The sequence below is a fragment of the Sturnira hondurensis genome, unplaced genomic scaffold (genome assembly GCF_014824575.4).
Source record: "Sturnira hondurensis isolate 20B ecotype Veracruz unplaced genomic scaffold, ASM1482457v3 Scaffold0001509, whole genome shotgun sequence".
NCBI lineage: Eukaryota > Metazoa > Chordata > Mammalia > Chiroptera > Phyllostomidae > Sturnira > Sturnira hondurensis.
Window position 1 is genome coordinate 6,192,281 of NW_028074140.1, and position 288,358 is coordinate 6,480,638.

The window sequence follows — 288,358 nt, forward strand, 5'->3', positions numbered from 1 at the left end:
GGGGTAGAATGGGATTCTGGATGGAATCCCAAGTTCCTGGCTCAAGCAAGTGAGGAGTGATGTGATTTACTAAGGTAAAGAGTAGAGAGAAAACCTATTTGGAGGGCAGAAAAGATGATTTTGGTTTTGAACATGCGAGTTTCAGATGTGTGGTCGATGGCACTTTTCAGAGATGACTCCAACCTTATTGCACACACCACTGGCTCGTGCTACAGTGTGATTTTGATCTGTCCTTCCCTGGGATTGGGGCTCTGTGGTCCTTTCCCCCTGAAGCCGAGTGGACCTTAGTGATTGCTGTGACCAACAGAACATGATGGAATCGTTGCTACATGATTTCTGTGGCTGTATCATCAAAACTCCAGGCACTTCTACCTTCTCTCCCTCTCAGAACACAGCTGACACAGACCACACGGAGAGGCCTGTGCAGGCAGGATTCTATCCAACAGCCGGCAGAGTCCCAGCCAATGGGAACATCAGCCACCAGACACGTGAGCGAAGGTATATTCAGATGAACCCAGGTCTGAGCTATCAAGCTGACCCAACCTGGGACCTTCCCAGTCGAGGTCCCCGACATAGAGCACTGCAGATCAGTCATCCCTGTCCTGTCTCCTTCCAAATTCTGACTCATGGAGTGGGTCACCACTACATTTAGGGTTGTTTTATACCACTACATTTTAGGGTGGTTTGCTGTGCAGCATTAACATGTGAAACAGGAAACACGCGAGATGTTCTCATGAACGTGTTTGGTGCAGATTTGGCTGTTTGTACTGGAGCTTGCAGTACAGGTCTGGGCTGGAAATGTTCCCTGGGTGCCATTGGCACAGAGAATATAACTGAAGCTATACAGATGCAAGTGCTATCCTAGAAAGTGTCTTAAATAAGAAGGCAAAAACATGTGGATCTTAAATCTAGAAGATGCATATATCTAAGGAACACTGAACAGAAAAGCAGCATGCAGAAGCAGCTAAGAATAATACTGGTCAGGGATGAGACAGGAAACTAGAAAGAGTTTGAAGAACTTTAGATAGAGGTTGAGGTGCCTACAAAATGGTTGAAAAGGCTGGGTGTCGGCTACGACTTCCAGGTTCCTTGCCAGAGCTGCGGTGCAGAGCCAGGGAGCTGCTGCCACCAGCCAGAGGCTCGGGGCCTGCAGAAAACTGTGTGCAACCTCACAAATACACCTCAGCATGGGGGTGGCCATTGGCAGAAGGACGAGGCGTTGTTGGGGGGGGGGCACTGCTGCAAAGACTTTATCCTGTGCAGCTCACGCCTCGCCTCGCCAACCCTGTTGCGGGATATGAAAAGCTTCCACTTTCCAAGTCTGGTGCAATACGTCTTACTGCCTCCAGAGAGCACATTTTGTCCGGATCCTGGGAGCAAAGGAATAGAAAGAAATGTATGCCAGGCTTCTAGCAGAAAAGGGGGATGAGAATGAATGCTGGTTCCAAAAACAAAGCCAAACTTGACCTATATACAGTCCAACGACTTTCCAAGGAAACGGGGTGGCCCGGGGTACAGAAGAGAATCCATCTCTAAAGCCAGGCCAGGCGGTAAGGTCGAGGGTTGGAGGGACCGTGGATTTTGGAGCCCAACAATCCTGCGTTCAAATCTCCAGTTTGGTCCCTTACTTACAGGGTTCACCACTCTTCCAGGCTTCCGTTTCCATAACTTTCAAACAAGGATAAGAATACAGACATGGCAGGGTTATTGGGAGAATTAAAAACGGTATGTGTACAGCTCTGAGCACAGAGGTTGGCAGATGGAGGCGGACATAAAAGGTGGCTTTTCTTGTTCCTCCTACGGTGGCCCGTGAGGCCTCGCTCAGCCCAGCCGTGGGAAGGACCTGCCCACGCGGGAGGTTCCGTCTCCTGTGATGGATGAAGAGCACGATTGGCAAATACATTGGAGGAGCAGAAACTTCCTGAATGGCATGTTGTCAGACTTCATTCAGCAGCCCTTGATTTAGCACTGCTCCTTTGGAGATCTTTAGATAAAATGTGGCTTCTCTGCTCTTAGAGAGTTAGTTTCAACACATACTTTGAAGGGTGAAAGAAAATGGGCCAAAACGAAAAAAAAAAAAAAAAAAAAGCAAAAACCCAAAACCTGCTAAGAGCTTAGTTTACAGCAGCTGGTACCACCTCTGAGCCGACTCCACCCGTCCTTACACTGGAAGCTTGTTCTGATCCTGGGGGAGGCTGGCTTCGCCTCCAACAGCTTGTGAATGCCAGTCTGTCTTCGCTTCCACCGGGTTATTTCCACTGCTGAGTTATAGTCCGAGAGATGGAACTGTCAGCATACAGTACGTGATGTCTAAGAACACTCAGCCTGGTGTGGTCCAGAGCTCACAGTTGGATCTAGGTACTGGGGTTGCTACTCTCAAGCTGGGCCAGCATGGCTACACCCCAGGCCTCTCTGAGCCTCGGCTTCCTCACTGACGTAATAGGGGAAATATGGACTAACTGCCTGTAGGACTGCTGTGAAGACGGAATAAAATTAGCAAATGACGAGAGCTGCCATTTATCGACATGAATGTGCCAGATGCACATTCTGTGCCAAATAGTTCATGTGCATTTACTTAATTTGATCATCAGAATAGTCCTTTAAGTATGTAAGTTATCCCAAGTCACCCCAATACTAAATGTGCTGCAAAGGCAGAATGTGAACCCCTGCCGATGGAAGGGCCTAGCGCAGGGTCTGACTGGCAGGAAGTATTCAGTCAGTGGAAAATGTTGTTTTTCACCAGTCTAGCTCACCCCCTCATTTTCTGGACTCCAAACTGATTCCCAGAGAGTGTCTTGCCAAAGTGCCGGGCTGGGGTGGAAATTTAAATCCCTTGGTTCTGAGTCTAGTGCTTTTTACTCCAACCTCAACTGGCCTCCCTTCATCAAATCCCTTTCTAGGAAGACGAACTTGGAGTTTAGCAAGGCTGGCCATGAACAATCACATGTGCATGACAACAGCGCTCTCTGCTGGCATCTAAGAGAACTAAAGGGGCCACCGGGCATTTTACTCACTGCTAGTGGTTTCTTTGCCATTAGACTTCCTGTCTCAGCAACCCTTGATTATTACCACTCCACCTGTATTTTACTTAATGGGCATCCTGTCTCTTTATGTTTTTCATTAATATTTTACTATAAGGTCAACCCTGATCTTTAAAAACTTTGTGGGCCTGCCCAGAGGGGTGTGAAGCTCTCCCCACCCTCCACCCCCCTGCTGAGACCCACCCCTGGGTGAGCACTGTAAATCATGCCGCAGCCTTTGGGTGTGCTAGTGAGTGAGTGAAGGTGGCTGGGCATACAAGGGGACACCTTCACAGTGAAGTCCCTGTCATCCCAACACTGCTGAAGGCAAGTGGGAGAACCAACTTGACATTACAATGCCACGGGTGACTCCAGCTGGGCTCTTTGGTCTCCACTCACCAAGGTGGCTGCATGGTTAGGAATGCATTCTGCAGAGAAGGACCCAGAAGCTCCTGGCATCTAACGCCAGGGTGAAATAGGCAGTGTTCAGTGACCACTACATACTCAGTTACTATTTTGAGCAGATATTGTGTTTCTAAATGATGAACACATTGATAACAAATCGCTGCTCTGCATATAAGATGCATTATATAGTGTTTATTGCATGGTGCCTGCCCCTCAAAGCAAGTAGTAAAGAATCTCTACAACAAGAAGCAAAACAACACCATTACATTCTCATGACCAGCACCAGCTCTCTAATCTTCTAAATTCCTTCTAGAGAGATTGGGCATTGTCAGGCTTGTGGAATGAGAATCTGATTGCCAGGCATTCCACTCCCAACGCCAATCACCTGCCTTCAGCATGCTGGAACCCACCAGCCTCCTCCTGGCATCAGAGGCTCACTGTTATTTTAAATACCCTTCCCTTCTACCCTCCTGCAATTACCAAGGGAATTTGCTTTTCTGCCCTTTATTTTCAAATTGGAGATGATTTGCCAAAACTTTTCCTTGATAGTCCTCCTCACCAACAAGAGAGAAGGTGGGGTCCTGGGAGAAAAGGATCTCAATTAAAGCACAGACAGAACCCGCCAATACCAGCCTGGATGGGGTTTTCTGATAAAGATGTTATTTATTTATTATCAGAGAGAGGGGACGGGAGGGAGAAAGAGAGGACTAGAAACATAGATGTGGGAGGAAAACATGGATCGGTTGTCTTTTGCACATTCCTAAATGGGGACCTGGCCCGCATCCCGGGCATGTGTCCTGACTGGGGATTGAACCCACAACCTTTCAGTGCACAGGCCAGTGCTCAGTTCACTGAGCCACATGAGCCAGGGCTGGTTTTCTGACTTACTCGGGTGCTGTTGTCACCAGTGGAACAAGGCCAAAGTCCTAGTGATGGATACAATTCATTCAACAGGGGCTTCTGTCACTACCTCAAGGCTGACTGTGTTTGTATAAGACTGAGATAGTCTTGGGCTTACATCCACACCAGCCACCCACTTACGTGCAGTCTTGGAAAATGTGTTGACTTCATTGAGTTCTTCCACCCTAAAATGGGGATCGTGATAACAAACCTCTCCAGGCAGCTCTTGTGAAGGTTACAGAAGATCATGTGTAGAAAACGCTGGTCACTGTGTTTGGCACAGAATAAGCATCAATGCACTCATTTATTCAACAAACGTTGAGTGAGCAGCTACTACGTGCTGGGCAATGGTCCATGTTACAGAAATTCAGCAGCGAACGAAATAGCAAACTCCCGGCTCTCAGAGGCCCCACGATCCAGTAGGGCAAGACAGATGGTAAACTTGTGAGATACAATGTATCTGGAGTGATGTGCTATGAAGAAGAATAGAGCAGAGTAAAAGCTAGACAGTCCTGGGCACTATTTTTGACAGAGGGAAATCTCTCTCGTAGGAAGTACTTCTCTGAGAAAAGGTACTTAGGAAGAGAACTGAGTAAAAGTATAGGAGACCAGCTCTGGGGATACCCACAGGACAAGAGTTCCAAACAGAAGGATTGGTAGATGCCATGTTCTGAAGCAGGCATGTGCTTGGCCTGGGGAGCAGCAGCCGGTGGGCGTGGCTGGAGCAAGGGGCAAGCAGAGAGTGGGGAGGTGGCTGGGGGTCAGCTGATGCAGCGGGGTTTGCAAGACCACGGGAAGGACCAGGAGGTGCACAGCAAAGGTGCAGGCCAAAGACTCGCTCAAGGTCACTAGTTTTTTTTTTCCTTTCTTGGCTTCTCATCTGCCCTTCTTTGTGCCGGGCAGTGCCATAGGTGAATGAATATCTGTACCCAGCAGCAACCTTGAAAATCATTCCTTTGCTTGACCATCACGTGACCTCTCCTTGATTCTGGAGAATTTAAAGATTCCTAAGAACTGAAACTCAGGATACCTGCTTTAGAGAAGGTATATTCGAATAAATGGCATTCCAGCATTCATTCTGTCTTCTCTATTTAGTGTTGTCATTAATATTATGGTTATTAATATTAACTGCCTCAGAATAACTTCTTTTATTTACTTCCCTGGGAGGTTTAATTGTACTTTTGAAGAACCCACTGATTAGCCTCAGAGAAAATTCACCCAGATTATTTGCTATCTGATAAATGCGAAGGCTGCATTCACTGTTTCTGAGAACAAAAACTCAAGCTATCAATTGCTTGCTTTCTTCAGGCCACAACAGTAAATACTTTTATTTTCAAACTTGAGAAATATCACAAAGCAGAAGGCCTTCCTGAAAATGTAAACCTGTCCATCAGGAAAATGTGTGATGAGGTGAAGCAGACCGATGAAGCTGCAGGAACCATCTTCCCTCATCAGAGGTAGAATCTTCTTTTGGAAGGTATTTAAACTTAACCCTGTGTGGTGTGTTTGTGCATGTGTGGGCACATTTGTGTGTGTGTATCTATACACACAGGTCCAAAGATACACATACATATTACATATGTGCCTGTGTATTGATTCTAACAGATAGAGAAGTGAGGAGATGTCACTAGGGGCTGTTTACAAAAGGACCACAGGTTGTGTGTTCCCCTGGGGGAAGCCAGCTGCCTAGGGAGAGGCCCACTGGGTAAGGAGCCGATGTCTTCAACCCACAGCCAGTGCGGCTCTGGGGCCCACATGAGTGAGTCTGGAAGCCAATCCTCCCCAGCCAAGCTGTGAGATGGCTGAGGCCTTCTCATGTCAGCAGACCGTGAGCTTTCAGGCCAGTGACACACGGTGAGCCAGCGGCGCTGAGATGACCTGTGTCTGGTCCCACCCACAGAGTCTGTTAGAGAATATTTGTTGTTTTAAAAGTCACTAAGCTTTCAGATAATTTGTTATTCAGGAACAGAGGATTAATAAATAGCTCACAGATAATTTTTTTCTTTTAAAAAGGACTCATGGACATGGACAACAGGGTGGTGATTGCTGGGGGGAGGGGGTATAAGGGGATGAAATGGTAACGGAAGAAAATATAATAAAGATTATATATATATGTACATATACAAAAATTATATATATATCTTTATATATATACATATACAAAAATTATCTTTTAGCTTTTCCTTGATATTCTGGTTCAAAGAAATCCTTTAAGAATATACAAAGAAGTACTCTAAGAATATAACGTTTACTGAAAGTGCTATAGATTGCATTGTAAAATGAGTCCAGAAATGTAATCTCAGACTGAAGTTCTCAGTTGCCCTACTATGGAGACCAAAAAGCAAGTAAACTGTCAAAGCATGTTGAGCTGAAATAATAGGGAAATGCTTTAAAATTTTTTCTGCTATTTTTCACTGCTCTGAAACGTAGCAGAACATAATTAAAGAGCACATTCAGCCCAGCACACATTGGCACTCCTATGGGTGCCTGCTATGGGGCTCGGTAGAGAGGGCGCCGAGCGTGTGGCCCTGTCTCCCGCAGCCTGCCCTCAAGGTCACAGTCATCACCCCGGACATCTGAGAGTGCTGGCGCCCCCATTTCACCGTTGTGGAGAAGAGTCCTGATTCCCCTCAAGCAGGTTCCTACAGTTTGGGTTATAGCTTTCTCAATTCTGGTTATTGGCATCTGCTTTTATAAAAAAAAACAGATAAGCAGGATGAAAAAACATGAATTCTGTCTGAAATATGGCCCTGAAGTGAAATAAGGACTGAGATATCATCCTTTCCATTTACTCAAAAAAATCTACTACTTACTAAGGAGTTATAAATACTGTCTTAAGATTTCAGAGCTAAGTATGGCAGTTACATGGGCCTGTGGAGAATGGCGGCCCCAGTGCAGACGCTCCCCTTCTGACGAACAGCTGGCGGTAAAACAAAAAATATCCCCAGAAACACTGAAATGGCAGCAAAGCAAATAGCTCTGTTTATAGAGGGAAAAGGGCCTCAGATAAACATATAAATAAACCAAATATAAGAAGCACTGACAAAATCATGAACGCTTCCCACATAAAGCGGCCTGGACTTCTGCAAATTATGTTCACTTAGCTAAGTGTGAAAGCAATATTGCTAAGGCTTATTTAAAGAGTCAGGAAGCAAATGAACCTAGAATTAAAGTAGATATGCTGGCTAGAGTGCCTTTAAAACTTGCTTTCCAAGTCGTAAAAATTGTTTGGAAATCCAGTGGCCTAATAACTATGGAAAACCAAAGCTCATAATAAATATTTTTCATCTCTTGTTTCAGCCCCTGCTCTGTGATATATGTATGCATACCCTGTACGCAGTCTCGGCTTTGAGGAATTTGTTCCCGAGGAGACCATTGCTTCCCCGTTGGAGTTAACTGCTCTCCAGGTGTCCTTCCTCCCTAAACTCTGAACCCCTGAGAGGGAACTAATTAATTTTTCAAGCCCCCAGCTAGCCCAGTTCCTGGCACACAGTAGATGACCCAGTTGTGCCAGCTGAACAAGTAAATGGCAAAGTGAAGGAGCTGAAGGAGACATTGCGGGATGCCTCACTCCCTCATCCTTCAGGAGAGGATAGTCTCACTGGACCTGCACCCCCCCTCCGCCCCTAAAGAACCGCCAACCACAATGTGAACTGAAGGGGGTTCCTGGATGGAGGATGGACACTGGCCTCTTCAGCAGCTACCATTGTCTTGAATCTTGGGTTGTGGTTTCTCCTCCTTCAGGCACTTCTTCTCTCTACTACTTCTGGGCTGGGGTGGCTTTCCCAGCACGGCCGTACCATGGCAGGGTGAGCAGACAGAGCAGAGACACGGGCTTTCCCTCCATCCATCACTGACGAGTCGTATTTGTCTTTTGTCATGACTGGAGAAAAATTAATCAGAGCCAAATAAACTCAAAAAGAAATAAATAGTCATCTAACGTATCCTCTTCAACCTAGTGTGTTCAGGAAGTCTCTGCTGTTGAAGAACGTTTGCCGTGAGGGTGCCCTGACAGTTCATTCCACAGTTGTGTGAAAAGGACGGTGATGGAGTAGTGGACACACAGGCCCTGTCCCAGGGTGGCTCGGAGCCCGGGGCCAGGGCTGTGCCTGTACCTTACTAGCGTTCCACTGAGAGTCTGAAAGCATACGCGCAGATATTTTTATGTGGTCTGTGAAGAGGAGGCCACCGCTTTACAAAATGAGAAACTGAACTTCCATAAGTGTTTTCTTTATCTGGGACAAGGTGGCAAATGAACGACTTCTTCATGGCAGACAGTTGTCAATCGATCATGGAGTTCACTTCTGTTAGGCCTGGGCATGACCAGGAATCCCTTTCAATACAGCTGAGCATAGCTGTACTAGCTGGGGGCACATGAGAAGATACGCACTTGCCGTCACGAAGGACACAGGGCAAATGCCAGTTGTGCCCATGGAGAAATTGTTGTGTAGGCATCTTAGCAACTGGGGCATAACAACTTTTCAGAGGAGTTTCCTGAGATGCAGGGAGGCTGACAACCAGCCAAGACTGCACAGACAGGGGACCGCAGAGTGCAGTCTGAATGTGGACTGTCTAACCTGGAAGTCTTCGCTGGTACTGGGTGGTTTCTGTTCACTCCAATACTGTGCTCCATATTCCTAAGAGAGAACATCTGGGAGAGATCAGTAGAGCTGAAACCTCACTGTCGTTCCTGATTATAAATTTCCTTTTCTAGCCCTTTTGCCAAATTATGGTTAGTCAGCCATTACTGTGTGTCCAAACTCCTTGGTGTCTGGAGCCCAAAGTCCAGTCTTATATACACCAGTCCCCAGTCTCGGCACCTGCTCCTTTCTATTTCTCAGTTTTAAATCCGCCAAAGTGTTTTCACCATGAAGCTTTTTTTTATAAAGCTCTAGGCTCTAAGAGAATGTATTCAAAGTATATTAAAGATTATAATTATGAAACACACACACAAACCCAAAAAATAATTTTGAAATAGTTGAAAACGTGGTCCAAGCCTCAGTGGTTTGATGAGAGGTCTTGCCAAACGTGCCTTCAAAAACTATTCCAGGAAAAACAAAAACTATTCCAGAGCAAAGAAAAATGGAAAGCTTCTCACCTCATACCATGAGGCTAGACAACATTTCTCAATACCAAATTGGAAAAAAAGTAAAACAAACAAGCAAACAGCAAAAAACCAAAAAAACGAAAAAACCAAAAACCCCAAACCCCCCACAAAACAAAACTAAAACCAAAGAGCTCCTACTGCTGTTATTTGTCACCTTCCTGAGCACCTGGTTTCGAGGCTCAGAGCCTAGGGCAGCCATAGACCCAGTCATGGGGATGAGCCTGCCTTGGGGTTTGTGCTCCACTTGGTAGGCAGGGCTGATGAAAGGGAAGGGGGTCAGAGCTCAGCTGGCATCTCTGACCATCCAAGAAGATGAGTCATTGTTTTAATGGGGAGCAGAAAAATAATTCATTACTGATAGACAGAGCCTTGTCCCCCAGGGGGATTAGCCCAAGATGATAAGTAAGTGTTTTCTACACAGTGAGACCTGCAGTAATTTATACTAGCACTGAGTTTTACTTCAGGCTGAGGAGGGTCTTGGCACTGTAGCAGTCTGACAGCAGGAAGGTCTATTAGATTTGTGGATTAGCAGCAAGAGCATTGAACCCAGAGGAGTCAGACACCTAGTTGGAGTCCTAGCTTCACCCCTGACTGACTCCCAGAGCCTGGGAAGCCACTTAACATCTGGGATCCTGTTTCTCATCTGTAAACAGGGGATGAGGCAACCTCACGGCAAAATGAGAATCAAATAGGGCAAAAGGAAAGGATTTTAGGGTTTGTAATGTGATGTTAAAGAGGACTGTTTGGGAGGGGAACCTTCAAGAGATATTGGTAAAATATATTCTAGTTCTGGTTTCTATGAAACTACTCACTAGCTTATAATGTTGAGCATCTTGTTTAACCTTTCTAGGCCTCAGTTTCTTCATCTGCAAAATGACAATCATACTACCCATCTAATAAGGCTGTTGTGAGATTTACGTTAGTATTTTTAAAGTGCGTAGAAATATATTTACTATACAAAATGAAAATTACATTAATGGGGTGTCTCTAAAGCTGTCTCCCATAAAATCATGGCTTTGTGTAATAACTAAAACAAGAATGAAGCAAGATTTTCTAAAAATTATAGCTCATCATTTTTGAGGGTTATGAGTCAGTTTGCTGCAGGCATTTGAAGCTTGTGACAGACCCTATCCTTGGATTTGGTGATGAAGGCCTTGCGCAAGTCTCTCTTACAACACTATTCACACAGAAATGTGGCTCTAGACCACGTACGATGGGCATCAGGGCTGCACTGAGATTCACCACAGAAATTCAGTGATTATTCTACTCTTGAATGTTCACCTGGGTCAAGTTTTCAGTGACCTAGGTCATTGTCATTGGATTTTTATGTATCTATGTTCATCAGACCGGGTGACAATGCTGTGGAACTCACATGTGCTCTGGCTGTTTGGGATTCGTGGTGACGTGTGTGGCATGACCGTGTAGAGGAGGTTTGACATGGAGAAGCCGTCCAGCGGTAACCATGCATTTGCTGTCACCCTGGACCCAAAGCCCTTTCGAGGTACCATAGCCAAAGATCCATCTTTTGGGGCTTCAACCGTACCTTTGCCTTCTATTTCTCACACTTCACAGCTGCTGCTTTCCCGCTCAGGACTCTCCCCTCCCCAGAACAGATGCACATATTCCGAAATTGTAACTTTGTGATCACACATTGTGGATGTTGCAGAAATGAAATATGTACAAAGATATACGGGCTATAGTCACAGGTGACTTGAAACTACCTCAAGATGTTGCCAAACACCCTGATGCGCAGTTGGAGTTCCATGTTGCAAAACTAGCATCAATCAAGTCATCTGTGCGCAGGAAAGAATTTTTGAGCTATCCTTGTCATTTTAAATGCAGGGGCTTCAGTCGGAGAGCCTTTCAGTACCGTTTACATCCCTCGACCAGCACTGTCTATCAGTAAGAGGCTCATTGACAGGGTGGGCTGTCCTGGGTGGGGCGGGGCCTGCTGGATGAGGAGCAGGGGAAGAGATCTCACTGTTCTGGCCAGAGCTTTCTACATCAAAGATTAGTACTTGAACCAATGTGGGCCAGATCCTCCGTTTGAGGACATGGGAGTTGTGACACAGTGGCACTGAGGACTGTGAGTTTAGAGCGCATGGCACTGTTGGGGCGGCTGCTTTTTTACACATACAGTGAGACGGGTAAATCTGAGCTACAGCAGAGAGACAAGGAGATGTACAGGAGAAGAAGACAGACCACACAGCGGGACAATGAAAGGCAGGGCTTGGTGTGGGAGACTGGGGTTGCTTTGCTTTCTAACTTCTCTGCTCGGCTTCTTGGCAGGCCTTTGGGAGACCCATGACGCCTCCTGGCCTTCAATGCTGTGAGAGATCCTTGAGCCTCTCTGTATAATCTCTCCTTTCCCCCTTAGTCTAGTTTGAGTGGATTTTCAGTGTTGTTGACCAATTAATCCTTGAGTAGGACAAGTGGGTCCTCACAACCTGGTGAAGGAAAGAAATAGTGAAATTACTACTACCTTGGTCTTTCATTGCAATGATTTTCAACCTTTTTCATCTCACAGCACACATAAACTAATAACTAAAATTATGTGGCACACCAAAAAATACCTTTTTTGCTGATCTAACAAAAAGAAAGGGGGGTATAATTCTGATTCATTCACACTGGATGGCAATTGTTGTGTTTGCTGTTGTCATTATTTTTATTTGACAACCTAAGGGAAAAGAGATTTGTGCCCGGACTTAATAGTTAGGTGTTGGATGTTAAAATTTCCCATGGCACACCAGTGAGAATCACTGCTTTGTTATGAAGTTTGTCTTGCTGAGCCTGCTCTTGCAAACCTGTGTTCTCTTTCTGGGTGTGGGGTCTGTGCTGAGGAAACCAGGCGACCACAAATCTGCCACTCACCCATCAGTGCGATGACTATTGGGCAGTGGGAGAGCTCTGTCTCACACTCTGAGAAGAACTGATAAACTCAAGTCTCTCTTCTCTAGAAGCTTAGGGTCAATAGGCTCAATACCTTCTTTAATCAGATCTGTGAATCAAGAGAATATTTTATTTTAAATCTATCCATTTTTAAAAATAGTTTTCCTTCCCAATGTGTGGCACATATTCTAACAAGAATTCTTAAGAAAGTTTAGAATCCAGAAATTAGGTAATTAGGTTCTTAAAAAAATAGATGTCTGATGGTAGAGTATATTTCACATGTTATTTATATGGAACGTTATGATATTTAAAAATCCAATTTAAAGTTTTGTGGCAAAAAAAATGCTACACATTAATTCCACATCAAACTCTCCTTTGCTTTGGCTGCAGGGCGACTTCTGCATTTCTGTCAAGAGCCCCAGGAGCTGACACAGGGCCTGTGGAAACGCTGTACATGGTGCCCTGACTCAGAAAGCAGTGTGTTCCCTCGACTTGAGGGCAGAGGTTTGGGCAGCAGGAGGAGGCTGACCTCATAACATGCTCCATGGACGTACACTGTGGTAAAGCTACTCCTTACCACTCAAAAACAAGCAAGGAAAAGAAGGGGAGAAGGAGGAGGGGGGGTGTAGAGGGGAAAGAGGTGGTGCAGGAAGAAGAGAAAGAGGAAATCAAAAGAAAGCAACAGATTCCACACGAGGTTGTTTCCCCCCAGGCTCCAAGCTTTGATGATTTCTCACTGATATACAAGAGCCCGTGATACCTCAAGCTCTGTCTCCCTCTGCTGACCACTCTTACTGTCTCTGAACTCCTGCAGGGGTTGTGACAGTCCTGTTTTTCTGAGAGGTGAAGCCTCTGTTGATAAACGTGCTCACTCTTTCCAAGATTCAAATGGAGCTTCAGTTTGGGGGTCATGTGACACCAGTAACCAATGGCACCTGCTCCGGGTCCAACTTTCTGGGCTTGAACGCCAGCCCTGCTGCCAACTGTAAAGCAGCCAGGGAACCACTGAAAAGCTGTGCCTGTTCCCTCAGCTGTAAGAGGAGGGTGCAAGCTGCATGGACCAGAGTGGGGAGTGGGGAGTGGCCAAGACCCTCCCCATCGGCGCTGGCACTGCACCTGGCAGAGAGCTCACGGGCTGCTGGCTGCTGTGGTCTGGGATTGATGAAGACACTCTTGGCCTTAGGGAACAGGGCTTTTTTAGCCACCCACAGGCATCTGCGAAGGAGTGAGTGGCTGTAAAAGGATGGGGGTGTGTACTGTATTAGGAGTCGGTTTCCTTGTAGGAATTCAATGCTTATATTTTCAAATCATATCTTAGGGTATAAAGCACACAAAAATAATAAAAAATTCTCCAGATCCTGGTCACCAGAAGAATTTAGAAATTTCTGTCTCAGGGATATTCTGGAGTCTCTGACATTTTGGGCCAAATCCCAATCTCACCACTTTTCAGCTGTTTGACTTCCTGCAAGTGAATGGGCTTATCTGAGCCACAATCTCCTCCTCTGTGGAATGGGAGTAAGATCGATCCCCACCTCAACTGTGTTCTTGGGACTATGGGCTAAGTGGGACCACTCCCAGGAAACCCCTAGAAAGTGCTGTGCAGGGCAGCCCTCAATCTGGGTTACATGTTATCGCCTGCAGTCCAAGCCAAGCTCTTCACTGTCTGAGGAAGGTTGAGACCAGCATCAAGGGAGAAAACCATACAGTAAATTCTGAAACAATGGGGTTACTGGGGGCGGGGGCAGGGGGGAGCCAGCTCTCCTTTTCAACAGTGGTTTTCAGAATGAGCTGCGTATTGGCATTGCCTGGAGAGCTTGCTTTAAAAAATGTCCAACCCAGGCTCCACCCTCCCAGGTGCTACTTTAACTGGTGCGGGTGAGGCCTGAACTGAGAAGGGTTAAAGCTCCCAGATGAGGCCAATGTACAGCCCGGGCTGGGAACCACAGCCCTCGGACTCTCACACACCTGCAGGTGTTAGAGCTTTCTGTCATGCCTTTGCACGAAGTGTGCTAAGGTGTACAAGCTAAAGAGCAATTAAGTATAGAGTGTCTTTGAAATAAGAGCAACTTGACTGGGCTCAATAATTAGAAAAACAGTGAGAAGTGAAATCTCCAGCCCACCCCATGTATTTCTGCATTCTGATGCTCTTCAGGGCCGTAGACCTGTCCCCGTTCTCTGAAATTTCCTTCACTTACACAGGGGTCCTCTGCCAGCCTTTGAGGGGCAAAACCTGTGCCCATGTGAAGAAGCCCAGTGAACAGCCAAGAGCAGGGGAAGCTTTCAACGAGGGAAAAGACCGGAAGGAACCTTATGGAAAGGGTTGGGGTGGGGTGACCCAGGGGACTCTTCGTCTGCATTTGTAGCAAGGAGCTCTAGAGGGAAGCCGGTTGTTGTTCCCAGTGCTCACTTAGGAGTAACTTAGGGTCAGGTGGCGGCCATCAGACAGCCCTGGGGATGAGCTTCTCCGGTGAGTGGGGGTTTGGGGCAGTGAGGGGCATGAAGCAAGTAAGGGCTCGCTTTCCAACCTGGGACGTGCTGGCACATGGAACGTCATCACCCTGCAGGGAGAGTGGGATGATGTATCTAGCGAGTCTGGGATAGCAGTTAGCGGTTAGGTGGCAGGCACCTTTCAGGTACCTCATTTTCCAGTCTGGAGCATGGAGTCTAGAGCCAGCATGGAGTCTAGAGCCAACTGAGTTGGCTCCCAGCCTCGCCCCTCACTCTGTGACCCTGACCTGCCGCATCACCGCCTGACGCCTCAGCTTTCCTGTCTGTGAAATGACGATGACAATAGCACTTGCTTCAGGGTTGTTGAAAAGCTTAAATAAACTGGTCAATATCAAGGGTTTCTGAGAGTGTCTAGGACATGCTGAGGAATATATTGTGTTACTATTTTCATCATTTCCAACCCAGCCCAGAAAAACATTTCTAGGTCTTAAAAAGGAAAATTTTACTAGAACAAAAGTGATTATAACGAAAGAGCATATACAAAAAGTGAAGAGAGTGATTTTTGGTTTGGGGGAGAGTTCTTGTATGTGAGCACTCAGGATCCTTCCTTTAAACTTGAGCAGTGGGCACGTTGGAAGGACGCACTGGCTGGAATCAGCTGGGAAGAGCCAATGTCCGGCTCAGGCCAGCCGGCGTCCCCGCCCCGAGTGGTGGCAGGCAGGGAAGATGCAGGCAGAGTGGGACTCTCTTGCCTCCCAGGGGAAGTTTGTGTGTCGTGAGGAGAATGTCCCAGCTGCCCTGGGTTCTACAGAGAGGAATTCATTCCTAGCAGTTTTGCTGCAGAGGCGACTAAAAGTGACTTCCTCACTGTTAGGTCGCGTAGCCTCTTCGTTCACGTCAGTGGGCTTGGGTTACTGACCAGCTGGTCCCCAGCTGTCCTTGAAGCAGGAGGCCGCTCAAACTTAGGGGCAGAGTGACTGCTTGAACGGTAGCATCTTTGGGGACAATTCTGCTGCACAAAGGGTGTGCACAAATTCTTGAGAGCAACGCCAGGATTCTGGGGAGCTTTTCGAATGTGAAAAAGATGAAGCGCCCCTCTTTATTATTTGTTTGGACAAACGCATAAACTCTATGGCTTTTTTCACAGTGCTCCAGGTGGGTGCGGCAGGGCCCTGTTGATCACCAGAGCCAGGACGGTTAGATATTTGGTCAAAGGTGTTAGAGTAACTGATTCCCAGTCCAATTAAGTAATGATTTCAGAGTCAATACATTCCCCAAATAGCCTCCATCCAGAGAAGGGTCCAGAAACGGTGCCCTGTGGTCAAAGGAAGGGCTGTCTTGGGGTCTCTGTTAATGAGGACATAGGAGGTTTTCTCAGAAAACACTTTTTGTGTAGGCTTCAACGTTTTTAAAATTAATTAACGTACAGTCAGCATCCCACGAATTTCGCATCTGCCACTGATTTTCTTACTAATTAGAAAAGCTGTTGGCAGAGGGATTGTTAGATGTTTGCACAGTACAAATTAGGGCATAATTAGAAGACGGTGTATGCTAATGACGGCAAGGCTGACAAACCAGTATTTACGCCCACAGAAGAGTCTTCCCTCCCACCGTTCCTGGAGCTCACTTCTCCTAGCATTCTGTCTGAGTAGAGGTATGAATCTCTTCTGACCCAGCTGGGTGGGAGTTGCTTGAGGCAACACAGTCTTCAGAGAGAGGACTTGACCTCTGAAGCCTTTTAGCCTCAAAATCTCACAGAGAACATTGTAACCACGCAATACCTGTTCTCTGGCGTAATCAGGTGAGACCTCATACCCCTCTGACAGTTAGTTACTTCAGGATGCTTCCAGATATGCATCTTAAAGGGTCTCTTTTCTTTGTGGACCCCCCAGCCCAGCAGGGGCCACACAGGTCCCAGCTCTCACCGAGAGCAGAGTAGGGGCCATGCTGACTAGTATATGACCCAGCGCAGTTTCCAACATTATTGCTCAGCTGTTTTGCTTTGATGACCTTACTTACCCACTGAAGACGACCTGCCGACTCAGTTTAGAACAAATAAGGAGCACACAGTCTGACTAACAGACAGTAGTTTGTCCGAGAAGGTAATAAGTGACATGTAAGGTTTTTCACTTCCCCCAAGACAGTAACTCTTTTATTGAAGACATAATACATACACTGAGAGCCAATATGAGAAAGAATTATGAATGATTGTCAAAGTGAGTTCTCAGTAAAGGTTTCTGAAGCCACAACCCCTGCCTCAGCCTCCGAAGATAGTGGTGACTGATATCTCTTTCATGTAATGACTCCTATGGGACCCTACTTCCTTTTGTTCTGGTACCTTTGTAGAAGAAAATGGCCACAGCATAGCCTGGCAGAGGTCATGACCTGTGGGTCCCAGATGATATCAGCATAGTGTTAGTGACAACTGCCACCGCCCCCCCTTGGGGATTACTTGTTCGCTATCAACCAGACCATCCTACAGCCATCTGTGACCTCCATAGAAATGTCCTGATCCTCTAAGCCTGTGAGCTCCCCCCCACTTTGTGGCTTTAGCTAAACTCACAACCAAGTTCTTTGGTCCAACACTATCAGCAGGCTCTCAGCCATCGCCTGGGCTTATTTACCCACATCGACTGGATCTGCACCTAATGGCATAAAACTGGCCACTGCCTAGGGCCTGGGGTCACATATTCAAAGGCCGTAGGTATGCCACACACCTGAGGACGCAGGCTCCTTCTGCAGAAAGTGGCCACCTCTTAGCTCCAGCCACATGGGCATATATGGACTGATCCTTGCCAGACCCATCGTATTGCTCAAGAGAAATTAGAACACTGCATTTGTATAGGAAATTTGCCAGTTTTGGAAATGTTCACAAATCACAGGACTGCAAGTCAAACAAAATGACACGCAGACAAACATGTACTATATTCATTCTCCATGTGGCCTAAATAAAACCTGCCTTAGGCTGATGATCCCAGTCCCCACAGATACGAATAAACACAAGTGCCCGGTGATGTCGGCCCCAGCTGCAAGGGTCGTAGAAGGCTGCAGGGAGGGCCATGGTAGTTCTGTTGCTTTGCGCCAGATGCGATCTCTGGCCCCCTGCTTACTCATCTTGTTGCCACTCTAAAATTAGGGACTTAAAACACATTATGAAATATTTTTACTTTGGAAAATATTCTGTTAACATGGTTCCCTATTAAGTCTCTGTGTCCCTGGAAAGCTGGCCCTGTCTGTTCACGTACACTATTTTATGATGTGATATGTTGGGATAGAGAGACATAGATCTTCCAGGCAAAAAAATAATCTTAAAAAATCAGGAATCCTAACACATATCATATAAAAAAAAATCTAACAGAGTGACATTCTGCTAAAAAATGTTTACTCTCTGAAGACATATCTGCAGCTGAACGTTGCCTTGGGAAACTGGAAATGCGTCACTCTGGTTAAGAGCTGTGTATGGAGCAAGACTGCGTTGACGTTCCAAAGACAGTTATGAAAGGTTCCTTTTCAGGTGACAGTGAAGTGTTGCTTCTATAATGACACGCATATTTTTTTTTAAAAAATAACATCTTTGAGGGAGAAAATTGCTTTTAAATTTTATAGTGGCCACATATTAGAGAAAAGGGATTTCTTCTTCCTTGTCCACCTGAAATATTTTTTTCATTTTTAAAACTTAATTTACATGTGGTAAAATTTGCCCCCCTCTGCATGCAGTTCTAGGGTGTTTGAGAAGCATGCATAGTTTGGGTAACCTCTGCACTTTGTTTTGATTTTGGAAGTCAAATATAAAGACAGTCTCAAACCTAGATTAATCAATGGCTTCACTTGATTCTGTTCATGCATTCCACCACTTCAGCCCCCATTATGTACGAGGCATTGGGATCCCAAAGGAGGGCAGACGTGGCCCCTGCCTTCCAGGAGTGGTCTGTTCTGTAGAGGGGCCAGGCGCCTAAAAGTGATGGTGCAGTAAGAGAACTACTGTAGAGGGTATCTGTATCCTTTCTGAAGGATATCTGTGTTCAAACCCCTGGGGAGCTGAGGTTTGAATTCCCATCTATTTAACTATCAGTACCAGGTCCACTGGTAAGTGTTGAGAGTGTAACTGTGGATAAGAGAGTCCCACACCAGCTCACAGGCCAGCTTGGGAGCAGCGAGATACAGAGAGGTGGGTGCTATGCTGGGGGAAGGACAGGGATCTGTGGGGCCAGGTGGGGGGAGCACAGGAAGGGGGTCTGGACAAAGCTGCAACTTCTACAAGGAGCAAAGGGGAAGGCACGAAGGCTTGTGTTGAATTCTCTGTGCAATTCTTCCAGCACAGCCCAGTTCTGGAAGGGGTTGTAGAAACCTTCGCCAAGGGGTAAAGAGGTTGCTTGGTGGGTTGATTTATGACTGGTTAATGATAGGGGAAAATGTGTGAGAGAAGAGTATTCACACTAAACTACAATCCAAGAAAGCTTCTGTTTTCCTGCTCCAGTCAGGCATAGAAAAATGGCTGTCTTGCTGACAGGGAGTCCATGATCCATGGGTTGGCAGTGCCCTGAAAGTCATTTATTAGTAGGGGGAGGACAAGAACAGGCCTGGGCGTTTGGTACCAGCCACTCCACCCAGCCCCCTGCTGGCCCAGCTCCAGGTGCTGACAGCAGAGGCTGGTCCTATGACGGAGTAGACATTGGCAGGCCTTGTTCCCAGCCAGCCAAAGGCTACTGAGATAAGTGGGCCTAATGGGATGCCTTGGTTCTTCCATCAATCTCCAGGCCAGCAGACGATGGTCAGAAGGCAGCCAGAGAGAAAAGTTCCCTGGATTGGAATGCTTGGCTTTGTCCAGATCTATTGGCACAGTCTTCTGCATCTTCTATCATGTTGGGTGATGTTCACCAGCCAACAGAGGGAACAGTTCATTTAAATGATGGGAAATTTATTGGCTTGTATTCTCTTCCCTGCTCACTCCCCATCTCTTCATCACAAATGAATGGAAATCTCCACCTCAAGCCAACAACTTGCCTTCATCCTCTTTCGCCCTCAGCCACGTGTTCACAGTCTCATCTGAGTTTCCGTGTCTATCTAGATTCTGGATGCTGCGCAGAGCAACAAAGTCAGCCTCAGAATCAGATGGGCTGAGGCTTCTCAGCTTGGGCTCCATTGACATTTGGGCTGGATGACTCTGTGTGGTAGAGCTGTCCTGTGGCATTGCGAGATGTGGAGCAGCCTCCCCAGCCCCTCCCCACGAGGTGCCAGTAGCACGCTTTCTGCTTATGGCAACCATAGGTGTGTCCAGACACAATTGTAGGTTTTCTAGGGGGCAAAAATGCCCTTTGTTCAGAAATACTGAGATAGACCTGGGCTCTAATACTGCTTCTGCCACTCATGAAGTTATTTAGCTTCTCTAAGTCCTGATTCCCTTGGCCGTTTAATATATTTTATGGTTGCTATAAGAATTGGAAAAGTTTAGCCCTGGCTGGTGTAGCTCAGTGGATTGAGCATGGGCCTGTGAACCAGAAGATCGCGGTTCAATTCCCAGTCAGGGCACATGCCTGGGTTGCAGGCCAGTTCCCAGCAGGGGACTCATGAGAGGCAACCACACATTGATATTTCTCTCCCTCTCTCCTTCCCTTCCCCTCTAAAGATAAATAAAATCTAAAAAAAAAAATTTAAAAAAAGAATTGGAAAAGTTTAAATTTTGTTAATACCCGGCATGTGGTAAATCTTCAAAGGGCAGCTATTATTACCATTTAAGTACTCTGCACACTTTCCTAGATAATTTTTTGTTGTTGTAATTTCTGATTTCTTGTGACTAAAGAGTCCAAGAACTGTGAAACTGACAGTAATTTCCTTGGCTCTGTCCCTGGTCACGTAAGGAAACTTGGCTTGGGTTGCACTACCTAAAGTATAGTTCGGAGTCTCTCTCCAGGAAGGCTGCCGTCTGCAACATTCCTGTAGAATGGGATCAGCAGCCCCGTGAGCACGGGGAGACTTCGGCCTCGTAACTATGGGCTCTGGGGTTGGAACCGCCCCCTTCACTTCCCATTATGAGCATGTATAGGTCACTGATGGTTTTTGAGCCAAGGTTTGAATTCCCAGCTTTTGGGATTCAGGGCTTAAGGCAAATACAAACAGATTTAGAAGTGATGTTTTTAAATAGTGTGTAAAGAGAGAGCCATTTCTTGGAATAAGTTATAATTTGGAGAAAATGACCTTTCAAGGTTGCTGATCAAGGTTTCAGGAATGTTCTCCCTCCACCTCCTCCAGCCTGCCACATACCCTCTCCTCTCTGTCTCTCATTCTGGGGATGAGTATTTTTATGCAATTACTTTGAAAAGTATTCTTTAAGAAATTAATGTTCTTCTCTTGGCTGATTTATAAGATTAGAGGAGAGGCATACAAAGAGGAGACATATTTTGCAATTTAATCAAAAGTATGAGGTAATATGGCAGCCCTTTCTTCTCTCCTCCCTTCTTTTCCTCTGTTTTTTCTCTTCCCTTCTGTTCCCTTCTGTTCCCTTCTGTTCCCTTCTCTTCCCCTCCCTCCCTTCCCTTCCTTTCCCTTCCCCTCCCTTCCCTTCCCTTCTCTTTCCTTCTCTTCCCTTCTCTCTGTTCTATTTATCTATCTGAACATTACATTTCTGTTTGCTCTAGGACCTGCCATGCATGGTGATAGTTGCAAACCTAGGATATAGCCCTAATCAAATTGACTAAGAATGGCAAAATTAATTGTTCAACTATATTGGATGGTTAGTACTCCCTTGGAAGTATGTCAGTGTTAGCTACCTAGGATCCAAAGAGGAGTAAGGCAATCTCTATCACAAGGAGCAGAGAATCAAATGAAGAAGAATAGATAATAGAGTTGTAAAGATTAAAATTTAAAAATTGATTGAAAAGAGATTAGAACAGTGCTTACACAGAATAAGTGACTAACAAATTTTAGGAGAAATGAGAAGAGGAAGCTGGAAGGAGAAGGAAGGGTGGAAAGGAAGGCAGGAAGGATCCTATAGAGTAGTCTATATTAAACAACAAATGAGGGGTACAGATAATTCTTTAGGAACTTAGAGAGGATTCCAGGGCATGGGTTATTCAGAGAAAGCTACTAGAGATAAACATGGAGAGGCATATGAAATGTCAAGTAGTGAGTAAAAACAGAGGCCTCATTTTGGCTAATAACTTAAATACTTTTAAGAGATAAATACTCATGAGGCAATAATCTACTAAACATGAATTCTTCTGAATTGCTAGAATTCTCTTCTGGGCTTCTTAAACCATCAAGCTAATGCAGGTCAGTAAAAACCATTGTCGCTTAGTAAATCCTGTGCTTTTAGGACATAGGCATAAGAGGTGCCTATATAATGGGTATTTCGTGTCTGATGGAGAGATCAAGGCACCTCTGGGAAAGAGGTCCAGCAATCCTCCCTAAAGGCCACCAGAAAGGCTGACACATGTCTTTGTTTAGCCACTCTCAGCTGGGGACAATGAATTTTTCTCAATGTAGGGTTGTAAGCTCTTTAAGTCATTACCTGCTAGGTAAGTTGTAATTCCTTATATTATTCCTAAATTTTACCTCTTTTGGACTCTCAGATTCATATCTGAATTCCCTAAATATTATAGTTCCTACATGAAGAAAAATATCTCCCACTCGAAGTCTCTCATTTATTTAATTGGCCAGCACTGCTGTTGATCCTTGCCCAAATGTGATTTTAGGGTCAACTGGGATCAAGTATTTATTTCTATTAAGGACAAGAGGGAGGAGGACATTCCTAGGTCTCAGCACACTTGAGAAAGCACATGACAGCAAGCCTGGACCCAGCAATATGGGGCCATGTCCAAGGTAAACTCTTTGTAATGGCTTCAGACTTATATATTCTTTGTAAATGTGTTTAACTGTGTTTAATAGGGCTGAGAAGATTGATTTTTCATGAATAAAAGTTACATATACATGTTTTTCCTTAGTGCTCAAAATTAAGATGATTACCTGTAAAGTATATACAATAATTTCTCCCCCTTTTACTTATTTGAATTGTCTCAGAATTTCCCTTTTCTGGACTAATTCCCTGGGAAGCACATTATCTAAGATAACAATCACTTAGGCTCAGTCAACTGCACTCTGGGCAGCCATCCCTTTTGGAGGGGCGGTTTTATAGCTCCACATGAGAAACTGTCCACCTTGTGGAAAGCAGGGTCCATGTATATCACCAGGATCATCTGTCATCTGGACAGCAACCCCAATCACAGTGCCATGTCTCCACTGTGTTCTACCTGGTGGGACTCAGCTCTGGACGACAGGTGGGCACTGCCCCTGCAAGTCCCAGTGCTAGCTGACCTGGGCTCCCTGCCGGCTGTTCCTGGAGAGCTCACTATTTGGGAACTGCTCTTGAGTGACTGGCCTTCCAGGGGGTTTCTTTTTAAAGCTCTGTAAAAATAAAACTGAGTATACCTTTAACAACAACAACAAAACATATTTAGGAAAACAAGATAATTCCATTAGGACTCTATCGCCTCTTCCATGGTTTAAACAATTCCAGTTACCTCTCTCAATGTGTACCTTTGTCTTCAAATTTTATTAGTCATTCTTTTCATTTTGGAGATTACTCCTTCTGGTCTCAATCTGCTCTCACTCCGGTGGCCCCCTTTATAATATATGATAACTGGGACTATGGGCTGCCATGGAGACAGACTTTGACTTCAGAAACTTAGGGCAGTTTTCACTCACTTTTAAACCTCTCTTGGGGTGTGGTGGGAACAGGACACATTAGACCTCTGCCCTTGGACCATCACTTACATTGTCCTCACATTCCTTCCAAGGCCCTACACTTCACCGTGGTTTGTCCCCCTTTTCTCTCTGACCTTGCTTCCACCGTCTGTCTGCCTCCTTCGCTCCATGTGAGCCACAGGGGGTTCCTTGCTGATTAAATATGCAAAGCTCATTGGTACCTCAGAGACATTTTTTGGAGGGTCTGGAATACTGTTCCCAGATTTCTACCTGGTTTACTGTCTGACTTCATTCACATAGCTGTGCAGGCACCACCGCCTCGGAGAGGCCTTTCCTACCCACTCTAAGTCACCAGCCTCTCCACCATTATCACCTTCCTTAACTTTCCCTTCTTCATTACCACTCTCTGCCTTCCTAGTAAGTATTTTTGTTGTGGTTGTTGTTGATGGTTTTCTCCCCTAGAGTATGAGTTTACCTGGGGCAGGACATTCATTGTTTTACATTCTATTGTATCTCTAATATTGTGTCTCTGTGGTCCAAAGAAGTAAATATAGGAATAATGGAAGGACTTAATCTGAGGACTAACCTAAAAAACTCACAACCCCACACTGAGAAAAATTCATGGCCGCCAGTTTAGAGCGTGTAAACGGGGGAGACCGAGACATTCGAGGGCAAGTCTCCACTAGTTTCTAATTGCTGGCCCATAGTGGAGGTTTTACAATATATATATTTTTGTGTGAATGATTAAATGCCTCAAATTAAGGGAGGGACTAAACAATTTCCAATGCCTCCTCAAGTTCTCAAGCTTTATGAGTCTTTAAAAGCTTAGACGTGTCGTCAACTTAGTAGAACAGGATGCCTTTGGAGTGCCTGTGAAATCCTAGATTAGAGGAATTCTGTCAATATACAGACATGAGGGAAAGTTTAGGGAAGTAATGAGCTTTTCTCTCTCTTTTTTCTTTTCCACTGGAGAGAACGACGAAGACATAAAAAAGACGTAGTAGCAACAGTGCAAACTGGGCTAAATCACAGAAGGTGCGCTCTTCCCTCTCCCAAGTGCCCTTTCTGGCAAACTTGTAGAGAAGCTGGGGAGTGAGTGAAGAGCTGTCGCCAGGGTCCCAGGCAAAGATGCAGAGAAGGTCAAGCCTGCATTCTGCATCCCAAGCCACCTCTTTCTTTCACCCCCTCTTTGCACTCTAGCTATTGATGTTCCTCCTGCTGCCATTTGCCTCCTAAATCTTTTCCTCCCTCACTGCTGGACTCCTCTGCACAGAGGTTTGTCTTCTTTCTCACCCAGCCCCTGTGTTCTCATGGGAGCCCAATTAATTAAAAACAGTTATGTTAAAGAGCAAAGAAGATATAAAGAAAATTTGCAGTTTCATGTTTTACCTGGTCTTCTCTAGGACCTGAAATTCAAGGAATTAGGAACACACACACTATTTCTCTGCACAACTCATTTGTACTAATACTTCATACTATTTCTCTGTAAAGCTATCCTATAAGAAGCAATAAACAAAGCCTGGCTTTCGGAGAAACCCTAAGTAAGCAATCCTGGCCCTTTCCATGCTAAGAGCCTCATATATATCCTCATGGTCCTGGGTTTGGAGGTACAGTCTCTGATATTTTTCTAATCAAACCAAACTAGCAAATAGTGGTTTTCAGGTACAGGGATTTCCTAACCACAAAATTTTGATGGTCTTGTAGTGGTTAGGAGATCTGTAGTGGCACAGATTACAGAAAAACGTACTCTGTGATCTAACAAAAGTTACCTAGGAAGGATCTGTTAGAGTCACCTTGACAAAGAGCCCAAGCAGAGACTCGAATTCTCACTTTGCCGTTAAAGTGCTTTGTCTCTAATCCTGGATTTCAGGGGCTCCATGGCCCAGGCATGGAATAACCAACATAAAATAACCATCATATCCACACAGATATCCAAGTTTTCTGGGGTCACTTTTTGAAGATATTATCCATTTTCCACTGAACTAGCTTGGGAACTGTGTCAAAAATCAATCAGTTATATATGTATGGTACACTGGATTTATGTCTATTTTGGGCTCTATTCTGCTCCATTGATCTATATAATTATCTTTTAAAATTAAAAAAAATATACTTATTGATTTTAGAGAAAGAAGAAGGGAGAGAGAGAGAAAGAGGGACCTGACCAGGGATCAAACCCACAACCTAGGTATGTGGCCTGACCAGGAACCAAACCCCCAACCCTTTGGTGTACAGCACGATACTCCAACCAACTGAGCCACACTGGCTAGGGCTATATTTAGTTTTACACCAATACAACTGTCTCGATTTCTGTGGTTTTGCAGCAAGTCTTGAACTCCAAAGACTATAAATCCTTTATCTTGTTTCTTCTTTTCCAAAATTACTTTTTTCCCATGTCTTTTGAATTTTTATATGCATTTGAAAATCAGCATTCTAATTTCCTAAAGAGAATAAAATCCTGTCAAGAATTTGATTTGGATTATATTGAATCTATAGATCAATTCAGGACAATTGACACGTTGACAACATTGAACTTTACAACAAAAAAATATTTCTTTTTTAGGTCTTTAATTTTTCTAAGCCATGCTTTTTCATTTCAGTGTGTCTTATATGTGTTTTGTTCAATTTGCTCCTAAGTATTCTCTGCTTTTTGATGCTATTTTAAAATTTCACTTTCTAATTATTCACTGCTAATATATAGAAATGCAGTTTATTAATATTTATTAACTTGGTATCCCGAGACCTTATAAAATTTATTTATTAGTTCTTGTACCTTATTTTGTAGATTCCTTAGAATTTTCTATGTTACAGATAATGTCATCTGTAAGGCAATCTTACTACATTATTTTTTTTCCACATGCGGGCCTTTTATTGCTTGTCTTTTGTCTTTTATTACACCATCAACTGCAGTGATGGAAGCGGTCATCCTGGTCTGGTTCCTAATCTTAGGGGCGGCAGAAAATCTTCTATCGTTATAGAGAATATTAGTTGTAAACTTTCCTATGATGCTCTTTATCATCTTTTAAATGTTTCCTTTTTTTCATGTTGGCTGAAAACTTATTTATTTTTTATTAAAGTTAATTTAAAAAATTTTATTTATTTATGTATCTTTAGAGGGGAAGGAGAGAGAGAGAGAGAAACATCAATGTATGGTTGCCTTTTGTGCATCCCCTGCTGGTAGTTGGCCTGCAGGGAACCAGCCTACAACCCAGGCATGTGCCCTGACTAGGAATCGAACCGCGATCCTCTGGTTCGCAGGCCTGTGCTCAATCCACTGAGCTACACCAGCCAGGGCCTGCTGAAAACTTTTTAAAATTAATGAATACATATAAAATTTTGTCAAGTGCTTTTACCATATCCATTAATATAATCATACACTGTTTTCTTTTATTATCTTATTGTGGTACATTACATTGAATGCTTTAAAAATGGTGAAAATCAACCTTGCATTCGTAGGATAAACCCCATTGGGTTTCATGTATTCTTTTTTTTTTTTTGTCTTGGCAGGTTCAGTTTGCCAAAATTTTGTTAAACATTTTTGGCTTCTATTAAAACCAAAAAACCCAACACATTTATGTGCTTTTGATATCAGGGTAATAAAAATTAGTAGAAAAAAAGCCTTACTTTTTGATTTTTTCAGTTTCCATAGGATTAGAAAGGATTGGTATTATTTCCTTCTTAAATATTTCATTGAGTTCATCAGTGAAACCATCTTAATCTGATTTTCTTTTTTTAATCATAAATTTAATTTATTTATTCAATACAGGACTCTAATATATATGAGTATATTTATTTATTTATTCAGATTTTCTGTTTCTTGTGTCAATTTTGGTAGTTTATGTCTTTCAAGGAATTTATTTTTTTCTAAGTTGTCAAAATTATTTTTAAAAATTGTTCATTTTATTCTTTTTATCTTTTAAAATGTCTGTAGAGTCTATCATGCTAAGGACTTTTATTACTGATAGTGATATTTTATGTCTTGTTTTTTTTCTTTATTAGTCTGGGGTTTATGAATTTTATAGATGTTTTCAAATAACTAGCATTCATTTTCATGGATTTTTTCTATTATTGGTTTTATTTTTCATTGATTTCTGCTTTCATTTTCATTATTTCCTTCATTCTATTTGCCTTGGGTTGAATGGCTTTTATTTTTATACTTTCTTAATGTGGAAACTTACATAACTGATTTGAAATATTTTTTTCTTTTCCACGATAAGCAAAATGGTCTAAAATTTGCACTTAGCACTGCCTTAGCTACATCCCACACGTTGGGATAATTTATTTCACTATCTTCCACTTTAAACTATTTTCTAATTTTCTTTGTTAAATCATCTTTGACCAAAAGATACATACCCCAAAATATAAACACATAAGAAAGTGAAATACTTTATTTGTGCTTGTTACTTACTGTTTTATTTAATAATAATATCAAGAACATCTTTTCATTAAGTACTTTTCTCAAGCATCATTTTAAATGAGTGCATAGTTTTACACATTATGAGTACATTATACAAAATTTATTTAAACCAAGCCCCTATTGTTGGATAACTTAGTTGTTTCAAATTTTTCCACAGTTGTAGATTATTGTAATAAGTTTCCTCATATATTAATCTTCGTGTACCTAAATATTTTGTTTTGGTCATGTTTTCTATAAGTGAAAAGGTTTTGGTAAAGATGTTGGTTTTCAAGGCAGTCTCCCTTTTTCATACTGTCCCTTTGAGTCTAAGTCTACATTTTTTACACGGTTGACCTAATTTATTTAGGAAAATTCCTGCTTGTTTAATTTCCTTTAAGTCTTTTTTGTGGGTAGATGGTTTTTGCAGAAAATTTTATTAAATATGTATATTGAAGAGACCAAATATTGATATACATTGGTTGCTTTTTGGTTAACTTTTCTAGTTTTGCAGAGTTGGTGTGGTCTGTGGGCTGCGTCAGCCCATTGGTATGGCTATTTGGCATCCAAAGTGATGAAACATGTTTAAACCACCAACATCTAAAATTGAGGTGGTTGGCCATGGCCAGTGGGGCTCAGTTGGTTGGGGTGTGATCCCCTAACCAAAAGGTTGTGGTTTTGATTCCCAATCAGGGCACATATCTAGCTTGCAACTGATTCCCTGGTCCTGGTGTGTACAGTCCCCAGTCTGGAGCCTTAAGGGAGGCAACCAAACCATGTATCTCTCTCTCCCTTCCTCTCCTCTCAAAAAACAATGAAAAAACGGTTCTCATGTGAAAATAAATAAAATTGAGATGGCGGGTATTACATATAGCTTATGAATATTAAAGCTTTTGGAAAGTTGGGAATCTTGCTACACTGGCCAGCATTCCTACATGATAAGAGTGAATGGGAAAGATAAAATTACTTTTCTTACACATGGCCTTCCCATGTTGGCACAGTTCTCACTCATCCAGTGTCACTTGATCAGGATACAGATTGACACTTACTGGTATTTGGGTTCACAATTCCTGATTTGATCGGATCAAGTCTTTTAGAAAACTAAGGTATTTTCATCCAAGATGGAGGCATATGTAGACATACTTTGTCTTTTCACACAACCAAAAGAAGGACAACAACAAATTTAAAATAAAAAATAACCAGGACTGCCAGAAAATAGAACTGAATGGAACTCTGACAATGAAGGAGTGAAAGAAGAAACGTTCATACAGACTAATAGGAGAGGCAGAGATGGGCAGCCAGGCTGGAAAGGACTCATGGCAAGGCTGCTAGCAGCTGAAGGACTGGGGCAGGCAAGGTTGTGGCTGGCCGAGTGGGCAGTCCCACATTTGCTGTGCACGAATCAGGAGGAACAATTGGGGAACAAGACAGACCACACAACCCAGGGTTCCAGTGAGGGGAAATAAACCCTCAACACCTCTGACTGGAAAAAAACTGTGGGATTTGAGGTGACAGGAGGACCTATCAGCCTCATAGGTCCTAGAATGTACACAAACCCATGCACCCAGGAAGAGCCCAATTCACTTGTGGGTAGTGGAGGAAGTGACTGAAAGCTGGTCGAGAGATGAGCAAGCAAGCAACTCTGTTCTCTCTTGGACCCATCCCCCACATACGGTGCCACAATGCAGCAACATGGGTTGCCCCACCCTGGCAAATACTTAAGGCTCCACCCCTTATTATGTAACAGGCACACCAAGACAAAGAAATATGACTCAAATGAAATAACAGATTAAAGCTCCAGAAAAAAATACAACTAAGTGATGAAGAGATAGACAACCTATCAGATGCACAGTTCAAAACACTGGTAATCAAATGCTCTCAGAAAAGGTTGACTATGGTTATAAAATAGAGGAAAAAGTGAAGACTATGAAAAGTGAAATAAAGGAAAATGTACAGGGAACCAACAGTGAGGGGAAGGAAATCAGGACTCAAATCAATGATTTGGAGCAAAAGGAAGAAATAAACTTTCAACCAGAACAGAATGAAGCAACATGAATTCAAAACAATGAGGAGAGGCTTAGGAACCTCTGGGATAACTTTAAATGTTCCAACATCCTAATCATTGGGGTGCCAGAAGGAGAAGAGGAACAGCAAGAAATCGAAAACTTATTTGAAAATATAATGAAGGAGAGCTTCCCTAATCTGGCAAAGGAAATAGACTTTCAGGAAGTCCAGGAAGTTCAGAGAGTCCCAAAGAAATGAAACCCACAGAGGAACACACCAAGGCATGTCATCATTAAGTTACCCAAGATTAAAGATAAAGAGAGAATCTTAAAAGCTGCGAGAGGAAAGGAGACAGTTACCTACAAAGGAGTTCCCATAAGACTATCAGCCAATTTCTCAAAAGAAACCTTATGGGCAAGAAGGGGCTAGAAAGAAGTATTTGAAGTCATGAAAGGCAAGGACCTACATCCAAAATTACTCTATCCAGCAAAGCTTTCATTTAGAATGGAAGGGCAGATAAAGTGCTTCTAAGATAAGGTCAAGTTATAGGAGTCTATCATCACCAAGCTCTTATTATATGAAATGTTTAAAGAACTTATCTAAGAAAAAAGAAAAAGATAACAATACAAACAGTAGAATGGCAACAAACTCACAACTATCAACAACTGAATCTAAAAAAACAAAAATGAACTAAGCAAATAACTAGAACAGGAACAGATTCATAGAAATGGAGATCACATGGAGGGTTATCAGTGGGGAGGGGGAGGTGGAAGAATGGGGGAGAAAGTATAGGGAATAAAAAGCATAAATGCTAGGTAGAAAATAGACAGAGCAAGGTTAAAAATAGTATGGGAAATGGAGAAGCCAAATAATTTAGCTCATGGACATGAGCTAAGATGGGGAAATGATGGTGGGGGAGGGGTAGAGGGCAGAAGAGAATAAAGGGGCGAAAAAAAGTGGGACAACTGTAATAGCATAATCAATAAAATCCATTTTTTAAAAAGGAAACTAATGTTAGTCATATATAGGCAAACCCTGATTTATCATTCCAAGCCTTTGCCACATGCTCTCTATGTGCAGCCATGAAAATTTTCCAGTGTCCACGACTAGTATTCTGTTCTGTTTCCTTTTGCTTCCTTCTCCCCAAAATCTAGACTCCCATTTAGGAACCTTTCAAATTCATACTTCCAATAGGAAATTTCACTCTTTTGAGATACAGGGCAGAGATCTACTCTGTCTTAATAAACATGAGTTTTTCTAGGCAAACATCATCTCCAGAACTGTACAAACACAATGTACGTACATAATGTCTCTCTGATTTTTCAATTCTCAGTTTTTAATTAATTACACAGTTAAGATTGGATCAAATTATTAATGCGGGATGTTCACTGTCTATTCCCCTACCCGAAGCAGCCAAAGAGAATGCCCTAATTACCAAATCAGTTTTCTGATTGTTTTCCTTCCTACAAATAGGTATTCTTTTTTTTGACATTTTTATCCTTAAAATTTATTTAATTATTTTTCAAGTACAGTTTTCTGTCTTTTACTCCCACCCAAGCCCACCCACCCACCCCTCCCCACCTCCCTCCCATTTCCCCACCCACCCACCTTAGTTTTTGTCCATGTGTCCTTTATACTTATTCCTGTGAATCCTTCTCCCTTTCCCCTGAAATTCTCTCCCCTCTCCCCTCTGGTAACTGTCAGTCTGTTCTCAATTTCAATGCCTTTGGTTATATTTTGCTTGCTTGTTTGTTATGTTGTTTAGCTTCCTGTTAAAGGTGAGATCATATGGTATTTGTCTTTCACCCCTTGGCTTATTTCACTCAGCGTAATGCTTTCCAGTTCCATCCATGCTGTTGCCAAGGGTAGGAGCTCCTTCTTTCTTTCTGCTGCATAGAATTCCATTGTGTAAATGTACCACAGTTTTTGGATCCATTCATTTACTGATGGGCACCTAGGTTGCTTCCAACACTTGGCTATTGTAAATTGTGCTGCTATGAACATTGATGTGCATAGGTTCTTTTGGGTTGGTGTGCCAGGGTTCTTAGGATATATTCCTAACAGTGGAATTGCTGGGTCAAGAGGCATATTCATTTTTAGTTTTCTTAGAAAATTCTATACTGTTATCCATAATGGTTGTACCAGTCTGCAACCCCACCAACAGTGAACTAGGGTCCCCTTTTCCCCACAACCTCTCCAACATTTGTTGTTTATTGCTTTGTTTATGATGGCCGTTCTGACAAGTGTAAAGTGGTTTAGAGATTCTTTTCTGTTAGGGGAGTGGTAAGGTCAATCTACATAGTAAAGTGAAACCCAAAAGAGACGGTGAGGAAAGGCAGGGAAAGGAGAAGGCTGTGCTGAAAGAAGTTATGGGGAATTGTGAATTGAAATGCTCTGGATTGGCAGGCAGCAAGTGTGAGGGTGAAAGGTAGAAGACACAAAGGGGTTTTAAAAAACATTGTTATGGTCTTTGAATTTGGATCCCCTTTATGAGAAACATAAGTAAATGTTTTGAGTTATTTTGAAGTTACTTTTGGCTGTGTGATGCTGTTTCTTGACTGCCTGCACCCCCGCTCTGAGACCAAACTGCCAAACTGTTCCAGGTTGTTAAAGGTTACACAGGCTTATGAATAGGTTGTCCTTGTTCACATCCTTCTAATATTGGGCTATGATTATATTCCTTTGCTGTGCTTGAGACAGTGAGTACTGGACACCTGTTTAAACAGATTTAAGATGGTTCCTTCAGCCAAGAATTTGGTTGTGTACCTTTCTTTAAAAAAATACCAAGACCCACACAATTCAGACATACATTTCTGTTCTTTTCTGTTTATAGTTCTCATTCTATGGTTTTTCTGAGTTGGGGAGTCCACATGAAAGGTCAAAATGCTTCTGGCTCTAGGATTTGATTTCTTAAACACATCCCAGGTCAACTAGAGTGCTAGCGTTTATTACTTTTTAAAAACCCAACCCCTGCCAAGTGAAAGGAGAGAAGGGCATGTTTAGATGAAAGTGCCTGATGTTCAGATTCTGCAGTTTGTTGACATTTTATTGCTCAATGCAATTTTTCCTACCCTTCAGGGCATTTTGCTTAATGGTTTCCCAAGAACAGTATGATGAGGCTTCAAAGCAAGCTCCAGGTTTTAGCAACAATGCTCTTATTCTAGTTTATGAGTCACATGTCTAAAACCTTGTATAAATCTGAAGTTTTTCCTATAAACATTATGCCCAGAAAATATGGTAAGTCATGTTAACTAGCCATAGTAGATATCACACACCAATATGGAAATGAACCAGGTAATTCCAATGTAATAGATTTTTGTGCAGGCTGTGGGGAGGGGAGGTATACCTAAACAAGATTTTGGATGTACTAAATTAACTCAAGGGTATCTCTCACAGGGGGTCTGATAGTGCCAGCTGTTGGTATATGTTAAACATTAAATTATTACAAATATGCCAACATGATGATGTATAACTCCAAGAAATCTGTTCTTGTGATTATTTATTGCATGGGTCAGAGGGAACATGAGCAATTCATTAGCCTTAAAGTGGTTCTCATCTTTTTTGTTTTTTTATTGCTGTTCTATTACAGTTCTCCCAATTTTTTCCCTTTGCTCTCCCCAGTCTCGTTCCCCCCACCACTCCCACAGTCAATCCCCTCACCATTGTCTGTGCCCATGAGCCCTCTATTCGTGTTCCTTGGCTTGCCCCTTCTCCTTCTTTCCCCCACTATTCCTCTTCCCCTTTGGTTCCTGTCAGTCTGTTCCTTGTTTCCATGCCTCTGGTTCTATTTTTCTCATTTGTTGGTTTCGTTCATTAGATTCCTATTAGAGGTGAGATCATACGGCACTTGTCTTCTACTCCTGGCTTATTTCACTAAGAATAATAGTCTCAGTTCCATCCATGCTGTTGTAAAAGGTAAGAGTTCCTTCTTTCTTTCTGCTGCATAGTATTTCATTGTGTAGATGTATATAAAGTACCTCTCATTTTATTGAACTACATGCATATGAGTAAAAATGCCTTTATGAGGGGGATATATTTTAGCACTGTTACGGTTAAAAAAGGATGTGCCAACTCTTACACTCATAATGCCATCCAGCACTATTATTTACTTCCAGAGCTGACTCTTTCCTAATCTCTCTCTATTTACACTGGATTGCCTACTGGTCATGGTCAACTGGGTCAGCCTGAATAACAGTATTTCTGGGAAGGCAGAACCACAGAAACAGTAGGCCTGGAGGAAGGAATGCCTGGCCCTAATAGTTGTACCAACCTAAAAAAAATCCCTGAGAGGGATGATGGGTATGTTTTTCTCTGTCTGGAAGGGCGTGCACACGCTGCTTCTGGAGGTATTGGGAGGCAGCTGATCCCAGGTCTCTGTCCAGCATGCCGTGTGTTTCTTTTCCATGTGTTTGTTACTGAAAAGCAGAAGGAAGAGCTCTCTTACCTTATAATAGAAGATATAATGGCAGGCAGAGCAGCTGGAGTCAGTTCATTGTTGATGGTTTCCAACGATGTAATCATCCAGGCACTAATGTCAGCCAAACCTGTAACATTTAGGAGGCTGTGGGGTCTGACCTTGTGGTTAGGAAAATGTTAATATGTATTTGAAACTTCATCTGACAGCCATTCTCCAATACTCATTGCACAACAGAGGAAACTTTTCAGTCCTGGTTTTTAATTTTCTTCTCTTTTGCGGGCTTAGGGACAGACCTCAATGTTATTTTAACTTCGTTTCCTCTAGGCAAGGAGATTTACTTAATTAGGTAGCCAATCAAGAAACCCTGTTCCTAACATTTTGTGTAGTACAGGCTGTGCGCTCTGTGCAGTTTGGTGCATCTGAAAATAAAAAGGGCATGGGAGAAGGACACTCAGCACTTCAAACAGGTCAGGGAAGGGGGTGAAGGATAGTCAAATAAAGTAACTACTTTTAAGTGTCCTCTGGGCCAAGGTAAAGTCTAGAAAAATGATCCTAGAATCAGAGTCCAAGTTTGGGAAGGAGCAATAGCTAGGACCTCACTGGGAATGGGCAGAAAGAAGGGCTTTCCTTTGTCTGGTCACACTGAAGCTGGAGGCTGAAAGGCTTCCTGCTGGACATCTATCCTTTCCATCCAGCCGCTGTTGGGAACGCAACAGCGCAGGACTTCTCCAGCAGATGTGCGTACAGATCCTGACCCACCTGGAGGCTTGCGGCTGTGACGTCAAATATCCCTTCAGACGAGCCACAGAGAGAACCAACCATCCTTTCTCCTTGAAGTCTTTACAGGTTTTGGAAATTGGCTGTGAACGATGAATCCTACATGTGGGCCAAAAAGGCCACCACTGTCAATAACATAATGACTAAGAACTTCTCAATCTAACGTAATATTTACTCCATAGTACCTGCTATTTACTGCCTGTATCAAGTTGGTGGACATATGTTTACTTTTCTAAACCCACCTCTTTCAACATAGGTGAATGTGAGGAAAATGGATGCTGATAATGACAGATTAGCAATTTGCTTCTATGTTTTTTGTGCTAAATTAACATAAATATGGAGAAGAATGATGTGAAGGAGAGACCAAAGGTGAGAGGGGAAGTGTGAGTTCTTCACCTGTGAACAGCAAGCCTTTCTGAAGAAGGGACAACAAATGCAAAAAAGCAAAAACAAAAACAAAAAACTGGGGAAGCGTAATGTAAAAGAGAAGCACGCTCACATCTCTTACTGATCATTCTTTTCTTTTGAACTCAGGTAACACCTGTGCTGTAGGGTGAGTTTTCTTCAATCACATACCTTCCCTCCCTGCCTGGCTGGCCGGCCCCTCTCTTTCTCCCACTAAGACAAGATCTGGTCCTTAACTCTAGAACATATGGGACATAAGGGAACAGAATATGACTTTTTGTGATATAACTCCAGTTGGGGAAGGAAATAAAGACTCTCAGTGTAAGTTACAGGCAATATACATACTAGCACCAAGTTCATCTTTGCCGAGAGGAGAGAAGACCTGTACTCTCTACCCTCCTGCACACAGGATCCTAAGCACCATCCTCACTCCGCCCCACCATACCTAGCAGGGAAAGGAGAGAAAAGAAAGAGAAAAAGATAGGCCATGTGGAATGCTTAACACAAGAGCGTGGGAGAATAAAAGGAGGAGGGCACAGGGAGTAAGGTCAAGGGGTGTGCCAGTTAAGGCCATCTAAGAAACAGTAATCAAAATGGGATTAGATGTGCAAGGGATTTACTGAGGGCCCAGCCTATGAGGGATAAGGGGGGATGGGGCAGGAGTAGGCTTGGAGAGCCTTCAGGCTGTGATGCAGGGCTGACCCCTGTGAAAGGAGAGGGGGAAGGAGGACTTGGGCAGGAAGTACTCCAGGCCACACCACACTTTGAAGAAAGTGTTGGCCAGGCCAGGGGAGTGCCAGGCCAGGGGAGTGCCAGGCCACAGTTGTCCCTTAGAAGAGTCCCCCAGCAGGAAGATATACCCTGGCTTTTATACCTCTGCTGTGCTCAGTACCTGGCTAAGGAAATTTGGGGAAAGTGTGGCCTTGGGGTGAATGCCGCAGAGCTAATGGTGAGCTAATGGTGCTCCTCACTGCAGGTTTTTGACGAGAGCACAGTGGGATAAGCTTCACCACCACCCCAAGGAGGAATACATGGTGCTGGCATAGGAGTCTAGTAGGCTCTGAGAGTCTAAGACTAAGGCGCTGAACCTGGGTGAGAGCAAGAAGACAAATTGAATAACAAAGAGAACTCACTTTGGAATCTCTGCCCACTTGTCTGTGGTTTGGAAAATATTGCTTGATCAAGTTAAGGACCAATTCAGAATTTTCGAAGATTCTCTGAGTTTAACAAAAGCTGCTGGTAAGGCCATTTTGCTGTGGATATTAATGTTCAGATTTCTGATTCTCATTTTGACACTTAATCGCATCGCATGGAGACTTGGGCAGCCAATCATTGTGTCTAAGTGCTTTATTTCTCTGCCTCTATTAAATGTGAACCCCACAGGGTCGCTGGTTGGCCTCAGCCAAACCAAAAGTGAATTCTACTTCTTTTCAACATCCCCGCTGAGCCCTCACCACACACATTGTTCCTTGTCTTGCAGCTTACATATGTGCGTATGTGACTTGTCCTGTGCCAGAGACAACAAATGACTTTACTGTAACAGTAGTCTTACACTTTGAACCAGCATGGCCTTGCACACGCAGTTGCTATGGGCGTTGACACCACTTAAAGTGGGGAGGATTGAGCAGGGAGGGCACAAGGTGGGAAGCATGATGGGAACATTTATGTCTATTTCAGTCTGCTTGTTTCCAGAAGGGCGTGGGGTGGCTGACAATAGGAGACACATGCGTTACAACCATTTAAAAAAGGATAAAGAAATAACAAAGGAAGGGGTGGATCTGAGAGTGGTGTACTAGAAAAAGCTAAGCTAGGGATTGCTACTGAGATTCAATGCAAATGTTGCTTTTGATATTTTATTGGCAGGCAAGGCAAAAAAGAAAATATAGGCTATATAAGGTTCTTATTAGGTAATAAAAAGGAACACGCCAGTTTTTCTATAGGAGCAGATTTTTTCTCTAGCACTATGTCTAGGAAGAATTTATTTTATGACCCCTTATAGAGCCGCTGGCTTCTTAAACATATGATGGTTTCACTAAGTTCTATAAAAAGTGCATAGAAGCTTTTTTTCTATGTGGCTATTTCTTATATTGATTTTTGATAAATGCCATGGTTCAGAGATGACTTTTCTTTGGGGACTGAGTATCAGCAGTGAGATGAGGTTGAAGAATTACATGTGGTAATTCTTGGAATTACCTGTGGAAGGGCCCTGGGAATGGTACGTTCCAATAATAATGATTGTAGGTTGCCACACTAACTATCAATTTGACATTAGCAAGGAGATAAAGTTGTATTCAAGTGGAATATAATTTTGACTGCATTTTCTTGAAATGTGGTGAAATAGTTCTGCCTTGGCACATACATTTTGATTTGACACTGAGCCATCATCCGAGTAGAATAGTCTAAATTCCATACATTTACAATGAACTAAAATTGATTGCAGTAGGTCCCACACTCACATTGAGAAGCCACATCTGGGAGATGTGGAAAGTACTTCTCCTGTTTATCAAGCAGTTTAAGCACCAAAAGCAATTAAACAAGTTTCTTTTGTACTCCGAGATTCTTCAAGATTTTAACGTGCCAACGTGCTGTCACAGATTGATTTCTCTGGTACGTAGACTCTGGCCTTGAGATTAGGGCTCAGAAAGCTTATTGTATGTAGATGGCTTTTGGAAGCAACACCTATGGAAGGGAAGGGGAGGAAGCAGGATAAGGTAGGGGAGAAACTTGACCAAACCAATGGAAAGCTCTGGCGCTGGCATGACTATTTGGAGTTGTCTCAAGTTGGGTAAAGGGCTGGGCCTGCATAGCCCCACACTGACCAGCCATTGGATGCAGGCTGCCCTGGGAAAAGGCGTACTCTCAGGCAGGGTGGTTGTCTTTCCCTGAGGGCCCACACCTGAGGGTTCTGGACAATAGCACTGCCTGCAGCTGGGGGAATACATCCTTTGTTTCTGAAGGGTGCGTGCATCACAGTGTATGATAGAACTTTGTATGTACTGTTCACTGAACTAGCAAAACATACTTTAATCCTGGAGAAGAGTCAAACACCTCCCAGACCAAGGGTGTCAAACTCATTTTCACCGGGGACCACTTCAGCCTTGAGGTTGCCTTTAAAGGGCTGAATGTAATTTTAGGACTGTATAAATGTAACTACTCCTTAACAGTTAAGCAACAGCTTGGCACTGCCACTGGGTAGAAACAAGGTGCCAGGCTGGAAAAAACAAGGTTGAGGACTGGATTCAGCCCGTGGGCCTTGTGTTTGCCACCTGTATCCTAAACTGACCAGTAGAGAGGATACAAGTTGTAAAATATTGGTTAATCCCAATGACCTGGATGTATACTCTTCATTTTGTATGATGGAAACATCAATTAGATTTTATTTTTAACTACTCCTGCCAGAAGTCAGATGTCAGTGACTTGATCAACAAAAACAACTCATTTTACTCACTTAGATAACACGCAGGGCAGTCCAGGGCTTTCCCAGCTCCTTCCAGAACAAGATCTTTCTCTCTCTTTCTCTCTTATTGGAACGGCTACTTTTGTTCTCAAGGCTGCAAGCAGCACCGCTCTACCAAGAGTGGAAGAAGCGGTGAGCGTGAAGTGCCAGGTTTGCTTCTTCCTTCATGAAGTTTTCTAAAGCACCACGCTGATTTCTGCTGACTTTTCATTAGCCAGAGCTGAGTCACATGACCATCCCTAATCAAAGGCATCTGGGAAAGTAATTTGCTGTGAGAACTTTTAGCTGACACTTCTGATTAGGAAGAAAGGATATTGAGAAGGCAACTAGCATGGCCTACTGCAAGTAATAGAATTTAAATTCTTCTTTCTTGGGTCCTAACTGACTGAACAGGTACAAGAGCAAATTCCGTAGAAATAAAAGATAACTATAGATATAAAATATAAATATAAATATGAGCACAACGTCACCATAGATTGTTACACTTTGCAAGTTTACTGCACTTCACACAGACTTTCCACATTTCATCAAAACCATTATGCTTTTATTACCATAGATTTATGGTTGCATCTCTACCTTTTGGGATACAGCTGTGCACATGGTAGGGAGTCAGTGAGTGCGCATGTGTTGTGTAAACAAAGGAATGCGCTGGTATAAAGCACAGCACTGTACAGTGTAACGCGGTCATAAACTATATCATCTATCTTGCAGGCATATTATGGGGAGCCCCTGAAGCGGTGGGTGGGGGGGTGGGTTTTAATTTTTGCTTTGGTGTGTTTTTGTCCTGGCTATACCCCTGCCAGATGAGAAGCTTTCTGATGGTTTGATGTCTATAAGCATAGATTTTAGAAAATTTAGTGAAATAACAATTGAAAAGCTACCCTCATGTTTAATTATAGAAGTACAATGACCCCATCCTTTATTTTAAAAGTATTGCTCTGTCTTCTACCTAAATAATCCAGAAAGTGTCTCACTTTCTATAATTATAACTTTTATATGACCTACATTAGAAAATTATAGTATGATTTTCAATCTATAGACATATTAAGCAAATATAAGTGTCATATCTCCAATGACCCATCCCTAAAACACCCATCAGTCTCCTCTCTATACCCTATTCCAGGTTTAGGGGCACACTATTCTCCTTGAGGAAGGTTTTTTTTCCTGTCAAACTATCTTCTCAAATATTATCTCAATAGACAGTTTATGTTATCTTAAAATAAAAATAATTAGAGGCCAAGGAGAATGCCAAAAGATCCCGCACTTCTAATACGCTCCTTATGGATGCCAATGCTGACACACGTTGCGTCCCTGACCACACTTGGAGTAGCAAAACACTGGATTTATGTCTTTGGGTTTTGATGTTCATAGCAGCACAATTTACAATAGCTAAGTATTGGAAGCAACCTAAGTGCCCATTAGTAAATGAATGGATCAAAAACCTATGGTACATTTACACAATGGAATTCTATGCAGCAGAAAGAAAGAAGGAGCTCCTATCCTTTGCAACAGCATGAAAGGAACTGGAGAGCATTATGCTAAGTGAAATAAGCCAGGTGGTGAAAGACAAATACCATATGATCTTACCTTTAACAGGAGCCTAATCAACAAAACAAATAAACAAGCAAATTGTAACCAAAGACACTGAAAATGAGAACAGGTTGACAGTTACCAGAGGGGAGAGGGGAGGAAATTTCAGGGGAAAATGGTGAAGAATTTGCAGAAACAATTATAAAGGACATGTGGACAATAATGGCAGGGGTGGAAACAGGGGAGGGAAGTGAGGAGAGCTGGGTGTTGGGCTGGGGGGACGGGGAAGGCAGAAAACTGTGCTTGAACATTATAAAAAAAGACGCTGGATTTAAACTTGGTTGCATACTGGAAGCCTGGGGTAGTTTTCATAAATGCTGATGCTTGGGTTCCACCCCAGAGAACAAGATTTATTTGTTATGGGCCTCCATTTGGGCCTCAGATTATCTATCATCTATCTGTCTATCTATCATCTATCTATCTATCTATCTATCTATCTATCTATCTATCTATCTATCTATCTAAATCTTCACCTCAAGATATATTTGTTGATTTTACAGAGAAAGGAAGGGAGGGAGAGAAACATCGATCAGTTGCTTTTCATAAATGCTTCAACTGGTGATGGAACCCATGACCTAAGTAAGTTCCCGACCAGGAATTGAGTCCACAACCTTTTGGCGTACCGAATGATGCCCCAACAAACTGAGCCACTCAGCCAGGGAATGATCATTAAATATTTAGAAGCTCTCCAAGGTGTTTCTAATGTATAGCAAAGTATGAGAACCACTACTATACACAAGTAAAAATATTTTTTTTCTACAAGTCCCTCCAAAAGCACAGGGATAGACTTGTGTGCCCCACTGTGATTGACACCCATGTTTGGATTTTTTTTTTTAAATTCAAGGAGAGTGCTGCATTCTTCTCATGGGCTCAATCAGAGTTTGTTGACTATGTCAGCATATGAAAAGATGCTTGTTCTCCTTACACACTTTGGCAAGAAGGGAAGGTGATTTACTTTTTATTGTAAACATGAGTCCAGCACATTTCCATTTACTGCAATTCCTTTGCCAGCTTCTTCTAAGGGTGATCCTATATAAAGGCTTTAGAGATCTTGGGAACTAAGGGCAGAGAAGACAGAAAATAAAAGGAGGGGAAATGATAGCAAAGAGAAAGAGGTGAGAGTAATAGAGGGCAGGGGGGAGGAAAAAGTGAAAAGAAAGAAGAAAGGGGTGGAAAAAGAATGGCGAAGAAATGAGAAGAAGAAAACATGGATATAAGGGTATCAAAAAAATTTGTTAGATAACTACTAACAATGCTCTGGTAGAGGTGAAAGTCTAGCAAACTGTACTCTCATAGGAGATGGGAACCAAGTGCTTGAGAAGTTATATAAAACTGTGTAATACTAGAAGAATAAAGGGAAATAATCTCGGAGATAACAGAGGACATACAGACAGACCTATCAATGAATGAGTTAGGGGCTGTAGACAGAATGAAAGCTATTTTTATGGTGGGAAATAGAAATAACTCTATTGTAATGAATTCCCTATCTTTGCTTTATCCACTCAACAATAAGCATAAAGGTAGTATCTAAAGAAATAACATTTAACCTATTTTGTATCAGGGAGTCTTTCAAGGAATTATTTAAATATTTGTTTTATAGTTGTTTCCTCTAGCCAGGACCATCTAGTATGTTGTTTATGAATATTCACTTTAAGAAAAAAATAATTTCCAAAATTTACTGGGAGATACCCTTTGAGAAGCTGATTCCCACTGCCATCTCTATGATGTATATTTAGAACTTTCTTATAAAGACCGAGGTCTTGATACTAATGTTTTATGAGAATAAGTCATTGGAATTTAATCCATTCAAAGCAGTGAAGGTTTGGTATCTTGTTATCTTTTCTAAGAAACATTCTTATTTAGATGTGTTGAACTTTAGCAACACAAGTCCCTTCAGTGACATAAAAAAAAACCCCAGTCTTTAAAAGATGCTGACAGATGTTGTGATAGTTTTTTTACAGTGGAGTGGTTTCCTGCTCTGTGACATGTAATTTACGCACGTAGATAGAACTTTACTCATTTTACTGGCCCATTGGGAAGGAACTGGGGCAGGGGCCTCAAAGCTCTCCTTACTAAAGGAGACATATTCTTACATGGAAATGTCTTGATTTCTACAAAGAATTAAGAATTTGTGTTTTTAAAATTAACTTATTTAAATTGTTGTTCAAGTACAGTTTTCTATCTTTTACTCCCAGCCCATCCCACTGACCCCCCTCCCCACCTCCTTCCCATTTCCACCCTCCTTAGTTTTTGTCCATGTGTCTTTTATACTCGTTCCTGTAAATCCTTCCCCTTTTCCCCTGAAATTCCTTCCCCTCTCCCCTCTGGTAACTGACAGCCTATTCTCAATTTCAGTGCCTTTGGTTATATTTTGCTTGCTTGTTTGTTTTGTTGTTTAGGTTCCTGTTAAAGGTGAGATCATATGGTATTTGTCTTTGCCCACTTTTTAATTGGGTTGCTTGTCTTCTTAGAGTGGAGTCATGTAAGTTCTTTGTATATTTTGGAGATTAAACCCTTGTCTGAGGTATCATTAGCAAATATGTTTTCCCAGACAGTTGGTTTTCTTTTTATTTTAATACCGTTTTCTTTAGCCATGTAGAAGCTTTTTATTTTGATGAGATTCCATTTATTTATTCTTTCCTTTATGTCCCTTGCTCTAGGGGACATATCAGTAAAAATGTTGCTGTGTGAAATATTTGAGATTTTCCTGCCAATGTTCTCCTCTAGGACTTTAATGTTGTCACGGTTTATGTTTAAGTCTTTTATCCACCTTGAATTCATTTTGGTGTATGGTGTAAGTTGGTGCTCAGTTTCATTTTTTTGCACATAGCTGTCCAGTTCTCCCAACACCATTTGTTGAAGAGGCTATTTTCACTCCATTTTATGTTGCTGCCCCCTTTGTTGAATATTGACTGTAGAGACTTGGGCTTATTTCTGGGCTCTCTGTTCTGTTCCATCGGTCTATGTGCCTGTTTTCATGCCAGTACCAGGCTGTTTTGATCACAGTGGTGTTGTAATACAGTCTGGTATCAGGTATTGTGATTCCCTTCTACTTTGCTCTTCTTTCTCAAAATTGGAGCCACTATTCGGGGCCATTTATGGTTCCATATAAATTTTTGAAGTGTTTGTTCTATGACTGTGAAGTATGTCATTGGTACTTTAATAGGCATTGCATTGAATCTGAAAATTGCTTTCGGTAGTATGAACATTTTGATGATGTTAATTCTTCCAATCCACGAACTCCGTATATGTTTCCATTTGTTTGTGCCCTCCTTGATTTCTTTCTTCAGTGTTGTGCAGTTTTCTGCTTACAGGTCTTTTCCTCCTTGGTTAGGTTTGTTCCNAGGCTGTTTTGATCACAGTGGTGTTGTAATACAGTCTGGTATCAGGTATTGTGATTCCCTTCTACTTTGCTCTTCTTTCTCAAAATTGGAGCCACTATTCGGGGCCATTTATGGTTCCATATAAATTTTTGAAGTGTTTGTTCTATGACTGTGAAGTATGTCATTGGCACTTTAATAGGCATTGCATTGAATCTGTAAATTGCTTTCGGTAGTATGAACATTTTGATGATGTTAATTCTTCCAATCCACGAACACGGTATATGTTTCCATTTGTTTGTGTCCTCCTTGATTTCTTTCTTCAGTGTTGTGCAGTTTTCTGCATACAGGTCTTTTCCTCCTTGGTTAGGTTTGTTCCTAGATATTTTATTTTTCTTTTTGCTATATCGATTGGCATTTTTTCTTGATTTCTGTTTCTGCTGCTTCATTGTTTGTATACAAAAATGCCTTTGATTTCTGGATATTGACTTTGTATCCCGCTGTTTTGCTAAATTCACTTATAACATTGAGCAGTTTTTGTGTAGAGTCTATAGAATTTTCTATGTACACTATCATGTCATCTGCAAACAGTGACAGTTTTGTTTCCTTCTTTCTGATTTGGATGCCTTTTATTTCCTTGTCTTGTCTGATCACTGTGGCTAAAACTTCCAATACTATATTGAGTAGAAGTGGTGAAAGTGGACAACCTTATCTTGTTCCTGATCTTAGTGGAAAAGCTTTTAGCTTTTGCCCATTGAGTATGATGTTGGCTGTAGGTCTCTCATATATGGCCTTTATTATTGTTGAGGAATGCTCCCTCTAGTCCCATTTTGCTGAGTGTTTTCATCATAAATGGGTGCTGTATCTTATCAAATGCTTTTTACTCATCTATTGATATTATCATGTGATTTTTGTGTTTGCTTTTGTTTATGTGATGTATTACATTTACTGATTTGTGAATATTGAACCATCCTTGCATCCCTGGGATGAATCCCACTTGGTCATGGTGTATGATCTTTTTAATGTATCGTTGGATGTGATTTGCCAATATTTTGTTGAGGATTGTGTTTTTGTTTTTAAAAATTTTGTATAAAACTAGGGTCACGGTAAGAAAAACATTTCTATGACTTTTAATTTTAAAAAATTTTTAAAATTTATATTTTTCTGTTTATGCTATAACAGTTGTCCCATTTTCTTTCCCCTTTGCATCCCTCCACCCAGATCCCTCTCATCTCCTTCAGGCAATCCCCACACTGTAGTCCATGTACATGGGCCATGCATATATGGTCTTTGGCTACTCTATTCCCTATGCTGTACTTTACATCCCCATGACTGTTCTGTAACTACCTATCTGTACTTACTAATCCCTTCACCTTTTTTGCCTACCCCCCTGCCTCCCATCATCCCATCTGGCAACCATCAAAACATTCTCAGTATCTCTGATTTTGTTTCTGTTCTGCTTGTTTGCTTAGTTTGTATTTTAGATTCAATTGTTAATAGATGTGTATTAATTGCCATTTTATTGTTCATATTTTTATCTTTTTCTTAAATAAGTTCCTTTAACATTTCATATGACGATTTGATGATGAAGGATTCCTTTAGGTTTTTCTTATCTGGGAAGACCTTTATCTTCCTTTCATTTCTAAATGATAGCTTTTCTGGGTAATCTTGGTTGTAGGTCCTTGCTTTACATCACTTTGAATATTTCTTGCCCATTGCTTCTAGCTTGCAAAGCTTCTTTTAAGAAATCAACTGACAGTCTTATGGGAACTCCCCTGTAGGTAACTAACTGCTTTTCTCTTGCTGCTTTTAAGATTTTTTCTTGTCTTTAACCTTTGGCATTCTAATTTGATGTGTCTGGGTGTGGGCCTCCTTGGGTTTATCTATTTTGGAATTCTCGGTCTGTCCAGACTTGTATGTATATTTTCTTCACCAAGATAGGGAAGTTTACTATCATTATATTTTCAAATAGGTTTTCAATTATTTGCTCTCTCTCTCCTCTTCTTCCAGCACTCCCATGGTGCAAATGTTGGTATGCTTGAAGTTTCCCCAGAGGCTCCTTACACTTCCTCATTTTTTGGATTCCCTTTTCCTCTCAGTATTCTGATTGGGTGTTTTTTGCTTTCTTATATTCCAAGATGTTGATTTGATTCTCAGTTTCATCAGCCTTGTTGTTAATTCCTTTTAAATTGTTCTTCATTTCGGTTAGTGTATCCTTCATTTCTGACTGGTTCTTTTTTGTGGTTTCCATGTCCTTTTTTATGTTGCTGAAGTTCTCTCTAAATTCATCTGCTCTTCCTCTAAGTTTCTTGAGCATCCTTATAACTGTGTTTTGAAGTCTGTATCTAGTAGCTTGCTTCTCTCAATTTTTAGTTCTTTTTTGGATTTTTGTCATTCTTTCATTTGGGCCATGTTTCTTTATCTCCTCATCTGGGCAGCCTCCCTGGTTACTATGTACTAAGTAGAGCTGCTATGTCCCTCAGGCTTGGTAGAATGACCTAATATAGTAGGTGTCCTGTAGAGTTCAGTGGCACCATATCCCCTATCACTGAAGCTGGGTACATGAGGTGCGCCTACTGTGTGGGCTGTGTACACCCTCCTCTTGTAGTTGAGCTTTGATTACTGTTGGCAGGTCAATTGGAGGGATTTACCCAGGCTGAACAGCTACAAGGACTAGCTGTGACCAGTGACCACCCGCCTCCTACCACCATGAAGGATCAGCTCTGCAGGGGCCCACTCCACAGAGCTCTGGTGCCTGCTGAGTCTGCCCCTTGAGTGTGTTGTTTGTGGAGGTAGTTGGATGGTAGTGGTCTGACTCGGTCTGTAGCTGTCCACTGAGTGTGCCAGCTCTGAGGCTTCCTGGGAGGTGCAGGCCAAGGTCAGCCACTGCCTATGTTCAGTCCAGGGATACCTGGCATAAGTTACAAAGCAATCTGCAGATGGTTACTACTTGTGCTGGGCTTGCAGGTGCCCCAGTGAGGCCAAGCTGTGAACCAAGGTCAGCTGCTGCTAGTGCTGGGTTTGGGGCCACTTAGTGAGAGTTACAGGGCTTCTGAAGCCAGATGCTGCTTGTTTGTGAGAATTTAGGAAAATCTGAAGCATACACAACACAAGCCATTCATATGGAAAAGTCACAGGAAACAGCTTCCGTGGACCTGGAAGTTGGGTGGAGCAGAGCATTTGGGAATCACCATGGTAATGCAGTGTGAGCCAGGTTGATTGGGTCTTACATAAGGCATTCACCTGCTGTCTCTGTGTTGGGGGAGGGCTCATCAAAGGAACAAAGGCCTCTGCCAGCACTTCCCTCTGAGAAAGCTGTCCCCCAGTTCTTGCCCTGATGCCAGACACTGCAGTTCCTCCCCATTTGTCCCTGATGCCTTTCAAGCTGCTGCCCCAGTGCTGGGGCTCAGAGGACATGAATCTGTGTCAGTTCATGGGCCTCTTAAAGGGTATGGGCCCTTTAAGAGGAACTGCCTGGGAATACAGGAGTTTCTGTCTTCCACAACTTCAAACCCCATTGGCTTTTATAGCAAGAAGTTATGGAGGCTTATTTTTCTGGCACTGAAACCCCCAGCTGGGGGGTCTCTTGTGGGGCTGAGGCCCCTTACTCCCGAGATATCTCACCTGATTTTTATCTGCTGAATAAGAGTGTGGAACCAGCCCATTCCTTGTCTCTGCCCCTCCTACTAATATTGATGTGGTTTCTCCTTTAATTTTATAGTTGTAGGACTTCCATTCAGTTCAATTTCTGACAGTTCTGAATAATGGTTGTTCTGTAGTTTAGTTGTAATTTTGATGTGATTGTGTGAGGAGGTGAGCTATGTTTACCCATGCCAGTATCTTAGCTTTCTCCTCCATTTCTATGAATTTCAAGCAAACAATTTATCCATTTTATAAGGAACTTTAGTAAAGCTATTATCCAAGTACAACTTAAGGACCTGCATTTTCAGCATCCTAGCAACATCATTAAACACACAATATATTGTCTCATAGTCGGGCTCCTCTGAATTTGCTCAACTTTCCTCTTTCACCTTTTAAAAAATCTTTGCTTAGTACTACAGTATTTAAAATGCCAGTGTTGATAATCAAATTGCCATCTTTTTCAAACTAGAAATTTGCTATGTTTAATTGGAAACTCTGTGTCTAGCTCATAACATCTGCAGAATACCAGCACAACTTCAACTTTCAAGTTTAAAAACAGTCTTAGAATAAAACCGGGGTCTCTGGGGAAGAGAACACTCTCTGGGTCTCCCTCCTTTGCAGGGGCCCTTCTAGCATCAGGTCCCAAAATTAGGCTCATGTGTGATCCCAGCGTCGCCTCCTCTGCACCAAGCAAAAAATACAGGAATCTATATTTCATGTGTGCTTGAATATATTCTCTATTAGAAGCACAAGCACTAGAATAGGGCAGGAAAATGTGAGGAAGTGATTAAAGGGTGCACATGAGGTCCAGGGGCCAAAACCAGAACAGGGCATTTCATTTGAGGAAAAGACAATGTAAGAAATGCAGACCCACACATGGAACCATGCTCTAACCACAGAAACTCAAAGGACAGAACGAACAGGCTGAAATTTATAGACATGTTGCTCTGTAAATTGGAAGGTACCTACCTTCCAGATGTGGCTCTTGGCCAGTCTCACCTTTTCCCAGATTTATTAAGGAGGCACTGTCCTTTGCCCAAGACCAAACAGTTGTCCAGAAGCAGAGCCGAGACCACAACTCATGCTTCCTGTGTGCCAGTGGGCAATGCGCTCAGGAGAGAGCATAGCACAGGACAGATGGATAGATGAAGTGTGATGGAGATAATGAGGAAACATGTACCAAAGCCAATTAATTCCTCCATTTACCTTGGACACGGGAATACAACTTTCTAAAGTTTAATTTTCTAATCTATAAAATGGGAGTAATTTCTTCACATAAGCAAGACTGGAGCATAAAAAGACACTTTGATATTCGCTCCTTTTTCTGTACAGACCTCATTGAATCTCATTAAGCCCAAGTTTGTCAGATGACCCACATATGCAAAATTGCCTCCTAGTTTGGTACCTCGGCCTACATTGTCCACGAGCATACGGAATGGCCCACATTTGACTGCAGTAACATTGCTAGTAACCGTTAATAGCACACAGTACTTTTTCCTACTGGTAAGAGTGTGTTGTAGTTTCTTAATAAAATTTGACAGGCCTTTTATAGGCAGGCTCTGCCAACACTTTGAAAATAAAACTTTTGAAATTTCAACAAATATATTTTTACTTGATAAGATGAAACCTCATGGAACTCACTGCTTACAGGGATTGAGAAGGCTACATCAATAGGGCTGTTATAAACCTAGGCTCCACACTGTCTCCTAAAGGGATTAGACAGGCCTTGTAATGTGCTAGAGGCAGAAAAAACTGACCCAAGAAGGGGCTAAACACTTAGTTGTCATTAGTATTTTCTCACGTCAACACTGCGATTTGAAAAGACAGAAGAATCGACTCATTTTATATACTTGTCTGATCCTTTAGTACTTAATGAAAACTAGAATGTTTTATTTGATCCCTGTGGGAAAACAGCTCAACTGGGTGGTTTGTTCCTGAAATTAAATAGCAGCTATCAAAATACTCTCAAAGTCCCTTAGAAAGGAGAACATCACAGATTTATTAGAACATCACAGATTTATTACAGGTGGCAATTAACATTGTTTTATTTCCTTTATACAAAAAGTAGAAAGGACTGAAAAACACTCTCGACAGAAAACAATACACTGGCCAGGTCTCATTGAGATGCCGAGCCCAGACTGCCCAGGTCATTGGGAAAGCTCAATCAACATCAGCCAATTTCCATGCAATTGATGAACTACAAAACGGCATCAGTTGCTTGGTGACTGTCCTGTGGTTAGGTCGCATCTGTACAATCTTAGAAAACATCCATTTGCGCAGTCATGCTTTTAAACAGCATCTCTTTAAAAACAAGGTATATATACAAGTATCCCTCCAAAATGTGTGTTAGATAGTCAGCTACTATAAATTTAAGGCATCCTGATATTGTTGTTCTGCTGGTGAGGCATTGTTCTCATGGTTTGATTTCCACAGAGGATCATCCAGAAATTTCCAGAGGTGTCCAAAGGGCAGCAGTGAAAGTTAATAAAAAGGTGATTTACAAGAAGAGTTCTTTCGATTCTGGCTCAGCAATGTGCTTTATGCTGTAGGATTTCTTCATTTTTCGATTGATGTCATTATGCCTAAGCAGAAGAGAAACCGCGAGGCCAAAATTAGATAAAACTATGGGCGAATTACAAGACCACTAAACAGTTCACCAAAAATGGGAATTATCCTCATAAAACCATACTGAAGAACATTTCATTCCAGTAGGCAAATTATTCTGTTTTCCAATGAACAACTCTTTGAAAAATAAAAGAGTCATGTCATCAAACACACTTAGTGAACACTTTTTAATTCTCAATTGCAATCGCTGATTAGAATCCAGGCAAAAATTCTATAGTCAAGTAAATTTTATCACGAACAAAATGGAAAGTATACCACTGCTGGTCCCATGGGCACAAAAGGTATTCATATTTTATTTGCATGAATTCAGGGGTGATACCTTTTATTCTCTAATAAGCTTAATAGCTATTAATAGTTTAAAAAGATGCTTATTAATAGTTTAAAGAAGATGCTATTTCTTTGGGTGCATGATTACTGAGCAGTATGTGTTAGAAGACTACAAGTTGGTAAATCTATAGGGAAAACAACAAGAAATAGGGAACAATAATGCCATTTTCCCCTTATTTGACACCTTGTAAGCTTGTGGCAAGAAGTAGAAGCTCAAACCTTGAAACAGTTTTTTCTTTTTTAAGTGAAAAAAATAGCTCATTCATTTTCATGAGCTATTACTCCCATTCTGGGTATAAAATCTTTCAGAGAGGAGCTGTCTCCTGGGGTGAGCAAGACTCCATATTAATCAATTCCTTCTTCTTGCTACACCAGACACACACAAACGGTTTCTCATAATTGTACTTGCTAGCACGAGGACAGAGAACTCCAGGTATGGTTTTATGGACTCAGAACCATGCTCCCTTACAAAGACCGTCTAGTCTACTCTTAGTGTTTTAGTAAATATTTGATTATCATCAGAGTCTAAAAGTAATAATTTTTAATTTCATTTATTCCTCTGAATTGAACTTCAGAGAGTTGCCCATGGGCAAGAAAGGGAGAAGACAAAAGAAAACCCCACTTGGTTAGAAGACATACTAGGGACTTCCAGCTGAGCATAGTGGATTAAATATACACATTTATTACCTCTTTCTTACAAAACAACTGTACAATGAAAAAGTAAAGACATAAAAAGGGCATAAACCTAAATGAATAAGGGAAATGGGAGATGATAGACAAAATACCAATAATATTTCAGAAACAGGAAGGTAAATGAACACATGTAGTATTTCTGCTTTAATGTAAGTGATGCTGTGTGCAAAAATGCTGAAAAGAACACTTTTTACAGGATAAAATGCAGCATGATTGGAGCTGAATATATACCAGGTAAAATGTTGTGAGGCATTTATCTGAATAATATCAGGGTAATTCAAACATCCTGAACCCTTCAATTACCTAGTTCTGTATTACCAGTATTTGGAAGAACAAAAGTGTTAGGGTAATTCTGGCATGAATTATTCAGATAATTTGCCACTCCTTGATTTCATTTTTGGATACAAAATCACATTCTTAGTGACCAAAATGGAAAAAAAGAAAGGCTTGAATTTAAATAACAGTTTTTCCAGTTCTTTCATTTGCTGACTCATCTAGGCCTGCATCTCTTCTCAGCCCAGAGAGCATCTCCGAGGATGAGTCGGAAATGGCCTGTGGGCATGCATTTCCACTGGAAACCAAAACAGGGCGGGCTGTTGGGAGGGATATTGCTACTTTTGTGGTTTCCTTCTGAGCTTTACTGAGAGCATATCTATCAATCTCATCCACTAAAAAAGTGGGTTCTGGTTCTAAGAATGAAAACCTGTACTTGAAGCGCCCAAACTGACACTCCCTCTCAGTAGGTAGGTGGACTTATCATTGGAAGGCTTAGCTTTATACAGATCGCACCATCCTTCCTGTGGGACGACGGCCTCAGGCCTATTTGTTTTGCTTCTTTTCCCCTCTTCTACCATTTCCTCTCTCTAGCTCTCCCTCTGTAAAAACATTTATGAAGTCCCCACCATGTGCCAGCCACCATGCTAGACACTGGGTGTACCTATGGGGGTATCATAGTGCTGTTAAGGGCCCCTGCTCTCATGAAGCTCTTATCCTTTTTGGGAAATTTGCCATGTTCTAAACTATACCCACATTTAATTCTCTCTTGATTCTGAGCTCGAAGAATGAAGGGACCATGCCTTACATCTGACACAGCAAAATGACTGGCTTAGAGCTAAAGATGTTGAAATGAGTGTGCTGGCAACCCAGGGATGTGGTCCAGGAAAGTAATGTATCTGCACTGTTCTCAGTGTGGGAAGGAAAACCCCAAATGGCTGTGGTTGGAGCAGGGATGCCTGGTGAAGGTACTGGAAGGTGTCCAGGTAAAGTTCCTATCTGGTACTTTTAAACCTCAAGTAACTTGCTGATTCTTTAAAACACTAGCCCTAAGAGAGTTTCTGGACAGACACTGCTCCTTTAGTGTGCAAAGATACCCTAGTTGTGGCAGACTTGGTGCAGTTATGACACACAATAGACCGTGTATCCCACCTGGAGTTATACAGCTCAAAACTGGACCCTGAGGGCTCTAGGGAAGGAAAGCAGAGTTGGGTGGAGGGAGTTGTTTGTTTTTAAGTTTTGTGGCTTCACTTAAACCAGGATTAGCATGCTGAAAGAATGAATTTCTAGTGGGATAACTTCAGTTTCCAAGGAAGGTCTCCCCCTGTACCCCCAACCTGGAGTTCATGGGGGTTCGACATGTTCATTTCTTGCCTTCCAAAGGCAGCGCTTTAACACAGAGCATGGGATCTTCATTGGAACAGCTTTTTCTATGCCTCAACTCATTCTATGCTGATACTGAACTCATGGTCTTCTTGTGTTGGAATACACCTTCTCCTTTTCCCAGAGGGTTCAAGGAGCTTATGAGAAGAAACTCCATTTGTGACTTGTGCTTTCATCAATCTTGAGAGCTATGGCATTCACTACATCATCCTGGAATGCTGAAGGATCCATTAATTTTATCTATTCCCCGTAACAAGGACTTTTTTCTCTGCACAGAAGATTCTACTATGCAACAGCCAATGACAGTGTAAAACTGTGGCCCATTTCAAAGGAGAATCTGTCAATTAATGAAACCCAGAGACATGGTTCAAGTGTGGGGCCTCCTTCCTTCCTCCAAGTCATAGGGACAAAGTTTCAGTATGAAATACAGGTTTCCTCTTTGAAAGTAATTAGAACCCTGGGGAGGCAGGACGCAGGGGAGGAACAAGAGTTGAGCAGGGAGCACAGAACCCCTGGAGAACATGGGGAGGTGTGAAAAGGAAGGAGACTGGAAGGGTCCTAAGGCCGGGCTGTCCAACCCGTGGCTTGCAGGTTGCATGCAGCCCAGGATGGCTATGAATGCGGCCAAACATAAAATCATAAATTTACTTAAAATCTTTTTTTTTTGCTCATCAGTTTTTATTAGTATTTGTGTATTTAATGTGTGGCCTAAGACAACTCTTCTTCTTCCAGTGTGGCTCAGAGGTGCCAAAAGGTTGGACACCCTTGCAGGGGGTTCTGGAACAAAGGTAATCACCTCACATCAGGAATCAACTTCCTCCTGACGAACTGACTCTGGACCTGAGTTAGTAAATTAGAAATAAAAGCACAAAAAATACTTGAGATCAGAGCATAGAATTTGAAACTACAATTTTGGAGCAGAAAGTCTGTCTATAGTTTTACAAAATGCCCTTTTAGTATTAACACTTTAACAAACTTTTGTGAACCGTTACCATAGGGAGAGTGAGTCTGCTTACGCTCTAAAACTACGCAACCAACACCCACTCAGATTGCTTGGAAATATTCCCATGACTTTTTATATAATCGTCCCCTTCAACAATCCTTAGGAAATATGGGGGTTAAAACTAAACTCTTCCAGGTCAAAAATTTAAGAGAAGATTAAAGTATGGTTATTTTACTACACCCAGAAAAACTATGGCAAAGATGCACATGCTCAGCAGGATTAGGGATCTTTTCTGGGCCAACCACATATTCCTGCTGTGATTCTGGAAATGCTGTTCACTGGGGTATCCTCTGCTTGGGGCAGGTTTCAGCCAGGGCCCGCCCTCTACTTTCCCAGTGTCTTCCATATCTTTGCTCATTTTTTTTGTTTAGAATGAAATTTTGACAGCAAAGCGACAAGGAGAGAACTGCGTGTATGCATGCCCATGCAGGCTTGGGTCCTGGTAGGGGTGGGGGCACCCTGAACTCTGACCCCCTACTGGGAACAGCAGAGGACCATCGCCACATGCTCAGGCCAAACATGTCACTCTCTTTGAAGTGGTTGTTGAACAGCCTTGATATCTATGTAAAATCTTTGATGCTAGCTCTTGGTTCCAGATGTCTAATTCTGAGTATGGCTCATTTCTTTGCAGTAAAACCCACACTGCTGGTGTTCAGTGCTTCATCTCTTCTTAAGGAGTCTTGTTGTGTTTGTAAGGAGTCTTAAGGACTATTGTCGTGTTGGTGCTGGGATTAGGGGTTTCCTGCTAACACCTCAGGCCACAGTGCCACTGTCAGACACCACCGTGTTGGTGACCAAGGGTTAATACCCTCTGCCTGTCCGTTACTGGAACCAACGCCCCCCTTTCATTTGCCACAGATCTCAGACAGACTTAAACTCTGGGAAATGAATGCCTTATTGACATTTTAAGACAAGTAATTGCAAACATTCCCTTGGGGTTATAATAACTCAAAACCAATTTGTCCTTTATAAGAAAGAGTAAAGATAAATCTGACTGTTATAAACAAAGTCATCCTCTGCAGTTGAAACCCACTGGGAAAGCTGTTCAAAGTAATAGCATTGAATCTAATTTTAAAAGGCATTGAAGACAAATTTAGATTCTTTCTATCAAGCTGTGACCAATTTAGAAAAATAAAGAGCAAATAAGACCCTCTCACAGAGCTGACATTCTGTAAAATGTTGTATTTATTGCCCCCATTTTTCATTTACCAGGAAAAAATAAAAATTTCTTAGGAAATAAAATGTGGTTCCAATGTATGCCTGGAATGAGGGTCCACTGCCTCATTTTTTCTCCCAGGGCTATACTGAGAGGGTCATTCAATGGCACAATGTTTGGGGCCAACTCTAACTCACGGACTGCCACTGGTTTCCAAAGGTAGTCCGAAGGGTTCCAAAGGATCCTGGGTAATCCCTGCGAGGAGCCATTTGGTTGGTCCCATTGATTGGTCCCATTCAACCAAATTCTTGGGACATGATGTAAAGCCATCACCGGGAGATGAACACTTCCGTTCCCATGCTAGTTTAATTTCTCTGAGGAACCCTTATTTCAGCTAGAGATATCCATCTTTTATCTAAGGTGGACCTGAGTAATTTTGAATGAGTCAGAGAAACCCCCCTTCTCTAGCATGAACAAAGTACTGGGTTTTCCCTTTCTATGGCACATACGTCAAACTAAAAATTTAATGAAGTACAGGTTAATTTATAAGGTGGTTGAGAGAGAGTAGCCAGGGTGCTTATTTAAATACAACAAATATTTTTATTTGGGTTTTTTGTTTCACTGAAATCAAACTCTGTTAATAGAAACAGCCCATGAATCTGATAGGACCAGAAGTGAGCCTTAGGAAGGCTGGTTTCTGAAACTGAGTAGGGAAGTGTTAATCTCATGTCACATGTCCAAGTAGCTTCATCACCTCACGTTGTGCTCTTATTAGTAGATTATCCAGCTTTGTCCCCTTGGTTAGAAAAAGACAGGATGAAATATTTCTGGTGGGAAAATCTACCGTGACACAAAGTGTCTTTATTCCAGGTGCTGTAGAAACCTGGAAGAAATGAGAGATCCTCCCCATGCCCCTTCCCCAAGAATTTGCCAGTCTTTGCACTTCATTCCCTCAGAGCATCATTGGTGACTTCTGCTTAAGGACAAAACCAGAATTCTCTAGGCACCAGAAGACACACCCAACTTAAGATGTGGGGACAGAGAAGAGTATGTGGGTGGGGAAGGACGGTTGGAAAATCCAGAAGTGGGCACCGAGGGAGCTGGCTTTTTCTTCTCCTGTTTCCTCTCTACCCCAGGCACTGGGCAGTCAGCACTGGCCAGAACTCCCTACCCCTGTGGCTGAAGCAGCCTGGCTTAGACAACGTCTAAGCCTGACCCCAGCAGAATTCTGGTGACCAGTAAATACTGAATATCCAGGGCACCTCAGTCAATGTACTGAATTAAGGAGACCCCTAGGGGCACTGGCTAAAATGATTGAGATATGTTTTTCCTCTAGATTGAATAGAGACATGAAGCAGGTTAAATTAAATTTAGAGGGGAAATAAAGGAGAGTGACATTTAGTACTCTGAACCAAAATTCATACCCTCAACCCATGCCCTCACCTTTGTGTGTGTGTATACATATATACACCCCACACACATATGCACGTTCACAAAAACATTTTGGAGGGTTTTGGAAGAGAGCTAAAAGGCACATCATAATTTTAATTTAAATTAAGCTTAACTTAAGTAAATCATTAAATTAAACTTAAATGATTTGCTGAAATTTAATTTAAATGATTTAAAAGTGATAGTCTCCTTTTAAAATAGGGTTTGGGTTTTAATTCTGCTGGAATAAACCAGTCGGAGGCATGGACAGCATTAACTTCCCCTCTTCTGCTCTCCTTTCCCTCCCCCCATTTCCCCACATATTCCTCCTGGATGAAAGCTGTGCTACCGAAAGACTTGGCTCAAGGAGGTGTCCGAGCCACCTTGGGACCTCCCATGGGACCCTTTCATGTACATAGTTTTTGTGTTTTCAATTGTAAACATTCTGCCTGAGAAAGACCTTTGTTTTCTTGGGTGACTCAGAGACTGGCTTACTGACTGGCAGAGACTGGCTTGCTGACTGGCATCGTGGTTCTGGAGGCTAAGCTGGAGCACGTTCACCATGACAGGGCCTGGTTGCTCCTAAGGGCCACAGAATGGTGATGAAATGTGTTTTCAGTCTGTGATCAACAATGAAAGAAAACCTCAGCTCCGCTTCAAAGTTCTGGTTCTGATCGGAGGTTGACTAATTCCACCCATGACAGGAAATTTAATTTCTCTACGTACTTGGTACTTGACTCCAATAAAACAAAGACTGAAAGCCAAAGTCAACGGGGAGACACAGCATGTCTGTGAGCCGAGGAGATTCCTCTGCCCACTGCTGCTGGAATAAAGCCCCTCCTGGAGGGCACTTGCTTCCTGCCAAAGCTCCAGTTACCAGCCTGCCTGCCCCTTTTGGGGGAAGAGCTGTGAGCTTCTTGTTCCTTGGTGTCAGCCCTGCAAAAGGTGCTCCAGGACCATGATTGAAAAGGTCATGCAATTCAAAGCGAAAGCGCAGCAGTGCCACGCGAGTCATCCCCTACGCCACGTACCGTGCACAGTTATGCAGATGCTCTCCCATCAGCGTGTTAGAGGGAAGGTTGATGCAGCTGCTGGCCATCTCCTAGAGGTGCAATTACACATCATCTGAAAACATGCAGCAAGCTCAGCACATGCGCAAGTCTCAATTAACAGGAGGCATGCTGGAGGCAGATGAGACTAGGACGGAAGCTTTGTATACACGTTAAGGAGCGTGGGGAACTGCTGGGATACTTCTTGTATTCCTGAGCAAGAGAGCCCCTCAAGTTACTTGGAATAGTTTCAGCTGAGGTTGACTAACTCCACCCATCACAAGAAATTTAATTTCTATACTTACTTGGTACTTGGACATATTTAAGCCCAAGGTTCTGATGTTTGGGGTACAAATGTGACTTTTCTAGGTGAAACAAACAGAGCTAAAGTCCTTGGTAACAAAGACAATTCACACTGAAAATCAAGTGGTGTTCATTTAATTAGAGCAATACTAACTAAAACTTGATTTTGGTATTGCAAAAAGAATTAAACGGTTCTTAGACCTCCCTGGGGTTTTACCTTGAACCATAATAAATTACGTGGGTGTGCCTCCATAGGTTGCAGGATGGACATTCTGGGTCCTTCCATTCCTCAGAGTTTTGCTTTTTCGCTGCTATACCATTTTTGATGGCGTGGCAGGCACAGAGCATGCAGGGAGCATTGCCTCAAAAGATATTCGTATTTCTTATTGACTGGATTTAAACCACAGATTATAGTGCATGATTTTCCAATAAATGCAATTTTAAAATGTAGTTCCTGGCACACTCTGCCATCCCCTGTGTGCTGGCAAGCAGGTCAGACCGCTCCAGCTTCCTGGTCAGCACTTAGGGGCCGGCATCCTACAATGCCAAGGTGGAAGTCCCTGTGGTGTATTTATTTCAAAGATCGTTCCAGAGTTGAATTGCTAAGCCTTTAGAGACAGAGTTTCTATTTATGCGCTCTTTAATTAGGCTTGAGAATAAACTACCCAGTCCCACGAGGAAAACAAACTCTTCCAGAGGCAGAATCCATGCCAGAGAGGGACCTTATTCCACACTGATTGGGGGTCTAATCTTAGAGAAATGCCTCCCCATCCAGGACTCCTAATCCTCAAGGATCAAACTATTTTGGAAGTGTAGGGACTGAAATACGTGATTTCATCTTTCAGAGTATTTTTCAGATAAATAGAAAAAGGTATGTATGCTAACATATCTCATTAGAAACACATACATTTGGCTTTCCACACATCCCTTTGGAATTCTTCTGGGGATGACCTCGAGATGGCAAAGGTAAACAATCTGTAGTGTTAAGAATGACATGATTCGAAGGAAAAAGGAGACAGCTTCCAAATAGCACTCACCGCCTTATTTTTTCCCTTGCTAGCAGAGCTCATGGGATTTCCCTTGGCGTCCACTGTCTTCCTTCCAAGTGAGGTTAAGGGCAGTGTGGAGGTCTTCAGCTGGCTGACCGCCTGGTAGTTATTATTATTGTTCTGGTTGCCGCTCAGTGTCTCCATGATGGATCGGAAGGTTCCGAAAGGCCTTTTTAGTTGATCCCCTGATTCGCTGCTTGTGGAGGTCCGCTGCGGGGTCCTGCTCTTATCTCTGTCCTTCTCTCCATTTACTTCAAAGCTAGTTTGCTCCATCTGCACCACAGGCTCCTCAAAGGTAACTCTGAGTTTCAAGTTCTGAGATGTCCGGCGCTTGGAAGATGGAGACTTGAGGGCACTCTTGGGACTCGTGGCCACTTTCTGGGCCGCCGTGCTGTCAGGGCTGGGTTGAGTGGGGTCTCCAGAGGGCTGGTTTGGGGGCATGGTCCCTGAGCCTGGACTCTGGGATTCCAAGTCAGGTTCGCTGCTCTCTGAGGTGGGGGATGGGCTATGGCCATCCAGAGATTTGGAGGCCTTGATACCGAAAGGAAACCTGCGTCCTGAAGCCAAGGTGTGTTTCTTTATCATCAAGTGTAAGCTTTCTGCGCTGTCCATGGCCTCCACACTTTCGACGATAGGCTGCGGTCTGGGCCGGTCGGCCTTTCTCACAGGTGTGCTCTTTGGGTCCTCAGAGTTGTTGGAGTCTGTGTCAGACTCACTCAGTGACCGCTGCATCAGCTGCCTCAGCCTGGCTAACTTCAGCTCCCTCTTCTCCAGAGGCATCTTTTTGGAATTTCTAGAGGAAGCCTGAGTATCCTGGAATTCCAAGGACAGCTTTTCCTGGGTGCAGACATTCTCTGAGATATCTTTCCCCAATAACTGGCGAAGGATTTTATCAGAATCTTCATCCTTTGCTCTAGTCCTCGTCCGGTTGGATGCTGACAGGCTTCCAAGGACCTGCATCCCCTCTTGGATGCCAGGTTTGCTTTTGGCTACAGACTCATCATCTGTATCTGGGGATTTCCACTGGGACTTTCTGGGAGCTGGGGAAGATGGTGAACTGAAAAGAGGACAGAGGATACTTGAGATGATTTCCTACTGGGTTAGAATGACTTGGCCACAAGTCACAGCACGGCCTTTCCTGCCACTAATAACTTACAAATCAGTAAGAGTGGAAGAATAAACACTTATTGTTTGTTAAAATCAAGCATAACCAAAGTATAGTATGCCTCATGCTTTACACTATGACTAAATTAGTCTCTTTTGCTATTTTTGCATCAATTTTGCACAATTTTTCTCAATCCCATCTTCAACAATCCTATGAATCTACACACCCTGATTCCCATTTTATAGATGAAGAAATGAAAGACTCAGAAAAAGTGACTTGTTAATAGTCCCGGAATGACAAAATGGCAAAGCCAAAGATCATTCAGGTGACCTGACCCTGGGCCCAGTGCCTTTTCCCCACAATACCTAATTTTTATTCCTAAAACTTAGGAAATAAAAAATGTTCTGTCATATTCTTAAAAGACATTAAAATGAAGTCCAAAAGAAGGCCCAGAGATTTAAGAGACTTAAGAACTCTAACCTCCAATGTTCCTGGCATTACCTGGACGAAGAAAAGAGAGACTTGCCCTCGGATTTCTGGGCTTCTAGAAGCTGTTGGAGCTGGTTCTGCAGTGTGACACGTTCCACTGTCTGCCTGGGAAACACAAACCAAGACAGTAAGCTCTGTGGCACACAGCACCTGTATAGATGAGTACCTCCACATTTTCACAATAATTTATAATAAGTTACAATAAATCCAAAAGCATCACAAATGTTTATAATCTTCATCTTTACAGTTCAGAAATTTTCTAAGGATACAATCAAAAGCACCCAAAATGGATGTAAATTTATTATTCATATTGTGAAAATCTGTAAGTAATCTAAATGCTTATCAGTAGGACTGAGTAAATAATTTATAATTATTTCTATTGATATAAATAGAACTAATAAAATGATAACATACTTGAATATTTATTTATTTAAACTGTAGAAAAGTTTCCCATAAAGTGTACTCTACTTTCCTTAAGTAAAAAAAGGATGTTACAAAATACTGTGTGTGGTATAATTAATTTTTAAGAAAAAGGAATCTCTCTCTTTTTCTCCTTTTCCTTCTCCCTCTCCCTACCCACCCCTTCTCTCTCTCTCTCTTTCTCTCTCACTCTCTTTTTCTCCAAATAAGGTCATTCTCTGAGGTACTAGGGGTTAGGACTCCAACATACAGTTTTTTTTAAGAGAGTCACAATTCAAACCATGGTAACCTAGGCTTGTAGATTAGGATTTCTGACAGAGCTGAAGGTTGCCATGCCTAAATAGTAACTGTGTTTTATTAACTAGGAGTAGTAAAGGTATTCTGAAAGGCAAAAGCACTCAAGAGTGCCCCCACTCAGAATTTGGGACTGGAAAAGCTCATATTTTCCACCGTTCCTCCTGCCCTGCAGTCTGCAGGGTGCCACGTGCTGTGGTGTTAGGGGCCACTCTGCCTGGTTTCACAAATTGTAACTACCTCCCATGGCTAAGGATGAGTGAGTGACCTCTGGAATGTGAGCCACAGGAGACAAAGGCTTGTGTCTGGTAGCGAATGCTGCCTCAGTTTCCTCTCCCTGCCCCCAAAGCATGGTTGGAAGTCAGAGACGGGAAAGACTCCTCACAGTGAGGGGCTACCTAAGCCAGACTCGATCACTTGNACGTGCTGTGGTGTTAGGGGCCACTCTGCCTGGTTTCACAAATTGTAACTACCTCCCATGGCTAAGGATGAGTGAGTGACCTCTGGAATGTGAGCCACAGGAGACAAAGGCTTGTGTCTGGTAGCGAATGCTGCCTCAGTTTCCTCTCCCTGCCCCCAAAGCATGGTTGAAAGTCAGAGACGGGTAAGACTCCTCACAGTGAGGGGCTACCTAAGCCAGACTCGATCACTTGGGAGGCCATCATGGAAGAACTCAGGGGGCTGCAACAAAGAGTGAGCAACAGACCCTTCTCCCGCGCCGTACCCCCCCCCGCCCCCGGGCTATGTGACATAGCCCAAGTCCCCAGAGCTATGTAGAAATACCTAGCCATGTACAGGAAGATGTGTGTACAGGAACGTTTGCTGTAGGGAGGTAACTTACTGAGTTACGGAGTGGTGCACATTGCCCTTCAGTTGCATCCAGCCTTCCAAGCTCACTTTGCTCACCTGTCCCAGTGGGGTTTTGTGTGACTGGGTTAAGAATGCTTGGTGGGAACTGTAATATTTTAACATATTATTTTATATTTTCCCCATCTCACTAAAGAGAGTATTCTGTGTATGGCAGGGGATGGGGTGGAGGGATGCAGAGAAATGTACCTCTAAGGCAAGAAAGTAGGAATAGAGAGATCAAGGTTTCCCCAAGCACACAGAAGAGCCAGAGGGTCCAAGGCTTCATCAAATAAATGGTTGTGTGAATGACACTTGTGATCAGTTAAGGCCTTCTACCCAGCATAGGTCTTTGTTCAAAAGCATAAAAGGAAAAATAATATATATATGTGTGTGTGTATATATATACATACACACACACACACACATATTATTATTTAAAAGTAAGGCTTCATAATTTCCCTTTAAAATGTAAGTTTTAAGGCTTATCCTCCTATTCTGTCAAGGCTGCATCAGATACTGAGTCCGACTTTTAGTGATTCTCTCCCCACTATGGCAACTGCAATTTGGCCACTGTTGTTTCCTAAGGGCTGACCTTGGTCTCAGGTGAGCGTCAGCTCCTGAATCCTTCCACTCACCAAAGACCTACCTCTCCTCCAGTCCCGTCTCTTCAAGTCTTGCCCAACAACCCCCCAGAAATGCTTCCCCACCAGTAGGTATGCATGCGTGTCAATGTAACAATCTCACAGAGCAGAGAGCTGACTGTAGATAGATGGAGTGTCTTAAGTAACATCACGCTGACTGAATAAGATTTTATATTCTGAGGGTTCATGAATCACCCGATTAATGTTTATAATAATTTCCTGGTGATATTTTCTAGGTTAACTGTCCATAATTTCCCAACTAGATAGTTTTTCTTTTTAGGAAAACTGGGAAACTGACTCATCCCTAGACTTTTCTCTCTCGTATGCCTCATGAGTTCCTAGAATATTAAGAACAGGAGTTTGGGACTGATGCCCATGTGTGCTTTCCATGCTGGTTCTGTAATCTGGCCCTGAGATGGGAACACACAGAGAGGGGCTCTCTCTTTGCCTAACGTAGCTTAAATTCCCTGCTTTGAAAGCTTGCTTTGCATTTTTCATTTGTTTGAATATGATTCTGCCTCTGCAGAGATGGCATTTTCCACAGGAATGCTGGCTGTGAGGGTTTGGGACAGAGGGGGAAAAGAAGGTGAGGAGAATGCAAGGAAGCCCTCGTATGATCGGCAGGGAGGAGCTTATCAACGCAGCTGGATGACACCTAAGCACAATGATGATGAGCCAGACCTGGTTCTTGGGAAGTAAATAGGCACTTACTCCTTTAGCTGCTTGGTTAACTTCACCACCTGAGAGGCCAGTGACATGCAGGTCTCCACCACCACCAGGTACCGGGAACACAGGGTGTGCCCGTGACGCTCGGCGCTCTGGGAGGGCTTGTCCCCGGCATGATTCTGCATGGTGACATTTGCCCCATATTCAACCAAGGTCTGTCAGAAAGTGCAGAGATATGGTGTCATATCAAGGCCTCCTTCTAGCATTATTTTTAAATGACTGCAGCAGAAGGTTCAATGGAACTTTCCCTGTTATTCCAAAATGGTTACTGGAGCCCATAACAAGACAGGGTGGGGGCAATGGGTACCATCACCCATGAACAAAGAGCCTCTGGCTAGCTTTTAGTAGTCAGTATCAGATACCTCTCTCTGGAGCCCACAAAAATGCAGAAGACTGGTCCTACTGCCACCAACCCTGCTCCAGTCTCACTCAGAAGTAGGCTGGGAAGGGAAGAGGTTGCTGCCATCCTTACAGTCCTGTCCTTCATGAGGAGTGCAGGGCAGGGGCTATGATGAGACACTTTGTCCCTTTCCGCAGGTGGTTTCATAGGGATGGGGATGCTTGGAAGCAGGAAAGAGTGGCATTGTGTTTGCCAGTTCCTATTTACTCAGGCACCACACTTGATCTGTTGCTGAGTCTAACCTTGATCAAGAATGAAATGGGGTGAAATGACAGGGCGAGGCTGGGCAGCAGCCTGCACTCCCACCATGTGCCAGGGTAACAGTATGTTCCATACGCTGAGCAGGTATTGTACAAGAGAGCTTGGTGTGAGCTTGTTACTAAAAATGGGAGGGTTCGCCAGCAGCAAGAGGCACTGGGATGCAACACTGGTGGAGGGAATTGTATGGACACGGAGGGCGTAAAGTTGGGGCATGTCTTCCCTGTTGGGTATCAGTGGGGAGGCTCCAGAGGGTCCTTGGAGGACCCCACCCGCAGCGCGCATCCGCAGTCAGCACCCGAAGGCTGCCACAGAGGGTGTCAGTGGCCCACCACAGCAGGGCAAAGAAGCAGTGACCATGCCACAGCAGTGGTCACTGCCCTCCCCGGCAGTGACCACAGCAGGGCAAAGGGAGAGCGCCATGATCTTTCCCAGTTAAGCAAAGAGGGAGGAGATTTTTCCCTCCATACCTCCTCTTTGTCCCCAACACTGGAGCCCAGAAGAGAGAGGAGAACAGGAACTAGTGTGGAGTGTAAAAAGCCTGACATATTCTTTGACACCATCTACATGAGATAGAGCACTGGAGTTATTTTAATAATAGGTAATATTTTTCCCGCAAGCAATACTTGCAATTTTTAAATTCCTAGACTACTTAGACTCCGAGGTCATTAAGAGGCTCCACTCTCCTTCAAGTTTATGATCACTCACCATGAAAGGTCAATCTGCCAGCAAGTCATTGCCACCCACCTCACAGGGGGCAGGGAGACCATCTCGGCCCGAGCTCTCTGTGGTACTCAGTATAAACACACCCAGTTAGCACTCCCTTGTCTTGGCCTCTGCAGCTTTCTCTCCAATGTTTTTCAAACCCCGTCCCCTTCTCACCTCATAAGGAGCCTCACTCACCCTCTCTTCTACTCTGACTCTGTATTTTTTTTAGTCTCACACCCAGCGGACAGACCCACTTCCAAGATTACCCAAGTTTCCACATCCGTGGAATCGAGTGCCAAAAACGTCATCTGTGCTAAGTGGAGTGACGAATGCCCTGAAAGGACAGGATGCCTCTCCTCACAGACTCCAAAGGAAAATAGCTGAAATCTCCAGCAGAATTGGTGATAGCAGCTGGTTTTCTTTGGCTTCCCATCATTTATTAGCTGATAAAGAAGTTCATTTCAAAACTATTAAATATTAGAGTATTTTGTTAAATGGAAAAACAAGGTTTTCCATTTTTATTCAATTATTTTTCTTCCACAAAAAATAAGGCTACTCCTTTCATCTTTCTGCAGATCCTGGTAATAATTTAAATTTCTCTCTTTTCTATGCTCTCCAATTTCTCATCACTCTTTTTACAACTTGGTGCCTTAAATTAGAAGTTTTATCCTTTGCCAACAATAGTGGGGAAACTTTTAAACACTTGGAATATTTTCTATCAATTTAGCTCTTCAAAGAGCAGTTGTATGTGGGTTGATATTCTAGAGAGCTCTCTGATTTACAAAAATCATTATCTCCTGTCTTCTACTTTATAGCTTTTCCATATCTTCTCATGTCATTTCCTGAGTTCTCTCTCCTTTCCTGAGCAACTGATTCTCACTACCCAGTATTCTCTATCAGATATAGTCTACCTTCTTCACAGTATGACCTCAATAAGTACCTGATAAATAAACGAGCACATTAAGTTTGAACTAAAAGAAACAACACATAATAAGGCGAAGAAGAGTGTTGCTTTCTTAGAGTTGTTGTATACGTCTAACATACTTGAACTGTAGGAACTTGGAGAAGTTTCTCTAATCATGGCTGGCAGCCAGGTGTTGTCAACAGCTCTGCCGGAGACGTGGGAGCCGAGCCAGAGATGTTGGGCCGTTTTCGGCCATAAGAATGGTGTGATTGCTCTGATTTTGGTTAATTATGATTACTGTTCATAAATTAAATTCCAGGCCAAATCTAAATCTACTTTCCAATTCAAAGCCTTTCTTCTCTTCACACGGTCGCTCTTCTCCCACCAGTTCTTGCCCCGACTCTTTGGCCAGCCTCTCTCTTCGCTTTGCCACTCAGAGCCTCCACATTGTTTTCTGGGTGAAAAGGGCTGTCTGGTTTTCACATTCGCACATGAAGACCCTTGCTGGACTCGGCTACCCTGTGCTGCTGTGACCGTGGCACTGGGTTCAGCTCACCTTCGTGCAGCTGTGCGTTCGGCTGAGGGACCAGATGCCAAACCCCCTTGCAGGAAGCCCACCCTCTCTGAGCAGCCCTCCGGGACACCCCTCATGTGGTTTGGGACAGGAAGAAGGACCTCCCTCCCCTCCCCTGTGGCTCTGCTTCCCAACACGTTTACATCATTGCACACACAGATTAGAGTAAGATTTGTGAGCACAGTTGCCTATCAGTATGAGGCCGCCTGAGGCCGGTGGGTGAAGTGGCTGGTCCACCAAGGCCGTGGCTAGTCTGCCCAACAGTTGAGGGGATCGGTATCTGAGTCCTTCCCGTAGTCAATTCTGGCCTTTTCAAATGCACGTGAGAAGCTAAGTCCTGCCACATAGAAAGGGGAACGACTACCGTGCACCCTCTCTAGCCTACTACTCCTTACTCTGAAGAATTCTTCTAATATATTCTTAACAAAATTGGTCCTGTTATTCATGCACTTGAGAAGAAGTATGCTGAAGTGCTAATGGTAGCAAGAACTGTCTGCTATTTGAGAGACTGAGAGTGATTTCTGGTAGTGACTGCCTGCTGCCTTGAGAGCAGGGGAAACCTAATGTCTATTGTCATCAGCACTGGGGTTTTAAGGTGATAATGAGAGAGAAGGAATAGCTCCCTTCAATGTCCTGTGACACTCAAGGAGAGTCTTGTAGGGTTATTCTGCCTATACCTGTGTGGATTTCTGGAAATACAAAAACATCAATAGAACTCCTTATTATCTACCACAATAGAAAAAGCTGATTTAATCCATTCTTCCAGGGAACAAAATTTCCTTTTTTTTGGTATTACTTGATAAGCTCACTTCACCATTGAAAGCAGTGGGGCCTGTGTACCTGTATGCACCCAAGGTAGCCATGCTGTGAGGCTATGTGCACAGCACTGTTGCCATCCTGGTCCACTTCATCCAACGAGATGCCCTGTTCTTGCATAAACTGAAGAAGCCACAGAAGAATCTTTTCCTATAAACACGAAGACAGTTGGAATTAATGAAATACCATGAGGGGAAATCTAATATCAAGTAAGAGGAATACAGCATTCTAAATTGTGAAGATAAGATACAACTACTTACCATATCGAGAGAAAATCCCATGCAGTATGGACTGAAAACCCACGAATCTCTGACTGAAGTTAATGAAAGTTGATCTGCACAAAGTTTGAGGACCTCCTCAAAGTCACACAGCTAGACAGATCCAAACTGGAAACCAGAATCCAGGTCTTTCAGTTCCAAGGCATGTTTTTGCCGCCCTGTTATACTGTCTGTAGGCTGCAGGAGTATTACTATAAAACCTCAAACTATTGAGATAACTAGCTTCTGTGTTTCAGCTTATAACACTTCAATACTATGCCTTCCTAATTCCAAACCTCCTGCAGTCAACAGGCTTACAAAAAGAGGCCACATGGATACATGGAACAGACCGACAGCTGTTAGGGTGGGTAGGAGAGTGGATCAAAGAAGGTGAAGGGATTAGCTAAAGAACATATATGCATTGGCCATGGACACAGACAACAATGCAGTGAAGGCTGGGGGTTGGTTGAAGCTGGTGGAAGTGGTCAAAGGGGAGGAAAATGGGGGACATGGTATTAATGTCAACAATAAAATAAATAAAATTTAAAAACAAAGTGGCACCATCTTGAGTTACCAGGTATGAGATAACCTCACCAAAATACAACTGGGACTCTCTTGATTATCAGACCAAATACTGGTCATGTTCAAAGGCAAAGCTTTCTCTTCCATGTGGAGGGAGGGCACCTAAAGCTCTGAACATAACTTCTCAAAAACAAAGACAGAACAGCCAGTGTGTATTACCATAATCCGTCTGTATTTTACCCACAGAGTCTTTGTGGTATTTTCATGTTATGTTTGGCCTATGCAGAAAGCTGGGGGATGGGATTTCACTGTTTAAAAATAGAAAAATTAAATATAATGTTAAAAAAATATGAGAGTGGTAAAAACAACAGCATGGAGTTTAGTGGGTGGAATTTGACATTTAAAAAGATGATCATGTGTTTGAAATAGCCTTGAACCTCTCCTTAGCCTTTTAAAGGATTTCTTTCCAGTTATTTGCTCGGACTGGTCATGAACTTTTATACTTTTCTGGATTAAATTTGCCTTCACCTTCTGAACATGCCAACTAATCTGCTAAAGGAATGCTGGATAAAAACAGCCAGCTCCTTTAATGTTTCACCCGTCATGTGAGGAACAGGACTCTGTTTATGAAGGCATCTGGGACATTAGGGACAGACTGACATTTGCACAATTTTTCCACATGACCAAGCAGGGAATAAGACCCCTAGAGCAAGAGGAGAAACATGCAATCAGTGCCTACAACCTACGAAGAATGCACCCAGGGAAAGCAGGAGCAGACAGACCTTGTAGAAAGTGAAACCCGCAATGTGCCCAGAGAATGAGGTGGAACAGAGTCTGGAGGCCAGGCTGGGAGTTAGAATCTGGATAAGGATCTGCCCATAGGCTTAACCCTTTTCTTTAAGAGGCCAACTCAGGGAAAGTTGGAGCTGAAATTTGAACCAGAGCAGGTGCTGTTTCACATAAATAAGGTAGAACAATTTGGTTTTTTTTTTTCTTAATTTGGTGGGGGAAAATAGATTATTTTTATTTGGAGACAGAGGATGGCACCATGTGACTGATCTTAACTTCTTTAAAGATCCCGGTGGGTGGATGTATCTCAGGATAAAAGACACACCCCCTGGTTTGAAGTCGATGGCTAAGACACAGAGGCATCGAGAGGACAGGCTGCTGCAGCTCTACCGATGGGAAGGGCGGGCCTGCCATCCTCAGTGCGTCGCTCTCAAGCTTGTGGGGATTTGGCTCACTCCATGACATTAAATCATGGAACCGAAGCACTGTGGAGTGTCAGAGATTTCAGTGAATCATCCAACTCAGACGGTCTTATTTTACAAATCAGAAAACTGAAAAAGGTAACTATATTTTCTGATATTCCAGCAGCTTTTTTCCTTAGTTACATTCAGAGGAGTTTGAGATATTTAGAAATGTCTTATAGGTTACCTTCTTGCCAGGCATATTGTCCTATTTTTCAGATTCAATGAAATATTGCAGTGGCTGTGTCTATCCCATGTGCACAGAAAGCATCCTTTCACAGTGTTCTGACTTTTAGTAATGGGGCTGTAGGAAATGGAATACTGTGTTTCATGAGAGCAGAAGTTTTCCCCTTGCGGACATCTGGGAAAGAATCTAGATACCTGGTCTTTGTGGGGGCTTGGTGACGTGGGAGAACAAGACAAGGTCTGTGTGAGGCAAGATTGCCTTGGCCCCTGATGGCTCTCTAGGTGATGGGTCTCCAGGTAAGGTCTGTATTGTTACAATGCCCTGCCTTCTTTTCTTACAATGGCATGGATAACTCTTCCTTACCATTAAAGATCCTATCCAATTCAATACACAAGACTTACATAAAGGAAAAACCATTATTTTATCATTCACAATCAGACAGGTCTTTGCACAGCATCTCCAGTTCAATTTTGCGTTCTACATTGGACAACTCACTTTAATGAAAAGATATGCCATTGGCTTGTCCACTGACCTATTGTATAGAAACAAAAATCTCCTCTATGACTATCAGAAGGGTCTGGATGACTATATGCCAGTTCTAACAATCAACATTTAGGATTTCTGCAATGGACATGGCGATGGCTAGAATCCCCCGGTTTTGGTAAAAGCAATTAGCACCCCCTTTCAGAGAAAAGTTGATATCATTGCAGAGATCCACTGTCCTACAATTTACACAAGTTAAACTTAACAAATATCTAGTCGGGAGAACATAACAAATACAGCTATTCCATCCACCCAAGAAGGCCGTTATGAATGCACATGTGTATTATTCATGCATATATGCAAGGGGGTCCACCTCTCCCCCTTGGACCTTTAGCACTCCAACATACACACACCTACCCCACCCCACCCCTCTGAGGGGGCAGATGTTAAAGGACCAATATGACCTCAGATCGACACTTTCCCGAAAATACTGCTTTCAGAGGGCATCCAACATAGTCACGTCGATGGAGAGGCTCTTCTGTATTACTTCCCGTTCACAGAACGCCTCTCCAACTTACCTCCTACCCACTCACCCACACGCCTGTCTATACACATTCGACTTTCATTGTTGACTGAACACTTCCTTCATCTACTAGTTTTGTCTTCTGGGAATGTTCTACACTTTTGTAACCAGTTGTAATATTTTGTTTTGTGTGTTCCTAAAGGCAACGTGATTGTTCAAAAAATGCAATTAATACATGTAATTTATGAGACTTGCTAAATGAAGTCTAATAAAAATGTAATTGAAAAGTATGCTACAGGTTTATTCCTGGTATAAATAATATATCTACAGATTTCAATGAAACCATAAGTTCTGAAGGAGGCAGCTCTATCTGTGACCATAGATCATCAAATCTAACAGGCCATCAATTATAAGATTAATTCCAGTTTTGAGATGTTAAAATGTAAAATAAATGGCCAGCGATAATTTCATAGTGTCATCTACTGTGAGATAAAGGTAGAATACAGAGAGTACAGTGTGGGGAAAGGGACCTCTAAGAAATGATTAAATAGGTTAAGGGCTGAATAAGTCTATGGTAAGATTCTTTTATATTTTACTAATGGTGAAATAAGCTAAATAATATTGATAGCAATAAAAATAATAACTTGGAAGATATGCAATAATCATAAGAGCCAACATTTATCTAGCATCTACTATGTACCCCCAGTGGGCAATGCTTCACGTGGCTTTTCTCCTTTGGTTTCCAGAGCAACCCTGTGAGGAAGATTCCATTACCTGCATTTTAAAGACGAAGAAATTGAAGTCCAAGGAGATCTTTAAATTTAAAAAACTAAATGTATTAGGCCAATGAGCTAGTGAGTTGTAGGGCTAAGATTTGAATGCAAACAGCTCGACTCAGGAGCTGATGTTCTCCTTGACTCTGTTTTCTGGGTGTGAATATCCACAATCGCTCGGTGCCCCATGACCCCATACTCCATAAAGGACAAGCTCCCGTTGTGACCTTGGGCTGCAGAAATCATGGTTAGCTGCTCGTCAGTGTGTGGGTTCACGGGGGACTCTGCATCATTTATGCTTTTTCAAAGATCGGTCCTTGGAGAGCGGATGGATGCTCCTGCTAATCAAAGATCTTTCTATTTTGCTTTCATCTGCAATCGCAGCACTCTCGGTGCTGTTTACTTATTTCTACCCCATGAGGGTGAAACAATGAAGCCAATGGAAGACTTCCCTTTTTAAAGTGAGCTGTGGAGAAACAATAACACAGGCCGCTGGCGCATCTCCCCACCCGCATGCCTCTCACTGTTTCTGACCCTTCCTAGGAACTGCTGAGCCTTGTTGTTTGTTTTTTTTTTTTTTCTAAAAAGCTCCCACTGCACCAACTCTGTATCAGGACAAACAGTTAAAAAGAAGAATGAACACCACAGTGTGGGCAAAGGTATTCTAGGTAAATGCTCACTGCTATGATGAGGTGGTTTTTGTAGCAGAATCGCTGGACTAAAAAGCCATGTGAGTGATTCAGAAATAAAAGGATGGCAGGTGTGAGGTTGAGAGTAACGGAGCCCACAGAATCAGTGATCCGTGCAAAAGAGGCCACATCTCTGGGCAGCTGAGGGGGAGAGGTTTCTGGGAGCCTGGACGAGACCATCTGAACCTCCATCTTTGAATAAAACTGCCCATTACACAGGCAGCAGCCTTGACTGGAGATTTTATCTCAATCATTTTGCTACCAACATCTCTCCCAAGAAACAGCAAAGCAAGCCTCTCAGAGGACACCCCCACACACTACAGACTCCCCAAAGCTTTCGCCTCCATGCTCCCAGTGCTGGCTCTGCAACGTACAATCAGGCAATGAAATAACTGTACCCTCGGAGACTTCATGTGTCAAGATGAGGAAAATCAATTCCTATCACCCAAAGACCTATCACTGCAGGACACCACTATAAACTGCTGGCTACCCTGTGGTACTGGAGTCTTTACAGGTAATTTTTACAAGAAAAAGGACACAAATTGGGAGGCAAATTGAGCCCATTCTTTACGAATCTATATGAGGGGCAGAGGGCAACTAAAACCAAGAGAAGAATTTTCCTCTGTACTATCCTTTTGAGAAGTATTTACTGAAGAAACAAAACCAGAACACACTCAAGTGCCTGCTTGATGTAGAAAAACGTGCATGTGCTGAATCCATTAGAAAACTGTTCAATAACAGTCTTCCTTGTGAAAATATTAGCCTTGTAATGGTTCCAAGTTCAGCATCTCCACAGGTTATCTGTTACATAAGTGGCTACGGCAGATGTAGGATGGCTGGACAGAATTCAGTTCTAATGGGTTTCTACATTTTCCACTTGGGCAGGAATGCTCTCCTAAGGGCACTGCTGGCCAGTCCTGCTCCAAGCTGTACTTTAAGTTATTAAAATGCTTATCAGCTTGAAATAACAACCTGAAGACTGATACTAGCATGAGGCAAATGTCTGACACTGCTCTTCACATAGGTCAGTAATTTCCATATTTTCCTCTGGACCAGCCAAGTAAGCCACACTATTACCCCATCAGTTCCAGAAAGGGCACTTTCTTTTGTTCTGTCCCAATAGCTTCCAAATTATGAGAAACCTGCTGTGAGAGCTGAATAGAGAAACTGGCATATATAAGCGACATTTCCCAAGACAAAGAGTGCCCGGCGCCAGATTATTTACTTTGAGTCTCAGGACAGCAATGCAACCCTTTCCTCCTTTTCTTCGGCAAACTCTAGCCAAAGTGCAGGCAGTCTTTCCACTAATATCGAAATTCCTTGTTAACCTTTATATAAGCAAATCAAATCAGGGGGATGAAACAATTATTCTGACAATTGAGAATAAATTAAATTCTGTTTTACACTGAAAACAATTTATAAAGATTAGCAGTGATTTAATTCTATTGGTCATCTGAAAATTGTATTCTGTCCTTTGTAACTACAAAAAGGAACATCCTTAGCAAATGCTTACTAACAGTTACAATTGTTTGTAGGCTATCATGGCTATATAATACACACATATATATGGAGTAGTCACTTCAAAGATAGTGGCTTTTACAAATTTTAAATGTTCTGCCTCTTACTTTCTTCACTTCATAAATTTAGTACAGGTACTCACATCTTCAATAAGCTGTGTAAGGTGCTCCATACAACATAATATGTTGTTAGATAAAATTGTAAAAAAGAAGACTTCTGCAGCTATATCAGTGTCACTGTGGGCAAGTGGCACAAATGATGTACACAGATGGAGACAAAACAAAATCTAGCCCTGAAGTCAGAGGACTTGAGATCTAGTCTTTACTCTCACTAGCCATTAAGAACACGTGCAAGTCACTCAACTTTCTTCAGTCTCCTCATCTACAGAGTGGGGTTAAAAACATGATCTCACTGCTAGGATTATATCCTAAGAACCCTGAAACACCAATCCAAAAGAACCTATGCCCACCAATGTTCATAGCATCACAATTTACAATAGCCAAGTGCTGAAAGCAACCTAGGTGCCCATCAGTAAATGAATGGATCCAAAAACAGTGGTACATTTACACAATGGAATTCTATGCAGCAGAAAGAAAGAAGGAGCTCCTACTCTTTGCAATAGCATGGATGGAACTGGAAAGCATTATGCTGAGTGAAATAAGCCAGCCAGGCGGTGAAAGACAAATATCATATGATCTCACCTTTAACAGGAACCGAAACAGCAAAACAAACAAACAAAATATAACCAAAGACACTGAAATAGAGAACAAGCTAACAGTGACCAGAGAGGAGAGGGGAGAGAATTTCAGGGGGAAAGGGGAAGGGTTTACAGGAACAAGTATAAAGGACACATGGACAAAAACTAGTGGGGGAGTAGAAATGGGAGGGAGGTGGGGAGCACTCGGGGGGTGGGCTGGGATGGGAGTAAAAAACAGAAAATTGTACTTGAACAACAATTAAAGTAAAAAAACAACATGATCTAACAGAGTTGTTTTAAGAAATAAGTAGATAATGTACACAAACTCTAATGACATGATGCATGGTACATAGAGGAAACAGTACATATTAATATGTGTATATTAATTGAAGTTACAAAGGAACAAAATAAACCATCACCTAACATGACCTGCACTACAGAGACTGTGGTAATATTCTCCAAGTTAATGTTTTGAACTTGAGATTGTCATGCTTGAAAAAGCATAATCTCTTGTTGACAAGACTACAGTTTATTGCCTCTGGGGAAGGTTTACAAAGCCAAAGGGGATATGGTGATATGCATGAAACGCAATTTTCTTTTCCACAAACAAATAAGATTGTATCTATTTTAATAGAGTGTTGACTTTATTTAAGACTCCAATTGGCATTTTGTGGTGACAACTTTTTTAAAAAGATAATTTATATTCATTGCCTCCCAGGGAGTTAGTGACCAGTCTTCACCCCACATACTGGACAGTGATCTGTGCGTGTTAATCACTCACACTGGGATTTCCTGTTATAGAAAATGGTTGTAGCTGAGACACATCTAGTTAGCCCGATGGTTCATCGTTAACAGAGGGAGACCTCCTTGGTTAATGTTTCACTAAATTTCTTCTTCTTAATTTTGGGTTCAAGAATATAGCATTTTTCTTTTTGACAGAAGTTAAATGTGTTTATTGTAGAAAATTTGGAAAATACTGAAATACACACACAAAAAAAGGAAAAGAAAAGCCACTTGTAATTCTACTCGGAGTGATAACTACTATAAATGTTCCATGACAGGATTTTTTGTTTTCTGTTTTTGTTTTTCTTAGTCTTATTACCTGTTTTTTTCTCTCTCCAAAGTTTAAAGTTGGTACCAAATTACAGGAACAGTTTATATTATACATTTTAACTTAAATATTATATAATGGACACTTCCCTGTAAAATTTCATCATATCATGCATCTTCATTATTTATCCAATATCCTATTATGGAATGTTTAGGTTGTTTCAGAACTTTTTCATTTAAAATATACACTGAATGTGATTGCTCGTAAACCCGATAGTGAAAAATTTCCCCCACCTGGCCGAAGCACGCTGCGTAATGAATGAGGCTGGGAAAATCCTTAGAGCAACTCAGCTCGGCAATGGCTTCCGTTTCGCTCACCATCCAGCGCACACATTCTAACTGACCGTTCTAGATTTTGGAAAAAAGAGAGAAAGAAATTCAAGGTAATCCAGGTCTGAAAAGTAGCTCACAGGTAATCATTTTACCAATGGAAGAAAAATCATGTGAATTTTGCCTTTTATATCAGGCTTCATTTATTTAAAATACAGGTATATCACCTACATTTTTGGTATGCGGTTCTGGCTCTAAATCAACTATAGAATTTACTTAAGTACATTTTCATAATTTTAATCAGTTATTTTAAAATTGCTATGTTGAGGTACAATTTGCATATCGTAAAATGTGCCCTTTTAAAGTCTACAATTTGATGAATTTTGACAAATACATACTCACTTGTAACTACAACTCCAATAAAGATACAGATTTCCATCACCCCACCCCACAAAAAAACCAAAACCCCAAACCCAAACCCAAACTTCTGCTAGCCTTTTGCTCTCATTTCTGTCACCTTTACCCCAGGTGGCCACTGATATAATTTCTTTTTTTTTTTTCTATCACCATAAAATAGACTATGAACTCTTGCGTCAGGCTTCTTTCATTCAGCATAACACTTCAGCGATTCATCCAAGCTACTGCTTGGGTTAATAGTTTATTCTTTTTTATTGTGAAGAAGTATTCCATTGCATGAATAAATCACAATTTGTTTACCCATTAACTTTTAGAATATGATTTTTCCCTTGAAAAGCTAAAATGTTATGATTCCAAAATAAAGAAAAATAGCCCTATGATACTGGCTAAATGCTGCCTCACAGACGCCTTCCCTGACTCTGTGCCCACAGTAGCTCCTTTCTCCTGTGCTGGGGCCCCATACTGTGCAGTCCAGGAAGGCGTGACATATATAACCCAGTGATTGAGACCCAGACTGCGGAATGGATTTACATCTTTAATCCCCCACTCAGTTACAAGACCTTGATCAAGTTACTTCACCTCTCTGACACTCAATTTTCTCCTCTGTGAAACAGCAGGGTGAGTAGTAACTACCTCATAAACTTATTGTGGAGATCAAATGAGACGAAGCACATCAGCTTACTAAGCATGCGATCCTTGTTACCTTGTACTACCAGATGCTCTCAGACACTCTTCATCACTCCATAAGACAAATGAGACATTCAGCTGTCTTCCAGGGTTGTATAGCACAGAAGAAAACAGCTACTATGGGCATGAAGTCAAGGAAGTCTATTCTAAAAACAAGGCAAGAGGAGGTAATCTGCTCCTTCTTCATCTACTCTTATGGAACCTCAAGTAGTCAACTCACAACTATACATATTCAGTCTATTCTCTCTATTTGGAATATCTAGTTTAACTGGGTTTTTGTTAATCAGCTTCCTGGTGTCTCATTCAGATGTAGTTCCCCCCTTTTCTGCCCTCCTTGCTGCCAGGGGAGGCTGATCTGTGTGCCCTGGCTTCCTAGCCCCTTGGCTGGGGGCTGGGTTGGATGGGCAGTGGTGGCAAAAGACGAGGGAAGGAGCGTGTGTTTAGGTTCCCTCTGTTCCTGGCTCCCCCTACTCCTTTATGGGGTTGCCGCTGGCTGGCTGAGTCCCTCCGCCATTCATTGTCAAAAGTCAGCCAGTCTTCTATGCAGCCCTCTCTCTCAGGTCCTTCCCCTGTCCCTTCAGACTCTGAGGTGGTAACTGTGCTCTGGTTGTTACCCCCGATACTGCACTTTCCTGTGTGGGCTCCCTACACCCCACCCACCCTCCTCATGTGTGTAAATCCTTCATTATATATTTTCCTTAAACTACACAATTTGAACACACCAAGTGTCTCCTATAAGAATTTTAAAAAATGATACAGTATGCTTTGTTCCCTCTGGATGAGGGTATGGGAACCATATCGAGCATTTACTAGATAGGACAGTTTAGAGAAAGCAGTGTTTATATGGAACACAGAAATATGAGGCAGCATTTCTGATTGTAATAATTTGAGTCTTTTTTTTCTTAGTCTAATTGAAGGTTTATTTTTGTTGGTCTTTTCATAGAACTAAATTTGGTTTTGTTGACTTTATTGTTACTGTATTCTCTATTTCATGTATTTCCACTTGAATCCTTTAACTTCCTTCCTTCTGCTTACTTTGAATTTAGTTGGCTTTTATTTTTGAAAATTTTTTTTAAAAGTAAAAAAAATATTTATTTATTTATTTTTAGAGAGAGTAGAAGGAGGGAGGAAGAGTGTGAGAGAAACATCAATGTGTGGTTGCCTCTCGCATGCCCCCAACTGGGGACCTGGCCTGCAACCCAGGCATGTGTCCTGACTGGGAATTAAAGTGGCGACCCTTTGGTTCACAGGTTGGCACTCCATCCACTGAGCCATACCAGCCAGGGATGCTTTTCTTTTCCTAGTTTCCTAAGGTAGGTGGTTAGGCTATTGGTTTGAGATCTTTCTTTTTCTTCTTTTTAAATATAGACATTTACAGCTATAAATTTCCCGTTAAGCACTGCTTTAGCTGCAGTTTCATTCAGCTCCAAATATTTTTCAATTTCCCTTATAGTTTCTTTGTTGATACAGTGATTATTTTAGAGTAAGTTAATTCCATAGACTTGTAAATATCTCAAATTTCATTCTGTGATTGACTCCTAATTGCATTCCGTGATGGCTGCAGAACATATTTTGTACGATTTCAATCAGTTTACATTTATTGAGACCCGTTTCATAGCCTAACATATGGCCTACTCTGGAAAATGTTCCATGTGCACTTGAGAAGAATTCTGCTGTTATTGGGTGGAGTGCTGTGTTACATGTCTATTCGGTGCAGTCATTCACAAAGGCAACATTTAAATGAGTAAAGTGCTGCTAGAAAGGCAGAAAGAAATATATCACTACTATGAGTTTAAAAGCAGTATCACTTGCCATAAACAGAAATACCAAGAAAACAAAAAATGTCATTAAGTTCTAGTGGGAGATTTTTGCCTGCTGAAGTCTCTAAGCCTGGGCTCACTCGCTGTATGTTAGAAAGGAATGTCAGTGGGCTGTGTTCGAAGTCACTTTTCTCATCAGACCAGCATTTTCTCTTTGAGTTTAACCAGAAGGACTAAATGAGAAAAAGGAATTAAGGTTATTTCATTCTCAGTCTGTTTAGCTCCTAAAATAATTCCTTGTTCTAGCTCCATTTCAGAAAACACAGTGCTTTCTTCACCTTACAGAAGTCATGCATTCCCAAGGGCACTCGGTCACGCTCTCAACGCCTAGAATCCCTAGTGTCAGGCCCCCAGAAAACATTCAATAAATTCTGCATGTAACGGGCAAGAATTTATGATGTTCCATTTAAGGAGTTCAAGAGTGACAGAGAGAGGTTCTTAAACCCTGATATGACTTCAAAGCTCCTTTTTCTATCCTAATCCTATCAAATAGGATTACCCATCAAATAGGTAATCCTATTTGATACCCTATCTGCAACTGCTTTCTGTCAGCCAAGTCGCATTACCCCAGCAACTTCAGCCCATTTGTAGCCAGGCTGCTCTTCATTAAAGACAACGGGGACCTCAGAGCTGTGCCTGCTGATATGAAACACCGTCAGCCAGTTACTGGGGTTCAAAAACCGGTCCTCAGACAGACAGCGACGACTTCTTAGGATCCTCTCTGCATTAACATCCATTCAGATAGCTCGAATACACTGAGGCAGGACATGTGTCAGGACAGATTTCTAAAGGGGTGGCACTTGTTATAAAGTATATGCACTCACTGCTTTTGTAAAATCTATGTTAAAGGAAGGCATGGAGGAGCACTTCCATTGCTCAAATCATTGTCCAGACGTGAAGCATGAAAAGCCTGGGACTTCAAATGTATAAAATCTATAAAAGCTTTGAGTCTTATGGGTCTGTATGTGTTCTTCATTAAAACAAACAAACAAAAAAAGTGCTGAGTTTTGCATGCTGACTGTATGGTGGCGATGCTATGTGGGCTGGAGGAGTTCAAGAATGAGTTACAATATGGACACCATCGCAGGAGTATATACCCAGGATTGGTTCAACGACCGCTAAGTTTCTTATCTAACTTCCTACTCTAAAGATTCTTACTGTATCAAAAACAGGACTAAGACATGTAAATTAAGAGGAAAAACCTTTTTTTCATCCAACAATGTAGTTAGAATATATTCAATAATCTACCATTAGTCAGGAAAGCTATACACTGTAAGTATTTTATATACACTAAAACATTTAGTGTTTTAATGTCAATATTCATTGGCTTTGCAAGAATATTTTATTCATCACTGGCACATGCCAACTGATGATTAGATCCAACTCTATTTCCCCATCTAGTCTGCCATAGGACTACATCTTGAATTCACCACCTGCACTTGAATTACTGATAACTTACCTGTCTTATCCACCAGGCCGGCAACTACTTAAAGGATTCTGTCTCATTCAAATTTTTCTTACCATCAACTAACACAGTATCCAGTGGACTTGGTGATATCATTGAACTCAACTAAGATGAACCTCGAGTTCACATTTGATTTCTCTTTCTTCATGATGGCCGCCTGCAGGCCAGCTCTTAATCTGATATAGCATCATTCACAACTAAAGAAAAATGATATCCGCCAGGATCACAGATTTGTCATTTTATCAAAAAGTTTTTTACACTCTCTTTGAAATAATACCTTAGCATTGAGTAAAACTAAATAAAATAGAACACAACTTTTAATACAAAAAACTTTGCTGAATGGTAAATAAAGACATAAAAATTCAGATTTGCATAAAAGACATACTAGAGGTAAGATAGCAATAGCTTGTTTTTCATATGTTGCATGTTCTTTAGTGAATTCAAAAGTAGATTTACCCAGCAAGTCCCCCTAATGAAACTCTATATAATTCCATTAATAAAAATTATGATTATTCAGCTTTTGGAGGACACTATTACGTAAAGTACATATGCAGAAGCACAAGCTGTACTATACTTTCCTAAACTTAATTTCTAGCTTCTTAATAAACATGGCTGAATTCCACATTTATTTGCCAAAGACCTTAAAAGTAATTTTCGTTTAATGGCTAACCTTCTAGTGATGTGTTATATATTTCACAGAGGCACTCACTGCAGCGCCACAAGAGACCATGCTCTCTTGTATCAGAGTTTCTAGTCTGTAACCCTAATGCAGTGGCCATTAATTTCTGTAGTTTTTGACAGAGAGCATCCTTTCTGCAAGAGCTAAACTCAAACTCAGCACTGATATTCTAAGCCACTCCTGATCCTGAAGACATTTAAACTTCGGATGTGATCCAGGAGAAGCCCACTTCATTACCTGAACGACTCCTGCAGGCTAGCGTCCCTTCAAATACACCATGTCCTCATTTGTCTTCTTCACTATATGCACATCCGGAAAAAATGAAACAGTCTCCGATCGATCCAGGTGTGGTTAAGAACCTAAACTGCAGTCTCCGTGAATCACAAAAGTTCTTAGCACTGCAATCAATCATTTCCCTTTCTCTTTACTAGCTGATTTGAAGCTAACCCTCATTGCACATTAAACTGGAATGCACACTCAAAATCTCAAAGCAGTTCATGACTGAAATGATTAATCTCTTAAATATAATATGTTCATTTGCTGTTTGCTCAGTATATTACTCTTCTCTCTTTCTCCAGTCCAACACTTTAGCTCTGCAGAAATCTTAAAAAGTAGAAACCTAACTTTCAGCTGTGGGGCCCCCAGCCCCAACCGCTCACCTTGATGGCGAGGCCCGCTGGAGTCAACTTCTCGGCGTTGCGCTCATTGAGGCAGTCTTCTCCCATCAACGAAGTGAGGTGCTGCAGACACTCTGCGTGGCCCTGGGACGCGGCAATGTGTAAGAGATTGTTTCCACTTTCGTCGTGAATCTTGTCTAGATTGTCAGCAGCTAGGTGTGGCTGTGGAAATAGCAAGATCAGAAAAACTCAAGTTGCTAAAGCAGAATGAGACACTCTGGGGTTTTTCTTGGGGCGCTGGGAAAAGAAGATGAGCTTCTAGAAGCTCTGGTGGCAGCCATCAGGATCTAAATAGTCAGGATTCCATGTTATTTTCCATGACGATTTTTTGTTACATTATGTTTCGGGACATAAAAGCTCAAGAGACTAATTTTCATGTGAGAGACGCGGTGACAAGGAGAGGTCGGCGTGCTGGGGGAGGTTCTGAGCTGGCTTGTAAACAACTGGGATGGCACTCACAGTATCTGGCAGGCTCCTGGTCTGTCTCCGCCCCTTCGCTGCTAAGTGCTGAGGGCCAGGTTGTGGTCTGGGCCCTGCTGCAGGTTTGCTGAAACCATGAACTACCAGTCTCAATCATCCGCTTTGCCCTGAACCACGGAGAACCAGCTTTGACTGCGAGCTACATGGTGTCCGCTGCCAACTGCTGCTCCCATGGGAACCTCTAGACACTTTCAGCCCCAAACCAGCTCCTGGGGGCATTGGCAGGCCACCTGCCTTTGGTTTTCTCACCTCTGGCGGAGTGCGTCCCCTGAGCATACACTGGTTGATAAGGACAGTTTGGTAAACTGAGAGGTGTTATCATTTGGGAAATACGAAAACATGGGAAGGAAAAAAGAAAGAAATGAACCAAAGAGAAAAAGAGGAAGGCCAAGAGGAATGGAAAAGACATTTTTAGGAGAAAAAAAATCAGTACTTTATTTAGTAAAATGATTCCATCCTATCATCCCACTACAATAAGATCTGTGATAGTGGAGCAAGCACACCATACTTAACCACGCATGGCTTTACCCGGAGTAGAGCCACACTGCCAAGATGTGACAATTTTCCTGAATGAGACTTTAATTAGCATCACAGTATTAGCCCAGGCTTGCTACTGTTTGATGCAAGTCTGGAAGCCAGAAAAGAACAATGCAGGCAGATGGAGTGTGATTTCAGTTCAGCTCCCTAAGCCTAAGCAGAACAGACTTTTCTTACATCACGTTGCTCTGTTTAGAATCTTCAGAAAAGCTTCTTCATGCTCCCTACACATGCAGAGCTGAAACTGGTAAGAACTCCATCTGGGTCAGAGGGCAACCAAGCTCCAGGGTAAGCTTCTATTTGCAAATGCTTTCAGCCCTCCCGGTCCAAGTCTTCATAATAATCAGGACAAAACAGAAGACCCTCTGTTCATGTATCTGGCAGGTCCACCTTCAGCAAGAAACTGACATCCCCACAAATAACTGAGTGAGAGCTTTGGAAAGCATTAGAAAGGCAAAGAGAAAGGCATTAAGATTCAAGTTAAAGAAAGTGCTGGGCTTTTCTGTTTTTTTTTTTTTTTTTAGATTGAGTGTCCTTATTTCAGTTGAATTCATGCAAAGTTAAAGTGAAATAACACTCTTCCTACAGTCATTTGTTTTTCCCTGCTTTAACCACCTGACTTTTTATTTTAAAACTCAAAAGTCAAATCACCCAATCAAAACCATAAATAAAGGCTAAACAAGAATGGGAACAAGTGTATCATCATTTTGGTACTAACGAATGGAGTCGATAATGAAAGTCTCTAAATTACTCATGCGTATGCTGAATTAGATCGTGCTTACCAGGAGAGAGATTTGTCCTTCTTTAACGATGTTCAAGATGCTTTTCACTTTCTTCAGATACTCACTCCTTTCTTCTGGGCCTTGGGAGCTGGTCCAGTTCATGCCACCGATCTGCTCTTCCAGTTTGGGTTCTGCCGCGGCAGACTGCAGGTGGAAGGCTCTGAGCTGGCCGTCTGGCACTGGCTTCTCGCCTCTCTGACTATGGGCATCAGTGAAGGTCTTGGTCAGGAAGTCCTTACTCTGGTTTTCAGAGCCACATTTAACCAGAGGTGGCGAGCCCTCAGAGTCTTCAGTGGAGAGCTTTTGCTGGTCGCGAAGGACAGATGACGTTTTCCTCAAGTGAGGGTTTTTCACGGGAGAAAGAACACACAATGGTGTCATGTTGGATGGCGAGGTGTCGGCACTTCCCGTAGAGCAGCCTTTGCCAGAAAGGCCATTGATGGTGGTGCATAAACCCAAAATCCTTTTTTCTGAAGTCACCTTGGTGAAAGAGGCAAGCTGTTGGCTGGATTTAATGTAAGGCACATCCAGAATCTCATCCATGTCGAGGTCATAATGCTCCAGCTCGCCCAGCAGTGCACTAGGCCCAGCGATCTTACTCGGGGGGCCGCCCTCTCTATCTCCAGGGCTGAGCTCTTCGGCTTGGGGGCCTGGGTCAGCATCACCTCCTTTCTGGTACTCTGCCTTCTGGTCCTTTTGCTCATCATTTTCATTGTTGTCCAGAGTCTCTGGCTGATGTTTCAGGGGGGAAACTCGCTTCACTGGGCGGAACTTACTGTATACATCAGCGATTCCTGTGGGCTTTTGCGTGTTTGTAATAAGAGTTGAGACGCTGCAATTCCAGCTCGAGTTAGAAACTGTTGTGAAATAAATTAAAAGAGGAGGCTATTAATTGAAACACTAAAAATATCTTGGCTATGCAGGCAGACATGGTCCACTCAAGTTATGCTCAAAGTAAGCCCCTGTGTAAGGGGACCACTTAGAATGTATATCATAAAATAAATACTTCACACTTAACACTGGAAAACAGTTAAAGATAAAAGAAAGTTATGATAGATTGGCTCCAAATTAATTAAAGTAAAGTAGTAATGGTGAAAGCAGACAGCCAAAGAAAACAAGCCCAGACCGGTATTTAGGCTTATTCCTTGGATAGTTTCACCTGCCTGGCAAGTATGTGGGTACTTGTCACCACCCTGAAAAGCAAAATTGGAGGACAGGGTCCTGTGTTAAATGAACTTCCAAACTAATTTAGGGAGAGAAGGGATGTATGTGTACACATTCCCACATGTACACACACACATATATGTATATCCCTGAAGCTTAAGGAGTCCCATATAAAGAAGAATACACTGTTTAATACTGGGCAAATAAATTATGACCGATTGGGTGATTCCCTGGGTGATTTGTTGGAGAGATTAGGGAAAAAACAGAAAGGAAGGAACTGGTCAAGAGATGATGGGACCGTGGGAGAGGAGCCAAGGCTGAGTGTACTGCATCTTAGACGGAGCACCCCAGTCCATCGTTTTCAGGGACACGTCGGGTGCTTTCCAGCACATGGCACAGCGGTGTGACGCACTGACACCTCACAGTGAAATGCGCTCTTTAAGATTCAGGGCTGCCGTTCATTGTTTGGAAAGCTGGAAACAAACAAGAGGGGAAGGACATTGCAAAGGGAGGGTGAGGTAGACAGACTAGTTTTTTTCCCCCCATTTCTGTTCAAAGTTTAGATAAACACTGCACGTGAGTGTCTGGTTGAGATGGAGCACGAAGCGAAACAGCAACACATCTGGAGGTGGAAGGTAAGAACCACCACCTCTCCCAGTTAGCCTCATAAGGAAGACTACCTACCCCCTCCGGGTACAGGGTGGTGGGGCAGCACCAGTCTCCTTGGCCACAGTGACACTACCTCCTCTCTGGGACACTCCCCTGACCAGATGATAGATGCCCCAGCGCCCCTGGGAACGTGCTGACCAGCGATTTATGGATTCCTACTCCCCTTCCACTTAGTTCACACCATCCCCCATTAAAGGGGTGGGGTTTCAGGACTAACCCCCAACCAGGGACCTCTGGTCTATCTAGCCTTTTCCGGAACAACAGCAGGTTGGAAGATTGTAACCCCAAAACATGTTTTTGTCTCTGGTCTTTGCTATTGGGCACGGCAAAAGAGATGGGGGCATTCCTAGGCCTATCGTTTGTACGAGTCCCTGGCTACCACTGATACAGGGCGTGAAATTGGAATACGAGTTATTAAAGTTCCCCACATTTAGAGCTCGGTCATTCTTCCTCCTGCCAGGATGTGTTCTCAAAGGATTCAGAGAACTTCTGGATCCAAGCTAAGGATGTGACAGGGAACATTCTGAGCCTGAATGCCATATAACTGTGGGTTTTTTCTCCAAAATGGACCTCAGTTTTGAAAGGGGTTTCAAAGGACCTGCATTAAGGGGTCCTCCTCGGAGGCCCTTCTCCCTGAGGCATTTTAGAATCTAGGAGAAGGTCTGAGGGGAGGTTCAGATTCCATTTGGTAAGGAATGGGTCATGACACGGAATGTTCTAGAAGGGAAGGGCAGTTATCTACATGCTCTGAAGCTGCTGCTTCCCTTCTGTGTTGTCGGCTCTGGTTCTCCATTGTACACAGTACTTGGCACAGAGCAGACAATTAGCAAATGCTAGTATTTAAATTTGAATCTCACTTTGTACAACACATTAAACCTCTTTTTAAATGCCCAAAGTGCATCCTTCTGAGGGATTTACGGCTTAACTTCACAGGGGAAAAAAGTTCTGTTAATAAGCTCAGAGGAGCGATAATTACCAATAAGAGCTGGATTTTCTAGAGTTATGTATGAAATGTAAATATGCAAAAGGCAAAGACTAATTCCAGTTGGTCCATTATAAATTTAAAAGGTTTTCTATCATTTATATGTCCTTTTCTCCCTAAAAATCTAAACCTATGAAAAAACTAATGTCTGCCAGAAATTTCTGCCAAGGCTTTCTCTTCTCCTTTCAAGAACACACGGTTAACTTACTCACTTATTTAAAAACAGAGAGATAATGGGCAGAGAGTTTATAATGTAGAGATATGCCTTTAATTGTATCCATCAATTGTCAGAAAGGCTTCAAATATAGTGAGATACATATAGTCCTTTACATTTCTGAGATACATACTTATTGTCAGATACGTTGTTTGCTAATATTTTTGAAAATTACCTTTATTTCTTTGGAACATCTTGAAAATGTGCATCTCAAGATAGAAGAAGGAATTCTTAAAGGCACAGAACTTAGTGGGCCAATACAACGAGTGCATTGTGCCACTATCTATGTATTGTATGTACAAGGTCGTGGGTTCAAAGGGCTACTCTTTTATGTTGGCTTTATTTACATGTGAAATTTTTTCCAAGTGATACAGGGAAATGGATACCATATGTTTCCCAGCTGTTCTGCTCCGACGGGAGCCATTGGGAACGCTGTGTGGAAATGAATTCTGTCTGAGTCTTATAAAAACACTTCTTTCCACAGAAGGGTCTAGAAACTGAGGAATGGGTATCAACATTAGGCTTGTTGTCCTTCCCTCATTCAAATGCGTGACTCTTTTACAGACTGAAAGTGAAATCTGTGCTTTCTAGCCTGTGTCATGATTGCTGAGGGAAAACATCCTAGTTGTGGGAAATGGATTATTTAACAGGTTTTCACGAGAAGTCTCTAGTATATTACTATATGATATACTTATCTGAGAAGGACAGTTTTATATATGTGCAAAAGATAAAACTCAATTAGTTTGTTTCTCCTAAGCTGGGCAAATCGGTATTTTAAGCACAACACAAGAAAAAGGGCTGTTAATGACTGGCAAGACTGTCACTTCCAATTCTATGAGAAATTTCACTTACACTGTTTTCTCCCCGAACACCGTAATAAACTCCATACACTGCATGGGAAGAGAGTTCACACGAACTGTGGTTACTAGGAAGACTTTGAGGCTAAATTTGTTTTCTGAAGATCCTGAAGAAATACTCCACATTAACATATTTTACACCCCTGAGAAACTCATCTGTAATCTTATTGGATCTGTACAAGCTCTGTGAGAACAGGGTTTGTGTCCAATTTATCTCTCCATCTCTCAAAGCTCCCAGAAAACTGCCTTCCATAAGTAAGTTCCGAATGAGGTTGGTTGAATGGATTCACTTTTAACATCTTACTAAAGTAAACATGTCTAATACTCCTTAAATCTGACTGCTGATGACATCACACATCTTCTAAAGTGGTCACTAGGTGTATTGGAAGTGTATTTGAAGCTGACTTATAGGATGTAATCATCTCTCCCAACCTACGGGCATTTGGAATGTCTCCTAGCACCAGCAAGACACTTCCAACTGCCCGCTATCCATCCACACTTGTCCTTTTATTCCACAAGCATTTACTGCGAACTTAAGAACTGCAAGTACTTGTGGCAGGCTGCATGTTCTGATTTAGGGGTCTTGTCCCTCTCCATCTTTTTCTGCTTTGTCTCCTCCCCCTCCTCATCCAACACACACACACTCGAGTCTGTCTTTCTAACTATATTCCTCATCCCTGGTAAACCTGGCCTGCATCACCTGGCTGCCACACCGTCCCACAAGCCATCCATCTCCAGGGCATGGCTCGCCCTCTCTCCCCTTGACCCCTGCCCCTCGCCCCACAGGTGCTGCCATGTTCTTCTCTGAAATTCTCCCTTTTCTTCATCCTTCTATACTGGCACTGCACTGAAACTCCGGTAGAATCAGCCTGGGCAAGGGTCTACCTACTTTTTTGGTCTTCCTTTCTAGTTCTGAGTTATTCCTCTTCTGGTAAGTCTGTACTGCCCCAAACAGTATTTCCTCCATGCAGTAGCTAAGGTGGCAGGCACACAGCTCCATCCCCCTGACCGAGGGAGTGAGGAAGTTTTATTGCTTTCAACTCTCTTTCTCCTAAGTAATTTTAGGAGTTTCGATTTGATGTTATAATGAACTTAACTCCTCATTGTTCCAAAATCTCCCTTTGGAACAATGAGACCACAGGTCACAGGTTCAGAAATTTTTATAGGTAAAGTGTTAACAGAAACATTCTATTTTCATCATTCATTTTAATGAAGACCTTAAAATGATTGCAAGTCATGTGGGTTTTCTATTTACAACACTGACATAGGTTTGTTTTAAAAACAAGCATTTAAAAGTAAGTTACTTTAGACAAATGCATTAAATAAATAATAGTGTGAGTGATACACAAGCAAAGCAAAAATAACCAAGGTAGACAGTGGGCATTGTGAAGAAATACTTGAATTACTGAGCTTTGGGAAGCCCGGGCCTTCAGGATGACAGCTAAATTCTTTAGCATGGTATGCAGCAGTTCCTTTATTTACTTTCTAATTTATCTTCCCATCGCAGCACCCATCATCCCCACAACTCTAATTTTTCCCTGCTCATCCATCACCAGACTCACCTCTTCTGGTAAAATATGTCCTTTCTTTATTGCTCCCGCCTTTGGGGCAGTCCCCCTCTGCTGGAATCCCCTTGCCGCCTTCTCTGCCTGAGAGGCAGGCCCCCCTGAGGAGAGTCCCCTCTGGCGTTACCTCCTTGGTGTACTTCCCCTGACTCTCCCAGGGCACCGTTGCTCTGCATTTCTCAGGGCCCCGATCGTACCCGGGCATACAGAGTTGGGCATTTCTGAAGTTTTGTTGCAACTGTTCACTCATGCATTTGTCTCACCTTCTCTCTTGATCGTTCCTCGAGGGCGAAGTTTGCTTCTAAACCTCCTTTTGTTCATAACCAGCTCTGTCTAGAACAGCATCTCACAGCTACTGGGACTCAGTAACAAAATCTTTTAATGGATAAATGGAGGAGTGGGGAAGGGAAGAAGAAAGGAAGGAGGAAGGAGAAAGAATCTATGCTAGGCCAAGGATGCTAAGCATAGGAAATAAATGGGAGCCTGGTCATAATGAGGCTCTCTTGCCACATTTTGGACAAGTTAACTATGTTGACTGTTTCAAAGATAGTAGTGCTAGTAAGCTACTGAAGATGTTCAGACATTCAGAAGATGCACTGCACATTTAAACATTTTCATATATTTCCTACAAGTTTTAAGTCTTGATTGCTTCATCTGTAAACTAAAGGGGTTAGACTACATGATTGCCAAGACCTGACCCACCTCTAAATTTTTGTGATGGTATGGAATGTCTACAAATAACAGGGTTCTTTATTCTGAGTGATTCACTATGAAACACTATAATTCTTCTGGATCCATGTCTCTCAACAGATCCTCACAAATTTATAATTATGAGGCTAAGCCGATTGCTGACACAGAACAATTCTTTGGCTCTTGGGACTGATAAATTAGTATTTTCTTAGGAAGATAATGTACAGTTTGCTGTTGCAACAGCGGATCTAATTTTCTAGACTTAACGTCAATGCTGGCTTCCAAAAGGCCTATTTACTTTACTTCTAAATATGGAATTATCCATTTCATATTAAAAAATACAAACTTTAGACATCAAGAAGGTAAAGAAAAGGGATATGACTTTAGGATAAAATAATGTATCCCTACTGTTTATTGTTAAAAATTAAATGAATTCGCCCTGGTTGGTGTGGTTCAAGTGGATTGAGTGCTGGCCTGCAGACCAAAAGGTTGCTGGTTCCATTCCCAGTCAGAGCACATGCCTGGGTTGCAGGCCAGGCCCCCAGTAGCGGGCACACTAAAGGCAATCACACATAGGTGTTTCTCTCCCTCTCTTTCTCCCTCCCTTCCCCTCTCTATAAATAAATAAATAAATAAATAAATAAATAAATAATCTTTAAAAATTTAAGTGGATTTTATATCCCATGAAACAAAATGGTCGGCTTTAACTGTAATTGCCTTACATGTATATATAACAATACGCTCCATATCTCTAGCTATTGGAAACCTAGGTACCTTCAAGACCATACCTTTTAAGTTCTTCAGCATTCCATTTTTTCCATTTTCCCACCCAAGGAAGGGGGATGATGAAAGATGAGGGGCGCCAATGCTACAGTTACAAGTGTCCTTAACACAGCGTAAACTGAAATCTCCAGTGGGCCCACTTATTGCAGACACCTCAGGCTCAGGAAGATGTGGTAACCGGGGACCGATACCATCTCCTGATGCTGCAACAGGGCGTGGTGTCTGGGTGAGGACTGCCTGCTGATCACTGTTCTGCGGGGTCCTAGGTGGTAACCTGGCCCCAGAAAGGGCTGCGTTCACTCTGGACTCGGAGAACTGTGCTCAGGCCACGGTGCTGGGGATAACGAATGTGTGTGAGGGATGCGTGTTTCCGGAACGTCCCCACTGGGTTGCTTGCTCATCGCTTTCACTGATGCCACAGACCCTCTTCTGAGAGTTGTGCCGTGAGGCTGTAGGGACGTACCGAGAACTTTAGTACTGTACTTGCAAAAAATACCAACCAATGATTTATTCACAGTAAGATGTTAAAATGCTGTTGGAAATGACTCATGATTTGGTTCTAAATTTCCCGATGTTAAGTGGCTGCTGATATCAAGCAGCTGCTGCGAATGTCAGATCCCTGACTCGTTATTCCCAGTTCTGTCCAGAACTGTCAAGACTGCTCACTAACTTTGCACCCGACAGGCACCCGCTCCTTGGGTCTGTGAATATTCGTATGCATACTCAAACCGCTACTGCCCTGGGTAGAAATGACACTTCTCCACCAAAAAGGCATGTTCTATCATAAAATCAGGCTCAATATTTTGACAACTTTAAACCATTGGACTTCAAAAGTACAGTTCACACAGAATAACAATTGGTGGGTCTGAGAAAGTACATGGTTTCAGAGTTATTCTGTCATCTAAAAAGTATGCTGACCTTCACTTTGACATTAGCAAAACCTCTGATGTGGATTAAGTTTTAAATTCACTCCAGGCTCCTTCCCTCCCTCTCTCCTTTCCTCCCTTCCTTCCTTCCCCTTTTCCCTCTTGTGCTAAATTGAAGAGAGAGATATACATCAAGAGACATCAAGCAGAGAAGCACAGAAACCAGAGAACTTGCTCAGTGTGTTTTCTGGAATGCGCAGAAACACACTTACCAGTTTTAACTGAAGGTGGCGATGTTTTACAGTGTTGCTCTAATGTCGAACACAGGCAACTCAAGGCACTGCTCCTTTGTAAGACAGAGCAAGAGGCAGATGGAGAGGAGTGTGTGTGTTGGGGGCAGGTGGGACAGGGAGAGAACTGGAAAACCCTGCCCTCCACCCTCTGCTCCCCATCTCCATTGATGGCTCCCAAAAGGCCAGTTTCTTTTACTTCTAAATATAGAAGTTATGTACCTGCATTAGAAATACAGCTTTAGACATCAAGGAAAGAAAAGGAGGGACCTCTTTAGGATACAAGAGTGTTCTACTTTTTTTTCCTGAAAGTGAAATGAATTCTATTTTCTATAAGAAACAAAACAGTAAGTCAGTGAAACCTGGTCCTGTTTTGAGTGGGTTGTACCTTAACAGTCCCAGGGGAGGAAAAACGGGAGGAAACAGCCAGCCCTGGCCTGCAGCCTGCTCTTCCTCTTGGCAGGCCCACTCAAGCTCCAGCCTGGGCTGGGCGTCTTGGCTCCAAGGCTGCAGAGAGGGCAGGGCAGGTGCATCCGAGCAAAGCCAAGTGCAGACAGAGGCTCGTCCCAGGACACACGCACGGTGGAGCGGCTCTGCCTGCGCCTCCTGGTGCAGCTCAGTGTGCACCGCCCAGGCACTGGAACAACCAAGGAAAAAAAGACTTACACGCACTTTAAGACTTCCTCAAAATGGCCTTTCTTAACTGGAATTCTAAGATTTCCTCCACCTAACACTTCAGAATTGTTAGTAGAATATATTTCTGTAAAGCTATCTGTGTTTCTGCATTCAAGTGTATGATTTTCTTAGAGGTTTTCACAAAAGACAAAGAATGGGTGAGCAGTTTTCATGTATTCTTACTTGCAAATAAATGAGAACTCAGGAAATTTTAAGTGTTATGTGGAAACTTATACAGCATGCTGACTTCTCAACCAGGACTGAGGTTCCCTGACTCCAGCTTGTTTCCATAACACTGCAGGGCCGCTTTCGTGAAAGTGAAAATTATTTCCTAAACATGCAATTCACATTTTCTCTATTTGGGTCACATGTGGGCAATTCGATTTCAGAAACCAGTGGCAAAACCTGGCTGTACTCAGTTCGGATTCATTTTTACCTAAATCCCCAACTGCGTTCTCTGCCCAGATTTTGGCTGCCACTCACTATGGAGCTTCTGTGTGGGAGCAAAGTTAGGAAAGTGGTTTTTAATAACAATTTTTCTTAGAAAAATTGATGGAGTGGAAGGATTTCCCAGCTTTATCTTTAGTGCATCAGCCTAAATCTAGTCATCTTAATACTGAGAATTTGTATTTTAAGCTGCTAATTCTCCCAACTGGTCAAAGGTGTCAGTGTCTGAGGTAAGCTAGAGATACCAGAATGGAATAAAACTTGTTCAGATATGTTCAAGTAATTGTCAGAATATTAAAATATTTTATAGGGTTTATTCATTGAACAAGCATTTGTTAGATATCTTCCGTGCATGTGTTTCTACAATTGCAAAGGCAAGTGAACTAGACATATTCCTTGTCCTAATGGCAGAATCAAACAGATCTGAGGAAAAAACACAAGAGGAAAGATGACTCTGGATTCCAGCTGATTCTGGAAAGGAGATCTGGGTGCAAGGAAGCACATTTTCAAATGGCTGATGCAAGAGAGAACCTGGCCGGTTCCAAAGTCCTTCTGTCTGGAGCAGAGTGAGCCAGGCTGAATGTGATCGAAGGTCAAGTTGGGGGAGGTGGTCAGGGGCCAGTTCATTTCAGGGTTTTATTGGCCACAACAGAGTTTGGTTTCTATTTTAACTGAAATGTGCTACCCCTGGGAGAATTTGACAGAGCAGTGACATGATCTGCTTTTCTTTATAAACTATATCCTTCTGCCTACTCTGTGGGAAAGAGAGGGTGGGTGAGGGCTGGTGGTGAACAAAGAAGTGAGACTGGTTGATGGCCATGAACGCAGATGACACAAAAAGCTGGCCTTGACCAGCTGGTGGGACGAAGGAAGTAAACAGATGGGGAGTTACTCTAGCACAGACAACTCAGGACCTGGTATATAGATTGATGCTGAGTTGGAAGGAAAGGGAGGGAGAACTGGGGCTTTGGCCAGTGAGTGGGTATTTTAGGAAACTGAGTGTCTTTGCCAAGGGGGAGTACGAGGAGGAACAAAATGAGGAGGAGATTCAAGACTTCCTCCTTGGAATTTCATAGGGCACGTTATGAAGATACTGAGTGAGCCATAATGTCAGAGGCCTAGAGTGCTGAGGGGCGGTATTTGAAGCTGTGAGAGTAATTGAGCTATCAACTCAAAAGAAAGAGAGGAGAGAGAGTCCTGTTGAATACTTCAGTGCCACTTAGATATTGATAGGTCAAGTGGAGAAGGAACTGTAAAGGAGACTAAGAAGATGTCAGAGTATTAGGAGGAAAATGAGGAGACAGGTAGAATCACAAAAACAAGAGAGGAGAATGTTTCCAGGAAGGCAGAACCAAGTCCAAAATAAAGTGAAGAGGCCAAGAAAGATGAAGGTATCAGTATCAACGGACTTAGCAACGTAGAAGTTGTGACTATTCCTGGAGACGTGTAGGTCACGCTGCAGGTACTCACGGTGCGTGGGAGGTAGGAGACTAGAGGTGGAGGTTCCTTTAGGGTTTCAAAGCAGGCTGGCTGCAAAGCATGGGGTGGGGGAGAGGCAGCAGCAGAGAATCAGGGCGGAAACCACTAGAAGGGGTACTGTTTGCTTGTTTTGTAAGATAGGAGACAATTAGAGGGGGCTCATCTGATGAGGATAAGGACTCCGTAGAGAGAAGGACGCTGGCTGTGTAGCTACAAGGGGAGATAACTGCAGGATCAAGGCATCAAGCCAAATGAAGAGGCGTGTCCTGCTCTTCAGTTGTAACATAAAACCCAAAGGAGCAAGGCTGCCTTTCACCCCTTCTCACTTCCATTCCTCATCCATACCTCAGTATTCACAGGGGTGGACAAAAGTAGGCTTACAGTGGTTCGTGTGGAAAGAGACATAATACCACAGTTACTGAATACATCGTAATGCAAGAAAAAGTCTGTGTTTCACAGCTGTAAGCCTCCTTTTCCCCACCCCTGTATTTGGCACCAGTGCCAGGCACTGTAGATATAATGAACAAAATTACCCCAAAGAGATTTTATTTGTCTATCAGAGAAAACAGATATTAAACCAGTATCACATTATTAATAATTTTTGAAACACATTTTATTTAAACAGGGAAAGTACAGAGAGCTAAGAAATGATACAAGGTGGGGGTGGGTATGGATGTAATCTAGGCCTTGCATTGTTCAAAATAGAAGTCATTAGACATCTGTGGCCAATGATGCATGTCAAAATGATAATAGTTTTGACTTATTGAGTTAAATAAAAGATATTATTAATTTAACCTCCCTTTAATATTTTCTAATATGGCTACTAGGAAAATCTTAAATTATGTACAAGGCTGACATTACATTTCCATTAGATGGTGGTGGTGTGGGGAGTATAGGAAAGAGGCCCTAATGAGTTGAACTTGGATGTGAAAGGAAAGACAGAAGGACAACTCCAAGTGAAAGAACACAGCACATCTGGAGGACTGAAGGAGATTCCCTGGTGTGACTGGCAGGCAGAAAGCACAGGGAGGGTGGTACGTGAGGAGCCTGCAGACCCAGGAGAAGATGGGTCAGGGCCTTAAAGGACACATAAGAGTGTTTCCCACTGTACATCCTGAGAATCATCTTGGGAAACCGTTGCCTGCTTTTGAGCATTGAGTGACATGATCAGACTTGCATTTTAGAAAAGATCACCATGCCTTACCATGGACAGCTAATGAGCAGCAAGGTGGCCTAAGTTGGTGCTTCTCAAAGTTGAATATGCATAAATGAGTCACCTGGAGAGCTTGGTAAAATGCAGATTCTGGTTCTGGAGTCTGGGGCAAGGCTTGGCAGCCTGCATTGTTAACAGGCTTCCAGGTGATGCTGCTGGTGCTGGAGCCGGTCCTGGACCACAGTGTGAGATGCAGCACCCAAGTGGGTGACCAACTGCCAGGGTCTGCGCTTTGGGAAAGTCAAGGCCCTTGAGTTCCTCTGACGGTCCTTCAAGTAGGAGATTCTAGGGTTCTGTTTCTATGACTTTAGTTTCTTTGAGGACCTTTTTTTAATGGGAAGAGTCAGGGCAAAGGAGATATGTGAACCAAACAAGGGTCATTTAAAATGGGAAGGCAGAGCCCATTTAATATTGGGAAACAACAGAAAGAAGATACGCTTGCACCAAGGGCTGTCAGAGATGCCACAAGGCTCCCAACCTAGTAACACCCCCCTTCCCCCACCCCACTGGTTTAAGGGGGGGGCATGTTTCTAAAAGTCCAATAAAAATAAACAAAAACATGGAAGAGGAGCTCGTGAGTCCTTTCCCCTAAATTTTCTCTCTCTAATACTGTCTCATTCCTGACTTCCTTAGCTTCACAATGTTGTTAGCCTTTTAAAAAATCAGAGAGCAGCGGTGCTTATAGTTGTGGTCAGATGAAGAGGAGAAACGTTCAAGTTAAGACAGAAAGGGCCAAGCAAAGGGCCAAGGACACAACGTATCTAAGCTCTGCTGCATCCCATCCCTTTCATTACTTTTGATGTTACCGGAGTTTAATTTCAGCTTTTTGATCACCCCTTGCTCCCATCGTTCCCCATAATGTTGTCTACTCTTTCTCTTAGAAACATAAATAGAGTGTTACCGATTAAAAGGCAGAGATGGTCTCTCCCTTTGGCCAGAGACATATAAGTTCTGTGGTGCATTCAAAATGATGGCCATGCACATTCTCTAATAACAGAAAAAGCAATAGGCAAAACTGTCCTTACTTATGATTGCAATCATCCAAAAAATATGCCTCCAGAAAAAAAGTACTAGAAAGAAGTACAGAAATTTTGTTTTTGTGGTAGGGTTAATTGCAGTTTTTACTTTTCTCATAATGAATCATATAATGAATCTTATAATGAATCATATCCCTTGTATAATTATAATTTCTCATAATGAATCATATTTCTTATATAATTATAATTTTCTCAAGACAAATAAAAATAATTGTTTTATTTGACTAACATTCTCATCTAGATGACTTAATGTAAGTTTTTACTACAGTTAAATAAACTAAGAGTTTTGTCATAAATGTTAGACTGTTTACTGTATTAGGTTGAAGGGCTCATTTTCTTGATTAGATCTTAGAAAATGTATTTTCCTATTCTTTGGAGTCTGTTTTATATTATATCTTCTTTTCATGTCAAATGAATCAATCAGCAGGACTTTCAATTTAAACTGGCCTGCCAACCTTCTTTTCAGACTTTGAGCTCTTCGACCTCAATAAAATGGAAAGCAGGGTTCTATACACGTGGCATCATCAGCTATGTCACAGCGGCTTTCAAAGAACAAATGTCATGCCAACTTTTTTTGTTTTGATGTTGGTCAAATCCTTGGAAGCCTTAGAAACCCTGTATGTTCAAAAGTTCAGGGTTTGTCACAAAATTTTCACACACAGCGAGTAAAAATACAGCAAATTTGCAATGCTTTAAAATATGCATCCAAAGTGACTTTTACCAGGTACCAAGCTTGAAAAGTATTGTATTTCTTTACTCATTGTCATCTGATGATGGTGTATAACATAGGTCTATTCTTTCAGAATCTTTTCTCCAACACATCCCAAGGCTATTTATTACTGTTACATAACCGGATTTTGTAACCTCTGCATCTAAGCTCTCAGATGCAAAGCTGCATTAATATTTATCTTCCTTCTTTCATAAGAAAATGATACAATGAGCTCAGCAGATACATATTTTGAAGAATCACAAGACATTTAAAGCACTGTGACTTGAAACAAATGTGCATTTGAATGTCTACTTAATTTTTAAAAAACTCAAAGTCATTGTAATTGAATACGTTTGATTCGAATACCATATGCCAACATAATATGTTTTAGTGCTCATTTGGGAAAACGTACCGTACAGTTAACACACAGTCCCGTGTTGTCTTCTTTTCCTATGTGAGTGGTGGAAATTAAGCAAAGAATACATGCAAACATTTCACAAATTGCTTTCTTTTAGAGGTGTAAATTTTTCTCCCCATGCTACTTCCATGCTACTAACTACACTGTTCTTGCCCCACACTACTAATCACACAAGGTTCCTTATACTAAACTTACTTAAGTGGCTCAGCTTCACAGTGGCTCTGGAGTCAGCACTTGAGGCTTCAAATGCACTTGTTAGCTCCAGAACTACAGCCAAATTAGTTACCCTCTGCAAGCCTCAGTTTCCACATCAATCAAATGGGCATCAAAATGGTCCTCCCACACAGAATTATTTTGAGGACAGATAAGCTACTTACAGAGGACCTGCAACATGCGTGGTATGCTCAGGCCCTAAGAAATAACTGAGAACCCTCAACAACCCCTGAGCAGCTAGCTCCAAGGACAGGCAAAATTTGTTCTTGATCTTCTCACTCCTAGTTCTCCCCCTCCCTCCTGCTGTCTTATGGTATCTGTGCTGCCTTCACAGTTCTTTTCAAAGCTTCATTTCTCGCAAAATGTGTAACCCAGTCATAGTGTAGTATAGTCAATGGAGAACTATTTAAAATATTCCTGTCCACGGATGGATTACTATAGGCATCAAAGCCTTTGGCTAGAGGAAGGGCACTTCCAGGACAGACGCATGGGCATCAGTGAGCTAGCAAAGGGTGCAGACGCTGCCCAGGCCTCTGACAGTGCTCTGCATCTGCCTTCATCAAATCCCACCATGGACCTGGCCCACGGTCCAGGCATGCAGTGGAGTGAGTCCTGGGGTGTATATCTCATAGAGGGGCTTCCAAGGGCCCCAAACTAGACTCAGGTGACTCTCCTATTCCTCTCAGAGCCCTTGACAAACAGAGAGGACTGGCAGGACTGCTGTGTTTGTAACCCACCTGGGAAGGTAGGAGACATGGACGGTGTGTCCTGGGATGGCTGCTCTGTGGGGCTGACAGGCTCTGATCAGACCATACATGGAGAAACCGCAGGTTCAGTTCTGGGTGCCCCACTTTTAAGAGGGATGCTGGTAGACTGCAATCATTCGCAAGAGAGCAAGGAGCAGGGTGCACTTAAAGCTGCAGAGGGAAATTTTAACTGGGAGAAGAAAAGAGTGAGGATGACTGCCACCGCCACACACTGAGCTCAGGAGGGACCACCCTAGTCTATCATTCCTCAGGAAGAGCCGGGTTAAAGGGTGAAACTTTGAGACACACTGATTTTTGAGCAAAATGTTAACCTTCTATCACCACATATTTGACTCCCTTTACCTTTGGGTGGTGAACACAGATGAAACATACAGGTGATATATTATAGAAACATACCCTGGAAACCTGTATATAATTTTATCGACCAATGTTACTCCAATAAATTATTAGCTCTAGTAAAAAAAATGAACTTTTATGGACGGGCAGCCTCATGAGGCTATGAGCTCTGCGTCAGTGAGGCGATGAGCACAGGCTGGATAACTACAGGGAAAAGTAGTAACGATCACCGTCAAAGATCTGATGACCTTCATACTACATGAATATTTTTGCATTTTAAAAAACTTTTTATTCATAAATAAATTTATGCAAGAGTTGAAAAAACCAAAACAGTACAGAGAACACCGCATGCCTTTCATCTACATTCATCGACGGTCAACATTTCACCCGTGTACTCTATTATTTGCAATCTCACTTGCTGTCTCTCAGACTAGGTGATTTTCAGGGCCCCCTCTTCTGTTGAGAGTTATGATCCTATAGGCTGAGGCTTCTTTCCAGGTAATAGGATTTTAGAAAGATTGCATTCCTGCTGGCGGTGCTCTTCATGGGACTGGGCATGAGTCTGAATCCTGTATACGTGATGGACAGGGCCCTGCACAGCCTGACCCTGACCTCGCCCTCACTTGATCACCAGGCTGCAGCTACAATGCTTTTTTTTTCCTTCCTCACACATGCTCAGCTCCCTCCTGGCTCAGGGACTCTGCACTTGCCAGTTCCGCTGCCTGAGCACGCTTCACTAGTGTTTACGTGGCTGGGTCCTTCGAGCACTGCCTGACCCTCCAAACCCTGGTCCCTCCCCAACTCCTACAAGTTACTTTATCACATGGCTTCAGTCACCTCTTATAACTCTCTGGAATGATCTGGTTCAGTCACTTATTTGTTTGCCTCTTGCCTGCTATCCCCTAGAATGTAAGCACTGGGAGGATGGGGACCTTGTCCATGTCTTGCTGTTATGGTGTCCCCAATGCCTAGGACAGAGAAACCAATTATTTGTTGAATGAAAACGTAACAAACCAATTATTCATTGAATGAAAAAATAACAAATGGACCCAAGAACATCTGGTCCAAACTTGTTCATACAGAGATGGAAACATTACCATTTGACAACCTACACAAAGAAGAAAGTGCTTAACAAACTTCAGAAAAGAAAGAGAAAAGCCTTGATCTGGTGGAATACATTCCAAGTGACGGAAGATTTGGGGGAAAGTATCCCAAGAGGGTGCCCCGTCCACAAGAAAGGTGCAGACTTGCCTCCGAAGCGAGTGCACTTTCTGCTGCCGTCTGGGGATTTCCAAGCACTCGGGGAGCAGCTGCCTTCTAGGTGTTTGCCACGAGCAAGTCTGGAGGGCTGTGGAGGTGGTTATTTCTACATTTGGATGCCCACAGAACCGACCAAGAATGCCTCAATTCTTTCTGAAACTGGTTGTGCAAATTTACTGTGTTGAGATTTCTCTCAAAGGATCCCACAGAGAATTTTGCACAGTGCTATGGGGAGATCGATATTTCCATGCGCTGCTTTTTTTAGGAGCATTCTCACTCTATCAGAAAGTGGTTCACCAGCCTCAAATGGTCTATCAAGTTGGACTGTACATGAGATGACATTGAGAGTTTTTCCCTCATTTATCCATTTCCTACCAGGCCTAACTTTTGCTGACTATCTTGAGCATGGGGTCTTTGTTCTCATCGAAGTTTTAAAGCTTCTGAATTGGAAACCGGCCTCCTTCTTAACCGGAAATGCCTAGCACCATCTATTGCAGAAGTGGCTAGAAATCACACCCAGAGGGAATTAACCCAGAATGAAATGAACAAATCCCAGGGAAAATTAATTTTTTTAATTTTATTTATTTTTAGAGAGAGGGGAAGGGAGGGAGAAATACAATGTGTGGTTGCCTCTCACGTGGCCCCCACCAGGGACCTGGCCCACAACCCAGGCATGTGCCCTGACTGGGAATCAAACTTGCAACACTTCGGTCTGCAGCCCACACTCAATCCACTGAGTGTGGATTTTTAAAAGCTTCAGTTAAGTCACTTAACTTGCTAAACAAGAATAGGTATTAATGGAGAAAAATCACCATTTAGCTGAGGAGGGAAAATCCTGATTTTTAAAGTCTTAAAAAGATAATATCCTAAAATTAAATTAATGCAACTAAGTCCCACTGAGTCCAGCCATTTGAGAGGCAGTATATGCAGTGGATGAGAGAACAGACAGACGGTAGCAGCAGAATTCCTGGGGTTTGAATGCCAGCTCTGTAACTTAATTGCTATGTGACTCTGGGCAAAGTATTTAACTTCTCTGTTCTCTGTCTCAGTTTGCCCATCTATATAATACAAACATCTTAGTGCTTAGCCCACAGGGATTTTATGGTCAACTGAGCCAATGTTAGTAAAGTGCTTACAACCAAATCTAGCTTGCACATTAAGCAACACTGAAGTGTTCGCTATTATTTTGTCTCCTTTACTCTCTACGCCAATGAATGAAAAAAGAAAATATTGCATCAACAAAGTACCTTCAGATTTACTAATTTTTAACCTAACAATATAGTCTGGCAGAACAAGTTGACTTTTTATTTTATAGATAAATTAGTCAAAGACCTGAACCCAGGTCCTTCTGACTCTGATGATGGTGGCTCGTCCGCTGCAGTCGGAAGCCAGAGATGCCTTTTAAAGAGACATATCCTGACAGGCCATAGGGCCAAAGCCTCTGCTGAACCCGACAGAAGCTTGAGTATTTGAAATAAAAAATGTTTTTTGCAACTTGAAAATAAATGAAAACTGTTATTTGAACTTCAAATGATCTTCTGTGATGTTTCTGACTCAAATATGGAAGCATTACTTTCACTCACACACACCTCCCCCGCCCAAGAAAAAAAAAACAGAGATAAACAACCCTAGAGAGACTAATACTCTTCCCTGTCCCGTCTAAGCAAAATGTCAAAAAAAAAAAAAAAAAAAAAAAAAGCAAACGGCCCAGGAGCAAAGTAAACTAGCTTTGTACAAGTTCTTTCGGTGAGAAAGGCCTAAACTTCTAGTAGCTTTGTAGGTGAGAACCATCTGTTTATTTTAAAACATGATACATATAATTCTAAAATTATGAGGGGTAAACAAAAAAACCTAGATTTTTAAAAAATGTGGATTTATTCTCACATGTTCAGACTTCAGTCACCTTCAAAGTACTCTCCACTGGATGTGATACAACTACCGAGACTTTTTTCTACTGCCCCAAACAGTTTTTAAACTCATTGATTTTGGTGCCGTATTTTGTTTCACCTCTTCCACAAAGACTACACGTTTCTTTTTGAGGCTTTTTTTTCATCCAGGGAAATGAAAAACATCTCTCAGGGTGAGCCTGTGTGACTAGGGAGGATGGGACATGCAGGTCATGCTGTTTTGGGTCAAAAACTGTTGAACACTCAGCATGGTGTAAGCAGGTCGCTCGAAAATCACCCATTGTGAAATGGGCCAATGTGTCGAGTCTTCAAAAAAAATCCACGGGAGCTGAAGAAAGCCTGTACAACAACGCCAGCTGGTGCACTGACGCAGACGGGCTCACCCGGTGGGGGAGGCCTGTATGCACCACTTGGGCTCCACCTTCTACAAGACAATTCTGGTTTGGGGGGATCACCCCTTATATCTTAATCCTTCCGTTACCATGGTTCTCAGGATTCTAGTTATTTATAAGAGGAGGCAAGGTTAATGGTGATGCCTTTAAAATTACTGGAAAATATAATAAACATCATTTCATAGTTTGATGCCATGGTATCATTCCATTAATATCCTTTTTTATTTTTATTTTTGCCCATCGCAGAGAGAAAAAAAGGGAGGTTTAATTTGATTAACAGAGGGCAAAACAAGCCTGAATATGCTTTTTGTGTTGGTCAGGGGTGGTGGGATATGCAAGGAGAAAAGGTCAACCAGCTGGTTTCCATCTATATGCCATAATTCTTTGTTTAGTTTACACTATTAAACTCCAAAGCTTTGCTTTAATCTTAACTGTTAGAGAATGCCTTATTGCAGAGTCTATCATGTCACATCCCTGATAGAGTTTCAGACTTTGGCCAAGCACCGTCCCCCAGGCTGGCCTTGCCAGATGGGTAGCAAATGCATCCAACATTTTTTTATCGGCGCCTGCATCATTATGTTTTGTCACCAATGGTTTCTCGGGTTTTCAGTAAATTGCTGCATATACTGTGGTTTGGGCTGTGGAGCTGATCGCCTCCATTTATTTGTATACAGCTGTGTCCTCATTAAGGCCTCCCTGTCCTGTTAGCCTTTGGAGGATGACCTAACATCTGTTTGTTGAGGGTGGGGTGAGTGGAGGAGCCATAAAGGAAAAAGAAAGCAGAAAGTAGGGGGCGGGGGGGACAATGTGAGGGGAAACAGCCTCCACACTCTGGGAGCCAGGATGAGGAGGGGACGTGAGGTGGAACCTACCTGATCTGTCTTCGTTTTGAGAGTCACATCTTCGGCACAGTTCTGGGATGGTCTTGAGTGATGTGACTGAGTACTGAATGGGAAGCCAGAGAAGAAAGAGTATAAAATAACAACTCGGAATGAGACCATAACATTCACTCAAATTGGCCAGAAAAATCAAAACACAAGAAGTGATACTTGAGTACAACATGTATATCCAGAAAGCCTAGCTAATTTTGCCCTAAATGGGCTGCTTGGTGATCTGGGAACATCCCTGCCCCGACCTACAGGCATCTTAGCAGATGCAGATTAAAAAGAGGGTTGGATGGCCCTTCTTTAGAAAACAAGGCGTAGTGTATCCAGGAGGCATTCTACCTCCCACCACTTCCGCAGCCAGTGGAAGATGGAAGAATGCCAACCTTGCTGATTTCCGGAAGATGGCCATGATATCTGCACTCCAAAGCCTGGGAGTGAATCTCTGTGTGAAAAGCCAGGGGTGAAGCTTCCTGCAGCACCCAGGGCAACCAGGAGCCATACCTGTGCCGACGCCGAACATCCCTAACGTTGTCACTTTTCCCAGGTTGTACCAGGGTGATGCTATAAAACGGAGGGAGCACCAGTCTGTGTTTGAAAGCCCATCTGTGTCACATACAGATTAGACTGAACGGAGAGAAACCACCTTGCAGCTTCAGTCCCAGCACCAACTCGGGGGCTGGCTATCAGGATAACAAATTATGACATAAGGGGGCATAAAATCAGGAGAGCTAAAACAAATGTAAAATCAATAGCAATGATTTATGACAAGGATGCTTGGTGTCAATCAACCTTTCTTTAGAGAAGGGTGTTTAAAAAAAATAAAAGGAGGAACTCTTTCTTTACTCAAGGGCTGTCTTCAATCATATTTTAATTCATAAACTATAGTTTCCCCGATATATTTTGCTCTGTATCTTTAGGAAACAAGTTCTTATGTAAATGAGAACATATTATGAATTATTTCCATGTTGCAAAATTTGAGGGATTGAGAAAAAACATTTAATCTAAAAGAAAAATGATCACGGGAAACTTGTTAGGATTGTTCTGGCATTACAAGTAAGGAATGGGTAATTAGGACACATTTGTCAATAAACGGTACTCCGTTAGCTGGATGTTGATAGATGAAGCACAGTGTCTACACAGAGACCCCCCCGCCCCCCCAGGGAGTTCCACAGTGTATCGGGACAGCAGGGCAGGGGGAGGGGCAGTCGTAGCTATCCTCAGCTTGCCGATTTCGTATCACAAACAAATTAAATATCCAGCACTTCCAAGTGAAAAATAAAATCTCAAGAGACTAATTAGAAAAATTACTCTGACCTATGTGAATCATAACATCTTGTTTGTGCTGGTCATTCCTCGGAGACTACAGGTGCTTTAGCAACTTCACTCATATACTCAGGGGGGGAGGGCTGCTTCTTAACCCAGAAATGAACTTGAAGGATTTTTTTCCTTCTACTTTGTGCTCTTTGGGGGGTTGGAGGTAACATAGGTACAGAAGGCTTTTTTTTTTCATTGTAACTAATAAGGTACCTTATGTTTCTAGCCAAGTACAAGGTCTCTCAGGAATCTGGTAGCTTCTTGAGACCAGCTGGTACAGGTTAAATAATTACACAGTCTATAATTCAATTAAAACTGGGCCTTTTGTTTTGGCTTCCATGTGCTCCATGAAAGCACCCTTTGGCAAAGTCAGTCTTACTCTCTCCTGTTTTTTTCTTCTTCCAAAACACAATTTTAGAAGGCAGAAATTTAAGACTGATTATGTTTAAATATAGTTAATGATAAATTCAGTAGGGCTGTTCATTGGGCTTAAAGAGATATATCTGATTGAGCTAGTGGGCTGCTATCTGTATTTCCAGCCACATGCATTCTAGCTGCCATTTCCACTTAAAGTCAAGCATGTCAGAATCTCTGATTTATTAGCTCTACCTCCACTGGTTCCTATGTGACCTCAAAGGCCCACAGTGTGCAGTAACTTTTAATTTGATGAGGTTTAAATTTGAACAGCACGGCTGCCCGGTTGGCGTGGGGACTGAGCCATAGGCAGAGAGGAGCCTGGCTGATGCCCCTCCACTGCCGCAACCTATGTTATGCCTGGCGGCTTTGCCTCTCTACCCAGGGTCACACAGGAGGTCACGTTTGTGAACTCACGCATCTTAACCCTTTGGGGGAAAGGATCTGGAAGAAAAAGTCATGTGTTGCTTTTGGTAATGGAAATAAAAAGTACAGCAATCTAAGAAAAGGATGATGTGTTGGCCAGAAAAATCCAAGTTTTGGGTAATTGTAAGGGTACATGGAATGTCAAATTCAGCAATGACTTACAATTTACACTGTGAATAAATCCACCGTTCTTTATAAACAAGAAACATCAATTTTAGGTTTGTTTCAGTTAAGGACTTAAGAAATGCTGCAAAGATGGTTAAGTTTAACATGAAGAGATGAAGAGGAAACACAATTCACAAAACCATCACGCAGAACCATTTTTCTATCTGAAAAATTGGGAATAAGCAAAGGACCCAAGAGGTCGCCCTTACACGAACACACTTGCACTACCATCTGGGAGCTGAAGGGGGCGGCATCCGAAGCCTTCATCCCAGTGCATAGGACAGATGGCCTTTTACATGAAGCTGTCAGAATGCAAACCCACCTCATTCTCAAGATAATGGCCAGCTCCCAGGGCAGCAACTATTGTCATTCTGGCCCTATTGAAACCAAAGCCCAATATACCTTCCCTGTCTCTTGCCACCAGCCCAAGCCTTTACACTCTGTACCCTTAATTCCTATTATCCTTGGGTGATAAGAGAGAAGAAGAGGCTTGCAGATAGTTGAGAGGCATTATAATCCTACCTCTATGTAGTTTTATTATTTTTTTAAAAAGTCTTCCAGAGGGTACCCTGTAGAAACAGCTCTTTTGATACAAACCTATTTTCCATTCCTCCATTGTGCCTTAAGAAAAGCTCCTGCCAAGGTCGTCCAGGGCTTCCACTTCTCCAATGTCTCCAATGTCGCTGTGCATTCCAAGTTTAGTTCCCCTTCTGTTCCTTTACTCCGGGGTCCTCCTTGCCTGCTGTGCCTTCCTCTGGCCAGGCAAAAGGATCTGTTGTGCAAGGCCAGAGTGTGTCTGCTGTCTCCGTGAAACCCCGCTACAGCTTCAGCCCTTCCCCATCTTACTCTTTTCTGGACCCTTGGTAAAATACTGTTTTGCCTTATGCTCTGTTGTTTCCTGTGTGTTTGTGTTGGTTCCCACAAGGGTCCGGGAGAAAGAATAATATCTTTGATTTATATATATATGCATGGCACACAGTAACATATTAACTGAGTAAAAGACACACACACATCTGATTAATCTCTGGGCATTATGAGAAATGTTCAAAAGAGCTCTTTCATATTTAGGTAGTAAGTGGGAATTTCCTCTGTGCTTCCATACTTGCACTAGAATGAATTAGCTTTCTGAAATGCAACTTTGACTAAGGTGCTTCTTTCTTGCAAATCCCCCACTGGCTCTGCACCGCCTACAGGGCAAAAACTTCGTGCTTGAGCATCGCACATGCAACCCTCCCTGAGTTCAGTCAGACTCATCTCTCATCACTGTCCACGTCTCTTTGTATTGTGGTAATACCAGATTTTTTGTGGTCCCCCTACCTACTGTTCTGTCTACAACTTTATGCATGCTACTCCTTCTACGTGGAGTGTCATTCCACCCATTTCCTTAGGCAAACTCCTTTTACTTCATTAAGCTTTACCTGGGTATCACTCTATAAAGTCTTCTCTGACTCTTCCAGGTAAACGTAAACCAGCTTTCAAACTGTGGTGTCCTGGCCAGTGGCATCAATACCATCTAGAAATGTTCCAGAAATTCACCTTCTTTGGCCCCATCTCAGAAACTCAGAGGTCCCTCCATGTTTTTATAAGCCATCTAGGTGATTCCGATGCATGCTGAATTTCAAGAACCACCCCTGTGTATCATTTCCTTCTCTTAGGCATATGTCCATTACAGAACCCATCGCGTGATGCTTCATCAATATGCTTATGTAATTGCTTTCTCTGCTTCCTGAGGATGTGGGCAATATTTCATTTGCCTAAGATATTACATTATTGAACTGAATAAAATGGATTTCCCTATGTAACCCATGATTTTAGTGGCAATAAAATAGTAATAATGGTACTTAATATTTACATAGCACTAATCTTCTTAGGAAAACCCATAATTATAAGTCCAGCAATGTAATCATGTTGTATTTAAAAGAGAAAACACTTGTAATATGTTAATAATATGAATACTAGTTGATGCCTTAGCCTTTTGAATAAGAACAATGGATTTGGAGACAGAAGGTCTGGATCGAAGTCCCAGTTCTGACATTTATTAACTCTGTGGTTCTCAAAAAGTAAGTCATTTCATATCTCTGGGGCTCAGTTCCCTTACCTATAAAACAGATAATCATGTAGCATCATGTAAGTAAAGTCAATCTGCAAGCTGGAAAGTGATGTTAGATGTTTTTGTCTCCTCTAACCGGTTCCCCGTGCATGTCCCACAATCCTTCCTTAGCATCTTCATTCCACTCATGTTTTTAAGCTCAGTAGATCAAGACATGAGAATTAATGAGGCAGGAAGAGGGGGCTTGAGCTGGGACTGGAAAGGAAAGAAGAAGAGCTCACTCTGTCCAAGCATGTTCTTGGGTTTCTCCTTGGTCTTTCTTCATCCAAAAGAATCCACGGCCAAGGGCAGACACTGAAGCTTAGCCGTGCAAACTACATCAAGTTGATATGATGCAAGACAAACGCTACCCATTCCAGACTACACCGGTCAATTTTGTCACTCTGCCACGCAAAATAATTTGAACACACATGGGACTCACAACAACAACGTGTGGCTTTCACATTGGACCATGGGGGTCTCTGGCCACCCTAGATACTGTTCAGTCCTGAAAAGCTTTGGTCCTTACTCCTGAAAGCCAGAGTCAGTTGGGTGGACAAACAGACATCACTCAAACAATAAGGAGCCACAGAGAATGAAAGAACTAAAATCACAAGCACCTTTTCAAGCTGGAGACTTTTAAACAACGAAGGTCCCAGTCAGTTTCCTAAAGAAACAATTAAGCCAGTCATCCAAACAACTATCCTGAAGTTCATGATTTTTCATACAGCTTTCCAAACTTCAAGCAGACATCTCAACAGGCACCTAATAAAATGACAAAAATGTGTACAAGCAAAGCTGGTAGTGAAAGCACAGATACACTGCTGAAATGAGATTTTTCAGAAACAGTATTTTTCTAAAATGCTGACCTCCTCCTCCAATGACTTGTTCTTCCAATTCGGGAAGAGAGTTCTAACTTCACACCCTTCATAGCAGATGGTGCTCCACCGCCCCTGCTCTGAGGACACGGTAGGGACAGTCCACCTCCTCCCTTCCAGCTCTGCTGTGCTCAGGTCTCCTTCCCTCCAGCCACTCTCAACGTCCGCTGTCTGCTCTGACCCCATAAACATAAACAGGCACCCTCCACGGCCTCAAGACATGCTGCCTCTCCAACTGACCATGAACTTTCCTGCTCTTGTGTTCACTGCCATCTTTTTCAAAAGAACTGTCCTGGCTTTTGTCTCTACTTCCTCATCTCTGTATTCACTCTGCCACTACATGTCTTCTGTCCCTCACAGACCCTGCTCTTACTACGGCCACCAGTGCGGCTCAACTACACAATCCTGTGGATACTGTTCAACCTTTTTTCTTTATAATGACCAATTTCCCACTGCTGGCCACTTCCTTCTTGAAATTCTTTAAGTCTCTCACCCCTTTCTGGTTCCCTTAATGTTCCTCCTGTATTTCTGAATACAGGAGGAACAACTTCTTTCCAGTCTCTTTTGCAGAAGACTCCCCGACCCTGGGAGACTCACTTCTGCACAGTTGCTTCCTCAGAACGCTCTTCTCTTTCCACATTCCTTGTCTCCTGGGTGACTGCCCCACTCCCACGATTTCAACAGCCACCTTCCATGGGGCATACCCTGGTGATCTAAATTTTCATACATTCATCCCAGTCTGCCTCAAACACATTTCTTTCCACCATCCAGGGTCCATTAAATAAACGTATGACAAAAAATCCTATTGATAAACACATTTGCTTTTTGCTCTTATTACTTGTTTTTATCCTACTGTCCAACAGGCTTTCTTTTAAAATCAATAAAATAGATTCTTTTGTTACAACATTGCATGGGATTGGTATTTGGGAAATACCATAGAAAGAGCATGCAAGGAACTCCTTTACTGCAACGCTACTGTGTGTAGTCAGGCAGACAAGGCAGTTCCACGCGGGTTAGGTGGTGAGATCACAGCACTGGATGGTGCCCCTCTACCGTGAGGAGTGTTCGGGAATGGGGAGAGACCTGGGTCCACAACGATGGCCAGAGGTGACCAAACAGCCCAGAAGCCATTGTCCATGCAGGCGTTTCATACATATATTCTACAGCTAGACCGCACATGCCATATTCTGGCTTCATCATTTCCTGACTAATTAATAATAGTTACTTCAGCTCTGAATATCAGTTTTCACTTGTAAAACAGGGAATAATGTTATCTATAACACAATGTGGCTGTGAAGATTATGAGCTCAAATGTACTACATGGTGAATAGTATCTGATGCTAGTAAGTGTTCAAGAAAATTTCACTATTATTTATTATTATTATTAGTTAAATTAAAAGTATCAACAGTGAGCATTTAAAAATAAAGCCAAAGTAGTGGTAACTACTGATGCCCAAAACACAAATTACAAAAGAAATGTATCTTGCAGTAGGGCAGATGGCTGGATGTAATAATTATTCAACCTCAGTGATAGCCTCGTTTTAATGGTAAACCAATAATCAATCACCATCAAAATATAAAGACTGCTTGTCAAGGATGGAGTTCAATATTGTAATTAAATGTGACCTACCGTGAAGTTAACCTGCCATTTCATAATCTGCTTCTGTGTAATCACAGGGTACTGTACCCTGTGTGAGAACGCAGGCCAAATCTGTGTCATTTACCCCAAGCCTAGAACCATACTGAGCACACTGGAAATGTTTAATAAATATTTGTTGAGTAGATTGGCGCAAAATCTAGTTATGCATACGAGGTAAGCATTTGTGTAAAAAACCTCACATTGCCAATCTAATAAGTGCTGTGACTATTAGGCAAGATAAGAACTTTCAGGGCTATAAGGTAAGAGAAGAGCAAATATAAAAATCTGACAGTTGTCTGTTCTTCTGGAGAACATTCTATCCATAAAGTTGCCTTCTACTTTCTTAGGAAGGGCTCTCTGGTCCAAGACTAAGAGAGTTAGACCAAGACTAACTACATTAGTTACAAAAGGCTATTTGCAGTTGTGTCAGCGCCTATTTGAGGGTAATAGTGGGCGAGATGACCATTCCATTCTACACAACTAAGTCACTCAGAAGGGGAAGAATAGCGTGGTCAGAGTCCTGTGTTTAAATCCTGCCCCTGCCTCTTACGTATCTGCAACCTCGTGAAAGTCATACGACAACTCTAAGCCTCATGTTCTTCTTCATTTGCAAACGGGATTAAAACAGGGTCTGCCTCGCACAGTTGATGCGAGGCTTAACTAAAATAACTGAGTCAAAGAGTCCACGCCGTGTGTGGCACAGGCGACCTCTGAGGGCTAGGAGCCGGGCTCTTCAGTGCCTCCATGGTTTGAACTCTGCTTTATTCAGTCCTGTGCAGACTATTTTTGAGACCAGTGAATTTGCCACTCTTAATAAATGTGCCATGGCTCCTAAGGACCAGAAGGTAAAATAGTCTTCCAGGGCATTTTTCACTTCTCAGACAGGGGGCTCTGACTTCCACTGGAGTAAGGAGATCTCTAAGCCCAGTTGCAGGGACAGAAAGACCCCACTCTGACCCCTTGTGTTTATGTGTCGTCATCCCTCCCTCACACATCTGCAGTCATTGCACAACATTCTGCCCTTTTCGATGGCAGGATTACAAGAATGTATAGTTTAAACCCTGAGTTTTGCAGAGGATGAGCATTATTTTCAAGTCTGGGAAACTTCAAAATATTTAAGTGCCTTCTGTGTTTTGTCTCATTAGGGTCACAGCAAAGAAGTTCTTTTTTTTTTGTACCATTACATAGCTTGTATTTTAATTAAAACAAGATCCAGGCTTATGACTAGAGGAAAAATCATGGAGCAGAAAGCCCAGGGCTACGGCTGGAGAGGAAGAAGAGCAGTTTCAAACTTGGGCATCTTTCTGGTAAACATCTTTTCCAAATGCATTGCTCATTACCCTCCCCACTCATGCCACTTAACCAGAAACGAGGCTTAAGGGCTATCCGAGGTGGAGGTTTACAGAATCCTAAAAATAAAGGCATGTTGACGGGATACTACATTTCTCTTTATGCCGGTAAATTAGCAAATGGAACATTTCTTCATTGCTTCAATGTCACATCGGAAGAGTCTCCATGGTGCCCCTGAACAGCTGTAACATTTATTGCTTCTAGTTCACCTAAAAAGGCTGGAAAAAAGTCACTTCAATGTTGAAGAGGTCATTTCTACAGCTCTCACAGGAACCCGTGTGTGGGAACAACACGGCTCTGGCACACTTACAGCACTGAACCTGCACCGGGCTGAACTGTAACACAATAATCTACGCTGTTACAGAGGTGGCCAGCCAAACTCAGGCTTCTTTAGTTCCATGTGGGTACACAGAGGCCAGAACTGCTCATCCCCAGTATTATCAACATCTTAGGCCAGATCATTCTTTGTTGTAGGAGATTTTCCTGTGCATTTCAGGTTGTTTAGAAGCATCCTTGGTCTCTACTCACTAGACGCCAGTAGCATATCCCTAGTTGTGACAATCAAAAGCATCTCTAGGTATTGCCAGATGTTCCCCTGGAAGGTGAGTAAAATTGGCCTTATGAGGACCACTGCAATAGACTGTTTTCATCCTGGAGAAGCAGTCAGTACCGCGGCTAAAAGTGTCAATTCTGGAGACGAAGCATTCCTAACTAAGTGGGTGACTGTGGACACGCTGGGTAACACCCCATGCTTCGGTTTCCTCACAGGTTACGCGGAGATGGTAAGAAGTACCTTCTTCAGAGGGCGGTTGTGAGAACTGAACCAGATAATGCCTTTCCCAAAGCAAGTGCTCAGTGAACGGCAGCCACTATTATTGTTTCAACAGTCCTATGTACTTTCATTTTTTTCCTTCCAATATAAGTTTAAATGTAGGTCAAAACCCCAAACAATAGATCATAATTAAAGGGGGGAGGTTTGAGTGGAGTTACACAATTACATATGGATATCTTTACTTAGGTTTCAGAGCGGTCAAGTTATAGAAACTCAACTATTGCATAATCCTGTATCCCAACTTGCTAAACATCTTCGGTGATTGCTTAACATATTTTATTATCCTTTAAGCGAGATTCCTAATTCAGCAAAATGATGGGCTGCTGCCAGATGATTCTTCTGTAAACACAACTGCTCTATTGTAGTGTTAAAAAAAAAAGGCTTGACATGATGCCTGGCCTTTTCCCTCGAGTTCTTTCTTCGCTATTGGTCATATAAATATTATTGTATTATTCATTGAAATAATAACAAAAGCTACCATTTTAAGAGCAATTTACTGAGTGCCAAGCTGAGTGCTTCACATACATTATTTCGCTCAATCCTAAAGAAAATGAAAAACAGAAAAACAACAAACAACAAAAAAACCTTAAACATTAAGTAGGTATCTCAGAGAAGTGAGGTTAAAGTGCTCCAACCAGCAAAATTCAGAACAAACCTAGAGCCCAGATTGCTGCCTTCAAAGCTTTTGCTTTGAAATTGTAACTTCATTATCAAAGCTCAGGGAGTTAGTCCTAAACACAACACAAGTTCTCTTTCTGAAACACCTTCCACCCTACCCGCTCCTCCCCACATTAGCGTTCACTTTCTTTGCTCTTCCCCATTCGGGTCGAAATACCTTGAAGGGAGTGGTCCTAGAAAAACCATGCTCTGGACGCTTTTAAGTCAAGCATAGTAATTTAAAGTGAGAGAGAAGACAGACAGAAAGATGTTGCAGAAAGGAAGAAATTCACTTCACATTGGTCTTAACGAGGATTAACAAAAATAGTCTGGAAGCAGACGTGTGGAAAGGCTGGATTCACCTTTCCCTGGGACGAAGACTCCCCCAAGGTTAAAACAGACCATTCATCAAACTCACCCCAATATTTCAATTCTCGCATACCATATGCAGATTTTATTTCAAAATGATGAGTAACAGGGAGGACTAATGCTGCTTGCCAGAGGCATGTTAAAGTAAACTTATCTTTTTGAGACAATTTCTAGCTGTGACCCAAAGAGCTATGCTATGAGAGATCAATGGAATATAAGGGCAGAAATTGTGTCCATCTGCCCCTGCGGCCACTGCTGCCCCTGCGGCGCCCGCTGCTGCTGCAGCCGCAGCCATGACTGAAGCAAGGAGGAGTCAAGAGAGTCGGGGAGTTGGATAAGGATGAGGGTGAGGATCTGGTGACTGGTCAAAGAGAAATCACCGAAAGCAACCAGCTCAGCTAGCTTTATTTGTGAAATAAGAAAAGAAAGGCTTACTTTAAATTTAAAAAAAGAAAGGAAGGAAGGAGGGAAGGAAGGAATTGTGACCTTGGAGGTTCTGAGAAGAAAAGTCAGATGACTAGTTCAGAAACAGCAGCCTTCTCGTCATACCCTGGGAACCCGATCTGGCTGGGAGGGCATGAGGCAGAACTGACTGTGTGGCCCAGGACCAGAGACAGTCAGCTCTCAGCAGCGTGCATGCAGAGGACTTATTTGGAGCAGCCACGACTTCTGAGAAGTCCGATAGCCCACAGGATGAGGCGGAGCCTCAGAGGTCAGCTGGCCCAGTCCTTACTGACGCATGACTCTTCCTCAACATTTCCAACAAGCACCCAACCTGTGCTTTGAAACCTGCAGTGATGGGAAGGATTCCTCTTACTGTTCACCAGTTACTAACATGGCCATCCTTCAGTCCACGTGCTTGTGAGCACTGGAGGATGTTGGCCATGCCGTAGACAGTCGTACAAAGGGAATTGACACCAACAGGGTTCATTATGTGCATAAGTAACTCTATGAAAGCGCTATCTGCAGGTACTTTATACTCAGTGGATAATTTTGGCAACAATGAAAGAGATTAGGAAAGGTTAAATGCTCTTCCCACCTCAGCTCACACACAGTTGAGTAGATTCACTTCTTGGTCCAGGAGACCCCCCAAACCCCGCTTTGCCCCATAGGACGTCTGCTGTCAAGTTCTAATGTGGTTGGAAGACTTCGGGATATACAGACTACAATAGAGAAAGCAACCCATGTGGGCAAAGGCAGAATCTCCTGAAAGTATTACTTTCGAGTAGTAATACTTACAGATATGTCATCACTGAAGTCAATTTCATCCAAATCAAGGTATTCAGGGGCTTCCATTATTCTTCTTTGCACATTTTGAGTAAGGTCAAATGTTTATCAATTCCTGGACAAGACAGAAAAGAAAGGCAAAAGGGTAGGTTGTTTTATAAACAAAAACTATCTATATTTGAACGAACAAAATGAATAAGCTACTTGATGCTAGTGCTGCCTTTGAGCGTGTTTCCTTTCTTTGAATGTCCTTGGCCTGGCTGCCCAGACACTCGGGCACAACTCCTCTGGCTCCCAGGGTGGTTCCCCAGTGAGCACCTGGGGTCCTCGGCTTCACTTCATTCGTGCCTTCTTGTCTTTTCCGAGCACTAACTCAGGTCAAACTCACCCCGTGATCCACACTAGGATGGAGCCAGCCCATACCTAGCACAGAGGACACCTTGGGGGAAAGCAGGCTGCAGGCAGGAGTGGGGTGCCCTGCCACCTCAGGAGGGCCGCATGCAAATGTGAGTGTGGGCACACCGCTGGATGCATGCACAGAGCAATGCACACTGGATCACCATGGCAGTGAGTAAAGACAGACACCAACTAACAACCAGTTACTGATATTTTAGAATTTGAAGCACAACCTCCAGTTCATTCCTCAAAAATTTTTTTAAAAGAGGCTCTAACTACAGATTTAAACCACAGAGTTATTATTGCATTGCCCCTGTGTCTCACAGCTCTGCCCGACGGTGCCAGAGTGACCTGACGCAGGCGCCAGAATGTCCTCAGCCAGCACTCGCCTCGGGGCTGCCTGTGGCAATTCTTTAAATCTGTCAAGAAGATACATCACCTCCCAGTTCATTTTCTCATCACTTGTCCTCATCACCATTGGCGGTGGCGGTGGCACCCACAAATGTCAGGAGCAGAAACACAGACCTCCTGGCAGAGCCTTCGTGCGCGGCGATCGTCCCTGGAGCCAGCTCTCAGAGAGCGAGAAAGATTCTGTTTCCCCTAACTTGTCTTTCTGATTATAAAACAGCTTTATGTACTCAGACTTGTGGAGTAACTTGTTTCTGTTTTTTTTTTTTTTTTTTGCTTCCAATTTAAGGGGTACTTTGTAGAAGAATGAGGAATACATTATTGGAAAGTAAACATAAATGTAGGCCAATGAAAATGAGCTTATCAATATAAGATCAAGAATGCAAAAATGCCTTTTATTTTTAAAAGAAAACTTACTCTGAAGGCATTGCTGTCTCATTGTAAGGTCTTTTTAAAGCTCTACAAATAGTAGAATTACAATAAAGGGAGAAATAATCACTTGTCATCCCATACATCAAACCCATCACTTGGTCTAATTTTCAGTGTTTCCTCTCTTTCTCTTCCTAGATGCATGCACTTTTTAGTATATATTTTAAATTACAGCAGATACAGAATTAGTCCATGAAATGATTAGGAATCCTACTATCATGTTGAAGTGAGATGACCCATCTAGAATGAATATTAAAAGTTCTTCTGACATCACAGTAAGGTTTAAAATAAAAACATTACAAAATATACATACAGCCAGTAATTTTATTATTTATAGAAATCTAAAAATAAGTTCTTCAGCAAACTGCTTGTTACAAAAAATATACCACCTTTTCTCTAAGCCTCATGAAGCTTTTCACTGAAACCATTCACACTCATACTTGCAAGTTATTCAAAATAGTCTCTTTCATTGGTGGATTCTGAGGCAACCCAGGATCTTTGAATTCCAGCTTGTAAGCTAACAGACTTTTTCCCCAATCCAATCTCCTTCCACTAAGTCTTTTCTCCATAGTGACTTGTTGAATTATAGGCTATTTCCATGGCTTTGGTGAGTGCAGCGATGGTTTTGGGTGTAGGACGGGGTGCAGACAAAATAGCACCAGAAACATGGAAACATGGGGAGATGCAGCAGAGAAACATGCGTCAAAGTGGGGGCTGAGTGGATCTTTACACGTATGGAAATATGAAACTAAATGCAAGATGCAAGTGAACACATCTTCACCAAGCAAATTAACAAATAGTCAGTCAGCCCCAGTCTGAGGTGTTCTGCCAATACAAAGGGCAAAATATACTCAAGTGTAGCCATTTTCATGGAACACAGCCAGTGGATAATGCAAATCATGATATGAAAGCAGAAAATCTTTACATTTGGACTGGAGGATGACAATGAGATTCTTCATTTTACAGTCCAGAGCACAAGAGTTACAACAGTTCCAGCCCATTCCTGGAAGACCTGAGCTACTGCTCCTATTTAATCTCAGTGGGTGGGGTGGTGCGGCCTCAGACTAAGGGGTCCTAGGAATCCAGGATGCTGCTTTATTTCCTAATGGACCTGCGTGGGCAGCCACCTCCCTTAAGATGCCTTATTCTATGGCCCAGTTCCCTTGGTCTGGTTTTAATGCTTCTTTTTTGCAAGGTGCCACTTTGAAAGTATTACACCCTCATTTATGATGTGCAAAACCCCCTGTGGTTCACCGATCTCTGCCACATGGCCAACAATAACTGCTTCTTTTCAGTGGAGGGTGAATTGTCCCATGGCATTACCTCTTCCTTCCTCATCTGCCCACGCACTGAGCACCTGGCCCCCTGGGGGTACCCCCCTCTGAGAAATCAGCACACAAAGGGAAGGGATGAGGTCAGGTTAGAGCCGCTGCTGCTGCACGTAATCCAACCCGTTAAGGACAATGAGCAGGGCTGTGGGCCCTTTCCTCACCCCGCTCTTCCGCCAGTGCTCTGCCCCACACACCAGCCCACCGTGGGAACCATCGAGTCCCCTTTCTGATCCAGGACGCATGGGCTGTGGTGGGACACACGGCTGTAGGGGCCTGCCCCAGAGGCTGTGAGCTGAGTCTGGCCCACACACATGATGTGTTCGGCCCTAGCAGTGTTTCAAAAATAATAAGCTCAGTGGCCCACATGCAGACCTTGGGTGATTTCACATTAAATCTGGAGTTTTGGCTTCATTTAAAAAATATCTGAAGCTGTGGCAGCCCAGGCCCGCACCCCACACGACAGGAGTTGGCTTCCACTGGCTGAGTGGCCCTACCCGTCTAGGGGCCTACTCCCCAGTTTCCCAGCTCCACTCCCATCTGCTTTCCTCATTGCCAGGTGCTGCCTGGCCTTGGGGACATTTGAGCATTGGCCTCTCCAAAGGAATTCAGTATTAAATGATACCACTTTTTTTCTCTTTTAGTGGTGCCTCCTGCCAAATAATGTTTTCTTCATTTGTATGCTAAGATTGAATTTGTATTCTAAGATTGTTTCAAATTCTCACACTGCAATGGCAACAAAATAAAATTCTTACAAATTACCTACCAGCATGTTACAATTTGTGCTTTTATAGGACCTTCATTCTCCAAGTATTAGAAAAAGAAAGCCTTTGGGGACGTAATAAAATATTATGAGGTGGAGACTATGTTTCCCACCCTGTACAACTAAAGGAAGGAAGGGCTCTTGTCTTGTTGTGACTGGCACTGTGGGTTTGCATGGTTGCACCCCACTGCTGGGGGCAGAGGGGAAAAGCAGGAGCTGCGTGCCAAGTGTAAGCCCAGAAAAAGACCGAAGCCACCCTTCATCAGACCAGACCAGCAGCTTGGACGCAAGAGGACCGACCTTACTCAGGACCAACAAGAGTGGGTTTACACCTAAGTGAAAAATATTTTCAGCCTCCACAGAAAGGGCATTCTGGCTTAAAATCCTTTACCATGCAGTTTTATTGCTCTGCATCATAGCTGGCCCTGGGCCCTTAGGATCTCGGGACCCCGGCGCTGATCCTTCGTACTGCACCCCACCCCCATCAGCCCTGGCCCTCCTTGTCCCAGGTTCCCTGAGGTCCCGAAGGCTTTCTTGTGATTTGCCGCCCTCCACCACCCAGCACACCACCCAGGAGGTCTGCCTGCTTTCAGTGCTGTCAACCTATTATCATCATTCCATTTCTCCTCAGTTGGTCTTTCAACTTCTTTTCACTGATGCTGGAGATTTTTAATCCGTTATTTACTTAGGCAGGAATGCTGTGTGTTTAAATTTTTTATAGGGGGTAGAGGTGAAGATGGAGATTGGACCAAGGTTGAGAACAGAAAAAGGTAAAAGGAACGTTTTCCAATAGGTTAGCACTACCAATTTGGGTAGAGAATTTTGTAGGGAGGGAAAGAATAAAAATACTCGGATGTGCAGACAGAGGGCTAGGTGGTGGGACCTGTATGCTGTGCAGAATATGTAGGCGATGTTTTGGCCCCATCTTTTCATGTTCCCAAAGCACTGGGAGAGACTTTACCCAAACTCCAAACTAATGCTCTGCTAGAGAAAACAAAGAACAAAATAATCAGCCTCAACCATACACAATGTCGGCAGGATTTTTCCTACTCTCACTGAGTGTTGATAAACTGCCAAGAACAGAAGTCCCTCCAGTGCCTGTTAAAAGATGTGGGAGGGGCTCGGGGGCCTAATGGGTCTATCAACACCGTGTCACCTTCTCATGAGGGGCCTCAGTGATGGCCCAAAAGCTTCCCTAAAGGGAAGATTCAATTTGGGAAAGAGCTCAAAGCAACTACAGGTCCAACTGGATAATAAAAATCAGACAAGCAATTTCAAAAATAGCCTCCCCACTCTAGTAGTCTGATGTTCAGGTGATATTTTAATTTTTGTGTGTGTGACTTGAAAACTGACCCTGAAAATAATTCTAAACGGAGTCTTCCAAAAAGCTGTTGGGTGATGGCAGCATCAGTGGAAAAAGTTTGGAGTGGCCAACAAAATTTCTTTGAGAAACTACCCTCATATTACATACACATTCGGGTGTGCTTGGCTTAATAAAAAAAAAAAAGGCTTACTGATTTGTGACTACAGTCACATATCACATAAATTGCTGTACTGAAATTCTTCTTAAAATGAATTGCCTCACTCTGTTTTACAAGGAGTCAGCATGGACTCATTCTGAAGGTTCATGTTACACAGATTTCTCATTTTCTGCCAAAGTCACTATTGCTACATTCACCAGTAAACTATGAGGGCCAGTAATTAAAAGTAAGTTAAGGCTTGTCAAAATAAATGAACAGAGTACATTTGGTGATGAGGTAACCTCAATCGATTTGTATTATAGCTCCTCTTTACTCTTTCCTTCACCAAAACTTGGGGAAACACAGCAGCTCCCTACAGCCTGGCACACAGACAGACACACAGACACACAGACACAGAGCCCAATTTGTACTACGATAAATTTTCAGTTTGAAAGTCTGCGCATACGTACTGGACTGACTTTCTTTAACAAGAGCTTTAAAAAAAAATCACAAACTAAGTACCGGAATGCTCGGGTGGAAAAAAGTGGAATACATGAAATGTTGTCCCCAGTTGGCTCAGTAGCTTGGCTGGCAAGGAAGCAACTCATTCCAAATGTTGGATTCAGTTTCTTTCACTCTTTGATTCAACAGTGGCCAGAAGCATGGCCATCACTAAATGTCTAATCCTGAAGCAGAAAAATAATAGAGGCAAGAAACTTCTACTGGAAAGAGGCAACTAAAGGAGTGCCAAGAAGCACACACGAGGAGAAAGAGGAAAAGCACATGCTGTCTAGATTTCCTCCACTTCTACATTTATGGAGTATTCCTGTGTGTGCACACTGGGTGAGACACACACTGCTCTCCACTCCTGCATGGGGCCTACAGCACAAGGGAGACAGACGAGAGAACAAGCCATTGCAATACAATGCGGTCCTTGCTAAGACAAATAAATGCACAGGAGCCAGAGACACCTGACCCAGACCTTGGGGACGAGGGACGTCTGCCTAACAGAGCTGAGGTCTAAGCTGAAAGCTGGAAGACGAGGGCATGAATGCTGAGGGAGTGGCAGGGCCAGAAGGAAGTGTTCCAGGCAGTAGTTATGTTACATAGGCCAGTCTAAAGGATCTCAAGGTCCACGTGGTTATTACTAAATGGCATTCTTGCTGTGTTAAAATGCAGCCCAGTATTTTGCAGATGCAGCTGTAATCCCATGAGCCTGACCAGAACCCAACCTGATAAGTTTGGCCCACTGCCAGGAAGACATCAACATGTAATTAACCAAATAGTGCATCTAAGCCATGGCTACATCTGCCTTCTGGGAGACAGAGCTCTCCATGTGATCCCCTCTCTTTTATTTGCTGCAAGTAAATAAAAGTACCTAAGGTCAAGCAGGTCTTGACCTTTTTTAACAGAACACCTCCAAGAAGTGAACCTCTGGAGTTTGGTGATGGTTACAGCATGGGCAAAGGCAGACATTCTGAAACAGAATTCCCAGAAAGATGAATAACACTGATTCAGCACCTGTTGCTCTCTTTTTTGCTACAAAAAAGGGGGGTGTTGAAGTGGGAGGGCCAAGTTGGGGCCGTAAGTAGGGGTGCTGGGGGGGAGTATTTCCCAAACCAGAGTGTAAACAGAGCACATCTTCTTGGATTACCAAATTCTCTGTCGTGGTTGGAGGAAAAAAGCGAAGGTTTGGTATCAAACAGGAGACTTCAATGAAATACACTGAGCCTGCAGCAGCTTCTGAGGAAGGGGGGTTACAGTTCTGGTGTGAGCAGCCACAGAATCATTCCTGAGGCCAAACTTCGCACCAGGGTCTGGGTCTGAGTGCTTTTACATATACTCTCTTATTTATGTTTCACAAAGACCCTGGGAGACAAATATCTTTATAACATCTTTTGTGGGGACAAGGACACCAAGGCTCAGAGAGGTTCCTGTAATGGCCTCAAAGACACACAGCCAGGACTTCTGAAGGTAAATATGCTTTTCTCCCTTATTTCAGCTTGCCACAACTTCAATGGAATAGTAACAGCTTATCTGCATCAAACATCTTATTATTTTTCAAATCAGCTTCAGTATTTTTTAATCTGACCTTATTTATTCATTCCCTCCATAAGGGAGGCAGAGGAAGTGTATTGTGATTCGCAACCATAGTCTAACTATTTTATAGATGGCAAAACTCAGAAGTGCTTTAGCCAAGGTTATGTACTACCACGTAGGGGCAACACCAGCTCGGACCACCCACTCCCATGTAACAAGTCCAGAGCCCGTCTGATTCACCCCCAAACCCAGATCGCTCTGAAGCAAGGGCATATCCTTGAACCACAGAGGTCAGAGCTCTATAGCCATTCTCTGCCCCGAAATTTACTGCTTTCAGGGTTCAACAACTGCAACACCAAATAAACTGCTCTTTCCTCTCTCTGGCAGAGTCTAAATAGAAATGGTAGACGTGATCATCATGAAAGAAAAGTGTTCCTAACATCCCTCGCCCACAGATATCCCTGAACTAGTGCAGGAAACATTATATTGCATAGCCAGTTGGTTTAATCCTTCAGTTTCATCTTTAAAGAGAACCTGATTATAGCTACTTTTCCTGGTATCTTATTAAAGAGCACTGTACTAGAATATGTGTTCTAGAGGTGAGAACTGCTCTGACGAATGCCGATAAAGGTTGTTGGCCTTTTGGTAGTTTTGCAGCCCTAGCTTATAGTTTAAAATTCTTGCAAATGATTTGGGGGTCATTTCATTATTTCTAAAATCTAAATACTAAGCATGAACCAACTTGTACTTCTTGTTCAGAGCTTGAAAAGATCTTAATTTTTAAGCATAGAGGCAGAAGTACTTTTAAATTTGTGCATGTGTGATTCATAGTGAGTTTAATATTTAAAATTATTTGGGAAAGAGGGAAAGAACTCATGCTCATAGAAGCTGCATAGAGAATTAAAAAGAAGGTACAACAGAATAGATATAACACAAGAAAAAATATATCGTGTTCAGTTCTGGCTGCCACTTCTTAAGAAGGCCTCGGGTAAATTGCAATGTACCAAGACACAGTAAGGAAAACTCTGTCTCATGTAGCACAACTAAGGGAATGTCTAACTTGGAGGAGATGAAAGCATTCTGCCCTTGCCCTATGAGTCTAAAGAGCCATCAGGTAAAAGGAGAATTTGACTTCAAGGGTGGATACTTGAGGAAATCTCAGGGGTGCTGATCTCAGCAAAGACTTCCTACTAAAACATGTGAAATGGGCTGATGTGGAGTGGGCAGCGCTCTACAAGATCATAACCACCCTGGCAAAACTCGTTTGTACAGAGGTCTGGAGGGGCCTCCGAGGGAGGAAGACGAGAATCAGGTACTGTGAAGGAGAAATATAGGGTCTTCTAATTCAAAGACACTGTGCAGTCTGAGGTGGCAGTGGAAACACCCGCGAAGCCAAACCAGTCCCTCAGGACAGTCCTGAGCCACTTCGACCCCTCTCCAGGGTGCCGCCAGGACAATCTCTGTGGAACTTTCCTTACCCTATTTCATTTTCCATCCTGATCTCACCAGAAATGTGAATGAAATATGGAGGGTAAGGGAGGGTAAGGGAAGAGAAGGGAGGCCAAGAGAAGAGAGGGGAGAAGGAAAGAGAAATTTTAAAGAGAGCTGAGACATGACTCATTCCATTAGAACATGCTTTACTGTGTTGTCGATGAAGACTTACCGATTTCACAAAACTATGACCTAATGCGATCCAAACAAAAAGAAAATATCTGGGAAGAAAAAGGAAATATTTCTAGTGCTAGGAAGTTGAGCCTGGGCTTAGGCCAACTGTGTCATGCACTGGCTTCTGGAAAGAACTATGAAATGTTTTGGGAACTGGATCTCTACTCAGTTATGTACCAGAAACTATCCAAATCCAAGTTCCACATTTTTGGCACACCTGAAGTGGTCATGCTTTACTCCTGATTTTGCAAAAATTGTTTGATTTCTACAGTGGATTTGTTTGGCAATTAGTATTGCAAATGTATGGGACACAGATGACAATCCTGACTCTCATTTTAGAGCAAAGTAGACATAATAGCCATGTGCGTGGGGAGCATTAAAGACGATATCGGGAGTCAGTTGTCTTGGCTTTGTTCTCATACCTCTCAACACTTGTGAGGACTAAACTTCTGAGCAACACTAGACCAGTGGTTCTCAAAGTCCAGCAGGCGTGAGAATCATCCAGAAGGTCTATTAAAACAGCTTGCTGGGTCCAACTCCAAGAGTTTCTGATTCAGTAGGTCCGGGTTGGGGCCTGAGAAGTTCTATTTCTAACAGGTTCCCAGGTGATACTGATTCTTCTGGTCCCGTAACCACAGTTGAGAACTGCTTCCTAAGATCAATGGCTTGTCCCAGTCCTGACTACATCTGCACTTAATTAAAAGATGGTGACCCCTTCCCCACATTCCCCATCTCAACAGATGGTAACTTCATCATGCAGGATCCAAGCCTAGTGTCCTTCTGATTAAATTGCCTCAGTGGGCTTGACTAAACATTTCCCATGAAGACCACCCAGAAAACTCACAAGGTCTTACGTCTGTGCATATATGTGTATGTGTGTGTGATTGTGTATGTGTGTTTAGTTCCTAGCACTATACAAGGGACAGTTGTTGGCCTACAAAACCCTACAAAATTTGGGCCTGGGTTGCTTTAAAATTTTCTTTCTCCATAGTTCTTCACGGCAGCAAAGCTGTTCTAAGTTTCTCCTGTTAATGAGATCCAAGGTTTATAATTTCAGATGAGACCCTTTTAGAGTAGGAATCCCAATTTTGGGATATCCATTCCCCAGAACTACAGTACAATAAATCTCATGGCTACTAGGGAAGAAGGAAAATGGAAAAATGCAAGAATCCAGTAATAATTAGCTTAAAACTCAATGCTTACACCACATGTATGCATTATACAACATTTAAAATAAGTATTCATCAAATCCAAATGTCTACACTGGCTAAAGGTGACAAACAAAATCCTGCTCATGTATTGAAAAGTATAATTATGCTGTGCTTATTTTTATTGAGTCCAAATCCAGAAATCAGATTATGATGGTTTTATCAGTTCTTCCAATTAAAATGTTCTAGTTTAATAACCAAAAATTGAAATAAACTCTCTGTAAAACAGAGGTCCCTTTTTTCCTGAAGTGGAGTATAGGTTGATACGTAGGTGGTTAAGGAAGCACAGTGGGCTAAATGTTTACTGTAACCAAGTATCTGTACATCTGTGCATACACATAGAGTGTTATTTAGAAACACTACGCTTTAATCCGATGTTTTCATCTAGCCCCAATTTACTAAAGATACTTAAAGGAAGGAAAATTAACAAAATATGCTTCTATCTTGGATGAGGTGCTATGATTTAAAGTGTAAAAATGATCCCAGTGTATTTAAGTAATGCATTTCCAATGTGTCAAAGCATTTCACGAAAAACATAAGATGAAAACATGAGGTTACTGCTCAGTACCTTTAGGAATTCAGCTAGGAGTGTTACCCACAGTTTGAACAATATGCTGCTTTTAACACAATACCTTGCACAGAGTAAATACATAAATACTTAAAATATTGTTTATGTTGAGTTCATATCCAGACTGTGATTACTGTTGAGTCACTTTATCACTTCTAAGTTAACAGTCTCGGTATTGTCCTAAACAACAAACGCTGTGATGATTATCCGTGTTCAATTTACAACAACTTAGTGGGCACACGTCTTCTTCTTGAACAGCTTCCCTCAAATGCCTATTTTGAGAGGAGTCAATCTCCTAACCTCCCTCTCAGAAGTGGTATATGATGCTGGCCATGGAGACCTTAGCTGCACCTTCCAATGATGGGGCTCATTCTCCATTGATTAAAACCAAGGTGTGTTTCCTTTCTTCTTACATTAAGCGTATGGAGAAAGAGTAACATTTGCAGGCTGCAGTGTTGGCGTTTCCTTTTTAGCGCCCCAGAAGGACACCAACTTCATTTTGTAATTCACCAACATGAGCAGGAAAGGACTGAAAGCAGAGAAGCCTGAAGAGAGGGCTGTGAGAACAGCTGGGAAAAAGACACAGGCTGCCAAGTCTTTTAAGAAACTGACTAAGATAAAGTGAGAAATCCAAAGTGGAGCAATCAGCCACATTAATAATATACTGAACTTGGCTCCTCTAAGAATTTCAATTTCTGAATCATCATCTCCGATCCAGATGTCACCATATGTCATCTTCTTTCTTTCTGAAAGGAGAAAAGACATCCAGAAACAGACACAGACTAAGCTGGCTAAAGGGAGAACATCAATCAGAACTAAAAATACTTTCTCATAGTAAAACTCTACCTGCTTGTTTCTGAAGTCAGTTAGGCAATTCCCATGAATTCTGCTGGTGGCCAAGGGGTGTGTGCTATTTCCTGCATTCAAATATTCTGATTTTTTGGTATAGATTAAAACTGGGATGTGCACAGCCACACCAGCCATCCAAAGTGCAGCGACCACCTTCAAGGAAGGCTTCTGATGGTCCAGGTTTTGAGACTCGTTGAAGGAGTGGACAGTTTGGTAAAGCTTCCAGTGGTAGAGCAGTGCAAAGTATAACATGAACCAGATGGCCAGTGAGGTCGTCAGGGCTGCGGTGAAGTGCAGAACTTTGCAGCCAGCTGAATCCAACATGAAACCAGAAGAATAAACAATTTTCATGGCATTCACCACCCAGTTTTTAATGAGGTGGACAAATATAAAACTGAAAATCAGAAGAAAGGATGTCTGCAAATGCCCAGTGATGCATTTCCTGGTAGAATAAAATAAACACGTGTTTCCAACCGAGCTCACAAGGATGAGAACAGCACAAGCGATGATCTCGAGCACGTCTGCAGACAGCATCATGGTAAAAGGCAAATCAGTTATCTCAAATGGCTTCTCTTCAGCTTCCAGCACTAGGCTTTCAGATAACTTTTTAAGAGGTCTTCAGTGAGAAGACCTGTGTTTTTTTAATCCACTCTATGCTGACAAAATCATCGACTGATGTCACTGGTTCAAAGATGGTCTAGGACAGAATTCTGCTTGCTCCAGTGATGAGTTGCTGAAAACAGGACCATATCCCAAGACGATTCTGTTTTATCATCTCTGAGGACCTAACTATGATGAGAATGTTCCAGGTACCATCACTTAATTAAAAGTTCTCAGAAATGTATTTATAGCACTGTAATTTCCTAGATACAATGTCATGTGGTTTTCAAGCATCACAAGGGAGAGAATAAAATTAAACCTGCACCAGCAAAAGAAAGGTGGTCAGAGGTTGAAGTTGCCCTCTTCATTCATGGGAAACAAAGAGGTGGCCATGTCTGAATAACAATGAAAATTTCCAAATAACAAAAAACAAGACAAATTACCAAAAATGGCAATAACATGATAGAGATTTATGAAGGACAGTAGTTTTTCGGTTTCTGTAATATTTTGAAAAGCAGGAATTCCCTTACCTACTGTGGTGATGTCAAGTGCATGTGAATATTACAAAAAATATGATAGAAAATACTTGCAAAAGCTGTAGAGGATGAAATAAAGAGGGGAGGAAGGCAGTGATTAGGGAAACTCCTCCCCCCTCCCCCAAGAGCACAAGAGACTAGGAAATGATTTCTGTCTGAAGTATGACTGGGGAGTTCGGAGCAAGGACAGAAAGATGGCATTGAAATATGTTGCTCAAGTAATCTGGCATTAACTCACTTTTTGTATGAATTCTGTTGGCCAAGGAATGTCATAACAATCCATTCTGAGGACAGACTACTTTCCCCCTACCATATTTGCTTGTAACTTTTGCTGTCAATCATCTGCTCTACACTGTCACAATATATGCTTCAGTCTGACCCAGTGGTACACTCGAGCCAGCTTGCACTGACAACAGCAACTGTGCACATCTCTTTCCAACTCTGTGGTCAGTGCCTTCATGTTAGGAGCTTGAAGTTGCATATGTTTGGAGTATTTACACTATGGAAATGAGTAAATGCTACAAAGTGGGGCTTTTGGGGGAAAGAAGAGTTGTTTCACTAGGACAACATTGGCCTAAAAGATAGTCATAAAAATTAGCTGACATTTTTTCTGCATCAGGATAAGATCAGTATTTGGCACCCCCAGCTCTTTAAGTAAGGAACGGTATGTGTAAAAGGTTTACGGCAGTGTCAGCAGATAAAAAGCTGGGCCCCACATTCCACTGGAGGAGGAGGAGGTCGGGGGGCCAACACTTCCTACTAAACCCCTTTTCCCGTATTGGCTACTAAGGCAGGTACCCATTTCAGAGTCTCCACACCATATTTTCATATCAGGAAATAGATCTATTCCCTTGGTGTCAACTGCAGTCAGTCAAAAGGCTAAGTTTCCAATGATGATGATAATACTAATACAAATACTAACAAAAGAGTAATAGTAACAAGACAATAATAATGCTCATACTGGCTACTTTATTTATTTAACACCATTTTGAGCCAGGCACTATATTGCTGTTTGGCTTTATAAAGTTAACCTCATTTAATCCTTAATATAATTTCTCATTTCACTGATGAGGAAACAGAAGACCAGATGAGAAGAGTAAATTGCTCAAAGCTACTGAGTAATGGAGACAGGAATCAAAGCCAGGTATGAGTGATTCCCATCAGTTCTTCATCCCGGCCTCTCCACACATGCTTTATTTTCTGTTGACTATTTTTGGTCTTCCCCCGAGGACTCACAATCGGTGCACTCAACATACAGAGCCCATAATAAACTCCTTTTGAGAAGAGTGTCCTCAGGTTTATAATATACAAGTCATGCATGTTTTTGAGTAGCAATTAGTCATCTCCCTTCTCCTTCAATGACAGTAACACACATGATGGGTGTTTACACTTCTGCGTCTCATAAAGATGTTTAAACACTCTGAGCTCCAGCGCGAGATGCCTTACTCGAAACAGAAGAAGGCTATGTGCAGCAGCTGTGAGCGCCGCCTCCCACCCTGTTCCCGACTGTGTTTATGCAGAGGCATGGTGACTGACTGCTTGGAGTGAATTTGGGGAGCAGTGAGGAACAACTTTAAGACCATGCAATATACAGCACACCCTAATCTGAGATCTAATTTTAGGATAATGAACTAAGAAATTGTCTACATGACGCTATTTCTCAAATGTACCCAAATGGTAATAATTTATGATAAATAGTACTGGCTTCTCAGGGCTAATGGGGAGAACCATGTTTTGTAAATTGTCCCCCTATAAAAGGCTTACATAAACATTTATTTTTCAAAGGGTCAGCAAACATGTAATATGTTCCTTTGCATTAGGGCAAAAGTGTAAAACGTGTCATTTTTCCCCTACAGGGTTATTTCCGTATGAGAGAAATAGCACACTAAAAGGTAAGGGAAGTAAAATAAATTTTTTTGAATCCTGGGTTGATTGATGGATAATACTTTTCTTTGTTAACTATGGCAAAGTAGGGCTAAAGAGATACTTTTGTAAAGCTGCACTCAATTGTCTACTGAGAACCTACCGTGTGCACAGCATCACACTGGACTCTAAGGATGGCACACTGGAGTGGAAGCCATTGTCCCTGCTTTCAAGAGGCACGTGGTCTATTCATAAGAACACATTGCTGTATAACACATATGCTACATGTGTGTATGTGTGTGTATAAAACATTATATTATGTGTACATGGATACATACACACATATCGCATCATTCATTAGAAGATACGTTTAAATGGTTATTATAAATTAATAAATAATGAACAATATAGTGTAATGAATGATCTGATCATGAGTACAAAAATAAATGCTCAGACAAGACAGCGGTTCACAGGGGTAGGACTCTTTTTAATTTTTAGTTTACAGAAAAGGCAACTGAAGCTTAGAGAAGTGAAAGCACTTGCCCTCCCTCGCGGGAAGAGGTGGCATTGAAGTCTACAGCCCTCTGACTTTCAACAGCTTTTCTGAAACAGAAAGAGGCAGGGAAGAGCAGAGATGACTGCCCTGTGAAGCAGAGGGGCTAAGCAGTGGGTGCAACTCCAAGGGTCCCCGAGAGCTGCACTGATTAGCTCCTGATTAGAAATTAGCACTGACTAGAAATGGCAGATAGCCCATTTCTCAAAGCCAGAGGGGCCCAGGAAGCGATGCTGCATCTTCCACCAAGGGAGCTAACTGTCCTGTGTACACTTCAAGGAGGAAAGAAAAAAATCTTCCTTTGGAAACTAAACATAGGCTCTGCCAATCCAACTTCAGTGAGGTCATTTGAGAACTGAGGAGTTCAAAGGTTCTCTGCAGCTTCCATTTACTTTGGCATCAGATTTAACAGAAAAAGAACTAAGGGAGAATGTATACGGCCCAGGCTGTTTTCCAAATCGCAAACTGCTGAAGTTATTTAGAATTTAACTCACAATCACATGTAAAGTGGTTCAGATGTAAATGCTTTCCGCGTGGCTTAAGGCAATCTAGGTTTCCTCAAATGCACATGTGCTGTTCTAATATGAAAGCTATGGAGTCAAAAATCTCAAAGTACTTTGGGTTCCTCCTGATTAGAGACTGCTGTTGCTTCACGCGACGTTGGGTCGGAGGAGAAATAAAACACACTGCCTTCATTTGGGCATTCGATTCTCACAGTAGCACAAAGACAAACAAACTTTGTGGGTTGAGGAAGGGTATTTATTCCCTTAAATTGAGTATGTAATACAAATAAATGTCTTTTAAGAAGAGATGCTCAAAACTTGATTCTGAGGCTGAATCTATACAAAGGGCACATTAATTTATTTTAATGCAGATCAGTGTAGCGCTTATGGGGAAGGGCATGCCTTCTCGACAGCAGGCTGGTCTAACCAAGCTGGATAATTTACTAAGAATAATTCGCAGAAAGATGCAGCTTAAAATTGCCCGACTTGTTCCATGGCCAGGAGCAACATGGCCAAAATGAAAGGAATTGCCAATTTTTTTATCTTGTAACCAATGGCTGCCTGAAGTTATTTTCAATTCTCTCTAAAGCAGTGATTTTGTGACCAGCCAGGGCAGGACTGAAAACCCCTAGCTCCAAATTAGAAGTACATGAAGAGGGACTTCAGCCTGGCTGGGGCCCGAGCAATTAAATGGTAACTGCCTCTTAGATAGACTGCTGTTGTTAATTATATTAGTGTGCCCAGTGCTGGGAAGTGTGGATAAGAGCTCTAGGCCACTGGGGTGGGGGAAAGGGGCTAAGACTGACAAAGCCTGGCACGGAGGGGGACCCTTCACAGCCATTCTCTTCTGAAATGCTCACAATAACCCACGAGGTGCCACCAGTTTCCGTAAGGCTGAGCAACTCGCCCAGCTGTTTCTACTTGGTATGTGACTGAATCAAGAGTCTCACCAGGTCTGTGTGGCTCCAGAGAGCACTGAGTTGGCAGCGCCTTGAGCAGGAATGGGGAGAAATACTACATTCAAAAACTGGCAGAATCTGGGCAGTAGAGAAAGATGAGAGAATTTGAAATCAGGCCTTAAAGAAAAAGTCTGCAAGTACGAAGAGCCCAGGGGAGAGCCCACACAGGGAAGCTTCGAGGGTAGAGTCTGGGCAAGCCTTCAGGTCAGAACCCAGGCGGCCAGGATGGGAGGTGCGACCACCCTAAGAAGAGGAGGGGCTTTATGGTGCTCAAGGAAACCACTGAGCACTTCCCACACTACAGGTGCCAGAGTAGAGGCCCCAGATACTGAGGCTGCAAGGCCTGGTGAACCAGGGAGCAGAGTGCAGAGTGCCTGTACTGGTACCCTCTAGGCTCCTCTCTAGGCATGACGAAGTCTGTCCCAAGGAAGAGGCCTGGGTTCAATCTTAGCACAGTGAAAGGCTGATCGAGTCATATTTGCTCTGACCTCAGGTTCCCCTCACACAATGAAATATATAGATCCATACGTGCGTATGTGCAAAGTGTCTGTATATACCCATGTGCACACATATGTTTGTATGCAAGCTGTTATACAGTTGCCAGTTTTTGTATTCTCTTCCTAAAATCACACAGATAGTCAGAGCGGCTTTACACTTGTCACTGGAAGGTGTTCCATGGGCTCTTTGCCAAAGGTGGAAATTCTAAACGCACTGTCTGAGCATAAACTCAGTTACTTGGCAAGCAGTTATGGAAAATTCCCCCAACCTTCTCCAGGCTGAGTCCATCCTGGGCCCCTTCGTCCGTATCTCTATTCTCTCCTCTGAAGATTAAATCCACCTCTGGCTTTTTGCACCTGACAACAAACAACCGACAACCCATACCAACCCTACAAATGAAACCCACCCCATCTTTTCTCCCCTCTCATCCAAACTTCTCAAAAGCAGCACCTACATTCAATGCTGACACCTTATCTCCTCTTCTTCACCCACCACAGTTTTGTTTCTTCTTCTTTTTCCTCTGAAAATGATTTAGAACAAGATTAGCTCCTACCATTAAATCCAATAACACCTGGCCCTGTCTCTCATTCTTTCTCTTTTTCCTTTAAGGTTCTGACATGTTTGTTCCCTGCAGATCAAAAGTCTCGGTCTACTTCTCTTCTCACCCAACAACCGACCCCTATTTGTACAGATATCCATCTGCTTCTGGATACTACGGCCTACAAGTCCCATGGGACGCCCAACTCAAGCTGTTTTTTTAAACTTCTTTTTAATCTTTATTGTATTTTTCCCATTACTCTTTAGTCCCCTTATAATCCCCTCCCCCCGCCAGCAATCATCACAATATTGTTCATGTCCACGACAACCTTACTTGGCCACAGAATCGTTCTCCACTCAGCTAAGGTCAGAGGCTTGGCTATTATCCCTGCTCCCTCCCTCTCACTCTCCTGCACATTCAACCACTCTGTCAGTTAAATTTCATCCTTGCATCCTTCCTACCATTTTCTTACGATAGCTTCTTGTTGGTTTTTTTTCCTCCTGAAGTGCATTTGAGAAAAACAAGACTAAAGGCAAGGAACTTAGTACATTTTTGCTTCTTCAAAAATGCTGAGTCTATACAACTCTCCGAGTGACTTAAAATACAAAGGCGGCCTTGTCACTTTACTACTGAAAAATGCTTCAGTGTCTTCCCCTGCCTACACGGTGGGCAGCCAGTTCCTCCACCAGTTACAGAAAGCCAACCATGCCGGATGCCTGCCTGCTGTTCAGCTCCTACCAAGAGGCCATAGGTCTCCTGAGTTGTTCTGCCTGCTACACTTTTCAAGTTTATTGGAAAATACATAAATAATAGTGATAAAAATAAATGAAATAAAATTAGTTTAAAAAAAAGGGTTTTTGACATTAAAGCAACCTGACCTCAAGTTGGCTGCTGCCCATGTATTCATACCAAAGCACCTAGTCCAAATGACTTCATCAGTGAGACAGTCAAAACACAGGTGTCCCATTTTCATGACAGGCAAGCAAAGGACATGGTGGTACTACAAATAACACATCCGTTTGAATGCAGGAGCCGATCCCAATCAGCAGAACCCTAGTCATATCAGCCAGCTTACACAGGTTCTCAGGAGAAGGTGGCTGTTGCTTCCAGAGCAAGCCCCTTCCAGGAAGCAATGCTAACTGGTGGAATAGGCAAAGCAACATGTGACCAATGAACTGTTGGCATTAAGTACATCCAAGTCAGAGAGAAAACAGAAGCCAATGTACCTGGAAAGTCAATCTTTTAAACATAGATTCTTTCCCTCTTGACCACATGTTTTGTCTGGGACTCAAACCCTTATCGAACTTTTCAAACTCCATACCCCCAGGTAAAGCTACCTGGACCAGGTGTTGCTGCACTATTTAATTTATTTGAATGTGATTGTTATCATGATATGGATATCAAGGTGAAGGGGCATTGCCAAGGCCACTGCTTCATTTGTCAAACTCCAACTGAGTTCTTGGCTCACTCCATTCTTGTTATCTAATGGAATGTAGAAATATAGACATTCTCCAGTTTCCTCCTCCCCCATTTAATCTGATTCTGCACTTGGTAACCAGCACACATTCCTAGGAGTTCTCTGACTTCAAACATTCATTTCTACTGATAAGTCTTGATTAAATTATCCCTGTTTTAATCCACCACAATTTACTTCAAATCAGTTCTGTAGCTCTTCTATATATCTCTAATCTTAACAGAGGGAAAACCTGGCTTTCCACTATTATTCTTTCCATTTGCTCTTTCCAGGGTCAGAAAATCCCCAGATTCCTGAATTCCCCACATGCCCACTGTAGTGACCCACAGGGTAATCTTGATGCCTCAGTAGGCAATAACATCCAGATTCATCTAACTCTAACCAGATATCTACTCCATCACCCAATGTTCATGGCACTTAAGTCATGGAGACCCAGTGTTCTCATCTGTAAAATGGGCACTTTGAGGGTATTGTGAAGATTACATGATATCACCTGGGCAGTCCTTAGAGTAGTGTTCAATAGTCGTTAGTTGTTCCTGTGTTTACTATTATCCTTATATGAGATCAACTACAATGTCTCCAATGACAAGCAAAATTACTCATTGTACACAGTCAGTGATGATCAGGAAATCAGGACTCTGCATCTGGAATTCAGGTCATTTACACAAGTTATCTTCCATTTTCAGTTGTCTCAGACTGCAACCATCCCCCAGTAGTGGAGAATCACTAGGGTCATACTATTGAAACCACTGCCGTTAGAAGATGGTTGCACTGATGCAGGGCTGAGGAAGCACGAAAGATCTCTCCCCTCTTTTTTGTGTCTGGTCTGGCATTAGGAAGTGATTATGTGGAAGCAGAAGATCAAATGACACTGACGAAAAGCTGTGCTGGAAAACCCAGGAGCCAGCATGAGCAAACTCGCCGGAAGAGATCATGCTGAGGACGTTTAGGTCAGCAATACAGCCCTTCACCAGGGGATGACAATCCTTCTACACAGGGAGGCCTGGTTACCCAACTTCCCACAGTTTCAAGGTCACATAGGGATACAAGTCATTATAACATGAAAATATTCATGAATTGGCTGTTTTAAACACCGCCCCCCCAAAAAACCCTCCCTCTCTGCTTACAAGTGGCATCTCTCTGTATTTATTAAATCAACATTTCTTGGAAGTCAGTCCCACACTCATTGTGGGAGATTTCAAACTGTCCTTTAATGCAACACAAACACAGTGCCAGGGGATTGGAAGTGAAATTGCAAAGCTCTCCAAAGATGCAGGATTCATGATGTCAGAAACAGTGATGCTGAGTAACAGCTTAAAATACATATCAAACCACTAGAAAGGTTGGGGTGGCTTGTGATTTCAGAAACACATCAACAAGGATGGTGGTTTCATAGATGTTTCACAAGAGAATGATGTGAGTGTCAAAAGGTAAAGAGAGGCTTTGGGTAGCTGAGTAAGCCCAAGGACATTGTGGGGGTGGGCCAGAAGGACCATAATTACATACTACAGCACCAAACACAAAGTGATGTCATGTAATACGAAGGTATAATTTTGTTGAGAGAAATGACTGTCGATTCCTTCTAAAGTTCTAATGTAAATCCCTTTAAATATAGGCATCAATGAACTTATTCTCATAATTTCAGTTTACATTTTCAAGACAAATTTTAAATTGGTGAAGTTTGTTTATACAAAAGTTTCCAGTTTGTAGCGACTTCACTTTTTAATTATGTTTATGGGGAAGACACAGGTTAATGAAATTATGTAGGTTTCAAGTGTACTGTCTATAACACATCCTCTATATACCACACTCGTGTTTACTCCCCAAAGTCTAATCTATTTCTGTGACCTCATATTTGACACCCCTTATCCTTTACTGTCTCCCCCAACTCCTCTTTCTCTCTGGTAATCGCCATATTTTTGTATGTGTCTATGAATTGTTTTTTTTTTAAGTGGTCTTTTCCTCTTCACCTGATTATTCTCAGTTAATGAGGACTTCCGGTCCTTATAATCATACTTGTTTTTATGGAGTATACTTGGAGACATCACAAAATAAACCCTAAGTGAGAACTGAATGTAGTCCGAGAGAAAAACAAGAGCTCTTCTCCAAGTAGAGCTCCACCTAACGAACTTCACGACACTAAAGAGACAGTATTGCTTTTTGAGCAACTACCACATGCCAGGCACTTTACATGTCTAAGTCCTAAAACAAAAACTCTGCACAGTTCTTATAACTATCCCCATTTTAAAGACATGGAAACTGAGACATGGGTTAAGTAGTAACCATTACTTCACAGAGCAAGTCATGAATGGAGAAAGGATTACAATCCATATCAAATAAGAGCCTAACATCATTCTACCTGATGCCAAGCAGTCAGTATAGCGGGTGTTGGATGCCAGAGTTGGTGGAAGCCAGGAGCTTTCAGTTCAGCTGCTAATCCAACCCTGTTCAGTCCCAGCCTCCACAGGGAAGAAACTGAAATGCAGTTCTGGGGCTGGCTGTGCACCCGTCAGGAAGATGTTAGATCCATACCTCCGACGGGCTCCAGGCATTCTGTCCAATGGGTGCAGAAGCAGGCATCGAAGCACTTGGGAGCATTCTTAGATATTTGCTTGTTGTGGGATATTCTTTTCAGTAGAATGGCTGGCTGTGTGACTAAATATTTAGGTCTCAATACATCAAAAGCAATTCTGATATCAAGATGTTAAAATCCCCAAAGTGGTTACAGGTGCTCCTGGAACAATGTTTCCCCATGTCTGTGTATAAGAACCTGACCACAAATGCAGGCAATCAGCCCTGACTGTCCAAGGAGGTTCTCACAGTCCAGTAGGTTCTCCAGGCCTTAGCGTGTTCCACAGGAATCCTTGCAGCATGAGGTCTTCCTCTGGAGACGCTGAAGGCACTATGATTCCCGGCCAGCAACACGTGTTACAGGCCTTTATCTCTAAGCCTACAGATTCACGGGATGCTTAGCACTCAGCCTGTAAAGACATATTATGCTTTACCTTTTCCAATAAAAAATTAAATTAATACAACTTTCCACTAATAGCTATTTTATCTTTCTCATCTTAGTAAATAAAAATGTTCACTAATTCATTAAGCTTTCTGGAGAAAGTCATAGTGTGGATTTATATTTGTTTTATTAAAGCTGGCCTTTAAAACACATTCATTAAATTATGTGTTTTAATGAATTAAATGATTAATTTAATAATAATTAAATTCACAAATTCATTAAATTATTCTGAGCTTAAATGATTTATTTCTAAATCTTAAAACAAAACAAAAATCACCAATTATTGTTTTTGAAACCATTCTTACTTGAAAATAATTTTTGTATCTACTATATGGAATCATTTTCTATCTAGACAATTGTATATTAAAAATTATTTTTAAAGACCTTATATAAGCCCTGACTGGTGTGGCTCAGTTGGTTGGGCGTCATCCCACAGAGCAGAAGATCGCCAGTTCAATTCCTGGTCAGGGCACATGCTTGGGTTGCAGGTTTGGTCCCTGGACGGGCGGGGTGCTTATGAGAGGCAACTGACGGATGTTTCTCTGCCTCTCTCCCTCCCTCCCTCCCCCTTGCTCTAAAAGTAAATAAGCAAAATACTTTTCAGAAAGACCCTGTATAAAGTATAGATAAAGGTTTCAGATCACTTTTTAAACATTACAGTATGAGGAAACCTTAAAAAGCCAAGAATCAAGTTATTTTTAATAGATGTGATTTGTTATAAGGAAGACACAGATTCTAAGCTCTGGATTACCTTCCTTCTTATTACATACATCCAGAAGTTTCTCTGGGTTCAAAAGTTCAGAGCAACAATTTATAAGGGTCTCAGCTCTGAAGCAAGCCAGAGGGAAAGTGCTGCTTTAAATCAACACGCAGCAACAGCCCGGGGCCTGCTGCAGACCTCGCCAATCCCGTCCGGAGCGATCTGGAGGGCAGCAAGTTCACCCACTGTCAGGACACATTTGCAAAAGCATGATTTCCGACAAGGTAAGCTCAGAAAAATTACACAAGCTACCTGCAGGTACACACATTCCATATTCTAACTTTGGGGAACTGTAGTCTTGGCAAGAGAAGAAAACATTGTGCATACATACGTCCTGGAGACAAAGGGGGGAAATGGTTTATCGTGCTAAACAGAGGCCAGGAAAAATGTATTCTCCTGGAAGTCACGTAATAATGCCTCTATTTGAAGATATATAGGGGAAGATATATAAAGGATTCCATTATGATAATTAAATATTTCTCCTACGTCTTCTTTACATATTAAGACACATTTTAATCCTGAAAGGTAAGACTATTTAGGAATAAGAAAGAATTGGAGACAAATTTGAAAGTGATGAAGGTATCTCACTGAAATATAGGGTTCTTCCTTCTCTCTCCCCCCTCCCTTCCTTCTGCTCACGTTTACCAAGCACCATGACCACTGGCTACTAAGCAGTGAACAAGCAAAACAGGCTCGCTGACTTCAGGGAACTCCTATTTTAATACGGTGCCATCCAAAAACTTTCTTTGATGATAGAAAAGTTCTATAGATACAGTGTCTGATAGGAGAACTTGTAAGGTAGTTAGTGCAATCAAGGAACTAGATTTTAAATATAATTCTATTTTAATTTATTACATTCAAATTGCCACACGTGGCTACTGGCTACTGTATTGGACAGCACAGTACCAGTGATTAATAAAACAATAAACAAATAAATAGCATATAAAGTCTTTTCAAGTTTGGACAAGTGCAATAATGGAAAAACAACAGGCTGAGTATGACTAGGGGGAAAGGAGTCTGGGCTCTTTTAATTGTGGTGAGTCAAGAAAGGCCTCTTTGGGCACAACAAAAGGCATCAAGCTATACTAAATGTGGGGGGAGAGGGAACCGCCAAGTGCAAAAGGCCTGAGGTGAGAGTGAGCTTAGGAGAGTGACTGGGCCGGAAGGCCAATGTGGCCGAGAGAACTGGGCATGGACATGAGGAGATCAAGTCAGAGAGCAGTGAGGCAGAGATGGGAGCACGCAGCGCCTTCTGGCCCACGGGAAGGAATCTGGAATTTACTCTGATGTGGAGGAAAGCCAGGGAGTGGCTTCAAGGGGGAGAGTATCATGAGCTGATTTATGTTTAATCCGTTCAGACAAACAGCTAGCTGGAGACCAGACGGCAAGAGTGGAAACCGCGGTCAGGAGGGAACGGCGTAGTCAGGCCTGATGCTCCAGCGGCCTGTCTAGGGCCACACCAGTGCCAGACTCACAATGTGTTGTGAGGGCAGAGCCAACAGGCCGGGGTGATGGATGACATGTGGTGAGAGTACGTCTGCCTGTGAGGAGGAAAAGGGAGCGTGCTAGGAGGATGACTCCCAAGTTAGCTGTAGAGTTTATCCCAACATCATTAGACACTGGGGAGGGGGTGACCTTTGAACTCTTGAACAGTATAAGAAAAAAAAAAGGTGCTCAAATTCCCAGAAGTAGTCAAACCAGAAAAGCCCTTATCCATATGTTAGGAAGCCCATGTGTGCGTGTGTGTATACAATTTTAAGTAAAATGTGCCCAATGACTTCAGTCTGATCAAAAAGAACTTATTTAACCTTAGGCATACAAACTGTGTAATGATGCTTTAAAAAGGAATCCAACTCTTGCAGTATTTTATTGTTGCCAAAATATGCTTTGGTGTAGCATTGAACACAATCTACATATATTTAAGCTTGCATAAATGCCACCCACCGTCAAAACCAGTTGTTCTAAAGCGTAATCAAATGCTACCTAGGAGAGTCAGGGTACGTAGAGACCACTTCAATCTCTCATTACAGGTATTGTTTGCAAGTGTTTAACCCTGGAGTTGACAACATATTTCCCTGTGTCCATCGGTGTGTTACGCACAGAAAAGCTGTATAGGGATTTCACAAACAAGGTGGCATCACTACTTATGTGCATCTAACTTCAGTCCAATGCCACAGAGTCAGGGAGAAAGAAAGGAAAGCAACGGACAGAGTATGGGGAATTGCACTTGCCATTTCCCTCAGTGAATATATAGGCCTGATAATGAACGTAGGACTCGACAGGAAATTAGCCGTTCCACCCGTGGATTTGGTTCCCATTTATTTCATGGTGTGAGATCTTTCCATGCCGGGTGCCCTTCTAGGGTTACCGTTTCCTATAACAAGGCCCTACCTCGTCTGATGCTCAAGCAAAGACAAAGCGCCGGTTCCAATGCTGGAGGAAAAACTGGCAGTGTTGGGCTTGTGGAAAAGTGGATTTTATGGGCAATTTAACAGGCATTCAAGGGTCATTTTGACTAGACGTAATTTTTGCTTCATGCACTGAGTTTATAACCTAATCGCCTTATAGGATGGGGGTTCCTTCACTCTGTACCATTACTGGTACAGAGGCTTCAACTTTTCTCAGAAGGAAAATCATGAAGGATCTAATATCACTGTCTCTCAGTTTAAAAGAACTTGGAAAGCAAGCCCTCACGCGTTTGTTTTGTTCTTTCTTCGTGTTTGTTTTTTAGGGTATGCCATCCTTATACAAGGACATTCACACAAGCAAAAGACAATATACAAATTTTGAGTAATTGTAGCTATTAAATTTATGGCCCCTGAAACACAGTTCTACATCTAAGTTGTATTTGGTGCATGTTTATTTACATAATCTGTGGAGAAGTACAGAAATGTCTTTGCATGGAATTTGCCCACCTCTCTAGCAATGTGTATGGTATGAGGCTAAACTCTTGAACAAGAACATATGCACCCCCCCCACACAAACTTATTTTCTACTAAAGATTATATGATCTCAAAACTTAAACATCCTTTTGGAACATAAAACCAGAATTTATATCCTGGCACTTGCAGATTTGGGAGTGATGCCTAGAAAAACAAATATGCTTTCTTTAATTAGTCCTAAAGGAAAAGAAATACAACTGAAAATTAATATTGCTGGTCTAATAATGCAATAGAAAACACGGTTCATAAACTCTGAAACAAATCTGAATTTGTCCTAGGCTTTAATCTGAATAAAAGTACAAAAATAAATAAAAGCCTAGTTGATCTGCTTTAAAAGGGATGTTTCATTTACTGTTTTTGATTAGTTTGTGTTTTTTGCTTGTGTTTAAACTCCTACTAGGCTGATTATTGAACATAACATATATGAACATAACATATCATATAACCCGAGTCATATAATATTAACATGATTACTTCACTATATATTTGCTCCAAGACAATCAGCTCAGTCAGAGCAACTTTCCTTTCAATTGCCTTTGCTGAAAAGTTGCATAAACATCCCAGACCAGTTAATTCTTTCCAGGGGCTTTAAGCCTCATTGACATGCAGATGAGAGCCTGATCAAATGACAAGCCTGGGAGCCAAGTGATGCGAGTAAGTTCACCCACACAGAGATGACAGGGCTCCAGTCTGCGAGCCCAGGAGGACAGGGCAAGAATTCTCCCAGCTCTCACCACAGCCAATCTGGAAGCGAGCCTCTTGTAAAGGAATATTAAACTGCACTCAACTCTCCAAACATCCTTCCTCAAACACAATGAAACATGTAATGAGAAAGGGAAAGGAAAAGGAAAGGCTATTCCGTGCCTTAACAAAATAAAATATCCAGTTTTCTGAAACAGGAAGAATAATGTGAATCAAAGAAGTGTAAACATCTACTGGGGTGGGCAGGTCATGCCAATGAGTCAGCCGGAAACCTGAATCCTAAACTCTGGGAGCGAAGCATCTGGCTGCACCAGCCTGGTTGCCCAGTGTATCCTGGTGTTAGCAGAGGCAGCTAGTTAGGTATACACAAAAGAGAAGGGAGCTAAACTAGCTAAACCTGATGAAGTCTGGATGCTATAGCTTCACAGACAAGCCAGCGTGCCAGGGGACAGCCGAATCTCCTGCAGGGACATTAATCCCTGAGCAGGCAGGAAAGCTGGGTTTTCCAATCTCCCCCAGCCTCCAGATTTCCCCGCAGATTAATAGGGGAAGGGGGAAGTTGGGGGTATGGAATAAACAGTGAGGGGGAAGATTATTCTCCTGAATCATGCACTTAGGAGCCAAAATGGCCACCATAAAGGGGAAGGGTCCGGCCTCGGAGAGCTGTAAATAGGATTAGATAGGATATGGGCACAAAACCCCAGAAGATCCAGAAAAGGGACTGGATAGGGGGAGAGCCTAGTATAAACCCTCAAAGAATTACAAGATCGGTTGGTTTGAAGGAGAGCTTACCCTTTCCCAAACCCAAGGAGATATAATCAAAGTTTATATCATATCCGCTTTGTGCAGAGAACACAAAGTCCCTTGGTGTGCTGTTGGGACCCACTCTGCCTGGTTTCAGAAATTGTAACTGGCCCCCATGGCTAAGGATGAGTGAGCGAACCCCGGCATGCAAGCCACAGGAGACAAAGCTTGTCTCTGCTTCCTTCCCTGACCCCAGTACTTGGTCCATTAGTCAGAGACTGGCACGATCCCTCAGAGGAGAGGCAACCTAAGCCAGACGTGATCACTTGGGAGGCCACCGTGGAAGGACTGGGTGGGGCATGAGGCTACAACAAAGAGGGAGTGATGGATGCCCCCCCCCCATTCTGACATAGCCAAAGTCCCCATTTCCATCTAAGAGAAGAATCCACTTAAGCCTAAAAACCTGCCCTGTGCTGGAAAGGGCGGGTTCCCTGGGGAGATCAGGTCTAAGAAAGAATATGTAAAATCCTGTGAAACCTGCTTTGTTTAGAATGCTCTCATTTAAATGACAAGGGTCCAAGCAAGAAGTTTGTTCCTCAAAGTTTTATGGCTCNTGGGGCATGAGGCTACAACAAAGAGGGAGTGATGGATGCCCCCCCCCCCCCATTCTGACATAGCCCAAGTCCCCATTTCCATCTAAGAGAAGAATCCACTTAAGCCTAAAAACTTGCCCTGTGCTGGAAAGGGCGGGTTCCCTGGGGAGATCAGGCCTAAGAAAGAATATGTAAAATCCTGTGAAACCTGCTTTGTTTAGAATGCTCTCATTTACATGACAAGGGTCCAAGCAAGAAGTTTGTTCCTCAAAGTTTTATGGCTCTTTAGCTATCTGAACCTGACTGAGAATAAGCTCTCATGATTCTTTGGATGCTATCTAGTGTCTGATCCTTACCTGTATTCTTGTGCAAATGAACCCAATAAAAGCCCTTTGAGGAAGGGGCTCTTGGCCCTTCTCCTTTGAAGGATTGACCACCTTTCCTCCCCAAGCAGATCATGTCTTGGTAGTTTCACTTTCATCTGTGGCGGACAGGGGGGGTGGGGGGTGGGGACACGACACTTCAAGGGCAAAGTTGCCCCCACAGTGTGCTCTCTCTGTAACAGCTGGGTTCAGAAGCACAGTGTGGAAAGTGTGCTGGAGGAAAACAAGCACTAAGACCATGAAGCTTCAGATGCCAATGCTGGGGTAATGGCAGTGACCTGGGCCCTGGCCCTCCTCCTGGGCTTGGTGGGGACAAGTGCGGGCCTGCAGCCCCAGAGGCTAGACTTCCACCCAGAGATGGAGCTGGGACACCTGGTTATTGATGAGGAAGTACAGCAGCCTCTTTAGGGGTACCTATGCCTCCCACACCCCTTCAGTAAATCTTGCCACTGTATCTCAAATCCTCCTAAGCATGACTCCCAAAATTCTTTTCTCACAACTTCACAAGAACCCATTTCCAGATTGGTCCAGCACTACCTTGGTCGCAGTCCACGTCCAACAACATCAGCATTCTGTTCCATGTCTATAAATCTGTGACATGGTTTTCTCTCCATCTCAATACCTGTCTCTCTCCATATACATGTCCAGAAGGTATCCAGCCATGTACTATGAAAATTAGACATTTACTTCAAGAAACATTGTACATATGACAATAACACCTCAGTCCCCTTCAAACTAGGCACCTTGGGACCTCACATAGTTTTCCCAATGGCCATGAGCTGCCCCATCATATTTTCCTGAATCTCATCAATGGCCTGAAATCTCTTCCCTTTCAAAGGTGATTCTAGTTTTGGGAAAAGCCAGAAGTCACAGGACACCAATCTGGGCTGTAGGGGGGCTGAGTCACCTGGGTGATTTGATGTTTCATCAAAAAACTCTGCACCAGACAAGATGCATGAGTTGGCCTGTTGTGTGATGAAGCTGTAGTCAGCAGTTACCCACAGTCACAGCCTTCTGAGTCATCTGAATAGTTTCCATGGAGGAATGTTCAAGCTGACTAGTGTAGTGAAGCCATCATTGTTCACACATGTGCATTCCACTCTCCTTGGCTGCCAGGTTACATTGATGTGTTGCACACCATGCTCATTACATTAACAATGGCTAGACTTTTTCTGGACCATATGTTAATAAATATTGTCATCAAGTAGCTGTGTAATTTGGTCAACTCATAGTCTCTGGGAAGCCCTTCTTTTCTCAGCTATAAATGTGGTGGTTGGATTATAGCAGTGGTTTTCACACTGGCACACTCTCACTCCACCCCATCTTGGGTGCTCAATACTATCCCTGCTTTTATTACAGCAGTTGCCCTTCCCCTCAGCTAGCTCATAACTGTTACAAGTATTTTAATATTTTGGTTGAAAAGTACACGAATCATAATTGTACAGCTTGATGAATTTTCACAAACTGAAGCCATCTCGCTCTTGCCCCATTTCAGTTATTGCCCCCTCTCTAACCCTAGGGAACCACTATCCTGAATCCCAACATAATAGATTGGTTAACCTTGTTAATTTTGTAGAAATGGAATAACACAGTAGGAACACTTGTGCCTAGCATCTTTTGCTCAACAGAATGTTGGCAGACATTGTTGTATATAATTGTTGACGCCTTCCAGCTCTAATGAAGCTAATTACTAATCTGATATACAAGAAAAAATACTTTTGAAACATCTGGGGAAATATGATTGATTGCAGTAATAAGAGAACCATAAGTAGACAAAGTCTAAATGATATCCTTGTTTACATGTGTGTTAAAGGATTTCCCATGTAGATGGGGTTCCATATCCACTAGTGATGAGTAACTGGAAGCTGGTGATGATTCCAGAATGGTTCTAGATAAAGTTGTCAAGAGCCTACAGTTCTAGTTAATTGTCCAGTTACAGCCATGGCATATCAACTATGGTGAACCCTTTTTTAAATCTGTAAAGCAAAGTGATTTTGAGTAGCCTATCATTCATTTGCATAAAGATAAAAGAAAATATTTGTTGAATGGACTAATACCCACTTTTCAAGGAATCCAAGGTTATACTGTTATTTGCCCACAATGATCTCTTCTTGGCTTGTAACTATTAGTATTAAAAAGCCTGTTTCTTTTCACAAGGTTCATCGTTTGCAAGAGAAAGCTATGCAGAGAGAGGAAGGAGTCGGCAGAGTGTGGAGTTCGTACAGAGTAGTGAAATCACTGTGTATGATACAGTACTGACAGATCCATGTCATTACACATTTGTCAAAACCCATAAACTGTACACCAAGAATGAACCCCAATGTCAACTATGGACTTTGATGATAAGGATGTGTCGGTGTGGGCTCACCGAATGTAACAAATGTGCCCCTCTAATGGAGTGGCACTGATAACAGGGGAGGCTGATTGGGTGTCGGGGCAAGAGGTATTTGGGAAATCTCAATACCTTCCTCTCAATTTTGTTGTGAATCTAAATTTGCTCTAAAAAATGAAGCCTATTAAAATATTATAGAAAGTTGGGAATTGACAAATATCCAGGGACTTCCCATAGAATGTACAATTTTGGATATATTTAATTTAAATAGTATTGAGAAGGTTGAGAGACTCTTATTAGACAACTTTTTCCAAGAACTTCTACGATACAGTAGTCCTCCCCCTTATCCATGGTTTTCATCTTCCAAGGTTTCAGTTACTCATGGTCTGAGAATATTATAAGGAAAATTCCCCAAAACAACAATTCGTAAGTTTTATACTGAGTGCTGTTCTGAGTATCATGATGAAATCTCATGCCATCCCACTCCATCTGGCCCAGGACGTGAATCATCCCTTTGTCCAGTGCATCCACGCTGCATACACTGCCCACCAATAACCCAATGCTGCATCACGATGTCCGCACTATTCACCTCATCACACATGATCAAAAGGAGAGGGGTGAGTACAGCACAATAAAATATTTTTGAGAGGAATCAATTCACATAACTTGTATTATAGTATGTCATAATTATCCTCTTTTACCATTAGTTATCGTGGTTAATCTCTTAATTTGCCTAATTTATAAATTAAACTTTGACCTGGCTGGTGTAGCTCAGTGGATTGAGCATGGGCCTGTGAACCACACGATCGCAGTTCGATTCCCAGTCAGGGCACATGCCTGGGTTGCAGGCCAGTTCCCAGCAGGGGACTCACGAGAGGCAACCATACATTGATATTTCTCTCCTTCTCTCCTTTCCTTCCCCTCTAAAAATAAATTAATTAATTAATTAAACTTTATCATAGGTATGTATAGGAAGAAGCAATATATATAGGGTTTGGTACTATGTGTGGATGGTCCCATAGAACATCTTGGAACGTATACCCAATGGATAGGGGAAAGCTACAGTGGTAACATTTCAAACAAAACTGTTTCCAGTACTTCTCTTTTTATTAGATGAAAGTACACATCTCTGTGATATTTCTAGTGACTCTCTTGTGGAATCTCAAAAAATTATTTTAAGTACAAATGATACCCTGGCAAATTAGTTATTTTTCTGTATTTAGGATCTGAATATGAGAAGGTAAAATTCAAAAGGTTTTCAAAGAAATGCAGATGCTTCATTAAGACAGGACATGGGTAATTTTCAAACAATATTTGATTTCTTATTTAATCAAAGGAACAAGAAAACATTTAAAGATTATTAGAAATGATTAATAAAATTAAGAAACAACTTTTTCCTGTCCCCCTCCTTAACTAATCAAATATGTAGTAAGGTCAAAATAAAGCACTTCTTAGACAAAAAGTGCTGTCTAGGAAAATCATGAAGAATTAAAGAATAATATTTTATTTTGTGTAAAATAAACCCTAGGGAACAAGACCTCAATATTGAGCAAACTTCCAAGATTAAAACATCTCATACTTTGTTTCCAAATTTAGATATGGTAAACTGGAGCAAATAATATTTAATATCCAAGTTTTGTCCTTCACTAGAATGAGTCAGGAGGTCCATGAGGTCAAATCTTACCTAAAAAATAACAGTATATATTGTTTATATCAATATGTAGTGCATTAATATTAAATCAATAAATGTTTTTATTGATGTGAGAGACAGAAAGAGAAAGAAAAGCATTGATTCATTGTTCCACTTACTTATGCACTCATTGGTTGATTCTTGTATGTGCCCTGACCAGGGATTGAACCCTCAACCTTGGTGGATTGGGACAATGCTCTAACCAACTGAGCCACCCAGCCGGGGGAAATCAATAAATACTTTTTAAAAGCTACCTAAAATTTTAAAGAGGTTAAAAGGCCTTTTTAAAAAAAAACCTCTAAGAACCTCTTTTTGTATTGAGGAATTTTTTTTTCATGCCTACATAAAACTGTAGAGAAAAGTGTCTAATGTTTAAGGTGCAGAGAATCTTGCAAATCAAAAAAAATTACTGGAATCCCATATTTACCATTTAGTCTGTTAGTAAGAGATATAGAAAATGCAGTAACCAGAGAAGACAAGTTAGACCCCAAAAGTAAATTTTAACCCTATTAATGAGAGCTCAATAAAATCTTCAGTAATTTAAAAGAAGCTATTAAACCTGTGGATGTTTTAAAAAGAAGGTTTATTTAAAACAGGTAGTTAAAAGTCAGTGGAAACTTTGTAAAGACGTCTCAGATTTTTATGCAAGTCATGGGGTCATCTTCCTTGATGACAATGCATAACTGATAATACAAAGGACTTATTTTTTATGGGAACATTTGGGTGAAATTTAATGAGAGGAACAGAGACAAAAATAAGTGACTTTAACTGAAACTATGACATGTTACCAATTCAATATATCTGTAAAAACATCGTCATCACCAAACAATGAATATCCAAGATTTTGAAACTTGCTTTCTGCCAATCATCCATAAGCTTTGTTGCTTCCAACATAGTCATCAGACGAATCAAATACGCCCTGCCTCCTATGTCTCAGTGGGTGAGGTCACAGTATCTTGCTTTTTAGAAAACAAGAAGTCACCGTTGCTAACAATCCTTCTGAGCAAGGCAATCATCTGATTTTCTGGTATACGGCTGACGTGTTTTGTACAAACTCATTTGGTTCAGGTTAGGATTAGCCACGTTTGCTACATAGCCAGCTTTTCCCGATGAAGTCACTACCAACATCCCAGTTGCAGCTGGGTCCAGAGAGAAGATGCTGCATGCTGCTGATTAGTGCCCTTTGTTCAGGCCTGTCTGAGTCCTAATGACATTAAATGAAAAACATATATCTTTAATTAGTTTACATTCTTAATTTTCCTCTGGAATCAAAAAGTATCTTTATTGATGGGAAAAAAGAAGATGTAAAATGAAGAGAGAAGATACTGCAGAACAGAATTTAGACAGGGTAACAAATGCATGGAAAAGAGCAACACTTTTATATCCAAGAAAACAAAGTAAATGTGCTGAATCAACAGAAAAATGTTGGAGCTATAGCTGAGATAGAATAACATAAGATTACAGTAACTGATGTGCTAGGCACAGTTAATGTTTCTAACAAAGATCTTTAGGATTAGAGAAAGTAAACAGCACCCAATTCTGTTGGCAAGAATGAATACTAAATCTTAGCTACTACATGAGGTTTGGTGCCTGGCTTTTATTAAGCCTCAAAAAAACCCCGTGGTACCAGCCTACCCTATTATCTCTGAACACCTGATCTCATCCTGAACCTTCTTTTCATTCCATCTTCCTGTCTGAAAGGAAGGCTTTTCTGGGAAAATCCTGAGAGTGGTTTGGAGACCTATCTAGTGACCTATCATACCCATATGTGACCTCCAGGCTTCACTGCACACATAAGCACCCCTTAAAAAACCCTAAAATAACACGGTTGTTGCCCAAAACCCTTGCAGTTAAGTTTGGTCAGTGATGAGCTGTATGAGTTAGAGTCTGAGCTAAAATACAGAAAAGCAATTTATAAGATTTTCCTAGTAATCAACAATTCCTCAGGTAAAACTCTAATCCTTATGAACACTCTGTGGGGCATATTCTTTGTTCATGAAAGGAACACAAAAATCTAAACTACACTCATAATAGCTACTTACTGTATACTAAAATAAAACAATAATATTAAATAACTATCATTGCAAGTGTAAAAAATCTATTAGTTGAAATTAACTATGGGAAGCTGAATTAAGAAAAAAAAGAAGAAATTATTTTCTATATTTTAAAGGAACCTAACTATCTCTGATCATCTCTTTCCTCTAAAACATAAAGATCAGCAAACTTATCTATGTATTTATAAGTCTTTGCAACTGGATGGACCCCTGAATTCAGATTATTTCCATGCATAACTTATTCCAAATGTCAAAATGACATAACCAAGAAAATGCAATTCTTGAAACAAATCTGTACAGAGCAAGCTTCTATTAGAGTTGAATGAAACTTGGAGATTCTCTCTACCATTATTTCTTTTCCCACCATTTTCTAACTTATAAGAACATACTGAATGTATATCTAGCATGAGCAAATTATAATATCCAAGTGGGGAGGAATGCAAAGAAGTTCTTTAGAAAGAAAACTCAGCTGATAGGGGAGCAAAGGGCTGTGAAAGTTGGGAGGTGGTCTGTAGACCACCTCCCAACTTCCCTGGAAGGGGCTGGGATAGGTAATAGAGCAGTTCAGCCACAGTGGCTAGAGTAGGGCACATAATGGCACTGGACAACAGAGGAGATGAGAAGAGCGAGATGAGATGAGGTCCTGCCCACCAGGTCCTTGATTGCTCAGAAACATAAATAGAACAATGATGCTTTCTCCACAAAGAAGAAATAACAGTAGGAAAAAAATTGAGGAAATACAGAAATTAGTTGTCTTGCTTAAAAATACTTTTTATCAGAACAAAATTAAATCACATAGAGACTAAAAAAATAATCCAAAAGATCAATTAATCCAGGAGCTGGTTCTTTGAAAAAATAAACAAAATTGAAAAGTCTTTAAGTAGACTCATAAAGAAAAAATAGAAAAGGACCCAAATAAACAAAATCAGAAATGAAAGATGAGAATTAATAACTGATACCACAGAAATACAAAGAATTGTAAGATATTACTATGAACAACTATATGCCAAGAAATTAAACAACCTGAGCAAAATGGATAAATTTCTAGAAACATACTATCTTTCAAAACTGAATCAAGAAGAAGCAGAAAGCCTGAAAAGACCAATTAGCAACTACTAAAATCGAAGCAGTAATTAAAAAACCTCCCAGCACACCAAAGCCCTGGACTGGATGCCTTCACATGCAAAGTTTATCATAACTTCAAAGAACTAACTCCTATCCTTCTCAAACTATTCCAAAAAATGTAAGAACAAGAACGACTCCCAAACTTGTTTTACAGACTAGTATTATTCTAATTTTAAAACCAGGTAAAGATACAACAAAGAAAGAAAACTACAGGGTGATATCTCTGATAAATATAGATGCCAAAAACACAAGAAAACATTGGCAATTCAGATCCAGCAATACATTATAAAGATCATACAACATAATCAAGTGGGTTTTATCCCAGGGATGTAAATATGGTACAATATTCACCAATCAATAAACATAACACCCCACATAAGCAAAATGAAGGACAAAAAACACATGATTATATCAACAGGTGCTAAAAAAGTATTTGATAAGGTATAGTGCCCATTTATGATAAAAACACTCAGCAATGTGGGAGTAGAGAGAGCATTCCTCAACATAACGAAGGCCATATATGAGAAACCTACTGCCAACATTATACTCAACAGGCAAAAACTAAAAGTGTTTCCCTAAAGATCACGCAGGACAGGGTATCTGTTTTCACCGCTCTTAACCAACATAGTACTGGAAGTTCTAGCCATAGAAATCAGACAAGAAAAAGAAATAAAATGCCTCCAGCCCTGGTTGGTGTGCCTCAGTGGAATGAGCACTGGCCAGTAAACCAAAAGGTTGCTGGTTTGATTTTTGGTCAAGATCATGCTTGGGTTATGGGCCAGGCCCTCACTTGGGGGCATGCAAGAGGCAGCTGATTGATGTATCTCTCATATATTGGTGTTTCTCTCCCTCTTTGGCTCCCTCCCTTCCCCCCTCTCTAAATAAATAAATAAAACCTTTAAAAAATAAGTAAAAGGCCTCCAAATTGGAAAGGAGGAAGTAAAACTGTCATTTTTTGCAGATAACATGACAGTGTACCTAAAAAACCCTATAGACTCCACCAAAAACTACTCAACCCAATAAATGAATTTGGCAAAGTAGCAGGAAACAAAGTCAATAGTCAGAAATCAATGGCATTTTTGCACACCAACAATGAACTATCAGGAAGATAAACTAGGAACAAATTCCATTTACTGTAGCAAAAGGAAAAATAAAGTACCTAGGAATAAATTTAACCAAGGATTTAAAAGACCTGTACTCAGAAAACTACAGAACATTGAAGGAAAAAATTGAGAAAGATACAAATAAATGGAAGCATATACCATGTTCATGGACAGGAAGAATTTTAACATCATTAAAATGTCCATACTACCCAAAGCAATCTACTGATTCAGTGCAACCCCTATTATAATATCAATGGCATATTTCACTGATCTAGAACAAATACTCCCAAAATTTATATGGAACCAAAAAAGATCCTGAATAGCCTCATTAATGTTGAGAAAGGAGGACAGAATGGGAGGGATCACAATACCTGATATCAAACTACACTACAAGGCCACTATAATCAAAACAGTCTGGTACTGGTACAAGAACAGACATATAGATCAATGGAACATAACAGAGAGCCCAGAAATACGCCCCTGCCTCAATGGTCAAGTATTATTTGACAAAGGGGGCTCAAACATACAATGAAGTAAAAGTCGTTTAAATGGATGGTTTTGGGAGAACTGAACTGGTACATGCCAAAAAATGAAACTAGACCATGTTCTTACATTACACAGCAAAATAAAGTCAAAATGGATGAAAGACTTAAATATAAGTCATGATACCATAAAAGTCCTAGCAGAAACCATAGACGATAAAATTTCAGATATCCCACATAGCAATATCTTTGCTGATATATCTCCTAGGGCAAGGGAAATAAAGAAAAAATAAACAAATGGGACTACGTCAAACTAAAAAGCTTCTGCATGGCTAAAGAAACCATGCAGAAGAAACCATGCAGAAACCATTTCATCAAAAATGAAAAGGGAACTGAAATATGGGAGAACATATTTGCCAATGGTACATCAGACAAGGGTTTAACCTCCAAAATATATAAAGAAGTCATATGACTCAACACCAGGAAGGCAAACAATCCAATAAAAAAATGGACAAAGGACCTGAATAGACACTTCTCCAAGGACATACAGAGGGCCCACAGACAGATGGAAAGATGCTCTACATCACTATCCATCAGAGAGATGCAAATTAAAATCACAATGAGATATCACGTCAGAGACCTGTCAGAATGGCCATCATTAATAAATCAACAACCAACATGTGCTGGTGAGGACTAGGAGGAAAGAGAACCCTAGTGCACTGCTGGTGAGAATGCAGACTGGGGCAGCCACTGTGGAAACAGTATGGAATTTCCTCAGAAAATTAAAAATGAAACTTCCTTTTGGCCCAGTGATTCCACTGCAGGGAACATACCCCAAGAATCCCACAACACCAATTCAAAAGAATTTTTCCACCTTTATGTTCATAGCAGCCCTATTTATAATAGCTGAGTGCTGGAAAACAGCCTAAGGGCCCATCAGTAAATGAGTGGATCGAAAAAACTGTGGTGCATTTACACAATGGGACACTACATAGCGGACAGAACACTACATGGATGTAGTGTAACATCCATGGTGTCACACTACATTGTGACACCATGGATGGAACTGGAGAGTATTATGCTAAGTGAAATAAGCCAGCAGGTAAAAGACAAATACCATATAGTCTCACTTATAAGTGGAATCTAATCAACAAAATAAACTAACAAGCAAAATAGAACCAGAGGCATAGAAACATGGAACAGACTGACAGTGGTCAGAGGGGAAATGGCAGGGGCGTAATGGTAGAAAGAACGGGAAGGGACTAGTCAAAGAACATGGATGAATGACCCATGGACATGGACAATGGTGTGGGGATTGACTATGGGAGAGGGGAGTAGCCTGGGCAGAGGAGGGCAAAGGAGAAAAATTGGGACAACTGTAATAGAATAACAATAAAAAAGTATATTCTCTTTCTTGTCACTAAAGAATAAATATGCTATCGTTATTTTTTTCAAATTTGACTTATATAGTGGAAAACCTTAGATGTTTGTAATACATGTGAATAGAAGAAAAATCATACCTGTATGAATTTCTTTGGCTGTTAGGCTAATTGTTAAAAGCTTCACCTTTTTATCACAAAGGTATTATCAGTCATACTCACTAGAATTTCATAGGAAGTTTCAAAAATAGTTCAACCTCTACCTCTTAGAGATTTTGATTTGTTTATCTGTGGGTATCAGTATTTTTAAAGACTCCTCAGGTATTTTTGAAGTGTTCCCCAAACTGAGAATTATTGTGCTAAATTAATATTCTGAGAAGAGACAAATAATCTGGGTTTTAAATGGAAAAACAAGCAAGGCACATTCTATTCATAATTACTGGTAATGGATTTCAGAATGGCGGCTTTATTTTGGAGGCTTTCATTATCAGAGAAAACTTGGTAAGAGAAAAGACCAATCCACATTTTTACAGAAATAGTCTAAAACATCATGCTGGGTTATTATCTTAAATAAGTTCATTAAAAGTTATATAAGGAACAACACTTAAGCTACATAATTGTGGCTATGAACTAAAGACTGAATCAAGGGTAGATTTTGGGGGAGGTAATTTTTCTTTTCTAACAAAATTATACAACATTTCAGCCTAAACTAGAGTAAGTATTGCAAAAAATACTGAAAATTGTCATTTTCCCCAAGAGTTTCTCCCATCCTTTGATTCAGAAATAGCTCATATGAAACACCTACTTACATCCTTATCCATTTTGTTCTCATTTTAAACTGCTCACTGGTCTAATGTTGCTGTGTCCTCATTTATTAATGGATTTTTGTTTGATTCAGATAGATTTCATCATCAATTTCTTTGAATTACAGATTTTTTGCAGTCAATTTGCTTTGTTTCATGCACTGTATGTGCATTATATTTTAACATTGTATTTTTGGCATTATTGTTGTAAGCATCTTATAATCAACTCAAAAATCAATTAATAGAAACATTAACTTGATGTGGTTTTGGAAGTCTACTTTTCTAACTAGTTACTTTATCAGTTAGTGTTTTCCTCTTAGGATAGTGCACCTTGTAACTGAATTGCGAGGACTCGGATGATGAGGGCTCTTGTTACCACACTGCTTATTCAAGAACATCAGGTCACGAACAATGTGAATTCCCCAGACCATAATGTCCAGAAAGTGAAAACCCGGTATCTATGTCTTTTTTTTTGGCTTTAATGAACAAAGACATCTTAACAAATATGAAGGGATAAACTTTATAAATAGTTGTCTCTATATTTCACATTTCTTTAAGCTACATATAAAGTTGTATTTCAATTGTTAAAATACTTTGAATGAAAACTCTATGTCCCTTGGAACATGAAATAATGGAGGGGAGTTCCAGATATTTGAGAAAAATGTAAATATAATCAATAATTGTAGCATTTTATATATTAAAAATAAATTTTAATTTAAAAGGTAAAAACAAAATAGCTATAATTTTTGTTTGTCCAGAACATGCTTGGTAATTTGAATATTCAAAGACTGAGAAAATGGGGGAAATAAGAGGGCAAATACTTTTATTTATTTTTTAAATAAAAAATGGCATCAGAGCATATGGTATTTGTCTTTCACCACCTGGCTTATTTCACTTACCATAATGCTCTCCAGTTTTATCAATGCTGTCACAAAGGGTAGGAGATACACATACTATCTATCATCTACCTATTGATGCCAATATTGCAAATGTGGCAAAATGTTCATAATTAGAGAATGTTGGTATATAGAAATGATGATATACAGAAATTTTTGTATTATTCCTGCAATTTTTCTCTAGGTATGGAATTCTGTCAAAATTAAAAGGCTTTTTTTCAAAGCAAAAAATAAAAATAATGGCATCAAAGCAAAAATCAGGATGAATATTTCCCAAATTCAACTTTTACACCTAAAATAGTCCCTCAAAGAACTATTTTAGGTGAAAAAGCATAAGATACTTCTTTTAACAATATTCTACAAATAAAAGACACAAACAAAACTGTTTAAATATGCAGGGAGGTGCTCATTATTCCAAGGCACCACATCCAAGCATTATTTTAGTTAAAAATGTAAAGCACTTCTGGATATTAAGAAATTAGAAGGGAGACAAAGGAAAAACAATATTTAATTTTTTTAATTGAGGGTATCTACACATATGCAAAAGCACCAAGAACTTTCAAATTATCTGCAGAGATGGAATATATTCTTACGTGGCTACGCTTATGAGTTGAGTGTGCTGTACACACATGCACATACAAACACACACCTTATTGTTATCTTTGCAGTCTGGCCTCAAGCACAGAAGCCTGTCAAGAGACAAAAAACAAACCATTCCCTAAAGCGCTCCTACAAGTGGTCAAAGAAAGTGGAGCTGGTGAGCAGATGTTCTTTGTGGTAAAGATGCTATGATCGCCACTCTATCCCAGCAAGCTTTGAAAAGCATTTCTCACAAAGGCCTTCCAGAAAGCTGCAATATATTATAGCTATCAAAAAAATTCAGCCTACCTCTTCGAATAACTTGTGGATAAAATGAAGAAAGTTAAATAACACTGGCTTCTTGAAGGTTCTACTGAAGTACATGTTTTTAGCTCCAGCAGCATTATAGCACTGAGTTATCACCAATCAAATGATAAAAATGAGCTCACTCACATCTGGGAATCATTCCTGGAAAACTTGCCTCTAAACTCTGCTCTAATTATGCGGTAATATAGTTAATGCGATTAAAAAATCCTACACAATCCATGGACAGCTACTCTCATTATATCCATAATTATGTTGATATCATTGATTTCTATTAAAAGTCCGCAGTTCCAATATCCTAGCAGTCAAGAAAATTATTCCTTTCTATATGGCTACTAAAAGGCCTTAAAATTGATTTCTCAGTTTTACACTACTATGAAGTGGGCATGTCAAAATAAATAATTTCAATCCTACTTTCATTTACTCAAATTCCAATAAGTTATTAGAAAAGATTGTGAAAGTCCTATTATTCAATGACTAGAAGGAAGATGTGTACTTAAGTGTCTACTGATGCACCTGTCCAGGAGAGTATCTCTAACAATTTTACAGCTCTAAAATGCTATTAGTCCATGAATCTATGCTTTGCAGGAGATAGACTATAATTTAATTTTTTGGTCAAATTGCCTTCCACTTGAATGAAAAGAAAAAAGGAAGGTTTTCAACTTTGGAAAAATCATCAGCTACTTGAGACAAGCTCTATTCCCTCATCTCTAACACTAGAATCCCACTTTTAACCTCATTTAATGATATTAATGTACTTACAAAATATAAAGCCCCATAGAACAAATCATGAAATAAATGAAATGCACTTTTGAGTTTTTAAAAAGCCTCTGACAGGATGAATTCCAAAGAACGACCGAAACTCGATGAGCCAAACTGTACAATGTAAGCCATTCTGTGGGGTATCCAAAGCCACAGGAGCACAATTTTCTTCAACCTCTCACACTCCAGGGAGACCTGTCTGTGGCTATGGGCTGCAGTGGACCATCTAAAGGGAGAAAATCATTAAGGGGCGCATTTTCCTGGGGGGGCAGGGCCACATCACACACATCTTTGTATCTCCCATGCCACCTTTCCTGAGGTTCTGCACCTAACAGAAACTTCACAGGTCTGACACGTGCTGCTCTCAGAGGGATTTCAGTGAATGGCAGCTCTCGAGGCTTCTCTCTTTGTTCCCTGTCACCTCCACTCATCCCTTGATCATTATAAAACTATACAAAGAACTCTGACTCCAGATGTTGACCAATACCAGAACGCAAGAGGGATAATATGTGGTTATATTATATCATAAACAGAAGGTGAGAATAACAATGAGCAGAGATCATGGGAGCTAGGTCTCAGTCAAGGATCTATCACCAACGCACTGTGTGAGACTGAGTCAACTGTTTTCCGAGCCACAGCAAAGAAGACAGAATATTTACTTTGGTTCTTCCAGTTTTGTAATGAATCTATAATAAACAGGTGCCAATGCACCCTGGGGCTGCCTTGCACTTTTTGGATATATTTTATGTATACCTTAAAAAAGCAGGTATGGGGCCAGGGGAAAAAAAACTAAATCCAGTATTCTTATTAATTATACTGATTCTATGTTTAAAAGTAAGAAACACTGTGTTCTTTGAAATAGCTGAGTATGCATTATAATTAAGTAACACATGAGGGCACTCTTATCAACCAACAACAATAAATTTAATATTAACATTTTTGAAAGATAAATAGTCACAACCCTTTTGTTGATGATACCAGTGAATTCTGGCATATGCCCATGGCCAGGTTGATAATTCTTGTCCTTTGAGATGTCAGCGGTGTTCAGCACCCAGTCTAAAGGGGCAGCACACTTCACCTTGCCTCTACATATGTCCATAATTTTTCAAGATCAAAATACATTTGGTAGAATGTATATCTTTACTATTTGCTAAGCTTATAGCATATTAGCCCATTCTTTTCTGGGTCTTATAAGTAAGCCACAAATTTTGTGTTCCATCTTTACAATGAAATGCACATTTCCTATAAAAGATAACTACTTTGATTCAAGTGTAATACTACTTAAAAATATTTGCAATTGATTACATTTAGGTAGCTGAAAAAATAGGTAGAAAACAAGTAGATTTTTGAAAATATAAAATAAAAATTTTAAACTTTCAATGAATAAATTATTTGCTTAAAATCCCAAACTTCAGTTGTTAGCTCTGAAACTACAAAACTCGCAGTCAAGTGATTATTGTGCTTGTCCTTCCATACCTTCCCGGGAACCTACCTAATGGTAACCTTTTGCTCACAGACACATTTTCATTTATTGCTTTTATAAGAAGTGATGGTATTTTTCTATTGTTTACTCAATTCATGCATTATCTGGGCTTTCCCTCATTTCTCTATAGCTCAAACCTTTCTTTTATCTGAAGCCATTGTTTGCCTGACATGAAAAATAGATTCTAGTAAAACCAATTACATCAGTTGAAGGAAAAACCTAAATCTCAATTATGGAACCATTAATTCTAAAACCATCAGATAGAATTATCATACTTGAAGCTGTGCTTCTTCATCCAACAATTTATTTTAAGTTCTATTTGCGATCTTTTTAATACCTTCACTCTTTACCTTTTTATAGCAAATGTCTCTAACTAATCGACTCATTTAGTCAACAATTCTTCATGAATTACAAATTATGTGCCAGGCATTGATCTATGCTATGAGTGTATAATACTGAATAAAATACAAATTTCCTGGCCTCATTTAGCTTAGACGTTGATGGAGGAAGAAGGTAACACACAATTAAATATATGCCTCCAGGTTGAGAATCAAGCTAGGAAGATAAACAGAGTAGGATGAGAGTGACAATCACAGGGTTAGGCTGTTTTTAAACAGAGTGGTTAGGGAAGAGCTGGTCAGATGACACCTGAGCAAAAGTGTCTGAAAAGAAAAAACAAACTCACCTGGCCTTAGACCTTAACCACATTCCCCATCTTAGCTTCACCACCAACAGAACTAATATTGTGATCCCTCTCTAACCATGTTTCCCCTCTGGAGAAGGAGCCAACAATGGTTCTCAGCCTCAGCGGTTTTGCCCCTAGGAGATACTAGGCAATGTCTGGGCATTTCTGACTGTCACAACTGGGAGGAGGCTTCTACTCTCACCTAGTGGGTAGAAGCCACAAATGCTGCTGAATATCCTATAATGCACAGGATAGTCCCCACAACAACAGATTATCTGACCCAAAACGTCGGTAGGACTGAGGTTTGGAAAGAAACCCTGCCACAGAGGGTGAGGCATGCCTGGCCTCTACAAAACACTCAAAACCTGCCTAAGAGAAAACAAAAAACAGCACATCGTCCTTCGACAATATTTATGCAGAGCTGGTTTTTAAAAAGTCTTAGTGATTCATTAAAACAAAAAGTAATCACTAATATATTTTATTACTTCACTTTAAATAACCACTTGCATATAAAAGCCATATTGTTGTTCTTTCAAATATCCTATCATTAAAATATGCACTAATTTCAATAGTCTCCAGTTCAAATTATTAAATTTTTTAAAATGTGTTCCCACTGTAATGAGGAATTTGTACTTGAAAGTATTTGAAAGAGTAATAACTAGTTGAAGGAGAGTGACATGAAGGGAGAATATGAGAAAACTACTGGACCAACAAGGGTTTAGTTCTTTTTGCAAATATTTAGCTATACACAACTAGGAAGCATGCAGAAAATAACAAGTGGTTAATTTTGTTTGAGCGCTAAGCATCTAAGTAGTTTTCAACACTAAAATCTTCAGTTTTTATTGTGCCGTTGGAAAATCTGGTTGGCATTAAGGACTTCTATAATTTTAACTCATGAACAGATTTGTGAAAGCTATTTTAAGATACCATCTGTCACGACATCTCTTCCAAAACAAGTGTAATCACAAGTTTACGAGGAAAGAAAGAAGACATTCTATTTTGTTTCTTAAGGCAAATATGAAGACAGAGTTTCACATATCAATTACAAACATTTCTTATATATCATCTAAAAGCAATATATGTTAAACATTCTGCCACTGAAAAAAAGAGCAATGTCTTCTGCTTATCACTCTGTCACCATGAAAACAAGTGACAGAATGAGGAAGCTAACATTGTGGAGTGCATTGCACATACTGGTGAATGAATCAGACAGTTAGGAGGATAAATGGTCAAGTTAAGGGCATGAGCTTTGGAACTCCAAGGAACTCCCAGATGGGGTCCTTTTACCACCAATTACCTGAAGAATAACCATGGGCATGTTCCGTAAGCTCTCTATAAGCCCCAGGTTCTTCATCTGTCAACTGGGTACAATGGTCATCAAAGTTCCCCAAGGACTGTCGTAAGGATTAAACAGGGTAATATCTGAGAATACTTGCACTTCCCTGGGCCCTCCATAAGGATTCAATAATGACTGACAGCTATTAGTGGTGTAATTAGCTCCATGTGGATTGAAATGATTCTGCCTTTTCTTTAGCATCAAAATTCATATCCAATCATTGTAAAGAGGTACCAGACCTTTGGCAAGCAAAGGTCCCGGAAAGCCTGTAGTAGTTGTCTCCAGGAACATTACCTGAGGACCTGTGTGCTAGGAGCAGTGACTCCCACTGGGAGGGAACAGATTGGTGCTGGTTCTGTTCTTCCATTCCTCAAGCCATCCTGCTCAGCCTTCTCTATCCTCTGACCTGAGTACTTGGGTAACAAGACAATAGATCAGCCATTGAGATGAAGAGAGAGGTGGAAAAAAGGGAACCCCAACAATCATAACATTGGGTATGTTAATATCAGTGGCTGGCCCTGGCTGGTATAGATCAGTGGACTGAGCACTGGAACCAAAGGGTCCTGGTTCAATTCCCAGTCAGGGCACATGCCTGGGTTGTGGGCCAGGTCTCCAGTGGGGGGTGTGCAAGAGGCAACCACATATTGTGTTTCTCTCCCTCTTTATCCCTCCCATTCTCCAATGTCTACAAATAAATAACTTTAAAATATTGGTGGCTGGTGATCTACAGCCTGATCAGTGTGAGAGCACACAGCTGATGGGCAAGCCGCTCAAATGCAAAGCATCCCATGTGTACTGTCCGCAGAACTGTCAGTGCCCCTCTCCTAGACAGAGGTGGCTTGAAGACAAAAAGTCTATTTAAATTCTTTAGAGAAATTATCTTAGAGTTTATCTTATATTCCTTTAACTTCTGATTCTATGACATAATCAAGAAATGAATTTATAACAGCCAAGGGATTTGGGAAGCAGCTAAATCTAGGATGGGGCACTGTTTATTAAGTGCTGGCTATTTCCATCATACCCGGAGTATCTCTTCCTATCGAGCATTTCCCAGACACTGGGTGTGGATTTCAAACTGTGGAGCATGTCCGAAGACAACAGAGGTTTGCACAGAACCCCAAGAGATGAAGGCTCTTCCTGATCTTCTGAGGTACTGGAGGGACCCTAGTTCTAAACAGTGACAAGGGGCATACACCATCCCATTATTTCCCAAATAAAATTGCAAAATAAACTGGAGGTTCACGGCACTTATCTGAATTTAGCCAGTTTATTTAAAACCTGGGATTGGGTTAATTTCCAAAAAGATTAAATCTGAGTATTTAAATGGCTTGCCTTTTTAATATACTGAACTGTGATAGGCTTACCAAACTTGGAAAGAGATGGTTTCTTTTACTGAAGGTATCATAAAATTATATAAAATGAACATTGCTATGAATAATGTTGATTTTTATGTTTCAGAGTACGCACTTTCGATTTTTACGTATTAGCTAAAAAATATTGATGACTAAAGTAGCCAATACATTTAACTGACCCCAGTGTGTTGTTACCTTGACAACTGAAATCTTCAGTTTCAGAATCTTTAGGAAGCCAGGGAATTGAGACTGCCCAACCTGTAAGCTCTGTATACTTTTCTTTCAGCACTTTAAAAATGTGTCCTGCCAGTTTTAAGAAAGACAAGGTGCTGATTATGTTCACCGGTTGGCCAAGACAAGAAGTAGAAATCTCTGGCACTAGAGAGTCTAACTTTAAATACGTCTTTCCTTATGGTAAAGAGGACCCCCGGGGTTAAAAGGAAAGGAGGGGTGGTGGGCCAAAAATGCATTCAAAACATTTTTCTTTCCTCTTAGCCCATGATCACTTGATTCAATTTATGAATGCCTAATCTCTGTTCAGACCTAAATCCTAAGGTACTAAAGCTAATTTATGAATGCTCTCATGCAGGCAGCCTGAAAATCAGCTTAATAAACAGGTATTACACACCATCAGCAAGTACCTAATAAATTTGTCTAGACACAGGTGAAGAGGTAGTAAAATTTACTTTAAAATTTCCATGGGTATGTAGGATCATGTGCTTCTTTGCTATAATGAAATATAATTATTCACATAATTTAATAAAAGGAGGCATTGACATGATTATGTTTGCAGGACAAAAATACTAAATATTAAGGATATTTTACACACTCAACTAGTTGAATACTTAGGGCAGATCAACTTTCTAAATTATTTTCATGCCTACTGTAAATGTTTTCAAAAATACTCCTTTGTTTCAAGGTACCAACAGTTCTCACCAGTCTTCTACCTGGTAATTCTGTGTGTTTTTGATGAAGGAGAGGAACCGAAGCTTCCCTCCTTGGTAAGGGAAGGAAGGAGTTTGTGCTGGAGAAAACTGGAATGTTTCATCACTCCTTTCTACTCGCTTCCATCCTCATTCCCCACTTAATTCTTCCCAGGTATCTTAGTACAAATGAGGGGAAACATGATGGTTCTCTGTGTTCACATACACAATGAGGAAACAGGACCACAGAGAGCTATTTCCACTTGGCTCCCCAGTATTTAAAACAACTCCATTACATCCTGACCCCTCTTCACCTATCACGTGATTGAGAAGCACAGAAGAATTCCCATGTTCTCCACTGAGAACTCAACACATGGAAAAAATACCTCAGGTGCAAAAGGGAAAAGAATCTCCCCACAGTTTCCAATGCTAAGCAGGCTTTTATACCATGTCTTTTTCTAAACTGCTTGTAAGGGCAATTTATTAGCTCCTGATTGCTATAACATATTGTGCTCTTAAACAGAAAAAAAGGTAATAGGAGTTTGGCTCCTTGTTGGCATTCCATTTTTTATAGATTATTATATTGTCTTCAAACAGGGCTGACTCTAAAATTAATATAATTAACCTCCTGCTCAGCTACAAGCATCTATTTTCCATTCTCATTTATCTTGCCTCTCTGCCCCTAAAGACATACTTGGAAAGGAAAGAAAACTACGTCCAGTGGTCTAACTTTCATTGTTAGTTCCCAGACTTCTGTTCTAGAAGCCAGTATCAGTCAAATGTGAAAACAACTTGAGAAATCACAAGAGATCCCTCATGCTGACCGGCTTGCTTTCCATAAATAGCACTTATACTTTCTGTTAAAAATATTATAAAAACATATCAAGGACATCAGACAGATAAATGATCAGGTAAAAACTGGCCACAAAGGCTTGAATCAAGACAGGAAATCTCATAGTGAGGTGTAAGTGGGAAAGAGGAAGTTTGGTATCCGATTTTGGACCAATCAATAATAAAACAATATTCCAAATGAAACCGGATTCCAATTCCCTGGCCCATTTTGGTTAAAAGTACATATCCATGGTCTAGACTAGAGAACTGGAATTTCGCTATGTTTCTCATACTTGAAGAAGAAAATTTAAACTTATCCAAAGTTGGTTTTGATTCTGTTGTAAAGATTCTATTAAGATCTTTAGTTTCCTGCTTACGCTATACGGACAACCCGCGTATATAAAGTGGAAGGCAGCTCAGGCCCCCCGTTTCCCATGGTTTAGGTGGGAATGTGAACACGGGAGGCCTCTAGGCCAAGTGCAGCACACATACGGGATTGATTTGGCCCACTCAGCATTCTAAAAATAAGAAGTTTTTACAAAAACATCCATATTTTTGTCTTCTCTTGAAAATCAGATGTGGAGAAAGTGCCACTACCTTCCCAAATAATCCCAAACCCAGCTGCTTCCTGTAGCCCAGGCCTACCCTTTCAATTTGTCGGTTTCCACCACTCCACACTGTATAATAATACCCAAGTGCCCTCCTGGTTTCCAAGTACTTCCTGCCCCTGTACGTATATGACTTTAGGATCCCTGCCCTAGAAGCCGAGGTGCGTGTGAATCCTGCTATAAACCCGTATGTTTAGCCCATAAAGAGGTTTTAGGAAATGAACATTCTCTTGAAAACCTGGGCCAACAGACTCGAATAACACACAAAACCTCATTCAAATACTATGGGGATCTAAAATAACGTTGAAACCTGAAAGTCTTTATTAAATCGTTGCACATTTATGAATTCTCAAGATATGGTATTAGTACTTGATTTGTGACTTCATTGTAAGGAAAAAAGAGAACACAAAGGCATCTTTCATTTGGTTCTCGTTCAGGAACCATTATTATTGTCAGTGTCAGCATAACTTAATACCTATAGGTGCAGACATGAAATGGTATTACTGTAGTTCTGTGACCATGTTAATACCCAGAACAATAAAAATAATAAATTCTTAGTTGGTCTTGACTGTAGCATGAGTACTGTAATCTAGTTTATAGACACTTAGATTAATACTGATAAATTGTGAATGTATTTTTAAGCTGACTGACTCGTTAATGAACACCCATGCATGCATATGTGTTCATGATGTATTAAAGTCTTTATATGTTTATGTAATGATATCCTTATTTCTACATTTCAGAAAGCAAACATATGGTCATCTGTTTTTAATACTGAAGTCCCAAATACTTTATAATGAAGTTATACAATATATGTGGGACACTGAATCTATCACGCAGAAATACGTTCCACCCAATTGTTCTCAAAATCCTCCATTAAGTTAATACTGAGCTAAAACCAAATATAAAGTAATCATTGCTTAAGAAAAGGCATAAAATGCTTCAGATTGAGATCATTTGTCATTTACTTCATTATATCAAAGAACATACGTGACCAAAACTATTACAATGACTCTCCTTATTGCTTCTTTTACTGTAGAAGATAAACTACTATATGATAATCCAACATATCTTAAAATTCTCCCGGATTACCTGACCCAAGCAGTACCCTATCAAAATAAGCAAAGGAACAAGAGAAGCTTGTCTACTTCAACTGTGCTGTCAGAAATGAACCAGGGGGAGCTACACTCACACAGAGCAAAGGAAGTGTTGTATCATTTGTAACCTGATTCAAAGTATGGGAATCAGTCAACCGTATTCTCTCAGCACATAGAACATATTCTAATCAAGGGAGAAGCCCACAGGAAGTCATTCTAATCCAAAGGAGGTATATATTCATTTCAAATGTCACATACTTCATGTGTATATACTTCAATTTTTCAGAGTAGCCACTCAAATGAATTCTTTCTACTGGTTCCAGAATCTCTCCATAATAAATAAAATGATTACAGTGGAGAGTCATTTAAAGGGCTGGTAGTTTGTTTCTGTACTTAATACACACACATATACACATGTTTTTCTTTCCCTACGTTAATCCCACCGAAGGGGGAATTAAGCATGGGATTTTCAATCAACTGCACCTTTGACTCTCACCACATTTGAGCATCATGAGTTTCCCTTACCTGCTAATTCATCTATTCAGTGGGGGCAGAAGTATATGGCAGAAGCCGTTCCAGATCAGACCTGTTTTCGTAAGATGTTGGGTTACTGTCTCTAGCACTACAGTCCTGCTGAAGCTGGATACAGATACTTGCCTTTTGCCTAGGAAGTTGCAGCAAGGATCAAATGCAATAAACCCTCTGAAATTTAAAGTCAAATTTCTGAGATTTTTTTTTTTTAGGACAAAAAGCTGGATAAGGAAACATTGTTAAAACTAGAATGAAATGTTTTTTTTTAATATAGTTTATTGATTATNTCTATTCAGTGGCAGCAGAAATATATGGCAGAAGCCGTCCCAGATCAGACCTGTTTTCGTAAGATGTTGGGTTACTGTCTCTAGCACTACAGTCCTGCTGAAGCTGGATACAGATACTTGCCTTTTGCCTAGGAAGTTGCAGCAAGGATCAAATGCAATAAACCCTCTGAAATTTAAAGTCAAATTTCTGAGATTTTTTTTTTAGGACAAAAAGCTGGATAAGGAAACATTGTTAAAACTAGAATGAAATGTTTTTTTTAATATAGTTTATTGATTATGCTATTACAGTTGTCCCATTTTTCCCCTTCACTCCCCTCTACCCACACCCCCTCTCCCACCCACATTCCCCCACTTTAGTTCATGTCCATATGTCATATTTATAAGTTCTTGGCTTCTACATGTCCCATACTATTCTTGCCCTCCCCCTATCTATTTTCTACCTACCATCTATGCTACTTATTCTCTGTACGTTTTCCTGCTTCTCCTCCCCCCACTCCCCTATTGCTAACCCTCCATGTGATCTCCTTTTCTGTGGTTCTGTTCCTGTTCTAGTTGTTTGCTTAGTTTGTTTTTCTTTTTGCTTTAGGTGTGGTTGTTAATTATTGTGAGTTTGCTATCATTTTACTATATATGTTTTTTATCTTCTTTTTCTTAGAGAAGTCCCTTTAACATTTCACATAATAAGGGCTTGGTGATGATGAACTCCTTGAATTTGACCTTATCTGAGAAGCACTCTATCTGCCCTTCCATTCTAAATGAAAGCTTTGCTGGACAGAGCCATCTTGGCTGTAGGTCTTTGGATTTCATGACTTGGAATACTTCTTTCCAGCCCCTTCTTGCCTGTAAGGTCTCTTTTGAGAAATCCGCTGACAGTCTGATGGAAAGTCCTTTGTAGGTGACTGTCCCCTTATCTTTTGCTGCTTCTAGGATTCTCTCCTTCATTTTAATCTTGGCTAATGTAATTATTATGTGCCTTGGTGTATTCCTCCTTGGGTCCAACTTCTTTGGGACTCTCTGAGCTTCCTGGAAGTCTATTTCTTTTGCCAGATTGGGGAAGTTCTCCTTTATTATTTGTTCAATTATCTTTTCCACTTGTTGTCCTTCCTCCTTTCCTTCTGGTACCCCTATAATTCAGCTGTTGGAATATTTAAAGATGTCCTGAAGGTTCCTAAGCCTCTCCTAATTTTTTGAATTCTTGTTTCTTCATTCTTTCCTGATTGTATGTTTCTTTCTTCTTTTTGGTCCACACCATTGATTTGAATCCTGGTTTCTTCCCTCACTATTACATTTTCCCTGTACATTTTCCTTTATTTCATTTAATGTAACCTTCATTTGTTCATCTAATTTGTGACCAAAATCAACCAATTGTGTGAGCATCCTGATCACCAGTATTTTGAACTGTGCATCTGATAGGTTGGCTATCTCTTTATCACTTAGTTGTACTATTTCTGGAGCTTTGATCTGTTCTTTCTTTTGGGCCATTTTTTTCCGTCTTGATGCACCTATTATGTAGTGAGGGGCAGAGCCTTAGATGTTCACCAGGGTGGGGCAACCCTCGACATTGGGTTGTGACAGTATGTGGGGGAGGGGTCAGAGAGGGAACAAAGGCACTTGCTCTGATTCCTGCCAGATTTCAGTTACTTCTGCCGCTTCCCCCAAGCAAACTGAGCCCCTGTGGTACTGGTTCCCGGGTGTGTGGGTTTGTATATGTTCTAGGACCCTGTGGGTCTCACCAATGAACTCTTCTGTGAGGCTGGGAGTCTCTCCCAGAACCTCAACCCACACAGGTGTCTTCGGTTGGTGTTTTGTGGCTTTATTTCCCTGAGCTGAGACCCTGGGTTTCTCGGTCTCTCTCACTCCCCAGTTTCACTTGGTTTATCTGCTTGCAGATGTGGGACTGCCCAGTCTGCCAGCCGCCTTGTAGGCTGCGCCCCTCAACAGTCTGCCACCTTGCTGGGTCTACCCGCTGCTGTCTTGCCTGCCTGGGGTCCACCAGCTGCCACTTTGCCGAGAGTCCTCTCCACCTGGCCACCTGAAATTGCCCCTCCTACCAGTCTGGATGAATGTTTCTTCTCTAACTCCTTGGGTGTCGGACTTCCATACAGTTCAATTTTCTGTCAGTTCTGGTTGTTTTTTGTTTTTAAACTGTTGTTGTCCTTATTTTAGTTGTTCAAGGAGGCACAGTGTGTCTACCTATACCTAAACATCTTGGCCAGAAGTGAAATGTTTTCTATTGAAACAAAGTCTCTGGGTTAGGTTCAAAGATGAGAGCCAACAACACAGTATAGGACCAAGAAAAAAACTTTGATGTGGGCAGACTTGGCTTTGAGTCATGAGTTGTACTCATGGCTTTGAGTACACCACTATGCAGCTGTGGGTTCTCGGACAAGTCAGCCGACCGCTCTGAGCCTGTTCATTGGTCAGCAGAATCGGGACGATAGCACCTGCTTCACAAGGGAGTTACAGGGATTAAATAACATCTTAAGTTCCTTATATTAAGGCCAACATAGTGCATAAGACTAAAAGTGGCTCATTTTATTTATTATTAGTTTATTTACTTTATTACACATATATTCTCTTGATAACCAGTACCTAACTAAATATATGACCTCTTCCTCTTTTCTATACAAAAAAAAAGGTTTATTCAAGTAACAAAATTCCTTTTAGCTTTATTTTTTTGGTACTAATGGGACTTCTGTGATACCTCTATATAATTTAAGTATCCACAAAAGTGTAGATATTATTTTTTATTATTTCCATTTTTTCTTAAATTTCAAAATATTTTAGCCAGTTACTAGAGAAGGTATTGTGTGTTTCCCAGATTCCCTTTCAAGCCCTACGGACTTATTCCCCCAGCTGCTGGCAAGGAAAGATTTCAGCTGTCAGCCTTCTCTGGGGATTGCCCTTGGCTGGAGAGAGCCTCCAGAGGCCGACTGTATCCAACCGTTGGCTGCCATGGACTTGCACAGGCCAGGCTCCCTCACCCCAACTCAGAACCCTGCTGAAAGCACCCCTAACTTCAGAGCTCTCCTAGAGGTCAGCTGAGGCCTTCGGCGAGACTGTTATCAGAGCCCACCTTCTCCTCCTGCCCACAGCTGCTCCCTTGCTCTCCTCCGTAGGTGTTGACTCAGAAAACTTTCTGAGTCTGTTTCCTAGGGAGCCTGGCGTACAACAAAACCTATCAGGAACCTGATGTACAACAGTCGAAAAAACCCCTCTGTCCGAACTCTGTGTGCTTTAAAGGTCACCAAGGTCAGGCTTCCTGTGCCATCATAATGGAAACAGCGGTAACTGTTCACAAGAGCCGGTGTGCCTGCTTTCTCTACAACTACAAATGGATACTTTTGATCAAAGAAGATGAGAGAGAAAATAAAAACAGGTTAATTCAACCAAATTTCTAGTTCCGCCTACTCGATCAGGGAACTGAATGGTTAATCGAACCAAGCAGTTATTTCGACATTGCAGAGACAATGCCTCAGACGTGGCATGTGAAGTAGCCTGTCTTTTGGGTCCTTGGCAATTGTTCAACTGACACTTCTCTATAAAATTCTCCCTCCTAACAACTATATTCTACTAAGTATGAATACTAAAACATTGGTTTTCTTTCTATTTAAAATAAAATTATACAGTATCTTCATTGTCAGTAAAAAGGAAATGAGAAAATGCTTGGAAAATATGTATTTCTATCACCCAAAAGTCTTCCTCTCACCTTTTCAACTGTGTTAGTTGTTAAAAGTGAAGGTGCTTTGTCAAATGTGTTTAAAACTATCTTCTGGCCAAATCTACACTGATTTAATATCTTTGGCAATTCAATAACATTTCCTGAGAACGGCAGTAATTATATCCACACCTATGGGGCCAATATCGCTTTGCCCAAAGGGCATAAGTTGAAGGAATCATTCACAACTTGCTGAACATTTAACCAAAATCAGTGGTTTATTCTTTCATATAGTGGTGACAATAAAATATTTAATATGCTATTTAATTTAGGACCTCTGTAAAGTGGCATGATATCTATTATATTTTTCAATTGTAGAATAAAACTTTTAAAAGAAACCATTTTTCTCATATCAATCCAAAGTTCCCAGACGAGGCTTTACTATTATTTTCTCTAATCCACTGTTTTCCCTCACTCAGTTTTATTACCTGATGTCTGCAGACATGAACTTGTGTGTGCCCTCTTTTACTCATCACCTCTCTGCTGTAAGTCTCTTGAGTATGGATTAGTCCAGTGTTGACCCTGAACAAAGACCTGGCTGCCAACTCATTCTTTCATACAATAAACTTCTTTGTCATCATGTCTGAAAGAAACAATATAGTCATGAGCAAGAGTGTGGGCTTGGATCTGAGGTTCCTGGGTTCAAATCCCAGCTGGGCCTCTTGTTAGCTGTGTGACTTAGGCAAGTCACTTTAAAACCATTTATGCTTCATTTTATTTTTTCATCTGTATAGTAGAAATGTTAATCATGCCTATCTCACAGGTTATTGTGAAGATTCAGTTAGTTGACATACGTAAAGCATTAGGACAGTGCCTGCACACGGTATGTTTTTTTTTAAAGATCATATTTATTTATTTTTAGAGAGGGGAAGGGAGGGAGAAAGAGGTGGAGAGAAACATCCTGTATGGTTGCCTCTCGTATGCCCCCTACTGGAGAAGCTGGCCCGCACCCCAGGCACGTGCCCTGATTGGGAATCTAACCAGTGACCCTTTGGTTTGTAGGCTGGCTGGCACTCAATCCATTGAGCCACACAAGCCAGGGCTGTACATGGTATGTTTGTGTTTGCCACTCTATTTTCATTGTCCTTGAGTTCCTCTTCTTATAAAAAATCTTTGGAGAATGCCAGCTTGCTATGGTATCCTCTCACATTGCTACCCGACTCATCCTTTTGATTAACTTCTCTCTTCTTTTAAAAACCTCAGTTTCCCATATTAATCTACTTTCTCTCGTGACTGCCACCTTCTCCATATCCACCACAGCATCTACTCCACTGCCCCATTATTTCTGAATCACCATCTGTCCCCAAACATATCCGCCCACGGTAGCCTACGATAAAATGTAAAATGTGAATTACATTAGTAGTAGATTTCCATTCACAATGTGAAAGGCACACAAAATGCAGGACTGCTGCTGTTGTGCAGTCCTGTACCGGCTTTTTAAAAAAATCGATCTGAGACAGAGAGAGTGAGAGAGACATCAATTTGTTGTTCCACTTATTTATGCATTCACTGGTTGCTTCTCATATGTGCCCTGACTGGGGACTGAACCCACAACCTTGGCATATCAGGATGGTGCTCTAACCAACTGAGCTACCCTGCTCAGGTTGCACTGTTGTTTTTTTTAAAGAGTTAGATAGGGTGGGGCAAAAGTAAGTTTATAGTTGTGAGTATGCAAAACACAGTTTATTCTTGCATTGTTAATTATCATATTATTTTCCGTACAAACAACTGTAGACCTACTTTTGCCCCACCCTATATACATAAAAGCACCGCCTTGGTTAAATTTGGCAAAGAGGTACCACCGTTTGTGTGCTCAAAGGAAACGGTGGGGCAGCTAGAAAGTAGAATGTAAAGCTGCAAATTAAATATGCACCTGAATTTTGAAAAGCCCCCTGTTTTTCTGGCAATTGGGTGTGGACTCTGTCAACAAAGTGCCTTTATCTCTACTTCATCTAATATTATCATGGACAATAACAGCTCGGGTTGGAAGAACTGCAGAGACGCTTTCGGGCTGTGCGAGGTAGAAAGGACTAGGGCTTCACACTAACTCCTGCGGACTGGCCATGCAAGGCAGGCTGCAGTCAAATGGGAGTCAACAAACTGAGTAGGTAAGACTCAGAAAATACCTAACCCACAAATAGGTTCCATAAGAATGTGACATTTTTATAGCCACATTTTTAAACCATAACAGCACTTGAATGGTACACATTATAGTATTTCAATTTAGTCATTTATCTAAAAATGAGTTTTGTCCTGGCTCATAAATAAACAGTGACATCCCGGCAATTTAAAAAGCTCAGCTTCACCTTTTGCTGCAAAGCTCATTTTACAATTACAGAAACACATGCCCTTTTGTGCCATGTTGCTTCATCTGTGATTTATGGCTGCTATCTCTGTGCTAACCTCTTTCTGTACACTCTGCTAAGTTTGTACAAGCTCAGCTATTTCGTTCGTATTTCTAATCTTAATGGGTTATTTTAACCCTACTGGCCACGTCTCTACCAAATAGGTTAGGGAGACATTATTCACTCTTTCAGTTCACCAAATGGCAGTCAGTACCTTAGTGTGTTCTCAGAGTCTGACATCACTAATGTACTTTCCTAAAAGCCTGGCTAGCTCTTCCAGAAAGCCTTTCTCTCTGTCCCCTGCTCTTCCCATTGCTTGCTCTGGTGGGCCTCAGAGAGCAAAGCCTTCACAGGCAATGGCCGCCTGCTCTTCCTACTTTCTACACCTCACTTTCAGCAGCCTCCCTCAGCCAGTAGGCTACAAGAAGACACTTAAAACGGCACAGCAGAATGGTTTCTCCTCCAGTTCCGTTTTGTTTACCTTTCAAGGGTAACACCTGGATGTTTACGGAGTCACTCCCCACTTCTCCCACAGCCTATAGCTTTAGGTCTTGTCACATACTTCAGGGAACGCTGGAAATGTCTTTTATGGCAATGTGCTTAATGTTAAGCGTGAACCCTGAGAAAGAAGAAACTTACTAAGAAGGGTTTCTGGTGGCCAACTGGGTTCAACTTAAAAAAACAAACAAACAAATGAACAAACAAACAAAAAATAGAGCCTAGAAGCCATTTCTGCACACAGGTCTCCCACGCAAGCTGCACTAGAGAGAAGCCTGCACTGAAATGCCTGCCTCTGTGCTAAACTGCCTACCTGCGCTGTGTTTCTGCCATTTGAACCAGCCCTTTTAAAGGAATTCATGGAATCCTACACAGTTGGACCCGATTAGAACAGCTCTATTCTGACCAATCAGGGCTGTGGCTTTTGGACCCATCAAAATGTGGGGATTTGGAGTCCTCACTTGCATGAAGACAAACCAATCAGGGACCAAGGATGGGAACTTCTGTCCATTTAAGCCAGTTCCCCTCTGGCTGTGAGAACACACCTTCCCTTTCCACTGAAGACTGTGTTTCCCTGGCTGGAGTGGAAACATGGAAGACATCTTGTGGGAGCAAAGCAGACTGGCACAGAACAGAGAAGACAAAAGCAGAGTAGAGCAGACCAGCGCAGCACAAAGCAGACTGGAAAGGAGCAGAGAGAGGCCTGGCCTCCCAGTTGCCTGGCTCCAGGGCCACCCGACAGCTGGAGTGTATTCACAACCCTGCTGTATCCCAACTGAGCGATTCCATAGCTGTGCTGCTTCACAACCGAGCAGCTTTGCACTGAATAAAGTTTCCTTTTTCGCACCCCAAATGGGAGATTCCGGCTGGTGCTAACGGCCATCGGTTGACAGAAGGAAATCTGTGTCTTGCTCAAGGTCCAAGATGATGAGACAAGTATAGTTCCTTATGTCTCCCTTCCTATATTTGAATATTACAGAATTGGCAGGTGTGTTTCAAGGTTTTTGCTTTAGGGTTATTGGTAATGACTTGTTTTCATTATAGATGAATTTTCTTCCCTGCTTTTCATTATTCTGTAGTTGTTTGGAAGAAATGTATTTTTACTCCAACATTTCAAAATATAAGCCTATATAAAAACTTCCATAAAAACACAGAAAGAGGCTGATGATGCAATACTAAATGAAAATAATATAGGCTATAAAACAATATATCCACAGTGACACATAATTATGATGTCAAATACCTGAAGGAGATAATACACCAAAATGGTAAATCACTGTCTCAGAGTTGAGTGATTTCAGATTTTTCTGTTGATACTTCTTTGCAGTTTCCAGGTGTTGTTTTGTTTTCGGGGAACAAGTGTTACATTACACGCAGCAAGCAATGTTTACAAAACCACACTCATCTGGCAGCACAGCCCGTTTAGGACTCTCTGCTATGCACACACTTATATCTGCACACGCATTCCTTCAATAAATATTTACTCGATTTCTGCTGTGTGCCAGGCAGTATACTAAGTGTGGAGAATACAGCAGTGAACAAAGAAAAGTCATCCACACATCAGCTTACGTGCTGCTGGGGGAGACAGACAAAAAAATAAGCAAATAAACATAGGATATGCTAAGTGGCGGTAAGAGCTATGACAGAAAAAATAACACGAGGTGGAGGTATGGAGAAGGATAGGGGACTGAGAGGAGACACGAAATGTTTTGAGTCTGCACCCATTAAAAAAAAAGCATGGACGCCAAAGAAGCTACGAAGCAGAAGAGCCTGACTAGGTGAATACTACAGGTGCTTATTCACTCATTGTTCATTATTGATTGGGCAGTTGTGAAAACGACAAATATAGGTACTCACGCATATTTTAATTTCTGGGCAATTCTCCTTAAGAACACAATACTTTCACCTTGAAATATATAGGGACTAATTATATCTTCTGAGCATTTGGAAAATAGCGGAGTTTAAGGGTTCTTTCTGTTGAGAAGTTTGACTAAACAGCTAAAAAAAAAAATGAATAGTAAAAGGGGCTGCATAGTGAACATTCAAAACCAATGAACTTGAGGAATTCCCGTTTGAGGAATCAAATGGGAATTAACTAAATACCATATTTTAATACACTCTGTGCATGAAGTGGATGTTCACCAGTCAGGTTTTTCTCTTCCCTTTTTCAGGAATTGTGTGCGGAAACTAAATCTCCTTAGGCTGCACCCTGACAAAGTCCCATAAAGTAAATTTTATATACACAACTGTCATTTTTAATACAAAACATAGCAATAATTCTCCTGTTATAACACATCTACAAACTAGAATGGAAGCCAATCGAAAGCATGAGCTGCAGCACACACGGTAACTGCTCCCTTTCCCACTATTGCTGATGATCGAAGCTGTGCGTGGAGGCAAGCCCGTATTTCCCTGAGTATTGCTAAATCCCAGTATACTGTAGCAGCACGTGATCTTTTTTAATCTAATCATTAACACGCTCCAACAGTGAAGGTACTTCCATTTTCAAGGTTAGGTAATTTGTCCTGGGTTCTATAGCTGGTAAATGGCTGAGTAAGAATTCAAGTCAGGCACTGTGATTCCAGAGTCCGCACTTTCCACCATTACTCTCTACTGACTAAACTTCCAGTCAAAGCCTCATCTCACCTAGATAGTTGCTCCTCTAGTTCTAATAAACTTGTTGCACTTCAGTCATTAAGCTTTGTAAGTTGAATAAAGCAAGTCCTACAGAAGATTCTAAAAAACACATGCTGGGCTTTCTAGTCTTCCTTCCCTCCTTCCTCTGTCCATCCATCCATCCATCCAATACATCTAGAAATCACTATAATAAATTCTTACTCAACTTCTACTGTCTCTGCCTTAGTATAGAGCCCTTAAATTCTCCCTTGCTTTGCTAAACTGCTATCCTGACTGAACTCTGAGTAACAATTCTCTTGCCCTATCTTTGTTTTCCTGCTACTGCACTCCCTTTCCAAAACACAGCTTGATTTTTCTCACCTTTGAAGGAGATAATACATGTAAATAAATTAGCACCTTGCCTGGTCTATAATAAGTGCTTTGTAAAAACTATTATTTTTCCTGTAACTATGTGTCAGACATGAAGCTAAGCACCGGGGATAATGCAGTCATGGTCAAGACATGGCCCCTGGCACTGAGAAGCCTGAAGTCTATTGGAGACAGAGAAAAGTAAACAATCTATCAGCACACAGTTGTGTGAACACCTCACCCTGACTTGAGTGGAGACAGAGATCAAGAGGAATGAGGTGTCGGGGCAAGAAGGCTGGGAACAGGATAATTCCCAGGACACTGACCCAGCGGAAATCACAGGGAGTTTCCAGTCATGTTCTAAGTCTGGAGAAGGTTGGGGGACAGGTCATGGGACCCAGGAGGCTGAACGGGTGGGCAGGACCAAAATCATAAGGGGTTATATGTCACAGTAAGCATTTTGGATGTTACATACGGGCAATGAAAAGCCACTGAAAATTTACTAGCACAGTCATTGAGGCAATCCATTTCAGAAAGATAAACTTGGTAACAGTAGGAGGAATTGATTAAATGGGTGGAGTTAAGAGGTTGCTGCACCAATCAAGGCGAAAAAGTATGACAACCAGAATAAAGATACTAAATATGGGACTGGGCAGAAAATAATATTGTTTAGAGGAACTCAGTAAATAGTATTTGAATGTTGGGAAGATAACAGGGAGGAGGGACTTAGGAGAAGGGAGGGTTCGAAATAACATCCTTGAAAATTAGAGCCACTCACGAAATTAAGAAATTGGTACAGAACCAAGATTTTGAGGCAGAGATGATAAATTTCTTTTTTTGTGATGTAGATTTTATGAGAGCTGATGAAACATCAACATGAGGACAAAGAGGCTCTCTAGCCCAGGGCTAGAAACTAAAAATTTGGAAGTCACCGAGGTGGATGATAGCCTAAGCCTTGGGAAATGATGAGGCAAGAATCTATGCAGTGTTATGTATTAATACCATTCATTGAAAAAGACTTATAAGCTCCCTTTTTCTGTAGTGGGTAATGGATCAAGATTTGACTCCGGGCATCCTTTTAACATTATCTCCCATGACACCACACCATACATCTTACTGTTAAGTCTCATCAGAATACAATTTTCCAAGTCTGTCAGAACCCAAGGCCCTGCCCTAAATTTTCTGCCTGGTAAAAACCCACTTGGCCTTTAACCCGAAACCAGACATCACTTTTCCTGGAAAGTCCTTGATAGTCTGACCACCTTCCTCTCAATTCCAGGTGAAGTTCATGGCTCCCTCCTCCTCCCTACTATGGCACTTGGTTCATGTCTACACTATTCATATAAGATTCCCCCTCTGCTAGAGAGAAACATTTACCCTCCTAGAAGGAAAGGACTGCATCCACACAGGAAAAGGCATGTTTATAAAATGACTGTGTAAAGTAATGTGTCCTCTATCTGAAGTCACCATCAATTACTTCTAAAGGACCCATGATGACTTCTGTTTGGCAAGCAGCCACAGAAGGTTCTTAGGTATATAATAGGATATTTTTAGTAAGATCTAAAGAATTTAGATCAGTATTCAGGATGATCTACTAAGAATGTTTTCTATTTCCATGTCATTGGAACTCAGTGACGACACAGCTGATGGGGTAAAAACAGTGTAATCATTTAGAATAATAATTACTATGAATACACTCCTTCCTCTCAGTGCAAATGACTCAAGGCAAAAAATGGGAAGAAATGAAATCTAAACAGAACTAGAGGGCTGGGACAAAGCAATAGGGGGCGTCACCAGGATCAATGGGGAGATCGTTACGGCACTTTAGTGTAGTATCTCCTCCAGAAAGAACAATTCAAAGATAGATAGATAATTAAGCAAGTTTATATTTAAGTGCCCAACATATGAACATATGAAAGGCATAGTCTTCACAATAAAAAATGTCAGGAGCCACAGCTGGGTTGACTTTAAAGAAAATACTAACGCCCTGGCTGGTGTGGCTCAGTGGATTGAGTGACCACCTGCAAACCACAGGGTTCCCTACAGGAGAGGCATTCAAATGCAATCTGTGAGTAGTTTAATAAAGATACATTTGCGAAGGTATGGGTAAGGTTTGAAGAAACAATAAGAGATGATATAGTGAGCTAGTAAGGCTAAAGGGAAGAGTTAATCAGCGTGAAGTGTGTGGACAAGGGCACAGTTAACAGAATTCATAAAGCAGTCTTAGGGCGCTGGCTGCATGCCAGGAGCAGTGGCCTACAGTAGCGGGACGTGGCCTGGGAAGTAGGGAACCCAGGGCAGAAAGAGCTCAGAGCCTCTTCCTGCACCTCCTGCTAATGCCTCCCATTGGCCAAACCCAACCAGAAGCCAAAGAACAAAGGATCCTACTGGTTCAATCCAAACATCTCAACACACAGAGCAGGTGGAGAAAGGAAGAGAGTGGATCTGACATCCACTGTTCCCATTTTATTCCAAACATCCAAAACTTACATAAATGAGGTAAGCACTAAATATTTGTTAGTGAAAAAAGAGGCAAATCAAAATATCTAAAGGTTTGGGTAAGCTTCTCTGGGTCACAAATATAGAAACAGGCTGAGCCAGGCCTTGCTCTTAAGTTCAAGCCCATACTCATAACTAGTATGGTATTCTGCCCATTCCTCATTGTCTTTACACTACATCATTTATAAACATGCTGATAGGTGTCCTGGGAGACACTGAGGATGATAGGAAATAATTAACCTCCCCCCAGCAGCTTATAATCTTTGTGCCAGTTTTGTTATCTTATATTTCTGTCTCATTACTGTCAAATCTCCAATTCCCTTCTAGCATCAAAGTTCTATAAAAGCAGGCCTTAGGCCTCTTACAATTCCATCTAGCAGCCGAGCAGTGAAACCTTCCATCACATGGCATTTTGCCCACCTGTTGGCAGTATCTTGCCTCAGAGGGATGTTCTGAATATAAATAACACAGGTAACATGACTATATCTTTTGAGAAGACAAGCCAACCCCTTAACCTCTATTTAAGTCAACGGAATAAGCCTTGGGTCTTACATTATTAATAGACTTCCTTGCAAGACCTGTTGGAGGACTCATTTATTCAACTAACTAATATGGATCATACATACACCTGCAGTTGCCCTAGGTAAGGTTGAGAAAACAAGTCTTATCAAAATCAACGCCTGGCTTTCTACAGGAAGGAGTCGATATTTACCTAGAGGAAAGTTAAAAGTGTGCTAATTACCAAGAGAGGTCATGGGCGTGCATCCTGGAGTGCGGTCACAATTCTGCCCCTCAGGAGCAGCTCCCCCACGTCTCCCCAGGTTGTTCTGAGCTTGGCCACAGGGTAAAATCCTGCAATAAGCACAAGCGACCCCAACCAAGGCGTTGTTCCTCAAGATGATCAAGTATGCTGCTATTTTCCATCCCCCAGGAAGGGCCTCTGCTTTGCAATGCCAGCCCCATGTACAGGGGCCAGCCTCAAATAGATCAAATAGGAATTTGTCCCTGCAGGTTTTTTTCTCAGTTCTGTTTTTGAGCTTGGAGAGGCCACTCTTTCATGCCTGATCCTGACTGAAATAGCACATAGAAATCTTTCATCTTTTCCAGGGACAAGGCAAGCGAGCTGGCACAGCTACTCCCTTTCACGCTGTGCAAGCATTAGCTTTGCATTTTTAAAAACTATTGTACAATGTGTCATGCGGCGAGGTTTGCCAAAGGGAGGGAAAGGAAAAAAGAATAGCAGAGCAGATTTCCTACATGCAAGTTTAAGTGATTTTGGAAAACCGTCAACCTGGATCAAATTTCTACACTAATTTGACAGTTTCCCACTAATGGCAAGAATGTACAATAAAACCATCAGTTAGCCTCATTATAATTATATTCTAAAGAATAATCTAGTTTCTTAATAATTCTAACACATGGAAAAATTCATTTTGTTGAAAGCTCAGATATTTCATAAGGTTTATTTCATCCAAGAGCTCCAGGTAAAAAGCACTATTTTAATTATCTCCCAAATGTTTACTTAGGTACCCACACCTGTGCTTTCTGTTGCCAACAAAAGCTCTGCATGTGCGAAAGTCTTGCTGCATGAAATGCATTTACATACATCATGTAACAAGACAGGAAAGAAACGATCAAGGACATTACTGGGAGAAACTCACATCCCTCTTTCTCACCAAATCAATCTGTAACTTGCTAAGAGCTCTGCTATTTCCTAGCAACGAGTAAACATTGTGCTATATCCAGTGCCCAAGATTTGTAACCATGTTAATGTGCAAGTACTCAACTTAATTAAAGATTAGACTTTTAAATTGTATTTTTAGTGCGCAACAGTACTGCTAAATTATGATGATCAGTGGCTAAGTGTGCCTATGTCTGCAGAACTAGGGGGATGAAAATGAATCATTTATTTCCATCTCGATATGATTGCTCTTCTCTGAGGCACTATTCTCCGAGTTCACGGGCCTTGGAGTTCATTGGAATTCTATGGTTAAAACACAGCTTGGAGACCTCATTTATGAAAATTCCTTTAAACCTTTCACCACTTTGACAAATCCAGTCCAAGTTCACTGAGCCAATTCAAAAGTAGCTCTCAGCCTTTTTATAGGTTTTCAATTACACCAACACAGCACACCAGAGCCGTCATGTTGGAAGAAGTATATTACAGTTAGAGAGAGGCACAAGTTCTTTTTTGAGACTCCAAAATAAAAGCAGCACTCGCAAAACCGGAGCCAAGAGACGCAAAGCTTTGTCTCTCTTGCACCATCCTTGACTTACTATAGAAGAGACCTACACTCTACTTCTACATGGCTAGTGTTAAGCTACCTCCTCTGTGTTGTATGCTATAATTTTTCTAGCTTTTTAGACTCTGCAAAGATATTGGCAAGCTACCTTTCCCTGAACCGATTCCAAATAGTTTTTGGAGGAATTGTTCAAAACATGTCCTAGACTTCATTCATCATTCTCCCGCATAGTGTGTGACTACAGGGTTTTCCTCTCCCTTCACGCAGTCTGAGAAATGCAACCCCAAGCAGGTCAGTGACCTTTTCACGTTGAAACTGGCCATCAATGATAAAATGGAGGTTAGGCCTAACTCCAGTCTCTATTTCAATGTGCTCTTTAAGTGGGCCCGAGACAAGAATCCTTCTAATAGTGTTTATATGACTGAACAGATCAGACCCTCATATTTTCTTCCATTTTCAAACTTTGAATCTATTTGAATATGTGGTTAGTATGGTTTTAGGGGAGTACCAATCTCTGAGACTTGGATGTATGAAGTATTTTAAATGACACTTATCATTAGGGGTAAACCGGACAAGCAAGCACATGCACATTATTAGTTGGTTGGAAGCACTTGCAAAATTTAAACACTGTACGTGAAAAGGCAAATTGACTCAGGATGTATCTCCCATCCCCAGGGAGGGGGTGGGCAGTGATGATCTAAATCCACCGGAAACAGGGAGAAAATCCATCAGGATGGCTCCAGTGGCTCCCTGGTGCAGGCTACTCCTTCCTTCTGTAGTTACCGTTCTAGGTGTCAGCTGGCCTTCTAAGTAATCTCAGTAGAAGGCTTGTTCAGGAGATGGATTTGGTTTTGGCGCTTGGTCTCTCTTCTTTTATTATCATCCTGTTAAATAAGACCATTATGATTTAACCTACTAGACTGCAGATAAATTTCTCTACTACTCAGTATTAGAAAGGGTGAAACCTAAAGCTACACAAGTCCCACAGAGGCTCAGAACAATTCTAGGCCAAGATATTCCTTTTGATGGCAGAGCCCCCCCTGTCCATTCAGTCTGACTCAAATGCAGTTCTTGACACAGGGACAGCATCGGGGGATTGGAAGGTGGGTGCCAGGGCTGGCGAGGTGAGCCTCCACAGACCGATCTCTTTAGAAGCTGGGGCCAGTAGTGAATCCTCCATCATTTATCAACACATTTCTCCAATGTTCTACATTCCAAAAGAGGGTCTAACTGAACACTGAACTCCACAATGACGACAGAAAGAGAACATTTGCATTCCCTATCCTCAAGAGCCAGGTTCAAGAGCACAGACAGCCACATGCAACACCTCCTGCACAAGCAAGAGTGGAGGTGCAAGCTAAGAACTTAGGCGACAAATACCAAGGTCCCTGAGGTCACCTCTGGGACTCCCAGGTCCTCCTTGGAGCCCAAGCCTGCCATCCACCACTGTGGGAGCCTCCAGCCTAAAGCGGTTATTGAATATCACAAGTGTGGCCAGTCTGAGTTGAGAATAGAGTCCAGCCCAAATTTCAAAGAGTTTGAAAAAAAAGAATGCAAAGGATACGGTTCATGATTTTTTTATATAGATTACATGGAAGATGCTATTTTTGGTTATATTGGGTTAGGTAAAATACACTATAAAATTTCACCCATTTTCTTTTACTTTTCTCTATATACCTACTAAAATTTTTGAAATAACTCATAATGGCCATGAAAGTGGCTCACTTTTACGGACACTATTATTTCCATCAGCCAGTTGTAATCAAAGCAGCTATAAGACAACACTTTGGGAGGACACCTGAGAGGCTGCCTTGGGACTGGTGGGTGAGTGGGGAGAAGTGACCAAAGTGGAAAAAGAGAGAATACCCAAGGGAACCTAGCATGAGCTGCAAGGAGGGAGCAGAGGCTGGCAGTGTGTTTGCCCCTGAGAATGCTTGCCTGCTGGATTCATCTGCAGCAGAAACACCCCAATGTAGAGGCCCCCCCAAAAAACACTGACCATAATCACATCACGAATAACTTGGAAGCAGCCCGAGGGTTCAGGGAGCCATGCTCTGCCTGAGGCCAGCCTACCTACGTAGTTTGCCCTGTCTTCACCCCACCTACGGCCAGTCCTTCGGTCACTCTGCCTTCTCATCTGCAAAGAGGGGGACTAAGATGACCTGCTCTGCTGGTGTGTCCCCCTTACTCTGTCAGCTCAGTTTCTGGACCCCTGAAGTGCTCTGAACACTCCGACGAAGGGAGGAAAGGGATAGAGAAGCAGGCAGTGTGTCACTAGAACATTGAAGCTGCACAAGAACAGAAGCCTGCACAGAAAAAACCCTTTATATTGCCTTTTCCATAAAACTTACCACACTTTATTTGAATTATGTTTTAGCTCCCGTGCTAGATATAAGCTAGACAGAAATACCATGAGCTCAGGAACCCCAGCTGTGTGCTAACTGCTGTGACCACAGATGCGAGTACGGAGCCCAGACACAGCAGGTCCCAAATAGATGTCTCTGGACGGGTTCCAATGGAGACTTCGCAGTCAGTTTTGTCCCTGAGAATCTATTTGTTGAGTTAAGTTTCCAGATGTGTAGACTGCATTCGGGAATGAGCTGGGGACTCGCCGAGGAACGGTCAAGCTCTAGTGCTGGACGGCTCCGATGACGTTATCTGCCTGTGAAGAGTTGTGACAGGTGAGGGAGGACAGTGAGCTGGAAGCCTTCCAGGAGGCTCTTTCGGCAGAAGCAGGCCTGGGCTGACTTTAAACAAGGACGCTGACGGCTGAGCGAGGTCTGGAGTAACGCAGGCTCGGAATTTCACTGGCACAGGTCTCAGACCCACGGCAAGACGAACGAGCATGGAGGCGGCGTGAAATAGCAGTGATGCAGATCTGGGTTCTGTGTTTAATTCCGCTCTCACCGCTGGGCAGCTGGGAGACCCAGTTCCTTTTCTGAACCGCTTTCTCCACAGCTTAAAACAGGGCTCATACTGCATGTCTTAGATGGTTAGCTATAGGGCACTTTTCATAACGGACAGGCACATGGTAAACACTCGATAAATGGTTACATGTGATATATGGTGAACACTCAAAATGGCTGTATTTGTTCTGGATTGTAGTTTTGGGTTTTTTTTGAAGCCTCACCGGAGGACATTTTTTTTTCATTGCTTTTAGAGAGAGGGGAATGGAGGGAGGGAGAGATAGAAATAGATGTACAGAGAGAGGTAGACAGATAGAGACAGAGAGAAAGAGAAACATCAGCTGCCTTCTCAGTATGCACTCTGACTAGGGAATCAAACCCACGACCAGTTGTGTGCCCTGATGGGGAATCTAATCTGCCACCTTTTGGTCTACGGGACAATGTTCCAACCTACTGAACCATACTGGCCAGGGCTACTGTATTGTAGTAATAGTTTTTAAACAAGTTTTCTAACCTGGAGTCTATGGAGCCCCAGGAAATCCATAGATGGGCTTCTACAGATCCTGGAAATGCCCTGAACTCATACAACATGGGGTGTATGTGCACGTGTATCTGCACATACATGAGTGTGTGCAGGAGTGTGTGCAGGTGTATGTGCAGCTGCATGTGCATGTGTGTATATACCCTTATTTTTCTTCTAAGGAAAGAATCCAGAGCCTTCATCAGAACCTCAAAAGGCTCAGACTGAAACCAGTTAAACAGCACCAAGCTCCTGTGCCTTCCAAAGTATTTAGCTCACTTTATGTATCTACAGAGTAACTTTCTGAGTCACCCTCAGAAGTAAACCTTTTCTGTGCCTATTCAAGAGGCCCACATTTTATACATTGCAGCACAACCTCTGTAAAAAGCTTCTATTATCTGGGAACTGCAAAATCAAAGGAACAAAGAAATATGACTGGAATTTCCAAAGTAGAAATTCATCTTAACTTCAGTGATAGTACTGCAGTTCTTACCTCTTAAAATACATTTTTTTCATAGTCTTTTCACATAATCAACAGCCAATGGAGGTAGCTGGAATGTTTTATTCTTAGGAGGTGCTCACTTCATTTTAGAACAACAAAAAATAAATCATAATGAATGAACTGGAAAGGCACAATCAATGACTGATTCTACTCCTCAACTACCCAGATGAGTGTCCAGGGCCCAGACAATCTCCGGCAAAGGGCAGCTTGGTGGCAAGGGAGCTACCCCAACTCTTTAAATCCATAGTGTCCTCATATGGAGAAAAACAATGATAGTGATCATTCCTCCTTCTTCTGAGAATGAAATAAGAAAATAATTGTAAGGCATCTGGTGAGCACCAGACAGAGTAAGCACCTCACAAATAGTAATTATTTAATATATTCTTTTTGTTAGCCAGAAAAATTACTCCTCACCTGATTTCTGGGCCATCGACTCTAGCCTCGAGATTGACTTTGGGCCAATAGTACTTTTCAGTTTCTTCCCTAAGGTATCTCTTAGAGACCAAGAAGGAAAAGACCACACAGCAGTGGCGAAAACCATCGAGAGTGCCTGAGAAGCAGTTTCAAAGAGAGCCCATCATCATGGCCAACACTGAGATGCAGGTATGAGAATCAAGTTAAAAGAAACAGAATAAACCTAGAAAGATCACCTTACAAACATACAGACGAATGATTCAGTACACGTTTTCATTCATTCATTTAATAATTGTGGAGCATATACGATGTGAGAGGCAAAGGCATATACAAAAAAGAGAGCGCGCGAGCAGTGGGAGAGCCAGACAAGCACAGCCACCACCGCGCCCGAGGGTACAGCCCAATGCAGGGGCCGGGGAGGACAGGGTGTTCTGCACGGGCTTCTCGAAAAATAACACGGGCTGAGTTTGGACGGAGGAATAGATGTTCACTAGGCAAAAAAAATGAGACACAGTCCTGGCTGGGTAGCTCTGGTGGTTGGAATGACATCCTGTACAGCAAAAGGTTGTAGGTTCGATTTCTGGTCAGGGCACTTTCCTAGGTTGCACATTCAGTCCATGGTGGGTCAGGGCACATGTGGGAGGCAACCAATTGATGTTTCTCCCACGCTGATTTTATATGTATATATCCACCATCCCTCTTCCTCTCTCTCTAAAATGTATAAACATATCCTTGGGTGAGGATTTATAAATAAATTAATGTGTAAATAAATGAATAAATTTTAAAAATGAGAAGCAATATTCCACGACGACAATAACATATGCAAAAGCATGAAAATGAAAGACTGAGTAGAGCATTTGGGCATCCCGATGTGATGATACAGGTCAGCATAGCACGGAGACAACACAGGCAGCTAGAGGAAGACGTCCTTGATGAACATCCTCCCTCGTCGCCATCTGCTGAGTCCACTAAAGGAGGCAGAGCCCACACCGTGGGGATCCTTGGGATTCATGGTCAGGAACCTGGACATCCCTTCCCATCGCCCTCCCTTCTGCCAGCGCAGGGTTTTGAGGGTTTGTTGTTGTTGTTTTTTAAAGATTTCATTTATTTATCTTTAGAGGGGAAGGGAAGGAGAGAGGGAGAGAAATACCAATGTATGGTTGCCTCTTGTGCGTCTCCTGCTGGGGACTGGCCTGCAACCCAGGCATGTGTCCTGACTGGGAATCAAACCGTGGTTGTTTGGTTCACAGGCCCACGCTCAATCCACTGAGCTACACCAGCCAGGGCAGGCTGTGAGCTTTTGAATGATTCTATTTATGAGGTTCCCTCTTGTTTTACCTATGAGGTTTTGAATGGACATCTATTACCAAACATAGTCACAGTTTTTTTTTTCTTGTGATGAGAACTTAGAAGATCTACTTTCAAATACACAACTTGGCAGCACAGTATTATTAGCTATAGTCATCACGCTGTACATCACATCCCTATGACTTATTTATTCCTAACTGGAATGTGTGCCTTTTGGCCACGGATGCAGATTCAAGTTCACCTACCTGTTCTTTAGAAAGAACACTCAGGCCGTGGTAAGGAGGATGGTTTGGAAGTGGGATGACTGGAGGCAACATTTATGGATGACTTGTAAAGAGGGAGACAGGGTCAGTCCGAACTAAAGGAGAAAAAGAGTAAGACTGAGAGGCATAGTCTTACTGTGAGAGGCAGAAAGCCCTAATCAATCTGCAGATTGATTAGTGGAGGAGGGAAGGGAGGAGGTAAGATAAGGATCATTCCCAGGTTTAAGGCCTGGTGGCTTAGTGAGAGGATGCTATATCCTCCAGGGAAAACAGATGGAATAGTGGATATCTGCGGTTTCTGCTTGCACAGCATCTACTCTCTCTTTTCAACATTACCTTTTTAAAAACTGCCCCTTCCCTGCACGCAGGTCATTTGGTTTAAGAGGCTTGTTGACCACACTTCCGTGTACCTCCCACCCCCCCCCCCACACACACACAGACTGCCCTTCCATTCCAAAAGGCCCCAAATTTCTGGACATGAGAACCAGCTCAGGCATGGGTGCAGGATCAAAGTGGTCTGATTAAGGTTAATCCTGAATTGTTCCCTTTCTCTGCAGGGTTTAAGTCTGAAGCTGCTGATGACCATTTTACCACGGTGAAGACAAGAGGAAAACTGGAAGTGGGTCCTTCCTGAACTTTTCTGATACAGGAGCCAGGGTGTGGCCCTTCCTACCTGAACAAGTATGGCCTGGGTTTCTGTGACTTGCTGCCAAGAGTTCTGATGTATACAACAAGTAAAGAAAATGATGTTTCAAAAAGAAAAAAAAATCTACTTTTGTGAGTGGTGGATTATAAAAACCTACATTACTCTGACAGTAGTTACTTAAAACATTTAAATCTATCCAAGGCATTTCGGGACTTTGAAGCAAATTCTACCATGAATAATGGCAAGCCAAGACAGGCTGCCTTAAAAAATGTCACTGCACCAAGAATGGGACATTCACTCATTAAGTTAACATTTGTTGAGTATCTTCAGGGTTCATAGACTTGAAAACAGAAATGATAAAACTCCGTGCTTGGGTTTGAGCTGGTCCATCCGAGGCCCTTCCATAAAGAGCAGCTGTGGATGCTGTTCAGACTAATTGAACATCTTAGTGAGGCCAGGTGTTTCTGTCTTGCCCAACAGCTGTACTTGATGTTAGGGACCACTTGAATTTCAGACTGGCCACCTATAAAACGCGGCTGGTGAAGCAGCACCCCAACTGAGTCCTTAGGTGAAAAAGCAGACCATGTTTTGAGTTTCTCTCCCCTTTGGTAAAATATCCACGGACCTTTCTGGAGGAGCCTGGAGGACACATTGTGCGGGGCCCTCTTTTCTTTCTTTACTCTCCCTCAATGAGAAAAACCCAACACTAGCACAGGTTTAACTTATTAATGCAACTATACCTCTATACAAATATGCTTAAATTGTTGCCTCCTGCCCTGTCTGCTCCCCAGCGGCCAGGCCAAAATAAATTTTCAAGTGTCCCTCTCTGGTGGATATTTGTTGGCTTTGCCACTGTGTGTCCAAACCCAGCACTCCCACATACTTTGAGGACCTACCTACCCTCCATGGTGTGCGGTCTTGGTGGTGCTGTCAGTCAGTGCTTCTGGCTCAGCAGTGTGCATGACACTCAAATGACGCCGAAAGTGTTCGAGCTAGCCCAAAGTGTTCTATTTCCTGGTATTCTAAAGCCAAGGGCAGAGCCCTCTAAGGGCAGACCTCCAGCTGTGCCTCAGGAAAAAGAACATCAGTTCCAAACCCCCAGACGCCCAGAGTAGTTCCGTTTCCATCCTGAGAATGGTTCTCCTGACTCCCTTTCATTCTTAGGATACCCTCCACATACCATTTTACTTCTGTTGCTTTACGACTACAGAAATGTAACTGTACAATCCACGGTGACTTAAACATTAAGCAATAGCTAACACTCATAGTATACTCTGCAGCTTATAAAGTACTTTCACATTCAGTTGGTCTCTTTTAATCAACCTTTCTGGAACTGATTTCTTCTCCTCCCCGCAAATACATCACTTACTGATTTCTCCACTTCTTACAACAGCACAATCATTCTTTCAGTCCTGTAAGCTTTTTAAAATCTCAGAATAATTTTGACTCTAGGCTTTCACTAATCCCCTATAATCAGCCACCTAATCCTAAATATGGGACCTCCCAGATCAAGCCCATCCTTCCCACTCTCTCTGCCTCCAACTTTGCGCAAGCCTTCCTCACCTCCACAATGGTCTGTGACTCTGCCACCAGTCTACTGCCTCGGGACCAATGGCACAGTGGTACCACTAGCAGAAGGATGTGGAAAAAGCTTTATCATCAGCGTGTCACTCCTCTCTTACCCATTGTTCACAGAACAAAGACTACAGGACAACGATATACAGGGCAATTCCCTAACCTCAGTTCTGGGCTATCCACCAGCAGGCTCCACCTATCTCCCTTATCTCACAGCACACTGTTCCTCAGCAGAAAAACACTCGCTAGAACATGCGCTCTCAAACATGCAGTAGATTGGAAAAAAAAGGCTACAAAATTTTTGCAGCTCCCTCTCATTGTAAGTGGGGTCTTTGAATGCCCCTTGAATCTGAGATACGCTTATAACTTGATTTGGTCAATGGGAGAATAGCAAATGCAGTACAAAGAGAGGCTTAAAAATCACTTTTGAATTGGGGTTTGTTCTGTTGCTGCTCTTGGAACACTGCTTGATGGCCATGTAAAGAAGCCGAGGCTAGGAGGCTACAGGGTGGGAGGCACATGTCCCAGTCACCTATTAACCTGACCAACACCCAGAAACCATCAGGCACAAGGGAGGCCATTCTAGATCATTCTGCTGCCAATGAGCCCACCAGCTGACTGACTGAAGATGCCTGAGGAAATCCAACCAAGACCAGCAGAAGAACCACCCAGCTGAGGCCAGCCCGCATTGCTGACCACAGAAATATGGCCTGTAGTAGTTACTTTAAGCAACAATTTTGGGGTGATTAGTTATGCAGCAAAGGATAACTGATAAAACATTTAAGGTCACTTTTTCCTAGGAATCCCTTTCAGTTACTATTTAGTGTCTTGGGCACATAATCACAACATATCTTCTTTCATGTTTTGTACCATTATTTAATTTTTAATGCGTGCTATTTTCCCCTCATAAGTTTCCTGGGAGGAGACTGTGTACTTTTTGGTTTTACATCTCACCTATGCACAAAGTGCACTCACAATGACTACATAAGAATCAATTCGTATTTTTCCAGAGCCCAGTCGGCAATCACATCAGTTAACATTCAGCATTTCAATGCATATTTTGATCATTAATTTTAAAAAGCTTTAAAAAAGATCTGATAAGATGTAAACCATACATCTAGTTATCTAACCTACAAAATGCAAAGTCACACACAGCATATACCATATTAGGAGTCATTTTGTTGATTCATTTTCAGACAATTACTTTTTGCAAGGGAATCTGCATACCAATAAAAAGGGGGCTCAAAGAAACAAGTATATAAGGGTAAAAGCTTCACAGAAGCAACTGTTTGATTTTCACCAGGATATTATTTTTCTCCCGAGACACATATTTTTCCTATGTGGTTTGCAACCCTAATCTGACAGACTGCCAAAGACAAGGCTTCTGTTCCTAGAATTTCACTGACTGTCCCCTTGCTGTTCAATTAGATTCTGCATTTAATAGAGAAATTCCCTTGTGTTTTTTATAATGGTGCACCTGCTCCTTGGGAGATTTCCTCCTTTGACAAGAAATGCCTTAAATCTAGCAAGAAAAAAAAACAGCTCTAGGCTTTCTTTGATACCATCAAAGATATTTGTTTGTAATAGATGGGGTTTGTGTGGGTTTCCCTCCTCTTAAGAGCAGTAAAGTACTACTATGATTCCTTCCAAAACAACAGTATGCACAAAGTTCCTTGGCCTCTGTCCTGCATTTCCACTGCACACCTGCACCAGAACAACCGCCTGGAATCAGCTAAGCGGTGACATGGTAGACAGAGAAACTCACTTGCATTACTCACCACCTTTTGGGTGTCAACACATGGTAAACGCCAAAACAAATGCAGCATCATTTCAAACCTACTCTCTTATAGCCTCTCATCATGAAATGCTTGCTACGGAGAAAATCAAGTTTATACTCAAAACTGTTCCCTTTTATATTTTATTTCTTAGATACACAAATATTCTCAAGAGAAGCTCCATTTTTTCTTTCTGATTCTAGACATGAGAACTCCAACATGTTTGGTTTAGAGTAATCTTCAGTGAATATGGCATTCCGGAGAGACTTCTGTGAATGGTACCAAAATTTAACATCTTTTTCAAATAGTTTTAAGGACACCTTTAAAGTGTTTCCCTGAACTCTAGCCATGCTGCATGTAATTTTACACTGAGATGCATCAGAAATACCCAACAGACCTCTCTCCCAGATGTGAACCCATTAGCATACTGCTTTCCTACACCTTGTTCTCTTCGCCTTTTAAAATTTCAGTATTTACAAATGAAATACAGATTTCCACCCATTCCCAACTGGGATGTCTGCTCCACGATGAGAGAAATAGGTTTCTGCCTTCCTGCATATTCAGTAAGGAAAGTGGTGCTTGGAAATTACTGTTTAGAGTGACACCTTGGAGAATTGACAGACTCTGCACACATGTAATCCTCATAAACCTCCCCAGACAGCCCTTATTTCATTTTGCAAACTGCACCCTGGCCGGGCTCCACAGCACGTGGTGTGTGGTGAGACTGTCCTGCAGTGGTTCTCCCTTCCTCCGGGCTCTCTGATGGACACTTGTCAGTAACGGCCAAGAGGAGTTCGGCTCAGCTAACCAGCAACTGAAAAACGGACAGGATAGTAAGCTCCTTCAATTAACTTTCCCAAGGAAATCACTGTCCCACAGGAAAACACGTTTCCCCTTCTCCTAGCGGTCCATTGAAAATGAGCAACAATGCTGTTGCCTTTTTGTTTCCTAAAGACTTTCTTCTCTGCAAGCAGTAGCGTGTTCCTCAAAGAATGCTAGTATTTCCTGTGGAAACTGTATGGCTGCCAGTAATGGCTCACAATTTTCCCTCTTTTCTTTTCATAAAAATGAAATAAACAAAACATGTCATTTGACAATAGCCAAAGTAGCGGTTCATCTCACTTACCACCTGCAGATGAAAAGTCACCACAAGGAACCGGCAAGAAAAAAAAAAACGCGCCCCGCTGAAATTGACACGGACCTGCCCCGGACGCAGGACAGCGGCGGAGAAAGGCAGTCGGAGCCTGGCTGGACGGGGCAGACGGGACCCGAGGTGCTGAAGAGCGAGCGGCTACCTACCGGTGGGCGGCAGCAACCCCAGGTGCTCCTCTCCGGCGTCTATTACTATTGCAGGTTCCGTTGTTATTACTATTACTTCACCCTGCGTTATCTCAGCTCGCAGGAGCCACGGCACTGCCCATCCCTGCCTCCTACACGGTCCGAGGTGGCAGCAAAAATAATGAGCACAGGAAACAGGCAAAAGAAAAGAACAATCCTTTGGAAACCGAGGTGGGGTTATTTCCCCCTTCCCCGAGTAAAGCAGCCGCCGTCGCCGTCACTACAGAGACCTTCCCCTCAACCCTCTCTGCGGCGGAGTCGCCGCGACTCCAGCCGCCCGGAATCGCGGCACAAAGGGGGCCTGTGGGTTGGGGGAGCAAGGGCGACACCCGCCGGAGTCGCCCGCTGCAAACTTGGAAAGGCTCGGCCGCCCGCGCCGCCACCCCAGCCTCCCTGCGGCGCCCGCCCCGGACCTGGACTCACCGGGGGCGCCCGGCGCGCCGGCGGATCCCGAGCGCGGACAGACTGACAGACGGACGGCGGCGGCGAGAGCAGGAACAGCCGCAGCAGGAGCAGGCGGGCGTTGGGGGCGCTGCCGCGGCCCCGCTACGTCACAATGCGGCCGGCCGCCGGCGCCGCTCCCCCGGCCCCCCGAAAGGCGAGTGCGGGCGGGGACAGCACCGGGGCTGCGGGGCCGGCGCCCGCGTGGAGGGACGCGGAGCGCACTGCCCGGGACGGGGGCGCGGCCGCCACTGCACGGGCTGCTGGAACCGCCGCGCCCTCCGGCTGCAGAGCGCCCGGCGCCCGCCCCCGGGCCGGCGAGCCCCGCTCCGCCTGACTGACAGCGCCCCTCCCGCCCTCCGCGTGGCGCCCCCGGCCCGGCCCGCGCCCCTCCCTCGCCCCCGCCTCGCTGCGACCCCCCGCCAGCCCGCCCGCGACTGTCCACGAACCTGCTCTTTCTTCTTCACGTTCCGCGCGTTCATCGCTGCCGCCTTTGCTTCTCATCTGGTTCTTCCCTCCCCTCCCACTTTCCCCCCGCTCCCCTCGCTCTCCCGCCCCCACCCTCCCCACTTCGCAGCCTCGCCCCCCTGGAAATGAAATCGCCCCTCACCGCGATCCCTGCGCCAACAGCTGCCACCTCATTCGTCCCCAGGCCATTCCAGGTTCCAGCCGAAACCGGGCAAAGAGACCGGGAAAGAGGGGAGACTGAGCGTGGGCACGGTCCTGGGAAACTGCCGTACTTCCAAGCTTCTGGCCGAGTATTTTGCGTTGGCACGGAGTGCTCAGTCCCCAGTCCTGCCCCCTCCCACCCCCGCCACCAGCCGCTCTCCCACCCTCGAGGACTTCGCTAGGGAGTGAATGACAAGGGGCTTCTGCTCGGATGGTTTTGTGCTCAAGTGTGGGTGGTGGATGGAGAAGACTTTGGTCTGAAATAACGGCTTTTTAATTCAATAACGCTTAAAACACCACGTTATGAACTTTACTTTTGGCGTCTTTCTTAATTAGGGCGGGGAGAGGCGGGGGCGGGGGGCGCTAAATGAGGCGATGCCAAGCCAGCAGTCATGACTGTCTCTTTCCTTACTTATTTCCGAAATGAGTTTAGGGAGAAGCATTTAGGGTGGAAGCATTTATGGTAATATTGGCTCAGGACCATCTCGCTTTTGCCCTTTGGAAAGCTTTAAATGGTTTTTAAGAAATCTCTTTCCCAGGAGAGATGACTCGGGGAAGTACACTCAGAAAAGCCATTGAGGGCGACATCGTTGCTCAGGGGTGTGGATGCTTGCCTCGTGCTGCCCCAGAGAAAAGTGTGAGGAAGCAAGTTCTGGTCCTTCTGTTCAGGGGCGTCCTCCTTCCCTTGCCAGTTCCAGAGGACAAAAGTGGCTCAGTGACTCTGGGAAACTCAACACTATCTGGGTAGGTAAAAACGAGACGTCTATCATGTATGAGCGTGTCATTGAAAACACGTTACCAATGAAAAAGGAAGGACCTGGCTGTGTAAAGTCTGAAGTTCCCCAGATGAGTAGGGTCATATTGCAGGCAGTTCCTGTAGAGTCCAAAGGCTGCTCTGTCAGTATTTCAGGAAAGAGGCAGTTGTACTAAAGAGGACACCGGGAGGGGGCAGGCCTCCTTGCCCTGTACCTATTTGGACAAGATAATCCTGAGCCAATGTCGCCTATAGTCACTGAAATTAGGACTACCTTGAAGGCCAGCAGAAGAATGCACATGCTTTTAATTCCACTTCCTATGAGAAACTGATTTTCTCTCTCTGCTTTTTAACATAAACAGCCACGAGCATGTTCTGCAGTGTTGTAATTTGTTTATTGTAATTTATTATATATAAGATTTTAAGTACATACATGGAAAGTGGCTTCACCATTTTAAAAATACACATTTTCCTCAATAGAAAATATAAAATCAGATGACATCATATGGCACTAAAAATACTTGAAAATATTGGGTTTAATTTGTTCACATCTGGTTAAAATAAAAATGCTTTTTTTTTTTTTTTTTTGCCTAGTATAAACTCTGAGAAAAGCACATCTTGCTTCCATCCAATAGATGTGGATAGAATTGGTGTTCCCTTGGTATGTTGTGTAGGCAACATACTTTCCTTGTCACCCTCTTAAATATTGTGACATCCTGCTTTTCAAAACTACAATTTTAATTTATTGAGGAAGTAACTTATTGAAAAATTATAAGTGGATATCTTCTTCCAAATGCCCATTGTTAGATCTCTGTGAACTCTAACAACGAACCAGGTGTTAACTCAATTTAAATGGTTCAACCAGAAGGGGCCCGATTATGTTGCAGGTACAGAAAATGGACAGTTCCTGGCAAGAAAGGTTCTCTGTTTCTGCACAGCCAAAGGAATAGCATGCCATACAGTTAAAGAGCAACCTCTGAGATGTTTCAGATATTTTCCCATTTTTTATAGTTTTTTTGATATGTTTTTTTTCTGTCTCTTACATGTTTTTGCTTACATACTTATCATTGTATGTAATTATTTTTACACTGATTTAAATGCTTACATCCACTCTCCTACAGAGGCTGGGAGTTTGCCTTTGCTTGGACTGCCTGTTGGTTTGCTTCAACTGTGCAAACTCTTGCCAAATCATAAGCCACAATGGATATCCCAAAGTGTGAAAATACTGAAGCACTTGGGTTGAAGCAGAGCTTCTAGATTTTAAATTGGATGGTAAGAAAGCCAGCTTCCTGGGGTGAAGTGGGGACTGCTCTGCTGTGTCCTGGGACTTCTTACTACCAATCAGTCTCTGGTAACGTTTTCTAATCAAGCAACTGCCTTTATAGCCCAGTCAGTAACAGCTGCCAGACCATTCACCCCCTTTTAAAAAACTCATCACCCATGCCTCCCACAACAGGAAGTGTGCACCTGTTAGAACACTTAGCGTATTTCTGCTTCATGTCTCTTCCTTATCTCCTACTATTTAGGAGTCAGTTCCCATCAAGCTGCCAAAAATTTGAGTTCATAGTACTTATATTTAGATTTTCAACATTGAGCTCATTTTCAAACTCAAGAGTTAGCTACTGAAAATAATTAGTACAGCAGGGCATTTCACTGTACATCACCTGCCAGGGCTGCCATGTAATTGTCCATTCCATTGTTACTATTAAACGTCTGCCTCTATCCTTCTCCCAGTTTCCATAATATGTCTTTATTGTGCTGTAAAATTGAATAAACCTGCTGTGACATTGCCAATGATCAAACAGATCTCTTTTTTTTCTATTCTTTAAGTGTAGATTTTGCTTAATGAAATATCCCACTCAATATTAAAGGTTCGGGTTGTTTATTCTCACTGAGGTTCTTTTGATTTCCAATTAGGAACTACGTGGTCCAGTTGGGCCAGACAATTCTTTTCTTCTGCAGTTGTTTGTTTGCTTGTGCAAATGTATGTGAGTAATTACAAGATTTTTTAAATCAAGAATCAGATTACACTTATGTAAATGTGACTGTAGCAGTCAGGATAGGTTAGGTTATGTTGTGGTAACAGAACAACAACACAAAACTTCCACAGATTAATAAAAGTATCTTGCTCTCACTATATAACAATTCCAGGTCACCTGCAACTCTGCGTGATGTGTTTCTCACTTTAACATCCCAGTCTAATGGAGCAGCCACTAACAGCAATATTGTTGGTCACTCTAGTCGCTCTAGTGAGGGATAGAGAACTCTGGAGGGTCTGATACCAGGAATTAAATGCTCCAGCTCAATAGTTATGCATGTTGCTTCTGCTCTCAACTCATTAGCCAGAACTAGTCATGTGGCTCCACCAATCACAAGAAGACAAGGAAGTACATGCTACAATATAGCCAGAATATTTGATAAATAATAGGTTGTGGAAGTAGGAATATATTCAATGTTATTGTAGATCTTATAAAACAAAGAAAAATTTGAGTATTTTACATAAAGGCCATGAGCTTAAGTATGGAAATAGATGCTGAATAGAAGTATAAATTCTCTTGCAGCTTTACATTCCGAAATAAGCACAAAAACAAGAGTTAAAAATGTAACTGATGATGTTTGATTAGGAACACAGTTTTTGAACATTTTTGAGTTTCACACAAAAAAGGAATGATATAGAAATATGTGGTTTTATCCAGTTTTCCACCTAGTTAGAGGACATACTTACATGTTCTTTCCACCTCCTTTTCCACGAACACACGTTTCTTCGATTTCTTTTTTCCAGCTCTGCTTATTGGTGCCTCTGTGTGTCTTTGTGTACCTGAGCTGCATGTGACTAGGAATTTAGCATTCCTCCTCACTGGCACTATTTTCTATGATCACGCCTTCACTTTCCAGTGATTTTTCCCCTTCAATATTTGTTCTTTTCTCTGCTGTTGGGGCATGTTTTAGCCTTTTGCTTCCTCTTAGCACTTCTAGTAAAATTAGAATTGGAGAGGGAGATGGAATTCAAGTCCAGCTATTTAGCTGCTTATAATATAGCAGCTTTAATAACAGATTTGGTATAGAAGAAACTTTATGGATTATTAATCAGATTCACTGAGATGATCCTGGGATTCCAATTAATCCTATCCTGTGCTTTACCTGTTCTTACAGATCATTGGAAGTTTTGTTGTTGTTGTTTTAAATGAAAACAATTAAGACATGTGCAAACATACAGTCAGATGGCTAGATGTCTTGCCTTGTGTTCTGAAACATCCTGGAGGAAAAATACAAAGAAACTATCCACAAGGGACCGAGGGTTTTTGTTGTTGTTTTGTGTGTGTGTGTGTGTGTGTGTGTGTGTGTGTTTGAAAGTCGCAGATTTGGGGCTGTGATCTTTTCCCCTGTGCTCGTCTTCTGCAGTGAGTTTTAACAGACAGCACAGTGCATCTGGGAAGCTACTGGAATTGAGGATAAACTCTGGATCAAACTCTATTCAGGCTGGCAATATATAAGTTTCTTAACTGATTTAACTACACTTAAACCCAGTAGCTGGTGTTTTTCAGATTAGAACTTACTTCTACCTAAGGTTGACTGGAGCTCACTCTTCACCTTGTCCCTGAGAGACTGTCTTAAGCGTCATCCACAAACCTTGGGTTTTGATTTTGAAGTGATATTTCTGCAGCAAACTGAGCCCAATGGGTTGATCTGCTTTTTCTGTGATTCCACCCACATTATCTTTAAATATGTCAATTTTTCCCTGGATATTTTTTATGGGAAGCTTTTTCCCTCCCAGGGTAGCTTGTTGACTTCCAATCTATGGACATTTGAATTGACTTCCCTTGGGTCATATCACATCTCCCTATCTGTCCACTGATGCCTCCAATCTGAATCAGGTTGTCATTGGCCACGATGAAATCTGCCTGAGCCCTGCGCTCCCAGAAATCAGTGGGAGTTGAGAAATGCCCCAGGAAATGGCTTGCTGCAAAGACCCACCTCCCCATAATCCTTTGCTAAAACTCATGGTCCATTCTTTCTCATGACTTCATAAGATTCACACATGGCTCCGTTGTTTATCTCTGCCAAGGCCAAACAGATTTTTTTTCCCCTTTTTGCCTGCATGTGCTGACAAGAGCAGCCACAGACCCTCCAACTTTCCATTCTTTGTCTCATGAATGAATGGCTGAGATTAGTACTGTTTGTCCCTCTGAAACTTTTGAGACACAGAGAAAAACATTTCCTGTTCAGCTAACTGACCTAGACTTCCGCTGATTGCAAAACAATCTCAGCTGTAAGTCACCCCACCTGTAACTTGTCTATTTCTCCCCATAAAAGTCTAGTGCAAAATCACCCTGTGGAAACACTGTGTTGAGGGTGCTCTTCTTATTGAAAGAGCCTGAATCAAATCAATCTTACCTGTCTGGTTTTTGTCTTTGTTACATCCTTTTCCCCTTTGGATTCCTGTCTCTCCCTCTCTTTTTTCTTTAAATCTTAATTAATGGCTACCCAAGTCACTCATGTGAATTGATGTCATGAATCTATCTGTTATTCAACCATAAAATGGTTATTTCTAAGCAAAATTTTACATCTAGCATTTTTGCTGTAAGAGACATACCTAACACCATACAACAATAACTGAGTAGCATTTAAAATGCTTCAAATTGTACAGCTTTATTATTAACTTTTTCTTAGTTTTTTGTTGTTGTTGTTGTTGTTCTATTAGTGAAATGAATAGCCCCCCTATTCAACTTAGGAATAAATGAAAATGCTATAGAGTTGCCAAATTGTCAGCATACATGCTTTCATCACGTGATAGTACACAGGAGTTTAGTTATTAAGTACTCAACCAAATCCTCTATACTATACCATGGGATTAATATATTTTCCAAAGCTTTCAGGTTAGTAATTTGCCTGCTGGTTTACACTATATTCCAACTTGGGCCAATAGGACAGATAAATAATTTCTAAGAGGGGGGCCCACATGGGTGATTTCAACAATTGGTGTTTCCTACAGCTTAAAGACTCTTACAGGAGGGAAAGGGGGAGAGAGTGTGAGACCCTCCTAGGAAAGAGCCCTTTACTTTCCCTCCCAGAATGATTTCATGATACAGGCCAATGTGCATAATATTAAACATTATCTGAGGCAGTCTGACCATGACTGGAAATTGTCTTGTTGCTTTCCATTTGCAAGAGAGAGAGAGTGAGAGAGAGAGAGAGAGAGAGAGAGAGAAAATTCATTTCAGACTGGAAAACTGTGGTTGGAAGGTCTTGTGAAATTCATAATCTGTAAGCATGGAATGTTTGTAGGGGCAAGGACATATTTAGACACTACACGTTTTGCATGGGTACACAAACACAGATTAAATCTCTAACTGGAAGTTTTGGTATTCGAAATGAATTTGATTAGACTGTTTTAAACAGGAATGCATATCAGCTGAGTGTGGTGAAATGATTTGAAGAGGAATGCAGGTCAACTTCAGAACACCATAGTACGTTTACATGGTTCTGCCATAGTTGTAGAACCTGAGGCCCATGAAAAACACATTCCAGTCATTACTTATCATTGACTATTGTATTATATATTTAATTGCATCTATAGGCAACTACAAAATCTCCCTCCATCGGGATAATGATCTTATTGTAGCATATATCTGTGCTTTGCATATTACTGTGATATATATCCACTTGGATTCAGAGGCCTGTTATTTTTACAAGTAATTCACCTTTAACTCACTTATTCTACCTTGAGACCAAATGCATGCATTTTGAGATGATCTGATGCCCATGGCTATGAAATGCAATAAAGGTATTGAGAACCTGTGGGGATTAAAGCTATAATGGACTAGTATCTGGCTTTATCTTTAAGCAACTTCTAGTGGGTTAACTTTTCCCCCTTGGATAAGCCACACAAAGACATTAGAATTGGTTACCTCTAGGTAGCAGGAGAAAGTTGTCAGTGAGTGGGATGCATAAGTAATTGTAATTACTACTATTCCAAACCAGAATAAACCCTATGTCAAAACAGCTTTGGGGAAGAGAGACAAGATCTGAAAATTAAATAAGGTTTTCAGTCTTTTTAGATATGACTATCTTGTGAATTTTACTTACTTTCCCAAATCTATAGCTTCCAGTTTTCAGTTCTTCAACCTGAGGTCATATGGTCCTTTTCAGAAAACAAAAAGGGGAGAAAATCTAAACAGATACTGAACTGGATAAGAAAAGCTGATGGCCGATGAAAAAACGTTACTTATAAGTCACGGGCAATGTTTTAAAGGTGGATTGTGGGAAGAATAGAAAAATATTAATTATTGACAGACTAAATGCTTTTAAATTCAATGTCCAAGGCAGCCCTGCAGGATAGAGGTCGAGGTCACTGAACTGGGACTCAGACTCCCTGGGCTCACACCCCGGGTTCACGTCTTACCATCTCTAAAGTTATGTAATGTGCCCTGGCCTTAGTTTCCATAATTACAAAATCATATACTAGTAGCACTTACTTCGAAGAACTGTTCTGGCAATTAAACAACCTAATGTTCTAAGAGAATTTAAAATAGAATACATTAAGAGTACTAACCAGTATTTGTTATATAAATGAACTCCAGAAAGCTGATGGCACCTGGGGAGTTCATTGGCAAGGTGGACTCTGGAGCTGAGCTTTGAGTGCTGCTGTGCTGGCTGTGAATATCTCTATTTCTCTACTTGTATCCTGGCATTAAACAGCCCTAAAATACTTTGCTCCTTAAACCACAATGATAGTACACCTTGGATTCCTACATGGTATGTGTATAGTTGCCCACAACCCTACTTTTATTGTTATGACTTAGATTGCGTACAGTGTTATTTGGAAAACCTTTCAGTTTATGTTCAAATATTGTGCTTGGTTCTCCGACAGTTTAAGATTTTTAAAGATTTCAATCCATTAATTTGATATTTAACTCTGGTTTACAAACAGCATTTTACTTTCTTCCAAGACCTCTAGTGGTGATTTGATTAAGAATTGAGGAATAGATACAAATATTTTTGAAAACGAAACATCTTTAGTGAGAGGAGTATCATCAGCATTTTAACTCTAGGGCTGTCAATGTGATTTCAATGTGCGTACACCATTAATCTGATATACATCAAAAACACAGTTCTTGGAAAATACAAAGTACTTTGTCGTGCATTTATTCAGCAATAGTTTGAACACCTGCTGCACACTGAATGCTGTGCTAGGAGTTTAGGATATTTGGGCTAGACAGAATAGACACACCAGACTGTCCTTATAGATAGTCAATAAACAAGTATATTTTAGTGTTGCAAAGAGCTTCCAGGTTGATAAACAGATTGCTGTGGAAAAATTACAGGGGATCTAATGTAACATTGGGTCATCAGGTAATACCTTTTAGGTTTGCAGAATGAGAAGCCACCCTTGTGAACAGAGAAGAAGAGGAATTACAGGCAGAAGACCCAGCTTGGACTGCTGAGAATCCATTCACCTACCACTCAGAAACCAAAAGTGTTCGGAGTGGTTCTCAAATAACTAAATGACTCAAGGAGAGTCACGTGCAATCTACCTCTTGGACTGGTACCACATACATACAAAAACAGTCATCAACGACACCATTAACCATACATTAGGGAAACACGGGGGGAAATGTTGACATATTAAGTGCTTGCAAAGCATCTGTAAGAACAATATCGCGCATATTGCTTATCCCTAAGAAGCAAGTCTTCAGAGAAACTTAAAGCATCTGCAGATCCTCCCTGGTGTGAGGATCAAGCAATGCTATTAGAAATATGTAGCCAAGGTGGAAAGGAGATTAATTGTTCCAAAACCTTGGGGAATTGAGATCAGAACACAAAATACATTTAAGAGAAAGTAAGGTAGCAGAAAATCGTGAAGGTGATGAAAAAGTCTATGGGAGTCATAAACAATCGGGCAGACACATTCTAAAAATTTTGCTATTTAACGTGAAATGTAACTTAAGAATCGTGACCTACAAATTTGGAGAACTTCTCTTCAGCTCTAACTTTCCACATTCTTCTAAAATCCGTCATGACCCTGGCAATGGCTTTTAGTAGCTAGACTAGGGGGAAAGAATGTGGAATCTTCATACAGATGTGAGGAAACAGGAATTTTTGAAAAAAATTCTATTGTTCATAGCATCCTGAACTACTCGGAACTACATGTATTATACAAAAGCAGAACAAGGCCACAGCCAATAATTCAAGTGTAGCCTACAGGGTCCCTCTGGGGCTGCACTGGTTCAGTACAGCAGCCACCAGCAGAGGCTGTTCTTGAGCAGCTGAACTGTGGCTGGTACAAATTGAGATGGGCTTTAAGCGCAATAGACACACCTGATTTCCAAGTCCGAGTGCAGAAAAAAGAGTGTGAAAATACAATTAATAACTGTATAACTTTTGGATAGACTAGATTAAATAAAATATTGAAAATTAATTTCACCTGTCATATTTTCTCATCCAGCTACCTCAAAACTTAAAATCTCACATCTCACTGGCATTAGATTTCTATTGGACAGCTCTGTTCTAGGACGTGTGAAAAATCCCCTCCATCATACGTGCCCCCTAAACATGTATTCTAAAGCATTCTGTCAAAATGAGTGGCAGTGATGTGAGGAAAAACAGGTGGCTAACCGGCCAGGTTTGGGAGGGAGGTAATGGATGGATGTGACAGTTACACAGTAATGGAAAAACTGATGATTGGTAGAAGACTCATTGACACGGGTCAGAAGGAAGTTACTGATGTACTCTGTAGATGAAGAGAAATCGGATGGATGAAGGAAGGAAGGAAGAAGGAAGGAATGACTACTTTATCCTGTGCCCAGTGACTGAGGGGTTACAAAATATTTTGTCCTTAAAATTGTTTGTGCTTTTGTAAACTGGAGAGTGCTCACAATTCTCCAGACCTATACCCAACCTCCTTCTGCCTTCCTCCGAAAAACAACAAGACAAGCAGAAAAGAAAGCCTTTACAATCTGGGGTTAAGGCATCCAGTGTGTATTCTGCAAACTGTCTGACAATAGCCCCACTTCACACAGACTATGCAACAGATGTTGATGACTCTGAGCGTGAGCTGAGGATAGACAAAACACTATTGTATCTCCATACTTGGCTGGAGCAAAACTCTTCTTCCTTGAAAAGTTCAGTATAAATGTATATGCCCTTAGCAAGCTAGCTAATAATATGTCAGGCTTCAAAGGGACCATACTGCACACTTACTGTTTTACTAATCCTCTGGCTTCCCCTGTTTTTCAATGGTTACAGAAAAGTCCATTTTGGAATAGTTTGCCCTTGGCTTTAACACTTGGCAGAAGAGTCCCCTGTCCTCTGTTCTTCCTTGTGTTAGTTCTAAAGCTGTTTGTCATCTCTAGTATCCGGAACACCTGCTTTTTTTAAAGGACTGCTGGCTCAGGGAAAAGAACATAACTTATTTTTATACAATAACTCACCAGTTCAAGACTTTTTTTAAAAAAAAAAAAAAACCCTGTCTGAAATGGTGCATTTTCTTTCCCCTTCATCAAATAAGGTATTTTTAAAATCAGAATTTTTTTTTATTTTACTAATTTCCTTCTGAGGTAAATCATCAGAGAGCAAGTGGCAGGATAGCTGGGCAAACCAGGGAAAGAGCATTCTGCTCATAACAGGATGCACACGGAGGGGGGAAACGTCGGCAGCCACGTCTTCCAATCCAGTGAGAGATTGTTAAAAGAACTTTACAGCAACCTAAGGAGGGACAACTTTTAAGAATTTAGGAAGACCAAGAAGATGAGGGAGGCTCGGTTACTTCTTTACATAAATAGTACCACATTTTAAATCCCATGGGCAGCGCATATCTGTCTTCGCCAACTTAGCAGACCTTTTGTCTTCTTGAACAGCGATTATTTTTATCTTGTGGAAACTCCCCCTTCCTCGGTCGATACATTGTTTTCTCGTGTGACCTGCCTTCCTTGCCAATGGGTTAGACACATGACCAAGATTAGCTCATCAGTCTCTCATCCTCTTGCCATAGTGATTGCACAGGGATGGGGTGATTGGTTGGAGCTATTGAAATAGAGGTATTCTTTCTTGTTCTCTTAGGGCTATTGGGTTATCGTTCTTTCTGTGAGTAATATAAGGCTAGGGCAGCTGTGGCTGCCATCTTTTCTAGCCTGAGGGGACAGCCTGATCAAGAAGGAAGCCAATACAGAGAAAAGCAATACTGAGAAGAATGACACAAAGAAAATCTTGATGAAACACTTTGAGCCTCTGGATTTCTTAGTTACCTGATCATAAAATTTCCACTCGGCTTCCCTTTTCAGCATAAGATAGTTTGAGCTGGGCTTCTGTCTATTATAATCAAAAGATTCATAATGAGTAATGTTTAAGTGCAAATGAACACTGTAAAAAAAGAGCAAGTAAAGAAAAAGGAAAAATAATAAGGGGTTCCCAAAACAGGGGAAGAAAAGGAGAAAACTGGAAATGATTAGATAATTCTTTTCTTTTTCTCAAATGTGTTAGCAGAAATCATCCCGCACATAAATGCTCATATGGAAATTCTTTTTTCTTAAATTTATTTAATTATTGTTCAAGTACAGTTTTCTGTCTTTCACTTCCATCCTGGCCCAGCCCCCCAGGTGCTCCCCACCTCCCTCCCATTTCCACCCCTGTTAGTTTTTGTCTGTGTCCTTTCATATGGAAATTCTAATGAGAATATCAATCTTACCCACTAGAATAGGACACCAACTAAAAACTTGCAAAAAAATTACCTTTTCCTGGCGTAGAAGGTAGTCTGCATGCAAAAGTGCAAATTTTTGAACCATACCTCTCAGCTTTTTCTCTATTGTATTTTCTATTTCCCTCTTTTTAAAATAAAAACATTTATTATTTTATAAAATTAATAAGCTAATATATACTCACTTTTAAAAATATAGGCAGTAAAGAAGTCAGTTCATTAAAAAATAAAAATTTAAATCTTGCTTTTTGAAGCCCTACATCTCTTGCCTCTTTCTGAAGTATATCTTTGAGTGTACTCTTTCTGATCTTTTCATTTGCATATATCAACATTTTTTATTTTCTTTTAATAAAATATGGGACCAATATAATTCTTTTTTAACAATTAAAATCATTTATGAACACATAATATGACCATTTTTTCGTGCAAAAACATATAGGTCCACTTCTTTATTTAGTGGCAGACTAATATTTCAAGGTAGTAAAGGATATTTAATCTGTCTCGGGGTTTTTTGTTTTCTTTTGCTTTTGCTATTTGATCCAAGGGTATAACAAACAACCTTCAATATATTTTTAGCCTTCTTAAAATAATGATGACTTTTTTTATTGTTGCAGCAGTTTCCTAATCACAAACTATGAACTAGTAAACAGGACAATGGCCAATTAAAATCTTCGTCTTGCATACGTCCTTACACATACACACACTGGGTGTGATGATACAGGCCAGAGCCAGGTGTGACTTGAAGAGCAACATAAGAAGAAACAGCGACATAAATTGACCTCACCCAGGGGGGTGAGGCCTATACCCACAACTGCGTGTGTGCAATTGCCTTCTGTGCCTAACATTCGAATCATGCTCTAGGCTTACAGGTCTTGGCAGATGACTGACCTCTTAACCTACATCTCTTGCCATTTTTATTGTCAGCTTCTGTCAATTACCACACAAGACGGTTAGCAAAACAGTTCTTCACCTTCGGGCAGATGTCTGCTGTCCATTTGTCTAGATCAAGAGGCTTACAAGCACCTCTAATTCTAACTCAGTGGGGGCATGGTAGTCCTGGAAGGATTGACAATACAATTGCTCCTCTTTAATCAGCCCAGTGGACAGGATTCATTTATTTTCCCTTCAACTCTGACTTCCTTTCCAAGAAAATTTGTAGAGTTTTAAAAATAATTTCTTTCTTTTTGCTTTGGTATCATTATTAAACCTGAGGATGGTATCTGCACACTTTGGGCTGTGGGGTGGTTTATGATGCTTCAGGTTCCTGAGCCCGACCCAATGACCTATAATATTTCCCTTGACCTTCTCGCGGCAAGAAAACTTGAAAAAACAATCCCTTTTTATGGTAGTTTATCACCTGGCTTAATTTTCCTCCCACTGGCAGTTTTATGCCTGAAAGCAGGGAGATAAAAACATGCTGACTGATGCACAGCCCTGTTCTCAGATAACCTGAGCTGCACAGGATGTGCTAGGTGCCTTGCCTGCAACCCCAGAGAGGCAGCAGGGTTGACTTTCACTGCTGTTTTCTTCGGTTCTATTTAAAAAGTAACAAAATAACACGAGATGATTTTGTAATAAAAACCTCCAACTATAGCAGATATTTGGCCAAAAAACACTGGCCAATTAAAACAGCAAGCCCTGCTTCTTTGCGAACAAGGAAGATGAATCCCTGACGGCAGATTCCAGTTCAACGTTGAAATGCAGAAGAGCGTCTGAAGTCCAGGGCAACAAGACTTCTGGGACTTCTTTTGTTTCACTTTGTTTGGCAACCATCGATGGGTCATAAATGGTGCCATCAAAGCAGAGCCCCTTCCTTACTCATGGCTAGTCCTTGACTGCAAAATTATGGGGTAGGCCAAGTTCATGTTCTGTACCAACCAACTCATTTCCCTTTTCAACGGCCCTCTCTCTATCTCTTAAAATAAGCCGTAACTTCCCTTGTTTCTTCCCGTGTTTTTAAATTGACTACCCTCACCCTGGCCAGGGCTGCCTAGGACCATGCTTTGTTCTCAGATCTGGGCTGTCTCACCTCTCAGACTGTTCTGTCTCCACCCAGCACTTGCCACCATATTTGTCTTGCATCCCACTCCTTCCAGATCCTAACGGGATCTGGAGTGAAGCTGATGAAATTATACAAGTGGGTACATCTCTTGCATCACACATGCAGTTAAGAGATTCCTCCTGAGTCTGGTTAGGATGCTCTTTGTGCAAATGGAATGAATGTTACTGTGAAGCTTTCAGGCACTTTCTTATGGGAGGTATTCAGGGGCAGAGCTGCTTTGAAAAACTCCTCCGAGCACATTACAAGGCAGCTCCCTACCACAACAACTTAGCCTGGACTTCTGCCATTTTGACAGGGAAATTCAGGGAATATCCTAACAGAACCACACTGTAACTCCACAGTCCTTAGGTCTCCTCCCCCTGAAAGGGAAAGGGGCTCTGTCAAGGAGCACTCTCCTACATAATGCAGGCCCTTGACATTCCACAAGACAGGTAGTGAAAGATCTTGTTTGAAATGTATGGATTTCACTGAATACTTTTCTCACACTTATGTTTTAACTCCTCCATGGCTAACCTGTCTTTTAGAAGGCATGCAAGTGACCAGGTATGCTAACTGCTTCTTCATAATCTCACTTAAATGCCTACCATGTTATGTTCAACAAAGAAACACATGTCACGTCGAATCACAATGACTAAGTAAGCATTCTTTTGACTGAATAACACATTCAGTTAGTTCTTTGCTCTCTAGTCCTTTCAACTCAGTCCCTTTTTTTTGATAACTTCAAATCCATTGTTTCATATGATTTTTTAGATAATGCTGGTTTTTCTATGGTATTTTGATCTTATTTCCCAAGTACCAACTGAAGATATGGTACATGACCTAAGTAATTTTTGATTAAGATCATAGTGAAGAGAAGTTAATCTAAAGTTCTTAGGAGGGTGATCTATTTTTCTGTAGTTCTTAAATAGAAATAAAAACTCAGCCCTGGCTTGTGTGGCTCAGTAGGTTGGAGCGTTGTCCCAGAACCAAAACTTTGAGGGTTCGATTCCCAGTCAGAGAACATGACGGGTTGTGGGTTCCATCCCCAGTTGGGGGGGTTAAAGGAGGTGAACAGTTGATATTTCTCTCACTCCCTCTCTCCCTGAAGGTAATGGGGGGAAAATGTCCTCTGGTGAGGATAAAACAAAAATTTCACGGACTGCATGTTTTCTCTAAATATTTTCCTAAATTCAATAGATTATTCTCTCATTAATCTTTCTATTTCCATTGTGTTCTTCTACAAGGGAGTTTGGGACCCCCAACTAATATTCTATTACCAGGAACAGATTTTCCTGATTACTTAACTATTTTGGACACAGTTATATATAAACACAGTACTTTCTAATTTTTCTATAGGTGAAGGCTTTTGCTCAATTTACTTAGTTTCAGCATGATGTAAAGAAAAGTTACACAATGTTAATTCACTTTATATTCAGTGAAGTAGCTATTTGAAGGATAAAGAATAATTGTAAACTTTTATTCATATTAAAATAAGCTCTTATAAACCATTATAAAAGAAAAATTGAGTTTTCTCTCAATTTAATATGTTCACATTCAAGAGAGAAGAATTACACAGCAGGGGTAAACTCCACATCTCAAAAAATATAGTGAAAATGAGATTGCAGCTATAAATCCTTAATTACGGGAATCTTAATGTTGGTGACAGAACATTAGGAACAAGCTAATTGGCAATGTAAGGAAGACCTAGGGCAGGAGGGAGGTTTTCAAATCAATAGAGTAAATGACTGGCTGCCATTGGATAGATAAGAGGCACTTGTTTCTATACAAGTGTCTGAAAGCTGTATTTCCCACTGGCCCTCGGTCTGGGAAAAGCTGAACACATAATGTGAAGTGGCAAGTAGGGGATAAATCCAGGGATTTGGAGCTTTCAGTTGGGGACTTCGTCACAGCCCTGAATCATCCCTATGCTCTCAGCTAATCTGCCCTTCTTCTCCTCACACTGTCAATAGAGGCAATAAAAATACCTGTCGTTTGAGCATTTTGAAGCAAAGGCTTAGAAATAAGGCAGAATTCTTTTTAACAATTTTTTAAAAGAAAATGGTTTCAGTCTGTTTGGCTTTGAAAGTTGAGCTTTCCCCCATCCCCCCACTTAGCCTTAAAAGGGTTCCCCACCCTGTGATGTAATTACTCTCTATTAGTTACAACAGGTTCAGGAGACTTCTATCTTGAATTAATAGTACTCTCACAAGGAAAGTTTTTTTTAAAAGGATTTCTTTTTTTTTCTTTTTTTTTGCAGCTGCTGTGTTGTGCAGTGCCAGGGACACCATTTTACTTCCAGCTGTGCTCCAGAGGACTCCATTCACATAGACTCCAAAGTGAGCGGCACCTCCTAGCTTTGTACAGTGAGGTAGCCCTCGGTGCTGTCTAGGGCGGAAGCAGGGAACAGGAAGCAGGTAGGCTACCACATAGGCACAGGAATTCGGAGAAACCCATAAACCGGGAAAACAAATCCCTCTGGGAGGTTCATGAAAATAGGGGGAGGGGCACTAGGGTTAATTAGGGTACTGATTCAGTTTATTTGGATATTAAAGGAAAGGGTGGCTCCAGAAGGCTGGAAACTTGCGGCTAACTCTAGGGCAGGCATTTCACATACAGGGTCCAGCATACAAACAATGGCCCTGTTTTATTATAAAATCTTTTATTACAAAATCATAGGCATGCAATTCTCTCATAAAACAATATCACACTCAAGCACCCCATATGACATTTTAGGTGAAATTTTCAAATTAAAACTGTAAATTACTACACCCATATTATTACCCTACCAACAATGCGCAGGCATGCATTACTTCTACTGGACTTTGTGTGTCTCCACAAATACACATCCTCTTGAATTTCCCATCAGAATGGACCCCAGCTCTGTGACCCTCCTAGAAGAGCTCATCCAGAATGAAGGACTCAGCCTCTGTGAGTGTGGCCTACTTTCCCTAAGTCCTTCTCTCATTAATTTCAGCAAGTTGCAAAAGCTGGACAGTTGGGTCTCCTACCCGAGAACACGAGCCCGAGAATTAGACACTGTATACAGTTAATTCTAATATGTATGTAATAAAGTTTTGATATGCATACTCATAGAAATGTGGTTGAGAAATTAGGTTGGAAAATCAGTTTAAGATATTTGGGTTTTGGTTTTATAAAGACACATGATTTTTTTCTTTCTTTCAAGTATAATTTTTCAAAAAAATTATGGTTTTTTGTTTCTCACATATAAAACTGCCTAGACCCCTAAAACGTAAGAAAATCAGAAAGAGACTTTTGGCCAAGATGGAGGCATAGGTAGACACACTGTGCCTCCTCCCACAACCAAAATTAAGGATGAGAAAAATTTATAAACAAAAAAACAATCAAAACTGACAGAAAATTGAACTGTATGGAAGTCCAACAACCATTCATCCAGACCGGTAAGAGGTATGGGGTCAGCAGCCAGCAGAGAGGGGTTGCAGTAAGAAAAAGCGGTGGCTGGTGGACCCGGGCATGTACCTGGTGGCTAGCAGACCCCAGCATGAGGAAATAACAAGCAGACTCAGTGAGGCACCCAAGGCAGGTGGCTGACCACGGGCATACATTCGTGTACAGATAAACCGGGCAAAAACGGGCAGCGAGACAGACTGTGCAACCCAGGGCCACAGCACTGGAAAATAAAACCTAAAATCACTGATTGAAACCACTTGGGCGCGGGGTGGGGGTTGAAGTGCTGGGAGAGACTCCCAGCCTCATGGGAGAGTTCGTTGGAGAGGTCCACAGGATCCTAGAATGTACACAAACCAACCCACCTGGGAACTAGCACCACATGGGCCCAGTTTGCTTGTGGGAAGTGGCAGAAGGGACAGAAATCTGAGAGCGAGCACAGCAAGTGCCGTTGTTCCCTCTCTAACCCTCTCATTCTACATACAATGTCACAACCCAGCAACGTGTGTTGCCTGGCCTTGGTGAACACCTAAGGCTCCACCCCTCATACATAACAGGTGCAACCAGACTGAAAAAAAAATGACTCAAATGGAAGAACAGATCAAAGCCCCAGAGCCAATACTTTTAAGTGATCAAGAGATAGCCCACCTATCAGATGCACAGTTGAAGATAATGGTGATCAGGATGCTCACAGAATTGGTTGATTTTGGTAATAAATTAGATGAAAAAATGAAGACTACACTAAGTGAAATGAAGGAAAATGCACAAGAAACCATTAGTGATGGAAAGGAAACTGGAACTCAAATCAATGGTGTGGACCAGAAGGAAGAAAGAAACATCCAATCAAAAAATAATGAAGAAACAAGAATTCAAAAAATGAAGAGAGGCTTAGGAACCTCCAGGACAGCTTTAAGCATTCCAACAGCTGAATTATAGGGGTACCAGAAGAGGAAGAGGAAGAGCAACAAGTGGAAAACTTATCTGACCAAATAATAAAGGAGAACTTCCCCAACCTGGCAAAGGAAATAGACTTTCAGGAAGTCCAGGAAGCTCAGAGAGTCCCAAGCAAGTTGACCCAAAGAAGAACACACCAAGGCACATCATAATTACATTAGCCAAGATTAAAATGAAGGAGAAAATTCTAGAAGCAGCAAGAGATAAGGAGACAGTTACCTACAAAGGAGTTCCCATCAGACTGTCAGTTGACTTCTCAAAAGAGACCTTACAGGTAAGAAGGGGCTGGAAAGAAGTATTCCAAGTCACGAAAGGCAAGGACTTCCATCCAAGATTGCTCTATCCAGCAAAACTTCCATTTAGAATGGAAGGGCAGATAAAGTGCTTCTCAGATAAGGTCAAGTTCAAGGAGTGCATCATCACTAAGCCCTTATCATATGAAATGTTAAAGGGACTTATCTAAGAAAAAGAAGATAGAAAACATGAACAGTAAAAAGATAGCAAACTCACAGTTATTAACAATCACATCTGAAACAAAAGCAAACTAAGTAAACAACGAGAACAGGAATAGAACCACAGAAAAGGAGATCACATGGAGGGTTAGCAACAGGGGAATGGGAGGAGGAGAGAGGGGGAGAAGGTACAGAGACTAAGTAGCATAGACAGTAGGTAGAAAATAGACAGGGGGAGGGCAAGAATAGTATGGGAAATATAGATGCTAAAGAACTTAAGGCACATGGACATGAACTAAAGGGGGGGAATGTGAGTGGGAGGGGGTATGCAGGATGGAGGGGAATGAAGGGGGAAAATGGGACAACTGTAATAGCATAATCAATAAAATATATTAAAAAAGAAAATCAGAAAGAAAAATAATTGAACAGTTATGGCAATGGACTTGGCATCAAACTGAAACATTTTGACTCTCTTTGCCTTACAGCGACCCCCTCCCTATTTCAGCAAGAAAAGGTCTCTTTCTTAAAAATTTATTTATTGATTTTAGAGTAGGAAGGGAGAGGGGGAAGAGAAATAAAGAGAGAGAGAGCAGAAACATCAATGTGTTGTTTGACTTATTTATGCACTCATTAGTTGCTTCTTGTATGTGCCCAAAATAGAGTTCAAACCTGCAACTTTGGTGTACCACGACGATGCTCTGAGCAACTGAACTACCTGGTCAGGGCAACAAGTCTTTTTTTAAAAAAACTTTAGTTTACAAGATTGAAATTAAGGTACTCTAAGGTAATGTGTATTTGACTTAAAATATTTTGCATATAAAACAGCCAAGTTAGAGAGAGTCAGTCAGCCATTAGAACCATGTGACACCTAAAAAGCAAGCATTTCAGAGGTTAAGTTTATCGTGATGAGCCAAATAAGAAGCAGCTGGGGCTCTGGCATTCCTCCTCACCCCAGACACTCCAGAACTGGGAGCAGAAGTGCCAGCTTTATGTGTGTGCTGTACGAGTTTATCTTTAAATAGTCTCTCCATTAAATTCATCTTTCATCTATTCACAGGAACATCCCCCTCCACTCCTAGCCCTAAAACATATAGTAGGGGTCTCAATCTTAGAGGAATAGTGGAAAATCCTATTCTCTTGTGCTTCAATGACTAGGTGACAGGATGGACATAGATCTCCATGAAGAACTATCAGCCCATGAACTGAAAACACAAACCTGCCATATTGGAAAAGAGACTAGGCAGTTCTAAAACACATGTCCTTCACAATCATATCAATGGATGCTGAAAAAGCATTTGATAAAATCCAGCACCATTTATGATAAGTCACTCAGCAGAGTGGGTATGGAAGGAGCATGCCACCACGTAATAAAAGCCATATCTAACAAATGTATTGCCAACATCATACTCAATGGACAAAAATTAAAAGATTTCCTCCTAAGATCAGGAACAAGACTAGGGTGCCTGCTTTCACCACTCTTATTCAACATAGTACAGGAAGTTCTAGCCATAGTGATCAGACAAGAAGTCTAAATAAAAGGCATCCAAATTGGAAAGGAGGAGGTAAAGCTCTCACTATTTGCAAATGACATGATAGTGCATGTAAAAAACCCTGTAGTATCCACCAAAAAAATCACTCAACCTAAAATGAACTTGATGAAATAATGGAATACAGAGTCAATATTCAGAAATCAATGGCATTTTTGTACAACAACAATGAAGTATCAGAAAAGAAACTAGGGGCAAAAATTCCATTTACTATAGCAACAAGAAAAATAAAGTACCTAGGAATAAATATAACCAAGGAGGTAAAAGACCAATGCTTGGAAAACTATACAGCACTGAAGAAAGAAATTGAAGATGATACAAATAAATGGAAGCATATACCACGTTCATGGATCAGAAGAGTTAACATCATTAAAATGTCCATACTACCCAAAGAAATCTATAGATTTAATGCAACCCTTATTACAATATCAATGGCATATTTCACAGATCTAGAACAACTACTCCCAAAATTTATATGGAACCAAAAAAAGAGCCTGAATAGCCTCATTAATGGTGAGAAAGAAGAACAAAATGGGAGGGATCACAATACCTGATATCAAACTCTACTACAAGGCCACTATAATCAAAACAGTCTTGTACTGACACAAGAATAGACACATAGATCAGTGAAACAGAAGAGAGAGTCCAGAAATAAACCCAAGTCTCTATGGTCAATTAATATTGACAAAGGGGGCATAAGAATAGAGTGGAATCAAAATAGACTATCACTAAATGGTGTTGGGAGAACTAGACTGGTACATGCCAAAAAATGAAACTAGACCACCAACTTATACCACACAGCAGAATAAACTCAAAATGGAAAAAAGACTTATATATAAGTTGTGATATCACAAAAGTCCTAGCAAAAACCCTAGGCAGTAAAATTTCAGATATCCCATGTAGCAATATCTTTGCCAATATATATCCTTAATATTGACTACACCAAGTTAAAAAGCTTCTGCACAGCTAAAGAAACCATCATCAAAATGAAAAAGGAACTGAAATATGAGAGAACATATTTGCCAATGATACATTAGACAAGGGTTTAATCTCCAAAATATATAGAACTCATACAACTCAACACCAGGAAGGCAAACAATCCACTTAAAAAATGAACAAAGGACCTGAATAGATACTTTTCCAAGGAGGACATACAGAGGGCCCATAGACAGATGGGAGATGCTCTACATTGCTATCCATCAGAGAGATGCAAATTAGAACCACAATGAGATATCCCATCAGAGACCTGTCAGAATGGCCATCATTAATAAATCAACAAACAACATGTGCTGGTGAGGATTGGAAGAAAAGGAAACCCTAGTGCACTGCTGGTGGGAATGCAGACTGGGGCAGCCATAATGGAAAACAGTATGGAATTTCCTCAGAAAACTAAAAATGAAACTTCCTTTTGACCCAGTGATTTCACTGCAGGGAATATACCCTAAAAATCCCACAACACCAATTCAAAAGAATTTATCCACCCTTATGTTCATAAGAGCCCCATTTATAATAGCCAAGTGCTGGAAACAGCTTATGTGCCCATCAGTAGATGAGTGGATCAAAAACTGTGGTACATTTACATAATGCAATACTATGCAGCAGAAAGAAAGAAAGAATCCCTACCTTTTGTGACAGCATGGATGGAACTGGGGAATATTATGCTAAGTGAAATAAGCCAGACAGTAAAAGACAAATACCATATGGTCTCACTTATAAGAGGAATCTAATGAACAAAATGAATTAATGAGCAAAATAGAACCAGAGACATGGAAACATGGAACAGATTGACAGTGGCCAGAGGGGATGGGGGAGGCGGTTAATGGTGGAAAGAAAGGGAAGGGACTAGTCAAGAGCATGTATGAATGACCTATGGACGTGGACAATGGTGTGGGGATTGACTGTGGGAGCAGGGTGTGGGCTGGGCAGAGGAGAACAAAGCAGGAAAAATTGGAATGGCTGTAATAGAATAACAATAAATTTTGTTTTAAAAAACAAACAAAAACAAAACCAATAGCCTGGAAATAGGGAAAGCATCTGGTGTAAGGATTTTACCACGAACCTAAATATTTGAAATTGTACAGTAGGAGCTCATCCTCAATACTACTAGGATGTAAACCAAAGGCCAAGGATGCTTTAAGCATGATGAAAGTTGCCTGGTTGGTGTGGCTCAGTGGATTGAGCGCCAGCCTGTGAACCAAAGGGTCACCATCTCAATTCCCAGTCGGGACACCTGTCTGAGTTGTGGGCCAGGTCCCCAGTAGGGGGCACATGAAAGCCAACCACATATTGATGTTTCTCTACGCTTCTTTCTCCCTCCTTCTCTAAAAATAAAAAAAGAAATAAATAATCTTAAAAAAAGGAAAACTCATAGATTCAAGAGATGGAAGATATTTTAGATATTGTCACATTTGACCCTAACTTAACATTAATATTGTCTGTCACAGAATAGGTGTATCCCCTGGTTGCCAGACCTCCATGCCATATAGTTTGAATGGAAGTGAGGGCAAGAACAAAGAACTTGGTGTCAGGTGCTCAAGGTACAGTTCACACAGAGCACATTTTTATTGTTTCCTGTTGCTCAGTAACAGGAACATTGCAGCACCATGTGACAGCACATTGTCTCAGGCTTCCTAAAATGCTGCATCTGGCCTGGCTACCCCCTGCAAGGGAGGATTTTTACATATGCATGTAGACAAAGTTTTAATCTATATGAGGGAAGGCAGGCAGATGCAGGGAACAGCTCAGGGATTTTCCCATTTACACTGAGTTCAACCCACAGGGGAAATTTTGTGCTCTCTCGTCATCTACCCTTGGCCCCCCTCCTCCTCACAGCCATCTCCTGGCAAGACCTATTGCACTGCACTGTCCTGTGTATTAGAAGCAAAGGGCCACTTCTGCTGGGGAGCGAGAGGGCTGATCTGACCACCGTGGAACACCCCCCAGGCTTGGGCCATCCCCCATCCATCTTGTGAAACCTCTGGGACTACCCAGCACAGCAAATGTTCAAGCTGTCCACCTGTTCAGACTGATCCAGGCCAACACAGACCCTCAGTGGACTTATTCCCAGTTTTCAAGGTGATTGTGGTCTGATACACAGTCAGGAAGGACTGAGTCACTCTGCAGTTCGCAGATATAGACCTCAGGTTGAGGAAGGAGATAATAGCCTGCAGCTGCTATCAGCACTTGGGCCATGTGGTACCACCCCAGATACCTGCTCGTTCAGGGACTGCTCTGTGCTACACATCCTAGGAAATTCATGTTCTCCTCGACCTGCCAAACTATTCCAGCCCTGACATTACTCCAGTGATGGATGGCCTGGGTTATGAGTCTACCTGACTAAAACACATTTTGCAAAGCCAAATATTTTCATCAGTACAAAATAAACATGCTTGCCAAAAATTACAAACCCACAATTCCAATCTGTTAACACTTGTAAAAGATAGGGATTCAGCACAATTGGTTTCCTTGGATTCTTTGGTCTCCTGTGTTACCTTTACTATTGTTTTTAACTACCTTTCAGTTTGTTCTTGGACACCAAAGTAATCATAGACTTTAAGAGTGTCAGGATAAAGAGTTCCAATCGGGTCCCTGAGAGCAATTGTCAGGCACACTGGTGTGGCGTGATTTGTCCAATGTGGACCAATTTTTAACTTGGAACCAATGCTTTGAAACTTTGTATTCAATAATACTTAAATAGCTATGCATGCTTTAAAATCAGTGTAACTTCAGCCACTCCAAGGAATACAGTTTTCACATGTGTCTACATTAAGTACTATCTAAGGAAGAAATTTCTGGCCTCATACCCATGATGTATATCAGAAGCCAGTCTGTTCAGGTGAGTGAACTGGACCTTACCTGAAGAGGAACATTTTCATGGTATCTGGTGTTCGACATTACCACATCAACTTATAAGCCATTGTTTTCTTCGGGGAGTCTTCATCTTGGAGCTGATTACTTGAGAAAATGTACAGTCATTTTTTTTTTGTTCTGAGCAATAAGAGGTTAGACATTTTGTTTATGAGGTTAATGTGAAATCTATTCATCAGAGTTGAGGGTAAGCTCCATGGGGCAATGTGGGAATTAAATTTCTCTGAAGTTGTGGGTTCTTAGATGGCGTGTCTCCCAAGAAGTTCAGTCCTGCAATCTTGTGATTACAAGAGTTTGCTTTGTGATTATCAAACGGGTAGGGTGTGTGTGTGTGTGTGTAAGAAAATGACTCTCCAGCCTCCTATCTACATGCCTGTTTACAATACAGCTCATCAGGCTAAATTAAAAACACTATGTTAATCTAAATATGTTTCTTTTTTTAAAATGTGCTGATGCAAACAGGTCTGTTTTATGAATCTACAGTACCTCCATGGACTTAGAAAGGAGGGGGAGCGGGAGGGGGTGAGAAGAGCCTTGCTGTCTCTATTTCAAGAGCGTACGTTTATGTTGTTTTTATTAAGTCACTCATTGGTTAGAGTAGAGGTAGGGCATAATGATAGCCAACTATTTTAATGTTTAAAATTTTTTCAAACTCAAAACCTGAGCTTTTAAATATTATATGGAGATATGGATAACTCAGGTTTTGGACTTGCTCAACACTCCCAGTCAAACAGAACACCATTTTACAACTGCGGGACTCATTAAATAGGGTTTGGCTACCTCCTAGTAAAATGGAAGGCACTGCCTCATTATTGGAAGTGATTCTTAGAGTTTCGAGAAGAGTTAATAATATCAGTTTTTCAATAGTTCATATGCGTGATATGATCATGTTCCTTTATTTATGCCTCCTGAGTTCAACCCCCTTCCCCGACACACACATACACACCCACGTGTCCAGATTTTGAAGGAAAGGGGAAAAAAGTTCAAATTTGTGACTAGACACTTTGCCTGACATTAAGACTCAGTATAACTGAGCATCTAAAAGCTGTCTCAAATGAACTAATATGCAAGTGAAAAAAATCCTAACGCATCTCCTGAACCCTGCAGGGGTGTCCAACCTGTGGCCCCTGTGCAGCCCAGGGTGGCTATGAAGGCGGCCCAACACAAAACCATGAATTTACTTAAAACATTACTTAGTTATGTCATTAAGTTTTATTACTCAGATATGTACATTTTCTATATTAGTGACCACAAACCTGGAACCTGCTTGATGATGTTAAAAGATTATCAAAAAGGCTGCTGCATAATTAGGGTTATTATGTGAAGACATTTTTGCTTCTCTGCAGTGGCAGATATCATGAAAATTGTGCATGGACCTTTTTTTTGCTCATCAGTTTTTGTGTATTTAATGTGTGGCCCAAGACAACTCTTCTTCTTCCAGTGTGGCCCAGAGACGCCAAAAGGTTGGACACCCCTGCTCTAGAGGATTAATGGTAGCAGGTACCAATAGCCCCAAACTGAAAGAAATGTACATTTGATATATCTTCACCCTGACTTTCGTAAAGATCTACTCCTAATAACACTGCCCTCTGATAATAAGTATTAATTTCTCTTTTTATTCAGACACCACAAGGAAACCCCAAATAGCCCTAGTACTTCATTGGTGCCATCCTTAAACCCTAACCTCCACCAGAACTCATGCCTGTAAATAGTTTCTTATCTGACTGCTAACCTTCCTTCCCCTTCCTTCCTTCCTTCCTTCCTTCCTTCCTTCCTTCCTTCCTTCCTTCTTTCCTTCCTTCCTTCCTTTCTTCCTTCCTTCCTTCCATTTTTTCTCATTGCAGTGGCTAGAACTTTCAGTACTATGTTGAATAAAAATGGTGAGAGTGGACATCTTTGTCTTGAGTTTTTCACTATTTAAGTATGATATTAACAATAGATGTTTTGTAGATGCATCTATCAAGTTGAAGAAATTTTCCCTCTAGTTTGCTGAGGGTTTTTATTATGATTAGGTGTAGGGATTTGTCAAATGCTTTTTCTGCATTGATATGATCACATGATCTTCTTTAGCCTATTGATGTGGTAGAGTGATTGACTTTCAAATGTTCAACCAGCCTTGCATACCTGGAATAAATCCCACTTGATCATGGTATGTAATTACTTTTACATGTTTGTAAATTTGATTTGCTCATATTTTGTTGAGGATTTTTGAAACTAAGTTTCTGAGAAATACCTGTAGTTTTCTTTTTTTGTATTGTATTCATTTGATTTTGGTATAAGGGTAATGAAATCCCTATAAAAAGATATGGGAAATATTTCCTCATCTTCTATTTTTCTGGAAGAGGTTAAGTTAAATTGGTGTTAATTACTTAAATGTTTGGTGGATTTCTCCAGTGAAACTACCTGCAGTTAGTGATTTATTTTTCAGGAGCTTTTGAATGACTAATTCAATTTAGTGTTTGTGGGAATATTCAGGTTGTCTATTTCATCTTGGCTGAGTTTTAGTAGCATGTGATTTTTAAGTCTGTTTCTTCTAAGTTGTCAAATTTATGAGCATTAAGTTGCTTGCAGTAGTTCTTTATCATTGATATCTGCAGGGTCTGTATTGATAGCCCCTGTTTTATTTCTGATATTGGAGATTTGTGTCTTTTCTTTTTATCACTATCAGTCTTGCTAGAGATTTATGAATTCTATTGATTTTTTCAAAGAATCAACTTTTTGTTTTATTGATTCTCTCTATTATTTTATCTGTTTTCAATGTTATTGATTAGTGTTCTTATCTTTATTATTTTCTTCCTTCTGATTAATGGTGTCAGGAGTTTAGTTTTCTATAATTATGTTTTTCATTTTAAAAGGTAACAATTTCTGAATTGACTTGATAGCCAGTCCATAAATACGAATGAACTATGTTAAATACTCAATAATTCTCAATTTGGTAACAATATTTAGTATTTAACTGTTCATGATGGTAAAAGGTTAGACACAGCCCTGGCTGGTGTAGCTCAGTGGATTGAGCGCTGGCCTGCAAACCAGAGGATTGCGGTTCGATTCCAAATCAGGGCACATGCCTGGGTTGCAGGCCAGTCTCCAGCAAGGAACACATGAGAAGCAACCATATATTGATATTTCTCTCCCTCTCTCCTTCCCTTTCCCACTAAAGATAAATAAATATAATCTTACAAAATATAAAAATAAAAAGTTTTTAAAAAGATTAGACAGAAAACAGGAAAATCAGTTAACTGGCAGGTAATAGGTTTGAGTCCTACTTAAGTTTTTATTTGAAGAGAGTCTGGGTATTTATAAGTATTCTTTCTGAATCTAAAAAGTCATCTGTGAAGAAAAGTTGCAATATAACTCTAAATCACTGTGCAAAGTTATGTTGAGAGCTAAGAAAGTTCTATAAAAGGTCTTTCTCTCAAGGAAGGATAGGGAAACTGAAGAGCAGAAAATAAACCGGAGAGAAATGAATTACCCACACAGGAAAGAAGGGATATTTTAGCTTAAATATAGCTGGAAAATTTAGGTAGAGGTCTTACACGAGAAAGGGGGAAGGGCAGAAACATCTGAGTCAGAGAAAGATGTCTCCCTAAAGAGCAAAGCCCTGCCAAAAGAGCAGGGCTTTGCACCTCAGCTAAGTTGAGAATAAATGTAGAAAGCAAAGAAGACCTTTCTTTAAAAAACACATATAAGTTTTAAAAGAAATAAAGGGCAAGAACAAAGTAAAAATACTAGTTAAACTTTAAGAGATTATGAATTTAACTCACAGTCCCTGCCCTCCTAAAGCTCACAGTCAAAACAATTGATTCTGTCTTATTGGATTGCTTAAAGGTATCTTATTTAAAATAGACGATTATGTAAGAGATATTGGTTTACATTTTAATTGCTTAAGAGAGATAGGTTTTTAAAACTACAACTTTTAAATTTATATAAATCCCTGAAGTTTTAGCTAATGTGTCCGCCTTAACAATTTGTCCTATTGAGCTACAGTGGGTTGAGTTTTCTATGGACTTCGAAACCGATAAGAAATTAGGTGCTCATTGTTTCTATCTGCTTGAGCACAGGACAACTAATTATATTTAATTTTAGAAATTAGCTCTGAAGATGCCCTCCCTCTATTTTGCTTTCTCCTCCTCCGTCATCTTCCTAAATGTGAACCTTCCTCAATGCTTTGTCCTCAGGCCTTTCCTCCTCCAGTTCTAAGTTCTACCACCTCTCGGCCTGGAAAGTCTGTCTCTCCTTCCTTCCCCACCTCAAAATCTGTCAAACTCCCAAGTGTATCCAGCTTTTTACATCTAGCTTAGAAGTCACCCCGTCTGGAAAGTCATCCCTGAATACTCTTTCCCTCTAGGATTTTTTCCATTCCTGTATATATCGCTTTGTTAACACCTACACCGCGCACTCTGCACTTCATCCTACACTTGCCTTCCTGACTAGACTTGATGGCAGAGACTGGGCCTTATGACTCTCATGTTCCACGTTTCAGGCACAGGGAAAATACTTGTAATAAATACTCCTGAATGAATGGATACATATAAAAGTTAGAAGTGGCTATTTAATAACTATTCACTAAAATAATTTTAACACATCCAAAAAATACTCAGTATATTCAGAATACATTCTGCTTCTAAATTAATAAAATGCTAGTTTAAAAGATATTTTTAAGCCCTGGCTGGTGTAGCTCAGTGGATTGAGCACGGGCCTGCGAATCAGAGTATCGCGGTTTGATTCCCAGTCAGGGCACATGCCTGGGTTGCAGGCCAGTTCCCAGCAGGGGACTCACAAGAGGCAACCATACATTGATATTTCTCTCCCTTTCTCCTTCCCTTCCCCTCTAAAGAGAAATAAATAAAAAATCTTTTAAAAAAGAATATTTTTAAAATTCACATCCTTCCTCCTTAATATAGAATTAGTGCCAATCGGTAAAGCTGAACTTTATGAAAGAATAAAAACCTAAGCAAGAAATGAGAGGCCTTTTGCCTTAAAAAAAAAAAAAAAAGAATATCAAGAGCATGAGAAGACAAGCCAGGACTGGCAGAAAATGTTTGCAAATGGTATATATTATACAAGACTAAAATCCAAAATGTAAAAAGAACTCTTGAAACTCAAAATAAAAGCCCAAAACTGATTTAATAATTTGCAAAATATCTTAGTAAAATAATAGTGAGATATCACTAAACACCATTAAAATAGTCAAAATCTGGAAGACTGAGCAACACCGAGCAGCACCAAATGCTGGTGAGACTGTGGAGCAATTGCTGGTGGGAGTGCTGGTGGGAATGTAAGGTACTCCAGTGGCTTTGAAAGACCATTTGGCTGTTTCTTACAAAACTAAACATGCTCTTACCATCTGGTCCAGTAATTGCAGTCCTTGGTATATACCCAAAGGAGTTGAAAACTTATGACCACATAAAAACTTGCACAGGGCCCTGGCTGGTGTAGCTCAGTAGATTGAGCATGGGCCTGCAAAACACACAATTGCGGTTCAATTCCCAGTCAGGGCACATGCCTGGGTTGCAGGCCAGTTCCCAGCAGGGGACTCACAAGAGGCAACCATACATTGATATTTCTCTCCCTTTCTCCTTCCCTTCCCCTCTAAAGAGAAATAAATAAAAAATCTTTTAAAAAAGAATATTTTTAAAATTCACATCCTTCCTCCTTAATATAGAATTAGTGCCAATCGGTAAAGCTGAACTTTATGAAAGAATAAAAACCTAAGCAAGAAATGAGAGGCCTTTTGCCTTAAAAAAAAAAAAAAAAGAATATCAAGAGCATGAGAAGACAAGCCAGGACTGGCAGAAAATGTTTGCAAATGGTATATATTATACAAGACTAAAATCCAAAATGTAAAAAGAACTCTTGAAACTCAAAATAAAAGCCCAAAACTGATTTAATAATTTGCAAAATATCTTAGTAAAATAATAGTGAGATATCACTAAACACTATTAAAATAGTCAAAATCTGGAAGACTGAGCAACACCGAGCAGCACCAAATGCTGGTGAGACTGTGGAGCAATTGCTGGTGGGAGTGCTGGTGGGAATGTAAGGTACTCCAGTGGCTTTGAAAGACCATTTGGCTGTTTCTTACAAAACTAAACATGCTCTTACCATCTGGTCCAGTAATTGCAGTCCTTGGTATATACCCAAAGGAGTTGAAAACTTATGACCACATAAAAACTTGCACAGGGCCCTGGCTGGTGTAGCTCAGTAGATTGAGCATGGGCCTGCGAAACACACAATTGCGGTTCGATTCCCAGTCAGGGCACATGCCTGGGTTGCAGGCCAGTTCCCAGCAGGGGACGCACAAGAGGCAACCATACACTGATATTTCTCTCCTTCTCTCCTTCCCTTCCCCTCTAAAGAGAAATAAATAAATCTTAAAAAAAACTTGCACAGGGTTGCTTATTCATAATTGCCAGAACATGGGAGCAACTAAGATGTTTGTCAGCATTGGGATGGATAAATAAACTGCAGTACAACCAGACAACGGAATGTTATTCAGCACTAAAAGGAGATATGCTATCAAGCCATGAAAAAATATGGAGGAACCTAAGTGAAGGAAGTGAAACCGAAAAGACTGCATACCATATGATTTCAAATATATGACATTTTAGAAAAGGCAAAGCAATGGATTCAGTAAAAAAAAGATCAGTGGGTAGCAGGAGGGAAGGATGAGTAGGGAGAGCACTGAAGATTTTAGGGCAGTCAAACTACTTTGTATGATGCAATAATGGTAGACACATGTCATTATATGTTTGTCAAAACCCATAGAGCTTACAACAATAATTGTGAAGCCTCACGTGAACTACAGACTTTTGGTGATAATGCATCAGTGTAGGTTCCACCATGGTAATAAGTGTACCTCTCTGGTGAGGACGTTGGTAGGGGACGAGGTTGTGCATGGATGGGAAGGGAAAGTATATGGGCAATCTTTGTACCTTCTGTTCAAGTTTTCTGTAAACCTAAAGCTTCTCTGAAATAACTTATTAGAAAAAAATCTGGTCTACATTTTTTGCATATAAATAATTAACATAAAGAAGCAACATTATTGGAAAACACAGTATAGGACCTCACTACTCAAAGTATGTCTGTGTTCCAGCTGATTCAAAGACGGCACCTGAGAGCTTGATAGAAATGTGGAAGCCTGGGTCTCAGCCCAGACCTACCGAATCACTAATTTCCCTGGGGTCATTCACATGAACATTAGAATTTGAGAAGCAGTGCTGCGGGAGACCAAGATTGAAACTAGGAGCAAGAAGAACCAGGTGCTTCTCTTACCTCAGGCATTCACAAGTTGTTTAGCATTGGACCAGGTATTGAAACTGCAGCCTTTTCTTTTGTAAATCAAGCAGCTTGGCGTGGCTCAGAGGTTCTCATGGTGCAGTCACTGAAGCAGCAGCAGCAGCAGCAGCAGCACCTATACTTGCAATGCGAAGTCTGCTGAATCAGAGTCTCTGGGGGTGAACACATCAATTGTGTTTAAACAAGGCCTCTCATTGTTTCCGATGGAGCTAAACCTGAAAACCACTGGCTGATCTCTAAAGTTCTCTTCAATGTGAACATTCTGTGATCATTTGGGAAAATGTAAATGTTATGAGATATGCGTGTGTGTGTGTGTGAACTTGAAAATAAATCCTTATACATTTTAAACAATTAACTGACATTCTTTTCATTTTCAGATAGTGCCCTTACCTAGTTTAAGTATTTTTTGTATTACCAGACATTTCTATTGAATTTGTCAAGCAACAAAGGCAGATTCTTTGGACTCTTATGCAAAGGGAACCACTGATTTAAAGATACCCTTCAGACAAAGAAACACTGAGCTTGCTTTCAAAATCTTTAAAGGATAAAGATTTTAATCTGTCATAATAGCTTTTTTTCCCCCTCTTGTAATTAGCAAACCACATATTTTTATCGCCAGCATGGCTGGCTAGGGTCATTTTCATTATCATAATTTCCACTGAATGCTAAGCATGCTTCCTTCATCTAGTAAGAAAAGCTGGAAAAAAGCAGATAATGTAAACTTTAATTTGGGTTAATCACAGAAAAGAATGCCATGTTCACATGCTGAATTGGGAATCATGAGACAGCTAATAGGATTCAGTAAGGAAACACGAAGGTGATAACTTCTTGTCTGATTCGAGCAGGATGAGAGAATTTGGCTTCATTTGAAATTCTGTCAAGAACAACACAGATAATCACTATGAGGGGCAAAGCGGTGGGGGGGGGGATGGGCACACAATTCAGTAGCTCAGTTCTCATTATCCTATAGTTGTTAACACTTATTTCAGAAGGGGGAATGTACATTCCAAGGCTGTGGGTGCATGGGGCCATGTTTGCATTCACCCCATGAGCAGAGCACCCACCAACAGAAACCCAAGGGGCCCTCTTTCCTGGAGTCTGACTCTGAACTATTTCCTACAGATAATAGGACGCTAGCGGGGAGATGATGCATTTGCGTACTTTAGTATTACTTTCTCTTAGTCATTTCGTTTCTGATGTGCAAGCCCTGGTAACCCATCACAGTGAGATCAGTTGCTGGCACAGTCATCTGTCTGAATCGTTGGATTGTAGCCGTGACACTGTCATTTTTTTCTCCTAAAGATGTACATTCTCTTGATCTTTTGAGCTTTGATGAATAGAGCAATTTCGTCAATATTTCTGGCCCGATTTTCAAAGGAACAGTTTCCATTTTAATGAGATAAAATTAGCTTTTGCCCTCCTACTTTGCAGAAAACAATTTACTGGCTTTAAGCATAAATCAAACAGAAGCCATAAAAATAGGAGACTCTGAAAAGGCAGGGGCCTTGAAAAATCTGGCCTAAATGTATTGCCAAGGGTGAGAAATCAATAGAAATTTGAATTCCTGTAAGCTGTTTACCTGTCTAACCCACTCTACCTTCCTAAAGGGAAAGGTGTATTTGGGAAACAAAGGGTCAGCTCGAGCCAGGGGCAAGGTGTGGAGTGAGTGGGGCGAAGACGTGACAGTGAGGAGAGCTGCTGAAATAGGCTGTGCTGAGAGTGTGCTGAGAGGCATCCATCCACCCAAATACCCCAAGTTGATGAAAGACAGGCAATAGAAAGGAAGGTAGGATAAAAGAAGGATCAGAGAGGAAGGAAATGGAGGGAGAAACAGAGACAAAGGAAGAGAATAAGATGGTGAAGAGAACAAGAAATGAGAAAAGCACAACAGAGTGAGAGGTCAGAAATGGGCATCTGGGAAAGAGCCCCACATGGAGAGGAAGCAGAGACGGGGAAATGGTAAAAGGGAGAGGGGGAGGAGGGTTATCTTGGGAGGGTCTTCATGGGTATGGAGATTCTGTGTAATGAAGTCGAGATAACTGCATGGTAGACAGCCTACAGAAGCTTCTCCCCAGCATACGTCCGGTGAATGCATCACTGTCGTGGATGAAATTAGCTGCGAGCCATGGCTAGTCCCCTGAGGTGCATGGTTTCCTACCGTATGAAAAGCCACGAGGTGAAATTTCTCTGCTGCAGTCATTGGAAACTAGTAAGAACAGTCAGAGGGAGGATTCTGCTACATCCCAACCAGCCGAGAGAGATGCCACAGCACTATACCATTGTTTTCCTGGTTACTCGCCCCCTAACGGATTTGCGGGTCCACATTCAGGGTGTTCCCTGGGTTAGGCTTTGCGCCCGTCCCCTACCTTGTGGCGTGAAGATACCTGTTACAGCCGCATTCACAGCTTTACGTTTTCAATAAGATGCAAATATACTGCACTTTTCTAATGTTTATTTTTAGGACATGGGCCTAGTGGGAAATTTTGGGAAAGAAGTCCAAATATTTCTCTAGTTTCATCTATGGTGTAATAAAATTTATTTCTGTTCAACCTTACCATAAAATGTGTTATATATTTATTAATCTTTTTTGTTGTTTGGGCTACACATATGCAAGTTTACTAAAGACAGGGGGGTTTGTTATTTGTATATTTTATGATATCAAATTCCTTTTCCCAGCTCTTTCCTACATTTGCCCCAAGAGAAATTCTTTTATTGTAATGAGCTGAATCGTACCTCATATGATTCTGTAAATAAAAATATGTCTTATGACTTTTTTACTGATTTACAAGCTCTAGATTAATATCAATGATTCCTTTTTGATAATTGTGATATTCCTCTATATTTAATTTGTTTTTAGATTTTTCCCTTGAAATGCTACAAAATAAATGACTCCCCCCCCAAAAAAAAAACCCGTTCAAATAAACCTTCAAAAGCCTTTGTTTAACTTTCCTTAGGAGTAACTCCTACATGGGCAATATGGAATTTGTTCAACCTAAGTGTGAANAAAAATATGTCTTATGACTTTTTTACTGATTTACAAGCTCTAGATTAATATCAATGATTCCTTTTTGATAATTGTGATATTCCTCTATATTTAATTTGTTTTTAGATTTTTCCCTTGAAATGCTACAAAATAAATGACTCCCCCCCCCCCAAAAAAAACCCCGTTCAAATAAACCTTCAAAAGCCTTTGTTTAACTTTCCTTAGGAGTAACTCCTACATGGGCACTATGGAATGTGTTCAGCCCAAGTGTGAATCATCACTATATAATTCTTATGAATATGTTGAGAGGAAAGTCCTTACAGAAGTACCTTAAAATCATCTTATAGCATCTGGCTCACACCTGGAAGAGTGAATTTTAGAGAGTTTAACACTGTGATAATTTTAGAACTCTATGAACTGTCTTTGGATTTTACATTTTCTGATTTCAGGCTCTTTCTAATGCCAAACTGATGTGTTTGGAGCTTTTCTGAGCACAATGCATTCCTGCAGTAACAGGCATGGAGGAGAATTGACTCATTACACTGTGGCACCCTCTCGACTACCTGGCAGAGTTAGCTGTGTGTGAATGTAAGTCTTTGTGTTGCTCAGAAGTTTGGTATCTTCACTTTCCCTATGACATTTTAAACCTCTGAGTATGAACACACCTATACTCAAGAGTTGCATGTAAACTTATTAATGCAGGGGAGTTATATATCCCATGCTTTCTAAATAAGGCAAAAATGTTACTGAAGTTCAGTATAGTATGAATTTTCTTCTTTCTCTTTTTTGTCATTGTCATGGTTTCTGAATGCAACTCATTCATTCCTTCATAATATCAATTATGGTACCTAGGAAGGCATACTGGAGACTTCTTCATCTTCACTGCATTCCCTTTTTTCGTCCATCAGCTCTTAATTTTTGTGCATGAAATAATTTTTAAAAATATTTTTTTATTTATTTTTAGAGAGAGGGGAAGGGAAGGAGAAAGAGTGGGAGAGAAACATCAATGTGTGGTTGCCTCCCATGAGTCCCCTACTGGGGACTCAGTCCACAACCCAGGCACGTGCCCTGACTGGGAATCGAACCAGCGACCCTTTGCTTCGCAGGCCCGCGCTCAATCCACTGAGCTATACCAGCCAGGGCTGCATGAAATAATTTTTATAAAAGTTGACAAATGTCTATAAGATGGTTAATTTTGTTCTCAGAAGATGTCAAACAAATGGAGACAACTGTACTTGAAGAGCAATTAAATAAAAAATTAAAATTAAAAAAGTTATGATCTGATTTCCGCATTATCTTCATTTTTCTTAAAGATTTTATTTGAGAGAGAAGGTTAAGGAAGCAGAAAGAGAGAGAGAGAAATATCATTATGTGGTTGCCTCTCATGACCTACACTGGAGACCTGGCCCGAAACCCAGACATGTTCCTTGACTGGGGATCAAACTGGCCACCCTTTGGTTCACACACCCACGCTCCATCCACTGAGCTACACCAGCCAGGGCTGATTTCCACATTATCTTTGTTAATAAAGCCCTCCTCTCTCTCTTCCTTTCTACACCCCTGACTTAGATGTTCTGTGCCTTCAGCCCCCATATGTGGGTTTGCTTATGTGAACTCATAAACAGATCTATACACACGTATGTTGTCCACACACACATAATTAAATATTTTACAGCTAATTTTCAATGCTCTCTTCTTTCCTGGTAATTTTTTTTTTTTTGCTATTTCTGGCCCTGATTCTAGCACTTGATCTCTGAGATCAAAATAGGTGAAGTTATAAAGGAAAGCAAGATCAGGTTCATAATTCTCCTTCTTTTCTTTGTCATTTCTCCCATTTTCTCCTTCTCAGTCAGGCTTTCATGTTACCCCTTAGGGCTCACTTCTCAGATATCTCCTCCTTACACATGCCCATTGCTCTTATTTCTGAGTCTTCTTTAGTCCTGTAGTCCCTCAAAATGCATCAGGTTTGTGTCATGGAGACTTGCTCTTTGATAGATGACAAGAGCAGTAAACTAGGCAGAAAACGACCCCACACCTGTGTGACAGTGAGGGAATACACTCACCTTTGCAGGGGCCACAGTTTCCCCCAGCCAGGTGCCTATTTCTTACTCTCTAGGACTGCCCTTTTGTGTTACCGCCTCTCCGGGGGTTCCCTGAACCCCTCCTCTCGCCGTTCTCTGCTCTATCGCTTTTTATTTTCTTCACAGCATTTAAACACTTCTAACCAAAGTAACATTTGTGAAAACTCCATCAATCATAGCTGTACAACCTGATATATTTCTACACAGTGACCTTCTTCAATCCAGAAGAACAATGTCAACATCCCAGACACCCAACTAATGCCCCATCTGGGTCATTCTTTTTCTTTTACTCTGAAGGTAGCCCTATCAAACATCTGCACTGTAGGTTAGTTTGTGTGTTTTTTAACTTTATGAAATAGAACATGCTATTTTTTTTTGTTACGAGAGACACTCAGCTCGTCTTACTGATGTAGTAAAGAATTACAGATCAGGTAGCCAACTAGCATGTAAGCAAGGTTTATTAGTGTTAAGTTTTCATAGGAAGGCAAAAGCAAGAGTGGCCAGAGGCCAGGTGGCTAGAAGATGGGTGACCAATAGAGGGGTGGTCAGGGGCCTGGTGACCAAAGACTGAGCAGTCAGAGGCCTCTTGTGTGGCAAAAAGAGTCAAGACTTTGTTCTGAGGACTTACCGTGTATAGTTGGTAGGATCGGGTGAGGGACTTACATATTGATTGATGGGTAAATGTGGTGCCAGCTTCCTTATGGGGAGGCATAACTACCCAAACGTAGGTATGTGTAGGGCTCTATTAGCCCAAATCCTTACCTTGCTCTAGACTTTAATTGTTCATTTTGCATACATGAAGGGAGGCAGGCAGGTAGTTAACCAAAGTTGTTTATGGGCCCTTTCTTTGGGCACTGTGGACCCCCTTACCTTCCAGGATTTGAGATGTATACATAGACTCAAGGTTTTCCTTTGCCCAGCTAGTGGAGATGATACACACAGACTTTCAAGGGCTTCTCCTCTCCTACACTATCTTAGTTTACTTGTGTTGCTCAGGATGCCTGGCAGAGTTACGGACAAGGCTCAGGATTACTGGATCAATGTGTGAGCGTTTGCATTCAGCCTCCTGTACTAAATTCTTTGTTTGAGTGTAATGGTGAGGGCCCTGCCTTTATTTCCCCTCTGCTCATTCTATGTTAACAGTTTTACTTTCATGAAATATAATCAATGAGATTCATCCATACTGTTGCATGTAGTTGTAGTTTATCCTCATTGCTGAACATCATTGCATGGTGTAACTATAGGACAATATATTTATCTTTATTACTAGGGATGAACAATTTGGGGCTATTGTAAATAATACTGCTATGAACATTTTTGTCCATTGTTTTGACATATATACAAAGGTCTGTCTGGAAAAATTCCAGCCATTGTTAATATAATGAGAACAGTGAGCGTGACATTGATGTAACCTGGCAGCCAAGGAGAATGACCAGAATGCACATGTGTGAACATTGATGACTTCACTGTACTAGTCAGTGGGGGTGGTAGATGCTGTTGAGTAAGCATGTATACTGTGTGGCCATCGCATTCAAAATGACTGAGTACAGCAACAAATCTGCATCAAATTTTGCATGAAGCATGAACATTTCTCCTCAGAAACTATTCAGATGATTCAGAAGGTGTCAGGAATGGAAACTGGTGATTGGCAGCTTCATCACCACAACATGCCTGCTCATGCATCACATCTCATGCGAAATTTTTTGGTGAAACATCAAATAACCCGGGTGACTCAGCCCCACCTACAAACAAGATTTGGTGCCCTGCGACTTCTGGCTTTTCCCCAAACTGAAATCACCTTTGAAAGGGAAGAGATTTCAGACCATTGATGAAATTCAGGAGAATATGATGGAGCAGCTGATGGCAACTGGGGGAATTATGTGAGGTCCCAAGGTGCCCACTTTGAAGGGAACTGAGGTGTCATTGGACTGAGGCATGCAATGCTTCTTATAGCTTGTATCCTCTTTAATGTCTCTTTTTTGTATTGCATGGCTGGATACATTCTGGATGGACTTTATATGTAAGTATTTCTACTGGGTATGTATCCAGGAGTTACTGAATATGATTTTGGGGGGTTTAATATACACTGCAATAAATTTTCTAAAGTGGTTGTACCAATTTACATTGGCATTACCAAAGAAAGTATAAGAGGTCTACATTTATACCAAAACTTGATACTACTAATCATCTAAAACATTTTAGCCAGTTTGGTAAATGTGTTTTTATACTTCATTGGGGTTCTGACTTGCATTTCCCTAATGACTAAAGCACATGTTTACTGTCCTTGGCCATTTGGATATCCCATTTTGTAAAGTGCCTACTCAAATTTCTTGCCCATTTTTCTATTTTATAATCTATATTTTTCTTGCTTATTTGTAGGACTTCCTTTTATATAGTATGGATCTAAATCCTGCAAGATATATGTATAGAAAATATGTTCTGGCTTAACTCTCCGTAAATGATGTTTTCGATAAACAACTTAATTTTTATGAAGCCCATTTGTAAATATTTTTATGTTTAGTGCCTTTATGGTGAGTTGTAAATATCTTTTCATCCCTCAGTTTCAGAAAGATGTTCCTATGCTATCTTTTAGAAGCCATTGATGATTTACCTCTGACATTTAGATCTACAATTCACCTGGAATTGATGTTTGGGTATCAAATATCATTATTTCCATATCTAGTTAGCCAATTGATGCACTGTCACTTATTGGAAAGACTGCCCTGCCCCTACTCTGGGTAGGACCATTATTGTCACAAATCAGATGTCCTTTTGGGTATAGGCCTGTTTCTGAATTCTTCACAATGTTCCGTTGACTTGTTTCTCCTTTTCTATACACCATATTGTTTTGCTAGTATGTTTATGATATGTCTTGATATCCACTAATGTAAATTTATCAAATGTATTACCTATAAAAGTGTCATGGCTATTGTTGACCTTCAGCATAACCATATACACCATAGGCTTAGCTTCTTTGTTTCCTCAATCTCTCTCTCTTACTCACACACAATGGTAACTCTGTCCCGTGGTAGATAACCCATTTAACTTGACCGTAGTGACCTTTTCACAATACATCCCTTAAATGAACACAGTTTTTGTGTATGTAAGACATCTCAATAGAGTTATTTAAACATTTAATTTATGGCTTTGAAATATTTAGACATGTGGTATAGGGGCTTCCATGTGCATTCTTGACAAGGACTGGAAAATGAGAGGTCAGTCTATCTTTGAAATTAAAGACTCCCCATCCCCCCAACTTTACGTGAATGCCAAACAAAACTGCACGACAGGTGCCCCCCCTCACCAAAGTGTTTAATTAACAAATGTAACCTTGATGAGTGAACTTGCAGTGAGACTTTAAGGTACTTTACAGCTGGTAAGCCTGTTGACTACCCTAAATTACACTTTCAGATATAGAGATATTTAGGCTCTATCTACTCCAGCCTGAGCAAAATCACTGCATGCTCAGAAATGCTGCCAAGAAATGTACTTCTTCCTTCTTAACCACTTCCTTCCCCAACAGCTCGGGCTTTCCTTCAGAACTCATCTCTCGGGGCTATCAGATTAAACCGAGCAGGAAAACTGGTAGAAAGGTTAATACGATTGGATCCTAAACTTGGAATGGTTTCAATGCAAGGGTTTAGTCGCTAATTTTAGTCCCAGGGTAGGATATTCAAAGAGTAGACTGTGCCTCTGTTTAAATAATCTTCCTTAATGATGATGTAAAGTAAAATAAATTAGCTTTAAAATATCTTTTAAAGCTAAAAGATAGGGAAAAAATTTTTAACTTTTTGGTTTGTGTGAATGCCCACTCAGACTGGATATAGATGAACACAGCCACATAAACTTGCCAGTTTAGAGGAAAAAAGAAGACCAATATAATTTTGGGTTTATTACACAACGTAAAAAGTATGATACAGACCTCCCAGTGAGTCTCTCTGGATTGACTGATTTTTACTTAGCCGCAGTGGTACTTCTCTTTCGGTAGCTCTTTCATCATCCTTCCCAACCCCCCACCACCCCTCAGCCAGAAAAAGGTTTTAAAATAATGTAAAAATCATGAATTAGATCTTAAATATCTTAATTTGTTCTAATGCTTTAGCCTAAATTTTTATTGAGGCTCAACATATTATCGCCATCCTGACACATAGTATAGCATTCATTTTGAGATTATAATCCTTATCCAGTGAAACTTGTTTGTATCCATAGATCTCCATATCAGAGTTTCTTTTCTGAGTAACTGAAAATGCTCTCTGTAGAGTTTCAAACCTCAGAATGTCCTCACTTTGAGTTTTAGCGGACTTTCTGCTTTCCACCACAGCACCTTGTAGTAAGCAAGATGTGCTTTATGAGCCAATAAATAAGAACAATAATTGTCTCCATGTTTATATACAACTCAGACTCCTTCAGTCTTGTCTTCATCATGCATTTTGCCACTTAAGGCAAACTCAAGGACTTCGGTTTGCTTATATTTATTTTTTGCTTGCCAAATGATCCTCTGCTCTAAAACTCTCCAGTCCCCTGCAAACCAGGATGGGAAAAGAAGTTTAAGTTATTCTTATTTGATGCCTTTATTTGGTTCTTTCATATTTCTGAGGCTTACTTCTCATCCATGAAATTAAAAATAGAAGTGAAAGTCATCTCTGTTTTCCTAATTAAACCCTCATTTCGTTACATTGGATTTCACTGGCAGGACTTAAAGGCATAACCTTCCCCTTATTATCACGAGCCTCTATAATTCCTGCAGTCGTTACTTCTGTGGCACGTGACTGTGGTTTGTGCTTTGTTGTTGTTGTTTTTTTAATGTGTGTCCCTTATTGTCCTTTGGAAAGTGGCCATTTGAACATGGAGGGTCTTCCATACTTTCAAGCTTGTGTTTGCCAGATGGTCTAGAATAAATGAATTATTCAAAACATATTTAAATCCTTTGTGTTTTTTTGTAATAGCTTAAGTTTTTGTACCCCCAAACCGATGAACTTAAAAAGTTTTTCTCCTTATACATTTAAAAATTAGCCACATACATATGCAAGACTCTGTCTCTAAACAATTTCAGAGGCAACTCCACAACTCCTGTAGGGTCACCAGTCACTAAGGTGTCTGAGGCCCAGAGAAGGAAGAGGGAGAGAAACTGCCTGGCCCTAGGAGACCATTGCTGGGGGGTCTCTGTGCTCTGGGAGCAAGGCTAAAGGCTAAACCTGCACATTAGGATTTTGGCCTCCTGTACCAATGACCAAAATCCATGATCGAACGAGTATCATGATTTTACAGTAGAAAGAAGTTGTTACTATGAGATGTTTTTGGTTACCAAAGTTCTATGTCTCTGGCAAAAATACATGTATGTGTTGGTGATACTTTTCCTCATCAACAAGCTTTCTTGTTATAAATGCTTATGTTACCATATTACTCTGTCTTCTTAGCAGGCATAGTAACTTTCACAAAGGCATAGCCAAAGAAGTCAGAAGGTAAAGACTACCCAGTCAGTGGGCATCGGTAGGAGTCAGAAAAGAACACAGGTGAGGAAGCCTGTATATGGATTCTAATGGAGTCAGGATTCTAACGGAGATAATATCGTGGCTTACCCAGCAGGGAGGCCATGTTCAAAAACAGAAACAGGAACTCAATGACGAGTGGGATCCTTCTACATCAAAAACATTATAGCAGAGTTACCATTTGGGAACTGTCTTCTAGAGTCCCCAGAAGCAAGTTTGGTTCTTGGGGCAAGACGACAGAAAAGCACACAAATTGATGGGGACTTGGAGAATTAAAGAATGACATCTCTCTCTCCCTCCCTCTCTCCCTTCCTCTCCTCTTGAACAAGACAAACTCTTGCCCTTGATCTTAATTCTCAGATAATATTCATCTTAGTCCTGGAGTTGGAGAGGGTATGTGAAGTTTAAAACCATAAACATTATTAAAAATCATTAAAAATATTTGTAACACAAAGTAAATGCATATACAGTCACAAAAATTGCCTTCTGACAGGTTAAATGGCTTGGACCTTCAGTTGTTCCTGGTGTTGAAAACCAGGGCTAGGTTCTTCCTGCTGCCCAAGGTCATGTGGATCCAGAGTGAGGAAGAAGAGCCACCATGTTACATAGCTGGGAATCTGAGTTTTAAAACATCCCTTCCAGAGAAGTCCTTTCTACCTTGCTCCTCCTGCCCTACTGATCACCCTGGTCCTCAGCAATAAAGTAAAAACCCATGGCTCTTGAGTTTGCCCTTGACATAGTACATTGTCAAAACCTCAAACAAGAAAGCATTTTCCACAATTCCCATGTAATTCAAAGTTCAATTGCATAATCTTTGGTTTCGGAACAAGAAAAAGAGAATTTAAGATGGCAAGAAAGCATTTTTTTCCTTATGGAATTAATGTAAAAACAGATTTGGGATTTTATATTAGACAGTGGGGGGGAGGATTGAAATATTTGCCTTCTTTTAAGATGAGGTAACATAGAATCACATTTTTGTTGATTTTCTAAAAAGTTAGCACTAAATAGAAAAATAGTGGTATATACAAATAAACCTGGAATCATTTAAAGTATATTTTCATATTTTTCTAATTTTAATGAAAAGTATGCAGATTATGGCTGGCTTAATTTTTTACTTAATAGATAGGAAAATGTTATTCAAATCCTCCCTTTTCAAAGTATGGCCTGTATGCTCGTAGCATTAACATCACCTGGGAGCTTGTGAGAAGTGAAGAATCTTGGGCCCCAGCATGGACATATGGATCAGAACCTGCGTTTTGCCAGGTCCCTAGGTGACTCACGGGTACTTGAGAGTTTTCTGAGGCACTGATCTAAGTAAAACACTTACCAAACGCAGTATCAGGTAGGCTTTGGAAAGACACCCTCCTTCCCTGCAACTGCATATGAACTTGCAAGCAAAGTAAAAATTATATTGGTTATGCAAATGTAATTCAAAATGAATTCCCTAATGCACCCATCTAACATTTTGGAGTCATCACCTATTTCTTTACTTCTGTACTTCTTTCTCTGAAACACTTCCTGGGGTAATAGCTTCAAGTTTTTGCACAGATGCTTGTGCCTATGACTTTGGAAGCTTGAATAACAGCTACAGACAGATAACAGAAAGAAGTAATATTAAGAGGTTTACAAGAAAGAAAAATAAGTGATAGACAAGGGAAAATATAAAATGGCAAATATAGAATAAAGTAATTAAATAAATATCTCTATTATTTATATTCAAAACAGATGTGTTATTTAAATATAAAAAGGATGCATGCTAATAATTTCCATAGTTTTTGCTAATTAAAAAATAGTGAATTCAAATAATACATAAAAATAGGAAGCAAAAAAATAATATGTGAAGAATCATCACCATGAAAAGACAAGCTTCTTTTGTCCCTTTAGTAGCCAAGCATCCACTTACCCTTCTCTGGGAAATAATAATACCACAGTTTTCCTTCAGGGAGACCTGTCCACTCTCCCCTACCCCATCCAGCTCTCAGACTCCAAGCTATAGGTATTATCCTGTATTACCTGTGGGTATGGTGGATATATTGCAACATGGGACACAGAGGCCTAAGCCGTTTCGAATCTCCTATTTCTCCTCACCACAGGGTTGATTTCGATATGGTCACAGGTCCCAAGTTATGTCCACCAGACCCAATGAACCTGGAGCTTTCAATTGAGTAATCATAAAAAAAGGCTTTCTCTCTCTCATGTTAGTGCCGAAATGGAGGAAAGAGAGGCGAAACCTGTGGCGGTCATCTTGCCACCGTGGAGGAGATAACATTCTGAGAATAGAGCTACCACAGAAAAAGTAAAGCAGGAACTTGGGAACAGAGAAAAACTGGCTCTTCCCGATGACCCTGGTTGAAGCCTGGGAAAGAGGTGTGCCTGGAAAATCCCAAACTTGACACTTTTCAGCCATCTCAGCCCAGAAGCTCCCCATTGGCTTAAGTCAGTTTGGACTGAGTTTCTGTTACTTGTATTGAAGGCAAATATCTGACACGTGGTGGTAAAATTTTGAATATTTCTGTGTATACATCTATATAGTTGGATCTTATTTCACATAATTCCACTTCTGTTTATTCTTTGACTACCATTTTTGACATTCTCAACCAAAATAAAACATCATGAGCATCTTTCTGGGTAATTATAGTCAGGTCTACATTGTTATTTTATTGGCTATCTGATGGTTCTACAATTTTTATCATAATTTATTGAACCAGTATTATACTGAACGACTTCTCCAGATTATTTTTGTCCATTAAAGAGAATCTTCATACATACATATTTATGCAATCTATACAATTATCTACTTGGGATAAAATTTTAAAAGTGAAGTTGTTAGGCCAACGGTATCTAATTTGAGATACAATACACGCCCCTACACTGCCTTCCAGAAACGCAGAGTCACGTTCATACCAGGGACACTGGGACACTCCAGTGCTCCCTATAGTCACTTGAACATCTACCCACTCCTCCAGTGGAAAATAATATAATTTTGCTCCTGTTTCACTTTTAGTGAAAGTGATTATTTTCCACATGTTTATCAGTGATTGTATTTCTTTTTTAAACTGCCTGGGTTTTTTTCAACCCATATATCTGTTGGAATTGTTCACTGTTTCCTTGATATGCTAGAGTTTTTTATATATTCAGTACACTAACTTTTTCTCCTGTGTTTGCTGGCTTGTATTTTGTTTTTGGATTTATTTAAAAGTTTATTTTATGGTACAGAAACTTTACATTATCATGCAACCAAACTTACCAAAATTTAATTATGAATATTGTAGTATATATAGTGTTTAGAAAGATTTTCCCATTCTCCGATTATAAAATTATTCACTCATATTTTCTGTAGTATTTTCTGGTTTCTTTCTTTCCTTCCCTTGTCTTTTCAAAAATATATATTTAGGTCTTTGATCCATCTAAAAATTATTTCCCCATAAGGGATTCAGCTTTCTTTTTTCCAAATGTCTAGCCAGTAATCACTTATTGGAAATTCTATTAATCACTTCACCAATTTGAAATGCCATCTTATCATACATAACAACATATCCCTGGGCCTCTTTCTGATGACTTCAGTATGTGTCAGTTCAGACTGTGTCTACAGCACTTCTGTTTGAGATATTATAATTTATGTATTTTATTATCTAACAGGATAAGTATTCTTACAGTTATTTTTTAGTCCCTCCAAATTTTCTTGATTTTTCTATTCATCTATTTTAAAAATTAATTTTAGAATAAATTCTAAGTTCTGAAGAAAATATTGCTTCAATATTAAATAAAATAAATGGATATTATAGATTACTTTGAAGAAAGTGAATAGATGAATAACTTTAAAATATTGAGTTTTTGTAACCTAAAAAATAACATGTATTTTCATTCATTAAATTATATTTAATGTCTTTTTTTTTTGTATATATACAAGACTCTCTTGGGAGGATTATTTTAATGAAAGAATTGAATACATCAAAAGTAATACCTTGTTACATACACATAGTTTTTATATAAAAAGGAAGAATTTAAAGATGAAAATAAAGGTAGGTTTAATTAATAGAAGCAAAGGATAGCTCGAAAACAATAAATATAGAATGCTTTTGGAAATTTGATTCAAAAACAAAAAAAGTTTAATAGTATTAAAAATAAAAAGGGGAGTAGAGATACAGATTAAATTATTTTTTTAATATATTTTATTGATTATACCATTACAGTTGTTCTATTCCCCCCCTTCATTCCCCTCCACCCGCACACTCCCTCCCCCACCCTTCTCCCCTCCTTAGTTTATAACCATGTGTCTCAAGTTCTTTAGGTTCTATATTTCCCCCACTATTCTCACCCTCCCCCCTATCTATTTTCTACCTACCATCTATGCTATTTTAGTGCCTTCTCCCCCCTTCTCCTCCTCCCACCCCCCTGTTTCTAACCCTCCATGTGTTCTTTTTTTTTTAAATATAATTTTTATTTAATTCTTGTTCACGTACAGGTTTCTGTCTTATATTCCCAACCCTGCCCGCCCCCCGCCCCATGCTCCCCACCTCCCTCCCATTTCCACCCCCCACCTTAGTTATTGTCCATGTGTCCTTTATACTTGTTCATGTGAGTCCATTCCCTTTTCCCCTATAATTCTCTCCCCTCTCCCCTCTGGACCCTGTCAGCCTGTTCCATATTTGAGTGTCATTGGTCGTATTTTGCTTGCATGTTTGGTTTGTTTAGAATCCTGTTAACGGTGAGATCATATGATATTTGTCTTTCACCGCCTGGCTTATTTCGCTCAGCATAATGCTTTCCAGTTCCATCCATGATGTTGCAAAGGGTAGTAGTTCCTTCTTCCTTTCTGCAGCATAGAATTCCATTGTGTAAATGTACCATAGTTTTGTGATCCAGTCATTAACCGATGGGCATCTAGGTTGCTTCCAACTCTTGGCTATCGTGAATTGTGCTGCTATGAACATTGGGGTGCATAGGTTCTTTTGGATTGGTGTTTCAGGATTCTTAGGATATACTCCTAAGAGTGGAATTGCTGGGTCAAAAGGCACATCCATTTTTAGTTTTCTTAGAAAATTCCATACTGTTTTCCATAGTGGTTGTACCAGTCTGCAATCCCACCAACAGTGAACTAGGGTCCCCGTTTCCCCACAACCTCTCCAGCACTTGTTTGTTTCTTTGTTTATGATAGCCATTCTGACTGGTGTTAAGTGGTATCTCATTGTGGTTTTAATTTGCATCTCTCTGATAGCTAGCGATATCGAGCATCTTTTCATGTGTCTCTGGATCCTCTGTATGTCCTCTTTGGAGAGGAAAGAATAAACAAATGGGATCTCATCAAAATTAAAAGCTTCTGCATGGCTAAGAAAAACAGTATCAAGATACAAAGAGAAGCAACTGTTTGGGAAAACATATTTCCCAATGATACCTCAGACAAAGGTTTAATCTCCAAAATATACAAAGAACTCATTCGACTCCACTCAAAGAAGACAAGCAACCCAATTAAAAAATGGGCAGAGGACTTGAACAGACATTCCTCCGTGTGTTCTTCATTTCTATGGTTCCACTCCTGATCTAGCTGTCCTCTTGGTTTGCTTTTGTTTTAGGTGAGAATTCAAAAAAATGAGGAGAGGCTTAGGAACCTCCAGGACATCTTTAAACGTTCCAACATCCGGATTATAGGGGTACCAGAAGGGGGAAGGAAACAGCCACGAATGGAAAATGTATTTGAACAAATAATAAAAGAGAACTTCCCCAGTCTGGCAAAGGAAATAGACTTCCAGGAAATCCAGGAAGCTCAGAGAGTGCCAAAGAAGTTGGACCCAAGGAGGAACACACCAAGGCACATCATAATTACATTAGCCAAGACTAAAATGAAGGAGAGAATCCTAGAAGCAGCAAGGGATAAGGGGACAGTCACCTACAAAGGAGTACCCATCAGACTGTCAGCAGATTTCTCAAAAGAGACCTTACAGGCAAGAAGGGGCTGGAAAGAAGTATTCCAAGTTATTTAATGTCTTTTAGTAGAAGTTTTTAATAAGTTGGCTGTATTGCCTCTTTAATAAATGTGATAATATTGATAAAAATATTAATTAGAAGATCACTTTGGAGATTTAGAAGATAATTTTAATCATTTAAATTTTAACTGAAAAATTTTTAAATTTTTAAAAATTTAATATTTCTTAATTAGTTTATTCACATACATTATTTTTATATTTTATTACTATTTTGAATATAACTTTTCTTTTTTAAAAAAATTATTGTTCAAGTATAGTTTTCTGTCTTTCATTCCCATCCTGGCCCACCCCCCCAGTGCTCCCCACCTCCCTCCCATTTCCACCCCTGTCAGTTTTTGTCCATGTGTCCTTTATACTTGTTCCTGTGAATCCTTCCCTTTTCTTCTGAAATTCCCTCCCCTCTCCCCTATGGTCTCTGTCTGCCTGTTCTATATTTCAGTATCTTTGGTTATATTTTGCTTACTTGTTTGTTTTGTTGTTCAGGTTCCTGCTAAAGGTGAGATAATATGGTATTTGTCTTTCACCACCTGGCTTATTTCACTCAGCATAATGCTTTCCAGTTCCATCCATGATGTTGCAAAGGGTAGGAACTCCTTCTTTCTTTCTGCTGCATAGAATTCCATTGTGTAAATGTACCATAGCTTTTGGATCCACTCATTTACTGGTGGGCACCTAGGTTGCTTCCAGCTCTTGGCTATTGTAAATTGTGCTGCTATGAACATTGGGATGCATAGGTTCTTTTGGATTGGTGTTTCAGGGTTCTTAGGATATACTCCTAACAGTGGAATTGCTGGGTCAAAAGGCATATTAATTTCTAGTTTTCTTAGAAAATGCCATACTCTCTTCCATAATGGTTGTACCAGTCTGCAATCCTACCAACAGTGAACTAGGGTCCCCTTTTCCCCACAACCTCTCCAACACTTGTTATTTGTTGCTTTGTTTATGATGGCCATTCTGACCGCTGTGAAGTGGTATCTCATTGTGGTTTTAATTTGCATCTCTCTGATAGCTAGCGATATTGAGCATCTTTCCATGAGTCTCTGGATCCTCTGTGTGTCCTCCTTGGGGAAATAAGTTGTGTTTGTTCAAATTATTTGCCCACTTTTTAATTGGGTTGCTTGTCTTCTTTGAGTGGAGTTGAGTAAGTTCTTTGTATATTTTGGAGATTAAACCTTTGTCTGAAGCCCTGGCTGGTGTAGCTCAGTGGATTGAGCGCAGGCCTATGAACCAGACGATCTCAGTTTGATTCCCAGTCAGGGCACATGCCTGGGTTGCAGGTCAGTTCCCAGCAGGGGCCAGTTCCCAGCAGGGGATGCACAAGAAGCAACCATACATTAATGTTTCTCTTACTCTCTCCTTCCCTTCCCCTCTAAAGATAAATAAATATTTTTTAAAAACCCTTTGTCTGAGGTATCATTGGCAAATATGTTTACCCACATAGTTGGTTCTCTTTTTATCTTGATAGTTTTCTTTAGCCATGCAAATGCTTTGTATTTCAATGAGATTCTGTTTGTTTATTTGTTCCTTTATGTCCCTTGCTCTAGGGGACATATCAGTAAAAATGTTGCTGCATGAAATATCTGAGATTTTCCTGCCAATGTTCTCCTCTAGGACTTTAATAGTGTCACAGCTTATATTTAAGTCTTTTATCCACCTTGAATTTATTTTGGTGTATGGTGTAAGTTGGTGCTCAAGTTTCTTCTTCTTCTTTTTTTTTTTTTGTACATACCAGTCCAGTTCTCCCAACACCATTTTGTCAAAGAGACTATTTTTACTCCATTTTATGTTACTGCCCCTTTTGTCAAATATTAATAGCCCATAAAAACTTGGGTTTATTTCTGGGGTCTCTGTTCTGTTCTATTCCATTGGTCTATGTGCCTGTTTTTATGCCAGTACCAGGCTGATTTGATTTCAGTGGCCTTGTAATACAGTTTGATATCAGGTATTGTGATCCCTCCTACTTTGTTCTTCTTTCTTGACATTGCAGCTGCTATTCGGGGTTGTTTATGGTTCCATATAAATTTTTGAAGTGTTTGTTCTATGACTGTGAAGTATGTCATTGGTACTTTAATGGGTATTGCATTGAATCTGTAAATTGCTTTGGGTAGTATGGACATTCTGATGATGTTAATTCTTCCAATCCATGAACGTGGTATATGTTTCCATTTGTTTGTGTCTTCCTTGATTTCTTTCTTCAGTGTTGTGTAGTTTTCTGCATACAGGTCTTTTACCTCCTTGGTTAGGTTTATTCCTAGGTATTTTGTTTTTGTTTTTGCTATATCAAATGGGATTATTTTCCTTGATTTCTGCTTCTGCTGTTTCATTGTTAGTATACAAAAATGCTTTTGATTTCTGGATATTGACTTTGTATCCCTCTGTTTTGCTGAATTCATTTATTATGTTGAGCAGTTTTTGTGTGGAGTGTATAGAATTTTCTATGTACACTCTCATGTCATCTGCAAACAGTGACAGTTTTGTTTCCTTCTTTCTGATTTGGATGCCTTTTATTTTAATTTCTTGTCTGACTGCTGTGGCTAAAACTTCCAATACTATATTGAATAGAAGTGGTGAAAGTGGACAATCTTGTCTTGTTCCTGATCTTAGTGGAAAAGCTTTTAGTTTTTGCCCATTGAGTATGATGTTGGCTGTAGGTCTCTCATATGGCCTTTATTATTGTTGAGGAATTCTCCCTCTATTCCCACTTTGCTGAGTGTTTTTATCATAACTGGGTGCTGTACCTTATCAAAAGCCTTTTTTGCATCTATTGATATGATCATGTGATTTTTATTTTTGCTTTTGTTTATGTGATATATTACATTTACTGATTTGTGAATATTGAACCATCCTGGCATCCCTGGGATGAATCCCGCTTGGTCGTGGTGTATGATCTTTTTGATGTATTGTTGTATGTGATTTGCCAATATTTTGTTAAGGATTTTAGCATCTATGTTCATCAGGGATAATTGGCCTAAAGTTTTCTTTCTTTGTTGTGTCTTTATCTGGTTTTGGAATTAGGATGATGCTGGCTTCATAAAAAGAGTTTGGGAATCTTCCACCATTTTGGATTTTTTGGAGTAGTCTGAGAAATAGGGGTTAGCTCTTCCTTAAATGCTTTGTAGAATTCTCCTGTGAAACCATCTGGTCCAGGGCTTTTGTCGAGGGGGGGGAGGAGTTTTTTTATTACTGCTTCACTTTCATCTGCTGTTATTGGTCTGTTTAGGCTTTCTTTCTACTTCTTCATTGAGTTTTGGAAGATTATATTTTTCTAGAAATTTGTCCATTTCACCTAGGTTTTCAAATGTCTTGGCATATAGTTCTTCATAGTAATTTCTTATAATCCCTTCTATTTCTGTGATGTCAGTTGTAATCTCTCCTCTTTCACGTCTGATTGTGTTTATTTGGGTTCTCTCTCTTCTTTTCTTGATGAGCCTACTTAAAGTCTTGGACCAACTCCTGGATTCATTGATCCTTAGAATTGTGCTTTCAGTCTCTATGTCATTTAATTCTGCTCTGATCTTGGTTATTTCCTCCTTTCTACTTGCTCTGGGCTGTCTTTGTTGTTGCTCCTTGAGTTCTTGTAGGTATAGGGTTAGGTTGTTTGTTTGAAATGTTTCTATCTTTTTTAGGTAGGCCTGTATTGCTATGAACTTCCCTCTCAGGACTGCCTTCACTGTGTCCCATAAGTTTGGGGTTGTCATGAGTTCATTTTCATTTGTTTCCAGAAACTTTTTGATTTCTTCCCTAATTTCAATCTTGACCCATTCATTGTTTAATAGCATGCCATTCAATCTCCATGAGTTTGAGTGTTTTGGGTTTTTTCCTTTGGGGTTGATTTCCAGTTTCAGTCCCTTGTGGTCAGAGAGAATGCTTGGTATGATTTCAATTTTCTTCAATTTGTTGAGGCTCCTTTTGTGTCCTATCATGTGGTCTATCTTTGAAAATATTCCATGTGCATTTGAAAAGATGTGTATTTAGCTTCTTTGGGATGAAGGGCTCTAGATATATCAGTTAAGTCCATTTCATCTAGGGTGTTATTTAATGCCACAATATCTTTGTTAATATTTGTTTGGAAGATCTGTCCATTTTTGACAGTGGGGTATTAAAATCCCCTACTATAATTGTGTTGCTGTCAATATCTTTCTTGGAGTCCTCTAAGGTTACTTTATATATTTGGGTGCTCCTATGTTGGGCGCATATATATTTACAATGTTAATGTCTTCTTGGTGGATTCTTCCCTTGAGTATTATGAAGTCACCTTCTGGGTCTCTCTTTATGGCCCTTTTTTTGAAGTCTATTTTGTGTGATATGAGTATTGCTGCCTGGCCTTTTTTTTTTCTTGTCCGTTTGCTTGGAAAATTTGTTTCCAGCCCTTCACTTTTAGTCTGTGTAGGTCTTTTGTCCTGAGGTGGGTCTCTTGTAGGTGGCATATGTGTGAGTCATGCTTTCTTATCCATTTAGCTCATCTATGTCTTTTGATTGAAGCATTTAACCTATTTACATTTAATGTATTCATTGGCATTTTTGTAACTGTGTTCCTCTGTCTCTCTCTTTTCCTTCCTTTCCTTAAAGCAGCCCTTTTAGCATCTCTTGCAGAGCTGGTTTGGTGGAGGTGTATTCTCTTAGACTTCTTTTGTCTTGAAAGCTCTTTATTTGATCTTCTACCTTGATTGAGAGCCTTGCTGGGTAAAGTAGCCTCAGTTGCAGGCCTCTGGTTCTCATTACTTGGAATATTTCTTGCCATTCTCTTCTTGCTTGAAGCATTTCCATTGAGAAATCTGTAGCTAACCTTATTGGAGCTCCCTTGTATGTTACTTTCTTTTTCTCCCTTGCTGCCTTTAAGATTCTCTTTTTATCTTGGAATTTTGCCATTTTAATGATGATGTGTCTTGAAGCGGGCCTCTTAGAGTTCCTCTTGATTGGGACTCTCTCTGTTTCCTGGATTTGTGTGACTTTTTCGCTCATCAAATTGAGGAAGTTTTCCATCATTACTCTTTCAAATAGGTTTTCTATCCCTTGTTCTTCTTTTCCTTCTGGTATCACTATTATTCGGATATTATTACATTTCATATTGTCTTGCATTTCTCCTAATCTTTCTTCATTCTTTCTGAGCCTCTTTTTCTTTTCTTGCTTTTTCTGGGAGTTTTCTTCTACTTTGTCCTCCAACTCACTGATCTGATCTTTTGCTTTTCGATCCTGCTTTTGATTCCTTCTATTGTGTTCTTCAGTTCCAAAATTGTATTCTTCATTTCCTCTTGGCCCTTACTGATAGTTTCTATTTCCTTTTTCATGTTGATATAATTTACAGTGAGTTCATTGTAGCTCCCCTGTAGTTTCTGGTAGCTCATTGTGAGCTCTTTGAACTTCCTGATAACCAGTGCTTTGAATTCAATATCTGATAGTTGACTTGCCTCTATCTCATCTAACATTTTCTGAGGCTTCCTCCTTTCCTTTCATTTGAGGATTGTTTCTTTGTCTTCCCATTGTTTGTGAGACTCTTCTCGTTAGCCTCAGCTTCTTAAATTGATCTGTTCTGACTCCTGGGTTTATGGTGTAAACTTCTGTGGTAGAATACCCGTGAAATTCAGTGGTGCAGTCTCCTTCGGGTTTCCTGGTGTTCTCTCTTTCCACCTACTCCTTTTTTTGTGTGTGTTCAGTTGGAGGGGGAAGAAAAATGGTTTATGACAGTGGGAGAGTATTTTATGATATTTATAGTCACAGCCAGTAGAGAAGAGATAGAAGATCTTTAGGCTATACATAGTGTTAACCTTACCTTCAGCCCAACTTGCCACTTTTAAGAAAGGAAGAACAAAAGATAAGTTTCTTGTTGGGGAGGGAAGTCTTGTAAGTTGGATCTAGAAAGCAGTGAGGTTGTGGGAGGTCGGATTCTGAGTAAGGTGAGAGTAAAGGATAGTAAATAGGTGTAGTGTGTGAGCAAGTAGAGTTAATCACTACAGTAATAGAATTCAGGAAACTGTGAAGTGGGCTAAGATCCAGGAGATGTGTTGTGAAGTATTTAAAGTTGTATAGAACATCTATTATTTACAATACTATTAGAACAACAATCATATGACAGACTCTATGTGATCTGGATAACATGAATAGGGGTTATAATTTTGGGTAGTGTGCTAAACGAAAAAGAATGGTGTGAAGTATAAAAAATTAGCAATACACTGTGTAGGAGAGAACAGGGGAAACCTGTCAAATGATACAATATAACCAGCCAAGGCAAAGAAGCCTATACAGAAAGAGGAGGAATACAAAGATACTATTAAAATATAAAAGAAGTGAGAATAATGAAAAAAGTAATAATAATACAAATATGCAGCAACCTGTGGCTTCTCTGCTGTAGCAAAGTGAAATTTGTCTCTCTGTCTCTACTCTTGGGATGCCCCCTCTCTGGGTCCAACTCTGGTCTTTTTGCAGTTCCAAGTTGTTTGTGTAACTTGTGGGTTAAAAAAAAAGGTAAGAGAAGGGAGAAAAAAGCAATAAGTTTGGAAAGGAAGAAAGAAGGAATAAAACAGGAAAGAAGAAAAGAGAGGGAAAAAGTATTGAAAGATAAAACAATAATAAAATTAAAAAGATAAAAGATTACTTAAAAAAATTCTTGTTGGTTTCAAACTGGCCAAACCAGTTTTTCTGGCTGCAGCAGGCTGAGGGGTGATTGGTGTGGGCTTTCTGTGAGCCCTCTCCCAAGAGCCAACCAGGCGCCTCTCCCCAGTGGCCCAGGAAAGGGATCTAGGCCCTCCTCAGAGCACTCTTTCCCTGGGGGTCATTGCTGTGGGCTTGGGTGTGGGCAGCCAGGCTGCCTGTGTCCCGCGGGTCCAGGCGCAGACCTGTCCCAGTTCTGTGGGGGAACTCCAGGCTCTCCGCCCAACCTCTGGATGGCTACCAGGTTGGGTGGGGAGCAGGACAAGCGGCTGTTGCAGGAGAATCCTTCAGTTTACGTTCCAAAAAATTTCTCCTTAAGAAAGCCTGCCTGTAAGCACAGCCTAATCCCCAAGCCAGACCTGTGACTATTGGAGTCAGAGCCCGACACTGCAGCTCTCAATTCTCCGGGGCTGGCGACCACAGAGTCTGTGGTTGATTTTGGCCCTTTGTCCTTATCACCCTCTCTGTAAACTCTGGTGCCCAACCTTGCTTCGCCGGGGAGGGAGGGAGCTGATAACCCAGCTCTCTCCCAAGGACCCTTCGGGCAGGCTCGGGGCTCCCAAAAAGTCCATGGCAGATGCAGTGGGCACAGGGCGCTGGGCACCGGCTGAGGCCACTGCTGCTCCTGTCTTTGCTCTGGTCCCTGAGACTCCACTGTCCTGCAGCTGTCTCCTTGCCATCTGGTTTTTCAGTGTCCGTTAAGATTTCTGGTCTCTTATTTTCATATGTGCTGGGAAAATGTTGGCTGTTTGCGCTGTTCCTCCATAGACTGGCCAAGATTTTCTCCCATGTGTAGGGGAAATGGAATCTGCTCCATCCTACTCCACTGCCATCTTCCTTCTAATCTGAATATCACTTTTCCTATATTATCTTTTTTTGCCAAATTTAGATTATTGTTATGATAAGAATATCTTCTTTTTTCACGTTTTAAAATGTATTTATTTTTATTGTTGTTCAACTCCAGTTGTCCCCATTAAATAAGAATATCTTCTTACTTAATATTTTTGGGAGATTTAAATTTTTTTAAAGTCAGGAATAGGTTCTAAATTTAATCAAATACCTTTTAGTATCAACATTACCTGTCTGATTGAAAGAGATCAATGTATTCTCAAAATTAAACTGGATACATTCTTAGAATTAATTCTACTTGATTATGTTGCAGTACTCTTTTAATGCACTGCTAAGTTCTCTCTGCTAATATATCAGTCAGAATATTTGCGAGGAAAGAGAGAGGAGGGGAGAGGAATAGAGAGAGGGAGAGAGAATCTGTTCTATGTTACTATCACACATATGCTGGTGTCATAAAAGAATTTGAAGAGAATTTCTTATTTTATGTTGCTCTGGAACAAATTTAAATCATATTGGAATAATCAGTTTCTTGGAAGAATAAAAAAATTACCAAAGATACCTTCTGTGTCAGAAGCTTTGGAAAAATTTTGACAACATTCACAATTTCTTTCACAATTTGCAAGCTATTACTTCCTGGAAAAAAGAAATCCAAGGTTTAAAAGCTTTTAGTATAAAGTTTACAAAGGATTTTCTTATCATGACTTACTTATTATCTGTAGTAATTTACCCTTTTCATTGCTTATGTTATGAATTTGTGTTACTTATCTCTTTTGTTCCCTCTCATATTTAGTAAATAATATATTTATTGAATTGTTTTTGTTCTTTGTTTTTGTTTGATTTTGGTTCCACAGAACCAAATCCAGAATTTTTTAAATCAACACAATCATGTGTCTCTTCATGAATATTTGCTTCTTATTTTTTAAAAAAATTTTATTCTGTTTTTAAGTTTATTTTTATATTTGTTTTTCTAGTTTTACAAGTACCAGCTTATTCGTTTATTTTCATTGTTTCATCTTTAGTAATATAAATTATATCGTTTAATTTTTTCTCATTTTTAGACATTCTATAATTGTGATTTTTATTGTTTCTGTAACCTGAGATTTTTTAATAAGGAAGTTTCGTTTTATTTCTAATTTTCTTATTTGTTTCTAGCATTGAGTGCATTGGGGTCAGAGAATGTTGCCTATAGTATTTCTATTTTGGGGAACTTAGTAGTTTTTTTGCTTTAAAAACATTATAAATTTTTTGAGTATCTATGGGTCCTTGAGAAAAAGATGCATTTCTTTGTGTCTAGGGTTCAATATTTGACATATGCATATCTATTAATTACTATTACACATATTACTATTAAAATATAATCTATGCAAATTTTGCCTTTTTTATCCACAAAAAATTAAAAGTGAGGTGTCACTTTCTACTGTTATGGTATTCTTATAAATATATCTTTTGTCATCTGTAAAGTTATATTTCATTCATATTTTTACCAATAAGAAATAAGGAATTAATTATAACTTCTATATAGATTTTAACCTGTATTATTAAGTGATGTAGGACTTTCAGCTTGAAATTATCTCTGTTTGATACTAGGATAAGGTTTCTTCTATCAGTTTATTTATTTAGTAGATCATTATGGCATCTGCTTTTATCATTAAGCCAATATATTAGATGTTTTTTGTCATACCAATGTTAATTTCTGCTTTTAATATCTTGTATCTCTTTTCTTTGTCATCTCCTTCAACATTTGAAAGAAATACACTATTTTAAGTTCAAATAGCAATTGCATTTATAGTATTAAATGACATGCTTAAACCCATGGGTCTCAATATATCAATTTTAATTTAAAGTATAGCTATTTCTACTCACTTTGAGAAATTAGGAAATAAGTGTTAATTTTAGCAATCATAATTTTAGTTTCTACACACTTACTCTCACCTCCCTTATTCCAAACCTGCGAGGGCTGGCGTTTTATTATTAATTTGTGCCATTCTTGTACCTCTATGTTGGTGGTCTGAGGAAATATCTATTACAGCGCTAAAAATGGAACCAAGGAAAAAGCCATCCACCTACGCCTCCATCTTGGCGGAAGTCCAAAATGGAGGCGTAGGTGGATGGCTAGAACCTTGAGGACATCTTTAAACGTTCCAACATCTGGATAATAGGGGTACCAGAAGGGGGAAAGAAACAGCCACGGGTGGAAAACTTATTTGAACAAATAATAAAGGAGAACTTCCCCAGTCTGGCAAAGGAAATAGACTTCCAGGAAATCCAGGAAGCTCAGAGAGTGCCAAAGAAGTTGGACCCAAGAAGGAACATACCAAGGCACATCATAATTACATTAGCCAAGATTAAAATGAAGGAGAGAATCCTAGANGAACCATAGAAATGAAGAACACATGGAGGGTTAGCAACAGGGGAGTGGGAGGAGGAGAAGATACAGAAAATAGCATAGACAGTAGGTAGAAAATAGATAGGGGGGAGGGCAATAATAGTAGGGGAAATATAGAATCTAAAGAACTTGAGACATGTGGTCATAAACTAAAGTGGGGGAAGGGTCGGGGAGGGGTGTGCAGTGTGGAGGGGAATGAAAGGGGGGAATAATAGAACAACTGTAATGGTATAATCAATAAAATATGTCAAAAAATAAACAGATCTGAAAAGTAAAAAAAAAAAAAGGAAATAGCCATCCATAATTGTTATTCAAGAACACAAATTTTAAAACTTAGTTTTCAGTAGAACACTTTTTCTCATTACCTTGAATGGCAACACAGAGACTTTCAAGACTGAAAATTGTTAGTACAAATGACCCAGTCTTGTTTTGCTTCAGTTTTCAGTCCCCCTCCTCATTAAAATGCAAAAATGGAAAATGTAGTCAGTCTTACCCCTGCACAAACAACAGGAAAACAAATCCACTGCAGGGTAACATTCCACTCCACTGTGACAGTTGAGACCTATTCTGGATTGATTAATCAGTTAGGCAGCTTGATTCCTTTCTTATTTTTTGAATCATATATTCCTTATAGCACTATATTAAAAATTAACCCAGGGCAGGGGAATAAGGGAAAAGAATGAGAGCGAAGTGTATTTTCCCACCCATCCAGATGATGGCCAACTGGCAGAAAATATCAGACATGTCAGCATGTCATCCTGCCCTGGCTCAGAAGGAAAGTAATAGCCTGAATTCCCGTCTAGCCCCCAAGCACCCGAATGAATTCAGAGAATTATACCATTTTCTCTGCAGGTTTGCCTTTCTGGCTGTGTGGGGGGGGGGGGGGGGACAGGGGGGGGGAGAGAATCTGCATGCATACATAGCTGCCTGCTGGAAAAGTATCATTTCAACTCCTCTGTTGCCATGTAATTAACATTCCCACTCTCTTCTCCTGCTGGATTTTGAAAAGTGAGCCTTCACAAGTGCCCTGTGCATGCTTTCATTAGCCAAAGAATCAGAGTCAGGAGCATCTAACTCTACCAAGGGATTCTTTGGGGTGGGATGACAAGGAAGCTTGCGTAGAAACTGAATGATTTAGGAGCACTGCACTTTTTTCTCTTTCTGCTTTGGAAACTGAAAGGGGTGTTTCTCTTTCTTCCCTGTTACTAATAAATTTTATTAACAATATATAAAGTCTTAAAAATCTTTTGGACCTGATTATGATTTTGGTTCAGAAAATATGTAATCCCCAATGTAGAATATATTAAAAGAACCGACTCCTTTCCAAAACTGTAGTAATCAGATGTTAGCATATGAAAGCTTTTGGCTTGGCTGGGAAACTGGTCCCTGCACCCCATCTCTTTTTACTTAAGCTATAAACTTTAAGAGTAATTTGTTTCCTTTACCAGTCAGAGTCCTTGCAAAAAAAAATGGCTGGAATATTCAAACAGGATAATTTGAGGACTTTATAAAAAGGAACTCCTACAAAGTTGGGAGCAAGGTACAGAGAAACCTCAAGGGCTGGAGTAGTACTCAGGGATAGTAACATTAAGGAAACTGTTCCTACCCTAGACCTGAGAGGGCAAGGGGAGGAAGTTGCTACTGGAAGGACAAAAAGAGGCTCTGGACAAGAGCCGGATCTTCAGTTAAGTCACGTGGTCAGCACAAATCAACCTGCGAGGAAGAGATGGGAATATATGCCCAAATCTCACTCTCCTCGCTGGAGGGTCCTACTGCACTCCTATTGATCAGCCCGACCAAATCTCATAGGGTAAGGAGCCCAGGGCGTGCAGAACATGGTAGAAAGGGAGACAGGGTGACTAGAAGACATCTAGTTCATTTCTATTAAAATAAAGCAATATCTATTGAACAACTCCATCTGAAGAATTCCTTGTTTCTAAAATTTCATCATCTATGTGAATTGAAATCCAAGGACCATTTTCCTGTGAAAATTGAGTCCCAAGATAGCAGAAAAGTGCTATAATTAAGGGAAAGTATCCTAGCCTTGCTGTCCTAAGATGCACATTCCCATAATGACTTTATCACGTGCTAGTTGCATGAATTTGAATGAGTCACTTCTGATCCCTAATACTCAATGGCACCTATCAGAATGCTGATGTTAGGCAAGTCTTTTTACTTGAGTCACAGAATTGTTGCTAGTATGAAATTATCTAGTGTATATGAAAATTATGAACTAAAATAAACTTTAATTATAACTTATTTTAGAAAACTTTCTAAAGTTTAGAAAGTTAATGACAAAGTTAATGTCATGAAGCCATGACATTTTCAACCTCTTTACAAGTCAAATTTCCTTTCTCTGTAAAGGTTATTTACTATTGTCAAAAGTTGTTTGGTTGTTTAACGGTTTAGACATTTGTGTCTTCCAGAAGGAAATGAGAGCTCAGAGTGTATACAGAGACTTTCAGCAGGTAATTTCCAATTTCCTTCATCACATCAAGGAAATCTTATAAAGAATGTTGTAGAGAGAGAGACTGCTTTGTTCATTAACTACATACAGTTACTCCAGAGAGGGTCTGGCTTGCCAAGGCTACTGCTGATTTGGCTGTAGCTAGGGAAGTAAAGAGACGATGAAACAAACATTGCATTAAGGCAGTGATTTTCGACCTTCTTCATCTCATGGCACACATAAACTCATTACTAAAATGCTGTGGCACACCAAAAAGTATATGACATTTTTTGCAGATCTGACCAGATTATTATTACTTATACCAGAAAAACAGGTATAATTTTGATGCATTCACACCAGACAGTTATTGTTGTGCTGGCTGTTGTCATTTTTGTTTGACAATGTAAGAGAGAAGAGGTCAGAGACTAGCCAGGTATTGCAGGGTTTTAAATTTTTGCAGCACACAGGTTGGAAATCGCTGCCAAAAGGCATTGTTTTCCCAGCATCTCTCCCTGGAACTCTGAGTGTGATCCACAGGTATTTTGGGCTGTATGTTCTGGGATTGTCCAGCAACCTGAGTGCATCCTAACTTGGGGGATTTTAACAAACCTTTCTCAGTAGACAATGCAAGTAGGCAAAAAATATGCACGAAGTAGAGAAAAACTGCAACAAGACAAGACAGACAAAAAAAAAAACCCTCCTAAAAAGTAAAAAAAAAAAACAAAAGAGGAAAATCTATTCATTTCAAAATTTAAAAATACACAGTCATCGTAAAAGCTAAGCTTAAACGTATTTAATAAATAAAAGTTAAACATAAATGAATTGAATAGTCAAGATAAAGTAGAGAAACAATAAAAAATACACCCAAAGAAAGTAGAAGACTCAAAAGATAAAAATGGAAATTAATCAATTAGAATATAAGCACATAATAGAATATATATGTAAAGACAAATGTAGCCTCTTGGAAAATGCCAATAAAAATCTAGTAAACCTTTGCTAACATGATCAGTAATAAAAAACATTAAAAAGAAATCAAAACTATAAACACAAGAATTTCTTAAGGAGAACTTTTTACACAAAGTAATTTTTTAAAATAATTTTATTTTTTAATTTATTTATAGATTTTATTTATTTATCTTTAGAAGGGAAGGATAGAGGGAGAGAAATATCAATGTATGGTTGCTTCTCATGCAACCCCTGCTGGGAATTGGCCCCTGCTGGGAACTGGCCTACAACCCAGGCATGTGCCCTGACTGGGAATCGAACCGTGATCTTTTGGTTCACAGGCCTATGCTCAATCCACTGAGCTACACCAGCCAGGGCACAAAGTAATTTTTTAATATAAATAACTGACTTTACTAGAAATTTAAATTAATAAAAGTGCATCAAGAAATTAAAAACAGGCCCTGGCCAGGTAGCTCACTTTGTTAAAGCAGTGTCCTGATACTCCAAGATTGCAGGTTCAATACCCAGTCAGGGCACATGCAAGAACAAACAGTTGAATGCATAAGTAAGTGGAATAAGAAATTGACATTTCTCTCTCTCCCTGTAAAATCAATAAAGAAAATTAAAAGTAAAGTAAAATTTTAAAAAAAGAATAAACCAACAACATAAACAAAGTAGAAAATGTAATCAAAAGCCAGGATCAGAACATTTAATCAAAATGCTTTTTGATAAAACATTACGAAATCAGATTAGAATATTTTAAAAAAGAGAACATAATAGATTTTTTAATCAAAAAACCCTAAATAAAATATTGCCATTTTTACTAAGGTATAATTGATCTACAATCTATATTACTTTCAGGTGTGCAGAATAATGATTTAATATTTGTTAAATCTCTACTTCATCCCATGTCAAACATTTAAAAAATTTTTTAGTTGAATCAATAAGTAAGCTCAAGGCAAAACAAGAAAAATAACTTTGAAAGTGATATAAGAAACAAGATAGAATATATATGTATACATATATATACACATCTATATATTAATATTCTTAGGAAAAACCCCACAAAATTGAGAATGCCTGGTGGAAAGGGTAAAGATTTTCTACATAAAACTTATAAAACATTTTGGGTGTTCCAGTTTTAGCACAGCACTGAACTCCATCCACATATGCCCCATTCCTCTCACGTACTACAACTGAAAATTGAACAAAAGGGATCTGGAAAGTGAGCACTAGGGGGCTGATTGTGGAAAGAAGTCAAACGTTCAGAAGTGATTGCACAGGGATCAGTTTTTCATTTTTTCTTTTTTCCCTTGTGGTTATTCCCCCACAGGAACCCCAGATCTTGGAGTGCTACAGCAGCAGCAGGCAAACTGTAAGTGCCTAAAACTCCAAGAAATATCCCATGTCTCTAGTTAGAGGAAGGAGGAAAATGAGGCTTGCAGGGCTGGAGAGGGAGGGGAGAACTGGAGAGGTCCATGACAAGATTCTCAGTGTAAACTTGTACAAGTCTCAGGTTCCTCTCTGAGCAGTGGGAGATTTTAATACTTATCTCTTGCAAATGATAGAATAATAAAATAAAATACCTGTAAGGATGTAGAGGATCTGAACAATACTATCAACCATCTAGACCTAACTTATAGGACACTACACTCAAAAACTAGAGAACACACATTTTCTTTCTCAAGTGCTCATGAAACACTAGCAAAGGTAAACCATATGCAGGGCCATATGACACATTTTTATAAAATTAGAAGGATCAAGATCACACAAAGTGAATTCTCTGATGATAAAGAAATTAAATTAGAAATCAATAACAATATCTTAGGAAGATCCTAAATATCTGGAAATTAAGCAGCAGTCATGGGCTAAAGATGGCATAATAGGGATAATTAGAAAACATTTTTAAAAATATTTTATTTATTTTTAGAGAGAGGGGAAGGGAAAGAGAAAGAGAGGGAGATAAACATCAATGTGTGGTTGCTTCTCATGAGCCTCCTACTGGGGACCTGGCATGCACCTCAGGCATGTGCCCTGACTGGGAATTGAACCTGTAGCCTTTTGGTCTGCAGACCAGCACTCGATCCACTGAGCCACAGCAGCCAGGGCAGAAAACATTATGAATTATTTTTCAAACACATCAAAATTTGTGAGATGCTGCTAAAGTAGTGGTTACAGGAAAAAGCTGCTTTAAGCAGTTGTATTGGGAAGAAGAAAGATTAAAAAAATGACTATAGCTTCACTCAAGAAACTAGAAAAAGAATAACAATGTTATCCAAATTAAACAGAAGAAAAGAAACAAAGATGAGAACAGAAATTAATGAAATGGAAAACAAACATAGAGAAACCTAGCAAAGCCAAAAATTGGCTCTTTGAAAAGATCAACAATATTAACAAAACCTAGCTAGATTGATTAAGAAAAAATGAGAGATAATGTAAATTACCAATATTAATAATTAAAAAAAGGTTGTCTATACTATAGTTATTAAAGAAAATAAGACAATGCTATGAATAACCTTATGTGAAAATACAGCCCATGGAGATGAATAAATATATTAAAAATATACCAAAACTGACATAAAAATGTATGAATAAATCTATATGTGTACCTATTAAAGCAATTTACTTTGTTATCAAAACCTTCCCAAGAAGAAAAAGCCCAGGTCCAGATGGTTTCACTGGTGAATTCTGTTGGAGGAAGAAATAGAATATGTATGCATGTGTGTATGTGTGTAAAGAGGATTACTGTTTTTACTATTCAACTATGTGGTAAAGCTAGTAGGTACGGTCAAATAATCCTAGGCAAAGTTGCCAATGAAAGTCAATGGGAAAAGAAATTTTTAAACAAATATTGGTGGATCAAATAGATATTCTTAGGGGAAAAATGAGCATCAACTCTTATATCACATGATGCCCAACATTTAATTCAAAAAGTATCCTAGACATTAATATAGTACATAATATGAGAAAACTTCTAGAAGAAAGCATAAGAGAAAAACTTTACAACCTTGGAATAGGGAGATTTCTTATTTTTTAAATTTTATTTATTTATCTTTAGAGGGGAAGGGAAGGAGAGAAGGAGAGAAGGATCAATGTACGGTTGCCTCTCGTGAGTCCCCTGCTAGGAACTGGCCTGCAACCCAGGCGTGTGCCCTGACTGGGAATCGAACCGTGATCTTTTGGTTCACAGGCCCATGCTCAATGGACTGAGCTACACCAGCCAGGGTGAGATTTCTTAAATAAAATACTGAAAGCATGAAGCATGTAAAAATTAAGTTGAATCTCTTCAAAATTTAAAATGCTAATTGAAAGACAGTACTAAGAAAACGAAACACAAGCCATGGATGATGAAAAAATATTGGCAAACTAGGTATCAGATGAAAGACTTGTATTCAGAAAATATAACACACTCATATATAACTCAAATATAAAGAGTAAAAACACAGTAAAAATAGAAAATTTGAAGAGACATTTTACAAAAAGCTATACAAATGGCTACTAAACACATGAAATGATAAAACCATTAGTCATCAGGGAAATGTAAATTAAAATCATAATGAAATGCTACTATTCATTAGACTAGCTAACATGTAAAAAAGTGTTTTACTTTTCAATTATAGATGACATACTTTATTATGTTAATTTCAGATGTACAACATGGGCTTAGACATTATATAACTTACAAAGTGCTCACCCTGATGAAGTCTGGTGCCCATTCAACACAATACATCGTCACTTCAGTATCACTGACTATATTCTCTATGCTGTACTTTATATCCCCATTACTATTTTTATAATTGGAAATTTATATTTCTTAACTCTTTCACCTTTTTTTTACCCATTCTCCTTAACCTTTCCCACCTGGCAACCATCGATTTGTTCTCTGTATCTATAAGTTTGTTTCTGTTTGTTTTTTAGATTCCAGATATAAGTGAAATCATATAGTACTTGTCTTTCTCTGCCTGACTTATTCCACTAAACATAATAGGTCCATTTATGTTGTTGCAAATGGCAAGATTTTGTTCTTTGTCATGACTTAGCAATATTCCATTGCACATATGTACCATATATTCTTTATCAAAATACCAATGGCATTTTCCACAGAAATAAAACAAATAATTCTAAAATTCACACCAAACCACAAAAGACTCCAAATAGTCAAAACAATTTTGAGAAAGAAAACAAAGTTGGAGGTATCATGCTACCTGTTGTCAAACTAGACTATAAGACTATAGTTATCAAAACAGCACAGTACTGACATGAAAACAGACACACAGATCAATGTACCCGACTATAGATTCCAGAAATAAACCCATGTCTGTATGGTCAATTAATCTATAGAAAAGGAGACAAGAACATATAATGGGGCAAAGACAGTCTCTTACTAAATGGACAGATTCATACAAAAGAGTGAAACTGGATCACTTTCTTACAGCATATATAAGAATAAACTCAAAATGGATTAAAATAATTAATTATAAGATCTGAAACCACAAAATTTCCAGAACAAAACATACACTATAAATTCTTTGACACTGTTCTTAGTAACAATTACTTAGATATGTTGTTTAGGGTAGGGGAAGGAAAAGAAAAAATAAACAGTGGAACTACATCAAACTAAAAAGTTTTTGCCTTGAAGGAAACCATCAACAAAATGACAACCTACTGAATGGGAGAAGGTATCAGTCAGTGATACATCCAATGATAGATTAACATGCAAAATATATAAGGAACTCAATATTACACCACCAAAAAATCTGATTAAAACATGGGCAGAGGATCTGAACAGATATTTCTTCTAAGAGGACATACAGCTAGTTAGCCTATAGGCATACAGAGAAATGCTCAACATCACTAATCATCAGGGAAATGCAAGTTAAAAACACAATGAGCTATCACCTCACACCTGTTAGAATAAACCTGTCAGAATAAATATTATAAATACATCTGCAAGCAAAAATGCTGGCGAGGATATGGAGAAATGGGAATCCTGTGTACTGTTGGTGAAATTATAAATTGGTGCAGCCACTATAGAAAACAGTATGGATTCCTCAAAAAATTAAAAATGGAACTCTTTTATGACCCAGCAATTTCATATCTGGATATTTATCTGAAGAATTCCAAAATACCAATTCAAACATATATATGTATCCCTGTGTTCATTGCAGCATTATTTATAATAGCCAAGCTATGGAACCAACCTAAGTATCCATCAATAGATAAATGGATATAGAATTGCCAAAATTCACAAAACTGACTATACTCAGTATTGGCAAGGATATAGAACAATGGGAACTTTTGAAGTACTACTGGAAAAAGTAATATGTAATATGGTACAATTACAGTAAAAAAGATAACTACAAAGGAATGAGCCTTATCTAACTATTCTCATTTACAGTGAAAAATTTTAAGATTCTGTATTTGCTCTCTAAATTCTCAGTTTCCATTACTGCTCAAGTCAAGCTTTTTAATGCTATCACTTCACTTAAACCTCTCTTACCAAAATGGCCAATGACCTTGCTATATACAACTGAATGTTTTTTCCCTAAAAAATTCATGTTGAAATCCTAACCCCACAAATGTGATGATATTAGGCAGTAGGATCTTGGGGACATGACTATGCCATACATTATGCTATGGTAAGGATTAGTGCCCTTACCAAAGAGACCTCAGGAAGCTCCCTCATCCCTTATACCATGTGAAGATAGAGCGAGAAGATGGTTATCTATATTAACAGGAAGTGGGCCCTCATTAGACAGGAAGTCTGCCTGTGCCTTGAACTTGGACTTCCCAGCCTCTAGTGTCGGGAGAAGTAAATTTCTTGTTTATGTTGCTTACAAGCCACCCAGTGTATGGTATTTTGTTTAGCCTAAATCAACTAATAAATTGGTACTGGATCAGGTGCTGTTATAACAAACATTTAAAAATGTGAAAGTAGTTTTGGAACTGGGTAATGAGGAGAGGCTAAGAGAGCTTTGAGGTACATGTTCGAAGAAGGCTACATTGCTATGAAGAGACCATGAAGGGTGATGCTGGTGAGAGCTCAGGAGAGTGGGAAGAGAGCTATAGTGAAAGCCCCAATCTTCTTAGAAAGTACTGAAGTCCTTATTTTTATTTTATTTCTTAAATGTTTTATTGTTTATGCTATTACAGGTGTCCTCCACCCAGCCTGCCCCACAACCCCACAATCAGTCCACTCACCACTGTTCATGTCCCTCATATATGTTCTTTAACTAATCCCTTCACCCTCTTTCAAACAGTTCTTGCCCCCACCCAGCCCTTTTTACAGCTGCCAGTCTGATTCTATGCCTCTAGTTCTATTTTCTCATTAGTTTATTTTGTTCATTACTTTCCTCTTATAAGTGAGACCTTATGATATTTGTCTTTAACCAACTGTCTTATTTCACTTAGCATAATAGTCTCCAGTTCCATCTGTACAGTTACAAAAGGTAGGAATTCTTTCTTTCTTTCTGCTGTGTAGTATTCCATTGTACAGATGTAACACAATTTTTTGATTCACTCATTTACTCATGGGCACTTAGGCTGCTTCCAGCACTTGGCTATTATAAATTGTATTGCTGTGAACATTGGGGTGCATAGGTTCTTTTGAATTGTTGTCTCAAGATTCTTAGAGTATATTCCTGCAGTGGAATTGTTGGGTCAAAAGGCAGTTCTATTTTTAATTTTTTGAGGAAATTCCATACTGTTTTCCACAGTGGCTGCACCAGTCTGCATTCCTACCAATAGTGCACTAGGGTTCCCTTTTCTCCACATCATTGCCAGCTCTTCTTCTTTGTTGATTTATTACTGATAGACATTTTGGCAGGTATGTGGTGATATCTCATTGTGATTTTAATTTACATCTCTCTGATGGCTAGTGATGTTGTGCATTTTTTCATATATCTATTTGTAACAGTGGAAAATTGTAATGGTGGGAAATTGTAACTCACCCTATAATTCTTTTGACATTGTTTCTGTAAGTGCTCACTCTGACTACTGTGTAGACATAGATGAACAGCATGTTTGTATAAAAACCCTACGAAGTAACTTCAAAAACTACAGACCCAGAACTTCAAGCATTCCAGCTCTGGGGGATTTGTTGACCTTCTACCATGAAGCCAGAATGACGTTAAGCCAGGATGATTAAACCAGGATGATGTACAAGAGACCATCACTTGCCTTATCAGAATGAATTGTGCTCCTCTTTACATAGAAAATATTGCAGCTTTTCCCCTTGATCTCTTTGGTCTGTTCCTCTCTTCCTCCTTATAAAAACCTCTGCCTCCAATGAGAGGAGGAGGTGGGCTTTGAGACATGAGTACCCCATCTTACAAATGGCTGGCATCTGCAAATAAACCACGTTCCTTTACATCAGCGCCTGCCTCTCAGGTATTGGCCTTTGTAGCAGCAGGCAGCCGGACCTGTTTTTGTTTATGTATGGGCCATCTGTATGTCCTCCTTGGAGAAGTATCTATTCATGTCTTTTGCCTATTTTTAGTTGGACTGTTTGTCTTCCTGGTGTTGAGTAGTGGTAGTAATACTTCATTCAGACAAAATAGACTTCAAAACAAAGACCATAACAGGAGACAAGCAAGGTCACTCCATAATACTAAAGGGGTCAATCCAAAAGAGGGTATAACCCTTAGAAACATATAGGTGCCCAATATAGTGGCACCAAAATATATAAAGAGAATCTGGGAGGACTTTATGGAAGAGACTGACAGCAATACAGTCAGGTTAGGTGATTTTAACACCCCTCTGTCAACAATGGACAGATCCTCCCGACAAAATCCAACCAAAACCCAGTGGCATTAAACAACTCACTAGAGTGAATGGATTTAATGGGTATTTACAGAACATTTCACACCAAAGGAGCAGATTATATGTTCTTCTCAAAAGCACCTGGAACATTTTCAAAGACAGACCCCACAAGGTAGGACTCCAAACAAGCCTTAACAAATTCAAGAAAATTCAAGTCATATCAAACATTTTCTTGGATCATGATGGCCTGAAACTAGAAATCAACCTAAAAAAAAAAAAAGAACTCAAAAACATTTAAATACATGGAGGCTAAATAACATGTTATTAAATAATGAATGAGCTAACAATAAGATCAAGGAAGAAATTAAGAAATACCTGGAAACAAATTAAAAAGAACACACAATGACCCGGAACCTGTGGGACCCAGGAAAGGCAGTTCTGAGAAGGAAGTTCGTAGCATTACAGGCCTACCTAGAATAGATAGAAAAATCTCAAATACACAACCTAACCACATATCTGAAAATACTAGAAAAACAACAGCAAAAACCCAGAGTGAGTGGAAGGAAGGAAATAATCAAGATCGGAGCAGAATTAAATGACATAGAGACTAAAAAACAATTCAAAAGATCAATGAATCCAGGAGCTGGTTCTTTGAAAAGATAAACAAAATTGACCAACTTTTAACCAGGCTCATCAAGAAAAAAAGAGAGAGGACTCAAATGAATACAATCAGAAACAAAAGAAAAATAACAACAAATACCACCAAAAGACAAAAAAAATGCAACAGTTACTATGAACAACTACATGCCGAGAAATTGGATCTGAGCAAAATGGATGTTTAGAAACATACAATCTTCCAAAACCAAACTAGGAAGAAGCAGAAAATCTGAATAGGCAGATGACACCTAGTGGAGTTGAAAGAGTAATTAAAAACCTCCCAGCACACAAAAGCCCTGGACCAGATGCTTCACGGAGAATGTTACCTAAGCAGCCCTGAAGAGAACGTTGGTAGCAGTATGGACTGCAAAGACCATTCTGTTGACAGAAGGACATTCAGTCTCAGACAGAAATGACAAACATATCATTGAAGATTGAAGAAAAAGTCATCCTTGTTATAAAGTGTCAAAAAACATGAGTAAATTACCTTTCTGCTCTAGCATTTTGTAGAAGGTAGAAGTTGTAAGCAATAAAATAGAATATTTAGCCAAAGCCATTTCTAACCAAGTGTTGAAGTTGCAGTGTAGCTCCTTCTGACGACTTATTGTTAAAATGTGAGAAGAAAAAATAGCTTAAAAGATGAAATAGTTAAGCCAAAAAAGAATCAGAACTTAAAAAACTGGAAAATCTTTCAGCCTACTTCTATCACAAAAAAATGAGAAAATGTGCTTGGGAATGAACTCTGAGGCTATGGCCAATCATCCTTCTGGAAAGGGATTAGTGTGTGTGTGTATGTAGCAAAGGTTTAGTCAGCCACCTCTGCAGGAAAACTGCCAGTTGGAGCTGAAGAGAAAGGAGATGGTAAGGATGAAAAAAAGCAACTGGATTTCTAGGATCTCACAAGGCAGAAATCTAGAGCTATTTGAGAATGTGTGTTGTTCTTCAAGACAAGGGAAGAATAAAGGAGATTCAGGGATCATCAGGGCTGCTTTCTTGGTTTCAAAAAAAGAGACCATCACCTCACTTTCCACAGGCCAAAGGTATGGGGGTGGATGAGCCTTGGGGATCCCACCCTGGCCTGGCAAAGCTCTGGGGCAATGTCACCACAAGGTGGCATCCCCCCTGCCCCTCCCTGGCCCCCACCAGAGCGCCTGCAAGGTAGGACCTCTGCCTCTCCTGGCCCTGCAGAGCAGAGCACCACAACAAAGAGAATTATACTTGAACTCTAAGACCTCATGGAATTTAGGGAGATCTAGGAAAATGGCGGCGGAATTGGATGGAGCGACTCCACTTCTCGTACCCCTGGGAGAAAATCCTGGCAGATTTACTGAAGAACAGTGCAATCAATTCCCCAACCAACAATTCCCCAGCATTTATGAAAATAAGAGACCAGAGATAGTGACGAACCAGACAGCTAGAGGTCGTTGGGGTCTTAGGGACGCGAGTAAGGACGGAGGCAGCCAGGCCGGCAGCAGCCATTGGTCGGCACATAAAGACCTCGGAGCCGCAGCTGCCACAGTGGTCGTAGCCCAGAGGCTTCCTTCCGTCTGTGCCCAGCGACAGGGGCATCTGCCACGGAGAACTCATCGGGACCCCAGCACCTGTGAGTAAAGACAGAAGTGGCATCGGCAGGGCCAGCTGCCCTAGGGAGCCAGGCACCCCAGAGTAAAGTCAAAAGCAGCAGCGGCGGGACCAGCAGCCATTGGCCAGGCGCGTAAAGACCTCGGAGCTGCTGCTGCCGCAGCTTCCAGAGCCCATAGGCTTCTGTCTACAGCCAGTGTTGGGGTGTCTGCCACAGAGGACTCATTGGGAGCCCAGCACCTGTGAGTAAAGACAAAAGTGGCAGCGGCAGGGCCGGCTGCCCTCGGCCAGCCCGAAACACCTCAGAGCGGCCGCTGCTGCTGCGTTAGGGATGTAGAGGCTTCCGTCTGCAGCCAGTGCCACGGAGGACTCATAGGGAGCCAGCATTGGGAGCATTGGGCCAGTTGTGGGGTCCTTGGAAGAGCTGGGTCCCTCCCTCACCATCTAGCCGGGGCTGGGTGGCAGAGACCTGTCTGCCTAGGTGTGCAGGGAGGGTGGCAAGGACAGGGGGCCGTGTTCAGTTGCAATCTCTGTGGTAGCCAGCCCACCAGCCTGCCAGCCCAGGAAATTTGAGAGGAGCATTGTCCTAACCGGTCAGGTTGGGGATTAGGCTGGGCTGAGAGGCACGCTTTCTGGAGAAGTTTTTACTGGAAAGTGGACTGAGGTGCTCCCCTGTGAAGACAGCTTGACTTGCTTCTCACTCAGCCACAGGACTGGGAAGGACCAATACCAGATCCTGTGGGACCCAGGCAGCCTGTCAGGCGGGCGGGCACCCAGACCCCAGTTTGGTAGCCTGGCTGGTGGGCGGGTGTGCACCTGGGCCTACAACCCAGCCCACAGAGGGGTCCTGCCGAAACCAGAAAAACCGGATTGGACAGTTTGAAACCAACAAGGAAGGAGGTTTTTTTTTTAACTTTTTTTAAAACTTTTTTCAGTAATCATATATATTTTTTAAGTTTATTGTTGCTGCATCTTTCAGTACTCTCTTCCTCTCCTTTCTTTTTTGCTATTTTAGTCCTTCTTCCTTTCTCCCCAAACTTATTGCTTTTTCCTCACTTCTCTTGCCCTTTTTGTGTGTGTGTGTTTGTTGCTTTCTATACCACTGTAAATACTTCACAACACATCTCTCGAGTCTTAGCCAACTTTACAGGTTCCTGAATTCTATTACTGTAGTGATTAACTCTACTTGCTCACCCGCTACATCTATTTACTATTCTTTACTCTCACCTTACCTCAAAATCTGACCACCTGCAATCTCACTGCTTTCTAAATACAACTCACAAGCCTTCCCTCCCCAACAAGAGACTTATCTTTGGTCTATCCTTTCTTAAAAGTGGCAAATTGGGTTGAAGATTACAGTTAACACTATATAAAGCCTAAAGATCTTCTATCTCTTCTCTACCGGCTGTGACTGTAAATATCATAAAGTACTCTCTTGCTGTCATAAACCATTTTGCCTCCCTCTCCAGCTGATCACACACACACACAAAGAAAGGAGTAGGTGGAAGTGGAGAACATCAAGATACGTGCAGGAGACTGCACCACTGAATTTCACAGGCATTCTACCACAGAAGTTCACAGAAGTTCCCTCCCTGTTCAAACCCAGGGAGTCAGAACAGACCAATTTAAGAAGCTGAAGCTAACAAGAAGAGTCTCATAAGCAATGGGAAGACAAAGAAACATTGCCCAAATGAAAGAAAAGGTGGAAGTCTCAGAAAGAATGTTAGATGAAAGAGAGGCAAGTCAGCTATCAGATATTGAATTCAAAGCACTAGTTATCAGGAAATTCAAAGAGCTCACAATGAGCTACCAGAAACTAGAGGGGAGCTACCAGAAACTAGAGGGGAGCTACAATAAGCTGTCTGCAAACTATATCAACATGAAAAAGGAAAAAGAAATCATCAGCAAAGGCCAAGAGGAAATGAAGAATACAATTTTGGAACTGAAGAACACAGTAGAAGGAATGAAAAGCAGGATCGATGGTTCAGAAGATCGGATTAGCGAGTTGAAGGACACAGTAGAAAGAATCTCCCAGAAAGAGCAAGAAAAGGAAAAGAGGCTCAAAAAGAATGAAGAGGGACTAAGAGAAATGCAAGATAATATGAAACGTAATAATATCTGAATAATAGGAATACCAGAAGGAGAAGAAGAAGAAGGGATAGAAAACCTATTTGAAAGAGTAATGACAGAAAATTTTCCTAATTTGATGAGAGAAAAAGTTACACGAATCCAGGAATCACAGAGAGTCCCATTCAAGAGGAACCCAAAGAGACCCACTTCAAGACACATCATCATTAAAATGGCGAAATTCCAAGACAAAGAGAGACTCTTAAAGGCAGCATGGGAGAAAAAGGAAGTAACATACAAGGGAGCCCAATAAGGTTAGCTACTTACTTCTCAATGGAAACACTCCAAGCAAGAAGAGAATGGCAAGAAATATTTCAAGTAATGAGAACCAGAGGCCTACAACCCAGGTTACTTTACCCAGCAAGGCTCTCAATCAAGCTAGAAGGCCAAATAAAGAGCTTCAAAGACAAAAGAAGTCTAAAAGAATATGCCTCCACCAAACCAACTCTACAAGAAATACTAAAAGGACTGCTTTAAGGAAAGGAAGGAAAAGAGAGAGACAGAGAGGAACTGTGGTACAAAAATGGCAATGAATAAGTACCTATCAATTAATAACCTTAAATGTAAATGGATTAAATGCTCCAATCAAAAGATATAGAATAGCTGAATGGATAAGAAAGCATGACCCACACATATGCTGCCTACAGGAGACCCACCTCAGGACAAAAGACCATCACAGACTAAAAGTGAAAGGCTGGAAACAAATTTTCCAAGCAAATGGTCAAGAAAAAAAGCCAGGGTAGCAATTCTAATATCAGACAAAATAGACTTCAAAAAAAAGGGCCATAAAGAGATACCCAGAAGGTGACTTCATAATACTCAAGGGAAGAATCCACCAAGAAGACATTAACATCATAAATATATATGCGCCCAACATAGGAGCACCCAAATATATAAGAAAAATCCTAGAAGACTTCAAGAAAGATATTGACAGCAACACAATTATAGTAGGGGATTTTAATACCCCACTGTCAAAAATGGACAGATCTTCCAAACAAAATATCAACAAAGATATAGCTGCACTTAAACAACACCCTAGATGAAATGGACTTGACTGATATATATAGAGCCCTTCATCCCAAAGAAGCTAAATACACATTCTTTTCAAATGCACATGGAAAATTTTCAAAGACAGACCACATGATAGGACACAAAACCAGCCTCAATAAATTCCAGAAGTTGAAATCATACCAAGCAGTTTCTCTGACCACAAGGGACTGAAATTAGAAACCAACCCCACAGGAAAAAACCCAAAACACCCAAAATCATGGAGACTGAATGGTATGCTATTAAACAACGAATGGGTCAAGATTGAAATTAGGGAAGAAATCAAAAAGTTTCTGGAAACAAATGAAAATGAACTCACAACAACCCAAAACTTATGGGACACGGCCAAGGCAGTCCTGAGAGGGAAGTTCATAGCAATACAGGCTTACCTAAAGAAAATAGAAACATTTCAAACAAACAACCTAACCCGACGCCTGCAAGAACTCGAAGAACAACAACAAAGACAGCCCAGAGCAAGTACAAGGAAGGAAATAACCAAGATCAGAGCAGAATTAAATGACATAGAGACCAAAAGCACAATTATAAGGATCAATGAATCCAAGAGTTGGTTTTTTGAAAAGATAAACAAAATAGACAAGCCTTTAAGTAGGCTCATTAAGAAAAGAAGAGAGAGGACACAAATAAACACAATCAGAAATGAAAGAGGAGAGATTACAACTGATACCACAGAAATAGAAGGGATTGTAAGGAATTACTATGAAGAACTGTATGCCAAGAAATTTGAAAACCTAGGTGAAATGGACAAATTTCTAGAAAAATATAATCTTCCAAAACTCAATGAAGAAGAAGTAGAAAGCCTGAACAGACCAATAACAGCAAATGAAATTGAAGCAGTAATCAAAAAACTCCCATCACACAAAAGCCCCGGACCAGATGGTTTCACAGGAGAATTCTACAAAGCGTTTAAGGAAGAGCTAACCCCTATTCTTCACAGACTATTCCAAAAAATCCAAAATGATGGGAAACTCCCAAACTCTTTTTATGAAGCGAGCATTATCCTAATTCCAAAACCAGATAGAGACACAACAAAGAAAGAAAACTTTAGGCCAATATCACTGATGAACATAGATGCTAAAATCCTCAACAAAATATTGGCAAATCGCATCCAACAATACATCAAAAAGATCATACACCATGACCAAGTGGGATTCATCCCAGGGATGCAAGGATGGTTCAATATCCGCAAATCAGTAAATGTAATACACCACATAAACAAAAGCAAGGACAAAAACCACATGGTCATATCAATAGACGCGGAAAAAGCTTTTGATAAGGTACAACACCCATTTATGATAAAGGTACTCAGCAAAGTGGGAATAGAGGGAGCATTCCTCAATATAATAAAGGCCATATATGAAAGACCTACAGCCAACATCATACTGAATGGGCAAAAACTGAAAGCTTTTCCACTAAGATCAGGAACAAGACAAGGTTGTCCACTTTCACCACTTCTATTTAATATAGTATTGGAAGTTCTAGCCACAGCAATCAGACAAGAAAAGGAAATAAAAGGCATCCAAATCGGAAAGGAGGAAACAAAACTGTCACTGTTTGCAGATGACATGATAGTGTACATGGAAAATCCTATAGACTCTACCAAAAAACTGCTGGAACTAATAAATGAATTTGGCAAAACAGCGGGATACAAAGTCAATATCCAGAAATCAAAGGCATTTCTGTATACTAACAATGAATCAGCAGAAGCAGAAATCAAGAAAAAAATCCCATTCGATATAGCAAAAAGAAAAATAAAATATCTGGGAATAAATCTAACCAAGGAGGTTAAAGACCTGTATGCAGAAAATTACACAACACTGAAGACAGAAATCAAGGAAGACACAAACAAATGGAGACGTATACCGTGTTCATGGATTGGAAGAATTAACATCATCAAAATGTCCATACTACCCAAAGCAATTTACAGATTCAATGCAATACCTATTAAAGTACCAATGGCATATTTCACAGACATAGAACAAACACTTCAAAAATTTATATGGAACCATAAAAGACCCCGAATAGCAGCTGCAATGTTAAGAAAGAAGAACAAAGTAGGAGGGATCACAATACCTGATATCAAACTGTATTACAAGGCCACTGTAATCAAAACAGCCTGGTACTGGCATAAAAACAGGCACATAGACCAATGGAACAGAATAGAGAACCCAGAAATAAACCCAAATCTCTACAGTCAATTAATATTCGACAAAGGGGGCAGTATCATAAAATGGGGTAAAGATAGCCTCTTCAACAAATGGTGTTGGGAGAACTGGACAGCTACATGCAAAAAAATGAAACTCGAGCACCAACTTACATCATACACCAAAATAAATTCAAGGTGGATAAAAGACTTAAATATAAGCCATGACACCATTAAAGTCCTAGAGGAGAACATTGGCAGGAAAATCTCAGATATTTCACGCAGCAACATTTTTACTGATATGTCCCCTAGAGCAAGGACTATAAAGGAAAGAATAAACAAATGGGATCTCATCAAAATAAAAAGCTTCTGCGCAGCTAAAGAAAACAGCATTAAAATAAAAAAACAACCAACTGTATGGGAAAACATATTTGCCAATGATACCTCAGACAAAGGTTTAATCTCCAAAATATACAAAGAACTCACATGACTTCATTCTAAGAAGACAACTAACCCAATTAAAAAATGGAGAGAGGACTTGAACAGACACTTCTCCAAGGAGGACATACAGAGGATCCAGAGACACATGAAGAGATGCTCAGTATCGCTTGCTATCAGAGAGATGCAAATTAAAACCACAATGAGATACCACTTTACACCAGTGAGAATGGCTATCATAAGCAAAGCAATAAACAACAAATGTTGGAGAGGGTGTGGGGAAAAGGGGATTCTGGTCCACTGTTGGTGGGATTGCAGACTGGTACAACCATTATGGAAAACAGTATGGAATTTTCTCAGAAAACTAAAATTGGACTTGCCTTTTGACCCAGCAATTCCACTGCTACGATTGTATCCTAAGAACCCTAAAACACCAATTCCAAAGAACATATGCACCCCAATGTTCATAGCAGCACAATTTACAATAGCCGAGAGTTGGAAGCAACCTAGGTACCTGTCAGTAAATGAGTGGATCAAAAAACTATGGTACATATACACAATGGAGTTTTATACTGCAGAAAGAAAGAAGGAGCTCCTACCTTTTGCAACATCATGGATGGAACTGGAAAGCATTATGCTGAGTGAAATAAGCCAGGTGTTGAAGGACAAATACCATATGATCTCACCTCTAACAGGAACCTAAACAACAAAACAAACAAGCAAGCAAAATATAACCAAAGACACTGAAATAGAGAGCAGGCTGATAGTGACCAGAGGGGAGAGAGGAGGGAATTTCAGGGGAAATAGGGGAGGGATTTAGAGGAACATATATAAAGGATACATGGACAACAACTGAGAAGGATGGCAATGGGAGGGAGGGGGGAGCATGGGGGTAGGATGGGATGGGAGTAATAGACAGAAAACTGTACTTGAAAAATAATTAAATTAAAAAATTGGGAAAAAAAATTTTTAAAAATTGGAAAAAACCTCATGGAATTTACCTTGTAGTTTGGACTCGTTTGAGACCCATTACCACTTTTTCTTTCTTATTTCTCCCTTTTGAAATGCAAGTCTCTATCTAGTTTGGCCTTCTCGAAGTTCCTGTCAGGCAACATATATTCTGCCACAGGACACTTGCAGTGACTGGTCTGTCTCAAAATCTCCTCCTGTGGGTCTTGGAATAGACTCCATTCTCCTTAAATTCTATGCTCAAATATCTCACAAGGCACTTCTCTGAGTATTCTGTCTAAATAGAACTCCCAAAACTCTCATCACTCTTATTCTCCAATCCTGTTTTATTTTCCTTCAAAGAAAAATAGTTTTTATTCCCCCTCCCACTCCTTCAATGAAAGCCCCAGAGTTCAGAGATTTTGTGTTGTATTTATTGTTGTATTCCCAGTGTCTGGAACATGACGGGTATTTAATGAATACTGTTTTCTGCTAGTGGAAGATCAGCACTATTTATATTCTAAGGAGAATTATGTGGTGCACTTTGAGTCTCAAATATTTGCTGTGCCTTCCTGTTGGGGGATTATCTACCCTTCCCATGCAACTCATGCATGTCTGTGTGGCCCTCCCTGGGAAGACGCTTTAAGAGCCTGCTCAGGGCTCCCCATGACTTCTTACCCCTCTGCCACAATAGCCATCAATGTTCTAGACAGAGGCTGCTCTGTCAGCCTGAGCCCCAGAGAAATGTCATGGAGCAAAGCCATGGTCGATCGTATGGATCTGTAGCACGGGCAGTAAATAAACTTTGCTGTATGAAGCCACTGAGATTTGGGGGCTGTTCGTTTCCACAGTGTAACCTCATTTATCCTGACTGGTACAGACTTCCAAGCAGCCGTGGACAAACAGAGGGCCCGAGGGTAGTTAAAACATACTTGACAAATTACTTAAGTTTGCCTGAGCTGGCTCTTCCCAAATACTCTAGTGTTTTGCCACCAGAACATTCTCCTTGAAAAAAAAAAAGCTACAAAAAAGCACTGGGACATTTATTTTGGCATGATCAGAAGTCATTACTTTATTTCTTTCGGTTTTCATGGAAAAGCATTATAGGAAAAAGTAGCTCAAGTATCTTATGGGTTTAAAAACTGTTTTCCAAAATGGCATGTCCTAAAATTGAGTAAGAGACTTAAAAATAATACTGATTCCAAAGCTTTGCCTCAGACCAACTGACTAAAAATCTCTGGGACTGGTGTCTTTAAAACTATTATTTTTAAAGTTTCCCAACTAATTATGATGTAGCCAGTCCAAAAACCGACACCAGAGGTAAACATCTCTGTACTTACAACTCTAGGAGACACGGGGGGTATACAGACAAGCAAGAGCCTGTTTCACCCACTGAAAAACACGCTCAAAGCAGGGAGCTTCTGTATTCCCTCGCTGAGTCACAGCACTCAAATTGCCTATGGAGATTTTTGCAGAATTACTTTCTAAAGAAGAAAATATTTGCTTTAGTTTCAATTGTCGTTAAATGAAAATGGCTTACTGTATACAAAACTCTCAAGGCAATATCACTTGGATCTGCTCTTGAAGAGATAGATAGGACTAAGGATGCCAATACAAACCCAGCACACTTGTTTTCTGTTTAGGCATTGTGAGACTGACTTGGATCCAGCAGGAGAATTTCCTTTATTAATACAATATGACTTAGTTGCTTATGTTATTTTCTAAACTGCAATTCAGATGAAGTAGCAGCAGTTACAAAGACTCGAATAGGAAACACCAGAATTTTTCTGGAAGGTGCCAGAAGCTGCCGGTGTTGGATGTGAAGGAAGAAATCGAACACCACGTGGACATTTCCAAACACAGGCAATCTAATGAAGACTGGCTTCTTACACAAAAAGGCCTTTTACCCCCACCTATCCTCACCCCAGGCTTCTCTCCCTCATGGGGATAAAGAAATGAAAGAAAATTGCAGCCTTCTGAGCTTTTATTTGACTTAGATGGTGGTGTTACAACTCACATAAGATTAAAGTGTTGAAGGAGAGGGCATGTGTTCTACCATCAGAGTCAGAGGAAACCCACTCGTCTGACAATGTTCTGAAAGGAAACCAGAAGTCTTACACCAATTTGTATGTATGGGCTTTTAAGAGCAAGGGACAATCAGAGTGAACAGTCCCTGTCCAAAATGAGCTGTGTAGTGCAGCGAGGGTCACCTGTCAGCAGCAATAGCTGGGAGCAGCGTGGTTTGCTGGAGAGCAAGGACCAGCTCTGCATGCTTCGGCCGGGAGTTTCAGCCTCTTCCAGATACACGTGCAGGATGCACGGAGAAACAGAGATAAACATCTGCCACTGCTGACGGATGAAGAGAGCCGCTCTACCACGTCTTGGCCTCTCCGCCTTCATCTTTAGCAATGCAAACATAAATGAGATTTTTCTTTCCCATGAAGTCACTAATTACTAGGTAAGTTATTTCAAGTCCTAGCATTACTACAAAGAAAAATAAATTCCTTCCTGGCACCACCTTAAAAGAAGAATTTCAATTGGATTAGGTTCCTTCAATCTAGCTGAATGTAATAATATCTTCTCTTTTTAACTATCCCTCAGCTAAATCCCTCCCTATCCCATGCTGTCTTTAGTCTCACTCAAAAACAGCTTTTATTTCTGGGATGTTATGACTAAACATTGCCAATATGAGGCAAAAGCACGGATCTCAGTAAATTATCTGGGTGGTTTGGAATAACTCACAAATTAAGACACAAATGTTCGAATTACTCAGAAAACCTAGGAGATCAATCTACAGCACGTGGCTGGAGAGAGAGAGAAACGTAAATGTGGTACCAAGACTCTTCCCCACAATTCCAGGATACCAGCTGATCCCTCTGTGTTGCAGTTTTTTCTGTTCAAATCGAACTGTGAATTGAATGGAGCTGAGATTTGTCTAGAAAATCTCCCCAGTTTCTGCTTTTCTGAAATTTCAGATCGTTTATAACTAACCACTGTTTTATATGTGTCCCCCTCTTCCTCATTATTCCAATAATTATTCCATTATTTTAATACTTAACAGATTAGGTGCTTATAATCACAGGTTTCAGTCACCTCAATGTATTCCTAAAACACTGCTGGGAGACATGAGAGGATTCTTTCAGGTCTTAAGTGTACTTTACTGATTTGAGGAGTGAAATGTGCCTCTTCTTTTCTCACACTCCCTCCAGTTGCCAATTCCTACATAATGGCCAACTAACCTCAAGTTCTCCTCAAAGACTGTCAATGGCACATGTCTTCTTTCTCTAGAAAGGTCTTTGTGAAACCTTCTGAAAACCTACTTTACCCAGGGGAAATATTCCTTTATTTTGGTAAAATTGAGAAGATATATATTTAGCTCTTATTTCTTACTTGCAAGATCAAGAAAGGAAGGAAGGAAGGAAGAAGGGTCTCAGTTGTGTAGAAAGTATTGAGTTTTGTAGTTGTATATCATTTTTATCTGACAGTCTATGTACTTTTGAAATTTGAGAGAATGTTTTTCCATTACCTTCCCTATCATGCTTCATATTATAATATCTATGATAATATTTTCATGTAATTATTTTTAATATTTTATTTTCCATCAACCTAGAATTCCCATGAAGGTAGAAATGTGCCTGTATTAGTCACCTCTGTGAAATACATTTTTAAGTTAATGCATAAATTGATTTGAAAAAAACAAATGGGTCAGAATGACTAGCCCAATCTATATAGTTGGAACAGAGCAAAACCTTTTGTGTTCTCCCTAAACACAAATTGCCATTTACAGTGTCTTAATCTTTAGTGCATAGATCAAATATCTGATAACATTCAGAAAGTAATCTGAAAGTTGAATACTTTTGTGGCCAACTTTTTAAAAACTTTCCAGAAACAGTGATCCAAAAAGAACAGTGACTGAGTTAGCCACCGCCGCACACACACACACACACACACACACACACACACACACAAGAACCGAGAAAGCAGTGGAGTACACTGAGTGCTCGGGTGGAGCCCCACAGTGGTCACCACATTAAGGCTCCTTGTCAGGGGCCTTAATGACTTGGAGGTCATTTAAAACTTGGAACTATGTGTCAAGAACTGGGAAGGATCTGAGATTTCAACTTACACACACATTAGCTTGCTACAGTTTCGTGGAAGCTGGCAGAAGACACAGACTCCTGGACCAGAGACAAAGATCAGTTTATTGCACAGGGCAGTAGTGGTAACATTTCTGTATTAGTCACTGAGCTCGGTGCCCACAGGGCACTGCAAGGAGAGCCATAACAAACCCGTACAACGGCGGGTGAGGCACCCTAAGCTCAGGGAATCTAACCTTTTACAAAGCACATTGAGCATGCCTGCACTCTGCTCTAGAGGAAGGCATTATATATTCCTTGGCTGTTCACTACATTAAAAACATCCTTAGAAATATGGCCAAGAAGAAAGGACAGTCAGCATCTCTTTTGCAAGATGTGCAGAAACTTGAGACTCATGGAGAATTGTTTTTCCAACACCATGTCTCTGGAAGGTTTTTCCCCCAGGGTCTTTATTAAGTTAGTAAATATGCAAAGATGTACACAAAGATAGCCTCCAGTATTCTACATGGCTCACACACAAACGCCATCCTCAGGAGGGTGGAATAAGATGAATGAAGAGCTAAAAAGGCAAGTGTCCAGCTAGGAAGAAAGGGAAGGAGACGGACACCACTTTCATCAACTAGTTTGGTATATCAGATGGGAGTTACAAATTGATACAGAAAACAAAATTGAGAAAAAACCCAAATATGCTGTTCTTCTCTCCTGTCAGAGTATATTGTCATTTTGGAGTAAGTTAAATCATTTCTCTGTACTTTATTCCTATTTGGAACTTATGAAAGCCAAAACAACATTTTTAAAATCTACTTTACCTCTGCTGAACAGGCAGCTGCTTCACTTATCCTCACAAAACAGCAAAGATACAAGAGCAAAATTTCAGAGGTTGCCAGGGTGAAAGACAAAAAAAAAAGAAAAGCCATTTGTCACCTGCCATGCAAGGACCCAGCAGGGCTGACATGAAAATTCTCTGAATCTCGCTTACTGCTGCTCTTGATAATGTACCTAATCTAAAAGCAAACAAGATTCTTAACTTTGGGAGTTAAAGGGAGCCCCAATGCAGCAGGGCAATTGTGTCCGCCCTTATTCCTTAGAGAGAGGGCCCTGCTCGCACCACAAGCCTCGGAGCACACAGATAGTAAGTGCAAGGTTTTTTTCAAGGATAATAAAAAGCTCTTGAGGATTTATAAACTGTTTCATCTGTCAAAAAATATTTATACCGACCTGGCACTTAGAGTGAATTATTCTTATTAAGTAAAAGCTGAGAAAATTGCTTAAGTCTCACCAGAAGGTACCTGCAGTCTATCAGAAGCCAAGACATTCTCTAAGCTATAAACTTAAGAGAAAAGAAATTATGTGTCTGTGTGGATGTCTGCAGCAAGACAAATGACTCCAGAGAGCATGTGCCCTCGCTTTGCTTCTCGTGCAGCTGTGCTGGATGAGTTTCCCATCCCCAACTGCTAGGGAACGTGGGGAGGGCATTGAAAAGGACCACATCCCAAGGACAGCTTCCCCTTTCATTTCTCCAGTGACATCTCTCCCTACGCCCGATGTCCACTGTCACACAGCACGTGCAGATTTATTCAAGGACTTTAATACAATGCAAGGTATTGAGCAGAGCACTCTCCATGCATTATCTTATTACTTTCTAGTGACAATCCCAGGAGGTACAGTTATTCACCTCCTCGTACAGATGCAGAACTGTGGGATGGGGAGATTAAGGAACCTGACCAAAGAAGAACTGTGGTGATGGGCCTGTGCCTTAAACCCAGGCAGTCTGACCTCAGGACAGGCTCAAACCACTCCACAGAGTGCCACAGAAGCCCTCTTCCCAGAAGCCACAGGATCGATCGCCTGACTCAGCTGATGACTTCTGAAACTCGCAAGGGAATTTTACTGAGGAACTTTTTCTCAGAGTGTTCCCTCAGTCCAAACTCAGCTTTCCTAATTTGCATAATTACATGTCTCAGTTCTTTTCCAAACTCTTTGTCTCTTTTACCTTTTACCTCTTCTTTCTGAATTCAGAAAGCCTTATCAATTCCAATTCTTCATAAATTTGCCAAGCATACTCCCATGTGGTCCTTGGCACAAAGCATGGGGGCCCAAGAAATGTTTGTTGAATGAGCTCAGAAGGCAGATAATTCCCATCTGACTGTGCTCATTAGCATCAAAACCATGCATTTCCCACATCCCCCTTAGGGTGTCCCATCTTCACTTCTTCCTTTGAATATACAAATTCCCACATTTACATCTTATAATATCTGTCATTGGTCTGGGACTACTCGAGCTAACAGCCTCATTGTAAAAACATTTTAGAAAAATAACATTTTTCCCCAAAGTTCTTATTCAAATGGTCAATCAACACTTCTAGAACTGCTTCAATCAGAATAATAGTTTTCCAAGACTCTATTGGAAACATTAGATCTGCATGTGTCATTTCTGTCAAATAAGCATTATTCTAATAGCCATCAGCATCTAAGACATGATGTCCTGGTATTCCCAATATCAGGAGAGCCATCTTTAAAAACAATAGACAACAAATACAAAGAAAGTTGGGAAGAAAAAAAAAACAGAAAGTTGGGAAGAAAAAATGTCTAATTAAAGGTGTAGAGAAAAGATCCTAACTGATACATAAGTTGTGTCTGAAAACAGTACCGCGGTCGATCAGCAATATTAATTGATTGCCGTTTTCCAGAGCTCCTTGTGTCTACGTAGCAACTCTTGGCCCTCTGCCCTGGCTCAGCTTTCTTCTTCTCCTGACCGAACACTCCTATCAGCTGGTTCAAAGTTCTGTGGCCAATTCTGCACAGAACACGGAGACCTGACTGGTGAGAGTGACGCAGCTGTGGTCGGTTTTCCACATGAGGACACGTCTTCCTTTCTGTAGTTCTTTCCCTCACAGTCCCAAGTCTATATTGTAAAAGTTCACAAGTGCTGAGACTTTCTTCAAGAAATAGAGAGTTCATCTTTAACTCTGGCTCCTCCTCAAACTCATCTCTGCTCGAATGACCCTACTTGCAGTAGAGCCAAGGAAGCAATTTCACTCCCTTCTATTTCTAAGTGGCCTTCAAAATACTGGACACATTTCCAGCAAATATTCTGGGGGCTGGACAGTGGAGCTGCACTGAAGGGCTCCACAGACCTTTAGCAGAACTCCTGCAATTGACTTTCACCTTTCCAAGCACAGGATGCGTTGCCTCCACCCACCCTCCATCCCATCACCAGGCCAAGTCCCTCCCAGTTTCCTGTTCCCCTCCTCAGAAGTCACTAGTAACTCTTTTTTTTTCTTACTCCAATAAGTTTAAGCTCCTTATGTGACCCTCCCTCAATTCCTCGTTCTTACTATCTGTCAGAGGTCAGACTTTGAGATGGAGATGGGAATGCAGGCATCACTGGGCCTGCCTTTTGGAATGGATGCCTGTAGTAAGTTTGGGCAGAGACAGATGTGAGGCTGTGATATGGTCACAACGAAGGCCTCTGACAACCCCATGGGGAGCTTGGAGCTGGGAAAGCCCTGCAGAACTCTCTTTTCACGAAGGCAAGAAGCCCAGCCTTTACACCTTCACATCAATCAACCACTGGCCACGGGTTACCTCTGAAAAGAGAGTGAGACCCTCGCCCAGATGGCTTTCTTCAGCTGAGGTATATTAGGATTATGTACTTCTTAAGGGCAAAGACTATGTTTTTAATTTGTGTATTATACAATGTATGAAGAGTACTGTGAAAATGTATAAGACCCTCACCAAAAAAAAGTATTTAGCACTAATTATGTGCCATGCACTATTTTAGGTAATGAAGTTTCCATGGTAAACAAGCTAGATAAAAGCCCTCTGTTCAAAAAGGTTACATTCTGCTTATTAAGAACTAGAAGTTAGAAGTTATTCTGCTACTTAACGTTTTCTTAGTCATTATCTAAAGTTCAAAATACTTATAAGGAAACTCTAATAGTCAAATCCTACATCTTCCTTACATAGTGAACCTACACAGTGGTAATAAATTAACCTTGAAATCTTAGTGACGTAACACAATTTGTGTGTCACCCTGACTGTTTCTTGACTCCGGCCGGGAGTCTCTCCTGCATCTTGGGGCTGCATCGTCAGGAATGCACGGCCTCCAGGTTCTCTGTGTCAGGGAAGAGGAGCTCCCACACACACACTGGCTCTTAACTGCCTCGAACCTCCTGCTGCCATTCATTGGCTATAATTAGGCACATGGCCTCTATCTAACTGCAAATTCTGGGAACTGTAACAGAACAACTAAATTAGCATTGTGCACCAATTGTCTCTGCCCCAATAGCCAATGTCTGTTGAGTATTTCTATGTGACAATGCCATTCTGAGTTTAAAGTTTCTGTACCTCATTCCACTGGGTGGGGAAGGAGATTCCACACCAACAATAGTTCTTGAACACCAACTAAGAGTTCAACTCAATTCTGACCCTCTCTACCTGAAGATGGTGTCCCAATCCACAGGTTAAGGGCTCAGTCCTACAGGACACCGTTTCAGATACCAATTCAAAAGCCAGGTCATCACCTGTCCTTCTGAGTGACCAGCTATAGATTGGAGGTCCCAACAACCCCCTCCTTGGGTTAGATTAATTAGCCACAGCATCTCAAAGAACCCAAAAAAACACCTTACTTACCAAACAGTTTTTATAAAAGGATAACACTCAGGAGCAGTCAGATGGAAGCGATACACAGGGCAGGGTATGGGGAGAAGACATACCCTGAGCTCCCGGGCTGTCTGTCCCCCAGCACACCATCCTCCCTGCTTCTGCATGAGTTCCCCAACCCAGGAGCACCAAGCCCATCCTTTTGGGTCTTTATGCAGGCTTCATTTCAGAGGCATGAATCATTACAACATTGGCCACTGGCAATGGATTCAACCTCTAGCCCCTCTCCCCTCCCTACTGAAAGGTCCAACCCTCTAATCACAGGGTTGGTTCTCTTGGCAACCAGCCCGCAGCCCTAGGTTTAGTCCAAAAACCGCCTCATTACCATAACAAAAGACACCTTTGTTGGCTCTCATCACTGAAGAAATTTCATGGTTTTTTAGAAATTCTGTGCTAGAAATAGGGATTAAAACCAAACTTATATACTTCTTATTGTAAATCACAAAATGACAATGCTTAATAGGAATTACTGACAACTATACAAGGCAAATACTAACATTAATTCCAAAGAAGCTGAGGAACAAACAAGATGAGTAATTTACTCAAAACCTCATGGTTAGTAATTAGTAGAGGTAGGGTTGGAGTCAGCTGTAAGCTCCAGAGTCTATGTGGTTGTTACCACATACACTTTAAAAATTAAATAAAGACCCAAAAGGGGGCCTTTCTTCTTTCAGGACAGATCTTTGAGAAACATCCATTAGAATAAGGTCTTCTTTTCCAGGTGTGACCTGAAAATACTAATCCAACCTCCTATAGAAGTATCCACTTTCCACATCCTCCTCATAACACCCAGTTCTCGCAGTGTTCTGCATGACAACACTCGGGATTTCAAATGTTTTGCTTTTTGTAAGTCATTGGCCGTTCAAGCATTGCAATGAGCTCCCTTTGAACAAATAAGCCATACCAAACAGTCTGCCAAGAGCCTTACTATTAAGCTGAAAACTATTGATGATTAAAATTTTATTGTCCTTCTCCAACTAAAAAAAATCTTATTATGGTAACATGTACAGAGGCTATTAAAACATGATTGTTCTTTACAAACAGGAGTCCTCGGTGACTCACGAAAGTGAAGTGCTTCTCAAGGGCTCAGATGTTATGTACAAGCTTTCATTCCTCCTAGCCTGCCATGACTCCGCCTACTCTCGTTTCCATGACAACGAGGAGACCATAGATAATTGAAATTAGGTTTGTCTTCATGACGGTTTCAGAAGCTGGGTAACTTTAAATGCCTGCACATGGAGGGGAGAGAAGAGCCTCTATTGCCACCTGCTGGGCTCCACAGTTTCCTCAGCCTCTCTGGTCCACCATCTCTGAGGCCAGATCTCTTTCTTGGCTTTGGCTTCTTTTGCAGGCTAAATGCCCTCTGACATTTGTCAGTCTTTCTGTTGCAGTTTAGATAGAACATTGCTATGAAAAAGAAATAAAAACTTAGCCTTCAGCATCAACTACTCCTTAAACTGCTAATTCATAAACAAGGATCATAACTTCTCCACAGCACTCAGTTGCTTCCAAGTGTTTTTCATTAAACCTAAGTGAAAACACTTCCCAGGATGCAATTATAAGGGACTATTATTAATCACATGCCTTGATTAGCCTTGGACAATGTAGTAAGTGAACTGGCTGAATAAAAATGATTTTCTTCTTTCCGAATACCCTCATTTTACAAGATGGGTATTGCTGAAGGTTTTGGTTTCCTGAAAAGTAGAGTGACCTATACCGAGTGCTTTCCCACTGTGTATTGATTTGCAATGAGGGCTGGCATTTAATTTCACATGGCTTTGCTTTTGACTCTCTGGTTACAGAGGAACCATTGATACGGACATCTCCGGAGTCTAAGGCAAAACGTCACAAATATTTTCTAGAGCACTGAGGAGAATAAGCAATTCAATTTAACAACATGGACTTCAGAAATGAACAAGGGCTCCTAGTAGTTAGAAAGTTTCTGTGTGGAGTTCTTACTGTCCCCAAACTCTTCATCCCACATGTATTCACTGCCCCACAGGGTTATCTGAAAACTCATCACTGTGAAAAGGGNACGTAGTAAGTGAACTGGCTGAATAAAAATGATTTTCTTCTTTCCGAATACCCTCATTTTGCAAGATGGGTATTGCTGAAGGTTTTGGTTTCCTGAAAAGTAGAGTGACCTATACCGAGTGCTTTCCCACTGTGTATTGATTTGCAATGAGGGCTGGCATTTAATTTCACATGGCTTTGATTTTGACTCTCTGGTTACAGAGGAACCATTGATACGGACATCTCCAGAGTCTAAGGCAAAACGTCACAAATATTTTCTAGAGCACTGAGGAGAATAAGCAATTCAATTTAACACCATGGACTTCAGAAATGAACAAGGGCTCCTAGTAGTTAGAAAGTTTCTGTGTGGAGTTCTTACTGTCCCCAAACTCTTCATCCCACATGTATTCACTGCCCCTCAGGGTTATCTGAAAACTCATCACTGTGAAAAGGGAGTTACCAGCAGTTCCATAAGGAGAAGGCATGCAAACAAACTGTTCCTGGCAAAACGAATTAGCAAAGGTGTGTGAGTGGAAGTCAGGATTAAAGATGTCTGATTTTAAACATAAATTGTAAAAATGTTGATTCTTCCTAGGAGCATGGATCAATTTGATTCAATGCAAATAAATATCTTAGCAGAATTATTTATGTCATTTGACACGTTTCATTCCAGATTTCATCTAGAAGAAGAAATAAGTAAGAAGAGCCACAGTTTTTTTGGAAGAAGAGGAAGACCTTTGCTGTAAAATATCCAAATGCACTCTAAAGACCTGGCACAGAAACAGTACAATGCTGCTGCAGGGGTAGGAAAGCAGACCAACAGAATGAAATGGAACGTCAAGAATGGCCCCATTATGTAAGATAAACTAATTGATTAATGATACTGGAGAACTTCACTAAACAAGCAATGTTAGATCTCTCCGTCATACCATGTAATAAAATCTCAGATGAATTAAAGCTACATATAAAAACTAAAAATTGTTCATGGAAATGTAAGGGACTGTATCGTCTTGGTGAGGGAGAAAGCTCTCTCAGCCAGACGTCACACTCAGAAAGCACAAAGGAAAGTCTGACGTGTTTTCCACATTCAGATGTTTAACTGGCTGTGTGGCTCCTGATAAGACACCTCTCAGACGCACCACTGCCTACAGTGGAACTCAAGGGAGACCCACAACGCTCCCTTTGATCCCCCACCACCCTTCACAGGGCTGTCTGAAAGGAAAGGGCTGAGCACCGAGTACCCCCAAACCTAAGTGGGTCCCCACGTTCCTGGCTAGACCCCCCTCTCCTGTCCCACAGAACAGTAAGCTCATTTAGATTGCAGCCTCTTCCTGGGGATCTCCCTTCATCACAACTGCGAGCCATCATTTCCTAAGACACCATCAGGACAGATCTCCTCAGAAAGTTCGTTCCTTTGTTCAAACCCCACCAAAAAGTCAAGCTTCCCAGAACCTCATGGAGACTCATCCACACACAGATCTACAAATTCCCTAGTCTTACTCCACCAAACTTCCACATATTCCTGACCTCCAGCTACATAACTTATAGCATCTAATGTACAATGGAAATGTGGGGCCCTTTGTTCAAAAATTAATAAGAATTTCTTGATGGCAATAGTAAGGCATTAAACCAAGCAAGGGACCCTTCCAAGTGTGAGGCTCCCTGTGATTACATGGGCTGCACACTCATGGGGCTTCCCAGGCCCCTACCCTGACCCTTCCTTTCTTTATTGCCCCCCAGTCTGTTATCAGCAAAATACCCTGGATCCTCAATTTCTTCTCTGGGTGATCACAAGAATTCTTCCTACTCTAAATAAATTTTACCTGTCCCCAAGGATTCCAGATTCCGCCTCCCACACCCCAGTGCCTGAGGAGGGGGCAGGTGACCCCTTTATTCCCCTGGCTTTCTCTTTTTAGAACTGCTGTGTGTTTTTCAAAAGTCCAGTTTCTTTCAAGCTCCCGCTGTCCATTTATACCACGTGGTATCTCTCTGTTGCAGTTGTCTCTGTATCTCCCGTTGTTCCGCCTGAGCCCGACACCCTGTGGGTGCTCAGAAAGTTAATAATTGACCTCTACAATCATTTTGAAAATAATAGGGGGTAGAAATCAACTTTAACTTGCCCACTGCAAAGAAAGAGCATTCACAATTCAAGCAAAGCATCTGTTTTGCCTAAATCACTCACAATATCTAGATATTTTCGTTCCACATCCTGTGTAACTTTCGCCAGAAAACTGGCCAAAGCAAGGCTTGTGATGGACCACGTTGATCTCTCTACCCTAAATGTTCATAACTATTCCTTTAAAAAGTTTCGAGGAGGGCGGGAGGAAGAAGTCACTTGATATGACTTCAGGCACCGCTTCAGGATGTATATTCACGTCCCTTTTAGAGTTTGCCACTAACAAAAATGCAGAGCCCAGTCTGCCAGGCCCTGCTTGCGCGGGCCTGTGAGAATTTCCAGCCTCATCGCTTCCGAACACTGCCCTCTTCCGGCTAGAGTGTGCTGGTTGCCAGAGCTGAGAACGGCTGCTAGGCAGAGAAGTGAAGTTGGGGATGGAGACAAAGACGCTGTGAGAGACTGAAGATCAGGGAAAGGCAAGCGGGGAAACAAAATGGCAAAAGCGGATTTATACCCCTCCTAACCTTTATGTTCACTCAGCCCCATTTTTCTTTCAGAGGTTTGTTTATTCGATGTCCTCCTGAACAAACACAGGCAAGTCGTAGGACTTGTCCAATTTGCATTGGCGCCGACCACTAGCTGAGGGCTTGGAAGCATGAAGCGCTAACTGTTGTGAGCTCTTTACTGCCCCTGCCGCTCACCTTCCTTGCACAGGAATCCCGCGGCGCCCTTCGTCGTTGCTCCAGTCGTTCCTCTGACTTGCTGTCCTCACCGCCCTCCCAGAAACCGCACACAACATGCTCACTTTTGAACCCTGGTGGGGAGCCTTGCCCAGTTGCCCCAGCTGTACACAGGTTCACAGGTTTTTCCCTCTAACCCTCAGTGTTAAAAGGCGTATGTAATTGTTTCTGGACCTGGGTTCTTAATCTCTCTGGAAAATAGTACATTGATGATAGGCGTTGGACAGGAAACATGTCAAAGAGGGGAAAAAAATGGCAGGTTTAGCCAGAACAAGTAAGTAAAACATGAACTTGGAGACCTTTTTCATACGTCGATCCAACAGTCTAAAGGCCCTACACTCTTCTTCACTATGGTCAGCGCCACTTATCAGAAAGGAGGTAGAGCTTTCCTCTGTGTTGCACTTGACGGCACATCCAGAAGATGCTGGTATTGGTGCTGTGCACGGGTGTCAGCCAGTGGTGCTGCTTGCAGCCAAAGGCGACGGCCACAGGCCCTGGCAGACAGCCTGGGGGGCCGAAGGGATTAATGTGTTAGCACATCAATAATGGGCCCGCTGGTTAGGAAGCTGTGGTCTAGAAAATGTGCCAGACTAAGACCAAGAAACATGCCTTATCAAGGTACCAGGAAATCCTGTGGACAAACCCCAGAGAGTAACAGAGGAAAATAAGCCAATTAGAGTAGAAAACAAAACAAAACACACCAACTACAATTCTTGGAGTAGAACACCAGTTCTGTGGCTTTCTCCCCTAGAACACCCTTTAATGCCCCACTGTCTTTACCTGGTCACCCATTCAGGGCCAGATCCAACCTCCCTCTGCAAAGAGGTTGTCGTAGCAATGCCAGTTCGCCTATCTGCTCTGGCTGGAGGAGTCAGAGGCTGTGTACCAACACTTGTCACAGTTACAGCCTCAGGGTGTTCACTGGTGTTTGACTGGAGCATGCTTAACCACATACCCATGGTCACTGGACTTCCGGGGTTGCACACCTCCGTGCCAGCCAAATGAGCGAGATCTAAGCTCCCATTAGATAACGTCAGAAACCCGAGTCCTCTACTCAGATGATTCGGGATTACCCGAGAGTACGCAGCTACCTTGGCTGTTGTCTGCCATCTATTGCTCGTAAATGCTGTTTGGCATGCTCCGTGACATTTCAAGTGCTTTCTCTATGTGTCCGAGGGTGGACATCGACTCGCCTCTTACTTCACAAGTCCACCCCAGACCTCAGGGCAGCAAACAGCAATGCAGAGTGCAGGCTTGAAGGTAATGTGCAGACTTGGAATGCAGGAGAGGAACATTCAAAACCTGGTAAGTGATCACTGCTTCTAAGTCGACCAGCCTTATCCCAATGTAGAGTCCGCTCCCTGCTGTCTCTCACTCACCTCAGTCTGTCTTGCTGACACGTTGCCATGGTCTCAGGTCCTCCTCATAGAGGGGGAGTTCCCCTTGACCTGGTACTGTGTCTAAAACTCCAATTTATTTTTTGAATGGCCCTGGCTAGAGGATGAAAAGCCAGTTCACTCAATAATTCTCCAAAATTGGAGCTCCACCCATTGTAAATGTGGCCATCCACAATGTTTTGCAAAATTGTCTCTCTCCTCTTTGTTGCAACTACTCTCAGGAGACTAAACCCAGAACCAAACTTTTCATATTTAAAATGCCTTTAAAAATTGTTTCCTAAAGCAATTAACAAAAAAAACTTTCCTTCAAAAATGAAAGGATACTGCTCTTCCTAAATATGAAGATGGCTGTAATTTTCCAGTTTTTCTTTTTTTCATCCTATTAATCAAATCTGCTTTGATGGTAAGAACAATGCCTTGTCCTCTTGGTTTGTGTCCAAATATTTTCAATTTCTCAGAAGAGGGAAAGTGGTCTAGCAAAAAGCCCAGGATAGAGTTACCTTTGAGGTGCATGGTGAGACTATTACTTATTCCCCAAATCCCATTCACCTCTGCCTCCTGCTGCCACAATGAGAACTCAATGTCCAGCCTCCCTTGCACTTAGGTGTACCATGTGGCTGAGATTTAGCCAATGAGAGTGAGCGGAATGGGGAGAATCTCTTCTAGGACTGGCGCGTACAAACCTGCAAGACACGTAACTCCATGCTATTTACTCCTTGTGACTGGACTGAAAGGAGGGGACCTTCCAGGCCACGTCTGAGTGTCCCAGATTGAAAATGGCAGACTTCATCATCTTGTGGCCCTGAATGATTTCCTGAAGAAGGGACACGTCATTAAACTGTTCACTTGCTCTAGACTCTTTTTAAAGCAAGAAATAAACTGCCATGTTATTTAGGCCATTATACTGTTTTGGGTCTGTTCCTTAGATCAGCTGGCCCACCATAATACAAGCAGTAAGTGGACATGCTATTAGAGATGCCCCGACCCAGATATGGAGTTAGCAGGGGTCTTTGTGTTGTGATAAAGGACGGACACTGATGGTCAGAAAGAGACCCACTCTGCATGCCTTCTTGGCTTCCATTTCAGTATTTTATCTAAAATTCCACCACATGGGTTTCATTACTTTGAATAAAGACATGATACTTCTAGGAAACTTATGAAACAACTGCAATGCCTGAAAAGGGTAACACATTAAAGCATTGTCTTCCATGGACTGCCTTAACAGAGATGACTTTCTTACATTTATTTCTCACGACATACCTAATGAAGAGTCGAGAAGGAGACTCCCAGGCTGTGAAAGTGGAAGGGCAGATGGGGGGGATGGAGGGGGGATGTGAATATCCGGAGGGAGGAGCCCTTGAGTTTTTGCTCCAACAGAAGCCGAAGTCTGGGCAGTAGTCAGCGGATGCTGGAACCATGGGGTCCCAGAGGAACCTTGAAGAGGTTTCAAGGTGAAGGTTGAAAGAGTGGAGAGTGAAGGGGCAGGGCAGAAGGATCAAAGACGGGCGATGAGGGCACTGAAGGCACATTCATTCTTGATAAGTTGCTGAATGCTGGTCCTCAAGTCAGTGTTTTGGCCCAGCCTTTCCCCACACTTGGAGCAAGTCATCCGGATGGTCTAGCCTCCAAATGTGCGTGTAGCTGCTGGGGAAAGCCCGGTGAAAATCTAACTCTGGGATTTGTTCACACCAAATCTGCACCTTCAGAATTTGGGTGTTTTGACTATTTTTTTTTCTGTCAGCACCTTATTTAGAGATTCCTCTACCAATAGCCATCCACTATTTCAGCTTATGCAGGTACTTTCCTTCTCTAGTTCATTCAAAGGACAGGCAAGTGGGTGGGGCAAGGCCATGGGGTCATTGGCACCAAAAGTCAATCGTCAAATAATTTAACTGCATTTGTCCACTTACTATTTTTAAAACAAGTATGTACATATGACATCCCATTTGTGGTTTAAAAGTGTTAACAGAACATTAAAATGACAATTATTAAACGGAACTTGAAATATCTACATCCAGAATTTGTACATGTCATGTAATAGCTGTGTATTCAGGGGCAGCAAATCTCAGGCTCTCAATCCCTTTTGGCTGTTGGCCCTGGTGGCCCCTCATAGATGCATGCAGTGGAGGTGGCCAGCATTCCTCGTGGAGCTGAAGGCTTTGCCTCCCTGGCCCTACCCTAGGCCACATAGATGATATGTCTATTAGTTGTCTGTTGCTACCATAACAAGTTACTACAAACTTAGTAACTTAAAGAACAAACATTTATTTTATTGCAGTTCTGTAGGTCAGAAGTTCAACCCTGGATTCAACATATAAAGACACATTGTTGGCAGGACTGCATTTCTTTCCGGAGGCTCCGGGGGAGAATCTGTTTCTTTGCTCATTGAGGTTATGGGCAGAATCCAGATCCTTGTGGTTATAAGACTGAGGTTCCAGTTTCCTCACTGGTTGTCTGCTGGGGCCGCTCTTAACTCCTAGAGGCTTCTCTCTAGTTCCTGCACGTAGTTCCCCACAGCTCAGAATCAACCACAGGGTGTGTAATCCTTTTCACGCTGCCATCTCTCTCACCTACTCTTTTTCCTTTTGATTCTTCTGAGGACTCATTAAATCACATTGGGCCCACCTGGATAATTCCAGCTTCTTTTCCCATTATAAGGTCCATAATGTTAACCACATCTGCAGAGTCTCTGTTACCATGTAAGGCCACACAGTCACAAGTTTTAGACACTAGGGCATCAACATCTTTGGGGGCCATTACTTTGCCTAACACACTCTCAGATAAAGTCATCTGCGAAACCTTGGTCTGTAGGGTAATCAGCATAAGTCAATGATAGGCCTTAGTCCCCTCATTTTTTATCACACTTTTCACTTTTATATCACACTTGTAGTTGGTTTATAATGTGCGTGCTGACTTAATGTCTTGTTTCTGCAGGTAGAATTCAAAGGTATTATCAGAGCACTTAGCACCTCTTCCTTGCACCTCCATCTTTCTCTTATACCCCAAAGAGTAGTATTTGAAATTTAAACCATCAAATTCAACTACAGTAGGATGTCAAGAACTAAGTTTGCCTGAGTACAGAAAACCTAAGACTTTCCCCATGAGTGTATCTTTTTGAAGAGCTTTATGACAAAATAATAAAAGAGCTAAGAATAAAGGTGTACCACCCTGTGATGAGTTAATGGTCTTCCTGGTGTGTGTTTCTTCCACAACACCCAGTTTGGCCCCCACTGGAAACCTGACCACTTTTTGTATGTGCTGTTTCTTCCAAGTGCAGGAAAATCTCCTTTTTCACTTCTGGTCACAGTGCTCCCAGAGAGTGGGCAGGGCAGAAACAGGCACAGAAGTTCGTGTGGGCCAGACAGTGAGTCAGTAGGAAAGCAGTAAACGATAAAAGACGGTGGACCATCGCCAGAGGAGGGAATGGACCTCTCAGTTTTGGGAAAGGAAAGGGCTGGACTTCCTGCCCTGACCTGATACAGGATTAAAGCTACACAAGTTGTTAGTTTAGACAGGGGTGTAAAGAAAAATGCTACTAATGTCAGAAGCAGACAAGCACGGAGAAACCAAGGGCTGTTTTCAGGTTTTGAGGGGTACAAGACTTTGCATATCTGCCCTGTATTGCTTCCCTGTTGACAAATGGGTCTGCTTGACATTAGCAGCTTCTTTTTCCATGAGGGACTCAGGCTGGCATTGCCCAGAGTGGAGCAGTGTCATCTGGGAACCATTCTGGGAAATACGGGGACCCCACTTGGAAATACTTCCATGCCTGCTTAATAAGACCTCCTGAAGCCCTCCGTTATGGGGCCCTCACAGCCTCCCATGCTAACTTACAGCAGATTCTTTCCTTCCACTCCCCTTACTAGGGCACGCTTGTTCAGTCCCCCAGTGGGTCCTTCTGATAGGACATGCCTTGCACCTTTGATGTGAATTCAATGTGCAAATGAGGATCCAAAAGTTCTGGAATTTTTTGTATAACCTCAGCCAGAGGGGCATTCGATTGAAGTTTGTGCAGCACCAATTAACAGAGCAGTGAGGGAATCACATTGCTGTAGATGCCAGCAATGATATTATACCCCAGAGCAGTAACTGCCAGGAGAGTGTGAGCACTCCAGGTAACTCCATCTAGTGTCTGCTCTTCATCATTTAAAAGAGTATCCGTGGGAACTATTTCAAGGTTCAAAGTCATGTTTCATAGAGGTGCCAACCATTGTTAACAAAATAGCTTTCTTTGAAAGTACAGAGATCTACACAGTTGTCAGCTGAAGGAGAGGGCTGTTGGCAGAGAACAGGTGAGTTCTGTCCCATCAAAGTAGCAAAACTTGGATGACTCACCTTGATAATGGCGGGAAATCGGATTGATATCATTACAACTGGGCTGGCTCTAGATTTATTTTATTTATTTTTATTATCTTCTGGCCTCCATGAAAGGGAGTATATGTGAACACAGCAGCACCTGCTGAGTGTCAGAGCCTCAGGAGCAGAGATGCCAATGGGGGCCTGTCATGCTGTCCTCTTGCACATCCAGGCCAAACTGGAAAACACCAATGACTTTGCAACTCCATGCTTCACCTTGCAGGCCAGTGGTCAGCATATCCTCTGGCTTTAGAAGAGTCCAGGACAGAAATTCTGTGTAATTTTTACACTGAAAACATCTTCAACCTCACTGGGCTTCCCATAAGCTTCCTTGGGTCACTGAGCCAGGAATTAGAACCCACTGAGATACCAGCCTCTTTTC

The 288,358-nt window shown here is 41.2% G+C and overlaps 1 protein-coding gene across 2 annotated transcripts; it reads right to left on the reverse strand.

Moving 5' to 3' along the window:
* Positions 1-49,455: 49,455 nt before the first annotated feature.
* On the reverse strand, positions 49,456-190,632 carry SNCAIP (synuclein alpha interacting protein). Of its 2 annotated transcripts, XM_037028880.1 has the most exons (12): positions 190,343-190,632; positions 113,960-114,062; positions 102,573-102,645; positions 82,768-83,624; positions 80,951-81,130; positions 75,188-75,301; positions 66,969-67,094; positions 63,270-63,439; positions 60,367-60,459; positions 58,749-59,817; positions 57,391-57,461; positions 49,456-50,053 (listed from the first exon to the last, which is right to left on the reverse strand). In XM_037028880.1, exons 2-12 carry the CDS (start codon positions 114,014-114,016, stop codon positions 49,969-49,971), a joined length of 2,895 nt encoding a protein of 964 aa, XP_036884775.1. In that variant the 5' UTR covers positions 114,017-114,062; positions 190,343-190,632; the 3' UTR covers positions 49,456-49,968. The 2 variants fall into 2 exon arrangements, with proteins under 2 accessions (XP_036884775.1, XP_036884785.1); XM_037028890.1 differs by lacking the exon at positions 57,391-57,461 and having other exon boundaries at positions 50,038-50,053.
* Positions 190,633-288,358: the final 97,726 nt, after the last annotated feature.

Coding starts and splice junctions, on each gene's coding strand:
- SNCAIP (XM_037028880.1), bottom strand. CDS start 114,016: ATGGAAGCCCCTGAATACCTTGATTTGGATGAAATTGACTTCAGTGAT. Junction 83,625..102,572: donor TCAAAACGAAGACAGATCAG/GTAGGTTCCACC, acceptor ATTTCACAACAG/TTTCTAACTCGAGCTGGAAT. Junction 67,095..75,187: donor ACGCAGCGTGCTTCGGCCAG/GTGGGGGAAATT, acceptor TCGTGTTTATAG/GAAAAGATTCTTCTGTGGCT.